The sequence below is a fragment of the Falco biarmicus genome, chromosome 8, assembly GCF_023638135.1.
Source record: "Falco biarmicus isolate bFalBia1 chromosome 8, bFalBia1.pri, whole genome shotgun sequence".
Classification (NCBI taxonomy): domain Eukaryota; kingdom Metazoa; phylum Chordata; class Aves; order Falconiformes; family Falconidae; genus Falco; species Falco biarmicus.
Window position 1 is genome coordinate 14,555,256 of NC_079295.1, and position 249,627 is coordinate 14,804,882.

The 249,627-nt window shown below is 40.6% G+C and overlaps 5 protein-coding genes and 1 long non-coding RNA gene across 36 annotated transcripts; 4 read left to right on the forward strand and 2 right to left on the reverse strand.

The window, feature by feature from the left end:
• Positions 1 to 13,297: 13,297 nt before the first annotated feature.
• LOC130153540 (basic proline-rich protein-like) lies at positions 13,298 to 15,688 on the reverse strand. The gene is made up of 2 exons (XM_056348494.1): positions 14,449 to 15,688; positions 13,298 to 14,068 (listed from the first exon to the last, which is right to left on the reverse strand). The coding sequence occupies exons 1-2, from the start codon at positions 15,686 to 15,688 to the stop codon at positions 13,833 to 13,835; spliced, it is 1,476 nt and encodes a 491-aa protein (XP_056204469.1). The 3' UTR covers positions 13,298 to 13,832.
• Positions 15,689 to 15,705: 17 nt separating this feature from the next.
• Positions 15,706 to 125,333, forward strand: BMPR2 (bone morphogenetic protein receptor type 2). 4 transcript variants are annotated; one of them, XM_056348492.1, is made up of 14 exons: positions 15,706 to 15,828; positions 68,792 to 68,965; positions 70,244 to 70,423; positions 98,003 to 98,113; positions 98,622 to 98,713; positions 100,739 to 100,969; positions 104,950 to 105,064; positions 106,692 to 106,852; positions 108,603 to 108,750; positions 109,673 to 109,809; positions 113,448 to 113,620; positions 114,701 to 115,980; positions 117,382 to 117,462; positions 117,763 to 117,890. In XM_056348492.1, the coding sequence occupies exons 1-13, from the start codon at positions 15,753 to 15,755 to the stop codon at positions 117,429 to 117,431; spliced, it is 2,928 nt and encodes a 975-aa protein (XP_056204467.1). In that variant the 5' UTR covers positions 15,706 to 15,752; the 3' UTR covers positions 117,432 to 117,462; positions 117,763 to 117,890. The 4 variants fall into 4 exon arrangements, with proteins under 4 accessions (XP_056204467.1, XP_056204465.1, XP_056204468.1 ...); XM_056348490.1 differs by lacking the exon at positions 117,382 to 117,462 and having other exon boundaries at positions 117,763 to 125,333; XM_056348493.1 differs by lacking the exon at positions 117,382 to 117,462 and having other exon boundaries at positions 117,780 to 117,915.
• Positions 125,334 to 137,185: 11,852 nt separating this feature from the next.
• Positions 137,186 to 182,752, forward strand: FAM117B (family with sequence similarity 117 member B). 7 transcript variants are annotated; one of them, XR_008823587.1, is made up of 11 exons: positions 137,186 to 137,967; positions 145,630 to 145,781; positions 150,529 to 150,621; positions 151,122 to 151,235; positions 155,203 to 155,346; positions 156,371 to 156,596; positions 157,449 to 157,569; positions 165,882 to 171,670; positions 172,286 to 172,847; positions 173,516 to 174,743; positions 176,876 to 182,752. XR_008823587.1 is itself a non-coding variant. In XM_056349652.1 (8 exons), the coding sequence occupies exons 1-8, from the start codon at positions 137,382 to 137,384 to the stop codon at positions 160,136 to 160,138; spliced, it is 1,755 nt and encodes a 584-aa protein (XP_056205627.1). In that variant the 5' UTR covers positions 137,186 to 137,381; the 3' UTR covers positions 160,139 to 165,727. The 7 variants fall into 7 exon arrangements, 2 of the variants coding, with proteins under 2 accessions (XP_056205627.1, XP_056205628.1); XR_008823585.1 differs by having other exon boundaries at positions 165,882 to 166,689; positions 166,860 to 171,670; positions 172,286 to 174,743; XR_008823584.1 differs by having other exon boundaries at positions 165,882 to 166,046; positions 166,366 to 171,670; positions 172,286 to 174,743.
• A 4,014-nt stretch (positions 182,753 to 186,766) lies between these two features.
• On the reverse strand, positions 186,767 to 198,009 carry WDR12 (WD repeat domain 12). Its single transcript, XM_056348340.1, has 13 exons — positions 197,858 to 198,009; positions 197,679 to 197,773; positions 196,433 to 196,527; positions 195,664 to 195,770; positions 194,702 to 194,817; positions 194,129 to 194,283; positions 193,336 to 193,381; positions 192,428 to 192,513; positions 192,090 to 192,230; positions 191,880 to 191,985; positions 190,962 to 191,094; positions 190,099 to 190,171; positions 186,767 to 189,388 (listed from the first exon to the last, which is right to left on the reverse strand). The coding sequence occupies exons 1-13, from the start codon at positions 197,896 to 197,898 to the stop codon at positions 189,311 to 189,313; spliced, it is 1,272 nt and encodes a 423-aa protein (XP_056204315.1). The 5' UTR covers positions 197,899 to 198,009; the 3' UTR covers positions 186,767 to 189,310.
• Positions 190,178 to 193,882, forward strand: LOC130153481 (uncharacterized). The gene is made up of 2 exons (XR_008823406.1): positions 190,178 to 190,580; positions 193,557 to 193,882. It is a non-coding gene; the product is annotated as an uncharacterized LOC130153481 (long non-coding RNA).
• A 40-nt stretch (positions 198,010 to 198,049) lies between the features above and the next one.
• Positions 198,050 to 239,550, forward strand: CARF (calcium responsive transcription factor). Of its 22 annotated transcripts, XR_008823397.1 has the most exons (21): positions 198,051 to 198,220; positions 202,968 to 203,089; positions 204,639 to 204,860; positions 205,848 to 205,968; positions 207,437 to 207,566; positions 209,135 to 209,219; positions 213,602 to 213,791; positions 216,731 to 216,851; positions 217,788 to 217,931; positions 218,355 to 218,588; positions 218,978 to 219,140; positions 220,140 to 220,215; positions 223,820 to 223,950; positions 224,991 to 225,357; positions 231,934 to 232,065; positions 232,724 to 232,754; positions 234,114 to 234,181; positions 234,738 to 234,785; positions 235,977 to 236,140; positions 236,259 to 236,459; positions 239,295 to 239,550. XR_008823397.1 is itself a non-coding variant. In XM_056348328.1 (20 exons), the coding sequence occupies exons 2-19, from the start codon at positions 202,979 to 202,981 to the stop codon at positions 234,780 to 234,782; spliced, it is 2,454 nt and encodes an 817-aa protein (XP_056204303.1). In that variant the 5' UTR covers positions 198,050 to 198,220; positions 202,968 to 202,978; the 3' UTR covers positions 234,783 to 234,810; positions 235,977 to 236,138. The 22 variants fall into 22 exon arrangements, 13 of the variants coding, with proteins under 13 accessions (XP_056204303.1, XP_056204301.1, XP_056204302.1 ...); XM_056348328.1 differs by lacking the exons at positions 236,259 to 236,459; positions 239,295 to 239,550 and adding an exon at positions 234,321 to 234,398 and having other exon boundaries at positions 198,050 to 198,220; positions 234,733 to 234,810; positions 235,977 to 236,138; XM_056348326.1 differs by lacking the exons at positions 236,259 to 236,459; positions 239,295 to 239,550 and adding an exon at positions 234,321 to 234,398 and having other exon boundaries at positions 198,050 to 198,220; positions 234,733 to 234,785; positions 235,977 to 236,138.
• Positions 239,551 to 249,627: the final 10,077 nt, after the last annotated feature.

A 249,627-nucleotide genomic window follows, 5' to 3' on the forward strand; every position in this document is an offset into this window, starting at 1 on the left:
GGAGGGAGCCTGTGGAGACCGTGGCCCTTGTGATTCATGACAAACTTCACATGAAACGAGCTGCCAGGACTGGGGACACCCCAGCCGCCCATCATTGTCATCTTATATGAAAAGCAAGTGGTGAGGAGCGGGTGTCTGGCTGTAAGCAAGCTGCAAGGGTTCCTGCAGACCTGTGGCTCAGACCCATCCCTGTCAATCCAGGTGAAATTCTTGTCCTGAGGCAGCTCGGTTTGGCCTCTTTTGGTTCAGGCACCAGAATCGCAGCTTAAAGAAAACACCATGTTTCTCACGCTGTGCAGGCTACCGAAAACAGCATGCTTACCGTGGTTGGTTTTGTTTGCATCACTTCTTGCTTTTAGTAAGTTTCTGTTAAAGCATATCAAACATGCTGGAGGGGTGGTGAAGTTCCCTTCAGCCTTCACAGCATCCTTCATCTCTCGCTGGGTGCAGTCACCCTGCTGCTCTTGCACTATGGGGACAAAAAAGTGTTCTGCCTAAATATTTGTGAAACTCCTTGTGCTGCAACAAACCCTCTTGAGCCTTGACAGAGGCTGGGCTGCTGGGCGGAGTGGGGGGCACCTGAGAAGCGAAGGTCTGTGCGAGTGCCAGGCCAGCCCAGGGGCTGCTGGAGGTGCAGCTGGGCAGAGGGGGTGGAGGGGGAGAGTCCTGCCAGGCTGAGAGATGCTTTGGAACGCTGCAGTTTCATCTGATATGATTTCATAAAGCTAACATTAAGGGTCAGATGATGCGATACGCTGCCTTCAGACGCTGCATACATAAGCCCAGCCCACTGTTGAGACAAAAGTGGCTTTAAGCCTTGTCTATCCAACTATCTGATCCATCTCTTTGCCTTTTGCCAGCTGGCACGAAAGGGTCTTTTATCTGAAACTACTTCTCCTTTCAGAAACTCTGAAGTGTTTGCATGACTTGAAAGGGCTATTTCCAGCGTTTTTGGCGGGGCAGTATTCTAGCTTCAGATCTTACGACAGGTATTTGAGCATGTTCCCTTGCTTTTGGAAGGGCTATTACCGCAGGTCATTTTCATAGGAAGGGTGTGTCTCCTGCTCAAAATACTAACAATTTTTTCCTGTTGTTTTCGATATCTCTTTAGAAGTTGCAGGTTGGCAGTGTATTACTCATGGCAAGCCAAGTCCAAAGGATGAGCAGGGAAGACTTGTATGTGTGATCGGTCTCAAACCAGTACGGAGAGAGGTGCGGGAAAGAGAGTGGCATCTTGGCGTGGCTGGATCTCTTTGGGACTCGCTGGGGGCTGGGATTTGTGGATACTCCGTTTGAAACTGTGCAGAGACCTCAAGGTGTGAAGCCTAGAGCTGCTGCTGGGCTTAATAATGCCCAGGGAATGGGATGAAGCTTCCAGTGCTGGAACAAGGACCTTTTCGCTGTTCTTGCGTGCCTGCCGCTGAGACACTGGTTGGTTTTAATCTAATCAGCTCTTTTGAAAAGACGTTTTTGTTGCTGCTCAGCCCAGACATACCAAGGAACATTGCAGCTCTGAAAAAAACCCCAAACCACCAAACTACAAAAACAAAGGGGGAAAAGAAAAGGGGCAGCAATGCCACTGCTGGAGCACTCAAGTGAGCAGTGTGTGGTGGGCGGTGATGATTCCTACGTTTCCTTATGGCAATACCCAAGCTACTGCACATTTGGTTTTTCAGGAGTAGCTTTGATGCGTCTCAATGGGAGGAACTGCAATACGGATCACATCTCACTTGTTTCAGGGAGCTTTGTGCTTCCCTTCATATTAAACAGCCCAACGTTCCCACTTCCCTGCACAGCACCCACATAAGGGAGCAAATCCCGAAAATTGGCCTCATGGTTATGCTTTGCAGATGAACAGTGGCATAAAGCAGAGAACTTCAGCTATCTGCTGGGGAGGCGTTTGATGCGATGTCAAGGCTATTGCCTGCTGTGCATTGCCAGCCTGCTTAAAAAGACAATCTTTGTTATGTTTTGTTTTCTTCTTTTTTTAAGATGTAGCAATTTGTGGCCAAATCACAGGGTCTCGGGGGAGCGTTCTGGCTGAAAAGATGACTTCAGAATTTGGCCTAACATAACTTCAAGATAAAAGCTTTTATATAATCACTAATTCACAGTCGCAGTTGCTTTGGCTTCGCTCATTATCATTCTTAAGTTATTTTTTTCATGCTGGGAGTTGGATTTTCCTGGCACTGCATCTGTTTTCAGCAATGTATACACCACAACTGCTGACAACTAGGCGTCGTATCCCGTGTTCCTCGACCCTGACTGTAGTTTGTTTTTTCTGGCACCGCTTTAAAGTCTCCCATCTGCACTTGCCTCCTGATGACCAGCGGCGGTCCTTCAGCTGTGTGAGAAGAGCCTGATGTTATCCTGTTGTTCTCGCACTCCTCCAGCCCCGTTTCTGGGGCTGTGCCGGGAGCACGCTCCTGCGCCGGCTGCGCAGCCCTCGCCTGTTCCTCGACAGAGCCTTGTCGGGGCCAGCCGTGACAGCGCGGCCGTCCCCTTCCAGCCCTCCCCTGTGGCTGCTGCGAGGCCCGGTCACTTTGTCCCTTTTAGCCTGGCAGAAATGGTGCTCTGCTGCTTCTCTGGTTTCAGTCCTCTTTGCTTTTCCACAAAATACCGCCCTCTGCCCCGACCTCTGTTCCAGCTGGAATCTGTAGCAGATCACCTCTGCACCCTCCAGCTGCTGAGAGCTGGAGGGAGAGCTTTGTGTCCGTATCTCTACCTGCCTCTCATCTCCACTGGGCCACTTTTTTCCAAGACTGGTTGGTGCTGGCTGCCCCGTACCCCAGCTCGCTCACAAGATGCTGCTGTTCCTCTTAGCAGTGTTTTGAACGAGCACAGCCGGTTTATGCTTACATTCCTCCTGACTTGGCTAACCGAGAGTATGGCTTTTTGAGGGATGTGTGCCGTTTGGTGACGGGCAGGTATCCTTGCTGAGCTGGGAGGTCGGACGTTTCGCCAGGCTTACTCTATCATTTTACGTGTGCACAGTGTACTCAACAGATTAACAGTATGTTCATTCCTTCCCCACTGCTTGTCTGGGTTTGTTTATTTTTGTTATTCCAGTTATATTCAGTTTCATTTGTTATTTTTCGTTTTGTTTTCCAGGCCTCTTTCCTTTGCTCACTTCTGCTCAGCTTAAAGGAATCCTTTTTTGAGCTTTCTCGGTATTTGCGGGGAAAACTACTATTCCTGTTGAGTGTTTCATGCCTCTTTATCGTGCCTCAGCAGCCAGGGCACGCAGGAGCTTGCACGTGCAAGTTCCTTCCCTGTCCTCACTCAGGTGTCAACTTACTTTCATCTTCCTACACCTCCCAGCACGTGTTGGAGCTTCACCTGGCGCTCAGGGTTCCCATTAGCTCCGTACCACAGCTGCCATGATGTAGCAGCCCTCAGCCATCCCACTTTCTGCTGTCATCCACTGGCCACCACCAGGAAAGCAATATTACCCCAGGGTGGGAAATTACTGGGAATAACTCCTTTCTCGTGGAGCCCTGCTCCCACTGGCAGCAGCGCTGGTGGTTGGGCACGTAGCCCTCCCTCAGGCAGGACGGGAGCAGCGTCCCAGCCCGGCTGTGTTTCGTGGAAAGCCATTTTTCAACTGTTCTCCTTTCCTGCCTGCTGGTGCCCTGCTGGTTTCCATGGTATTTGTGGTTGTGTAGGGGTGGCAATTTCAGCATCCTGGCAGCCTTCCAGGCTGCCTCTCCATAAAACCCTGTATGGTTTCAAACGTATATTTTTTTTTCTTATTTTCTTTCATCCCACAGAGCTGCTGTGTGCTTTTAGGCAGTTAATCTATTCCATCCCTCGCTTATCTCACAGGCACGGTGTGAGGTTGTGCCCGCTCTTGCTATCAAGCTGCTTTGAGATCCTCTGATGAAAGGTTTGCTGTAAAGGTAAGGAATGATCGTAGCCATGCGATTGCTCTGATTTCTAGGTAACGGTACAGAGCATCCTACTGAAACAATAATGGGAAATCCCAGCGACAACCAGCTGATTCTTGGAGCTGAACTTAAAAGGGATGGCATCCCCTTTCACTTCTCCCCCGTTCTGTAAGGCTCCTGCCGTGTTTGCATCCATCCTCTGGGCGCTGCTGTGCCCACTCTCTGTGGGCACCTGCTCCCAGCCCAGCTGCACAGCTGCAAAGGCAGTGCAGGCGAATGTCGGAAAAGCTTGTTGCAGACCAGGCCTAATTCCTGACAATCCTCTCTTCTGTTTTGTTTAAAAAACAAAAACAAAACAAACCACGGCTTTGCTCTAAGCAACAGCTGGAGTGAGCCGAGCACACATCTGGTCTTAGCTTCCTGCAGGCTTTCATAATCGTTTCTAGCCATAATAGCCTCATTTTTTGGAAGCGAATCATTGTTGCTCTTTGGGTCGAATGAACTCTGATCAGGCTTGGACCTCCACGGATTGGAGTGAGAAAACCCCTCGCGCCTGAGCTGCGGGAGGCCAGAGGAGCTGAGGAGAGGGGTGCTACGTTTGGGTATGCACAGAGCGGCCTCTGTTCGGCTTCATTTGGGAAGGTGATTAAATGGTGACCTCCTCAGCTAGAGGCGGCAGGGCTGTGATCTGTGGCTTTGGCTGGTTTGGGCTCCGTTCCATCCAAGGGTAAGACACATTTGGCAACATGGGCTAATACCAGATTGAAGGCCCGCGTTGTTGGGATGGGTGTAAGGGCCCCGAGCTGAAGAGGTGCTCCTTGGTGTGCTAAAGGGAGAGGAGCTATGAACTGCAACATGTATTAACTATTTGTATCTGTAGAAACCACAGGAGGAGATAATACAGTAGCAACAGCTGCCCCTGGAATTATTTGTGCACATGTTTGGCTCCAAAGCCTTCTGCTCAGCTGGCTGGAGGTCACTGTGAGCACTGATAAGTATTTGCCAAATGCCAAGAAGAAGACAGGACAAGGTCAGAAGCTCTTCTGGTAGCAAGGCAGAGCGTGTTTAGCAAACACCGCTATCTCCCGAATTGGGGTGAGAGATTTCATCAACAGAACACACAGGGGATGTCTGAACACTAGCAGAGAGCAGGAGGGATCTGCTTTACAGCTTTTGGCTAAGCTGAGAGAAATACGGGACTCGCTGTTTCCTTCTGAGCCAAGGATGATCTGCCGGCCTGCCCCAGGGACCTGCTCCTGTGGGTGGGCGCTGCGAATCTTCGGAGCCTTTTCCAGTTGCACCTGGCTGCAGTGACAGCAGTGTGGCCAGCCACAGGGGTCTTCTGTCCCCCACAAAATGTCACTGCCAGCCTCCTGTCCTGTCACTGCGTATCTGTTGGGACCGGGCCAAATGAGCAGGGCAGCTGTGGGATGGAGAGGAGAAATGAAGCCCAGCTCTGGCTCTGCCACAGTTGCAGGTGCCTGCACTTGATTACCGGGACCTGGGGCCATCAGAAGCAGGGCTTTGTGACGGGCGGCCCTTCGCTCTGCCTGTCCTGTAGGGCAGGCGGGGAGTTCTGGCCCAGCGCAGCACCGTTCTGGGGTGGGACGAGCGGCTGGGTGGGTTTGCAGGTGCTCGTGCCTTCTGCATGCTGAGGTGGCTGAGGGTAGCGAGTGCCCTGTGAGCCCATGCCTTGCCCAGGCACCGCGAGTGGACGTGACCCTGGGTGGGAAGCTGAGGGCCGGTCACCCTCTGCTCAAGCATCAGCCCGGGCTGCCCCTCGGCGGGGATGGAGTGAGCCCAACCCACGGCAAGGGAGCCTGGAGGCGCCCGGGGAGGGTGGGCTGGGGGTCAGGGGAAGGAGGAGAGGATGGGGTCTGCCTCGAAGGAGAAGGGGTGGGACACTGGACTGGGGATTGCTCGGTGGCCGGAGGGAGTCGGGATGGCTGATGGGGCTGTAGCAGCTCCTGTCAGCGTGCTGGCCTTGCAGGGACCTGCTTCTTTCTCCATCCTACACCCCCTGTTGCACACACTCATCTTCAGCCCTTCCAGGCAGATGGCTGCAGTGACAGCCTTATGTCCCTGGACATCTGAAAGATTTAAGATATTTACTATTGCTACTCTGACTTTATGTGCTTCCCTTCACAGGCACAGATGGGGGATCCCCTGCGGGAGGGCTCCTGGGCAAACAGACCAGCACCCTCTTGTTGTTAAGGAAAGCTGGGGTGGGTTCGACCCGTTCTCCACACCCGCAGGATTCCTTCTATTGCTCTGCTCCCATCTGCTCATACCTCTGATGGGAGCACTGTGGGGACTGTCACACAGCAACTCTTTTACTGTAAAAATAGCTGCATCCCAGTAAAATGATAACCCATAGGGAGGTTTGGTCACAGATATTAGAGGTATGAGCTTAGCATCCCTCCTTTTGTACATCAGTACATGCAAATTCCAACTTGCTTAACCCTTCCCTGTAACTTTTTCTCTCTTCCTTTCCCTCTTCTGCTCCCCTCTCTCCTGCTGGCAACTTCTCCCCTTTTTCTGTTCAACGTTTAGCTCAGAATCCGTGCCTATGTCTGCCCTCACTGCACACCCCTTCCACCCTTCTGCTGCTGCTGGGGACGTGAGAGCCTCAGCCAAATTATGGGGGAAGAGGTACAGGGCTGGTGGGGTTTCCTTTTGCTAAATGCAACCTCTCCAGAGTTGAGGGGATGGTTAAAAGTAAATGAATACAAAAGTGAAACTGAAAAAAATGCTGGAGACAAACCCTGCTCAGACACTGATTTTACTGAACACAGTGAGGGGTGGGGGAGAGGAAGGGGGGGGAAAAGCAATATGCAAAACATCACAACTATTTTGTGGCAAATGGGGGGGAAGGAAAAGTTCTTTCAAACTTATGAAATTTAAAGCACCTCATGGCATTTCTTTCTGTCAGATTGTCCTTCCTGCTTTTGATGAGCTTTCATCTGTAGAAAAACTACAAACTCTTTGCTATGGAAACAAAGGGCAATTTTTCCTTTAGAAGTCTCTGCCCACTTGTCCCTCCATCCTCATTTACATCTGTGCCTTTCCATCTGAAACTGGAAGTGGTGGCAGGGGTTTCACAGCATCTGAGGGCTGCCTGTGCCCCCTAAGCCACACACGCAAGGCTTGCACAGCCCATCCTGTGCTCTGGAAATGGCCTCTGGAGGCCTGGCTCTCGCTCGTGAATCAAAGCTTGTGAGGCCTCTGCAATTTCAAATGTCTGTAGGCAGCGTGGGGAAGAGACCCACAGTGCCTGTGACGCTTGCTACCTGCCCCAGCGACTCAGGACCGGTGCCGGTGGCTGGACTTGGCCCGTATCGCTTCAACAAGGGGGCTCCTGATGGCTGTTTTGGGGAAGCAGTTAGCCGGGTTTACATTTCCAGATCGATCCATGAAAGGCCGGCAGGCCGTGCAGATACTGATTCATGTCTTGATCTGAAGGAACATTCCTCACAGATAAAAATAAGTTTCGGAATTGTCAGGCAATAGATGTCATGTCATGCAGGCAGAAGCATAAGAGAGAGAAATCTCCTGTTCGGTACAGTAAAAGGTAATGGTTTTACTTTTGTCTTTCTCTAGGTGATGTTCCTGGAGCTAGCCACATGCAGGGGAGGAAGGCTGAGCGGTCACCCTCCTCTGGAAGCGATGGCTCCAAGAGGTCAGCCCTCTGTCACTGCGCTTGCAGCAGCAGCCTGCCCCAAGTTAAAAGACGCTTGGGTTCTGACTCCGCTTTCACTGGGTTTTGTCTTTGCAAGAGAAGACAAAACCTGAAGAAGCGCTGCTGTTCCGTTCATATTTGATGCAGCCTTTCTTATTGCAAACTGTTGTAAGAAGTCTGAGCAAAAACTGTTCCCTCGACGCTGCTGCTGACTCCTTGAAAAACAAATAGGGAGAGAGCAAGGAGCCAGGTCACAGCAAAGGCTGAGGGCTGCACTGCCCGTGCCGAAAGACCCGGAGGGAAGGGGATGTGTGCCCTGTTACACCAAATGACTGTCCAAAACAGCAGCCTCGGAGCAGAGCCACAGCTGCAAAGGAGCTGCCAAAGAAAGGGTGAAAAATCGGTAGGTGACAAATGCAGCCCTGACTGTGCCCTCATCCCCACCGGCCACCCCGGCTCGGCAGGCAGCAAGGAGCGTGTCAGAGCCGTGCAAGGGGTACAGTGCAAGGGGTACAGCGAGGCTTCACACCTCCAAGGCCTGGTGTCACCCAGGGGCAAATGGTGCTACTGCTGCCACCGCTCAGGAGGGTTACGTGCATGCCCGGTTTGCTATTAAAATTTGTCATTTAAAACAACAACTAACGACTGCATTTTGTAGACAGTGCTTTTCTCCTTTAGATGAACGTCTGATGCTTCCCAGGCTGGCGTGGAGTTCAGGGACCACCAGCAATGAGCACACACAGAAGCTGCTTCCTACAGACCTCCACCGTGGCAAACTGAGTACAGGTCCACCAAGGCTTATCAGAGGCCTTCACTTTGTTTTCAAAGGGCATTTTTATTAGCTTTCTGCTAGAAGTATTGAGCTGATTGGAGAAATATTTTTAGGTCTAATCGTCTGTGAGAAATTAAAGAACAAAAAGGAAAAAGTGGGTTTTGGAAACCAGCCTGGCTTGCACTGCCAACTAGCTCATGTAGTGAGTGATTATAAAACCCCAAATGACAACAGCAAAAAAAAAAATCAACCCCCAAAACCAGAAGGAAAAAGGAAGGTAAGGGTAGGAGGAGAATGTATTGGAGATTCCATGAGCTCTGCTCCCAGCTGCCTGTTTTGAGTGTGAGAAGGCTCAGGTAGTCTCAGGAATGAAACCCTGCAGGTCTGTGGCGATGACATACCCCTCTGCTACGAACCAGAAGATGATTCTGACACAGCTCATTACATTTCTATTTCTGACTAAGTCCATTGTTGGATTTAATGAATAAGTGATGTTTTGAACTGATAAACACCCTGCAGCAAATTTTCCATTTTATGTTGTGATGAACAAGCCAAGAGATTTGGGCAAGCTGTAAAGGGCCTTTAACATACTATTTCAGACTTAATTCAAAGTGGGAGGTGCTTCTCAGAGCTAGCTTGAAAGTTTCTCTCACCTCCACCCCCAAAACGGAGATAAGGTTTCCACAGACTAAGCAGTGTTATCTCTAAAACAAGACAGTGACTGCTATGAACATTGTTGGTAGTTCATTATCACAGGGAAATATCATGTATTATGAAATGTGAAAATGTCTATTAACTATTTCACTGCTAATCCTTCTAGATACAAAATATTCTCTCTGCATGTTTATCCCACAGTGTGCACCTTCCTCCTCCTCCTCCTCCCTGAGCACCGAAGGCTGACCTGTCCCACACCCATCTGCTTACATTTCCAGGCCTGACCCTTGCATCTCTGATCTTGCCATTATGGGCTCCCCATAGCAAACCACTCTCTATACCAAAACCGGGGAATGTGAGACCAGCATAAAAGAAAAGAAGTTTAATATAAAAATAAATCTTTCCAGAGACTGCCACAAAAGTAGTGCAATTAATTTTTGCATCAAATTAAAGTCTCCCATCAAAAGGTAAATGAAACTGCCACAAAACTGCTCTTCTGCTATGTGTCAAAGACTGTTGTGACTTTGTTGCAGAGCACGGTTCACCTTGCAGCACATTACACAGCAACATAGTAGAGTTAGAAAAACCCAAGTCTGAAAAGACTCGCTAGCTCACACTCGTAATTTTTTTTTTTCCGAAGGCTCCACAGTTGGTGCTCTTCTCTGTGCTTCAGAGACAAAGAAAAATGAAGTCATAACAACCTTCAGATGGACTTTCATGAGTCTAAATGCCAAAATTAATGTCTGGCACAGATTATTTAACTGCACTAAAGGGGAAATGAATTCCCTCTGAGACAGGGAATTCAATTTACCGTTTCCTTAAGGCTGTTGGTAGAATTGGGAGTGTGAGAGCCTGCTCTGGTATGTGATGCCACAGGAGGTTTTGCCAGTCTTGCATCTTGGCAGGGCAGACTGACCATCGTGTGTAGTGCTTTCCCTGCCTGTCAGAAAGAGCAGAAAGGAACTGAGTTTCCTCCCACCAGGACTTTTGTGGGGCTTCAGTCACAGCTTGGTGTCTCTGTCCCTCTGTTGTGGAATCTGTTTTCCCAAGATGAAGCCCAGGCCTGGAAAAGGAGCAGAAGCCGACAATGATTCAGATAAGGTGAAAGTGATGCTGCTGGGTTGTGGGCAGGCTCTGAAGGTCAGAGTGCCTTTCCCTATTCCCAGGGAAATGGATCCATGCTGCAGAAAGGTACGTCTGGGTCTAGATTGCTTTTAAAGTCCCCAGAGGATTCACCACTTTTCTTTCTGCGTATCACATGCCCTGTACCTATGCTCTTCCCACAGCCACCCTTGTTATCCTGACCCCTAACTCTGAGGGGACTTACGGGGGTGCCTTAATGCCTCTGTGCAACACCTCGGATTGGTGGCACTGATGGGAAAATCTATATAAAATCAGTAACTGAATACTTCTAAGGGTAAGGACTGCGTGTGATTACTTGTTTGGCTGCATCGGCTGAAGCTGTAGCTGCTAACTCAGCAGACTGTAAGCAGTCAGTATTGTCTTTTTGGTTCATTCTGGCTGCAATTCAGGATGTTAATAATAATCTAGAGAGCTACATGAGGCTTGGAACCTGGCTAGCAGAAACCACCTCTGTCTCCACATACTGTTACAGGAGGCGAGATTGGGGAGATGATCTGGTTGACAGGTGCCCTAATTTAGCCATGAGTGGCAGGCATTTGTGGTGGAGACCTGTACCACATCCATTATTTATTAAGCTATTACTTAGGATCCAGAGTGACTGTATTTATTTGTAGAAAAATGTGTGAACACCTTGATTGCTGATTCATGTTTATCCATCAGAGTCTATGCTATGGGGATGCTTTGTTTTTAATTCAGGAACAAAGTATCCCCTCAAAGCTAAACATCAGGCCATGTTGTTATCTTCTTGCCCTGGCGCTTACGACAGCACTGAGAGAACACTGGCCAAGTCGATGGGCAGCCAAATATAATTTATGGCTTGCCTTAAACTGATTTGTTGACTTCATGAAAGGCCCTGTCAAAAAGAACAGTCCCCTGAGTCTTAACAATGATAACAGTTATGTTGCGTCAGTGCTGAAAAACTCTTGGATAACAGTGGCCCTATCCTGAAAAATCTTTTTAAAGTGCCTGAACATTGCATTTTCTAAAAAGAAATAGGGCCAAAGCTGTTGTTTGGTAGTTAATTTTCGTTTTCTTCATCCTTTTTTCATTTTATTTTCCACTGATTGGAATACTCCCTTAGAAGCATTACAATATTTTTCCATATTCCAGGTAATTAAAAAAAAAGATGTGTGGCATTTAAAGGTGATGCTGCCAACAAGGACATGATTGGTTTCACTTGTGTACAGTATTGAATTTGCAAGTGATATCAACACATTTGCATCTGCATCAGTGTGACCGACAGCTGAAAACATCCAAGATGCGTATCAGCCTCATTTCTCATCTCCATGTCTCACTCAAGCAGAGGAAGCAGCCTCAGTGCACTGCACGCGGATATGCTGTTCAAAGCTCCCTCGTCCAAGGGCAAGACACATGTGCCCTGCCGTGGACTTGGTGCACATCAGACTTCCATCTCAGGAAGCCTGCAGCCACCATACCCGGCCGGGCTCCTCTGCTGCTGTCCTCCATGTTCTCTGCCCCGTGACTGCCCTCCTGGCGCAGCCTTGCCCCTGCCTGGCTGTGAAAACAGCACACACAATTGCAAAAGAGCATCTCCTTTGCATCTTTTCTCCTCACTCTGTTTTTTAACAATCTTGTCTCCATTAAGTTCAATATTGTTTCATTGGGTGAAGTTCTTCCTGGTGGAAATACAGTGCTTCAGTCAGAATATTTTCTTTCAAATCTTGGTAAATTTTACATGTTTGCTCTTGCCTCCTCCCATCCCTTACCTGAAGCCACGACACAGATTTAGTGTGCTGCAGCTCTGCAAGTTGTCATTATTCTGAGTATTTTTCTGCGGGTCTTACTTGGCATTGCTGAATGTCAATTGTGAAATCCTAGCTTACAGATAACACGGTATCACAGAAAGAATTATAAATATGTTCTTGTCCAAGCACATAACAATGAGTGAGTCTGAGTGTGACAGTTTAGATCTCTGGTTTCCTCCCACCACCACAGGAAAAGGAAGCTGCTTCTGTGCTTAGACAGCAGCGATTGCTTCCTACATCTGTGTGGTGAAGCAGAGGTCAGCCCCTCCTCGGCCCTGCCAGCTCCAGAGAAACAGGCACAGTGGCTCCAGCTCTGCAGCCTGTCACCGGTGCGGGGCCAGAGGCCCTTTGCAGCCTTTGCAGTCACACGAGGCTAGGAGGGACCTGGCCCTTGAGGAGAAGAGGTTTTGCAAAATTTAAAATAGGTTAGGGAAGGAGGAGAAAGTCCTGCCAACTTCTGGGATTGCAATCCTGGGAGATGAGTCCACGGACCTGATATAAGCTCAGGCGAAGCAGAACCACAATCCCATGGCCTTCACAAGGGTGTTTGCTTGATCAGGGTCTGGGTTTTTGTGAAGCTGAGGGGAAATAATTGTATTAAAAAGCACATGTCTTGTTCCGTCTTTCTAGGAAAACACAGAACAAAAATCCAATCCATTTGGGGGAGACAAAAAAAGACATGCATTTTAAAGCAGAATATCTGTTTTTTGTACAATTTCTTGTGGAGAAGAACTCCCGGTATTAATTAATGAGCCAAAACTAGATCCATTAAAACAAGTGAGACTTCTGTCATTTACTTCAGGTTGAGCAGGTTTTGATTCATGTCATATAATTACAGTAATTTTCTTTTAGCATCTAAACAGTGAAAGTACTGTGTAACCCACACAGTTAAGTTCTTGTTTTCTGTGAACAAAGTAGATCTCACTTCTTTTATTGGTAGTACAGCTGGACAGAACATATGTTGCATAGTTTGATGTCTTTGCTGAACCAGAACACTGGATTTTGGGCCCAAAGAAAATACTCAAGTGTTGGTCCTCTCCCTTGGAGGTAAAACTATTCTGTTTGTTGTTGGGGTTTCTCTTCTTTTTTTTTTTTTTTTTTTTTTTCTCCTCTTCTAAATGTTATTTCTTCTTGACAGTTCACATTCCACAAATAACAGGAAGGATACTGTGGTTAACATGTGGTTGCAGTTCTGGAAAGTGGCAATACAAATCACAATCTAGGATTCTGTATTTTATTGTCTCTCTCCAATATCCATGTCAGATCTGCATAGACTGGAAGTATATATATCGTAACAAACTTTTAAAACATTTTTATAACCATCAGCCACATAAACCCTGCTTGACCCTAGGAATCTCAAAGTGTGTCTGTGGCGAAAGCATCACAATGATAAAAATCCTATTACAATTTATTTAATAATTCTCCTGATGATGCAAGAACTAGAGTACATCTACTTCACCTGTTAGGGCTTGTGAAGAAGAATGGAGTTATGCAAAGAAGCCTTTTATTATCATTAAAATTCCAACTCTGATTTGCAACTACACTTTTTTATTTAGTAGCATTTACTATTTTGAGGGGTGGAATTGGATTTTTGAATTCGTATTCCTTGTACCCCATTCTTGAACCTGGCGTAAGAAGTCAGGCACAGGGAAGCAATTTCCCATAATTGACCCTGTGGAGAAGCCCAGATATGAAGGTGCCCTCTGTGTGCAGAATGTTTTTAAGAACCCTTTTCTACACTACGCCCAGTAAAACTTGTTTGAAAGAGCCTTGCCGGGCCACAACATCAGATACTACATTCCAGTCCAGTTCTCCCATCAACTGCTGGCCTCAATTATCTCTCTTGTCCTATGCAATATAGCAAAGGTTAAAGCATATGAACAGCTCAGCCAGTTGACTTTATCTTTTGTTTTGAAATCATAAAAATCTCTTCAATTTAAGAGGCAGATAGTGCTTTTGCTTGTGAGAGTCTGGTGGCTGAAGCCGTATGAGATGGGTGGACTTGCCAGGAGAGGTAGAGGGAGGGAGAGGTAGGTAGTATTGCCAGTGCTGCGGCAGAGCTCAACAGGGCCTGCGACAACAGGGCCTTGAAGCAGGGGACGAGGCAGAAGCTTCGGGGTTTTTGAGACAAAGTCCGTGGCGTTCAAGGCTGATGCAATCTCAGGGCCTGCAAAAGATTTTTGTTGTTGTTTTTAAACTCGCTTTTGCGATTCTTGAGCTCAGGTTCCCCTGCTGCCTAGCTCCCTGAGGGTCCCCCGGGGGCAGCCCCCCGCGGCCCTCCCGGGAAGGTCTGGCGGAGCCTTCCCCCGCGGCAGGCGGGGCGAGGCCCGGGCCTATCCCATACAGCCCCCTCGCCTCCAGCTCTCCCGCTCGCCACGGCAGCCTCTGCCCCATCGGCGCTGCCCGCGGCCCACCCGCCCCTCGCGCGGCCCACCCGCCCCGGCCCGCCGCCCCCTCCCACAACATGGCGGGGCAGCTGCCCCCGCGCGCGCCCGCCCGCCCGCCGGGCACCGCCCCGCCTCCTGCCCGAGCAGGGCCCTTCTCTACCTGCCTGGAGGCCCACCTCTATGGTCAGGGGCGCGGCGGGCAGGGGCGGGGCGGTGGCCGGCCCCGCCAGTGAGGGGCGGGGGGCGTGGCCTGGCCGGCGGGTCGGGTGCCAGGGCTGGCGGTTGGAGCGACCCCGCTTTGTGTCTGGAGCCGGCGGAGCCGTTGGTGCTGCTGGGGCGGGCCGGCGGGGGCGCGAGCCGCGGCGGGGGAGGAGGAGTAGGGGAGGAGGAGGAGGAGGAGGATCTCCGGCCCTCGGCTCCCGCCCGCAGCCGGCGGCCGGCAAGGGAAGGAGGCGGAGCGGCTCGGAGCTGCCCCTCGCCGGCGAGCCCGGCGCGGGGGGGAAGGCGCTGGCAGCGCGGAGGGGCTGAGCCGTTGCCCGGCGGCGAGCGAGGGCCCGCGGGAGGAGGCCGCGCGGGGCCGGGGGCTGCCCGGCGTTGTGGGAGCTCGGGGGGCGGGGGAGGCGGCGGAGGGGGAGCGCCTTCCCCCGCCGCGGGGAAGGGCCTTCTCGGCCGCGGCGAGCAGCCGGGTGCCGCCGGGGAGGAGCCACCCGCCGCCCCGCGCTCTGGGCCCCACCTTTGTCGGGGTGGCCGGGGGCGGCGTCGCCGCTGCGGTGGGGGGCGGGGGGCGCGCGCCGGAGCCCGCCCGGCGGGGGGACACGGATGGGCCGAGATGCGGCCCCAGTCCTCGCCGTGAGAGCGGGGGAGGGTCGCGCCTGGCCGCGGAGCGACTGAGGCGGTCGCCGCCGCCTTCCCGGGAGCGTGAGGCAGTGAGGAGGGGCGGCGGGAGCGCGGAGACCTGTAACGGGATGGGACGCGGCGGTGCCGTCAGCCCGTAGCGGTGCCGGTTCCCCCTGCCGCGGCTCTGCCGGTGCCTGGGCGCGGGTGCGCGGCTGGACATGTTCGCTGCTCGGCCGGGCCGGTCCCTCGGCGCGGTGGAGCTGCGTGGGAAATAAGCCCGGTGCCCGGTTCCCAGCCCCAGCCCGGTGGGGAGCGCGCCGCCGCCGCCCGGCGGGGGGAGATGCCTCGGGGCCGGGAGGCAGGAGCAGGCGCTTCCCCGGCGGCCACGGAGCGGTGCCGAGCCCCGAGACATGACGGCGGGCGGGTGTAATGGAGTAAGAGCGAAGACGGCTCCTCTCGTCTGCCATTTGCCCTTCCAGACGGGATCGTAAAGCCAGAGAGTTGAGGAAGGCTGCGCGCAAGGAGGAGGAAATTCCTCTCGTCGGGCCCCCCTCCCTCCCCATTTTTTTTGCTTTTTTTTTTTTTTTTTTTTTTTTCCTCCTGCCTGGAACCTTGGCTCCCCCAGGTATGCCTGCCTCACTGCAGCACCTTGTGCTGGTGCTCCTGCTCTCCAGTGCCACCCTGCTGCTCAGCACTGCGGCTGGTAAGTAGCCAGCGGGTGTAGCGAACTAGCCATTTTGGCAGAGGGAAGGGGGGTGGGGTCCGCGGGGATTTGGGCACATCGGTGTCTCCTTCAAAAGTGCTGGGCATCGATTTCGGCGGCGAAGCCCCATAAAGTTTTGAAATCCCGATACGTTAAGTGTCTCGGAGAATAAAATCGGCTTTATTGTGTAAATGACCTGCATTCAAGACGCATGCTTTGCCTAGATCTGCATCTCTTGTCTCCTAACTTTCAGTTTTGGAAAAATATATAATCTTTTTGTTTTGCATGCCTCGCCCTTTGTAAGGTAATGCAGGAATTTTTAATATATATTTTAATCGCCAGCAGAGCTGTGCCTGTCTTGCTGTGGGATCTTTGGGCACAGCCATTTTTAATTTTATCAGCATCGGTGCTTTTAGGGGCCTTAAACATGTGCTGCAGTTTTATAACACGCTTATTGTAACCTGGGGTTGTTTGGTTTTTTTTCATGGAGGAAGGATCCGAAGCAAAAATTTAGCTGTTTCTGTTGTCACTTGTGATAATAGAACGGTAAAAAGAAACGCTGTTGGGAATGTTGAAAGATCTTGGAGAGTTTTTTGTGTTTTGTTTTCTTTTTTTTTAACAAGAAGTTGGAAGCATATATGCTAAGGGCATCCTCATTCCTATTTTCTGGATGCTCTAGACCTATTTTTAATTTTGCTCGGGCGCTCAGTGTCAGGTATGTAGGATGGTTGTCCCTGATACTGGAAGAGAGATGTGTATTGGTCTGGCATCCTTTGGTTTTCTGTCATGGTGACAGAATAGCATGTTGGAGCCTTCGGAGTGTTTACCCAGGTTTGTTAGGCACTAATACCAATTCTTTTTGCAGTATGCGTTTTCCAGCGGTTTTGGAAGACTCCTAGCGCTTTGGTGTCTTTTGCTAATTGGGATCCAGTTTGCAGTGCTTGCTTTTTTTAGTGTTATTTTGTAATCTGATGTGTATAGTCCATAAATTAATCTTTGTAAGAAAATTGCTGTATCTTGCTAAGATGACCCAACAAGCTGATGGTAGTTTCCATATTACATTTCACTGAGGTCTTAAAATTGAATTATTTGTTAAAGTTGAGTATATTTGGTGTCATTATTAGGAAAATCCTGTAAATTATGCATGTTGAGGCAGTTTCTTCATCGCTCTGACTGGATAGTCCCTGATTTTCTCATTTCTGCTTTTTAAGAGATTTCTTTCAGGAAGATATTTAAATTAAAAGATTGATGTTGCCTATATCATCCTGACCTTTGACTGCCATTATTTTAGATTGACGTCTGCAGTGTCTTTCTGTGGTAGAGGAGTGTTTTTCTTTTTTCTTTTTCTTTTTTCTTTTTTTTTTTCCCCCTAGAAGAAGGGACTTATGAAGGTCAAAAATATTGGTATTAAATCATGTATGAATCAAGAATACCCAGCATCTTAGCTGCTTTTTTTTTTTTTCAAATACAATTTTTAAAAAGCGTAGGCTTTTTTTCCCTCTTTGAAAACTTCACTGAGTTGGTAATTTCTGTGCCCTCACGAGGGAGAAGGGTTACTAAAAGAGTGAGTATGGATTTGAACCAGGCCAAGGGCTGGGCAGGTGCCGTGCAATGTCGTTCGCACGGCTTTGCCAGTTCACCTCAATCCTGACCTGGCAACAGCATTCCCAGTATTTCAGTTCTGGTTTTGCCTTGCTAAAAGTTATTAAGGATGCTTGTTTGCTTGTTTTGTGAATAGGAACCTGTTTTCCCATTGTGATTTATTTCTTAATTGTGAAATTTTAACAATCCACATTTTAAAAAACCTTGGTCATAATCCTCTGTACAAGTAATTACACGGATGATTTAAGCTTTAGTTAAAGTAACTAATGGTTGATTTTAAGTTTAGGCTGCATTTCAGAAAAAAAATGTCTATACATGGGGAAGCTACTACTAATGTGTAATTCTGCCCTTTTATGTTCATGAAAGAGCTAACACTCTTTTTTGTCTTCCCCTCCCCCAAAGTATGAACTGTACGCTCCCATCAGAGTGAAAATGCTGCTTTTGTAGCTTTGCAAACCTCTGTTAATTCTTACTTCTGATTAGTGAATGGATACTATTTCTCAGCAGTGTATAGAATTGTTTATAAATGCAAAATTGCGACATCAGAGGGATCAGACAGGTTTGTTAGTTTCTGTCTGGTGGAGAGTATCTGGACCTCCTTGGGGAGAGCTCCAAAAAAAATCTTTACAGTGGGGCTGTAGATGACAGTTTCGCTCATAATCTGGAGTATGAATGAGGAAAGAAGGTGGTTCTGCCTTCACCTTTGTGGCTGAAGATACAATAGAGAGCTAGCCCTGGATTCAGAATTACTTGCTGATTATTAGGGGGAAAATATTAATGGCTTCCTCTGGTAAAATTCATATCTGAACAGGTATCTGGTAACTCTGTATTTAAATCACATACTAGTCCTTGTAAAAAGGAATGCTACAGTAAGGGCATTTTAGTAATACTAGTCTTAGTAAAAATTTGAGGGGTTTAAAAAGCTATATTGGAAAAAAATGGTTTGCGCCACTTTGTTCTTTATTTCTTATATGACTTGATATACCACACTTTAAATCTTGTGTTTAGAACTGTGAGACAGGTTTATACACTCTTATATTTTAGAGGATTTGGATGCGTTAATCGTGAGGGTTGTGCCTGCAGAGGTGGTTCATACACCTTTGAGCTGTTCCCCAATATTGCTAAAGAATTTTGTTTGGGTGTTCATATGGACCTGATATTAAAGATACAATCTTTCCTCGTTTCACTTGTTTGCCTTCTGTGATATGCAATATTAAACCACTTTTCCTTCTTTATACATATCCAGGATAGACAGCATTCCATTGTCTAATATGTAAATGATTTGCGGAAAGTATGAAGTGAAAATTTGAGCAAAGAGAATATCCTTTTATCTTTGGGAATCTTTCCATAGGTCTATGTCTGTGTGGTTCAGCACTGTTGCAAAATTTTCGGTGTGGAGTTGGATAGAGATTGAAGTATTTTTTAAAAAATTATAATCTTAATTATTCATTAAAGTGAGTGAACTGAAGCATCTTTATCCAATTCTGTCTTGCCAGTTAGAGTTACTTCAGCGTTTCAACGTAATTTGTTTGAAGTATGAATTGTGTGACACGGGGAAAAGCCTCCTTTGGCTATTCAACTCTTCTAATTCAGTGGTTTTAATTAGTTACTCTGTGTATCTTGCACATTAAACAAGTTTTTTTAAACATATCTGCAAGCCAATTTCTACTTCTTTACTAGAGCTATACCTATTGTTTATGACTCTTTCAGATGTAACCTAAAAATTAAATTTATTTTTCTGTTTGACTTGGGAGCTCTCTCAGAAATACTAGCTTAGTGGATGGAAACAGACTGAGGGACACAACTGGTATGCTTGATGGATAACCACACGTACAAGTGCAGCCTGTATGTCAGACTAGGGCTTCATTAGCTGTCTAGTTGTGTAAAGAAATAGTGTAGCTGTAAAAGCACAGGAGCTATATTGTGCTTGGACTCAGTCTGGCTGTGCCTTGAACGTGTGCTGTCATTTTCTGAGCAGAATCTAACTTTCCCAGCCAGGGCTGTGTGTAAGCAGTGTGTAAAGTTTCATTTGGAACAAAATGTTTATGCCCTGAATGAAACAGGCTTGGTGATGCTTTATGTTGGATAGGACAGGAATCTGCATAGCTTACAAGCAGTTTTAAGTATTAAGCTTGTAGACTTAGTGGAACTGCTCACTGCTTGAATTTGAATTTAAAAATAAGTGAAATAGAAGATACGTTCTCCAAAACACCAACATTTCAGTACTTAAACTGATTTTCTGTGGGGTTTTTTTTCTGTATTTTTTTCTTTTTCTTTTTTTTTTTTTTCTTTGAAACATAGGTTCACAGAAGTGTAAGGCTGGAAGTGGCTTCTCTTCTGTTTCCTTCATTGTCTGGCTGCATGAGTACAGATAACAGTGTTTGTCTAACATGTCTAAAATCTCCAGCGAAGAGGGATTTCACAGCCTGTCTAGGTAGTCTGTCCTGTTACAGTGCTTAATTATGATGTTTTTTCATAATGCAATAGTAGTAGGTTTTTTCCTCTTTCTATTCTAATGCAAGATTGTTTAAGATATGCCTTAATTAATATGTGGCAATCCATCTGAACATACAGTGTGAAGCACACAGTTGCCAGGGTGGTAAGTTCATATGTTGAAGCCTAGTGTCTCAGACTTCGCTACAGTAATTTGCAATGGGAAGCTTGAGATGACTATTAATGTTTTAAAATGAAACTTTTGCAGTTTTAAAAAACATTTTTGCAACCTTATGCTCTTCCCAAAATTTTGATTTCTGACTTTAGGGGTCTGTTAATTGCATCTGATAGGAGAGGTCAGTCTAGGTGTGTGACCAGGAGGAGGGAAGGCTAGCAGGGCAGGAGACCTTTGGAAGGGTGAAGGATTCAATCTGGATTGCATTGGGTTGAGAACCAAGGTGTATTAGACAACCAGATGGAGATGGTGTCTTAACATTTGTCAGACTTGTTTGGAGAGTGAGTGCCTGCAGTTGTGTGGTGGAATGAAGTTTTTGCGCTGAGGGAGCGAAAAAAAGTGTAGTTGTAGGAAACAGTTTTGAACATTTCTGTTTCTCTCTTGTAAGAATGAAAGGGAGACCTAGTAGTAATTTAGATGATGCCTTTAGTCCTCTCCTTTTCCCTCAGTCTTGTAGGTTTGGAAACCACAGGGGTTTTGGGTGGTGATGGTATTTTATTTCAAGTCATTGGGGTGTGTCGGTTTTGTCAATTTCCTTCTTGGGTTTGCATTTTTTGTTTTGAACTCTAAAGTTGTCTAGCTTCTGCATGTCTGGGTACTTGGTGTTTTCTCTTTTGTTTCTGATTTCTGTGAGAGAAGGAGGGGAAAATAGGCAATGTGGACACAGAAGAGTGTCATTGCCATTTGCAAACCCTTCCATCTCTACCATTAACTTCTGGATCTGCTGGCCAATTTCAGCCATGTGTGAAAGATGCTGAAAGTCTCAAGAGATTAATTTGCTGCTGTTTTCCTGAAAATTAGGAGCTGAATAGGAGACAATTCCAAGGTAGAGGTTTCCCAAGGGGAAAGAATGCAGAGCAGAACTCAGCCCAGGTAGTTATCTTTGCTTAAAACTGGCTGCCCAGTCAGTGCAGGGATGCTGGCAAGCATGTTGGTGCAAACACCGTTCTGGACTAAGCAACAGTGTATTTTGTCTTCTGTTCACTCAAGCCTGCCATAGGAGATCTGGGGGAGAACTGGGGATCCCTTTTGTGGGAGGGGTGGAAGTTGGGTAAGAAGCGTGGGAGAAAAGGCATGTTTATAGGCGATTAGTCCGCTTCGTGTGGAACAACTTATGTTTCTGAGACAATGCAGTAGGCAGTTTGTTAAACTGAGCTTCCAGAACAATGCCCAAATCACTTTACTGAATGGTTGTCATCCATCTATGACTTCACAGTGTGTATGAGTAACTTGCAGTTTATGGTATGCATTGGTTTTCGCACTTGCAAGACTGGATTTAATCGACTATCCTGTGTATGCACTTATCTTTAGTTCAGATATCCCACACATTAAATTTCCTTATGATATTTTTTCAATGGCTCAGTAACTTACGCTTTTCCTGTGGTCCCTTTGAATGTTTTTGTAACGTATTATACTTTCTTGAACCGGTAAAGTTTTATTATTTGTGTTAAGCAAGAGTAATGGAAAGGTATGTACTGTCACTTTCTGGGTTGGAGGAAGTAGCGGACAATGACACAGCTCGTGGTATAGTGAACCTCTCAGCTGCTGTACTGGTACTGGCATGTAGGCTAAGTAATGCTAGCGGTGCACAGCAGCTCTTACTGTTAACGTTTAGCCAAAAGGTGATACTACATTTATGCTCCTTGTTCTACTATATGTACTTTTTCTATTTTGAGTTGTAAGCGGGATGGGTGTGAGAAAATACGGGTAAGAGGTTGTTTGTTTGTTTTGGGTTTGGGTTTTTTTTTTTGAGTAAGATGACTGGAAGTGTGATCGTAGGTCACATATGTTAATTGGGCTCCTTAATTTATACATTAGAGAATGCAGCACTTAATTAATATCAAAGTATTGGGTGTTGGCAGGGTCATCTCAAGCTTATCATTCTTGGCGTGAAGTAATTTCCCTCTGCGTAAGTCACGAAGGTCATGTTCACCTGGTGTGAGAAGCTTTAATGTAGTTCATTGAGAAGAATGACTGACTAAACATGCTCTATGGCTCTCGCTTTTTTGCCTTATCAGACTTACTGAGTTTAGTTTAGTTTCTGTTAGAAATAAAATGTTTTATTTCTGCAACCAAAGCAGCTTGGGTACAGGTAATTGAAACAAAACTCCTAGACCATCCGTATTACAGAACCTTATTTAGGTTTTCCAAGAATTTGAGCTAATCCACAGTTCTTTGCTATTCTGAAATTCGTTAGACTTGAGAAAACATATATTGGGGGAAAAAAATGGGTTGTTAACGTTCAAGCTGTTTTCTGTAGTAATGATTTTATTAAATGATCTTACAGGGCTATGTTTAGTTGTCCACTGCTAAAAAATGTTTGCTTTTGTTGGTCTTTTGTTAATGATGGAGTGGTTCTGTTGTAGTTAGTTTGTTGCTGAACCTACTTGAAAATTAATCCTTCCTTCTGGTGCTGTCCTTCAGAGAGAGGTCAGTAAAGCTAATTCTGTTGGGGTGGTTTGTGTCCTGATACTTTGTAAGTTGCAAAAATCTTGATGCAGACATACTATACGCTGTAGATGTGTGCTGTATGCTGTGAACTTTGCCAGTCCTATTACTTGTTGAAAACCCAAACTCTAGAAATTATTTTTCTATATTTGCAGACAGGGGTCCTTCTTAGTTGAAGATTAAAGTTTTTTATGGTTACTGGTTCTTAAATATAAAATTTCATTATAATTAGCTGCCTGATATATGAATGATGTGAAAGGCCAATATAGTAAGCTGAAGAAAACTTAAGATTGTAGCACTGATGTTTTTAGTTAGACCGTGGCATCGCCATATATATGCAAAGCAGGCACTTCGCCCAAGAACAATATTTCTGTATTAAAATAATTTCAGCTGCAATCAGAGAAGGATAAAAGGAACCCTCTAATGGTGTTTGTCTGGATGCCACCACGGTGTTGGTTTCATATGTTTGCATGTTTAAAGTTCTTTTCCTTTATTTCTAGCTGTAATGGGCAGGCCAGGGAGCTGCAGCGGGAGCAGCTGCCAGGACTGAAATAGCCCTCCTGGCCTGGGCTCTGCCAGCGCTGGGTCAGGGCGCACGCTCCCTCTCGCAGGGCTTGCTGCTGGTTCCACTAGGACTCTGCTGAGGAGTGGAAGAACTTGTTCCAGCCTTCTGTGCTATTCTTACTCTGCTTTGCAGGCTGGGATGAATGACTCAGTGAATCTAAATGAGTGAAAAAAAAGATGTGGAAACAGTACAGTAAATCATTTCTCATGCCCACTGCAGCATTATTTGGATTTCTCTGTAAACTGTTTTTAGGTAGAACATACACAAATCCCTGATTGTAGTGCGCATTGCACAGGTACAGTGAAGATGATTTCTAATACATATATATATGTGTGTGTCTGTCTCTGTATGTGTCTATATCTTTATGTATTAAGTATGTTACCAAAATTCAAGCATACCAATCTGCCTCACTGCTAAAACCTAGTATTTTAATATTAGCAAATTAGCTGTTTGCTTGATGATCTTTATTTCCAAGAAGTTCTTATAAACAGCTTGTTTTGTGTGACTGGTAAACTTTCCACTTGCTAATTACATCCAGATTCTATCAGAACCTGTTAAATAATTTCTCTTTTAGTTATACTGAGATGAATCTGGCCTAATTAAATTTTAGTTAAATTTAGTCAGTAGTAGTTAATGCTGTTACAGCAGAATGCAATTATTTGATCCCAGTTGTTTTAACAGTTTCAGCTAAGAATTTAAAATCTAGTAAATATTTTTTTCCTGAATTTTTCAGTGCAAACTTAGAAATACTTTAAATGGCAAACAGAGAGACTTTCTTTGCTTTTATTGTTTCCTGTTAGAGAAGTAGTACCATTAACGAAGCTGTCAGCAAATTTAGCTTCCCTTATTTTAAGAAGTAGTGGAATAGAATATTTGTGTGCAAAACAAACCCCTAATGATTATTTTACTAATCTGTATGCAGACTATATAATGCTACTTAAAATAAAAGATATGGCCTTTGGGCACAAGAGTATGCAGTCCAAATATGACACAAAGTAGTAATTTAATTAAAAAAATGGGGAGAAGATGTGTGAACCGAGGAAGACTAGTGATACGGTAATAATATGATAACTTAATGGTTTCACCTTGAAAGTGCAAGAATACTCTCTTCTCCCTTTCCTGTGTGCAGGGCAGGGGAAAAAAAAAAAGGCAGTGGGGTCCTAAGACACTTGAATAATAAGTAGTGTCATAATATATGAGACTGGTAAGCATATTCTGAGCAGAAGCGAGTTCACAGAGGAAATGTGGAGGTGTTTAAGAGGGAATGCAGTAAGAGAGATGCTGAATTGGGTCCTGCTGAGGAATGGAAGAGTTAAATGTGAAAGCAACTATTCAGATGTCAGGTACTTTGAAGCAGTCATCAAAACAAAGACCTTCATCTTGAAGCAAGTGAAGGTCTCCAAAAGGAGGCAGATATTGTCAAAGTGATATCATGGGCAACAACTTGATTTTTTGGACTGGTTTTGGAAGGGTGGGAGAGGGGTTAGTAACAAAAGAGCTGAGCTGGGGACATAATAAGGCATGCAGAGGAATAAAGAATGGGCTTTTAACACTGTGAACAGAGTTGGTGATCCAGTAACGAGGGAAGAAGATAGGCGGAAAAGTCAAAAAGCTCCGCAGTTAATTAAGATTCTCATTAAAAATTGGGGGACCAGTTGGGAAGAATGGTGAATTGTTTGCAGCACACAGGGCAGTATGTGTTACACTCTTAGTCCTTTTGTATGTCCTGTTACAGAAAGAGGCTTGCACTAGCTGAGTGAGAAAGCATCTGGCATTGCCACTAAATCCAGAATATGTCCCGAAGAATTGTGTCTGAACTGCACTGTGTGTAGCTATTGCCCATCAAAGTAGTAGCAAAAAGTTTCTGTTTGAACTGCTGAGCATGTAAAGAAACAGATGAAAACTAAAATTTTAACTTCTAAAAAATGTTTTTATGTGGCAAGCAATGCAAAACTTTACTGAGCATATTTTTATACAAAGAACCTGAATAATCCACAGTTGTACTAACTGAAATATGAATTTTCATAGAATCTCAATCCTTTTCATGACTTTACTTTTTGCATTTGGTTAGGATTAATCGTCCATAAAATTGTTAAATATTTGTGAAAATCAGTGCAGTGTCTTAGGTAATGCTTAATTTAAGTGAATGACTGGCTACTGAGTTTTAGAGATAGTACTTACGTTTTAATGTTGCTTTACTACTAACAAGAAGAGATACAGCTTCTCTCGGGTGACAGGTTTCATGATGCATATGGTATCTTTTCTGCCAATTTCAAATCTTAAAATGTAGTTAAATTCATAGTTTTCAGACACCAGGATTTGACGTACATGTAATGATGCTGTTATATATCACTTCCAGTCTTCCTGCAATATGTTCACAGATACAATGCAAAATAAAAACCAACCAGAACACATCAATGGCTTTTTAGCCAGGCTTCTAACTGAAGTTAAGGTATTTCTGAATACTGAACTTCTTACTGTATTGGCTGACTTGTCTTCTGCATCTGATTACCAAGGGGAAAATGAAAATGTATGTGACTGTTCTGTATTAAAATGGAAATTTAAATAAGTCACTTTTCCCTTTCTGTGCTGAAGTGATGCCAGTTACAGACCTCTTCAACGCTGCTTTTTTTTGCATGCTTTTGTGTTCATGCTATTAACTTAAAACCAAAATCACTTTGGGACAATGAAGTTCAGTATAGTTACATTCTGTTGTCAAATGCTTATTATACAAGATGCTAGTGTAATCCCAGCAGCCTTTTTAGCATTGCCATATTCTGAATACTTTATTGATTTGTACAAATTTACAGTTAGTTCTTTGAACTTTACGTAGATTTTGGAGATCAGACATTTTAGTGAAACTATCAGGAAGCACTGAGGAGTAAGCCTATTGCAATATCCTTGCTTCTCCGGATAAAAGTAGACATCCTGGCTGGGTGTTTACCAGTGTTATTATAGGACAAGGTATTTGTGTCTTGATTCTTTTCCTAGATTTGCCCACCCTTCTCCACCCTTGGTTTTATTATTATTTTTAGGCTGGTTAGAATAAGCTTGTAATTAATTTACTTTTATGTTACCGACATGTGCTATCAACATAATTGCAACTAAATAGTTTGAAATAATCTAGGAATGCCACAGACAAACAGTTACTGCTTTTAGCTGAAATACATACTAACAAATGAGGATGACCTATTCAGTGGAATCTGATAGTAAATTCCTTTGTGGTAATTACCTATAGCTGTTAGTTCCAGTGCTTAATTGATAACACCGGGGCTTGCTTCACTTCTGTGAGGTGTGGGGATAGGAGATGCAGAGGTAACTGCATTCCATCAAGTTTCAGTCTAGACAGGCATGAGAGCATCATTCATCCTGTACCAAACAAGGAAGGCTAATCACCTTCTTAAAAGTGACCTTGCAGCTAAAGAATGCGGTGGGCATACAGAAGGGCAAGGCAAGAGCTCGCTGTGATCACCAGAAGCACTCATCCTAGAGGTAAAGGATGCAGTCTGGATGGCAGAATGTTGGGTTTCTTCGCTTTTCATCGGGGTGGTTGGTTTTCAAAGAAATGGTTTAATGAAACGCTGTACAGTTAATTATATTTGAAGGAAAAACTTGTTATCTAGTTGAGGTGGGAGGAATTTTGAAGTACACATTTATAGGAAACACCTCTAGAGACTTGCCTCCCTCCTTTAAGTAGCAGAGTGAGCTTTGACTTCTACAAACATTTCCAAGGATAGGGCTGTGCCTTCCCCCGCCCCCCCAAGAGTATGTGTCTACTTCTAAGGCATATCAAAATTTGAAGGTGAAGTGTGATGTAGCTACAAGCTGAGCCCAGTTTAATTATTTCTGCTGGATTTGTTAGCTTGATTTCTATGTAGACGCTACCAGAATTAGTTGGGGAGGAGTACTGAGGGGAAAAATGGCAGAGCTACTGAGGAAAGCATGGGAAGGGATTTCAAAATTTTCTTGGTGATGTGAAGACTAACAGTGAGTAGCAGATGCCCCTCAGGAGGCACAAGCAGTGAGATGCACCTTGACAGCTTGAGGGTAAATGTTAAGAACTCACGAAAAAGATATGTAAAGGAACAGGATCAGTTCAGATGGAAACTAAATAGTTTGCCACCTGCTTTGCTTTGACTGCCTGTGTGCATGCTTGTAACCTGCAGTAACTCTAAAAGCTCCTGGAAAGAATTTGTGAGTGTGCACATGCAAAGCTACTGCAGGATAAATAAATTCCTACTGACTGTAATTTCATATTTTATCTTACATGGCTTTGTGGACATCGTTCCTTCTCCCTTGTCAATTCTTCTGTTTGAGCGGGAGGTGATAATACTTCCACAGTTTAAAATCCAAGTGGAGCACTTAAGGAAGGGAAGCTGCAAATGATGTATTTAGCAGAGGATGACCATAATTCTATAGTTTTATTTTCACTAGCAAAACTGGAATTACCTAAAAGCAGAGCATTAAAAACAAACATGAAATCAGTCACATAAAATCAAAAAATGCCATTATTGTGACTATCTGTCTGACCTTAATTCAGCTGCTTTGTGCATAATTGTGACAGTTTTTATGAAGTATTTTTCTCTGGGGGGTCTCTGCTTCATTTGGTGGAGAAAGGGGCAATTTAAAGTTCTTGCAGAGAGCAGACTTTTGTGGTTGCAGACCTTCCTGCTTCTCCTTTCCACTCGGATGCTGTATCTTCCAATGTGGAGATGATTCTTCTTGCATGATTCTTTCTTGATATTCTCTCTTCTTCATTTTCACTTATTCCCCTTATTTCATTTATTGTAGAAAGATGTTTTTATTTCAACTTGAACATTGCTGTTTTATGCATTTTTTTTGCCTTAATGAAAAGAAACTAGTTGTATCATGTTACTGAAAAGAGATCTTTGATAACTGCTCAGATCAACTGGGATGCATAAAGGAAGTGCAAAAGACTGAAGTTTATTCTTCCCTAAAGGAATGCTTAGCTTCCCCGGCTCTTCTGGTATGCTTTCTGAAAGTGTGGCTCTTTTTTTTTTTTTTCTTTTTTACTTTTATTGTCTTGCAGAGCACAAACTCTGAGGGTCGTGACTGACAGATGACATCCTCTGTGAATGTATAATTCATTCTGGGGAGATGCAGTAGGGTGAGATTAGAGGCAGTATAGGACAGTCATTGCCTACTTAAACTTGGCTCGGTATAGCCCATGAGAGGTGGCTCATCTACTAAACTTCTTTGAAACATGCATGAGCTTGAGCAAGTAATTAAGGAAGCGATTTCAGATATATATATTTAAATAATGCTTTTGGAAGAATCATATGAAGCTTTGGTTGGGATTTGGGGAGGGGGGCGGTTAGGGTAAAATTGTGTGAAGGTCTGTTCCAGTCCTTGGGTGATATACAGGTTCCATGCCACAGATTTCCAAACTGTTTCTCCTATAGTGCATTTTTATTAGAGGGTTCCAGGACACTTGAAAGGCAAGCCGCTAATACATTTTTTCACTACATGTAGAAGAAAACCGAAATTATTCTTAGTGTTGTCAACTACTGTATGGAGGGAGAGGGAGGGTGTGACAGTTAAAGAAGAAAGTCATCATGCTCTCTTGGAGATCTGTATCTACTCATTAGTGTGATAGTGAATACCTTTCCTTATAGTTCTGCTAGAACCGTTTTGAATTCTCATCTTTGTGTTTAAAGTTGTATTGTGCAAGACTGATGAGATCAGGCTTTGGAAGTTTGTTTAGAACTGCTGTAGCCTTTGCTTGCTCTGCCCTTCCTATCCTTCCGGTTTTTATTCGCCAAATGTATACAAATGTGAATACAAAGATTGTCCTCATCTCAAATGTCTCCGTTTGAGGAAAAAGACAGAGTTCCTCTCTCCTGTCCTGTACCTGACGTATAGTAGCATTTATCCGGTTCTGTTAAGGACCACACAAGACTTGTTTTAGCATGGGATTAATAAACCTCTCGTAGCTTTAAAATAAACGGAATGAAACTAGAGTCAGAGTTAACTAGGTCTTTAGCAATGATCCTTCTAGAGAGAAGCTCTTAAATTCCTCTTTAATGATCCACCAAATGTTTGCTTTTGGTCATCAGGAGCTGACAAATCAAAAAGTGCTGTCTGTCCCTACAGGTTCCCGTGCTGGAGTTAAATTGTCTCAAAGTGCAAAGGATGACACCAAGTAGCAAAGCTTAAGCAGCACAATCAAAATACATTTGTGAGAGCGCTGCATACCCTTTGCACTTGGTAGTGGGAGCACCAGCAGCCTTAAACACGAGCAGCTTAAATTCTGGATCCCCGGACTGGCCTGCTGGTTCATGTTCAGGGCCTTACCCAATGCAGGCTTGCTATTTCTGTGTGGAACAGAAATAGATGCTTTCAAAGGTAAAGTTGCCTCCTGCCCTTCAGGGCAGAAGTTGGTTTGGAAGCAGTTTTCGGCTTTTGCTTTGAACCTGTGACGGTATTGAAGACAGTGCATTGTTGCAAGCCCTGATACTCCATAAAAGTAGCTGAGGGAAAAGCAGCCATAACTACTATTTCCTATGTAAGATGAAGAAAGGAAATGGGAGCCTCCCTCAAGCACAGCCACTAAGCAAAATAGTTAAAAATAGCTGGTTTTCCCCTCTAAGCAATTGTCTAAGTTGCCATAAATGTTGTTGTTTCTTGGGAGCTGGAGACAAGTCTCATTCCCTGGATTTTCTGTTCTGGGACACCAGTTGTGTTTTGAGAACTTGTGCTGTGCACCACTGATTATTGCAGTACAGATGTTTAAAAGAAGAAAAAAAAAAAAAAAAAAGGCAGTGAGGCCTAACAGTGATTGTAATGAGGAAAAGCATCAGAGTACTTACTGACTATACAGACAAAGGCTGGAAGGAGGACTATAGTGAGATGAAGTATCTCCCTGTTGCTTTGCCTGCCACCAGGAAAGAGGAACAGATCTCTGGTTTGCTGGCTCCTGGTCCATTGCCGTCCACTTCACCTCATTGGGTTTCTTTCATTACAATCCCAAACTGATGTTTTTTTTGAGACATCTCGTAAATGAAAGCTGGTTGTGAAAGCATTGTACTTATTGAAAGTACACCTGCAGAGAAAAGTTGTGAAAAATGGTGTTTTTATTGCAAAGCATAGAGATACCAATTTTTAAATGAAAAAACATTTTAATTTGAAATACATTTTGGAGTGTCATACCTTGCATTTTACCTTACTGCTGTTTGGATTCTGCTTAGTTAAACTGAATTTTTTTATAATAATTTCTAACGTCTCAATTTCTTTGACTTGCTACCCCAAGCAGGCCACAGGTTCCAAATATCTGTTGTTTTGTATCATCCACTCATCATCTTTGTCTGACTGAGCTGTTCCTGTGCAGTTTAATGAACAGCTAAGACAGCTGAACAGATGACTAAATAGCTTTTTTTGGTAGTGTATACGATTGCCCAACTACGTGAATATATTTCAATGATTCAGCAAAAATGTGGTGCTTATTTGGTAGGCACATGGTGGAAGTTCCTTATTTTAGATGAAAGTGAATGTCTAATCTTAAACTGTATCTGTATCTAAATTAGCAAATCCAAGTGTCTGTACTTCAATATGCTTTCACTGTCTTTCTAGAAGCAGCGGTAAACTGAAACATTCCCTATGTGACCTTTCTTTTCCCTTTCCTTTTGAAATTATCCTCGTTTTTTTACTGCAAGAAGAAACAAAGTATAAGGACATGGGCATATTGCTGAAATTTCATTACTCTTATTTCTTTCTATCATCTTTGTGTATTTCCTTTGTTTTTTCACTTTTTTTTTCTTTCTTCTGTCAGATGTTCCCTAAGTGTTTCTTCTGCTTGTGTAGAGAGAAAAGTGGTAACGTGAGCCTTAGCATTATCCAGTTATGTTGCTGGAATGTTTTTGTTTCTAATACTAGTATATGTAACATTACTCTGAGCCCTGCCTTCCCTATAGATTTTAAGAAACTCCTAGACATAAAGGACATTTAAATGAGCATGCAAAACCCTAAGAGTGTTTTCTGTTAACCTTTTCTGAAGCTATTCATTTTTCACATCTCAGGTAGTGTGAGAGAATCCAGTGGACTAGCATATGTAAGTTCCAAAAAGTAGGATGTAGTGTTAAATTCCTGAATTAAAATATGCTAGTTGCCAAGCCTTACACTGCTGCCATATTAAAATCATTATGAATGGACCACAGACACAAACTGTAGTTTCTCTACTGTGGGAGAAACATGCTAACTAGGTGCAGATTTCAAACTGTATTAATGAAAAAATACAGTAGAATTAAAAGTATCAGAATCTGTTCTGGTACATATAGATGAAATAGAGTAGTAGATGAAAATAGAAGAATGTATGCTATAATATTGGCTCACTGATGAAAAGATAGGACATCTGTAACAGAAATAGTTATTTCATTAATTTGCTTCTTGGAAGCACAAGAAATGCTGGTGAGGTGGTAGAATGCTGATAACGTAATTTGAGATAATTTTTTTTTTTTGCTTCCTAATTTTCCTCTGTGGCTGAATGGCTGAAGCTGTAGGCACTAGACTGGTGTGAAGAATGGATCCTCCTCACCAGAGCTATGTAATGAAGGCCTCTTTAAGTGTGTGGGGAAACAAAATCAAATTTCAGTTAGCCACAGGTCAGGGTTGGAAGGGACCGCTGGAGATGGTGTAGTCCAACTCCTGCTAAAGCAGGTTCACCTACAGCAGGTTGCACGTAGGCCACTGGATAATTGTTGTATCCCCAGTTCTGTCCAAATTATTTCATCCTATGGGCTAAGAAGTTATTTTAGTTTCAATTTGGAAATTGTTGCTTGTCTTGTTGGGCGTTTGTTTGGTTCTATAAATGCTAGAAACTTTAAAGTCCACGTATGTTTGCAAAGACTTTCTCCCTTGAAGTGTTGCACCTTGTTCTGTAATGCTGATTCTTGTTATACCACATTTCAGATCTTATCAGTATCTTTGGATGAAGTAGGGGAGCATTTAATGATGGTCTTAAAATTCTGAGATTTAACTCCAATGGTTACCACAAAAGAGACTACAAAGAGTGCTAAGAAGAGAGGAAAGACTGAAAAATCAGCCTTACAGGCTGTGTTGCATCCAGATATACCCTAGTGAGAACTGTCTGCAATAAGGATATGGAAGCAATTAATTAAAAAAAAAAACAAAACCAAACACCAAAAAAGCAGAGAAAACCCCCAACCAACCCCAAAGTCAAAACTTTGTATATTGAAAACAAGCTGTCATTAAAAAACCCTCTTGCTGTATGCTTTGAACCTAGCAATTTATTTCCTACTCTTTTTTGCTACAATAGTATTTTTTTTCCCAGAGCACAACATTGTGACCAAAATCACGGAATAAATGCCAGCTATCTAGAGGATGAGAAAAGAAAAAAAAAACCAAAGAAAAGGTGGTGGGGGAGGGGGAATAGCTGCTTCTACCAAGCAGAGTTGCTCTTTATTGGAGGCTACAAGCATTTCCCATCTCTCTTCTGTTTCAGTTTCCTCGTCTCCCTGGCTTTTGATCTTTTCACTTGGTTTTGACCTCCTTTGCTTTGTCTGCTCCTCTGAGCCAGCAGCACCACTGCTGCTTTCTCTGCTGGCCTGTGTTCTGTCTTCTCTCTGCTTTTCACATATTAGCACTTAGTATTTTGGTTTCTTCCTATTTTGTCTGCTTCCCTGGCAAGAGCAAGGAGCTCAGGAGAGAGTCATGCTTTTAGTTCCAGTTGTACCAGAGCAGGTACTTGGCTGCTGGGGGAGGAATGGAAGGTAATATCACCTCAGACTGTTCATAAAGCAGCTGAGCACATTTTTACCTGCCTATGGAAGCAGCATGTGAAACAATCCTACGTCCTGGAGAGACTGTAGAGCACGTTCAGCACTGCTGGTCTGTGAAAAATTGAGTTTCCAAACTAACAGCCTCTTCTGAAGTTTTTCAGAGGCCTATAATTTTGGTACTTTGTCAAGAAAATGAGCAATCCACCCTCTATTCCCTTTCCACTTCCCCAAAAGAAAAAAAGAGCTAGCCACAAACCAACCGAAAGCCACACCCTTGGTATGAGGCAGCCCATCTGCCACATCTTAAATTCAGCTTCTTCCAGTTTTAGAATTTGTCAACAGAATACTTTCAAAAAGTATTTTAATAGGGACTTCACAAGCTATTTTTTCTAGTCTTACTCTCAGGCTCGACAGCATCATTTTAACAGAATCTGGTTTTCACTTCTAAGTAAAATAGTAGAAAAACACTTGCCATATGAAATCTGTGACCACACCGACAGTTTGGCAAATGTCTTAAGCAACTGAAAATAGAGTTCTTCTAAGATGTGTCAGATTCTTAATTACAGGCAGAGTTCCAGGCTTGGTTATAATAAATGTAATTATTCCCTCCCCTCTCAATTTAAATTAAAAGTAAGTAAATACAAATAATGTCAACCCAACTGTCCCCCAATGCTGTCCTTAATTTGCTAACATTGAAAAGATGGTTAGCAATGCAATTTGTTTAAAGAGGTCCTAAAACTTGAATTTCAGGTTATGTATATGAACGTGCTGAGCTGAAATGCTACTAAGATAAACTAGAACAGGAATAATTGTGGTGGTGGTCAGTTTAACAAAACCAAATCATGATAAAAAGCCAATGACAAATCACACTTGGTGTGTAAATGCAAGTATTTATAACCTATTTGACCTGAATTGCCATCAGGTCTTCCGCTGTTACAAGTTTGATGAGAACTTCCCTTCTGCTTGAATATTTGTTTTGTAACATTATTTACAAAATACATTATTTACAGGTAAATACAGTACCCAGTAAAATAATTTCATGGAGTTTGCAGGGAGAAATCTGTAACTCCTTGCAAAAGTTTTTTTAAGATAAGCAAGCCCTCTGTTATCTAACGACGGGGAATTCACAGCACTGCTATTGTGCAGCTTGTCCCCACTCCTGATGCTTCTCAAAGAAGTTGTGAGCTGTGGAGGACAGTACTGTTGTGATTGCTCCGTCTTGCTTTCTGCTCTGTAAGCAGAAGGACTTATATTCAGGTGAGACGTGTCTTCATGCAAAGCATAAACTTCTTCAGAGCTGCACGTGCTCAGGGTTTGTTATTTGAAAGCATGACTGTAAAAACCCTTACATCCCTGTGGAGAGCGATCCCCCTCTCTGGACTGCCCCAGTGACACAAACTATGTGTCTGACAACTAGTATTACATTTGAAAGATTGTTCTAAAGGCCTTTACAGGTGAAGTAAAAACATTTGTTGTCATTCCTGTTGTGAAGACAATGGTACAGTTTTTAAAGGCTTATGCCGATGAAGATGAGCACCTGTCTGGTGTGGATGGGGTACCTCCTTGCCCCCTCCATGTTTTTAAGAGCTTGCATCAGGCAGTTCAGTTTTCCAAGGGAGCCAGCAAGAGGTTTGATGTTTCTTAATTGGCTTGAGACTGTTTTCTCTGGGCATGAATCTTAAAAAGATCATGAGACATTGGCTGAAAGACAGGGGAGGAATCAGTGTAGAGTACTCCCTCCCCTTACGTTATCAGCGTACTCCATTTGAAGCTTAGGTGGTTGTGTTGAAGTACTTACCCTTCTTGCAGGGAAGTTTCATCCCCATCTTGTTGAAACACATTTGGTGGTTCCCACAGCAAGTGGAGACCTGTGCCAGGTCTGCCAGATGTTGCCTCAGGGCTACTGATAGGGCTTTGGCTGTCGGCAGCGTTCTGGTAAGTGGACATTTTGGCACTCGGTGTTTTGAATTTCCTGATGCTGCAGTTCCAGTCACTGCTTATGACGAAATCATGTAACCAGTAAATTATTTACAGAGGCAGGGCTAGATTGGCAGAGGTGCCCTCATTGTGAAGTGAAAGCTCGCTAAAGGAATGAAACAATAGAGCAGAATAGGAGCAGGATTTAAAGGAAGTAAAGGTTTTGTGGCAGCCAGCCAGAAGGCCAGATAAGGTTGTCTGAAGTACTGGCTGGGTTTGTGTTCATAATCTGATACTGCAGCCCTGGAAGCTTGCAGAGCTTTCTGGTTTTGTCTGTAAGGTGACTAAAATGTGTGATAATCGTGGCATCTTCTACTTATAACAATTACTACTAATAATTGCTTATCAAGAACTTGGAAGAGATTCACAGATCCTCTTCTCAAGTATTGTTAGCAAGGCTGGGGAGGCCAGGTCACTTCAGTTCAAGTCAAGCTCGTTTAGAACTGAGTATGCTGACCCCTCAGTATGGCTGAAATACGGTATTTAAAACGACAGCAACAAAACTATAGTCCTCCCTTTCTACCTCCAGACCTTCTCCCACACTCCCCACACATCTCTGGCAAAAACCTGACTGAGAACAGACTTGTTCTAGAAAGTTCTGTTGTGAGTCTTACCCATGGATTACATAGGCCTCCCAGGTCCCTGTTCCTCATCTGAACAGAACACAGGGCATGGGTATAAGGGAGGAATTCAGCAGAAAGAAACTGTATTTTAAGGGAAATTTCAGAAGAATCTGAATTTAAGTTTCTTGTGTGTTCCTGCTGCTTTCAAATACTCAGTTGCTACAAACGTCAATTTATTATCTGGTATTATCCTTACTGGCTTTAGGTTATGTTAGTACATCTTTAAAAAACAGTCTGTAGAAGTTTTTAGGTGTGCAATTGAAGTTAACTTCAAATATTTAACAGTATTTGTTACTATAACTTACTTGCCTATTTTTACAGGGTTTACGGTGGTTAGGGGTATGATCTAATTTCAAAAGTTCTGAGAAGCTGAGAGAAATGAGTGTTGTACCCAGATTCCTGCCCCCTCCCCCCCGCCACAAATGGCTATTGAAGCATGCAAAGTCTTCTGGATGTCTCTAAATATTGTTTGTAAACAATAATAGATATCTTGCCTTTTTTCCTAATCCTTCATGTTTTACTGGGATTTCATTAAAAACAAGCCATTATCCCACAGAAGGACAGTTGGTTTCTGAGCTAATATATACCACTGAAAGAAACAATGTTAATTTTTTCTGACTTGGCATGGCTTATGTTTTAGGTGAAAATCTAGGTAGTCAGTTATTGAACAATTCTGTGTAACTTACCCTTTCATGAATGAGTTACCTATCTTTGTCATTCTTAACAGCCGCAACTGAGCAGTGTTCATTGAATATATACAAAATTAGTGCAGAGCTAGAAAATACTTTAAATCTTTTCAGCTACAGGTAGTCATCTGATGGGACAATCTCTGCATTTCAGTGGTTGAGAAATGTAATCTGTTTCTGATGCTTTTGTAGCAGGCAGGGCAAAGTGAAAACTTCAGGACTGGTATGTAAGCTAGGCAGCTATCTGGAAGCAAATGTTAATTTTCATTAATTTGATGCAGAATGGTGCTTGCCAGGATCAGCGCTAGCATTGTGATTTGCAAATGGTGTTACACTATCACTATTCGTACCGTTTTTGTTTTAGGAAGCAGTTTGTGTTGGTAGAACAGATTTGTTGTTTCCTTGAAAATAAAGTAGCTCATGACAGTCTGTGATTCTATTCTAGAAGCTTTAATACACAATTTGAGCTGTACTTTTAGGTAGATCAGTTTTATCCAGAAATATATTTCTCTCTTCCTTCTCCCCTCCTCTCTCTCCCCCCCCCCCCCCCCTTTTTTTTTTTTCATTTTAGGGCACGGAGGAGTAATTTCCCTGTGGAGATGGTAGTTAATGTGGTTTTAAAGATGCCATATAAATATGTAACTGCAAATACATAATTGAATTTTTGCACAGGGTTGCTTTTTAGGAGATACCTGCAAGTAACGATAGCTAAGGTTTGGCCAGTAGGTGCCCTTTGAGGTAGGGAGAGGCAGAAGAGTGTTTCCAGTTCTTTTCTTACTTGTCCCCAGTTACTTGTCGCATTCTGGCCAGGGTCTTCAGGAATCAGGCAGGAGACTGCAGTGCTTGGAGCTGATGATTTAGTTAGCCTTCTATGGCAGCAATCCATTAGGAGATCTCTCTTCCAGCTTCTCTTCTGTCCTGCTCCTAGCTATGTGTTCCTCCTCTCCCTTGTACTTACTTGGAACTCATCATTAAGCATCTTTAAGTCACTTGGCAGAAATTGTAGTATGTTTGTGGGGCTACTGACATAGTTTTCTACCAGACTGATGAATTAGAGCAGCTCAGGTGGGGTCCTACAGTGGGTTGGCTCCAGCACTTCTTAAATAGTGGGAGCGTGGAATGCTTTTCTACTATGCCTTGAAATTTTCAATGTTACTGCTGATCATTCTGAGAAGGAAATTTTGCTCTGCCTGCTCATTGTATTTATTCAGGAACTTCAGGGCTGTTAGATGTTGAAACAGTATCTGCGTATGTACATAGATTCTGCAAGTGCCTAGGTTCCTTAATAACACAAATTTATACCATATTTTAAATGTAAAGAACCTGCAACAATTCCCTCTGCTGCAGAATGTGCTGTATTTCTTCTTTCATGTCCTTGAACCAAAGTTTCATAGCTGGCTATGTAAACTCACCTCTTGAAATATGCATCAGACTGATGGACATAATTTATGTCCATTTGTAAAACATGAGTCTTTTGGGTGTGAGATGAATGATAGTAATAACATAGAATATTATAATGTTATAACTGAACACTTCAGATAAACTTATTGTAGAATTTTGTAGAACGGTTTAGTATTTGTAATGTGCAAAATGGCTTACAAGGTGTAAGCAGATAAAAAAATGCTTAGTAATGTAAGATCTAGGTGATTAACAAGCAGTTAAGTTCATAAGATACAAATTTGTAAGACTTGCAGAAAAAAGTGCATCAATTGCAGTGTGTTTTTCCTGTAAATCTTCAAATCTGAATTTTCTCCATCTACAGATATTTCAACTTCAAAGGCAGATGAATTTATTTGCCTGCTTATTTTTTCACATTTTAGTGTAACTTTATGTTAAGGAGATTGAAAAGATGTTTTGAGTGATCTTTTATCTTTCATTATTGTCGAAGTTAATTCTCACAAAACTAATTTAAGGTAATTTTTATTGTGATCCAGTGCAATTGTCTTGCTTTGTAATCTGTCTTTATATATCAGGTCCATTTGACACTCCCTCTTCTCAGTGCCTTTACCTTATCTTAGAGAAGACCAGAGATGTTTGCATTGGACTGTAGCACAAGTAGTCTTGAATTTTATGGATGCTTGTGTGTAAGGTAAAGGCAAGTCTGATTATTGGCAACACTTGAAATTCCAAAGTCCACTGGTATTTGTCCAGGTCATTAGGAGTGAAATTACTCAGGGTCAGCACAAAGAAGGAAGTAACAGATTTACTGCTAAGAAATGGCTCGGAAATGTCTGTGTGAAGTAATTACACGCAGGAAGCTGTATGGGAATAGGAAGTCCGAAAAGGCCCAAACTGGTGACTTAAAAGATTTGGGGAGAATCCAGGCACCTGTGACTAGCAGGTCCGTCACCGATTTTTCTCTTCAGCTTGAGTGGTGGTTGTGTAACAATCCGGATCTGGTTTTGGGTATTTTGGTGTGGGTTTGGGTTGTGGGTTTTTTGTGTCCCCACAAATTTTTGTGTTCAAACACATAATTATGGTAAATTTCTCTACTTTATCCTTGGCTTCTAGGGGTTTCTAGAGGCTTGTCAGAGAGGAGTGTGAAATGGTTTTAAGGAAGGAAATAAAATTGCTAGTAAATAATCCAATTAAATTTTAATGCAGAGTGTGTATGGGCGTCTTAATTTCTCTGGGACAGCTTCTATCATCCATAGTTACTGAAATAATGAATGTTTTCTTTATAGTTTATTTAAAGGGATCTTCAGAGAACCTCTTTGCATATTCTATCAAAATTATGCAAATAGACTATCAACAAGTCCATTCACTGAGCTATCAAAAATGTATTAAAGCACTTCAAAAGAATTGAGCCAAGTGAAGATTTCCTGTTCTGAGGTGGTATCAGTAGCAGCAGATTCTTCCTATTTCTCATTTCTTTAAGAGGAAATTTGGAATTTCTTAATCTACTAGTAGACGTACATGGTACTAGGTTGCTGTGAAATAGGTGATGTTGCCTTTTGGCTCCAGAGAGGTCAAAGAATGAAGCACTGTGGAATTTACTCTGCGAAGGTTTAGTAGTTTACTCTTCTTTGTACAATTCTATACTGTCATTACTCAATATAGGACAAGGTTACAATGTAAACTTCTGTAAAATTCCCATAAAACTCCTGTGACAATCAAGTCAATGATTTTAGAATAATTTCCCCATGAAAAAAATTCTTGGCTTTAATTCTTGGAAGCATGGATGGTGTCACACAGTGGGATACTGAAGCAACCAGCTGACAATGACAATTCACTCTAACTCCTCCAGTCAGTGTTTGGTGACGGTGTCTGTATCAGTGGTCTGACCATTGATTCCAAAGCATTGGTTTCTTTGCATTTGTAGAATTGTTAACGTGTTTGATTTGCTTTTGAAGGAAGCAGTGAAGCCTAGGGTGCAGTTCTGTGGCAGCTGAAGTTGATCTAAGCCTTGACCTGCCAAGGGTGGCCACCTTTCTTGACTTCCACCTGCCCCTCGTGTGCCCTGCTAGCCAGCTGGCCTTGCCCTCTCTCCCCAGCCCTGCCGCAGCAGTGCTTCAGTACGCAGCGAGACCCTTCCCAGAGCTGGCTTTTCAACAGAGCTGGCCTCCCCCGCTCCCCTGGTTTGTTTTTTACCCAGATTGTCTCTCCGAGTTGGTTCACTGTGCAATTTCGTGAGCGTCAGCTCTGGCTCAAGAGAAGCAGCAGTAAGTAGGGGAGGGGGAAAGGCAAAGTGGTGCTAATCCCGCTTCGCTTTAAGAGGCAGCGTAATGGCCCCAGGAGAGGGAGAGAGAAATATTCCTGGATTACTGAATAACAGGGTTGTCTGGAGTTACTGAGCAGCTGATTAGAAAAAAATCTTTGTCTAACCACAAATGGTCCATGGAGCTCAAGAGAGTTGGTAGTTCACAACTGATGTGTAAAAAGCATATTAAACAACTTAAAACTGCATTGCCTCAATTGAAAGCTTGGCTTAAGCGTTGATGTTTTGGGAACGTCTTGTCTAAAGACAGAGATATTTATTTTTTTCATCCTCTATTCCCATTGGTAGCTTCCTTGATTTATAGGAGAAGGATGTTTAGGGCTTGATTATATTGTGCTTTTTAGGGACCTTTGGGGTAAACCTTTACTGAAGGAAAAAGGAACTGAATAGGTTTGAGCGGGTTGTGTGTGATACATTGACTTGCATTATCTTTTGAATTTCTGCAGTGGTTTGGGTTTTTTTGTGTTTCTTTTTTTCCTTTAACTCTGTTTCAGTCACTGGGTAAATAGCAAGTGGTGTGAATGCGTAAGTGTTGGGGGGGGTTTCTTTTTTTTTGTTTGTTTGTTTTGTTTTGCTTTATTTTAAAGGACCCATTTCTACTTGAAGCATTGCTTTGTGGTGCTTCCCAGCCCTTCTCTTTTGTTTCATGTGGGCCTCCCTAGAATGCTTAAATATGCTAATCCCTGACAGCAGGAGGGTAAAGGCTTTTTAAACTTTTTGGTTTTGTGAGCCTTCGGTTACTTAAGATAGTAAGAAAATGTAAATAATAATGATATGTAAATGAAGTGCATAATTATTTGTGAAGAAGTATAGTGCAGACATAGATTGCTTTTGCAAGACTTCTAGAATAAAGTGGGAGAGATAGTAAAGAGATAGGAGACATTTAAACACCAAACTTGCAGAGCTCTGAGGAACTGTTTCTAGCTCTACCACTGAATCATGTTTGATGTCTTTTAAAGTGATAGGTGATATAAAAGTTGGTATTGTTACTCTTCTAAAAAAACCCTACTTGTTTAAATCAAGTGGACAGTACAATTTTGTAAAAGCTTATAGTTAACCTATTTATAGTTTCAAGATTTCCTACTGAAGAGTTAATTGTGACTCCTTTTCCCCCCCTCCTACTTCATTTGTTGCTCCTTTTTGGATTATTTTGTAAAATGATAGCTGCCTTATGGACACAAGCTGTTACTGTGATTTTTGCATCATGTTTGGATAAGCTCTGAGCATTATGTACAGAAGACTGTGCAAGTAATATCTTAAAAACTTGAGATTTTAAGACAGTAATTTGCATTTATGAAGAAAATAAGGGACTGATATAAACTACTTAATGCTAGACAGGCTTTATGATTTTTAGAGATAGTTTGAGGTAGAAAAAAGTGAAGGAAATTAAAACGACTTTATCACTGTATTTATGATTTATTGCAAATTTACTAAATATCAGATTCAAAATCTTAATTCTTTGGGGCACATACAATCGAAAGTTAATGAATCCTTGATGTTAAGCACAAAGTTAAGGATATGTTTATGCTCAGCTTGAATGCTGGTCTTGAATGTTAAGCCAAACCGAGACATTTATCTTGTGCTCATAATAAATGGCTTGGATTTGCATGAAGTCAGATTTTTCTTGGCGCTTAATTGCTTTTGTTTAAAGTAGCGCTTTTTAATGGACTTTCATACAGTTGGATAATTCTTTTTTTAATGTGACCTGGTAGACAAATGTTTTTGGTCGTGAATTACCGACATTTTTAACAGGAGCCTACACGGACTAAGGCTGTAATTGTTCCAACCCTAGAGAAAGACGTCAATCTTTTCAAGATTGAAGGAGGTCATTGCTAGCAAAATGTTTTGTTATTTTTGTTTTTAATGCAAGCTATTTCATGCCATTGTCTTCCTGAAAATAATATTGATTAATAACATTAGAGGGTATTGAACCGCATTTAAAGTTTAGAATTGCTTGACATCCGTATTTGCGCATTAGTGGAGTAAAGCCCTTTGTTGCTTTTCTGTGGAAGTTGTGATTTGATACCGTTGGTTTCTTTTAAAAGATGGTTGATACACATGTGCAGGATAGAATAGGATGATTAAAAGGAGAAATACCCACTATATATCTGCAGGAGAAACATTTCTAGAGGTGGTTTTTTTTTATGCAAAATGTTATAATCTGGGACTTGGAGTGGCCTAAGCTGCTGATGCTTAGAAGCCAGAAAATTGTACTGGAAAATATTATATGTTTATGTGTCTAACATCTGAAACTGGTCAGTATTGGAAATCGTCCAAAAAACGTATGCAATGTAAGTGTAGGGTTTCAGAAATAGCCTACTCTGTTACTGGCACCAAGTGAATAGCTGGAGGGAAACTAATGTAACAGCCTGAAACCTTTTCATACCCTGAGCAGTCAGCTTGCTGAAATGCCTTTTAACCAGAAGCATAGTCTTTGTAAATGATGTGCGTTGGCTCATTGGGAAAAACATTTTGTCTCATACTGCAAATAAAGGTCTTCTGATCATTTTGCCTATATGTTAAGAATGCCGAGAGGTCAGTGTTACGAGTTATCCCTGTCTAATTCATGTTAAAGATCACACAATAGACTTCTGCTACGGAAGAGTGGTGGTACCAATAAGTAAGAAGTGCAGTTTTCAAAAGCACACAGTTGCCCTGTGAAGAAGGAAGACGTGGAAGCTGAATGGCCTTAACCTGAAGCTTCTTCACCCGTACGGTGTGGGTTGTTGCCGTGTTGTCACGTAGGCACTGGGTGCCATCCTGCCGGTGGTGGGGGACGTCCAGTTTTCTCGCAGCTCCTTCGCTCCACTGCTGCTGATCCTGCTGCTTTTCTGCTTCATTACCCTGATGTGGGCATTGTTGATGCCTTTTCACTCTCAGTCCCTCAGTCTGATTCAAAGGCTACTTTAGTGTATCTAAAGGAAAAGGTCTTTCACCTCCTGCTCTTTCAAAATACAGCCGGCATAGCAAATATTCTGTGGTGTGATTATGGAACTATGTTCAGCTGCACCGTTACAAAGGCAGATTTAAATGAAATCCAGACAAAAATTGTAGTCCAGTTCGGTGAGAAATAATAAATGGAATAACAGGTTTTTCATGATAGCAGCTTGCAAAATTACAGATTACTGGATATTGTTAAGAAGAGCAAACATTTCAGTCTTCTCCATGCTGTTAATTATGCAGAATCAGTTTCTTTTCTCAAATATCCTTACATATAAATCCTTATTTTTGCATTTCATAGGTGTGGTGTTAATTTGTGTATATTTCATAGTCTGAAATTGAAGTGAGACAATGATGTTAGTACAAACCTTTTGTTCAGTACTGTATGGTAAATTTAAAATTAATGACATCTAATACACTGAACCATTATTTAGGTATAAATGTGGTTTTATATTTCAGCTGACAGTAGCATTATGCACAAATTGAAATATAATTTGTGATTAATGTAGGAATGGATTGTCACAGCAATGGTAACCTAGACAGTGCTTTACCACTTTTGGGCAGATGAACTTATCTGCTGCCTTCGGTGTCTTTCCTTTTGAATCCTTTGCCATCCCTTCTTGTACTCTGGTCCACACTCCTGTGTTTGCTGTTCAGATTTCCCACACCCTGCTTGTGCTGTTACTGCTGTATTTAATTAAATGTTTTGCCTTTGCAAAATTATCCAAATGCAGTGCTTCATTGAACAACAGGCTATGAAATGCCGTTCATGGGAAGCAAAGTCGTCTTGCCAAGTGTCAGCTGGAGAGACCTGCACCCCCATTCCGTCTCTCCCAGCAGTGGGGAGAAGTTAGGCTTTATCTATAGCATTTATTATGGTTCCACTTTGTGCTCAGTAAAGTTCATCCACATCTTTTACTGGGTACAGTCTCTTGCTGCATTTATGTAATAACAATGTGAAACGCATGAATCCGGTTCTCTTGTTGTCGTACATGATCAAGTGGTTACCTTCTCAGTTTTGGGAAAAGCTTGCTCCATTTGGACAAGGCTTGCCTGGGTGGAGAGAGCCAAGTGCCTGTTCTAACCTAGGATTTACTTGGTATGTTCATTAGATATTACAAACAGAATGTCTTTTAATGTAAGCTTTGAAGAGTAATGCCTTTGCTAAATACTGTATACTTACTATGTATATATAATTTATGTGTGTAAAACAAAAGAGGTGGGCTGAGAACTGCTTTCAACATGAGATGGTAAAGGGAAGTGTCCAGCAGTGAAGGGAGTAAACTTCCTACGTGTTAGCCTTGGGCCTGGATGGTGCTGGCATTGACCCTGGGGAGGTGGGCTTCTTCCTTGGTTCATTGCTGATGATCTACCGAAGTTAACGCTGTTCAGATGGAACCTGGCAGCCAGTGGGATCTGCATGTATGGTTTCATGCAGGGCGTCTCCTGTGCGCAAGTGGTCTTTTTGAAAATAAATATTTTGGGCCTTGTTAGCAAGGAATTGGGTTATACTCTGTAATATGATAGTAGGTCAAACTCAGTTAAATTATTTTAATAAAGTTTGCAAATTATTGTAGGGAGAAGTAATACTTCTTTCCAAATAAATAAACCCTTAACCCAAACAGGAAAATTCTACTCCCTAACTAGATAAGAGAGAACACTTTCTGTGCACAATTCATTAGATTCTGGCTAATTTAATTTTTTTTAAAACTTGAAACTAAATGTTAGAGCAGCTTGGAAGCAGAGAAACTGCTGTCTATTATATAGTTAGGTTGTACTTGTTTAAAATTTTTTTAAAACGAGCTTGTAGTCAGTCAGGAAAGGAAATAATCTAAAATATGGATACACAGCATGAAAATTACTGTCATTTAGAAAATATGGAAGTATGAGTGGATATTATATTCTCCAGCAGATTATATTGAGTAGTGTCACTAATGTATTACTGTGGTGTTTCTTTAGTTGAGAAATGTGATGCTTGTTGAAAGGAAGAATCTCTTTGTCTTGTAGAACTTGGTTCCAGTTGTAGTGATTTGCACTACCAGTGATGCTTAGAAAAGAGATCAGAACTTGACTACTACTGATTTCATGTGCTGCACCCCCCCCTCCATATTAAATAGGTAGCTGGATTTCTAACAATTTAAATTAGAACAGTTAAAGGTTTCTTTTGCATCAAGTGTTAGATGACTTGAATCTATGTGTTCTATGTAAACTTTGTTAATTGTTGGAATGTGTTAGTACTTACTTTTCTTGAAGAGTTGAAGTGACATTGGATTACGTCAGATAAAGCCCGGGGTATAAGATATTCTAGAATGTCTGTTTGTCTCTTTATTTTGGAAGTAAAAGCCCTGCTGTCAGGCGCAGGTTTGCCGGCGGTTCTTGTCTGTTTGATGAAGGCTGTTTGCGGTGCTGTGCCAGGGAGTTGCCAGGACCTCATTAAGTGCAGCTTGGACCAGAGCCAGGTGTTCAGGGCAGGGGAGCCTCAGCATTTTCTCTCCCAGTGAAGAGGAGCAGTCCAAAAAGGGAGGGGAAGAAGGAAAAGGCTGCTTCACCCATCAGCTGCTGTGTTTTATTGTGCTAAAGGGGGTTAGTTAAGTTCTTGAGCTGTAACTTCTACTAGCTGTTGTAGAAGTTGAATGTGTTGCCTCTCATCCCTCACCTTTCTCCTTTGCATTAGTAAGACACACTAACTGTAACGGGATGTTCAAAGGTCTTCCCCTGTGTAGTAAAACTGACTTCTCTGGTGCTATAAATGAGAAACAACATCTGTCAAAGAAGTAAACATCACCACCTTAGAAAAATGCAGGCAGTTTTTCACATTTCCCATTCTTTGCGAGCTGCAAATTAGTTCCTAAAAATAAGTATTTCAGTCTATTCCTTTTCGTAAGCTATAAATGCAATCATAATTTCTATAAGGCATAAAGCTGTTTGCTAATATTAGAAGTATATTCCCTGTATCAGTTATGAGGGACTTTCAGGTAAGTTGTAACTTTTCTGAAATATTCAGTAACCGAGGCAACTGTGTTTTAAGAGACAAAAAAACATGCTTTTTGAAATGAAGTTCTGCTAGACAGAAGGATTTTCAACTCTGATGCCACTTTTTTCCTTCTGTATTTAACCTATTATTTTGATCTGGATAAGATTTAAGGCTTTCTAAAAAATACAGTAGCTCTGAGCAGCACCAATATAAAAAGCTTTTCATTTAAGTGCTACCCTGCTGAATGTTTTGAACAGCTAAGATGCAAAACTGTGCCCTGAGATATCTGTGCATGGACAACCCAGAATCATTTAGCGTAGCTGAGCCATTATAATGTGAATTGGTTTTAGCAATGGATTGGATGAGTGTGTTACATAGAAGAGGCAGATCCAGGCACATATATCTTTCTCCTGTGTATTTACCCCAGAGTGCCCAAAAATATTGCAGGGTGGGCAGGGGGAGGCATGAAAATGAGTGACAGCCTGCTGCCAGCCAGGGCTGTCAGCTGTGAGAGGTACTATTTGCTCATGTTAGCCGACTTGTTTTGCAAATTTTTGCAAAACCAACTCTTTTCCAGACTTTTCTTTAGAAATCACGGTCTCCTCCTCATCAGTTTAATAGTTCATTCAGGTAAATGATGGCATTCTTAGCACAGCTGGGGAAACCTCTTCTGCCTTAAGAAATGGTGGCTTTTGTTGATGGCTGTACCAGGTACATGGAAAGATTTTTACAGTAGTGCTTTCTGTTTTGAGAACAGAACCTGATAATGAGTCAGAATATTCATAAAACTTAACACATGGCCCCTCAGATTCCCCAGGACTTGCGATTTCAGCAAAATCCCTTTGTGGCAATGCGGTAGACAGACTGTCATGCAATTTACTGTTTGAGACCTGTAGTTACCTTTTTGTGTAGCAGGGAGTATGTCTTGAAGGTATTTGTTACTGTTTTTCATATGCTGGGCTTATTTAATCTCATGGAAATGCTATTCAATGAGATGAATTGTGGTGAAGCAGACTTTATGCTGGTGAAACACTGCTGTTTGTACAGCTGCAGATCAGTTAATAAAGACATAAAGACACAGGCCAGAATGGGGATCTGAATAGTCCTGTATTGTCTGAAAACTGTACGCATCCTTAGCTGGGTTGACTGTGACGGAGGGAGGGAAGCAGCCTGTCCCGTACTGTGTTGGGTCCCATACTATTTTCTGGGAGCAGGACAATGCAGTTGGTAGTTAGCTTTTGAAACAACATTTGGTTTACAATGCAGATGAATTGTCTGTGTTGTCTGAAAAGAATGTGCCTCTTGTTTGTTTTTTCTAAGGGATTTAGAATTACTGTAAGGATTGCACAAACTGATGTTGTCAGTACAGTAGTAGTGTCTTTTGCTAGTAAGTCTTAGGAATACAGGGAGAAAGAAGAGTATAGAAGGATGAACGCTGAGTAGTCAGCTGGCACATCAACATACAGCTGGTACTTGAGCTAGAGGGAGTTGATTACCATTTCTTGTAAAATATCAGTTTAAATTTTAGGGGATGCTAATCTCAGAGAGGGGGTGGCTATTACACTCTGTAGATTTCTTTTACAAGAAATGGTAGTTCTGCAAGTATTAAAACCAGTGCATTAAGTAGCTAAAAATTGGAAATATTGCTGACCAAGCTGAAAACCTCAGATTTTCCCTCCAGCCTAAATAGGTAAGTTGCTTTGAATATTTAGTATGTAGGAGAAGTATCGGTGACCACTGCAGCTTATTTAGTAATGCTAGAATGGGTGAAGTACAAAATAAAATTAATCATCACAGAAGCTTTTGTTGTTGACTTTTTTTCTTCTCTCTAAGCTTGAGAAAGACATGTATCTTTCACACTTATCTCAAAATATCTGTTTGATAGTTTAGAAGGTTGTAGCTTTTGTTGGCATAATCTAAACCATGCTGCAGGTCCTTACAGCCATTTTTTGTAACATGGCAACTCTACAGCCATAGGTCCTGCATGCTGCCTTTATATGTAAAGTAGCTCATATAGTCAGAAGGAAGTAATTTCATTAAAGTTTTGCTTTTTTCACAAAATATCCACAAGTGAGAAGTGATTTTCTTGAACTTGTTTGGATCACAAAGAAAAAATAAGTTTTAAAGATCTGAATAATTATGAGCTGAATCATCCCTAGTTAAAGTTAGGCAGACAAGTATATGTGGCATTTTTCTGTGCCTTGATGGCATGCCAGAAATGTGTAATCGAGTTTGCATGTCTGGATTTGCATTTAGTGACTAAAACTCCATGTATGTAATTTAGAAAATAATTTTTGTTTAGGTATTTGATTTAAGAATTTAGACAACAATTTAAGAAAGGTTTCCAATTTGTTGCTAGTCTGTCATAATTGCTTGCAGGTTATGTATTGATACTGCTTGAACTTTTTCTCAGATCTGAACTTCGTATCACAGGACATCCACTAGAAATGGCAGACACTCCCTCATGATGTTTAAAAAGGAAAAATTATTACTCAAGAAAAAGAATTACAGTTACTTCTTACACACTGTCAAATGACAATGGCAACTTAAACCTTTTCATTGCACTTTCCCCAGTAGTGACTGTCAGATTCCTTACTGCAATAGATGGACTTTACAGGGACTCCAGAGAACTGGCAGCTGAGGTTATTTTGAATGTTAAGGCCCAGGGCTCTAGAGGGGAAATAAAGATGTGCATTCTGTCTAGTATTTCTCAAATATGACCTGGGCAATACTGCTTAGTTACTTGACCGGTATGTTTTCCTCCGTTATTTGTTTTATTTTCAGAAAGAGGAAAAGGGGGACAGTATGAATTCTATTATTGAATTTTTCTAGAGGTGTGCCAAGGAAGCCCAGGTATTTGGGGTCAGCTAGGAAATTGTTTTTCTTCCACTCATAGGAACTGAGCCATCTGTCAGCTATAGCAGAAATGTGCAATAAGAACTAGAGACAGTGTTCTTTGATGTATCGGAGCTTATTTTCATTTATGTGAGCTGGAGGACAAAGGGCTGAATCTCCAGGGCTTAATGATGTTACTAGTACATAACAGTATTGCTATTTGAAAATCAAGGCTTGCAAGAATCCTGAAAATGCTGGCATCTGTGCCTGCTATAAGCAGCGGTAAATTGTTTGTCTTTCCTTGCACCACACTCCTTCCACTTCATTCAGGCCAAGAGGGTGCAAAAAGGAAGGTGCAATAAGTACCAGAAGTTTACCATCTTACTGAGGGATGGCTTCTGCAAACTCAAAAAGGGATGAAACAAGAGCCATATAAATGTAATCTTAATTATTTTTCAAAGTAGGAGCCAAGCCAGAGTATTTATTAGGAATTTTCATTGTTTTTTCTTCCATGTGTTTTTGGCAATGGGAATACAATGGCGAATTGATGCATTTTGATGGAGTGTTAATGTTTACTTGAATATTATAATGGTTGCTATAGTTCATAGTGGCACCTGAAATGATCTTTTGGTTGTTCTTGTTTCCATAATACTGAAATTCATGCAGAACATTGCAACCAATGAAGAAAATTCACAATGATCTGTCATTCATCCCTCAATGGCTGTATAAAAAATACAAGCCAATTGTGCCTTTACTCCGGTCTTTCCACTTTTTCCTAGAGGTACAACAACCCTGGATTTGTTTACAATCTGCATAGTACTTTTTTGTTACTGCTATTATTACTATTTTCAAAGATTTTGATTCAAGGATACATAGCCATTTCCACAAATTTCATCCAGGTAGTTAGGCAGAGTTGATGGGCAGCAGGTATAGTGAAACATTACAAAATACTCTGGATACAGTGTAGTGAGTCAAAGGGCCGGGCTACTAGAGAAATCTCCTGTGAAGTGTGGAATTCTGGCTCTGCGTTTGATATATGTGGCAAAACTGCCGCTGACTTTAATGAGGTCAATCCTTGGGTTGTAAAGGGACTTGAATAAATACCTTGCGTAATTCTTTTCTTGTTTTAGTGACATTTCACACAGGCATTTGGGTGCAGATGTCATGATATTGATTGTTTTACTTCTTTTCAGAACTGCAAAAATAGGTGAATTTATATGAGTCTCTATGGTCTTTGTAAGAGCAAATTTGGCACCAGATGTCCCTGCTAGTCTTTGGAGGCTTTGCAGGAGAGAGAGGCACCTTATAAAAAGCAAGATAGAGATGGCATTTTGTTCCATCTGGAATCTGAGTGTTGAACCAAGGAAGCTTCAGGAGCTCCAGTTGCTATAGTGATGCTTGCAGTGATGTTTTTCAGTACTTATTTTCTTTGAGCACACATAAAAAGTAAAGCTTAAGAAAATAAAAGTTGACAGCCTCAGACTCACTTAGTTTTAAATGGTGGCTTGTGTGGAATCTTTTAAATCAATTTATGCTTATCAAGAAAACTGTGTAAAAAGATAAGAATGTCTGTTCTGTTCATCCTACTGCCAAGAGTAAGTTTTGTTTTTTAATAGGCAAAATTCTTGTTTCTTTTAGATACTGTATGTGCCAGCATAGGATTAGTGTTAGTGTATGCTTCAGCAGAAGGTGGTGGGGGTGTGCATGCGTAGATCCCATAGGATTCAATTGTTTGAATTGCTTTATAAACAGACACTGCTGTGAGGAGCTTATGTCTGATTTTAGATTAAAACACAGCAAGACGCTTGCATGTTGCACTTCTTCCATTTCCTCCCCTGTTCCACTGCAAATGGCCTTGGCTGGGAAGCCGGTCGGCAGAGCTGAGGAGGAGCAGAGAGACCTCCGCAGTGTTTCCCGGCTTCTGCCCTGACATCATCTCTTAACGCCGCTATTTGGCACTTGACTGGAATTTAGCGACTTCAGTACAATTTAAGTAAAGTGTGAATGATTACATGTGTGTACTAAAAAGTTATAGAAGTGAGAAATACGGGTTAGACGTGGTGATGGGAGAAGCTCTGGCAGAACTGGGAGCATTGTGCTTGCCAGAGGTCCTCCAAGAGCTGCTGTGCTGGTATTAAGTAGCGGGCACTTGTAAGCAATCTTTCTTTCAGCTGTAAAATCTCTTGTGTCTAATAAGCACCTTTTCTTTCCATTGGAGTCATTCTGGTGTCTCTCACCTCTACCCAGAGCGTTTTCATTGAACTCTTTAAGAAATTGGTATCCATGAGGTCTGTATTTTCTGTCAAATTTGGTTGAATGTAGCAAGTAGGTGGTGTATGGTGGGTGGGAGAGGAGGACAGAACCTAAATAAAGAAGTCTGCGCTCTCACCATCTGGTCTCTCTTGGGTTGTGGAGTAGACCTGGTTAAGGAGGGGAGTGCCAAATTTTTGTGCAGGTAGGGACAAACCAGTACAGGGGAGACCTCCACTGCCAGTGCAGCCCCGTGCCTGTCTGCTGGTGAATGTCTATAGGCTCGAGCACTTGTGGTCCTGTTTGGTGGTTTGGCTACGGGCTCACCAGCAGGCCTGCCACAGCGGGTACCTGTGCCAGTCACGTTACTGTAGCCCTGAGAGGTCTCTAGAATGTTCTCGCCTGCCTTCCCCCTGATTCTGCAGTTACACAAGCGTTATCCCGTGAGATGACAGAATGAATTACTTCCTCTGAATAGGGACTTTGATAAGCACTTTGTAGTAATAGGCAACGTGACAGTAACTAGGGCAGTTTTGATCTTTCTTATTTTAATATTTTGGGTTACATACTTGGATGGAAGCATGAGTTGGTTTCTGTCTCTACTTATTTATAGTCAGAATAAAGACACAGTGTAATGACTTAAGGCAGAAAATGCCCAGATGTCGAGGTCAGGTCGTAGGCTGAAGAGTGCCAAAGATGGGGGCGATGGAGCTGTGTCTTGCGTCAGCTTAATGCATCTGTTAGTACAGGGATTTTGTTGGTGCTTTTTTTAATGGTTGCTGATTTCTTCCTTGTGGACTTACGTTGTGGTAGAAATTAATTTTCACCCAACAAGCTTGGGTGAAAAGAAGAGAGTGACTTTGTGACCTGGTGCCTGCTCAGGCACCAGGATGTACGTATAGTGAGCTAGAAAAAGTGTATGGGTGCTTATGGGAGAAACTGGCATCTGCTATCAAATGCATCATGGTGGGAGGGGAAGCAGGCGGCAGGCAGGGGAGTGATAAGCAGGTTGAAGAAAATCAGTGAGAGACTGAATGCTCTAGGACTTTGAAAGGTAAGACGGGGAGTACAGTGAAGTTAAGCATTAAGGGGTGAAATAGCAAGGCAAAGAACCTTACTGCTCGAGGGGTGTGAAAGGGATATAGAGGGGAGCATAATAATGAACTCTGCCGGGGAAAACCTACCTATGGCTTTAAATGTTGTGGGATGGGCTCTACACTCACCATTTGAATATTTTTTAGTAAACTCTACTCAGTGTATGCAGAGATTGCTGAATTCTGTAGTACTTCTGTTTGTATTTTTCAGGTAGAAGTTAGTAATTTTGCAAAGCCTGCAGACTGTCATGTCTCATTAACATTCTTCTCTAATGCTGAATATACTCTCAAATATTTTCATATAGAAAAAATTCTTTTTGTTTAGGACTTTATTTACATTTTTCCTTTGCTTTTATTACTTGCTTTGTATTGAATCATAAAAGCTTCAGCTGAAGGGAGTGGTGGCTTTCTGTTGAAAGACTTATTTCTGTAGTTTATGTACTCTTTCATTGGATAGAGAAAGCTTAGTCATAACTGAATTAAATTCCTTTTTTTTCATCGATGGGATGCTCCCTTCCCTCCATCACTGGCGGTCACTGGCTTGCTGTCACTGATGGGAAGAACTGCATATTTCTTGTTAGACTTAACTTCATTTTCCTTTGCTGTTGCCCTATAAAGACAACCTGGCCTGGATTTTTGTTTTCTTGCTTTGTGTTCTCTTCTCCTCTTTACAGAGAAGAGACTTACATATCTGCCAACATTTTGAATATTTTACTTTAAATTTGGCATTAATACCCATGTTGTACATCCTTTATTGGTCCAGTGTTCTCAGAGAGCACTTAGGTCATACTCATTAGAGGTGGGAGAGAGAAGGAAAGGATTGATGAAGCCGAGCATGAACTGTTTGGTTTTTTTCCCCCCTCTGTGAAGTCCAACTGATTCTGTTGTTGGGAGCTTCTTCACTTTAATTTCTGTTAAATGTTTTCTGGTCCCTGAATAATACAGTGACTGGGTAATGTTAGAATCCACATGAATCAAACTATTTCCTGTTTTCTCATCCTCGTTGCCCTCAGTGACGTCCAACTATGATTTAAAAAAAACCAAGATGTCATGGAAAATACAGCTTTTAGAAATAAAGAAGCCAAAGACAGTGTGGATGAACTTGTGTGTAGACGCTCTTAGCAATCTTTACTTGGGTGGACGGGTAGGGTGGAAGATTTCAAGAGCATTTATATAAGGGTGAAAACAGCTTGCAAGCCTGAGAGGTTTACCTTTCAGTATTATGGGATAGAGACAGCAAGCAAGACTTGGAGAATAACCACATTGTAAACAAAGAAGCTGAGGGTAAAACTATTGGAAGCTTCTTTTGTTTAACTACTCTGCCTCATTCAGACAGAGCATTTGAGAACTGTGAATGGCTGCTTGTTTCATCTCCTAGAGGATGTTCAAAGACCTTTAAATCCCCAAAAGGAGAGCGAAAGAAGACAAAGCAGAGGAGACACAAGTAAGGGAGGAATAATCTGTCTAATCTAAAAGCTTTCTGGAAAGCCATGCTTTGAATAAGTGATGCATATTTATACTTATGTAGTTACCCCTAGGCTGTCAGTCCTATCGTGCCTGGCTGTGAAATTGTGACTTTGGCTTCCTCTTCTGAGATACAGAGGCCATATCAATAGCTAGAAACTGAGATCAAGATTGTCCTGTTTTTGTCCCTGTACAGGAATCCTAAGATTCAGTATATAATTCCAAAGGACATAGATTAACTCAGTCAAAGCAAACCATAGGCAGCAAAAAATGCCATGTCCGTACTTCTGAAAATGAGGTACAGCTCTACTCTCTCTCCTAAAATTACTTCTTTAACCAGATACCAAAGGGATGAACTCAATTGGTTTTTAGTCTTGGGTTTGCTTTAGTGTCAGCCGAAAGGAGTGGTTTTACCAGATGAAATGAATTTCCTTCCACATCTGAATTTTCTTTACAGTTAATGAATTTTGAATTTCCTTTATAGTTGTATCAAGTTGGAATGATGCAAACATTCTCCCATTACCAGTAGAGCAACTCATAAAGATGTTGGAAAAACATGATGCCGAAGTGTTAGTAGATGTTAGTAGAAAACTGAAGAAGTTTTCTGAGCTTTGGTAAGCAACGGTTAAACGCTGGGTTCTGCTACTTTTCTGTTTGGTAGTAAGTAGCTCAGTCTCCAGTCAGAACAGTAATTCGTAGCCTTAAGGAGGGAGGTGTTTGGGCATAACAGACTATTTGAACACTCATATAACAAAGACACTTCGTTTACTGAGAGCTATTGGAAGTTTGTGTTTTGCAAATTTTTCTACACATGAAACAAAAAAACTATTTGAAAACATTTTGAAGATAAACCTGTAACTTCCAAATTGTTCAATTTTTCTCTTTCCATGGATTTTGGCATCGGTTTAGTTATTAGTAAGACTCGGGTAGAAGATTGAAAAGTCAAAGCTTCATTGCACAGTGTCCCTGGATCTGAATGGCAGTATTCTGTAATTCTTCCACTACTTCATTCTGTCAGGTTTTACTGTAAACGTAGTTTATAACTGAAGATTTCCTAAACCACATGCAATTTATATTCCATAAGTTCAATTTTTAAAATGTATAATAAATAAAACAATGAGTTAATATCACATTATCCTGCTATACCCTTCTCTCTGGCAACAATTGAGTATTCCTGAAAGCACCTTCCAGGCTAGCTAGCTGTCTACAGTCTATGATAATCAGCTGTAATGGCACATAGGCAGCTGGTTTGCTAATCCTTTGATTGCAGTATTAGTTTGTCTCAGAGATTCTGAAAACTTGTCTGATCCTGTAAACGTGTTTAGTGAATATAGTAGACTAAATTATATCTTGCCTTAAGACTCTAAAACACATAATCAGGTTATGAGTTGTGTATTTTCACTGTGCTTCTGGGTTTTTCCCTTTTTTGATAGCTGTGTTTATGTTTAAAAGAAAGAAAAACATACCTGTTCTGAAACTGTTTAGCAAAAACATTGAACTTAAATTCATTTAACATTGGAAGGATTTGTATTTTAATCACTAGAAATTGTTCTTATCTGGCTTATCACCATGTCAAGTAATTCAGGCTCGGATCAGGATCTTTTACTTAGAGATTGCAAATAAGATTTCCATTATACAAATCTAGTAAGAAGAATGGGAAACATACTTTGTATATATGTATGGCTCATTTAAAATATCCAGTATCCTGTACAACGCTGTATTTTTGATAAAGAAACATAACTTTTAGTAATGCATCTGCAGACATGAGTGTTTTTTCCATGTTATACTTTAATTTTCATAAGTTTGAGCCAGTTTGCTAGAAATGAAGTACATGAATTAATAAACTTGATCTGAAATTCTTTAAAGCTGCTATTTAAATGTTTACTGCAAGCTATATTGCTTTCTAATGTTTCTAGCTCAAATTAAAGAGAAAAACTTACTTTATTCAGTTCATAATAACATTCTCAGTAGTGGCTGACACAGTGCTTGATTATAGTTCTTTTTCTAGAGACAACGAAACCAACTAGCTAATACTTGTTCAGTATCCCTATAATAAATGTATATACCACTTTGTGCTTTTATAAGACTAAAGGCTTTCAAAAAAGGTGAAAATGTGGAGGAAAAAAACTCTTCACTGGTAAATTCTGCCATTGTGAAGCCTCTAATTTTTTTTTTCTTTGTTAGATGAGATTTGTCTTTGTTCCTTCCTTGTTAGTCCCAAATGCCAGGATGCTATTTGTGCTTATTTCCTGTCCTTAAAGTATGTCTGATTCAGAAAAAGTGTGGATTCTAAAAATCACGGACTGAAGTGCTTATTTTATCTACCTATGTCTGTGGCAGAGAGCTAGAACGTTCATGGGGAAGCCCTTGTGCAGTCTGGCTCTGTGCTTACCCCTGGGACAGCAGGTTGGTGGGTCAGGCTTGCTAGTGACCCAAAGAACCTGATGTTTTCTGCTTACGCTACCTGTTGTTTCTTGTGAGACGTTTTAGCTGTGCTACCAGGAGTGTATATATAGGGTGAGGAGTTAAGATGGTCTTTCAAGCATAATTGTAGTTGTCATCCTCAGGTGTGTAATGCAAAATGTTAAGGAAGTTGATTACAGTCTTTTCTTTGAGTGTCTATATTTTGGGAGTGCCCTTTTCCATGCTTCCTGTCATTAGCATCAACAAAGATAATTAAAAACAATCTTCTGCTGTTTATAATAATTTTTTTGTTTCCTTGTCCCCAGAAGTTTGTTTCTTAGGTGTGACGTACTGTACTTCAGTACATGAAAGCCAGTCCTTGAAACAAAAGTGTGTTCAGTAATCTGGGCTTGTCTGTGTGTACCAGCCATGCACTTTTTGACTGCATAAGTTTAGAAACCAGAAGTTAATGAAGAGCTTGTCTTGACTAGACACTGGTTTTTCTGACTACACAGAGTTTGCAAAAGTTAGTTTATATTGCCTTCTTAGCTGATGAAGATGTTACTAGTACAACAAAGATTTAAATGTGAAAGAATAAATGTGTGAAGAATATGTATCAATTGGTTTTATATAGTTCAGTGCTGTGCCCATAAATTTCTAACAATTTACACACTGTAACACCAAGAAATACATGAACAGTGACCTCTATTCAGTGGGCTGGTAACTTTGAAGTCTAGCAGAAGCAAAAGTCACTATTTTCCGGTTTTGCCCAGTTCAACAAACACCCATAAATACCTTTAGCTCACAATTCTTTTCCTACCTTCTCTCAGTTAAGGAACAGGAGTTTCTTAAGAGTAGGAGTGTTTGAAGTAGGTCCCAGGTTCCTCCCAGAATCTCTTACTCCTTGATAATACTCTGTGCTCTCCATGAATTTGCTTTCACCTTGCACTGGCCAAATTAAGGTGCCTAGGAAGCAGTCATGTTGACCATGCTCTTGACTCAAGATGACGATGGTTTGTGGGATACCATTAAATGCCTTGAAGAGAAAGACTTGAGATGGTTTGGAACTTAAACATATATTCTTTGAGGAGTTCTGAAAGGGTGGTGGGCTTGATAGCCTCATAAAACCTGTCAAGGTGGGAGCTAGTTTTTGCCTTTTGCTCCTCTTGTGATTTTTTTCAGAGTTAAGATTTCAGAGCCAAATAGAAAATATTTCTGTAGTCAGTCAACAGATAATATAATGTATATTACTGAGGGCAAAATATGATTACAGTTTTGGAACTAAATTTCCTTGTAGCTTCAGATCACAGAATGTTTGCCAGTTTTCAAATGTTTCAGCATATTGTCAGTTGTATAAGTTCCCTAAAAATGTTTGTCAGAATTTTGGTAAAATACTGTAAAAGACAGGCTGTATGGGTACTATCGTTCACATTGAAGCTATTGAAAAGTTTTTGAGAAAATGTTTTAGTAATGCATGCAATGGAAATGGCATCCCTGCTTGCTAGAAAAGTGGGTATGTTGCATATGTTAGGGGAATTTCCAGTAACAGGCTTTTTTTCAAGGGAGTCTAAAGTAGACTCTGAAATAATTAATTTTGTCTGGGAAGTTTGTCACATCTGAGTTTGGGGGAGAAGTACCACATCATTACTTTGCTTTTACTGTTGCTCTTGATGCAGAGTTTCCTGTGTTATTCCATGCAGATACTTTACTTTGACAGCCCAGATAAACAAAAGCCAGACGCTCATACCCAGAAAAAAATCCCTGAACTCTAGTCTAGGGCAAAGATAAAGAATTTGGACTTCTTCAGTTCTGTGAATAGACACCGGCCACTGGAAAAGATTATGTGTGACTAAGGCTGTGATTTCTGTTCTGGCATAATCGCTAAACAGTAACATGAAGATGCTTATTTTTCTCTGAATGGAGACATAGTTGTTTAGGAAGTGAATAATATTTAAACAAATAAATTGGAAAAATGCTATGTTTGTTTAAATCCTGCAATATACATATTCATGCTTTCAAGAGATTAAATGTAGGCCGGGATTTTTCCAGGAGAGCTGGTTAAGTTGGATGTCCAAAATCACATCGAGTCAGTGAAAGCCAGCTATGTCCTTCCCAATGTTTTTCCTGAAATCTGGGTTTAAATGACCTTTAGCTTGAGTTGAAGTAATACTTAAATAAAGTAGAAGATACATATTAAAGCTGGCTTACAATACTTTTTGTTGAAAACGTATTGGTTTTTTTCTCCCAACATCGTGAGGCTGTGAGTAGATTCTTTCTGAGCTGATACAACTAGGTGTAAAGACTGGAATTCCTGTTTGCTCATGGGGTAAAAAAAAGAGATCGTTTCATCTTGAGACAAGAAGACGACACAAATCAGACAATGTGATTGAAGCCACAGAGACGTTTTCTGCCTTGCGAAGTCCCCACAGAAAATGGTTGTCTTACTAAAAACTGTGGAAGCTCTAAGATGGTTGCAAAAAACAAGCAGAGTTGAGAGTAAATGTTTTTATGCTTCTTATTCCACTAATGTGTTTAGATTAGGTTCTCTCTTGAGTGAGTGTTAAGCGTACTCCATGTTTTGACACTTCTGTGGTATTTAATGGTTTAATTGTATAAGTTTTATGCTGATTTACTTCTACTTCCCAGTATTTGAGTACTGACAGCTTTTTCAGAGGGGTATTTGAGTATGCCTGGGCCCTTGCATTTCCACGTAGGACAAGCTGACTGTATTTTGCTATGGTGTGGAATGTGAAGGTTTTGGAAATGTCCATAAGCTCTAGAAGTTGAAGTCTGATGACAAAGATGAGTATTTTAAAGCTAACAAAGTGAATGCTAAAATGCCATGGTGTTTTACTGTTTTCACAACATTAAAAAAAAACAACAAACCCACCCCAAAACCACCAAACCTGCTGGAATCTCCTGCTGCAAAGCCTTTAGCTGTTACTTAAATGAAAAGTTGTGCGATAAAATGTCATTAGTCTTGTGTAATCGTTGAACCAAGATAATGTTATCATTTTTTTCACATACCAGAGTGTGCTTTTCACTGCTAGCAGGTGATATATTTAGAAATTTCCTATTGGACAGATTGATAACCTTCCTCTGCTACCTGTTTGTTACAAACATTTTGTTTTAATTCTGTCTTGTTAAAAATCAATGGCAATTTAGCATAAGGGAAAAAGAAGGAAGAAACCTGCTGAACTAGACAGACTTATACAATAAAAACAAATGTCCTAACTGCATACCAGCTGAACACAGCTATAAAACCACGTTAAGGAAAACACTGAATCATTGATGGAGGTATATTGTTTTTCTGGTTTAGATATATACATTCTGGAGGAAATCTTGTAAGGTGGAGGAAGCTCTGATTAGTGGCCAAAGGTCAGCTTGTTAGGGCTCCAGCTGAGACTTCAGGACGCTTGGTTTTAGTTCTGTAGTTTGTCCTTCTCTGACCCTGGCTGAGTCAATGAAATATATCCTCATTACAGATTCAGCTTGAATCTCTTGCCCTATCAGCCTCTTGATGCAAACCATGAACCAGTATTGACTCTGTTGATTCAAATTTGCTTGAAATTTGTGAATTTTGTCCCAGCAGATTTTATGCCAGGACACAGGTGTTGCTAGCTTTCTTGCCACTTACCTTGTATTCTTGCCACATGGATAAAATTTTGGTTCTGTGGTAGTGCCTGATTTGGATGAGGCTGGCACAACGAGGTGGTCTGGTTGTCCTCAGAAATGTTTAGAAAGGCTGTGGAAGTAAGGCAGTGACACATTTTATGGGCAGTAAGCTCACGTATTTTTGCATAACATCTGGCAGCATTTGGGGACTACATCATTTGTCAGCTGCTAGCAATAAATCTCTGCCATCCTGTTGCTCTCCTGCACAGCTCCTCTTGCTTAAGCTGGGTTCTTCTAAGGCAACGCTTCCTTTTGAGAGTAAATCTGGGGTAAAGCAGAACAAGGCCTTCATTAAAAAATTTGAGTTGACTAATTTTTGGCCACACCATACCTCTCTATTTACATTAATAGCAACTCATTAAATTCCTGGTATGGTGCATGCATCTAACACCAGTGAGCTGAATATGGGGCATGTGGCAGTGGCCCTGTAGCCCTGGGGCTGTGAGGAGAGGGGGTCTGCACATCCCAGACGGGGCTGACAGAAGGCCATGGCTCGTGTGCCACGTGTGGTGCAAGACACAGTTCCTGGGTGGGCAGCCAAGTGTGAGCCTCGTGCAGGACATGCGAGATACAACACAGCTGCCACATGATCTTGTTTTATTTATTTAATGCTAAAGGACCACTGTTACTTCAGAATGAAGCTGAAACACCGTGCCCAAGTACTGGTGAAGAATACACAACAGGAAAAGTTGGTATCTCTGTCGCTGCTGGTAACGTTGCTCAGCAGACAGCACTGTGGTGTCGCCCTTTCTAGGGAGTGAAGAGAGAAAAGCGATTGCAAATTTGCTTGCTTACAGGTTAGATTGAGGAGAAGGAAAGACTAAAGGACGTCCATGTACAGAAAACAAGTTGAATTTTCTAGTCTCATGATCTTTTGACGGAAGTGTCTTGTAATGAACAGAAATGATCTAGTCCTCTGCATATGCAGTCACATAACGGCTTTGAAATGGGTATCAGTACTAGCAATCGTTTTAGTTTTGGCACTAGTTTTCAATCAAAGCCTGGCTCTGTGTAACTGCCAGCATTTGAAACTGATGTTACATAGCAAAAGCAGGCAAACCCAAAATAATTTTCATCAGTGGAGGCTAAGGACATGCAGTACTGGGGATAGATTATTCCAGACTTTAACAGTGAGTATAAACTGTAAGGGGTTATTGTCAAAATATATTTTGCAGTGCATCTTGAGGTACGTAATATGTCCTATAAAATATAGGTGGAGCATTAATGGTTGTGATGGGTATTTCCTCTCTTTTTGTTAGAAGAAAAAAAGCCTGCAGCCATAGATGTAAATTTCTGAAGCATTTTTCTTTATTTTCCTGCCTACCTCCTGGGAGTTCCTACTGTATTCTCTAATGCAAATTTCCATTCTTTCTTATTCATGTCTTGATGATATTAAACTAGTGGTTGCATTTGTGGAGCCCACCTGGAAGACCTCTAACACAGGAGTTCACTGTACAGCAATAAGCTGTGCTGTCTCCCCGGCCACACGCTCCCTGGCTGTGTGTTGCACCATGGTGCTCCTGACCTCTTGCTCAGAAAGTCCCCGGGGCCATTTCTGGCTGGTTGAAGACCTTCATGCTCTCATGCCCGATCCTTAAGCAGGCAATTTATTTACCTTCCTGACCAGTTAGTGCAGTTCTCTGCTGTGCAGTTGGTCAAACACGCTACAAAGCAGAGTGCTGGAAGTGTAAACACGTGGAAGATTACCAGCAGTTTAGCTTTTTTTCCTCCCACTCTAAGTTAGTATTAAGGACCATCTGTCTGTAAAGAATGGCTTCTTTCAAAAGGCGTCTGCTTGTGATATATTTTTATATAAGTGTATACACATTTAGAAAAATTTCTGATTAAAACCTCTGAGGAGAAAAAGATGAAAAAAAGCAGCAGTAATGCTTGTTAAGTGATGATTTCTTCAGGTTTCTGTTTCTCTGTGCATCACACCAGTATTCAGCTATCGGTAGTTGAAAGGATGTACTCAAAGGAGCCTCCTGATGTACATTACTTTAATCGCCCTCCTTTTAATAGTTTGCATTATGAAGACACGTGCTATCTCGTAACTGTGCCTCGAGGGTGATGATGTTTCCCCATATTGTGTAAATAAGAGAACTCCATAGAGAGCTGACAGGGCCAGAAGAAAACAGGTTTTGTGTCTATGGCTGTTCTGATGAAAATCTCAGTAATTCAAAGTTACAGAAAAAAACCCTTAATCTTTTACAAAAAAACTGTTGAAGCCTAATGAGGTTCCCAGTTGAACATATTTAAAGGAATCCCATTACAGGCAAACAAACGCTCAGAAACCTTTTTAACTTTTTGTCTTTTCTCAAGTCTTCACCTATGTGGTCATGAAGGCAGCTGGACATAATTACCGCCACGGTACCCACGTATGTGGTCCTTGATGCTAGCAAGTCTGTTCTTGTAGGTTACGTGCAAGTTTGTCTTGACTGTTATCATGGATTCTTGTATTCGTGACTTGCATCACAAAATGTATTGCCTGGCATTAATTGTAAAGTGGCAAATGTTTGTTTGTTTATTTTTAATCCCCACAGTTAGAACATGGAGTAGAATAATTCTTTGTAGCATCTGAGTAACATTTGAGTCCTTTTTCCTTCCTTTCCCCCTGCCTTTGCACTTGATGCAGATTCCATGTACTGCACTGAATAGATGAAACGTCAGGAAGTGTCGATTAAGTACTAATGGAACTGACTTCCTATGCTATTAATGAAAACATGACTCATGTTCTCAGGATTTGCAGTTGGATTCCTGTAACTTTTTGGTATTTCTGTTTTAATTATTTTCAGTAATTATGTTTTCGTAGAACACAAAATGATTGCAAAAGAACTAGTATATTAAAAGCAATAACAGCATATTCATTTGTTTAAAATGAGCCTAATACGGACGAATCATAGATTCATAGCATACAAGATTTCTGACAGTCAGTAGATGCACTTGTAATTTTCTTTTGATCTTTGCTGTTCAGAAGTATCTTTTGTGGGGAACAGAGGAAAATATTAAAATAGTAAATGTATCTCAGTGTTTTTCTAGCAAACCACTACAGACATCCAGACTTCATTTATTTTTGTGAATCACTTCTCTGTTCTTGAGCAATTGGAAATAGCAGTACAGTTACAGGGAGAAAATATTGAAATCAACAGTATAGTATTTATCCTATAACAACTTGCTTTTTCTGTCATCTTTTGTTGACAGTAGAACTGATAATTGCTAAGACTAATCATGTCAAAACCCGAGCCATATGCCAGAGCCCTGGTGCTTTTTCTTGAGGCTGTGTAGTGGCATAGGGATGAACCTCATGCTCCCCTGAGCACTGCGGCAGTAAGAGTGAGCCACAGGATGGACTTGGGAAACTACAGCCAATTCCCAGTTCCTTTATGACTTCAGGAAAGTAATTTAATGTAGTCTGTTTCCCTAGTCTCCTTTCGAAATAAGACAATAAGGTTTCAATATCTCTTTCAGGTTAAGTCTGTTAATGTGCACGTGGTGATCAGATGGCAACCAAGCAGGAAAGCTAAGAACAGTTTGTTTCTTAGACTGTTTCTTGAAGCATCCGTACTTGGTTGTTATGCCGCTCATGTTTTAAGCAGAGTTTTGAAACTGGACAGTAAAGTGTATTTTTTTTTAAATACAGGTGTAAAGTAGGCTGGAGAGCAGCAGAACTAATTTTGGGGTTTTTTCTGAGTTACGATAAGGAAGTGAAGAGCTTGCCCTGTTCTCAGTGGCTTTTTTCCCTTGGTAGAACTTCTGGAAATGGTGCCTTCTCTTCTTGTCTTTGTTGGAGATCTCTGATGAATGAGAGAGTGGAAGTTTGAGTTAATTTTTTTGTTTTTATTCAGTTGTTTTGACATAGTTTGTCTGGTACAGAAGTTCAAGAGGAATCAAAAATAGGCATTTAATTATAAATAATTCACAATTTGTTCTGGTTTTACTTTTGTCCTTTTCAATGTCAGCCCAACTCTTGCTACTGCAGATCTCTGTAGTAGCAAACTTTTCAGTGGTGTATGATGTTGTAAGCATTCAATTGCCATTTGTTTGTTTCAAAATTTCTCTTATAGTCTTTCATTACAGGTGAATTAGAAACGAGCTGAGTGTATAATGGATTCCATCCATGTGATGAGCAAATATAGTTTACTATGAAGTTTACTTTATAAAGATAATGGAAGTACCAAAAGTCCTTCTCTTCTTACATATTGTGAGAGAAATAATAAATAGATGTTTCTTAGTTTTGAAGGTAGCCTTTAAATGTGACTTTCTCCTCTTTGTAGTCATAACTTCCATATTTCTGAAATTACACTTGCCACGTGCTGGTTTGATCAGATAATTGTGTTTAAGTACAGTGCACTCTCCAGAGGTGTCTACCCCCACCCACAAAAAACCCAAGTTGCTCATTTCATTTCAGTAGCTTTTTAATCTTTGGGGGAATACATGCATCTTTGGCATTTTTTTCTGTTTGTTGTGCTTTAGACCTAATGATGAGAGAGTTATTATAGAATTACACATTTATAGAGAAACTGTAATCCAAGTTAATTTTAATGATTTTCTGTGGTTATTTTTTGTGATGCCTAACTTGCGCAGGAGTAATAAGATGGATAGCTTAAAAGCACCTGTAAAAGAGTTGAAACAACATGATTTTTTTTTTTTTTTTTAGTAAGAGCAGGGCTCTGGAAGATGACTGCAGCCATGCAGCAGATGTCCTGTGAGACCTGTGCTGCCACTTGCCTTGGTGCTTGGGCTTAGTTTTCTTTGTACGCTGGGACATTTCATATCTGGGCAAATGTACTGTATAATCTGATCTGTAAATGGTTTCTGCGCTTTGTCGATTTAAGGATACACTGCTGGCGCATCTTGAATCTGTGAAATCTAAGGAAAGGAGTGCTGCACAGTGAACTGCTTATGGGCTCTTAATATCTGGTGGGCACACCTGTCTGCAGGGGCTTTGCCCTTCATTTTCCTGACATAGGCAGCAAATGAATTGGATTTATCAAGTGGATCAGATCAAGAGCCTCCAACTTCATAGGATAAGTTGTTTATTTTAATTGCTCTTGTTGTTTAGTAAAGATACTGACATTAAGATATTTCCTTGGGTTTGGATCTATTTGAACTGAAGACAAACAAGATAATCTGGTAGTTCTAGTCTTACCCTACCATTTTGCCTGCCTTGGAGACAAAAAATAGCAAGTAGCCCAGCTGAGTAATTCTGGTTTTCTGCCTGGTTGCTGCACACTGAGTACCTCGGGACCTGTGTCCTGCAAGAATCACATGATAGTTGAGGTTGGAAGGGACCTCTGGAGGTCATCTTGTCCAACACCCTGCGAAGGCAGGGTCACCTAGAGCTGGTTGCCCAGCACCATTTCCAGATGGGATCTGAATATCTTCAAGGATGGAGTTTTGGAAAAAGCGGGTTTGGAATTGTTTCCAGCTAAGCTGCTATAGAGAGCAGCGTTAGTGGTTGCCCTTTCACATTGCAGCTGCAGAGCTTCCAAGGGACAGGTAGATGTGTTTCAGCTCTGAATGTACCGTGCATAGCTGTTGGCTCCCACGATGTCAGACATAAAAGCTTGTCCATGAGGAACACATATCAATCTAAATAAGCAACAGTATTTTACCTTGAAGAGGTAGGATTTCTGTTGAAATAAGTAAAGATTATAACAGGCACCCCAGTACTTCTGTGTGTTCTTATAGTAGTATCTCCATTTTTGGGAGGGAACGTTTAAAGCATACTGATCTAGCCTGGAGGCTGCTTTCAAGGCCTGACTTAAAAGTATTCCAATATTAAAAGTTTTTAGAGCTAACTAGTTTCCGTTACCAGGAGGAAGGAAACCTTACTGCCAGATTCCCAGAGCAGGAATGTGCCAAAATCATGCAAAGAAATTGCAGCAGCTCATCTATTCTGTTGTTCTTCAGGATGGTTTCTGGATATCTGAATGGCCTATCCAATTTTCTTCGGCTTTACAGCTTCAAAAATGAAGCTACAGAGGCCATAGAGAAAAATAAAGTAGCTTTTGTTATGTGTCCCCTGTTCTCCAGATGTTCCATGCCATCAGGGAAGGGGCAGGGGTCAGCAGAGTATTGCAATGGGTACTGCTCCCACAGGGGTTGTACTACTCTAACTTATAATCGAAGCAGGAATGTGCAATGATCAGCATGAAAACTCTAGTTGTTGGGTGAGTAACCTTTATTTTTTGTTGGAGAAGTTTCTCACTGAGATCATCTGACACTAAATTGTGGCACATTAACTTGCGTTTTTATTAGTTTGCTAGAAAACTGATAAAGATACGCACTCAGGTTGGTGTAGCAGTGGGTGTTCTACCCTCCCGTCTGCAGGTATTCTTACAGGGCAATACATTTTGTTTAAATCAGAAAAGCTTTTGGTAGCAACTGTTATTTTCTGTAGTGTGTGGCTGGACAGCATCTAGCGTGATGGTTAACAACTTTCCAAGTATCTTCTGCATGTTCTTGCCTCTCAACGTTGATCCTAAGAGATTTTTAGATAGGTTAAAGAGACCAGAAAAGTAGGCAGTTAAAGCTGTCTGTGTCTCTGGAGCACAGACATGATGCATATAAATATATTTTTGAGTAGAAAGCAAAACCAAAAGGTTTTTTCTTTTATTTCATTAGTTCAGAGGTGAAAAGATTGATATTTTTTTTTATTATTATTATTTTTTAGAACCTATTGAGGTATTATGAAAGTGTACTTCCCTGGAATTACTTTTTGGTTTTTCTAAACCAGAGGTTTTTGATAAGGAAACCAAATCTGTGTGGCTGTTTTATAAATTCTGTTCTTTTAAATTTTTTATTCACAATAAAGGCAAATTACGAAAGGGCTTATATTGCAGCAATTTGAGCATTCTGTAAACAACCAACATCTCAGGTGACCTTAGTCCCACTCAGCTATCACATGCAATTGATTCAAAAACCTTTGTAGTGTCCCTAGGAGCAGATATTTCTTAATAAAAATGTATTAATATAAAATTTCGTATTTCAGAAAGCCATATAATTCTGTCACATTCTCTCCTGAAAATTACAGTTCCATGATAATTTTTTCGCCTTTCTATTTTCACTAAGTTAGTCGGCTCCAGTTCCTTTATGGCATTGGACTACTGTCCTTTCACACATTGTTCCTTGGCCAGTCCCATGTCATGTAGCAGAGAATGCAGGACAGATGCTTCACGCCTGGCATACTCAGCTGTTCCTGAGAATAAAACTACTACGTGCGACTGGCAAGTACTGCTTGAGGCAGCATATGCTAGCTGTTAATGTGTGACCTTTTTGTCCTCAGTAACTTGAATAACTCTACTCATTTAGAAAGGAAAAAAAATTAGATATGAAATTTAGGCAACAAGAGTTTCTGATTATCAAGCCCATTGCTTTATAATAAATGTATTTATTACTTCAAAACTCTAGTTCCAGATGTAAAGTGTTAATGGTACCCTGACCAGTGTATGGTGAGGTGGGTGAGTAGTGTGGACTGTCAGCCAGGTTACTGGAGTACGTGGAGCTGCAAATGATTGAATTACAGTGACTTAAGAGGTTCCTGTCTCCTTAGCTGAGAGTTTTACCACCACTGGGCTGACATGTAGCTCAACTTACCACACGTGCCCTATCAGACCACTAAAAAATAAGCTAAGTTGCACTATTTTAATTACTGCTGCCACAGAATAAACTGGGAGTCACTGACAGACTGCTTTTCTGGATGTTGTAGCTATTTATGGTTGTCTCTGCATGAGAGAATTATGAATTTCAATTCCTTAATGAATAATAACAGCCTTAGAAGTGAGACATGTATCTGAGTCTCTTGGCTTGTCTTTCTATTACCCAGTCATCTGTGCTGGTGACACAGTGAAACAGCGTTTTTGCAGTCAGTGTGCCTTGCTGAAACATGGCTTCTTTGGGGCCAGTGCTGCAGAATGATCAAATAAATAAATACTTAGTGAGGAGATATTTTATACGTAGACAGTGCCTTTAATAACTTACAATTAAGTATGCTGTAATTTACTAAATTCAAAATCTGTTTTACTAAAATACCAGTCTATTCCACCTTGCATCTTTTTGCTACCAGTGCTTTCATGGGAGTTAAAGAACTGGTTAAAATCTAGTTATTGAGATACATAGGACAAGTTCTTACTGCAGTTGGATGTGTGCTGAGCTGTACTACTGAATAAACTGAAGTGCCTTGTAAGTACACACCTAGATTTTCATGCATTCTACAAAGTAATTCCAAGGAAGAGTGAAAATATTCTAAATATCATATTCCTTACAAATGATGGATTTTTTGATCTTGGACTTGATGCCTTTCTGAAGAATTTTATTGTTTGAATGTGTTTGCTTTTCCTAAAGGAAAGATGACAGAGGGATATCAGCATGGTTGAGTCCTTTCGTTGAGGTGATATGAACAAAAATAGCAGTAATCATAGGGGTAAAACATATGCATTCTTAAGATACTAAATTTCTGAAGTTTGTATTATTCTTGTAAAAAATATTTTTTTTTGTGGGTGGCTTTGGTTTTGTTGCAATAAACCCCCGCAGAGATTTTTCAGGTGATGATGGGTATTTATTTTGCGCTCTCTGTATGTTTTATAAAATATTGCTGCTGGATATTCCCCAAGGAGGCTTTACAAACAGCATTGCTCCTGTTTACAGGCAGTGTTTCATGGAACTGCTGGTCAATCGTATGGGTTTTACTCTGCCATTAGTATTTCTGTGGGTGGTCATTAATGAAGTTGTGTAAAAGAACCCAAACTGATAGGTTGCTGAGCATAAAGAAGTAAATGTCAGTGTAATGGCTGGATAACATGTAGAAAAGAAGAGTTAGGTCAATAGAAAGAGTGGAAAAACACCTCTGAATTAGGTAGGCACTGGGCTGGGTGGCAGTCTGAAAAAGATCATCTTGCTTTAGGATCTGGAAACAATTAAGGAATGCATGCGGTTGCTGAAGAAACCAGCTAACAGTTGTGTAACTTGTGCTTGAGGACAAATGATGCAGAGATGATAGAGACTATGCAATGAAATTTTTGTTCTGCACCTGTGAATTTTAAACATTTGCATGTTCATTTTGAAACATCTGCTGAGGGCCTTTTTTTGTCCTCTTAATGAAAGTGACTTTCAAGATAGACCTCATTTTAATTTCTGACTGTTGGAGTACAGTTTAAAGAATGGATATGTGTAATTCAGGGTGGTTTCAAATGTACGTTTCCAGAAGACCTTAATTGTCCTTTTATTAAAGTTAATATTTTATGCATAAAATCGCTGACAGATGTTGTCCTTTCTTTGTCTAAAGCTGCGCAGAGTGAGGAGCGGCTGTGTGCTTTTAAGGACCCATATCAGCAGGACCACGGAATCAGTGAGAGCCGAATCTCCCAGGAGAATGGCACAATTTTGTGCATGAAAGGTAGTACCTGCTATGGACTTTGGGAAAAAACACGAGAAGGAGACATACATCTTGTAAAACAAGGTATGTAACATTTTAGTGTTAAGTGCAGTAGTTTTGCTACTCTCTTCACTTTTTTGTGATCTAGCCAGCCAATGTGAAAGATGTGCAGCTGCAAAGCTAGATGTTTTGTTTGTATATTGTACAAATGCATTATTTTAAACTTCCCACTTAGCAGTTTTAAATATGAACAGAAAGTTTGTTTGAAATACATGACTTATAAAAGAGACCAAAGAGCAATGCACAGTTGAAGGAGAAAGCACTCTAATTGCTTGTTACTTAGGATATCCACCGTAAGATGGCTTTCTTGAAGGTATCTCGGGTGTATGTGTTGATGTAATGATACATTTAAAAATGTCTCCTTAAGTGAAAATGTATATTCATGTTGATTGGATGTTTGTTTACAGAGGAAATTGCAGCTATAGCACAAGACTGTCACATATCACTAACGGTCAATTCACTGTTACTCTGTGGGGAAAGTGATGGTAGGGAGAGGCGAAGGGTCTTGCTGTTGCTGGAGAGGTATTTCGATTACCATTCACAGGGACTCTGCTCTTGATTACTTGGGATACAATTTAATGGAGTGTAAGGCTGAAATGAAAACTGAATGTATTTACAAGCATCCCGTGCAGTTATACATTTGATCTGGTGATCTGCCGAAAGAAGCAGTCTGCTCACCTCTGCCCCCATGTTGCCTCTTCCCTTCCAGGCATTTGTGCATAAACGTCATTAACTGCCGTTGACTGTACTTGGGAAGGAACAGTTGCTGCAGGGAGAAAGGGCCTGCATTAACCAAGAGATAAGTTGTGGTCCTGTAGAAGAGTCCAGTGATGCTAACAGTGAGGAAGGACGGAATTTTTAGAAATGATGTAAGAAGCATCAAACTATAGATGCAGTCTTGCCTAGCTCCGAGGAGGGGACTAGGTCACAGTTTCATCTAGACTGTGGGCCAAAGGGTGGTAATACTGTCTGTGGTATCAGAGAAATGGGGAATGGCGTACTTCTGCTTAGAAGGCTCAAGAGTTCAGGTTTTATCATATTGAGGTTGACAGCTGGACACCTGATGTTAGCTTTCATTGCTGCCCATGTTTTTTCTCCTTGGCTGTGGTAAATTCTGAAGAAATTCTTCAGTTTTTGGTTTAAAAGGTGGTAGTGAAGTCAGACAAGCAAATTATGATGTGTTTTCACCCCACACACTTAATTTAGGTAATGTGTGGGTTTCTATAGGTGTATTTAATTGTCTATGCAATAGAATTAATTTTATGCCTCCTTTAAAAAGAATTAATTTGCCTCTTTCCACAGGTTGCTGGTCCCATATAGGAGACCCACAAGAGTGTCACTTTGAGGCGTGTATAGTTACAACCACCCCTTCCTTGATCCAGAATGGAACATACCGCTTCTGCTGCTGTAGTACGGACTTGTGTAATGTCAACTTCACGGAAAATTTTCCACCTCCTGACCCTACTGATACAACACCTTACAGTAAGTCAGATGTTTCCATTTCTTGTCATTTCATGGTTTAAATAATTTAGAGAAGGATCCTTCTTCATGGTACTGTAAAATGCGAAACCTGTGACCTTACTATGTATATGCACCAGAAACGGCGAACAGAACAGAGCTTTTCCATATGAAGATTGCGTAGTGCTCTGCAATGAACAAATAAAACGCTCACAGGAGAATTGTTTGTATAGGCATCTGCTGAATGCAGACAACGTTTTCCAAAACGGTCTCTAATCTTGGGTACTTCAGTATTTGGATGCCCAGCATGAAGATCTTTAATTGGGTAGTATTTACAGCTATAGAATGCAAAAAGAATAGTTTGTGTTTAGGAGTGATACTATTTGAATTAACTTCAAGAGAGTAAAGGTACTGATGCTTTCAAAAATAGCGGTAGGATGCAGTCTTTGTAAGTAATTTTGGTCAAAATGGGAGCTTGGCATGCTAAAATAAAACAGTAGCCTTTTACTGGGAAAGTGCATGTGGTATAAATGGGTAGAGAGAGTTGACAAAGCATGATGCCTTTTGGCTGATAATACTGTTTGTACAACCAGTAAGCAATCACCGTTCGGTGTCTGAACCTAGCACTGTGCAATGCAGAACAGACTACTTGTCTCTGGTAATAACCATCTGACTGGGCTCCCTGAATGTGACTGGAGTTAATGCTGTGGAGGGGATTTGGGCAGGACGGGTGAGATAAATCCTTGTCCTTTTCTATCCCCCCAAATTAGGAAGACAACGTTCCTACAAAATAATCATTGCTCGTGCTTCTCCAAGGGAGAAATTACAAGCTGAATTAATCCAGTTATTGGGTGATAAGATCTTCAAATACTTCTAAAGTGGAATTTTTAATACTGAAAGATCTAGCTTGACTTGCAAAGCGTGTGTATGTGTGTGGAGGGGGATATATTAAATTTGTTACACAGCCCTTAATTCACCCAGCTGTAATTGAGTGCTGCAGCATACATTTCTACTGACTCAACTGTTTTGTGTTACTGTGTCACCTTCCATTTTCATAATACGCAAATTTGGCTTTAGGCGTAAGCAAAGTAGGTTGCTGCCTAGCGCAGTTGTCTGCCTGCCTTGACGAGGTTAAGAGATGGAGGTTGGCCATTCCAGCAGTAAGGATGGCCTCATTCACCACTATGGTGGTTTTATTTGTAAAGCTCTTCTACGGCTGCATCCGACAGAGGTAGGGCTGCTCCTGGCACTGTAAACCCCGTACACCCACAGCACTGTGGAAGTAGAGGATGTTCTAAGAAGCTGGAAGGGTGAAAAAAGAGAGATGCTGCAGCATACTGACCCCTGCAACGCTACTGACCCCTGTTCCAGGCACTGGAGTCTCCATGGTCCCTTCTTGACTCTTTTAGAACCCATTTTGGTGCTGCAAGATTTAGTTTTGCCACCTGAATGTCAAGGACAGAATTACTGCTTCGGCAGAGTTCCATTTTTATGGAACTGTTGGGAAGCTTTGAGTTCCCTGCTAGATACCTTACTTGGGCATCATATCAGCCCTGCCTTTAAAGTTGACACAATGCTTTAAAGACATTAGTAAGCTTAGCTGCACAGGCTGTGGCAATCTGTTACCATACCTTTTAGATAATTAAATTGAACATGTCACAGTCATACAGGAAATCTTTTGCAGAAGGTTATTTCAGTATAGCCCATGAATTGAAAGAGCACCATTTCATCTATATTTTTGATAAGGTATTAAAAATGTTGTGCACTGAATAGTTCTTGGATGATGGAAAGTAAGGTGTGTGGCCTCCTAGAACTATATTTATGATCCTGTAAATTTTAAAGCAGATGTGACTGGTTTATGGTTAGTTATGTGAAGCCTGATGAATTCAGCCAACAGTTTACTAAGTCTTTGTAAATGTTTCTGCTGATTTCCAGTAAAATTACGCAGAATAAAAAGTTCCTAGAATAGCAAGTGGAAATTCAGCTATAGTTTAAAAGCTAGTGGAACCTGAAAACACTACTGATGAACCTAGTCAATTTAAAACTTCATTATTAAGGAAAATTATAGATGTTCTTTTAAAAATGTTTCCTTGCAACTATATGAAGGATCTGTGGAAACAGCAGAATAGTGTTAGGCCTTTGAGCTAAATCCATCCAGAAAAATAATGGAGGAATAAAAAACCTACTTTATACAATCTTTTAGTTGCAATTTTTTGTAGGATGATTAACAGTGGTGTATTGAAAGATGTAGCTAGACTGTAAACAGTTTAAGAAGACTAAGAGTAACTTATTAAGATCTTAATACATGTTAGTTAAAACAAATCACAGCAAATCTCTTAAATATTGCACTTTTATGTCATTGTTGTCTTTTAGGATATCAAAACATGTTTATCTTGCAACCATATCTGTGTAGTATGGAATACTATTTTTTTTTTTTTTTTTTTTTTTTAGTTCATATTTGGTCAGGGCATAAATATGAGAAACCCATCCTGTCTTGTAAGAAAGCTTTTATAAAAATGCAAAATGCAAATAAGGACAAACAGGTTCTTGAAGCTTTAAATTTAATCTTTACTGTTGCTTAATGTGCAGCTGATAATTTAAACCAATCATACATCTGAGTAGTCATAATATTCATCTCTCCTATCTTAAAAAAAATCCAAGTAGATTTGAGTAGTGTCGGTTGCTAGTCCCTCCAGCTAGAATTTTGCAAATGCTGTAGGATGGGGTATAGTCTGGAGGTATTGAAAATGCAAAGGCTGAGGTAGCTGTTTCCTGGTGCCAGGAGAAGTAGAGATTGGGGAATGGTCTTTATTTCAGATGTGAAGATTTTCTTGTGGAGTTTGGAACTACTGAAATGCGGTTCAAAACCAACCTCTCATCCTGAACTGGAGCTTGTACTTTGGGGGGAAAGATATACTTTCTTATGCTTTGCTAAATCACTCATTTTTCTTCTGTCTTCAACTTTCACGAGAAATTGACCCAAAAAAATCCATCTTAACTTCAGTTAGTATGTGTACATACCCCTTAACCTGACCTAAAAAGGGCCAACTATGGCTTCCCAGGTAAATGTTTTGAGATGTGTGTTTACTCTATTGGCTTTGTCAAATATTTATTTAGAGACTTGTTAAATATCTGCCTCTTATGTCTGTAAAATGCTTCCTAAATTCTGAGACTGTTTTGAAGACAAGTTCATAATGGCCATTTAAATAGAATTTAAGTAGCTAAAGAGGTAAATGGTCTCCCTCATTGGTCATAGATACATTGTTGTAGTGAAACATTCATGTTGAAATAACATCAAGATGAAAGCAACAAAGACATTTTTAATTTTTTTTTTTTTCCTCAAGGCTGCATTTCTGGCACTGCGAATAAATCAATCTTACAGCAACTGAGTGTTAAGAATATACTTTTATATGACACGTGAGGTATTTGCATGATATATGGAAAAAATCCTTGGCATCAACAGTTGAGCATGAGTGGTACATATTGTTGCTGAAATTATGTAGGGTTTATTCCTCATAGCAACAAAAGGTGTCTGCAGGTTTTAGAGGATTTAGGAAACTTACGTAAAATAAAAGCACTGAGTTTTGGATATGAAGAAACTGCCTCACACAGCGACGAAGATGGAATTTTTTAATTCTGAAACACTGATAGATGGATTTATCTTTCCAGTGTATTATCCTGGCTTTCCTTTGCCAGCCTTCTTGCTATATATATATTATAAAAATTAGTAACAAAATAAATATATATATATATAAAAAATACATGTCTTTTAAGTGCTCACAGAATTCTGTGGAAACTTGTTGAGGAAAGCTACTATTAGAAAAGTAATTATTAATGTATGCAGCTGAATCAGGTTATTTAAGGTAGTAATAGACAGTTTTCACTTAACTATTGCTTTTGAGTGGCAGCAGTTAGACTCGTGTTGCTGTGAGCCCATGGTCCAATCTGACTCCCACCGAAGTTGTGTTAGATCATGTCAGACTAATTTTGCACAGTTGTAGCCCTGCTCCCTCTCAGTTGTTACCTTGAACTGCTTTTCTACCAGAGAGCAGCACACGATATTAATTTATAATTAAAATGCATTTATTTCAGCTAGGTTCTGCTTGCAGTACCTGATCAGCTAGGTTTGTAGCCAGTGTTTGAGCTGGTTTTTCATTTCTGATCTGCCTAATCTAAGAAAATGCTCTGTAAATAAGCATTTTCCCTTCTTTGCGCTGCATTTTTTCCCCCAGGAGATTTGGATGTACAGCAAAGGGAAAATTACAAACCTGTGCAAGGTGGCAGATCTTCTGTTTTGAAAGATGGAGGCAGGACTGATTCACATGAGCATTAAAATTTGTACTCTTGAAATGATAGGGAGTCAGTAAGGCACATTTTGCCTTCAGTGAAGAGAATAAGGTGAAGTGAATATGTTGTGAAGTGAAGTGAATAAGAAGTGAAGAGAATATGTTGTTGATATACCTTCACTATGCTATAAGGTAGGTGAGGAAATGTTAAGACAAAAATGAAGGGCCTGATACCTCTTAAAAAAAAAAAGTAAGGTACTTTGAGACAGCAAAGTATTTGATGCAAGAAGATAGTACTGTGCCTCCCAGGAAGTTATTTTAGGGTGCTGTAGAAAATGAAGACTCTGAACTACTGAAAGAGATACAGATGAATGCACATGGAGATTTCTAAATACATGTCTCTGTTGAAAGAGATTATATGTGGAGCAGCTAATAGAGGGGAAAAAACATAAAGTGGGATTTTCTTGGGCATGATTATCTAAGATACTGCCATAATGATGAAATATTTTGGACTTTTGGCCAGCTGTTAGCAAATGTGTATTTTCTTGAAATTTACATTGCCTTTCTGCCTGAAATCTAATGAATGTTTAAAAGAAATTCTGGTATTATTTATTTTTTGCTGTTTATTTGGTTACAGGAAACGAGTTAACTGCAGAGGGGGTTGTGACACAGGGTGTACATTGCTACAAATAACGATAACATTTTGGAAACGTGTGCTAATTAAGGCTATTTCGTGTGTTGTTGCAACTGGGGAAAAGGTGATAGTATTGTGGATTAATGTTGAGGAGAAGAAATAGAAATGAAACTTGTTGCAAGGAGCAAACAAAGTATTAAAGCAATGAGTGTAGAAGGCTATAGAGGAATGCAAGTCAAAGCCTTAGTTTCTGTAGAATCTGTGGAAGATTTTGCGAGTCACCCAAGATAACTGGTAATGCTTGTTGAGTAACTTCTGTTCAGTGATTCTCATTAGAAATGGATCCATCAGAAGCAGACTCTTTTAAAGATTGCTGGTAGCAGCACTTTAACATCTAAGACATCATAGCCTCCTGAGATTAAACTTGCATCTTTACTGAATTTAAAAGTAAAGCTTTGATGTGCAATTGGAGTCTGAATATGAAATGTTAGCTGTGAAGGCAAAGCCTGCTTAGACAGAAAACTGTACATAGAATTTTTTTCTCTTACGGAAACATTTAATCAGGAAGATGAAGTCAGAGTGTTTTACTTGCACTGAAATTGAAATGTTTTGAAAATGTTTGGAAATGGTTTAAAATTTCTGTTATGTACCAAACCCACAAAATGCTAAAAACTGTGTTAAATAAAACAACAACAGAGATGTTTATTTGAAAAAGAAGAAACATTTAAAATATTATTTTTACAAAAAAAACCTCACCCTTGTTTTCTTATGAGTGCATTCCTTATTGTTTTGTCAAACTGCTGTTTGGAGTGCGTTTGATAGGAGAGCTGTACCAGGTAGCTGCAGAGCTGTGCCAACAGGAATTAGCACTGTGTTATGACCTGGAGGTCTGAGAGCAAGGACCTTTGCAAAGTTACATTAAAAATCTGTTGGAATCTGAAAAAAGAGCTTTTTGGATGCAAGGTAGGATCTTATCTTTATCCTGACTTTGCAATAGTGTATTTGGGAAGTGTGAGGGCTATAACTGTGCTTTGTTTCCAGAGGCCTAAAAGTATTTTACTTGAGAGTCTTAGAGATGTCAGTTCTTCAAGTAGATATGAACATAACTTTTAGCTTATTCGTTTGATATAATTGTCTGATCTGCAGCTTTGTCATCTTTGAAGCATCCTGCATATTTCTAGTACGACACAGCAAAAATTTTATTTGAGTTTAAGGTCTAGAATGGAGATGGGAAACATCCGTTTTCTGAAATAGAGAGTCATTTTTTCCACCTCCAATAATGGTGAAAACATACGTTTTAAGCCAACTAGTATCTGTAAATACAGGTGGCTCACAGTTCTTGTATCATGTGCAGTTCTTGAGGCTCTAATTTGCATCTCTGCTGGAAATTAGTTGCTTATAGTTAGTATGTTTTATGCACTTCTATGAGTTTAAAGATCTGCAAATATCTTTGGGTAATGCAAATATAGTAAATATATTTTTTCCATTTACTGGGAATGCTGAGGATTGTCTGACTTTCATATTGTTGCATAATAAATTCAATGTCATAATTAGCAGAGATCTGTTGTGACAATGTACATTGGGGCTTTATTGTGACTACCTTATAGACATAAGGCAAAAGTAGGTAAGGCTGCTAAGAATGGGACTCTTTCAGAATGCATTAGTGGAACATTGGACTGTAAATAAAAAAGGTAGTAGATAAAGAATTGTTTTGCCCATCTCAATGCAAAAAGAGGAACTGACGAGAATGCCATACTTTTTATGTCTTTTTTTTTAGATGCTGCAATGTGTAATGTAATACATATATACAATGTATACAATATCAACATTATTCTAAACAAATCCTATGATGCTATTTAACAACCCAAATAATTTGAGAAATAGGTAGGAGCTCTCCGGAAGGCAGAATGACATATCAGTACACTTTCTGGGAATATTCTAGATCGACAGGCTTTCTGATGTAGTAGTAGTAATAGGCTTCTAATAACTATTCCACCCACTCCAAAAATTTAAAACTGGGTGCTGTTTATCTTAACACTTCAGAGCAAGTTTAGCGGAGATACTGTACGTTGTAGTCATTACCAAGCAAAAGTAAAACACTATTTATGTTTTGTGAATGTTCCACTTGTCTTCCCTGTGCTTTTTCAGACAACATTTATTTTCACATCGGATTTGTTGCTATCCCCTTCTTCCTGCCTTGTCATGCTAGAGGCTTCTTGCAGTGAGCAGGGGTGGCCACAGTGGCTGTGCACAGGCTCCTCTGCTGCTTGCAGCTCCTGGCAGAGGGCATTAGCTTCAGAATGCTACAGCTGTATCTCCCTGGGCATTCCTTGTATTTTATTTTTACCATGGTTCTACTCTGGTTTTCTTTAACAATGTTGAAATGCATGGAGTTAAGATCAAAAGGAACAAGTATGCTGCAAAGTTCAGTTATAAAGCACTGCTAGGTGCTGCCAGCTGCTACTAATAAATTCTCGCCCCCACCCTGTCACCGGTTTTGTCTGTACCCAGGATGGCAGTGGTGACAAGGGTCTTTGTCTGTGGACTGCTGACCTGGTAAGGGGCAGACGTGGGACTGGAACTGTTAAGCACAAAACGGATAAACTTACAGATACTGGGTATTGACTGTTCAGTACTATTAAGCTCATCTGTGCAGAATAGTGTTTAGAACATGGGAAATCTTTCATGTCTTTTTCTTGCTCCTTAATTAGACGTTTCAATAAGCCTCATTTGTTTCTATCCTATGTGCTAAGCTTGCTGAGAAAAACCTGGTCCCTGTATCGTGGTTTTGCCGAATACATTTTACCCTCTTGATTTTGAAACTGATATGACTTAGAAGTAAAGCTTTAGGTTCTTGGCATTTGACAGACACTCAGAATAGCCCCCTGTTAGCCCAGCTGCTTTGCAGTCTTACCCGAGTTGCTTCCATAGCTCAGCACGATGGAACTCGGGCTCCTCAGAGGAGACGGGGAGCCCAGACAGGTGATTAAAAGATGTTGGCACTTCAGAGTTGGTCATTTAATCACTGTTCCTTTTTGAGCCTTTTTCAGTAGATTTTTTTCTTTGTCTGGAAAACATTGTGATTGTGAAAACCCAACACGTTACTTAACTTTGATTTCTGGCTCCTTTCTTTATAATATGGCATACAGCGCTTCTTCAGAGAGGATGCTGTCTGGAGGTAAACCACTAATGGTATTTCAGTTTGGCACAATCTTAGAAGCTGTAGGTAAATGAAGCGTTTGTTTTTTAATAACGTGATAAGTTGTTTCTAAGAACTCTTGAATTACTTTTAGACAAAAGGTTTTGTCCATTAGATGTGGGATGGCTCCCAGGGAGGCTGGGGGCAAAGAGCCGCACGCCTCCAGGCCAGGGAGCAGAAGCTGCGGGGCAGCCCCACACTGGGTCGGCTCTGGCTTGCAGGCACTGCAGTCAAAGCCTGGACTCGGGACTGTCTCTGCTTATCTTTGTACATATACACTAAGTGGTTATTCTTTATGTGATTTGGTTTCTTCTTACTGCTTTCACAGCTGTGCTGTTGGAGCATCTTGTATTGGGAGTACAAAAACGGTTAGGAGATGTACTTGATATAAGCTATCGTTTGTCTCTTTCCTTCCAGCATGAGACAAAATCACTGCATGTGGATGGATACTGGGGATCAGGGTTTTAAATTTGTTTTCCTTACAAAGAAAGCTTATGTCCTTTTTATTAATAAAGTCATTGGCAAATTAAGTAATTGCCTCAGGTGTTTGAATTGTGAACCTCTGACTAACTCCAGAATTTTGATTGTGAAGTTTCATAACTGGGTATCTAGCTCCTGACATGTCATCCTGGCTATGGATACCTCCATTATTTCTGAAGACCTGAGCTGTTGGGGCTGTTCTGAAGTCACAGAGATCTGAGGTGATCTTTGCGTTTTCTGGCTAATGGAAACCATGTGCTTGAAAACAAAGAGTTCATGGAGCATTCAGGGCAACCACCGCAGACAGGGAAGCATCACGTCAGTGTGCTCCTGCTCATGTTACTCTTGATTATACACCAGTTGCAGGTGTTTTCAAAACTGTTGCTTTCGAGACCAAGTAACTCCTACTGTTGCTGTCCAAATAGGAGATGATGACAGCATATTCACTAAAAGCTTGATGAAGATTTGCATGAATGTAATTGTACTATTGAAAGGCCTTCAAGCAGAGATTTGAGTTGATACCAAAAGTTGATTTATAACCCAGAAAGCTTATTGTTGTTAATAGGGGAGACTAAAGTGAGGGGGATTCTTGCAGATGTTATAAAGAAACTTACATGAAATATAAGAGTAGAGTTCCTCAATCCATAACTACTTCTGTGTACCTGTACCAAGTCTTTCTTCATGTCTTTTCATCTTAGCTTGATGTTTTTGTGGTGTTCCCACTCTTCCCAGTCACGTTGCAGTTTTGTTCCCTTTCCATTATAGGTTTGGCAATGTTCCCTCCTTATGCATTGAACAGCTGTCGTTGATGTATACCATTCATCAGTATTATTATTATTATTCTCACTGGTTTGTATTTAATAAATAAAATGACCAGTGCTGTGCTGCTGTGGATGTTAATACCTAAACATTGGAGCTGGGAGACTTGAGTTTTGTGTGAGACTTTCCCTTCTTGCAGTTCTGATATTAGAATTGAATTTGTGATAGGAAATCAGAGTTTTAATGCCAGCTGTTAGAAATCTGCAGTGGGTTTTTTGGGGGGTTATTTTAGCTTCTGTGCTTTCAATATCAGGAAAAGTATGGATCTTACTAAATATTGAACATAATCAGATTTATGTAGACAGTACATACATTTCTTTCTCAGAAGTCTGATTATCAGTGTTTTATTTTGGCATATGAAGATATTTATTCTATAACACAATTGATAATTTGAAAGAAATAAGTATGTTCATTAGTCTTAAAATCTGACTTACATGAGTTTTACTTTATTTCAGTTAATTTGCATAGTATACTTCCATACAAAATTGGTTCATGGAAGAACATTTGGTATACAGATACGTCTAAAGGGATTCAGCCTCTAAGGGCAACAAAACATGTTGAAAGAGGGAAGTGTGAAGACTTTCTATTATCTTAGCTTTTTTTTCTCTTGTTTCAGAGTAGAAAGAGAGATTTGATGTTTTGAGAGGTCTGAGGAAGGACTTCTTTTTCTAAGACGTCTGATACCCACTTGCATTGAGACTGAGTAGGAGTTTGTGATGCAATTTTAAATTCCTTTGAAGGTTCCGGTGAGGTGGATTCAGAGTTTCAGCACAACAGTTCTGTGCATTTATTTTGAAATTTGAGCATATAAAATATTGTGTATGTGTTTCTTGGCATCAGGCCAATTATTTCCTAACAATTTCTGAAGCATCTGTGGTATCACTCTCTACAGTTACCTGAAAGGAGGTTGTATTGAGGTGAGTCTGCTCTCAAGTAGCAAGTGATAGGACAAGAGGAGATGGCCTACAAGTTGCACCAGGGAAGGTTTAGATTGGATATTTGGAAAGATTTCTTCACCATAAGGGTTGTCAAGCACTGGAACAGGTTGCCCAGGAAAGTGACTGAGTCACCATCCCTGGAGGTATTTAAAAGATGTGTAGATGTGGCGCTTAGGGACATGGTTTAGTGGTGGGCTGCATTTTAGTGGCAGCTTTGATAATCTTAAAGGTCTTTTCCAGCCTAAATGATTCTATGACATCAGACAGCTTTTGGCTTTGGCCTGGATTTTTACGTTCCTTTAGACTGACAACATGAGGCTCATTTAGAAATGCTTACAGGCCTGTAAATACTTCCTTAGACTAGCAAAAAATCCCTTGTTACAGACATTCAAATTGACTGCAGGGGTAAGGTGTCCTTACATTCTGTATAAAAGCACTTCCCACTTTTCTAACACTTGGACAGGAAATATGAGTGGTGGAGCTATAGCAGTGAAAGTGATTTTTTTTTTTCCTATACCAAATCAAAATATTATGATTTATCTTTGATTGATGGTTCAGAGCCCTGTCTATCGATCTCTTCACAAACTGGATGTGTGTATCTGAAGGAATACATGGCTTATTGGATGCTCTACGCAGTTGGATCATCTATATGGAGCCATTAAGACCATTGTTGCTTGGTTGTAGTTCTGTTTCACTAATTAAAGCATTAACTCGCTCTAAAAGTAGCGATGTGGGACACGGAAATAGAACTTAAAATAGAAATAGAATTTAAACCCCAATGAATTAGTACAGATGTTATAAAGCACAAGTACAGTTTTTGTATACATGTCCCTTTGACATGGGAAGTTCTACTGTTTAGAAAAAAACAAAACAACTAACACACGCACAAAACCCCAAAAGAATTAACACCCCAACCCTCCCCACCCCACCCCACCCACCCCAACAAAAACCCAAACACAGTAACCCCAAAGCGTGGAGAAAATTCCCACATTCTCACCAACATGAACTCCTGAAAGGTAGACATCGAAAATGCAGTGCATACAAATGCATTATATTCTAACTGCTGTTCTGTTCTCCTCCATTTCTGTTCTCTGAGGATATAATTGCAGCGAGTAAGGCAAAACAGGTGATGCTAGCTGAGCCACAGTGAATTACACTTGGCAATGTTTGTCCTTTGAATGCAGGTCCAGACACTGATGGGAAAGCAGAGAAAACTTGGTGAAAACTTATTGTGAAATAAAGCGCAGGAAACTACTAGAAGTCAGTGACAGATGAACATACAGAAAATATTTAAACTGGTCTTTGAAAAAGTTTTTTAATGACCCTGAAGACTAACTTGAGCCTCTTTGCTTTCATCACCACTGTCAGCAGATCATTCATGCACTTGTTAGCCGTGCAGATGAAGCTGGGAAGTGTTCCCCACCACACGTAGGGTTGGGAGAGCGGAGCGCTGCACACACCTACGTTAGGCACTCCCAGCTGCGGAGCCATTCATAGCATCTTCAGAGCAAACTAAAAAAGTGTGTGGGTGAAATAAATATGGCCTGTAAACCAAAAGCATTACACATCTCCTGAGTGCTGTGCCAGGAGCTCGGGAAGAGATGCTGTCCATGGGGCTCGCAGCTCTTGCAAACAGTGCTTGTACAGGCACACTGGCAATGAGGGAGTGCTGAGAAAGATGTGAGCTAACCCTGCTCCGCTTTGGAGGGTTCAACAGGAGACAAATTCTGTCCAGCACTAAGAGAATAGTTAGTGTGTAATGGCAGTGGGAGAGAGAGCATCAAGGGAAAGATTTTAAACTAATTTGAGATTTCAACTGCATAGCTCAGGTATGCTAACATTGTTGTTCCTGGTTTTATACAGATCAGTTAATGGGTTTATTTTTTTGAAATTATCGTTTTAGTTTGAACAGGAAACATCAAGCTGTACTGTGGGGGCAAACTTTATTCATAATAGTCTTAGGGTATTAAGATACCTGTTATGAAGACAGTAATAATGAAGTTTTGCTGATGGGGAAAACTCATTAATTGTGAATCCTCAATTTCACTGAATATTCCAGAATAGAACAAGTGAAATAAGGTGCCCAAGATACCAGTCTGAATAGCTTCTCCCAACTCTGCTGAACTTCATTCTACACTGAGCTAGTGTATATAGCATTATAACCAGTAGTAGACTGCACAGAGCAGGGAGTGGAGGTGAGCAGTGTCCTGCATTTAGAAGGACTCTGGCTGCATGGTCACCACGTTATATTTGCTGTGGAACAGAAGTTTGCTATATGTGGGGGAGTACGGCGCTAAATATTTAATTAGCTGAGGTCATATGTCACCTAAGTGTTCATCAAAGACACGTTCATTTTATGCCTGCACACTCTTACATACTAACTTATGAGTTGGTAAGTGGGCATAAACTGGTAAATTCTGAGATTTTTCTAGAATTGAAATGATCACTTTTAGTCGTTTACAGTTTCTGCTTAAGCAGGACCTGACAAATAGCCTAGCACAGTCAGTGCCACAGTGATGCCCGAAGCATGTCATGAATTTCTTCACAGTGTTAATGTATCTGTAATCATTGTAATGGGTTATGTCAGTAGCAGTGTCTTATTCCCAAAAGTGCAATTGGCGTGGTGCAGGCCTGTGTTATGATAGAGCCCTTGAGATGAGATCGGAAGGCAGGCTTTTTCATTCATTCTAGATTGCTGTAAACTGAAATAGCTACCAGGTAGGTGCTGTCAGCAGCAATTTTTTTCTTCTGGAGAAGAAAATCCGTATTTGCAAATGCCTTTTAAAGTTTGAATATTGGCTTACAGCTGTAATGTGGCTATATTTTAATTGTGCGGTAGAAATGTGCTCAAGTATTTGACAACTTGCTACATTATTGTGGTCAACTGGGCTCTTGACAGACCTTTCCTGCATTTGAAATCTTACAGCAAAGGGAAGTTTAGGAAGAAAAATAACAAGTGTATTTTGTAAGTATAATAGAAATCATAGGACACTTGGATTTCCTTTTTGAAAGGATAGATTGGGAAACAGAACTCGTCTCAATAATAGGACGGTACCTGCTCGGAGGCATAACTGGTGTGATTACCTGCAAATTGTTAGAAAAGATAAGCAAAGAAAACAAACAAAACACCCCAACCACCAAACTGTAGTACAGGCTGAAAGTGTAAACTTGATTGGTGTTTTCCCTTTCAGTTGGCAATTGTAAATCCTCATTTTTGTCCTGATTATGCATTTTCAGTTTAATAAAACTTATAGAATTGCATCTTCTTAAGCGTGATTTCTTGTAAGAGTAGCATGAGAACAATGGGCAAAAATATGCAGAAGACTAATGGTTGGGGGTGTCTTAAATGTTGGGTGACCAAACAAGTATGTATTAAAAGTGGGCAAGTTTCACAGTGTCTTCACTGAATCTAGGAATGCTTTAATGGTGTCCATTTGGGAACAAGAAGTCATTTGAAAACCTTGGCTATGACTGCTTGTATTTTGTGATGTGTTAAAGCAGGAACACCTGTCAGGAAGGAGTCAGTCTCAAGTTTAATTTTATTTTGTTGTTTCACAAAAAGAGTTTCTATTTGTTTAGTGGGACTTGGGGGTTTTGCCATTCATTTAACAGGATTTAATGGTACGCTCAGAATTTAAGTAAATCAGATTGACAGAAGCCTACTTGGTATTCATTTTTTAAAAGGTTGCTTTTCCCATTCTAATTTCTACAGTATTTGTGTAAATAAGTGTCTTGTGAAGATAAAAATCTCAGTCTGTAGTTTAATTGTACAGCGTTATTAAAACAGCTGAAACCACTACTCGGACTGTGACAACTTCAGGGACTGATCTAAGAAAATTTTTAATTACATTGAAAATATGTTTCAAGTAGAACAATTACAGAAGCTGTATCATTTAATATGTAAAAGTTTTATTCAGTCTGTGAAATCTAGCAGTCATGCAGATTCCAACATTGTTAGCAAATCAGTTCCATAGGATTATGAAATATCTCCCTGTGACCTATTCAGATTTGTGTTGAAATATTTATTCATGGTTTGAAACAAGTTTGTTACTGTAGGGCAGACAGAACATGTTATACAAGTGAAGTCAGCTGTATTTTTCATATACCCACGGCGTAACACAAATTGATAGCTTTGATACCAGCCTTTGTACTTGATTGATGTATATTTGTTTTGGCAGGGGTGTTGCCTTAGATATTGTCCTTCTTCCCCTCCCACGGTCTCTCCCATTGGCTTTTGTACCCAGTTCCCTGCTCAGCGTAACCACAGTGGTACAGTGCAGCTGTCGGGGCACCGCTGGGCTGGAGCAGGCACCTGGGAGTAGGAGGCAAGGGATGCCTCAGCTGGCACTTGTGCTGCGAGAAATGAACATCAAACGATGTCTGTATTTCATCTGAAATCAAGTACTTAGATCTGTAGAAGGATTTTGCATAAGTGCAAACTAAGGATTGCTATTTATCATTATTGCCTTTTTCATCTTCATGTTATTTTAACATAATCAGAATAATCTTTGAAGTTAGCGAAGGTACTGGTTTTTTCCCATTATATAACTGGCCAAGGTAAAGCACAAAGCAACAAAGTAACCTACCTAAGATCAGGCTATTCTGTATCAGAGCCAGAAACAGAACCCAAATTTCTCTTTGCTTTGTATTTCAAATTCTGGAAATTTTTTCTTTCCCTTAGGGGGAAAAAAAAAAGGCATTTACACATATCTAATGTATGCAGTCGTGTGCCCTCATACAAGATACAGTTATCTATCTGAAGAAGGTCACTCCAGCTGATGCCTTGGAAACAGAAGCTGCATGTCGGTGGAGATTATTGATCTTGCTAGGGTCCTCCTGAGGTTAAAGCCTTTATCTCCTCACTGGGTCATTCTCACTGTTTCAGCTTCTTACCCTGCTGAGTGCTGGCCATGCCTCTGTCTCCTCCTGACTGCTCTGTTGGGCTTGTCAGGTTTCTGCAGCCTTTTCTGTCCTTAATTTCCTTCTGCTCAAGGATGTCCCCAAACAGCTGCATCTCATATCTGTGAAGTATCTTTGAGAAGCAGATTCTTTTGCCCAGAAGCCAGCTGAATCTCCATTTAAGCAGGGATAGGGTTAGAGGGAAATAGCCCCTGCTAAAGCCTCTCAGCTGGGGAGGAAAGACAGCTCTCAGCAGGAACAAGGAGAGGTTCAGCTGCTCTGCTGGCCACCTCTGCTCACCGACATGGACACGGGATTGCAGCAGAGAGAGCGGCGTCTTCAGTGATGACCCGGTGCTGGATGGGAGCTGAGCGAGGAGTGGGAGTGAGAGGGACTGAGAGCTGCTGATGCTGACTGAATGAGAGTGCCTAAGGGAGAAGAAGGGAAGATACTGCTCACTGTGTTCCTCAGGGACCCTGGTGCGAGATAGGAGGGGGATTTTTGGCTGACCTCAGCTTCCTGCTTTTTGCTTCATCACTCAGTTCCTTCCAACAGTAATTTCATCTGGGAAATACCTGGTAAGGCAAAGTACAGTGTTAGAGGGTGGAGAAATGTAACGATTACCGTTACCTTAAAGTTACAAAAGTCTTAAAATATTTAAGTCCTAAAAAGAGAATCTGGTAAAAGTTAGAAATTATGTGGCCATGTAGAGAAGATGATTGGGGAAAATGGGAATGAGGGAGGATTAATGGGAAAACGGGACATGTGCTTTCATGTTAGACTTTGTCCTTCTAAATCATAGAATCATTTAGGTTTGGAAAAGTCCAGCTGTTAACCCAGGACTGCCAATTCCATCACTAAATCATGTCCCCAGGCACTGCATATATGTGTTTTTTAAACACTTCCAAGGGTGATGATTCTACCACTTCCCTGGGCAGCTGTTCCAATGCTTGACCACCCTTTCAGTGAAGGATTTTTTTCCTGATATCCAATCTAAACCTCCCCTGGTGCAACTTGAGGCTGTTTCCCCTTGCCCTGTTGCTTGTTATCTGGGAGAAGAGACCAACCCCCACCTGCCTACAGCCTCCTGTCAGGTAGTTGGAGAGAGCAGTAAGGTCCCCCCGAGTCTTCTCCTCTCCAGACTAAACAAGCCCAGTTCCCTCAGATGTTCCTCATAAGACTTGTGGTCTAGACCTTCCCCAGCTTCATTGCCTGTCTCTGGACACACTCCAGCACCTCTGTGTCTTGTGGTGAGGGGCCCAAAACTGAACACGGCATTTGAGGTGCGGCCTCACCAGTGCCACGTGCAGGGGGACAATCACTGCCCTGGCCCTGCTGGCCACACTGTTTCAGATACAAGCCAGGATGCCGCTGGGCTTCTTGGCCACCTGGGCACACGGCTGGCTCATGTTCAGCAGACCGTCACCCAGCACCCCCAGGCCCTTTCCCACCAGGCAGCTTCCCAGCCGCTCTGCCCCAGGCCTGCAGCGCTGCGTGGGGCTGGTGTGAGCCCAGCGCAAAACCTGGCAGCTCTCCCTGTTGAGCCTCATGCAACTGGCCTTGGCCCATCGGTCCGGCCTGTCCAGATCCCCCTGCAGAGCCTTCCTGCCCTCCAGCAGATCAACACTCCCACCCAGCTTGGTGTCATCTGCCAGCTTCCTGAGGGTGCGCTCGATCCCCTCATCCAGATCGTTGGTAAAGACATTAAACAGGACTGGCCGCAGCACAGAGCCCTGGGGAACACCGCTTGTGACCGGCCACCAGTCAGATGTAGCTCCATTCGCCACCACTTTTTGGGCTCAGCCATCCAGCCGGTTTTTTATCCAGTGCAGCGTACACCCATCCAAGCCATGAGCAGCCTGTTTCTCCAGGAGATGCTGCGGGAGATGGTGTCAAAGGCTTTACTAAAGTCCAGGTAGACACCATCCACAGCCTTCCCCTCATCCACTAGGTGGATTGTCTTGTTGCAGAACACCACGATAGGAGGAGCTGGAGCAGATGCATACCTTTTGGAATACCACGAGTGTTATTTGAATTGGCATTGGCCAGACAAACACAACCTTTAGTAACCATCAATGTTTCTAAAATGTCAGACAGGTTTAACTCACAGCTCTGTAGCACATGCCTTTTACAATTACAAAACCTTCTATGTGCAAGAAGGTACACTATACTGAGTTGTGCTGAAAGTATAGAAAAATACTCTTGAATTAAGGTAAGTAGGAAGAGCTGAGTTTTGGTACTAAAATATTTGCTACACTTGAGGATTACAGTTGAGGATTACAGTATTAAGCTGATTTAGGACTTTAGATCTGAAGTACTAGGACATAAACCAGAAGTGTAATGAAAGTTTTTTTTCAGAACTCTTTCTCACCCTGTTTTTATTGATTTTGAATTTTTACTTGAACAGGTAACTTGTCTAAAGTTGTGTTATAATTCAGATTCCATTGCATGTTTAGGGAAATGATTTTGAAATAAACACCCCATACAGTCGTGTCCATTAAATCAGTGCATTTTTCATTGCCTGCTGAGAAGGTTGACAGAAAAAAATATATTCCTGAACCTCAGTCAGTGGTGTGCAGTTTTAGTGACAGGACATCAGCCCTCTGTGTACATGGCGGCGCAGGGCTGGTGGCCGGCAGACGCAGCATCATGCCTCCGTGCTGGGGCTGGCTCCGTTGGGTAGAGACCGCTCCTCCGGGGTGCCCCCAGCACCCTGCTTTGGCTTGGCACAGCCTTCCCACCAAGGAAGTGGCTGGCGAGGGGGGGACATGGGTTTGTGGGAGCGAGGGGAGAGCGACCGGTTGGTAGACAGAATTCCTGGGCTTCAGATCTCTGGAAGATGTGAAAAATGCAGGCAGAGCTGCCATTTCTAAAAGGTTTGGGGGGGTTTGTTTGTTTGCTCACCCATATAAAAATAGGAGTTTCAGTCTTTTGATGTCATTTTTTGGGCTCTATTTTTAGTGCTTGGGAACGTTACAAATGTGAAATATTTAGCTGTTGAGCCTATTGAATTTAAAATAACTTAAAATAGCTTTGAAGAGGCTTTCTGAAGCACTTCTTTTTTTTTTTTTCCAGTTGCAGTACATGCATTATTTGATCCAGTGTTTTTACAGAGGCTGAAAGAGTGCCATTATGTTAAAGCCAGTGGTACCATTTGGTTTGATAAGGAGGAAGTCCTGTTGGTCCAAGATCAGTATAAGGAGATAATGTAAATTTTTTTTCAGCTTTTATATTAAAAAGCATTTTTCTGACTATTTTATTTTGATATTGAAGCCCAATACGTTATTAAGCGCCTAAATTAACTTTCCATTAAGCTTGAAGGCAAGGTTGAGGTGTACTCAAATGCAGTTTTGCCTCTAAAAGAAAAATATTTCTTTTATCTCTGTAGTATCCCAGGTATTTATTGATATATAAGGAACTTCAGAAAGATAATCTAAATTTGGGGTTGGTTTTGAGTTGTTATTCATTATACATACATCATGATTATAAGGATCTGTTCAGTAGTATAAGAAATTACACTGAAGGTGCCCAAACTCGCAGAATAAAAAGGTAGAAAGGGAAGTTGTATGGGTGTTTTACCAGCTCAGAAATTACTTCTTTACAAATGTGACAAGCTGCTAATTCACCTCTCCATCTAGTCATTAAAGACAGAACCCTTAGGGATGGCATAACCCACTTTACTGCCAAAGAAATTACCACACATGCTTAATTTTTAAGTTTCATGTATCCATGCAGCCTTCAGTTGCGAAACAAGCAAAAAAGGCAGATGTAATACCCACAGCCTGGCTCTGGATCAGGTGTTTGGTGGCAGCTGGTACCCCAGAGGAGGATGGATTCCACCTGTCAGGCTGCCTGGCCACAAGGGCAGTGGGAGAGCCCTTGTCTTCAAGACACAGCCCAAAAGGTGAAATCTAAACAGCATTTTCTTCAGCAGATTTTTAAAGAGAGATCTGCCCACTGAAACTGCCATCACGAATGACTGCCTTCTGTGTGTAACAGGATTCCTCTGGAGCATACTATGGAAAATAAATTTTACAGCCCAAGCTGTATGATGTTTTGAGGCATTCTCTGAGGAGGCAGACAGAACCTGTGATGCATCGCTGCCAGGTCATGATGTTACTGTAAGTCTCATGAGAATCTGGTGCTTTCTTACAGCTCAGGTTCCATACAGCGATGCAATTGTGTGAAAAATGAATTAAAATTTTAGCTCTCCTGATGTGGAGAGAAACATGAAAAGATGTGTCGTAAAGGACACTTCATGACAAGAAGTGTATAGCATTTTATATAAAAAGTTAAAATTGGTCAAATACGATGATGCTAAGTGCAAAGTGGAAACATTTTGGTGACTGTTTAAATCTTCTCTTCAAATAACGGAACAATGAGAACTAAGTGCAAATTTTCTGCTTCATCTAAGCCAATAGACTAGAAACCAGGGATTTGCTCTTAAGTCCAGGGAAAACATCCGTTTTCAGTTATGAAAGAAAATTGCCTTTGGGTTACTGGTTGGCAGGATTATTTTGTTAAAAGAATGTTGCACCATCTCCCACAAAAAATACAGTTCCTGTTGTGCTTTTCACCTGCGTTAGCACTGAGTCCTCCGCCCTCTTCCACAGAAGTTTTCTTGCTAACTGCATTGTGCATTCCGGTGCCTCCAAAAATTGTATGTGAAATAACGTTTCTCACCTTAATGGTTTAAATATTGGAGGTGGTCGCTTGATAGGTGTCAGATATTTACATTTTAGACTATCTTATTACAAAATTTGGACATGGATTTTAATTTTATTAATAGTTTGTCACGCGCTTACAGAAGAATGCATCCTCATTTCAAATGTGCAGGCTCATACATCAGAACTGGGATAATAGTTGTTTTAAAACTATAAATATTTTTTTTTATGTATATGTTCTTGTGCCTATAAAAGCTTAGGTGAATGGCTAAAGTTGTTAAATGAAATGCTGGGGTTTTTTCCTTTCATCATTCTCACCTGTGCATAGGTTTAATGGAAAACTAGCAATAGCTCCTGCTGGACCTTCATTGTAAAGGTCTGTAGAATATAACTTCAAGGTATTCTGACCTTGTAGTTCCAGCTTAACTGAAAATGTGCGCTTGAATGCATTGAGTTATATTGGTGTGTGATTGAGATTCTTGTTTACATATGTGAAATCTGACACATGTCCATGGTATCTAAAAGGCTACTAACATATTTCTTAATTTTGAGTTCTCTGCTTTTTTTTTTTTTTTCCACATTTTGTTTCCTGCACTGAATGAATTTAAGATTTACGTAAAATAATTCAAGTTGTTTTGGTATAGTGTTTATATTGGAGGCTTTCTTGTCATTTACTCTAGCATGATGAAGACTGAACTCTCTTGCTGTGGGACAGTGGGTCAGGAATGAGGTAGTGGTCAGCTGGTTGGAAAGAAATGTTGATTACTATCCAGAAAAGAGGAGAAAAAAGACCCGATGAGGTGGTTTGGTTTGGTTAGAATGCGCTGCTAGAGCACAGTAAGGGACGAGGGCTTCTTTTACACTTTGTAGATTTCTAGGACACGTTTGGTACAAGCTATGTGTAGACACAACAGATAAACAGATTTTGATTGAGATCTGTGGGCGCTTGGAAAATATTGCTAATTGTATGCTTTTTCAAAGGACTGTGATCTTATCGCTGTCATGACAGTTGTGCAGGGCTTCTATGAAAAGAAATGCGACTTTAAAAGCAAGTAGAATTAATTATACTTGAAAAGTCTCTTTTCCAATCTGCAGAGCACATTTGCAGTCATCTGCAGCTTGAAGGCCACGTTGCCCCCACACTTCAGCCTTCATCGCGCTGTGCTGATGACTGAACCGTAAGGTTTCCCCTCATGCTTCTGATCTCATCCTCAGTATCATTAAGATTCCTTAATGGAAAAGCAACTTCTGCAACAGATTGGTAATGAACATATTGAATCTATCACATCAAAGAAATAGTTGTAGGATGGCGTGAAGACTGCTTCTTTTTAAAGTGATCTGTAGATCTTTGAGTCCCTGTGTAATTTTACTGGCTTTGATCAGAGTCCATACAGCTGTAGTTGTTTTGAAGAATCAGATGTTATTGTTGTGCTGTGGAGGTTAAAGGGTTCTGTTTTCCTTACTTGCTGGAGACTAACATTGCTACTTACTTGGTGATATGGCAAGTTAAAAAAATACTAATATTTTGGTACCTATCAGCTGTAAGACCACTTGGCTTCTGATACATTGATACCAGAAATTCTGTGGGAACGAAGGTAATTATTTTTAAAACTGATCTTCATTATATAGAATAATTGTATGTTTCTCTAAAATGTTTTTATACAATGTGTATCTAAACTTAAACACACGCATATTTTCTAGAATTATTTACTACTTTGTGACAGATACACAGCTGTGAGTCATTTACATGAAGAGTAGCAGATTTCTAAAAATGGAATGAAAAGCTATAATAGCAATATAGAGATCTTGTGGGAATTTGTGTGCAAATGTCCTTTATTATATGATCACCCCCATATAAATACATAGCATTGAAACAACATTTCAAAGCCTAAGGTTTCATACCAGAGTGTTTAAAGATTAGAAACAATGTCGTTGCTTGCACAGTTTTAAGGCCAACTCCTCGTGTGTGTTTGTGTTGTGATACTGCCTTTAATTATACAATCAAATTTTTCCCCATGGGATGCCTAGTTTTTCAGTAGGGCTAACACTCAGCGCCTTGTCTTGTGGCTGCCTTAAGATGTCTCATCATAATGATGATTGCTATGGTGTCGCGGGGAGCTCTGTGGCCATCATGGTGTAGCATCGTTGGTCTAGCAGTAGAGAGTAGTTTTCAGGACAGCTTTCAGGCGCTGTAAGGAGGAGAGTATCCTTCCTTCTCTTCATTTCCCGTTCTATTCACTCCGTACCTTGTAATTTTAGTAGTAGTATCAGGAGCAACAATCTGCTGAATGGTGGAGTAGGAAATGTGAAAGCTCTGCATGAGTTCCTCACGGTTTGTCAGTTAGGCTGGAGTAATTTACCTTCACAGCACAGAATCTGGTGCTTGAACTGACACAGTAATGTCAGTAGTAGGGGATTAGTTGATGCTTTATCAGGGATGGCCACAGAGGGAAGATATATTGGGGTGGAGAGAGCTAAGAGGGGGTGGCTGTCTGTGGGTTTTACAGTATTTGCTAATGGGAAAGGAAGATAGAGGAATTAGCATCCTCTTTCTGGCTCCCAGGGAAGAGTTCTGTATGTTTACAGAGTCTTTTGCCATTGGCTGTTGTTACCTGGTTTGGTCTCAAGTTTTCTCTGACTTCTCAAAACTTTCTTTGCTAATAGGATAAATTCTAATTTTAAAGCAGAGAAACAGAAAACATATAAAAAAGGCTTTAAATTTTAACAGTTGAACTACAGAGTAATAAACAAAGCTTTTTCAAGCATAAGCACGAGTTGGAATACTTTTGCATTAATATTACAAGCTTATATCTATAGCAGAAAAGTTAATTTGAAGGAAGAATATTATTCCTCCTGATGCTGTTAGCACTGCCAGCTTTCTTCATTCTGTGTCAATCCTGTGGAAGGTTCGGAAGGCAGCAGTAGACAACCTCCATGTGTGGCAACATGGAAGCTTAATTTAAAAAAAAATAAAAATGAGCAAAGATATTGTATAAGTGCTTGGAAACTATTGTGGCAGTGATGCCTGAGAGAGAGAAATCTTGAATGTGGTAGAAGTGCCTGCAGGGAGTATCTGAAGTGCAGGGCTGGGTTCAGCCAGATGACTCACTTCTGAGTACTAGAAGCATTACCCTTCATAGTGTGCTCTGAAATACTTTCTCAATTATTTGTGTGTACCTTCAACAAAATTCTCTCTGTACACAGGAGCTGTTATGTTTGGGTTTTTGGAACCAGAAAACAAGCTCTTTATTGATGGTGAGGTCAGGACGCTTCTGGGAATGGTGGCTTGTTGTTTACCAGCTGCTCCCCAGCCAGAAGGAGGTCGTCTCATTTTTAATACGAGTCGAGCTTTGTTTCTTTTTCTTATTTAGGGGGAAAAATCAAGGGAAAAAAAAAAAGACTTATGCTTTTTGCTCTGATATTTCTTTGTGATGGGATTGGTGGACTTCAGAAAAATATTGACTAGTATCAGAATTACTGGCAGAAATGTTTCAGGGTAGAAGTGTGTATGTGCTGAGTGCCTTCTGAATGGCATCCTCACAGTACTGCTTGAAGAGTGGGTAGTCCTGTGAGTGGTACTCTCCCTTTCCCATCCAAGTGGGATAAGAAGTTGGCTCTTACGGTGTTCCAGGCCTTACAACAGTTTCTGTTGGTTTTAATTTTTTTGTTTTGTCAGGTTTTGTTTTAGATCAGGGAGCCTAAGTGGAAGTTGGAAATAAAAACCTCACACATAAATAGCAGTGAAACAAGCAACTGCACTAACCTCTGCTTTCAGCAACAGTAACATAAACTTGAGGAAGCTTTTCTGATACTTAATGCATACAAGCGTAGGTGGAATTTGGCTCAGCCGTCAACTCCTCAGTCACTGGATTTTCTAGAGTCTGCAGCTAATTCTGCTCAGCATATGCTATTGATTTTTTTATGCTATACATTGGTTTGGGAATTAATATTCAGACACCAGTCTTCCCAGTCTGAAATTTGACACTGGTGTTTGACAGCTTGTTCATCGTTCAGTTTGCATTTGTCACTGAAGAAATGCCCAAATATTGGTAATGATCCCAGAAACTCAAATGCGGTGGTTGAATAGTAGTTACGTATGTTTAAAGTCAATTTGTACTATGACATGATGAAAAAATACTGAAGGTGTGGGGCAGCTGTCTTGGCATTTTGTACATAAACTTCAAAACCAGAGTCCACTGGTTTGGGAATGGGGTTGTTAACTGTTTCAGACCAACAAAGTCTTCAGAAAAATCTTTGTTTGTGCTCTGTGATGCATCTAGAACTACTGATAAGAAGTGAGATATCAAATAAATTTTCATGTTCAATTTCCTGATCATAAGCATTCATGGGTTTTTTGGACAGGACTATGTTCATGGAAGAAAACATGCAATTTGCATAGGTGTGTGTTTTACATGCCTATTTAAAAAGTGCCTTGCTTGAAGGTCAGTAATTACTTTTATTGACCCACACTGATGTGCCCTCTGGTGAGTTAATTAAAATGCATCTCCAGTTAATACCAAGAGAAATACGGCTTGTGTGCTTATGTATATGTATAATAAAATATGCAGTATTTTACGTAAAAATAGATAAAAGAGGAAATGTGAACCTCGAAGAGTGCCTGGAGAGGTCCTTTCAGGTTTTGGCTTTGCTAGCATTTCTCGTACAGGCATTTAAAAGGCAAGGCTGGTGAAATATATCCGAAGAAAGAGATGGATTGAAAACCTGAATTATTTAATAAGACTCTAGTTAAGCTTTGGAAGGTTTTAAAACTGGGTCAATAAGTGACATATCTTTTTTGTTCTATTTAAGAAAGTTTGATAATCTGACAACATCAGAAGTTATTAGTCATACAAAGCAGATAGATAGCAGATAGATGGCAGATAGAAACAATACTTTGTGGGGGTTTTGGGGCCATCTGGGCTTTTTGTTACAGTGTTTCGTGCATTTCTTCTTATGTAGATTTACAAGTAAAAGACAGTAAGGTTGTCCTTGCTGGGAAATGACTGGCCATCATATGCAGCGTTTTACCCACTTGTATTGTTTTGAGCTGCATGTTACCACTCCATTGAGATGTTCAGTTGCCCTTATTAAGAAATTTGTATTTATTCTTAAAATAAATGTTGCTCAACAACCTGATAACAGTAACTCACCCTGTAGGACAGACTTTGCTTTTGGAATATTGACAACATTATTTTTAAATGTTTATAAGAATCAAAAATTGGTTCGAGATAAGCCAATCTAAGATTTAAGAAACAACTTTGCTTTAAAAAAACCTAAAACATTCTTTCCTGTTGAAAGCCAAGGGAGCGCTCTGAGGTTACCTGGCGGCTGCACGGCTACCCCCTAAATAGAAAGAGCCCCCAGAGGGGATGGTCTGTCAAGGAAGGAGAAAGCAATGGTCCTTTTTCTCTGCATGTTTTTCTACAGCTGATCGGCACAAAACGTTGTTATTTGGAGATTTTCTAGTGGCTCTGCAGCCTGCATAATGCCACCATTCACAAGCTTCTAAGGGGAGAAAGAGCAAGTGTGCCAGTGCAGCCAGACCTGCTAAATAACCAGTGTTGCTGATGCCCTTGCCCTGGGCCGTGCTAGCAGTGGAAGAACAGCAAGATCCTGTTCCAGGGTAGAAGAGGCATGTTGTTAACCCTTTGTACAAAGAGCTAAAGTAGAGCAATCAGACTTGGGTTTCAGATAGCATTTGATAAACAGTGGTGATGGGAAGGTTGCCGATGGCTGCACTCTAGGTCTGTTATCAAAGAAAATAGAGCTGAGATTACAGCAAAAAGCTCAGCCCCTCAAAACCTGCATTTTCTTAGTATATGCTATGCACTATCTTGAACTGATGCAAAAGTCCGCCACATTTAATATCTATTTTAAAAGATAAGCCAATAAAATGTAAACTCCATTCACAAAAATTAGTAATTTCCTTGCCAACAGTTATTCAGCTTCTTACACTTGTGTATTATTTCATATAACTTTGTATGATGTAAGTTTCCTTTATGATGTTTTTTAATATATATGTGTGTGTGTGTGTATGTTTTGAATTCAGCATTTGGAGGAGAATTGTAACGTGTTTCTTTTAATCTCCTTGCAAAGAAAGTCACAACACTTCTTCCTCAGTACAGTGCTCTGTGGCAATAGCTGCTTTTCTTGGTGAAACTTATTTTATCAGAATCAGTAGCGCTGGTATTTCTTTTGACTGAACAAATTTAAATGTGATGGTGTTGGGATTATCACAAGCTGCTTCTTATTTAAAGGATTTATCAGATATAAGCTGCATGTTATTTTTGGTGGGTGATTTTTCACATACTTCTATCACAGCTGAAACTCTCTGGTTATTTTCTTTTACCAGCTTTTTATTATTTCCTCTTAACATTATGCTTATGTAAAAGTGGAAGCTGTTGTCTTACAAATTTGCTTTCTCTTCTTATCTGGTTCTCTTGTGTCTGTCCACACTGGGAATTGGAATAAATTAATCATGTTTAATTTATCTTAAATGCAGTTCAAGTGAAGTAAATTTGTCAGTTTATTCAGCTAGTGTAGACTGGGATAAATTGTATTGCAGTCTCACCTAAAAGTTTACCCAATGTTTAAGCCTCGTGTGCATTTTATATTTTGTGGTTTTAGCATAGTTAGGGCTCATTACAGTCTTTTAAGGATACTTTTAGCAATATATAAGACAAGTTTAGACATGGTTCCCAAACTTGGTTTTGAAGCCAAAGTAAATGAGGCCTTGTAGTGCCACATTCCAGTGATTCTGACATCAGAGGAATATCTGCAGTAATAAATTTTTATAGTAAAGTCGCTGAATTTTTATATGGCTGCAAGAAGCAAGACTGGAGTCTGACATGGAGAAGGATTAAGCTAACCATTCAAGACACTAACAGATCTTTTTCATGAAAACTTTTTCCCCCTGTGGGAAAAAAAGCAACAACCAAGATATATTTTGACAAAAATCAAATGTTAATTTAAAAAAAGGCTCAATAAAACTGGTTATTTAATCTTGTTTAGGTTTTTATTACTGTTTCAGGTTTCCTGATACTCTGCTGCAGGTTTCCTGATATTCTGCTGCAGTCTGTGGAGGTATCTCTGTCCTTTTTTAAATTAAGGAGTGAGAATTATGCTAAAAATTATCTTGAGCACTGAACAAATTAAAACCACAAAATATTTTTGAAATATTTGCACAAATCGACTTGTATCTAATGTATGTTGTAGATATTTGAATACAATAATCAGTTTTCATCATACTTGCAGCACTATTAGCAACCATTTTTGAGATTTTCATTCGGGGAAAAGTAATAAAAAAACCCAACTTGTAAATGTTACAAACCTGACTCATACCGGGGAACTGGATTGTGGCACAGATAGCAGAGCAGGAGTGCATCGACTTGGCCTTGTGTGGCTGGGCTGAACTTTGCCAGCTAGATAGAACATTCACTTTCTGCTGTTGGTGCCTCTCTATGGTGGCAAAGAAAGGCTGGGAAGAGCTGCTGACACACGGGTGCTCAGCTGTGTTTGGGCCGATCCGCTCTTTTGACATCCCTAGGTTTTAATAAGAAAGTGTGCAATGTTTTACAACCCAGAGTACAATTTTTTTTTCTCATTTTTGTAATAACAATTACATGTTTTATATTGCTGATTCTTTCATATTTATAATTAAAGTCTTCATCTTGTTTTCTTTCAGATTCTTCTCATTCTTTTCATCGAGATGAGACTATAGTTATTGCCCTTGCATCTGTGTCTGTACTGGCTGTTTTGATTGCTGCTCTGTTCTTTGGATACAGGATGCTTGCAGGTAGGGTTTAACAATCCTATTTTATTTTTTTAAAGATTGTTCTTTTGACTGTTTCTCAAATTTATACTTATGTCTTCTGTTCTCCCCAGTCCCTATTATACGCTTGTACATAACACTCCCTTCTCTCCCCTCTGACACTTTATGGTGATAGCCCATTCATAACAGACCAGAGAGATTTATCATTTCTCCAAGCTGGCATTTTGGGACCCATTTTTCTTCCACAAATTCTCTGCTCAGCACAGCTTAATTGAGATTGTGGGCATGCTTTACAGTTATTGCCAGTGACATTCAATTATCAAAATAGTTGTGTAGCAGATAGCCTTAAGTTTGTAGCTATCAGCACCTTCACTGCTGATTTACTGACTCCAAAAAGATTTTACAGGGTTCCTTTTTACTTGCTATGTCCTTGCCTACCGTACGTATTTTTGCCGAGTCCCAGGTAAGTTGTATTGTGTTCACTGTAGCATGGCAAAAAAAGTAAACTGTCTGATTCCCTCCCCTTCCACAGGAGACCGTAAACAGGGTCTGCACAGTATGAACATGATGGAGGCAGCAGCATCAGAGCCCTCATTGGATCTGGATAATCTAAAGTTATTGGAGGTAAATGTTCAGCTCAGTCTCTTAATCTCCGTTTTTATTCAGTGTAACGCTTGTGGTCCTCTCACCTCCCAGGTATAGTTACAGAAATGAATGCGTCAGTGCTCCTGTAACGTTTCCTTCTAAATCATAGTTTAAAGAAGAAATTAAAAGAAAAAAAGGTTACCGCAGTTACATTTTGCCTGGTTTTGTTAGTAATATTGTTGGTATTATCTAGAACGTGTTCTACCTTGAGAAGAAAATACTGAACACTGGGAGGTAATGGGGGGAAATTGGGATGTGCTCTATTTCAGCATCGCATCAAAAGATCCATCTTTTTGCTTGACACTGATTGCTTTTAAGTACAATGTCACACCATAGTCATTTGAAATGCTTTAGTAACACTATTGGAATATAGAATTTACTGCAGATAGGGTAGTATGTTTCAGTAGTGGTGCATTTATGTAGGGTCATTCTTCACAGTGGGCTACTGTCTATCTCCATGGCAACTAGAGGCCAACCAGAACTTTCTACTCAGCTTGGTATTAGATACATCATCAGAAAACAGCAAAATGTTATGCTTTCAGTTGGTATGCTTGATAGAACTTACGGAAATTTTAAAAGCTTTTAGCCAGAAATAAATCAATAGAATGACTGAGAGAGATTCAGAGAGTGGTACTTTTTTTTGCCCGTTAGAAATCACACCTAGAGATGCAGACTGCAGACATGCAGCATGGTGTGGGTTAGTGGTCACAGCAGGCTAATCAGCAAAGAAGCTTGGGTGCCTTCTGCCAACAAAAAAGTACTTGAAGCAGAGTTTACAAGGGTGTTAATGATGCGTATTGTAGAAGTGTGCAAAGCCCCAGATGAAATTACTCATACTGATATGTGGTCTTGGAAAAAGCAGTGACTTTGTTGGTGGAGAGATCTGCTATGGGGTCTTCTGCCCTCTTCCATAAATCCCAAGGAGCTGACTCCTCACCCCCAGTCATGGGGTGCCGTGGAACAAATTGCCTTAACCCGTGTTTGCCTTTTGACATCTTGAGGTGGCGGGGAATACATTTTGAGTTAGTACCTTGAAGTGACTCGCTGCTGCTTTGCAATTCGCTGAATAGGAGGACTGAGAAACGGAAAGTCTATCTGTTAAAGGATACTTTATTGTTGCAAACTTTCCTTTTAGACAATTTTATCATCTTTAGAAACATTACTTTTGTAACCCTTCTGCTTCCCATTTCTCGTCCATTTGTAAGTATTTTAAAAGTGAAAAGGTACTGCTCTGTGAAATCCTTACACTTTCATGTCTAGGTCTTCCTGAAAATTATTTGATTTAAATAGATGTTTAAATTCTTATGTAGTTAGAAATTTTTGAGCTTTAGAAACTAGGACTCTTTCTGAAGGTGGTCCTACTTTTTGGTTTAGAGGAGAGATCACATCTTTCTTCAGTTGCCATGGAGATGGGAAAGGCTGTTCTGTGGACTTTGTAACATAGTGGGGGCTCAAATAAAGTTTCACAGGTAGTAAGGAATTAAGTATTCTTTTCTGTTAAAACCTGCGTACCTCTTTTGATACCTGTTTTGCACTACAAATGGATATATTGTTATTACTAACCTAAAAGGTACAGCTTATAAAGCTATCTTAGACCTAAGAACTTCAGCTTCGTGTCCGTGATCTCTGAAGTTAATTAAAATTTATCTCATAAGTTACAAATGTTTAGTAGGCAGAACTTTAATAAGAGAATTAGCAGCACAAAACACATAGATTTTATTGATTCTATATATGAAACTGCCGAATAGATTATCATTTATTTACTGGGTATTCAGACTATAGATCAATTAATTAAGATCTAAACTGGCCTGTCCTGAGGTTTCCAGCTGCAAAATAGCTTTTATGATAGTATTCTAATTCTAGTTTTCAATACAAAATATTGACTATTCACTAATTTTGATAGTATAAGTCAGCACAAAAGTTGGCGTACAATGTGTAGAGTGAAACCTCGGATTTTGTCTTCATTTGTTATTTAGTGAACTAATTATTTACATTTTTTTGCAGTTGATTGGCCGGGGACGATATGGGGCGGTGTATAAAGGCTCCCTAGATGAGCGTCCAGTTGCTGTGAAAGTATTTTCTTTTGCTAATCGTCAGAACTTTGTCAATGAGAGGAACATTTACAGGATTCCACTGATGGAACATGACAACATTGCCCGCTTCATTGTGGGGGATGAGAGATTCACTGCAGATGGCCGTATGGAGTATTTATTGGTGATGGAATATTATCCCAATGTAAGTGCTTCAAAGAAATCAATTGGGTTGGTTTAGATTCCTAAGAATAGCCATATTAAAAAGGATGTACTTTAGCATTTGCCAGTGTTTTTCATTGCTTCTGCTTGCACAGCAATGTAAAAATAGTCCATATAAATTATGATTTTAATGAACCTTAGTGTGGTTTACTGTAATAGGCTTTAAGATTTCCCAGTGAGTGCTACCAAATGTAGTCTTACAAATTTCTAGCTGTAGTGTTTGATCTTGGTTGTGGTGCAGGTTTTTTAGTCAACTGTGCAACATTCAAGGACAGAATTTGAAGAGTTGTTGTACTTACAAAGGATTTAATAAATTTCAGACTTCTTGGTATGAAGGCATTATCTCTGTTACGGTAGTTATGACCTCACTAAGTAGCTGTAAATGTTGGGGTTTTTGTAATGGAACATAATAGATCCGATACTGTTGGCAACCTTTTTTGTGGTACTGTAAATCATGTTGGCTTTTTAGCCTATTATCTTCTTTAAAGCTTTCTGTGGCATACCGTATTTATTTTGCTGTACCATATATTGATGATGTAGGACAAGTCTTAAGAAGGCAGCTTTACTTTCCAGAACTGTATCTTCACACCTCCTTAACTAACTGGATTCTTGCATCCCTCAGATTCATTGAGTTCCTAATGTTCTCTGTGTGTGTGTACACATGCATAGAAACAAAAAAATGTTTTAAAAATACACAGCATAAATGTGACTTTCATGAAAAATCATATAGTTTAATATATATCAGGGTTATATATATGAAAAGGCAAAAAATTATATTTCATAATTTGGGTTTTCACTTGTATATGGGAAAGAACTTTAATTGTTCAGTTAAGTAATGTTTTTTAATGAGCTTTTTGGTCTCAAGTATGAACTCATACTATTATTTGCTTCAGTGTGTAAAGGTGATTGTTGAAGCCTGATTGGTGATGGGGACAGTAGGACTAAAGCTGCTTATTCAAGTAGCAAAAAGAAGCAGAACAGCAATAAACAGCAGTAATGATGGCCTGTCTTAGCGTGTTTTAGGCTCTATGTATATGCTTGTGTTGAAAATCAAATGTGTATGTCTATATAAACATCTAAATTATGCGTAAAATTTAAGGCAACATAAACACTTCACAAATACATGAAGAGTATCTTTACTGAAACTTTTAAGTGAGGACACACTTGGTCATGTTGGCTTTTAAGAGATGGTCATTTAAGAAGAGATTGCAGGAACTAGGAACAACCATAGAAAAAGCTCAGTCATGCCATACCAGATGGACAGTGGCGAGGCACGTCAGCTCTGGCCTGTTCTGGCAGAGTAGGCTGATTTGCAGCTAATTGAGTTAAGTGAAATCAAGCAAGTCTTCTGCTCCTGTGAGGGCATAGCGTAACTGCCTTAAAAGGTGATCTGGTTTTGCTGTTTTCTTGAATGAATGAATTTTCAGCTGAAATGTAATTTGATTGAAAATTGTCTTGTTGCTTATATAAACAGGATCTCTTAACTATCTGATTAAATGCACAGATGAGGTTTATGACATCGTATTATCAGAGTCTTTCTCAGTATGGTATTAAGAACAGCAAGATTAGACTAAAATCAATCCACTGGTGGTTTGGAAGTCATTGGAAAAAGTGCACAGCAGGTGTAATTAATGCACAGTGTGATCCTTAATTCAGAGAGCAGATGTTCTGCTGTATGTGGAGCTAACAGCAGAGAAGGAAGCCTGCTGTGGCAGTCCTCCTAAAAGGGAATTGCACTGTTCAAACTGAAGTCATAAATCTTATTTCAATAAGGAGTGGCCCACCGAAGTCGTGCAGGTGAAATGCTCCCCATCCAAAACATCATTCTCCCTCAAAATACTTTCCTCCTCAGAAATATGAACATGCAAACCGGAACATTTTCACACAGAAAATTGTTCTTGGTGTTGTCTTGGTGAAAGCGAGACAGATAGGTTTGACCCAAATTGTGTTGTTATCCAAACATGCCTTCTGACCAAAGGAAGTACGTAAGTAATAAAACGAAGGATATGTCTATTTATCAATCAGCATGCTGTTCTGATGGTATTCTGAGGTGTGGCAGGTGAATAAGCAGTGAGTAATTTGCAAGGATGACATAACAGGAAATAGGTAGCAGCCACAGATGTGCCCCCCCCCCCAGTAGTCAGACATTCAGGTCTTTTTAGAACAACAGAAAAATTGTTGTAAAACACATACAGAATCTTGCGATTGTTAAAACAAAGCCATCATTTTTATCAAAAGTTATAATCAGAACAAATGTCCCCAGTTTAACATAACTCATGACTAACAAGAATAATCTTAATTACAAATATATATGTCTCTAAGTCTTGTCGAAAGCTTTTCCTGGCTGTCATTTATATTGAACTTCACTGAAAACATAAAATCACAGCCCTCAGCTAGCTTAAAAAATAATTGATGGCTGGCAAGCTCTACAGCAGAAAGATCTTGAAGTGGGTTTGAGATCTTCACACACCGAATGTCAGTCACACCATGACAACAGTCCTGTGGCCTCCGTTAGAATGGGTTGGAATCTCAACCCACTAAACCAAGAAAATCCCTTACCACACCCAAAGCTGCTGGCATTTGAAGGCTAATAAGAGCCATATGTATTTCTTTAAAAGCTTTAAATGCTGAGAAAAAAATGTAAATTTCTGTAACTAATTTCTGGGTTGATTTCAAGTTCATATAACAGCATTTTAAACAATGAAAAAAATGCTTGTGTAAACCTGTATGACACTTGGTCTGTGTTTTCACCGAGGAGGTTATTTACTTAGGGGTTCCTTGTTCTGCAAGGCTAAGTCTGAAAAGCTGTAAGACTTTTGTAATTCTATTAAGGAGTGTCAAGAACTTGAGTTTAGTTTTAGCATTGGATTCATAAAATGTCTAATGCTTCGGTCACTTTAAATTCTGGTATCTGTGTGCCTCCATCTGAGCTGTGCATGTGTTACATACCTGAATGTCAACTCGAAATGGATTTGAATGGCGCATACCAGCTTTTTTTTTTTTTTTTTTTTTAAACCAAATATTACATAACTAATTCTGCAATGAAGTGGTTTTGGTTGCACCTATGAGAAGATATTACACATTGGTACCTCTTTAAGATTACAGATTTAAATAGGCAAAACCAGGGTAGTTTGTAGACATAAATGTATTGTAATATGTATGCACAGAGAACTGGATGACTTTGTTCTATATGCATGGGGATATAGTTTGTTTAAACAGAGTACATTGTCATTGGGACTATGTGCATAAAAACTGCCCAAACGTGTCATAGTTTTCAGGTTCTGGCTCTTGTTTCAGATAATGGCCTCAATTTCTACAGTATCTTAGTATCATCAATGACACCCTTCCTTCTGGTTTTCTTGGAGATTCCACCACAAATTACTAAAAATACCCCATTTTTCACATCTAACTTCTCTTTCAAAAAAAGGGGAACATGACATTCTTTTTTTCTGTTTCTTCGGTGCATGTGGCATTCTGAATTCTTTATTGCCTCTGCATTGGTTTTTTTTTGCTTTGATACCTAAATAGATTATAGCAGGGGAGATGCCAGCGAGAGATGTTGAATATTCTTCTGTAAGTGCTAATGGTTTAAAGGCCACTGTTTAGTAACCCAAGCTGTTAAATGTCTGCAGTTACCTTTCTTCTTCTGTTGTTCAACAAGACTTTTTCAGAAGCATAAATCAAATGTGTGCTTTGCTTTTGTTTTGTAATTAATATAATTATTCCTAAAGGCAATCCCTGTTATTTTGTGATAAATTTTCTGTTCTGCTACTTTAGATGAAACAAATGGCAGCACTTGAAATTAATGAAACTTTGGTCCAGTCTGGTGTTTTAAAACATCTGGGTAAACACAGTTGCAGGATTACACCTTTCAGGAGCAATGGGTAAAACTGACTGTCCTAAAGATTTTGAGTTGTTCAAGTGGGCAATGATTTTAATCCAGATTTATTTTATTTTTTTTAGGGTTCTTTGTGCAAATATTTGAGTCTCCACACCAGTGACTGGGTGAGCTCTTGTCGTCTGGCACACTCTATAACTAGGGGCTTGGCCTACCTGCACACGGAGCTACCTCGAGGAGGTAAGGCCAGGAGGGGATGCCAAGACGTTCAAGATACTCTTATTTCTATCAGGTAGTAGATTCCGGCTTTTCTTTTTTCTCCGTGACGGTACGGTGAGTAGGGAATGATGAATAGAAATAGAGATTACTCAGAACTTCTGCTGTGTTCTTCCCTTCTGAACAATCCCACGTCATGGGCTCCATCTATGACACTTGTATGAAAACATGGAGTGAGAGCCAGCACAGCCCCAGAAAAAGGGAGGAGGAGGAGGAGGAGGAAGCAGAGCAGCGCGGTGCTGCTGTATCATGGCAACAGATGACTGAAGACCTGAAGTGCTGGATGTCTGTCTAGCAGAGAGCAAACAGATGGGGTGTTCTGTTTGTTCTTGCAGTTCAGACACAAATCACCAAAGCAATTTCTAGTTTGTGTGAACTGTATACACAAAGAGAAATAATTAAATCCTCTAGCTCCGTTGTAGTTTGATTTATCATATCCCTTGATTTTTGTCTCAGGGTGTGGGCCCATCTTCGCTGCATGCAGACAGTACTGCTGGGCTTCCAGTGTTCTGTTAGAGCACCAGATGTGACAACCTACTGATTTATATCTTCTATCTCTGCTCATGTGCTTCAGCCAGCGTTGCAGCAGCTGAAATATCATGATTATAAAGCAGATATTCTGAGATCTGTGATGTATCAGGCTGCAGAATATGGCCTGGCGCTGAAGCATTAGCTTTTTGGCAGTAAATGAAAGGATGGTGTCATTAATTCTGATCTTAAGGTGCTAATGTTAAGATTAAAATTCCATACTGTGTATCCCAAATGTTAAGCATCAGCTCTAGCAAAGAATGACGACTGAAGATGCGGCTAGATGTGCCAGGCTGAAAATACCTAAATCAGTATTCCTGTGGGCCATTGAAACTGCAGCTATGATCTTAAGTTCATCATTTTGAAATGTGCAGACAGGTGTGTCCATTAGCAGCCAGAAAATGTGTAAACCTTCCATCATAAAGAAGAGAGAGCCATAGGCTGATCTATGAATGCTAGGAAGGAACTCATGGAATAGAATCAATTCCACAGTAAAGCCGGTTCTATACTGCTGGCTGCTTTACCAACAAAATAAATTTGCATATAAACTAGGAAAACTGAAGTTATTCTTTGGAAAAGATCAGAGCACTTGCAAGATGAACATGTTCAGACTCTCTGGAATAATATTGTCTATGTATCTTCTGAATAGGTGCCAGTTCCAATCGTAACATAAATAGTTGATGCTGTATTTGACACGGGACTGTGGATATGAGAGAGAGCATTTGGAATGGCTGTCAGGGCTGTGGCTGCAGGTCTGTGCTTAAGTACACAATGCCTCCCCTGCCAAAATAATGCCAAAATACCCTGGCAGGAAGCTTATTGGCAAACATTTAAACTGTATATAGCCTAGTATGTTGTATAGATACAGTGAAACTGAATGCCCGTCAGTTTTCTATAGATAGCATACTGTGGAGCTTATTATAAAGAAGCAAAAATGTTAGCTTTCTAAAAGAAAAGTTGATTTTCTGTTTGTAATAGCTGAGCAGACATGATGAGGTCCTCTCATTTTGCCAAACAGTAGAACTGCTCAAATAGTAACAAGCACTTCCATATGTCCAAATAGACCATTACAAACCTGCAATATCCCATCGTGACTTGAACAGTCGCAATGTACTGGTAAAGAATGACGGAACATGCGTAATTAGCGATTTTGGACTCTCCATGAAGTTAACTGGAAACAGACTGGTACGCCCAGGTGAGGAGGATAATGCCGCCATTAGCGAGGTAAGTACAAATGAAGATACACCAGTGTGTAAAGGAAGACTAATTAGTGTGCAAGTAACACAGAAATATTTGTGCCTGTTGTTATATGGTTAATGTGAAGGTGGTACAATTCCTGTGAGGGGGAATTGCGGCAATATGAGTGAGAAATAGCTGAAACCTTGGTAGGAAGAAACTGGTTTTATTCTCCAAAGACTAACCTAGCATTTTGAAAGGTGATAGATTGGCAGCCCTGGAGACTGAAGGTTTCTGTGTGATGTATGAGAATGTGCAGGGTAGGTTTGGTTGACGCGTTGTTGGCCGATGATGTGGTACAGATCCCTTCAGTCTTGTACTGCAAGTATTAACTGAAGTCCAAACATTCTCTGATGGGTTTGCTGTTAATTTTTCCGATACGGTGACGTAGCGCATTCTGCATCCTACAACCATTTCTGTGTGTGTCATCTGCAATTTTCTGGACTTTAAATGGATACAGCTGGGAGAATGAGTGCATGTAGAGAGACATGAACCAACTGAGAATATGAACAAAATAACAGGGGATGCCTGAAAGAGTAACTTATGGGAAAACATCAAAGAATAAAGATTGTTTAGGGAAGTGAAGACAGACAGAGGTCTTCAAATATGTAAACAGCTGCTGCAAAGAAAAGGAATAAACTGTTTGCGTTCATTGTGGATAGGACAGCAGGTAACAGGATTATGTTGTAGGAGGGAAAATATAAGTTAGTTATGAAGAAACCTTCCTAATCTGTAGAAGGCATCCAAGGTCTGGAACAGACTGCTGAGGAGGGCTATATAGAATTTGCATCATTTTATGAATTTAAGGAACAGATTGGGAAAAACATCTGCTAGGAGTGGGTTAGAATGGATTCTGGGCAGAAAGAAGAAACAAATTTCTTAAGCTTTCTTTTTTATGATGCTGTGATTCAGAGAGTGGGGGTTTTAGCTGTTGTTTCCTTTTTTGTATAAGCATAGATATACTGTCACCTGAATGTAGGCTACTAAAATACAGAAATACACTCTTAAAACAAAGCATGAAAGTCCCTAATACTTCTGTGTATTTGTTGTCTTTGTGCTTTTACAGAAAACCTTTACATTTCATTCAAAGAATGTGTTTCACAGTGCTTGTCACCTTCTCTTAGAAAGCATGTGCTACATTAACAATGCCTAGTGTCGAGGTCCTTTTATTAGATCTCCTCTTACTGAACAAAGAAACGGGGAAACCACTGTTTAAAATGCAGGGATACGGAATAGTCCTGGGACAAAATACTTACTGGGACATCACTACTTACAAGTAGTGATGGGTGATTGCTCTAATCAAACATATGTCCTAATGAAAATTAATAGATATCTTCCAAGACTGTTAATAACCTTTGAGGATGCAGGGGACAGCCTTGCTGACAGTCCAGGAATAAAGAGAACAGGTTCCTCGTCAGCAGCGTCCTCTTCCATTATGATACATGCCTTGGTGTTTAACAGAGTAATTCCAGAAAAAAAAAACATTTCTGCTATATCATATTGTATATGAGAACATTGAATAAGGGACAAAATTATTTTGTTTTGGTACATACAAAAAAGTGACAGAGCAGGGGAAGGGTTTTGTTATGACTAGGCTCCTGAATCTAGAAGCTGGGACTTGCATTTTCCTTAACTGTAGAAAATATCAAAGTAGGTTATTAAAAAAAATTAATCTCCATAATAAATTGAATTTGGAAATTGCTTTCTGACATGAAGGTTTCATTTTATGTTTCTCCAGGTTGGTACGATCCGCTATATGGCCCCAGAAGTGCTTGAAGGAGCAGTGAACTTGAGGGACTGTGAATCTGCGTTGAAACAAGTAGATATGTATGCGCTAGGTCTTATCTACTGGGAGATATTTATGAGATGTACAGACCTCTTCCCAGGTAAGTAAAAGAACTGAAAAAAATGTAGTAGTAGAAAGTGGTACCAGCAACCAAAGCTGCTCCCTAGCCATAGCTTTTTAAAGTGAAGAAGGGAAATAATTTTCTCCATTGTTTTTGCCATTAAGTCAGTGCCATCTAGCGTTCAAGACGATTGTTATCAATACAGTGTATCTGAGTGTGAAGCATGGTTCATGCTGAAAGACTTCAAATTACCTGTTTAAGCAGTTTGCAGGCCTTATGCAAAGTTTAATTTGAGCATTATTATTATCGCCCAGAGTTTACAAACACTGAGAGCTGGGCTGATGGCAAAGGCAGTACTTTCAGTTCTTAGAACTGATAGAAGTGCCTGAAGTGTCTTTCAGACTTTCCTCGTGAGAGAATGAATGAGAAAGTGCTGTGGTTTAATTTAGCCTTTAGTCAAGTCATGCTTTTATTTATGCTAGTGATGTTGAAAAATCAGGGGAATCCTCCATACCTGTAATATAAACCAAGAGGAAGTAGACTTCTAATTTTGTGTCACAACACCATCTTCTTCCCAAGATACAGCTTACAGAGTTATTCTGACATGCACCGTTCTCTCTGTAGTGAATGTACTGCACTTCATGTGCAGAGACTTGTAATCTTGCTGGGCTTCCTCCCAGATGAATATATCCAGTCAGCAGTGTTTCACAGAAATTAGGTGTCATCCTCAGGCTCTCAGACATTCGAATGTGCCACTCAACCAGCAAAAACTAAAGATGCTATCCTTTGAGAGGTTGCTGAAAAACAATTTATTTGCAGTTCAGCTTTTTTGGTGAAGTTAGATTTTTGAGGAAAGTAGAGAACATCTCAACAGACCAACTTCGATACTACCTTTCATCACCTGAAAGCCCTTGCTCTGCCTTTTAGTCTGTGATATTTTCTTTCTTCCCTTTGCTAACAGGGGAATCTGTGCCAGAGTACCAGATGGCTTTCCAGACAGAAGTCGGAAACCATCCCACTTTTGAAGATATGCAAGTCTTGGTGTCTAGAGAGAAGCAAAGACCAAAATTCCCAGAAGCGTGGAAGGAGAACAGCCTGGTGAGAGACAATTTTCAAAGAAACAATCTTTTCACCAGATACAGAGTGACCTCACTTCTTAAAAGCAATTTTTTAATACATTCTTTTTTTAAAAAAATTGTTAGTATTTAAGGTTTGGGAGCTGCTTCTGTCTGGACTTGTTAAATACTGAATTCATTTTTTGAAAAGCCATTTACATAAAAGTTAGATTTCTTTTAAGGAAAAGTACTGTGATTATTATTGGGTGTTGAAGTATGATATACAGAGGGTAACTTGTTATATTACTTGTTAGACAGTATCTGTACTATTGTGCATGAAAGTGCCCATATGTTCTCTGTGTGCATGAGAAACATAAAGGCATTTTCTGCCTTTTGACATCTATAAACTAATAACACCCTAAAACAGCTAGCAAAAATATAGATATACTCTTCCAAAACTTAAATCTATAAAATTGTAATAAGGTTTTTCTGCAGTTGTTGTATAGCTCTCAGAATTTGCAGAGGCTACAGCTTCTAGCAATCATTTCATTATAACTGCATTAGGAACTTTATATGGCTTCATTTGATCTGCAATTTTTATTTTCAAGACTATAAACATAGTAATGTTGTTTGTTGTTTTGAATTAGTATAGATATGGCTTAGAGCCTTTCTTGCTGCTGCAGGCCAACAAGTTACGGCAAGTCAGCTGAACTCTGGTAAGAGTCTGTGTGCTTGCTTTCATCTGCAGCAAGGGTGAGGTAATGCAAATCCCCTTAGTTTAGGGGGGGTTGTTTGTCTTTTTTTACAAGCAAAGTGAAATGCAGACAGTTACTGGGTTCCACCTGATACATGGTAACTTCTTTAAGCTAAAATAGCTCAATTGCAAGTATGATAATGATGTATTTGGCTGTTATTTTAAAAATACTTCTGGTTATTCCCTTACTGAAATTACACCCTTCAATCTTCAGAGACTTTGCTAGTTGATAAGTGTGTAGCTACTGTGCAGATAGCGGGGAGCCTAAGGCCTCATCTATGCTGGTACTTGTAAATATGTATGAAACCATTTTCAGAGAGGAACATAGCCTCCAGTATTAACACTGTTGTAAAACATGTTGTAACCGAGTTGAGAACTTTGTAGAGAGGTTTTTCACAGCCAGTCTGGGGTGGGGGGCAAGAAAAACCCTCAGCCAAACTGTATAGGAAATGAAGCAGCAACTGTTTTAACTGTAGCCATGTTGGCAAATGCAGTGTTGGAAGAACCAAGCTTGAGAGCTGTTTCTGAAGACAGTTATAACTAATACAGTTCAAGAAGGTTTGTTTTGTTTTGCAGACTACCATTTTAAATGTTAATTATGTTCTAACAAACTGATAGACTCGAGCAATATTAATGATCCCCATTTTAAACTGCCTAATGCATTCTTCCTGTTGTCACTACTTTTTTTGCAAAAAGTCAGAATAATAATAATGATGGTAAGTCCAGCTCTGAGGATGAATCTACACCATTGCTTTAAGAGAAAAGAAGAATAAGTAAACAATCTGTAGTTCTCTCATGGATATCAAACAACCTACTCCACCCTGTGCCAGTCTAGGATAACATCTGAATGAGCGAGCACTCTAGGGGAGATACTGTAGAAAACTACGCTCCAGTTAACCTCAGCCCGGACCCAGGTCCTAATCTTCTGTGTCTAATGTATGGGATAAAAGACTTTTGTCCGTTATTTACAGCTATGCTGACATGTTGGGTTATAACACTTTGCTGCAAATGCATCCGTTAGAGAAATTTTCCATTTTCATTGGAGAAATATAAATAAAAAGCAATGCTTTATTTTTTAGGTCACATAATTAAGGCACTCAAAAGATGTGGAGTCCTGTATTTATGATGACCTATGCAGTTTCAGCCTGCTTCTTGAACATATGTGTTATGATACAGAACTTAATTGGCAGTATTGTTTTTCACAGTATAAGTCAATAATCTGTGGAGATCATGTGCATAAAATAATTCAAGGGCTGTGAACTGAGTTGAGATGTTAGCAGCATTCTTGTTGCATTTGCCAAAGCCAAAGCAGGGCCCAAGCTTGACTTCAAAGGTCAGGACTGTATGATATTAGTACCTATCCCTTCTATCTTTTTTTATGAGTGATAGAACTTCTAAATAGTGCATTGTAGTATAGATCTCTTTGAACCTGAAATTAATAGACAACACATTACTGCAGTAAATGTGAAGCTCTAGAACTTCAGTTTTGTTAACTATATACAGTCATCACTATGCTTCTTTCATGATCCTTAAAACATCAAAAGGAAAGGATCTGCTAGAAGAGAGGCAATGTTAAATTAAACACTGGTTAAATATACTGCTGGTGAAACCTGTAAGGGAGAGTCTTACAAAGGGGTAGGACAGGAGATGAGGAGTGTCCAATGACTTGGATATGTCTAAATTGTGACTAAATCAAGTCCTAGAAGCCGAATGAAGGCTTTTATTCTGGGAGAGAAAAGGGATCCAATACACTATGCTGTCATTGTCCCTGAGTGTGCTTCTAGACTCGTGTCCCTCAGCTAAGAGGGGTGTAATTGCTTATCCCCCCTTCGATCTGCTGTGGGAAGGGAGCTGCAGGGTTTGCTAGTGTGGGAGCTCATCCCCACCTGTGCAGCCGTAGCTGCATCACTGAGCAGCAGTGACTTGCCAGATGCAAGCAATGCCAGGAGCCCGCTCTGTGGGTGAGGAGCTCTTGGCTAGCATGCAGAGCTAGTCCTGTCTTTCCCTGCCAGGAGTGAGCAAGGCAGTTCTGGCACAGAGGCAGTCGGCAGGACCCGCTGAGTGCCTCAGTGCCCAGCTGGGACTGCGCACAGTCATTGGTGCTGGAGAAGTTAAAGCTGGGCTGTAGATGTGAGATGTTCTGGCAAACCGTATCCTTTCCATGGGCCACAGGCTGGCAACAGGGGCCACTAAATGTCTGCCTGGGTTTTGTACTCGGCCTGTAATGGAAGCAGAAGTGTTCGGTGCTTGTAATTTCAGTTGTCTCCTCTCCAGGTCTCTGACCATATGGCTGCACGTTTTAGAGGTCTTGAGCTCTAATCCTGACTGCACCATTCACCCCACAGTGTGGTCCTGGGAAAGTGTGTCTGTTTCTGCTTCTCCATCTGTAAAGCAAGAGCAGCGATAGTGCAGACAAATTCACTGATATTTAGGGGGCATGTGGATGTTACAGTAGCGAACAGAGGAAGAAAAGCATGATGAAATGAGCAAGGCTGTGTTATTTGCATACAGTGCAGGGAAGCAAGGCAGAGATCATTAGCTGAATTGTGAGGATAACAATGACAGCATTTCCAGAGTATCATCAATCCTTAGTGCACAGCTTTCATAAGGTAGGGAGAGCGAGCTGAGTATGCAGTCATCAGAAAGGGCTGGCTGAAGGTTGTATGGGCATTGGTGAATGTAGCTTTTCCTAAGTCGTCGTCTTCCCAGTTGGGGTGGGTGTGTGGGATATGATAATTCTAGACCTGCACATTGCTGCTGTTAGGGTAAACTAGCTTTGAATGGAATTGTCTGTCTTCTGTTTCTCTTTCTCACCAGTTTGTGACTGTTTTCATGCATACAGAATGCCGTCATAAAATAGTAAATTAGAAGCACAATATAAAAGGAAAATAATTTAAGATAAAGGGGTGTTCTTTGTCTCCTGGCAGGCTGTGAGGTCACTTAAAGAAACGATTGAAGACTGTTGGGATCAAGATGCTGAAGCTCGACTAACAGCGCAGTGTGCTGAGGAGAGGATGGCAGAACTCATGATGATTTGGGAGAGAAATAAATCAGTTAGTCCAACGGTCAACCCGATGTCAACTGCCATGCAGAATGAGCGGTAAGAAGAGAAAACATTTGGGTTTACTCAGCAGCCAATGCCCCATGCAGTGCTCAGCTCACTCCAGGAAGGAGGCTAGAGCACTCTGCTAGCTTCACGTTTCTGCACACGTGAAGTGGGTGTGTTACGTGAGCTAGTCTATATAGGTGTATTGCATGACATGATCCCTATTACCTGTGTTCTTAAGATCTCCTCTGTCCCCAGAATTCAGGCACTTTTTATGTAAACAGCGGTACTGCTCACAGAGGAGCCTTTTAAACTGAACATAGGCAAAGTGTCTAAACAGGCTTGCAAAGATACGAAGGGACTATGAATTGTCTTTAAGGACTCTTGCTAAATGATTCGTAAAACTTCTGCTAAAAACTGTGAATTTGCAGGCAACATGAGTTCAAGAAATCATTTAAGTCTCAAACCTGTAGCTTTTCAGTTGAAGAACCGCAGGGCCATCGGTTAAGTCATTGCTATTCTGACCCAAGGGAGAGAAGTGCTGCACATTCTCTGCTTATACATGATCCAGAGGGAGTGAGAATTTGCAGAACTGACATTAGTGCTTACTAATATACACTAGAGATCTGGATTTGAGAGAAGAGTAATGTTGCTGTATATGGCAGTGTTTATTGTCATGGAAAAAATTACGTTCAAATTGCAGAATACCTAAATCGTTAAAGTAATAGATTTTTCATGGTTTAGGACCTTGTGACTTTTTCTCAGCATCACTTTCTCCATCTTGTGTGTTGAATTCTTGTTGCCCTCCTTCAGTGTTGTTTTTCTGCAACCATACCAGTACCTTAGCAGTGAACTGGACAAACAGCATATTGGACAAATGGAAGAAAATTACTGTTATCCAACTTAGTTGTGTAAATAACAGCCATGACAAAATTGCTGTCCTAGTAAAACCAATTTTCTGGTACCCAGGATTTTTCAAGGAAGCTACTGAAAGATCTGAGTTTGTACTGTGTCTGTCCTTAGTTTATGCATGAAAAGAAATTGAAAGACATTCAGCTCTCTTAAATGAGAGGCTTTGTAATATGAGGTGATTTTTACATATATGATCTTAATATCACTTATTTTTTCTTAAAGGAATCTGTCACATCATAGGCGTGTATCAAAGATAAGGCCATATCCAGATTACTCTTCCTCTTCCTACATTGAAGATTCAATCCACCACACTGACAGCATCGTGAAGAACATTTCTTCCGAACACTCAATGTCCACTACACCATTGACTTCAGGGGAAAAGAACAGAAACTCCATTAACTACGAGCGGCAACAAGCACAAGCTCGCATCCCTAGTCCTGAGACAAGCATCACCAGTTTGTCCACCAATACTACCACCACCAATACTACTGGCCTCACGCCTAGCACGGGCATGACCACCATATCCGAAATGCCTTATTCGGATGAAACAAACTTACATACTACAAATGTCGTGCAGCCGGGTGGGCCTACCCCTGTTTGTCTGCAGCTAACAGAGGAGGACTTGGAGACAAATAAATTGGATCCGAAAGAAGTGGATAAGAACCTGAAAGAAAGCTCTGATGAGAATCTGATGGAACATTCGCTTAAGCAATTCAGCGGGCCAGATCCACTCAGCAGCACTAGTTCCAGCTTGCTTTATCCACTGATAAAACTTGCAGTAGAGGTGACAGGACAACAGGACTTCACACAAGCTGGCAATGGTCAAGCATGTTTGATTCCAGATGTCCCATCTGCTCAGGTCTATCCTTTACCCAAGCAACAGAACCTTCCGAAGAGGCCTACAAGCCTCCCTCTAAACACCAAAAATTCAACAAAGGAGCCAAGGTTAAAATTTGGTGGCAAGCACAAGTCAAACTTGAAGCAAGTGGAAACGGGCATTGCCAAGATGAACACTATCAATGCTGCAGAACCTCATGTCGTGACAGTTACCATGAACGGAGTGGCTGGGAGAAGCCACAGCATAAACTCTCATGCTGGCACAACCCAGTACGCCAATGGCACGGTGCCATCTGGCCAGACAGCCAGTTCGGTAGCGCAGAGGGCCCAGGAGATGCTTCAGAACCAGTTCAGCGGAGAGGATAGTCGGCTGAATATTAATTCAAGCCCTGATGAGCATGAACCCTTGTTGAGGCGGGAGCAGCAGGTTGGCCATGATGAAGGTGTTCTGGACCGCCTGGTAGACAGGAGAGAGCGACCACTGGATAACGGCCGAACAAATGCCAATAACAACAACAGTAACCCCTGCCCAGCGCAAGACACAGCTGCAGTCAGTATCCAGAATGTAGTGAGAAATCCTGGGCAGACCCAGACTAGAAGAGCGCAGAGGCCTAATTCACTGGATCTGTCGGCTACAAATAGTTTGGATAGCAGTAGTATGCAGTGTAAGTGCCTGCAGGACTTGAACAGTTTCCCTGACACTTTTTTACTTAATAACTACGTGTGTCTGCTTGAATAGAAAATGCTTCTGTCTCTCCTGTCCTTCCTCGAAGCGTACTTACTAAATCCCATATAAATTTAATTTCTGTCAGCACAGTTTAAATCATCTTGATAAAGTTCTGTCTCCATCAACCCCAGCACGTTAGGTCACTATCTTCCTTCCACATACATGGAGTAAATCTGTCCCTTTATAACCTGTCTACTCTGACTCCAGGAAGGGAGTGATTTCTAATTTTCATTATTCCTTGCAACGCACCTACCTTGGCAGCTGCAAAGCACATTGAAAAAGCTTCCTATGTCTTCCTTCAGGGGCACATTACACCTTCTTTTCCTTATTTCTGCTCATTCTCTTAAGAGTAGCTGGCTCTAAGCTGCATTAATTAAAATAATTTATTATAATAACTACTTATATGCTTCATTACTTGTAAAGCAACTGATTTTACTGTGTAGCTCAGCCTAGACAGAGGGTCAGGCATTTTCTACTTTGCTATCTGAGCTCCAACAATTTTAGCAATCCTTTGTCACCTTACCATGTACATATTAAAAATTAATCAAAGTAGTTAGAGAAGAAATTGATTTTAATAGACTCCTTCAGAATAACTGCCTTAAGAGTTTTACTGCCAAAGGGGTTGCAATGGGGCACTTTCCTTTTTACAGTAAGAAGGTAATTGTGTAGTTACAGTTAAATCAGGTACTTCCTCTGAGATTCACCTCGGGCCTGTTGGAGCTGTTGGAAGGTGTGCGTTTTTAAGAGTGCATTTTTAAGGAGAATATATTTCCAAAATGCACCGTAGTCTTTGAAAAGTGCTTGCAAACCTCTGACTGTGTTTAGACAGATGCTGGGATACTAGTGAAATAATCTGTGGTGCCAGGCATATTTGGAAAGAAAAGGTTTAGAAACAAAACAGAACAAATCTTTCAAGAAATGTAGTTGAATATTCAGCAGTAGAATGTTAAAGCCTTCCTTTTAAGTAGGAAACCCTAATTTTGTCTTAACATGTTGACTTGAGTTGAAATCTTGAGGTAAAGAAAAAAGATTATTGCAGTAACTTTCTTTAATTGAAGGTTAAATTAAAAGAAAGGGTTTGAAGGTTATATAAAGTTTTGTAACAGTCAGATTTCTGCTGCTGAAATTTTGTCATGATTAAAGTTGCTTTCGCCAGTTGTACAACCAAACATCCCAAATCCTGACTTAGGATCTTAACGGAGAACGGACCATTTTGTCTTCAGGTGAAATGCTTTGCCAGGTTAAGCAGGATTAGGGGACCTATGATTTAATTATGCTATTAAAAGTTTAGCCTTTGCCGTCCTGTAGTAGCGACATTTTTTTGTACCTCCCATTACAGGTAATATAAGATACTATGATTGCAAAAGCCCCTCAAAAGTCAAATGCTGATTCTGCTGTTTGATGCCAATGTGCATTCAAGGTAACACAAATTACTTCACTGAAGTAATTTCTGACAGAGAACAGAATCTGACCCCTTGTTTTAGTGGCAGCTACTGTGGTTGATAGACCTGCCATGCCTCTGCCACACAGTTGATTCGTGTGATAAGATTTTGTTCTTTTGTTCTGTTTTGCATGAGTAACAACCCTGGACTCTCCAGTCTAATCTTATCTTCCTCGTAATACTATTTTCTGCTCTGTTTTTATTTTTTGTTTGGGTTTGGTTTTTTTCTTTTTTTGGTTTTGTTTTTTTGGTTTTGTTTTGTTTTTTCCCTCTCTTTAGTAGGTGACTCTTCACAGGATGGCAAATCGGGCTCAGGAGAAAAGATCAAGAAGCGTGTGAAAACTCCGTACTCACTTAAGCGGTGGCGTCCTTCAACATGGGTCATCTCCACCGAGCCGCTGCACTGCGAGGTCAACAATAACGGCAGTGACCAGGCAGTCCACTCCAAATCCAGCACTGCTGTGTACCTTGCGGAAGGAGGCACTGCCACCACAATGGTATCTAAGGACGCAGGAGTGAACTGCCTGTGAAATACTTTAAAAGCCAACAAATGACCTTTTTTTTGCATTATTTGAAACAAACGTGCAGAAGACATTTTAAAAAAAACTGCTTTCTCCTCCTGTCAGCAACCCGTACCAAGGACTCGCTTTAAATAGATTTCAGCTATGCAGAAAATTTTTAGCTTATGCTTCCATATTTTTTTATTTTGTTTTATTTTTTGAATGTTTTTGCACTTTTATTTAGTATCGCTAAAGTTAAGTCTGTCTGTTTTGACCACGGAATATATATATGTGTATCAAGAATGTGGTCTCAAAATATTTTTTTAAAAAAGAATAACAAAAAAAAGTATTGCTGATAATCAGTTTGGACCAGTTTCTTAAGGTCACTAAGATCATAAGCAGACTATAAGACAGGTTTGACTGCAGTGGTGTCTTGTAACCATGTTTTGATTTCTGTGCACAAGGTAGTCTGTATATTTCTATGTTACAAAGTGTATTCTCTTTTGAACCCCTCGTTTTTCTTGTGTCATGTTGAAATGTGCAATAGTCTATAGTTCACAGTATGCTTTATTGAAAAGTGTGTTTCTAAAACTGCCACGTTCCCCGTTTTGTATTTGTTAATTTTTCCCTGACAGTTGAGCAGTCAGCTAGTCATGACAGTGAACTTTGCACACCATAGCCAGCTTGAAGCTGCCTATATCACATTGTGCTCTGAGGTGACAACGCATGAATTTTCCCCAACTTGAAAGGGCTTTTAAAAAGGAACAAAAAAAAAAAAAAAATCCGAGCTCAATACACTTCCTTTGATCCTTCCAAATCAAAATGTGTTTCCTTTATAGTAGTAGATGCTAGCCTGTGAAGTTCTGAATAACAAAACGTTGAACAAATGTAAGAAAACCATGTCAGATGGTTTTTTCCTTTTTATTTTCTGTGCAGTTTTACCCCCTGTATTTATGTAAAGGCTTATTTAGATCACTAATGATGTACTTTGAAAAATACGTTTTATTCAGAAATCTTAATAACTGTCATACTTAAAAGCTCTAGTTAAGACAGGTTGCGAACGTGTTCTCTTTACACAGAGGAAGAATCATGAATCTTACTTGGTACAAAACAGTTTTGTGATGAGTTGCAAATTTGTCCTGATTTACCTCCTTACAGAGAGTCTAGGGTAAAATCAGCCTGATTACTTAAGCAGGTAGGTGCATCCTAATTGTCTGTTGTTGCTGGGTTGAGGTGAAACTTGTTCTCCCTTCAGAGTTTTTAGAGCCTCTCATTCATCTTTTTAAAATTTACTGCATGCTTTTAAAATTCATGGTTATAAGTGTTTGCAGGGGAGGGTTGGGGTTTTTTCCCTCTGCTTAGACCCTTCTTTCAGTTTGTATGTACATTGATTTTAGGTGTCAGTGGACATGAATGTAATACCTATTGAGTGAGATAAATCGGTTTTTCACCATCTCAAGTAAACCCTACCTTTTTTTAGAATTATTGTTTTTACTGTTTACTCAAAGGAAATTAATTTTCTTATTGGTCAGGACCTGCTTCCACGTAATAAATACCCTTCCCCCTGAGAAGTATTCTTTCTGATTGAAAACACTTCAGTAAAAACTATTGAGATAAACAAGATATAACACATGTCTGTCTTTGGTACTGAGTAAAGTTTTATCACTTTATCTGAAAACTGATGATGTTCAAAGAAAGAAAATCTATTCAGCCAGCCTGCCAAACTCCTGTGGCAGGATACTGGCAGCAAACAATTGTCTCCCCCAGCCTGTCTCCTTTCAGCTGACTGAAACAGATGCTCTGTGCTTTCAAGCTCATTTGTTTCCTTGCTGTTACATTATTTCCTCCCCGCACCTCAAGGTAAACTTTGCCAGCCCTGTTTGTCTATATCTGGTGATACAACTCGCGTAATACATGCCTTGCTACATCTGATTCGTGCTGTTTCCCAAACTCCCTTGTTTATGCTTGATTGCTATGGTTTTCTCTTGTAATGCTTCTTAATGTTTCTTAGATTCTCCTAGATATCTCCAAGAGATAACTTTAAAAATCCAGACTTCGATTAAGTGTAGTTGTAGAAATACAAGCCAGGAGACACAGTCTGGGCTTCCTGTGTTCTTCAAGCACCAGTTCAAGTAGCACCTTCCGCCTCTGAGGCATAATTGTGTTATCTGCCCATATAAATACACAGTTATATCTCCCCTCTTCAAAAATACTGCCTTTCTCTGGTTTTACTTCTAATTCACTCTCTGGCTTCCCATCTGCTCCAATCTCGCATCCCAGATGTTGAAAACCTGCCAGTTGCTCAGCTGGGTTTCAAGACCTGAATCAGAATTTTTGGCATTCTGTTCATAATGCTGGCTGGGGTTTCCTTCTCTTTTGGCCTTCTTTGAGTCTCCATTTGAAATACGGTATGCTGTTTTGTGATCGTCGCTTTATCATGCATATTGAAGATTCTTCACTCCTTTCCCAATGACTTTTTCCTTTGCCTTGCATGTATCATCATCAGCATTTCAGAATATGGGCTGAAAAGCGTATTTAGGACACTCTTATCTAACTTGAAACACTCTGGGGAGAGAAAAGTTATTTGCTCTGGCTGCTGCTTCTTTCTGCTAAGACAGATTTGTACCAGTCTTCTAGCCTTTCTTTCAGGCCGATCCTTTGTAAGAAATCCAAGGTTTTTATGCTCGATGCAATCAAAATCATTATAATACCAGATGAAAATGTTCTTCTACAGTTTTCCTTAAACATCCTTAAAGTAAACCTAATGGTTTCTTTTCCTTTATCTGTTTCTGTCTCTTGCTGGAGGGCTTTTGGGATGAATTATTAGTGGTAGAAAGTACTGGCTTTGTAATCTACCGTGGATAAATAGAATTTGTAACATGATAAAAATATGTACTTTATTGGAAAATACCGTATAGATTGAATAGAGAAAAAATATTTATTTGTAAAGTTCAGTCAAAACAAACTCTTGAGCAGGTACCACAATATTGTAATTGTAAACCTACTGTAAAACAGCTAGATGAGATCAGATTAGCAGTTTGGTTTTAATGCTTAAATTAGTAATGCCCCTTTTTTGCTCACAGCACATAATCCAATCTCCACAGAATACTTTCTCTGTAAATTAAATGATACTTTATTTTATCTTATACCATGGGGAGTCATCCTTAACCAAACAAAATACATGTAAGAGAGAGAATTCTACAGATCGGTCTCATGCATAGTTGATAAATGTACTATAATCAGGGGAGACAAACGTGTTTTATTTCTTTGTGGGTTTGTTTTCTTTTGGTTTGGTTTTGGAGGGGTTTTTTTAAGAAGAAAGGATAATGATAAAAGTTGATAATTTTCTATCAATTTCTCATGTATATTGCAGGCAAGATAAATATAGCAAAATGAAAATAGAATGATAGTGTAAATACCTATGAATTGTGCCGCTGTCAAATAGGCAACAGTAGAATATTTGCTATGGTAATTTATAATGTATAATTCAAGTAAAATTTTAGAGCAAACATTTGTGATGTTTGTATATATAAGCCAAAATCCAAAATCTTACTGGTTTTAGAAATCATGTGCTAATAGAAGCAGAAGAGTTGCTTAGGTTAATGCATTGTCTTTTTCTGTTTCCTATAGTAGAGATGCTCACCAACATAACGTGATTTTCAGAATGTGAATTCTAACCATTTGAACATGCCTCATAGTCAGATGTATTTTCTTCTGAAATTGGTATTTACAAATCGGATTATCTGCAACACTTACCCTGAATTTACTTATAATGCTTTATAGCTTCATGTGCTAAACAATTAGTTTTAAAAATTCCTTTCTTGAAACTCTAGGATGCTCTTAAATTGCACAGCTAAAGATAAAGGAATTCCTCATTTAAAAGAAAACCTATCGACATTGTCATCATTAGAATATTCTCAGAAACAAAGCGTGTTTCTGTTTGTATTTTGCTTTCTTACTGCTGTTCATTTGTGTCTTGTTTCCATGTAGAAAATTACCTAATTTTAAAAAGCAAGACAGTTTCTTTTTTTTTTTCAGTGGACTGGGGACAAAAAAAATGCAAGATGGTTGCTGGCCGGTTTCAGGAACCAACCAACCATCCTACCAAAAAAACCCTCCTTATAAATATGTTCAGAAAGTACTTATCTTCCCATCTGTCAGCTTTCTCTAAAAGAAATCTTTAATCCTACCTGCCTCAGAAAGGAGAATAAGGAAGTTCTGTATTTGTATGGAATAGATTACTGGGCCAAGTTTAATAATAATGAAATTGCTACTTAAAAAATACATATGTACACATTGTATATGCCATAGTTTGTGTTCAGTGATTTTGCTCCAACGATACTCCTTTTTTAAATGTTAAAAAAATAATAGTCCGCTAATGTAACATTACTAAGCCTATGTTCAGATTATAATTTTCTTTCATTAAAAGTATTCAAAAGATCATAGCCATTCTGCTATTGAAACATTATTATGGAAAGTTCCAGCCTAATTAGGGAGAATTTAAAAACTCACATATTTAGTTCATACAGGAGAAATTCATTATGCTGTAATTTTTACTTGTGTAAAAATGATGGCAGTTCCCATTGCTGAAAGTGGCTGTTTTTAAGTCATAAAAATAATAATTGCCAAGCACAGTAGCATATACGTGACCTGGTGTCTGATTGGAAAATTTGGAGCAGCTTATCAAAGAAAATTGAAATAGAATTGATTAGTCTGTGAAAGTTAATAGACTGGACGACTTAGTATTTTGCATAAATTTGGATTATTCACATTTTTCTGTCTGGTCTCCCACTATCCGTTTTAACAGATAAATATATTAACCTCCATTTTTAATATGCTTATTATTTTTTTGTTCAACTTCTTCAGTGAAAAAGCTATACATATTGCAGTGATGCCAAATGTATATTTTTTTAATGTAAATTCTGTATGTATTTAGATGCATATGTGTGTTGTGCATAAATTCCAGGATAAAATTCTGTGAGTTACAGCATCAGACGGTAGCACTGGTAGCAAGTATAAGGTTCTTTTTCATATGCCATTTTAAGTTGTCTTCAGTGCATCACAGTAAGATTGGGATCAGTTTGTGACAGTCCGGTAGCACACGATCTCTCATGACAGATTTGTTCCTGATTGCTCAGATGGAATGGATTTACGAAAAAGAGAGAGAAAGCTGGGGGGATGCACGTGACAAACTTTACTGAAGCTGAGCAATTTACGGTACCTCTTTTAAACATCAAAAAAATAACCCAAAGTACTTAATAAACGGTGATTTTTACAAGGCTTTTTTGCGTAGTAGCTGTAGTTAACGTGTGTGGTTGCCATTTAAACGTAGTATTTTAGTCCATTAAATCCAATTACATTTTAGGCTTCTATCTTGTCATATAAAACTGTAGCTGTAGAAATACATCCCTTTTTGGATCCCACCTCCCACCCCACCCAAGTAGGCTCAGTTTTGATGTGAAATAGTAACAAGTCAGATTGCTCATTTTGAGGTTTCTTCTGTACTGACTAAAATGGGTAGCAGAACTTCCACTTCTGATATAACAGATTTAAGCGCTTCCGCAGATCGAAGTGGGAGTTGTGAAATCAGCATCCCATCGGCTGGCGCTTGGGCGAGCTGCCGCTGCAGTCAGAGGAGTCTGCCACTGGTTATGGGCACAGGAGGGCTGGGTTCCGCCAGCAGTGGTTTGAAAAACTTCTTGGGAGGATTAGCCCTTGGGAATGCTAAGGTGGGATGCGGGACCACCAGTGAACCCTGGCTGCTAACGCGCCAAGGTGTTAGCTGATGTCCGGGCTGTCCGGCGGGTCAGTGCCAGTGCGTGTTGAGAGGGTGGAACTGCACCAGTGGGAGCAGAAAGTTTCAAGATACAGACTCATTTACACCAAAGCCCTTTAGTGTTGATCTGGACTTTGTGCAGGTCCAATTTAGTGGCCGCTGTGGTGTGTTACTAATACCAATTATTTTTTATGGCAGTTTCTATATTATTTCGCTGTGGTTTAATATACATAACGTGCGTAACGAGCAGGAACTAGGCAGAGTTACGTTAGGTTATAACGTATTGTCAGATACTTCTAAAAGCCTACTGATCAACAGTCGTGTACATTTGCAAGTCATTCAGTTGGTTAACTTTAGTGCATACATCCTGCTTCAACAAGCGCAGTAACTAGCATAGTAAGGAAGGATTTCTTCAAAGTTCTTGCAGGCTTCTGCAGGTATGTCACATGTGCATACATCCATCGGGGCATAGCATCTTGCCTGGTAACTATTCTAAAGCAGAAATAATTAGCCTCTATAACTCCCTAGTTTTAAGGTCTCCCAAAAGTCAATTTTTGTAGCCCATTCTCTTGTTTTTAAGACAGAGCAAAAATGTGTGTGGTTTATTTCTAGAGCACTTGATTCACTTTTTTTTGTGCTTCAGAACTGTATCATGAAGTATCACACTTCAATCTTGTTTATTCAAAAGTAAAGAAAGTAGTTAATGTTTCTGTAGTTTGTAAAACAAGTCACAAGAACAAAGAAACAGGCAAGCCCAAGTTATAGCTGACTTTTGTTTGTAACTTTTGAATTTCCTAATTGGTGACTCTTCTCTTTCTTTCACACTGTTGAAATGTATTTAAAACAGTTTGTATGTAATGTTTCTTGTCTGCTTTTTGTCTCTAGAGGAAAAGTGTGCTCTATTCACATTTATATAAGCTGGAATCATATTTTACAATCACTGTTGATTATTTTCCCCCCAAGTGCAGTATAAGAGGAAAATGAACGTGGCAAAGACTGATTTCTAGGGTTTGGTCTTCTGTAGAAGCTGAAATAAGGAGATGTGAAACTGCCATTTTCCTTACGAAAGACTGTAAAGACAGCATTACATTACTTTCTGAGCGAGCTTTTCTGGGGAAGAGGGGGAGAAACCCTAGAATATGGAGTCTCATCAGAACCCTTTTGTTAACGGGTATTTTTGATTTTTCTGTCAAATGACTGAGGAAATATCATGTATGAATTTATAAATAATTGCTTTCAGTTATTTCTTTTGTATAAGCTGCCCAATACCCTTGCTATGCTGTATAAGTTGTGTTTCATGGAACAGTGTGAGTATGAAATAAAAAGCTAATTTTTGTTTTTTAATCATCTGTGGATGCCACTATGAAAGCTGACATTGTTAAAGCCACTACAGAGTTTTCTATGAATACTTGTAAGAATTGCTTTGTTATATATAAACCTAAATAAAGAGATTGTATTGATACAGAGACATTGGATAAGAACATTTAAAAGGCTATTCTTTAGCTCTAAAAGAAAAGGCTTGCTGTAAAATGGTGCATTATTCCATTTATTAAAGATCATATTAATGACAAAAAGCATGGTCTTTTGTGGGTTTTTCATGGGGTTATTGTCTACGAGTAATAAGACATGCTCGCAGGAGTGAGAGGAAAACAAGCTCCTGCTGCAGCTGTGTTTTGTTAAGGGATAAGGAACTGCTTCGTAACAGAGGGCTGCGTGGGACTTGCAGGCACCTGAGGCATGTGGCAGATGGCACACGGCAGCGTCACCAGGTAGAAGTGTGAGATAACTGGGGCTCGTCCCTGCGCATCAATGCGGTGCCTCTGCTTGCGTTTTGCCCATTCTCACCGGGCAGCGGGTGGGGTGCTGGTGTTGGCAGCTAAACACAGTTTTGTAGGCATTTCAGAGCAGCAGGCCTTACAGGTGGCTTCTTGTCACACCTTGTCTGCCTGCTAAGTGCTTAAATGCAGAAAAACGAAGAGGGAAAAGGAAAAAACAACAAAACAAAAAAGAAGACAAGATAAAAAGGTGTTAAAATTCCTCCTATTTTGGTTGGGCTGCACTTGGCTAGAAGTCAAGGCTGGGGGCAACCAGGCATGTGGGGAGGGGAACACAGCAAGCAACAACCTCTGTAGGTGGGAAAAGAATTAAAATAACGGCTCCCTGTCCTTCCCACACGAACTATTGCACTCCTTCCCCTCCCCGTGAGGAGGCAATGTCAGGGCATGCTCGCAGGCAGGAGCTTTCCCAGCCCAGAGCGGCTGTCCTCTCCGACAGAACCAGAAGAGATGGTTGAAGTCAGTAGCAGAACCGTGCAGGTGTCCCCCGCTGACGGGCCTGAGCCAGGAGCTGGCTGCTGTGCCTCCTGCAGGGAACGTGCTGGGAAGAGGCGGCTCTTAGCTTCACCACAGCCTCCTTTGTTTTGCTTCCTGGTGTTTTTCAGCTCCTGATGCAAGACCTTCGTTTTGAAGGAGTTGTCTGGGATTTGTTACTTTGCAATGAAGAGCTCTTCCACTGCTTTCCCTTCTTCCAATCATGCTTGTGAGGCACTTCAAGCTGAGCCATTACCTGGAATCGCTGCCACACAAACGGTAGCTACACTCTGCCTGTACGCAGGTGATGCCGTTCACTTGACCTCATCTTTTTATCTCCAGTGTGACCGTTCCTAAGCGTGAGGGAGTTGGTGCCCCACAGCCAGATTGCCGCTAAGGCAGGCAGCAGGGTGCCGGGCTGTCGGATGTGGATGCTTGTCCGTGTGGAGAACAAAGGGAAACGCATGCAAAATGGTCCCGAGAACTGAGTATCACCCCCACTAAGTCACCTTCCTGACCAGAAGGAAACTATTAAGTCTTCCCTTTAAACAGGAAACAAGCCCCACCTCTCCCTCCCTTTCCAGCCATGCAAAGCTAGCTGGGCTCTGGGGCAGCCCCTCTGCCATGTGGAGGGGACTCGGGTCTCCTCGGTTCTCCTTCTGGAGCTCAGAAGAAGGGCACTGCCACCACCCTGCAAGCTCACTTGAGCAACAGCCGCCACAGCTGCCACAGCTTTGAGGCAGCCTTACACAAAGCGCTACGAAACTCAGCTTAGTGCCACGTCACCGGAGCAGTGAGCCCCTTTTCCTTTGGTTCCACTCCCAGCGTCCCTGGGTTTGCCTTGGCCTCGGGAAGGGGTTCCACATCAGCACCAGCTCCACAGCATGAGCATCCCAGACCCCACAGTGCTTGTGTGTCAACACGCACCTTGCACCTTAGAGCACTGTACTGTGGGACTCCGCTGGCTCCAGCGCTTCCCATCACACACAGATGGGTGGGACCCATCCTCCACCCTGGTTGCTTCATTGTTTGTATCTCTTCTCCATACTTAATTCTTGTTATTTTTCTCTACCCACAGTGAGGATTTTTGCAAGCAAATGAAGTGGTGCCAGTCTTACACCTCTGTAGCCAAAGAACTACCTCCAAAATGCAAAGGAAGGAGGCAGACTGAGGAGCTGCATCTCTTGTTCTCATAGATCAGGAGGCAGCAACACAGCGAGGCCAGCAGCGTGCGGCTGAGCGTGTGGCTGAGCACCTGCCTGCGCGGCAAATCACCCCGGTCCCACAAACGAACCTAGAAAGCCCTGGCTGCAGGGGGGGACGGTGGCGAGCCCTGCTTCCCCTGTGAGCAGGAGGCAGACTCCGTGTTCCAGGCTGGATTTGCAGCTGCCTTGCGGGTTTCTGCCTTTAGAAAAGGATTAGGAGTTGAGGGCCGTTGCTACAAGGAGAAGGTCCCTCCCCGAAGGAGAGCGCTCTGCTTACTGGCAGTGGCTTGCTGTCAGCTCAAGACGGCTGAGCAATACGGCCCACAGGAGACAGAGGCTGGCCGGCCAGGTCTTATTACCTGCGTGTGGGGCTCTAAGGACAATCCTACAAAGCTCTTTGTATCCAGAGGCCTCAATGACATTGGGGGGAGCCTGAGACCTCTCAAGCCTTCCCAGAAATGGCTCCAAGAAAGCTGGGTTTCTCCTGAGGTTGTAGCCTAGTCAGGGAGGGTCAGGAGGCTCCAGGGACGCCAGGAGCTCTGAGAACCTCATGAAGCTCTGGCTTCCCTGGGACACAACAGTCCAGTTCCCCACTGCCCTGCTGGCCATCCTGCCTCTGGAGTGGGGCAGAGAGGGTGGTGGCAGCACTGCAGCAAGATGGGGAGGGATGCTGACCTGATCCATGCGGAAATAACAAGAGTTCCTGCATGCCCTTTCCTCCATCGCTAGTGCCCTGGATGGAGGGGCTGCTGCCACCAAGAAAGGCTGGCGGGCAGCTGTGACAGAAGGAGATGTTCCCTCTCCGGCAATCACCACTCCTTGCCGACAGCAAAAGCAGCCAAGTCCTGCCCTACCCCGGCAGGTGTGGCTGAGTCTTATTCCCAGGGCATCCGAGAAGCCTTGACTGAGCTCTGCAATAACAAAATGTAACTGGTGAATTTTACTGATATATTTTTTACTGGGTGCGTGAGCTATGCAGGCTTAAGCAATAGTCTCCTCATAGATTTCCTTGTGTGACCTCATATACTCACCTCAGCCAGCTCTTTCCTGCAGAAATAACAGCCACTTTTATTCAGCTTTTGCTTTGCTAAATGGGAAATGAACGTAAAACAACAATAATTATACTCCCCTTTGTTCCAGAGCAGTGATGCAGCTGCAGAATGTACTTTGTGGAACGCAGCCACGTCAGTCTTCCATTTGTTTCCATTCAGGGTTTTTTTCCCCATTTACTTCTTGCTAATTCTGATGTTATGGAAATTCTCCACGTGCAGGAGATTATAGACATCTGCTCGCTGCCATGACCCAAGGCACGTTCTATTGGATAAGAAGGTTAATTTTCCACAGGCAGGAAAACTTGACTATACCAAAATGTTTGTATCTGTATAAATTCAGCTTTTCACGTTAGCCTGAAAGGTTGTCATTCTCCATCCAACAAGAAGTTGAAACATTTTGATTCCTAGAATTTAAATGCACTTGGGTCTTCTGCTTTTATGTCAGGGGATCTTCTTCTTTCGTCTCTCAGTACCATAGGGAAAGTCTGTGAGAAATCCACAAATGGTGATCTGAGCCAAAGTCATGCTTTGGGGATCACTCATCCCTCTTTTACAAAAACAACTAATAACGCTGCCTGAGGACAGCTGGTCTGTGGAAGATGATTAAGGAAAGCAAGTCAGAGCGTCTGAGCAAACAGCATTTCTAGATGGGGCTCGCATGGGCACTGGAAAAATGTTAAGGATGCAAATGTTGAGAAAGGTTGGAAACACCTGACCCAGGCACATTTCAAGTCCTGATGGGAAGGACAGGAGCCTCCCAAGACCCTCTATCATGGTCCAAGTGCCTTTTGAGAATGAGGACGTATGCCCAGTACAGAGTAGGCATGGTTTGGGCAGAAGATGGGCAAAAGCCAGCAGGCAGTGTCTCAAGTGCACGAGGTGGATTTGAGGAAGGGGAAAGAACATGGAGGAAGGATAGAGATATTTGTTTCAGGAGTCAGCAACACAGCAGGAAAGCATTTGTCTTTGGCCCTATTTCTTTGTTCTTGCCAAGTGCTAATAGGAAAGGATAGCACAGGGCATTGTGATAAAGAGGGTACAGGGGTTGTGCAGCTCATTCTATTAGCATCACTGCTTGCAACAGGCCTGCAAGCAGCTCCTAGGAATGGTACAGGCTTTTCCGCTTTCCCCTATTGCTTAGTGTAGCCTTTGTTTGTGAGAAGTTCGCACCACAGGCCATCAGAATTCCTAATCAGAATGACCAGAAATACGGTTTTCATACAGTACTTTCATGTGCATGCAACTGTGTGCAGAAGTGAGGTTAGTTTGTGCTCTGTTCCTGGTTTTGTTACTGACAGTTTCAGTAACTGGTATTTTACCAGTCTGCCATAATGAAATTATACATGTTTTCTCCATCTCTTTTCTCCCTTTCTCCCTCTTTCTCCCCCTCCCCCTTTCCTCTTACTGGAAAGGTAATAATTGAGCCCTGCAGATACATTGTGAAGAGTAACTTCCGGCACCTTCAGGTCTCTGGATTAGTTAAAAAATCAGATCTGACACAACTCATTGCAGCAAGCTGTAGGTCTGACCCTAGCCCAAGCAGTAGCCACTGCTGCACACTCAGTTCTACTGCCGCAGCCAGGGCACGTATGTGTGGCTGGAGAATCTCCTGCAGGAGAGAGGCCTTGCTGGATCTGTCCTGAGGTGGAAAGAATTCACTGGGAGCCTGCATTTCTGTTGCCATGCCAAGGATTTTCTTGGACCATTACATTTCTGAATCAGGCCTCAGAAACAGCTGGTTTAAAATCACTGTTAAGCAGGCTAATTTTATTTACTGTTTGCTTCTGGAAAACCAGAACGCAGGTCAGTCATGTGTTTGAGCTTTACTCTGTGATCGTGAGGGGTAGAAATGTGCTTGTAAAGCACAGGCAAGCAGCAGTTCCCACCCGCTTACATAGGCCATGAACTGAGATCGCAAGCGAGACGTGAGGTATTTGCAGGCAGAAGCAAGCAGCAGCATGAGAAGGGCTCGATTTGGGCACCGTTAGCCACAGCAGCCAGCCACGGGAGATACCACAGGTCCTCCTGCTGCAAACCAGCAGTGGAAGCAGGAGGAAGGGCAGGTGGGTTCCTGGGCTACCCCTGGTGGGATGCCAGCTGGGGGGCCTCTGGCTCCGTGCTGGTGTGTGGCAGAGCTCAGCTCTTGCACGTTGGGTTTTTCCTCGGCACGCAGGCAGCAGGCCGGTGTGCTCTGCCGGGGAGGCAGGAGGGTGGCCGTCCTGCTGTGCTTCCCCGGCAGCAGAAGGGTCTCTGCGAGCTGCAGGCACGGTGGGGGAAGCCAGGCGACACACGGGTCAGGTGGGCGCATCAGCTGCTTTGGGCAGGCTGCTGGGGCGTCTGTAGATGGACACCAAGCAGACCTAGTCCGAGGATTTACTGGTCCCTGCCCCAAGGACCAGAGACAAGCTGCAGGCTGGCCGCTGTGAAGGGTCACCCAGCCGTGCCAGCCGTGCTCCTGCCGCAGCCAGCCCGACCCCTGCCTGAGCGCGGGAGCAGGCTCCGGCTGCTGACAGCAGCAGGGATTGGGACCCAGCTGCGCTTTCTTCATCTCCTCACAGATGATGTCCTCTCTGTGACGCTCTCCAGGCGGCGAGGCCAGGCCAAATGCCACGTGCAATGCATGAGGGCAGGACGGGACAGTGGAGGCAAAACCGATGTCTGGCTGAGGTGTAACCAGACGAGCTAAAAGCCCCGCTGCCTCCCGTGGCTGCATGCAGGGAGGATTCACAACACTGCTTGATCCATTCTTTCTAAGTAGGTGTTTTCCCAAATGAGAGAATCCCATGCTTCCACCTCATCACACACCCGGCTGAAGTCAATCAGCTACAGGGCTAGTATATGTATGTGGAGAGAGAGGCAAAACCATTTTCTTGCTGCCTCTCAGTGCATGGATAAGCCATGCCAACACACTCTTCACAATCCCTTTAGCTTTTCTAATTGTTATAAAAACAAACAGAAGCAAAATAAGATTGTAGGCCTCAATCGGGAGTGAACTTTCTGCTCTCTGAAGTGAAGAGTGTCTGTAGTTCTATGCCTATTCATCACGAACACGGGATGTTTATCATCCTACAATACGGCCGTAAAATCTGTTATTGAAATATTGTCATTTGTCAAATTAATTACATCAACAATTCAAATAAATATTTTACAGTATATAGTTCCATTATACTCACAGTACAGAAACTGTGCCGGTGGTCTGTAGGAGCAATCAGTGTCTAATGCTTGTAAACCAAGTGTTTCCTTCTATACTTTGTACGCATTCTTCTGCCCTGAGACTAGAAATACAGTGACATGTTAATCTCTATATACAGCACAAATACAGACAAATCTCTGTGTTGTATTTGCAAGTTCTGTAAATACATACTAAAAATATTAAGTTTTTTTAAGATAATTTAAAAGGAAAACTACTTGCTTTCTAAAAGGAAGGAAATTTTCATTGTGGAAGGGGAGGAATGACGTGCAAATAATCATTTAGCACCTTTCTTGCAGGATACCTGGAGGAGATTAAACTGTCTTGCTTACATGAAGCAGGCCACTTCTCTCGGTGTTACGGAAACCAAAGAGTCAGAAATGTGCTGGACAATATGCCTTTTCTGCTGCTCACTGCGCTCCCTCAGCAGAGCCCAGGAACAGTTGCGGTCACCCTCAGCTGGTGGGAACTCCTGGCGAGCCGAGCTTGGCTCCAGTCACCATCCTCCTGCAGCAGCCGGGCACTCACGACCAGGGTATTGCTTAGTGTTGCTGCTGTCATTTAACATGTTGTCAGAAAGTTGATCTGTGTGCCTGTAAAACACAGGTTGCATGTAGGTGCACTTCGCACTGGCTTCTAAAGAAATTAACTTCACACTTCTCCCGGGTAATGATGTGCGCCATGACCACGCAGTGGAAACATCTCTCAAGCCTGCAGTTAAGTGTAGCACTGAGGAACTGGGTCTGTTTGTCAAAAATGTGTTATCTTAACACCAGTGAGGCACTGAAGCCTCAGGATGTTATTTATATGACAACTTTTCGTAAAGATTGTACTTCATAAAATGTGGCAGGAACGCATTTTGCTTGAAGTTGTCTTTTGCTTATTGCATGTAGTTTGATTTATGTCCAAGGTCCCATCTGTTGTTTTTTATTGTTTTAATCTTAATACCTTATTTCAATCTGCTTGCCTCCTCAAATCCCCCCAGATATTCTGGAATATTAATTAGGATCTTACAGGGTTTGTGTGAAGCAAATTCTATTATATTTGTCCTGTTTTTAATTTTTTTTCCTCCTGTTGATGTTGAACACCCACATGAACAAGCAAAACAAACTCACTCTGCAGGGAAGAGATGAGAAATGCAATGAAATATCCTGGGGCATAATCTAATGTTTAGATTAAACACTCAGAATCTTTAGTCTTTCAACCTTCAATATGGCTTGCATCAACTGTAGGTAGAAAAACAATTTCAGGCAGTAGATTGCTCCTTTAAATGTGCTGTTTTGCATTAATTTAATTTTGGAGTAAGAACATAGCTGAAGCTACTTGGAGCACAATCATTTTCTGTAATGTTCGCTATGATTAGTATTATTTTTAACAGTACGTTTTTCATATATATTACCATGAGCAGTGGGTGATTCTACTCATAAACTTTCAGTCCTTCGTACAACAAAACTCCCTGAGTATTAGCTGTTTTCATAGCCACACAGAGGGATTTGGGCCTATGAACTTAAACCTCTGACCCTTGTTTCTCTGCTTTTCATTTATGGTTACTATTTTGACCACCTCCCTGACTTGTTTACGTCCCTATTTTTAGTAGGTTGCAAATTTGTTAGTGCAGCTCTGTGTGTTTTATCAGTCTGCCTTTGAGGGCACTCTTGATATGCTTCCAGCACTTGGACTGATGTGTTTGTACCTGCAGCTTTTACTACACACCGTATTTTAAGAACGCACCAGCACCTTGCACATGAGGGGACGCCTGCAATACCTAGATTTACTCTCCCCACAGTGAGTACAAAGCAGCACAAAGTGTGCATCACCCCCGGGGTGTCACTTCAGCACGGGATGTGAGCACACTGGGACCTGCTCAGCTCCTGCAGGCCAACGGGCCGGTTAACCTACCAGGCAGAGAGGAGCTGGAGACGAGCGATCAATGGATCCTTGCACCGTGTGTATGTGGGATCACACGCGACTCCAGTGAGTTTGGAGTCACTAAAGTGACTGAGGTCACTAAAATGCTGGTTCAGGCGATACTGATAGAAGGCTCACAGCCTTTGTGGCGAGTTTCATTCCTACTTTTTGGATCACTGTTGGCACCAGCACATTAGGTATTATGATCAGAGTAAGGGCGTAATGTATGTGAAGAAACCCCAGCCTAAAGGTTGCATGTGAAATGTGGAAATGAGTTCAGAGTTGGCCTGGGCAGCGTTTGACAACGTCTGAAGGCAATAAGGAGTTCAACAGCTGAAACAAAACCCAGAGCTTGCAGGGTGGGTGTGCATGTGTGAATTACAAGGAGAGTCTGGGGGTGATCAGGATCCAAGTTATTTGGGGCTGGGGTTTTGGTTTGGGTTTGTTTGAGTAATTAAAAAAAAAGTTTCAAAACTATTTTCAAGTAACTCATAATCCTGCTGTAGTTGCTTCCATTATTTCCATAAGGTGTAGGAGTAAGATCCTGTTGTAACACATTTGTTACAGTTTAAACAAATTAATGTATGAAGTACATGGTGTTTGATTAGGTCTCAGTACATGACTTTACATGTTGAACTTTCATGTCTAATGCTGGTAAAGCAATAAAACTGCTTTAGAGTTGTACAGTATACATATGAGCAGTGTACATAAACACGTTGCTTTATATTCTCCTAACAACTGCGTGGAGCAGTGGCATTTCTACAGTGCCCAACAATGTGGGAAGTACTCTAATTGTCACAGATATCTTCTGCATTCAAAAATCGTGACTTGGCTCTGTAATATGCATCATGCAAATAAACATGAATCAATACCTTTAATTTTTGGCCTCTTCAAAACAGCAGCAGGAATTAGAATGACTTAAAAATTTCTTTGTGGCATGTTGCTTCCAAACAACCCCAGTATTTCTGGGGAGGATAAACTGTCCAAGGGATGAAAGCCTGCTGAGCAACCATACTGGCACTGGCAGTGGGTGCTGTCACAGCAGGAATGACTGCAAAGGGGATTGCATCTTCTGCTTTTGACTGAAAACTGCAGCAAAGAAGTGAAATAAATGCTGCATAGGTTAACCTGTTTTAGGATAACTGTGCACTGTCCGGGGCTGCTGTCATGGTGTAACCCAGCAGGCAGCTAAATACCATGGAGCTGCTCGCTCACTCCCCTCCCCCTCACAGCAGGATGGGGGAGAAAATCGGAAGGAAAAAAAAGTTAAATTAGTGGTTGAGATAAAGACTGTTTAATAGGACTGAAAAGGAAGGGAACATAATAACAACAACAACAACAGAATTAGGATACACAAAACAAGTGATGTACAAGGCAGTTTCTCATCACCTGCCAACCAATGCCCAGCCAGTTTTCCCTTCATTTATATACCAAGCATGATGTCATATGGTATAGAATATCCCTTTGGCCAGTTTGGGTCAGCTGCCCTGGCTGTGTTCCGTCCCAGCTTCTTGTGCCCCCCCAGCCTGCTCGCTGGTGGGGTGGTGTGAGAAGCTGAAAAGCCCCTGACTTGGTGTAAACACTGCTTAGCAACAACTGAAACATCAGCGTGTTATCAACATTACTCTGATTCTAAATCCCAAATACAGCACTGTGCCAGCTGCTAGGAAGAAAATTTAACTCTATCCCTGCCAAAACCAGGACAATATCTACCCCTTATTCTATACCATTTATGTCGTGCCCAGGTTCCACACTTTCCAATACATCCCAGTTAATCACCACCACCTTTCCTGTCTTTTGTTGATCACATCCATTGGGATCTAATAACATCCATCTTGCTGTTTTATTCCTAAAAAACTGGATGTCTGGTGCAGGTCCCTTTACTTTGTTTTATGGCAAAACTGACTTTCAGGATTCAGACTATTTTCTCCCCCTTCACAAAAACGTCTTCTGCTGTGCTGCCCCACAAGATGAGTCACAGAAACTGTGGAAGGACAAAGCAGCAGACTGGTTCCATTTATTTCTCCAGGCGTGCTGGGTTGCTGTGGAGCACTATGAAGCTCATGTTCTCTTTTTCAATACATACATGGAGTCACCGAGGGAATGAGAAGACCCCTTCACCTCCAATGCCAGCAGCACACAGCCCATACTGTTCTCCACTGCTCAGCCATTCCTGGCTCAGAGAGGACCATCTCCCAGGTATTTCACAAAGCGGGTTATCTGAGATTTTGATGCGCTGCCACATCATATCAGCAGTGCTTGTGATGGAAAGGACTGGGAAAGTGGCATTACGCATGTAATCTATAAGGTGACTTCAGTAAATTGCACACTTAAAAAAGCGATACCATGGGACTGATGGTGTCTGCCAGGCTTCTGGTGCCTCCCCTTGATGCAGCCGCTTTCAGGGGGGTAGCCCTGGATAATCCTCAAGACGGGGCACAGCTCTTGCAGCCAGTTTTGGTTGACCCATCCATCTACCCTGTGGTCCATATTACTAGTATTTACAGTACCTGTTAAGCAAGCCTAACGTCCTTCAAAAGACATTTAATTAATCCAGAATGCAAAAACTAACTTCATTACAACCTCATCACTGGAGACGCGTCCACCCCGCTCTCTTTTGCCAGTCCGATTTCTCATAAAAAGCTCTTGACTCTGACAAGGGCTTTACCTTCCAAGCCTTTAGGTGGGCCAGTGCCTAGGCACCTTGCGGAAGGGCCTGTGCACGTCGTCTGACTTTTGGGGTTTGTGAAACTGGCCAGCCACAAGGATGGAGCTCGGGGCTTTTGAAGGGAAGCTGGCTTCAATCAGAAACAGCAAAGGAGACTGGGGGAAGAGGAAGAAAAGCCCCAAAGCCAAGCACAGCCAAGCTGAAGGAAAGAATGCTATGTGATTTCTTGCCACACCATTTGTAGCACAGCAGTGGTATGCAATTGCAACATGCAAGTTGCAGTGCAGCACAGAGAAGACTTTGGGCAAGTTGTGCTGGCCCACAACAGGCACCTGCAATAAAGACAGAGACGATTCCTTCACGTCTTGAAGGTGCTGAAGCACGTTTACCTTGCACCTACGTAACCCATATGTGAACTAAGGCCTGTTTTGTGCCGTGCTCACTGCTCTGGTGTGTGAACCAGGCTAAGCGGGTGTCGGCGCTCCAGCGGGCTATTTGAAGGATCGCGGCGGGGACGCTGCTAACCCAGGGGAGCGCAATGACAATCCTGGCGGTTACGGGGACACGGTGAGATCTGCCTGGATATTGCCCACGTCGCCGGCGCCACAGCGGCAGCGCCCAGCTGGTGGCCAGGCGATTGGGTGTCGCGCTGCTGAGCCCCCGGCCCCTCGCACCGTGCAGCCAGAGCTACGGGCGACCGGGGCGGGGGACCCGCTGCTCGCGCCCGGCCGTTCCGCGGGGCCAGGCCCCGGGAGCGGGGCGCCGCCATCCCGGCCGCGCTCCCCACGTGACGGGGGCAGCTCGCCAAGGCCCGGCGCTGCCGCAGGATGCCGAGGGGCGCTCTCCCGGCCCCCCGGCCACCGTCCCCCGCCCGCCTGACCGCCCGGGGCCCTGCGGGACCGGGGCCCCACGGCACGTGCGGCACCGCAGCGGCGGGGGCCGCGTGTTGCTTTAAGCGCCGCTCCCCCCCTCCCCGCGCAGGCTCGGCCAGTCCGGAGCGCGCTGCGCAGCCAATGGGCGCGCCGTATCTGCGCGAGCCGAGCGGCGGCGCGCCCAATGGGAGGGCGCGGGGGGCGGGGCGGGCGGCCGGGGCACTATTGTTGATGAGGCGCACGGAGGCTGCGGAGGCAGCGCGGGCAGCCCCGGGCCGGGGACGGCGGCCAGGGGGGGACGGGGCCGCCACCGGTGCTGCCGCCGCCGCCTGAGGCGTTGGATCCCCGCGAGGACCCGCCCGCGCCGCGCCTCCCCCGCCACCGACGGCCCTCCGCCAGCCCCGGCTCCCAACGGACAATGTCCCACCAGCGCGTGAGGCGCAGCGGCTCCCCGACCCCCGCCACCTCCCTCGGGGGAGGGGGCGCGGCGGCGGCGGCGGGCGGCGGCGCGGGAGCGAGCAGCCGCCTGCAGCCCATGCGGGCCACGGTGCCCTTCCAGCTCAAGCAGCAGCAGCAGCAGCAGCAACATGGCAGCCCCACGAGGAGCGGCGGCGGCGCGGGCGCCCTGGGCGGGGGGCTCCCACGCGCGGCGCCCGCCTCGCGCAGCGTCAGCCCCACGCGCGCGGCGCCCACCGGCAACGGCGCGCGCGGCGGCCCCGCCACGGCCACGCAGACGCCGGGGGGAGGGGGCAGCGCCGCCGCCGCCTCCTCCTCGCGGGGCAGCCCCACGCGTGCCGGCGGGGCGCGCGGCAGCCCCCCGCGCTCCCACCACCTGCCGCCGCCGCCGCCCCCGCCGCCGCCGGGCTGCGGACCCTCGCCCTGCTCCTCTCCGCTGCCGGAGGGCAGCGCCGCGGCGGCGGGCAGGGTCCGGCACCGGCGGCACTCGCCGGAGCAAGGCCGGAGCTCCCCGGAGAGGAAGAGCCCCAGCTCCCCCGTCTGCAAAGGTGAGCGCTCCCGGCGGCCCGCCCCGCCGCGCACCTGCCGCCAGCCCGGCCCTCACGGGGGCGCGGGGCAGCGGCGAAGGGCGCCCGCCGCCCGGGGGGCTGCGTGAGGCGGCGCGCCCAGCGCTCTGCGGGGCGGGGGGCGGCGGGGTGCCCGGCGCCGTGCCTCCGAGCGCGCCGTGCTGCGGCGGGGCCCGGGGCCGTGCCCGGGCTTGTGCCCCTCCGGTCCCGCCCCGGCTGGCAGCGGCGCGGCGGGCTCGCCGCCGTTGTTGCCGCCGGGCGGCTGCCTGGCCTTGGGAGGGGACGGGGCAGCCCGGCGGGCCGCCTGGGTGCTGCGGCGCCCGGTGTGCCGGGGAGACAGCCCGCGGTGGAGCTGCGCTCCGGGCGCACCGTACGGGCGAGCGCTGAGCTTGCTGTCGGAGGGCTGCTGCAAAGCCTGCGCGTCTTCTCGCCTTTCCGTGCATCTCCTGCCGGGCGCTGCGGGGTGTTCATCCGGTGGCCGCAAGCTTGCGATTGGAAAACTAGCTGGTGCTGTTGGCATTGCGCGTAGACGTAGGAAAAAAGTACTCACTCTCTCCCTTAGTAGTTACGTTCAGCACGAGCCCTGCAGAAGGATGTGTGAACTTGAGAGTGATGACGAGCTCACTCTGCAGTACAGTGCAGATAGAAAATAGTGCGGGAACGGCGTGCATTTTGTAGCAAACTGCTTTTTAATGTTCCTGAAGAATTGAAACGTACTTACTGAGAACGGTGAAATGTAAGCAATATGTAACATCTGGTTGAGGATAATAGATGCTTACATATGTAAGTCCTTTTTCTTCTTAGGGTAAAAGTTTACTCAGAAATGCATGAGTGAGGCTTTGTGTTAATATCCTCAAATCTGGAAAAATCTGTGACTTGAGATCCTGAAGCTTACGGTTACGTTTTTATGGAGTTGCACGTGGTAATCTAAAGAGTAAAGCTGACTAATATGCAGAAATCTAGGATCAACATGATTCCCTGTAACACTGCTCCTTCTCCTGATGTTGCTCCCTCATTCTAAAACAATGATTATAACCAGACTGCTGTGTCGGTTTTTGTTTTGTTGTTTGGTTGTCTTTGGGGTTTTTTTATTATCCTGGCTTTGAGGAACGGTGCCGCCAAATGAGACAGCCATAACCAATTGGTGCAGTACTGAAGGTAATGTCTGTGTGACTTAATTTTTATTTTCTTTGTGGGGTAGTGTTTTTTGGGTGTGGGTTTTTTGTTGGGTTTTTTTTTGTTTTTTTTTTTTTTTTTAATTCAGACATGCCCCTTCAAGATTACCATATGGTTGCTTGTCTGTAGTGTAAGAAAGCAGTGCCACAAAGGCGGTTAGGTTCTGAATTAGATTTTTCTGCTTTCTAGGTCAATGTGGTGGTTTTTTTAAGTTTTATTTTCCAAGGCTTTGGATTGAGGAATGTGCATATTCTTCATTTGAGAGTCCTGTTAGTCGGTCATCTGAAAGACTTTATACACATCACAAAATACTGTCTTTTTCCTGTGAACTTTATAGAAACTCTTGCCCAAGATGCAGACTCCTGGCCTGGAGAACGAGGAACAGGATGACTTAGCCTTGAGATCCAGGTTCAAAAGCTGTTTGTGTAGGCATGCATCAGACCACTTTAGATGGAGAAGTTGCACCGTCTTCTGATCATTGCACAGAAACTTGTTGAAACCATGCTAACTTCTTTACTGGATCTAAGAACTAGCATATAGAAAGAAACAAGTCATTTGATTACTGTTCTGTGTTAACTTCACTAGCGTTTTACAAGATGTGTGAAAACAGAAGAGTAGCGTCCATTTAATTGCTTCCGTGTGTTCACATTTCTGAACAGTACTTGTATTGGCCCAAAATTAAAAATTAAACCTGTTCTATATTGCTTAACTTTGTGTGGTGTAGTCCAGTGCTTGATAGAGACTGAGTTAACTTCAATTTTTTTCTTCAACTAAATGAGAAAACTTAGTGGTAGCTGAGAACATGGAAGTGGAGCTTCATTTTTGCTAATGAGGCTCTGGTTGTGAAGCCATGCAGGCCACTTCAGAGTATCAGTCAGAATCTATGACAGAATAACTTGGATTTTCCTATTTTTGGCTGATGATAGCTTTTGTTCATTACTACAGCTGCAGCCTTGGTTTTTTTTGTAGATTCAAGTGAACCTCAAGGTTAGACAAATGATAGCTTCTGATCTTTGATACTGGTTCAGTAAGTTGTATGCTTTAGACACAGCTTCATGTTTTTCAGATTTTCTTTTCTGGGAAGCAGTTGAATAGCTTTGAACATAATCTTCATGATCCTGCTATCCTGCTTAACATTTGAGAACCTCAAGTTGTGAATTTACAAATGTGACTTAATAGATTCTTTGGGTTTGTTTTTTTTGTTTGGGGTTTGGTGGTTTTTTTTGTGTACGTGTGTGGTTTTTTTGTTGTGTGGTATTTGTTTTTTTCATCCCAGTTTTCTGAAACGAATTGCAGCTAAGTCTTGGAAATGCTAACTGAATTTTCTGTGATGATGAGATAATTATGAACTGAAGAGTCTATGGCATAATTAATTTCTAAATTTCTGTGCTTTTCTTGCTGCTGCTCTCCTAAATATATGACTCAAGACCCTAGATCTTCCAGCTACCTAGTTTTCATCTTTTACTTTCCCCCTCTGCAGTCTCTAGCACTTGCTTCACAGACTTCAGCTTCTACTTGCCTGTTAATGGGCTCTCTCCTTCCCATCACTGTTGGTGGCCTCACTTCTACACTACGAGGTCTGTCCTGCAATCTCCAATTTTGGTTCAGTTTTCACATATGTCTCTTTACCTGTCTGCAAACCACCCCTGCTAGAGGACATTATTTTCACCTAGCAGTAGACTCAGATAGAGAAATGTGTATGCTTTGCCTTTATTGTTATTTTTATTATGGTTTATCTACTGAGCAAAGATCGAATGGGATCTTGTTGTTCGTGTTTTTATATAAAACATCTTCTCAGAAGGGTTCCATCTGTTCAGCTCCAAAAATACTATAATGCACCAGGCTGTGTAAACAAGAAGGTTGGGACTAGAGCCATAGCAGTTGTTTTCTGACCCTTTCAGGTGCCTTCAGATTGTCAAGAGATTTCTCTACTGGATGCTGAACTTTCGGGTATATTCCAGTCAACTTTATTGGACATTTAAACTCACTGTGAAAACTGAGGAAAAATTGATTTGTTTTATCTGGAACTACATTGCCCTTTAATTGGTTAGAATACTATATGGAAGAGTAATCTTAAAGCCTGCTTGTGTGAAAGGAAATGATGAATACTGTTGTAACAGTATATTGGAAAGTCTTGAAGAGTTCAGATGTGAACACCTCCTTGGGTTAGGGAGAAGGGATGGAACTCCATTACACTCTTAAATTTCACTGTAGAATTTATTTTAAGAATTTGGTGAGTGACACAATAATAGCTATGGACCTGTCAACATTAATTACCAAGGTTTTGCAGCAGTTATAAAAGGTACCGCTGCATGGTAAGAGAGTGCAGAAGGCTTTGTGTACCATTACGTGCCTGCATGGCTTACATAAGCTGTTTAACAAATGCTAGATGTAAAGAAAGTGAATTCATTATTGCAGCATCATAATTTAGGTTTCTTGTGGCCCACACTTCAGGGGAGTTTATTTGGATTAAAAATGTTTTCATTCACTAGGATGAAGTAAGTTGAGCGTCTTGGGCTTTCTGAGGTTGGTTTTGTAAAACAACATTAGTTCAGTCATTCTCCTACCAAGGGATTGCTTTGAATTACTAGAGGGAAAAAAAAATACAAGTAGTTCTTTTACATTTATGTAAAGACAATAGCCAAGATTGCCTTCCAAAAGGAATATACGCACTTCTGTAGTGTGTCTGTTCTTACTGCTGTCTGAATGTGTGGAATACTTTCAACGAAACACGAAAAGTAGGTGAAGCCCCTGCGATCAGTTGTGTGTGTTTGAGTTTTTGGGAAGAGACAAGTATGCATGGGGGAGATCCCATGAATGTCCTTTCTGAGGAAGAGGCTGACTAAAATGGAACAAAAAGGTCAGCTGTTATGCCTAGGTGCCAGAGAAGCTAGTTAGGTCTCGCTCTTTCTCACTGTTTTGGATGTTCTACCTGTATAAAAAGCTTCGGTTAGAACTCTTACCAGGGAATTTTGTGAGGTCAGTGGTGTTCTGTACTCTTCCAGCGGCGCTTTCTGTTGCTTCTTAGTTTTGTTTTGTTTTCTCTTCTCATGGTGTCTATTAGAAGATGTTTGTTGGGAGTTTTTATTTGCTTTTCTGAAAACTTTAATTTCGGATACATAGAAAGATATCACAGGACTGTAAAATCAATCTGCAAGTTACACTTCAGCAGCAATCCTTATTTTACAGTTCTAGCAGCAGTTCGGAACTTTTCCTGAAAAAGGAAAAGATGACTTTTCAAAGTGTTTTTTCTCTTCGGACTTTCTTATGTGTAAGACCTTCCGTGGTTTTTTCTTTCCTCCTTCCTTTTATATATAGGAATTTTTTCCTGTGAGGTATCAGATTCCAAGTTACGTGTTCTCTCTCACACTGTAATTTCCTTTTTCAGTTATAATTGTAGTTGTAGGACTTCTATGTTAAGACTCCCCACCACAAGCCACTGCTCTCTTTCCTACCTTTCGTTTAGCTGTTGGTAAGCATCTACGTTTGTACAATTTTGCTCTTCAGTCACGTTGTTAGACTGCCTTAGCTTAAATTGCCTTTGGAGGTGCCTGGCCTCACAGTTGCAATAATGTGTGTGATACTACTTTACCCGTAGCAATTTCAGTTGGTTGGTTGGACTGCAATGGCTTGTGAAGACGTGGTAACTTACTTGTTTTCCCACATTATGGACTTCTGGACTTGGTTGGTTTATATTATGTGTGTACTGTTTATGTTTCGTTCTATTATTTTACTTTGTTTGGTGCCAGATTGCAGAAAGACTTTGTTTCTAAATAGATTTAGACTAGTGGTGGATGGATAGGAGGGTTGATACTTATCACAAATATTGGTTTAAAGAGATAATCAGGCCAATTAAGACTAGATCTAATATTTAAGAAGCGTCTATTTGATGAAACAGCTCCATTGTTTTACATCAGCCACAGCTGTTGTAACTGTTATCTCTATGGAGGCAAATCTCTTGTTATGTAGGTCACATCAAGGAAAAATAGCAGCTGAACACTTGCTTCAAGTATTGTAGAGGAAAGTGCAATGAAAACATTGTGTATGTTCCCATTGAAATGTTTGGAAACTGTAACAGGAATTGTGTGGTAGACTTTGGTAATTTGTATTAAGACATGTTGTGAAGGTGGAAAAGTAAGTAAAACCATATCCAAACATCCTTGCGTCATCTAAATAAAAGTAATTTGAAAACAGAATTCTTTGAAGGAATTGTTAAATTGGAGGAAAATAGGAGTACTTATAGGCTTTGTGCCTTGAAATGAGCAGCTTCCCTTGAACTTAAATAGTAAACAAGCTCTTCAGTTTTCATTCTCTCTGTTTGCCCAGAAAATATTCTTTCCACTTTTTTTGTGGGGGATGGGAGAGGGCAAGAGTTTCTGCTGCTTCAGTTTTGAAGCCGTCTGCTACAGTGGCTTTGCAGATGATGTGACTGACTACATACACTTCCTGATTTTTTGTGTTTTTTTCCCCTGCATCCTTTCTGTTTCCCCTTGGTAAAAAGAGACACTTCTTCAAGAGGAAGACTAATAATTCAGAAGAAAAATAAGGAGAGTATGGCAGCTGTTTCTGAGACAAATGATGTGTTTGATACAACTTTGGAAGCAAGTGTAATTTTTAAGGAATGACACATTGCATTAGCATGCCGCATTCTCCCATGGTACAAACAAAAGGAATCGTTTTGAAATCTTCTGACATAAACAGACCCTTCAGTGTGCTGTATGGTGGTAGCAGTAATAGTCAGAGAATTTCTTTGTATGGGGGTCAGTCTTAGGTGCATGGTACTCCAAAATTGAACTTTGCTGCTACTCCCTGAGAGCAGATCAGCTGTGAGCTCAGTACTAAGATTTTTATCATTGTTGGTACTAGTAGAAATAATAAATCAGAAGAGGTTTCTGGACTGCTTTATGTGAATGTGGCTGATTATAATGCTGGTAATTATTTCCTTACAGTCTAAATATCTTCCACATTTTTAATGTGTACATTTCTAATGCAAAATTTACATGAGGCTCTTTAGTACAGAATGTCACTAGACTTACATTGAAAGACTGCTGTTCTGTCAGACTAAGATGTTGCCCACACCACTGACAACTCTACGTAATGGGTTTTATTAGTATTTATGTATTTTCAGTAGATTGGAATGGCTTAGAAATTGAATTCTGGACTACTGATGGCAGTGTTTTCTATTTTCTGACTAGCAGTCAGACACTAATCAGGCAGTACTTCTTTTGCTAATAAACTTAGGTACAATACAAATTGCTATGCTATTTATGCTTTTAGTGCAGAATTCATCCTAAGGCACAGTCAGGGAGGACACATGACTGAGTTTTTCCAGTGTCCTTGTTGTAAAACTTCCATCTGATCTCTCTGTCTCGTTTGCTGTCTTCTAGCGGTTTGTTTTTGGCCTTTGTATTCATTACAGGTAAGATTAATACAATTCTTTTAGGTATGATTCTGTGGGGAATAGATGAATTGATGGTGAGCTTAGATCATTGTGATCTCTGGATTTGCATTTTACATCTAGAAGAGCTAGTAACAAATAATGCGTGAGCGTATATGTATATCTAAACACTGGGTCTTTTCTGCTTGTCAGTCTCTTTAACAAACCTCAGCTACTATTTTGAGGAACCTTTCTTCACAGTGTTTACATTTATTAGCTTGCAGCATTGTCTTTTGCTGCCACTTAAAAGTATCGGTGACAGATGGCATCGGTGCAAATTTTTGGTTTTAACAATATTAATCTTCCTCTACTTGTTATATTTAACCTATTACAGTAAGGGTTCCTGTTAGTATCTAAATTCTTCTGAAAAGTGATACTAGTATAAAACACAGTGAGAATGAGGTGTTGCAGGAGGTGTAGCGTCAGGCAATTATGAATGTAGTTACCAAGTGGCATGTAAAGGGAGGAGATGTTTTGATTATGTTGTAAAATGTAAATCATTACCCTTTAGTGGACTTCTGGATCTGAGGGTTAAACATAACGCTTTATGAATCTGCTGTATATTGTATGCTGGGTGGTTAATAAAAGATGTCAGTTCATAGTGTCCCTTGAATTAAAGTAGGTGAAGGGTAAAGGGCTGGTGGGGTGAACTCTAAACTCAGCATTAAATTGAAGAAGTTCAGCACAGATTTTCTTTGTTAGCCTTTATGTATGAGGAAATATAGCTATTTTGATTTCTTCCAAGCCATCATCATATAAGAATCCAATGACTGTTGTACCTTTGAGGGAATAAACGGTAGTATGGGAGTACCAATGTGACATAAGAATGTGTTTAAGGAAACCATAAAAACACATTTCATTGCTTATCAAGACTGAGTAGAGCCTGCAAAAGGAAACCTAATTCCTGTATTAAAAGTATTTTGTTATTTACTTAATAACATAGTAGTTCTGATTTGATATGATTTCTTGTAGACAGTTAAAATAATTAAGTTCTGTCTTGCTTTCTTTCTAATCACATGTTCTTATTCTAGCTGACAAATCAAGACCACCTTCATCAAGCCCTTCCAGTATTATTCGCCGGACTTCCTCATTGGATACGCTTGCTGCTCCGTACCTTGCTGGACAGTGGCCTCGTGATAATCATGGACAAGCTGCTCCGTGTATGAGAGACAAAGCCACACAGGTAGGATAGATTTTTGTCTTCAGAGTATTTAAATGTGAAGACAGGATTTAGATGTAAGAAGCTTTTCCCTTGAAAATGTTCACTTTGGCTTTCTTGCTTGCAAGTTCCTATTCACTTTCAAATTGCAGGAATCTGATCTTTGCTATTACCTTGGCTATGCATGAATTATTTGCATTCTTTAAGAAAAGGCTGTGAACTGTCATATCTGTTAAGAATTCTACTCTCTTCTTGCCTCAGAAAGGCACTAGCGTATTGCACATCTGTTTTCTCATTGTTCTTAGTGTGCAGTACACTAGATTGCACTGGTGTTAAGTACTATTTAGTTTAAATTTATACAAGGGAACTTGGTGATTCCTTATGTGTCTGTCTTAAAACTGAATAAAAAGGCTTCTGCAGTGCCTGTATAAAAGTTATTGTAGCCTTTTCTATGATAGGCTGTTCATCTTCTGATTGTAAAAGACCTTTAATGTTTATCTGGGATCTATGCACCAAGTATAGAATTACATACATTGAAGAGCTGCCTCATTGAACCATGAATGATGTTGAAATTTAGCTCAACTGGAAAGTATTAAAGTACATGATTTGCCAATAAACTGCAACAACTTGACAATATTTCACAGGCTTTTAATGGCTCAGTCCTATGAGACCTGTAAGGATAGAACCAACAAATATTGAATGAAACTGGCATTACAAGAGTTACACACCTACCGTGACAGTTGTTTTATTGTTTCCCTTAAAGGTTGCTGTTGTTGTTACATGGTATCCTACTATATGCAGACGGGATTCAAGATGGATTTTTCCATAAAATATTGCAGTGTTTCATTTCTCCTTCTGTGGATGCAGTCTGGCAGTGGATTTCTCTAACTTGTGGGGTGAAAGAAACTGACAAACATACCAGATTTTAAATGGCTATTCCCAGAGCATGGTTTCAACAACAGGTCTCCACCAATTCCAAAGAACATAAGCAAAATGCAGTTGGAAGAGCAAGTGACAGCGTGTGGGATGTAGTTGATGAGTTTGAGCCTGCCTTAGGTTTGGTAACAATAACAAAAATGGGGCCAGGTTGGTTTCAGTGTGCTGTCTGCTCAAATGTGTAAGGTGTTGAACAGATGCTGTCTGCAGCATTGGTTGTTACTGTATGGCCTTCTCAAGATCTGCAATGTTTTGTAGAAAGGGCCGTAATTCGAAGAGCAGATAAGTAGAAAAAGGGAGGTGTTTTCTAGGGGAATATGCTGGTGTGGATAAGGTGGAAATGGAGGAAAGGAGAGCTGATGAACAAGCAAAATGGTTAGAAGATGGGGTGAGAGAGGTAAATCATAGTAAGAGGAGGAGGATGAAGGCAGGTGTATGATATACAATGAATTGCAGTTTATGCTTAGCTATTAAAAAGCATTAAACAGCAGAACTAAACCAGTGTGGGTGCCTTAGCTATTTTCATATTTGATTTATTAAGGTAATAATTTTTCAAAATAATTATATTTTTATACTGCTGCCAAAGTATTTGCTATATTCAGTTCATCTCTTTCAGTTTAGTTTCGGCTTAATCTGAGTCATGATTGGGCTTTTGTAATTTCTGTATTCTTCAGATAGATTAGATATCATCCTTTTTGGCTTACATTTTTCTTTTCTTTTTCTTCCAATTCTGACACATCTAGCTGCTGTGGTAGTGGGGCTTTCATATATAAGTGGGAACATATTTGCAAAGGTTAATGTGAAGACTGCAAAGGGCACTGGATATTTCTGCAGAGTAAGTATATTTAGTGGTGATTGATGGTAGTGTACTTACTGCTAGGGAAACAGAATGATCCGTTGTACTTCTTAATTTAAAATCTATCAAACCAGTAGAAAATTATGGCATGCAGCCATACATCTGTATGTCCAAAGCTGTGTTGATATGACACTGATGAGACACTGTAGATTTTAATCTTTCTGATGTGCTTGAGGGCAACCATTTGAGGTAGGGACAAGTTTAAAATGTGATTCGTGGAAGTTAAGTTTCTCAGGATAGTATAGACTCTCCATTTGTATTGTTTAGTGTTGAAAATGGGGTGTTTGGATGAAGTGTGACTCACAAGTTCTGGCTCCAGTGTGTAATGTCAGACTTATCACAAAGTCTGACATGAAATGGATGTATTCAGATTTCAGAAGTTTAGTGACGAGGAATTGAATCAAGATCTTAAGATGTAGAAGACTTTTCAAGTTGAGTAAGCAGGGTATCTTGATTCTGCAGGTTTATGACAGAGAGAGTAGCGTCATTCAGGAAGCAGACTGGGAGGAGACAGCAATCAGTGACACATTTTGGCTTGCAGGCCTTTACAGAGATGCCTGTAGGTCATAGCTGAGAACTGTGTAAGAGATCCCAGGTCATGCAGAGACTATGTATCACACTCCTACTTTGACTTATTATTTTGATGAAACCTGTCTGTAAAACCAGACTGAATTATGTACATGCAGAATGTTTGTTGCCTGATGAATAAGTGTATTATTGAGTGTCCTAGGGTCTGGCTGGAATTCGTATGTACAGATAATTTTATGAAGTGCTTCTAAAACAAGTGTTTGTAACCTTGTGTCTTTTTCCTTTTGAATTAAACCTTTTTGGCTTTGCCTGTCATAGTTTGAAATACAGCTGTGTCAAAATACAACTTAAAATGAGACAACTGCTTTGTAGTTTTTAATTCTTGAAGAATAATTGATGGCAACTGCAAAGTTTTTGCCTCTAAGACTTTTTTTTTTCTCTTAAGTGTTCTGCTATCTGTGATAAACTTAGCCTTAAACTCATTTCTCTTTGTAATTCTAGAACAGGCAGAAGGATGTTGTGAAGAGTAGCTGCTAATAAGGAAGTACTAGTACTTTAAGAACCGAGAGAAGTAAAGTCCCTTTTTGTCTATTGGTGGTTGGGCCTGTGTTTCTTGAAGATAAGTATTATAAACAAAATACAGAGAATGAGTAGGAGGAGACCTGCTAAAATAGTATTACATTTCTGCCTTGATGTAAAGGTTTCCTGTAATTTAATATCTTATACCTACTGTTGCTCTAAAAAGATTTCTAACTCTTTGTGTTGAGGATGAGCATAAAAATCAGTGTTTAATCCTTTTAAATTAATCTGATATTAATTTATGAAATAAGTCTTGAATATAAATCAAATGTGAAGACTAATTAGAGTGTTAATTAGGTGTTCTGGTAGGCAAGCACAATGGCTGTGCTGAGGTGAGAAGTTAGAATTAGTGGCTAAAACATTGTTCCAGGAGCTAGAGGATAGGATGAGATTCCAGATTGACATTTGAGAATTGGCTAGACAAACATTGGTACTTGGGAATGGGGGTTATCATTTAATCTATTTTACAATGAAGGTAAGCGAGTGCTTTTCTGGAAACATAGATTCTAATGGGTTCTAATTTTGCTATGAAAAAGGAATTTCAAAGCAATCCGACTAACTTCATTATTCAGATTTGTCCTTGTTAGTTTTTGATTTGGAATGATGATAGTGGAGGTTGCATTTATATGAAAGTTATATCTGTAACTGAAGCAGATGGGAGTTACAACCTGTATGTTCAGAGTTACACCTCCATTTTCCCTGCAAAATGAGATTAAATAACAGCACATTATTGAAGGCTCTGTGAGTTTCTGTCTTCTGAGTACAGATGGCCTGAGTAAGGTCAGCTTGTGGCTTGCAAGCTGTGGGTCTCAAACGTAAGAACTGTTGCACGCTGTAGATATGAAGGCTTTGAGGCAGTCACAGCTCCTGTCTGCAGGAGAGAGACATCAATGACTCCTAAGGATGAGTTAGCTACATCGCTGCTGCGTGCTGAGCACTGCATTGTGGCAACAACAAATTTAATGGAATTCACTGCCTCTGCGTGTAAGCTGCTTCCAGAAATCCTTTCCCTTGCTTCATTAGGTATGTTTCTTGTGACTGCTGAATGATGATGAATGTTTTTACTCTTCTTCTTAGATCCTTTACAGTTCGTTGCTTTTGAAGGCTGTTCTGGACCTGGTTAGGTGGGAATAAACTGTCCTTAAAGCATGCAGTATCATCACAGGCTTGCCTGTGCATTTTGTTACCTTGCATTAATACACTTTATTTCAATGATACTTTGGAATTCTCAAAACTTTTTCACCGCAGTATGCTTGCAGGTTTCTTTAATAAATGTTAATAACACTGTTGGTTTAGCGAAACTGGCTTAGTATTATCTGTGTTGCTTTCTGCTTGGCCTGAGACAACTGTGAAACTGAAGCCCGTTGAGGTGTTAATAAATAAATTACCTGATTTGCAATAGCTCTAGTGGTGCTTATATGCCTTACCTTCGTTTCTCTCATTCTTCTGAGCAAGAACATGGTTTTGAAGCTGTACCGGGGCAGGCTTTCACAATGTTTACACCAAGCTACCCTTGCTAATGTGTCAGAAATAACAAGGGCAGCATCTATCCAGGAAATAAAATACGCCATCAAATTCAGCACCATCATACTGGCTCTTCAGAGCCCTGTAGCAGCTTGTGGTACATCTGACTGTTAATACTGCCTTATGCTCAGTAATTTGGAAGGGAAACTAGCACATTCCTGTACTAGGGTAGGCCTGGAAGTTAGGGCTTGTGCTTTTTTTTTCTTAAATTACATAGTTTCACTCCACTTTTTCAGTTTTGAGTGAAAAAATCGTAATACTGTTCTCTGTTCTAATTTGTGTCAAAATATTCTGCCAGAAAGTAGGAATTACCTTTTTTTAATAATTCCTATAATCTTCTTGCTGCAGACAGAAAGTGCCTGGGCTGAAGAATATTTAGAAAAGAAGAGAAGCTCGCACAAACGTTCAGCATCATGGGGGAGCAATGATCAACTAAAAGAGGTCAGAAATGCTGTTATTTAGAGATACCTTTGGATTAAATTTTCTACTGGTATGCACTGTTACTGTGAGTTTTCAGGAAGGCATGAATGTTGTACTGCTTTTTTTTTTGCCGCTATACAGATTGTGAGTTTGGTAAAAAACCACCAAAACGTTAATTTGGTATTCTTTTTCGTTTAGTAATGCAAGACTATTAAAATTTTTAATCTGAGTATGTGGGAAAGTGTCAAATGCAGGTGACATTCTTTATTAAAAGAGGAAATACAGCAGTGACCAAACTACTTTCTAACTTTACGTACGTCAGGTTCTTTCATTAAACCTTCAGAGCTTCAGCTGAACTGGTAGCTAATATATTAGGTTTGCAAGAACTTGAGTCTGATTTAGTGCTGGCAATAATTATGAGCATTGTGGTAGTAAAGAATTTTAACTAAGTGATGGAATAATGAAACTATGTGTATCTGAATACATCTGGTGAAATCTAATGTGAATTTTTCCTTCATTAGATTGCAAAATTGCGTCAACAATTACAGAGAAGCAAACACAGCAGTAGGCATCATCGCGATAAAGAAAGACAGTCTCCATTTCATGGTAACCATGCAGCCATTAACCACAGTCAGGTAAGGGCATATTGGGTAGCTAATACTATTTTTAACTCCTTTCAAGGTTGTGATTTCTCTTAAAGGGAACTTGGAAGTATGACATACAGCTAAATATGTTGTAGCTAGGGGTGATTTCTATGAAATAGATTAATTTCATTTGACTTCCTTGAGTGTATGGGGTTCCAGAGCTTTTTATTACTTGACTGGGTTGGCTTTGAACTCCCACTTTCAAAGAATTTTAGATAATTAATCTTTCCTTAAAACAAGACTCATAAAGTGCATTCTGCAGACTGTACAAAAGGATGACAGACAAGTTTAATCTAAATTCATACATTATCTTTTTCATTACACGTTTGCATGTAGAATATGGCGTAGAGCAAACTGGTGGTATAAAGATACACTCAAAATTGTACTTTTTGCTGATCATGTTTTATGTCTTTACAATAGCAGTTGTCTAATTCTGTGATGGACTGATTTAGAGAGCTTACCTGACAAAAAACTATTCAGTGGGATTTTTACCTACTCTATTAAAAGTATACTCTTGATGGCTTCGATCAGCCTTTGTAAGATCATTTTTTTCCCCATCATTTATCATGTGTTGAGACTTAAGTAGTAATCACTTCACAAATTGTAATGTTTAGGCTACCGCATGTTCTGTGTGCAGTTTGTCTCAAGACTGGTAATGAGGTCAGGTTCACAGATAATAATTTTAACTTGATAGCAGGTTGAAAAAAATTACAGGCTTTTAGAGACGCATCCTTTTTCAAGTCTGTTTTGTCTTAGTAACTTTGACTAAACTTCCCTATTGGTTTTCTTAGTTTTTCAGAAGGGTTTTTTTTGCCCCTACTGATACCTTGTGAACCCATATTTGATACTCACACAAGTTTTTAACAGTTGCAAAAAGAACAAATCCCTCACAATTGTCATGCAGATCAGTGTAGTTGAAAGAAACTGTGGAACTGTCAGTGTTGTGAATTAGGGAAGTACTTCAGCTGTGAAGCTTCTCTGCAAATCTAATCATATTCCCAATTACTCCTGAAATGCAGTTAGCATTGTTCTATTAAATACCGTACACTTCTACCAGTTAATGAAAACTGTTTCCTTTCTGTTGTTCCATCCTTCTGGAAATAATTTAGGCCAGGGAGGGAAGCTGTTGTGACATCAGCATGTGTCCTGCTCTACAGGTACTTACTCATTCTGATAAAGGATGAAATAAAAAGTGGAAGGGAGAACCATACGTACAGTCCTGAGCAGTGGAGTGCATTTGTAGATGGAAGTCAGGTGTCTGAGTGAGTCTTTTATACTTCAAGACAGGAAATAAGAAAGTAGAACAGCACTGTGAATTTCTCCTGTACTGTTGCTCTTAACTCCTACTGTATACAAATCGGTAGCATCTTTTTGTCTCAGACCCTAACTTATCCCTGCTGTAGTTCATTTAATTAGAAGTCATGAATTTTCAGGACATAAGTGCTTCCTGAATTCAGTTTGAATTCTGTGCTACTGAAGTACTGTATTCAATCTCGAAAGAGAAGCTGTTTCATCCATCTCCTCTTCTGTATAGCAGAAGAACAGTTTGAATTTGAAACAGGCTGCCTAGTACAAATTCCTGCATTTTGATCTGCTTTACTGAAGTATGGGTGCACTGTAGTGTGCTGCTGATAGTGACTGCTGTAGCTCAGGACAAAACAGTCCAAAATGATGAAAGAAGAAAGGTAAATAAGAGGTTTTTGAGAAAGCCTATGAAAATTGGTGAGACATGTTTAAAAAAAAACAAACCAACAAAACAGGTCAAAATACTTGGTGCAGGTTATCCAAATTTGTAGAACTTGTTTGAAGATTTGTTCTGTACTTGTGGGCACTTGAGGCATTCCAAACAAACAAAAAAATGCAATGTACTGAGGAACTTTAGGTGTAGGCCTTTCAGTATGCTGGAGAATTACATGCAGTCTAACAGGTTTGGCTTGGTATTCTACAACCTGTAGGTTTCTGAATGCTAAGGTATTGTCGCTTTTATATTAGATAATCTTTGTGGGTTTGAATTGTGACAATGAACAGTGATGCTCCTACTCTGAAAAGTATCCCCCCAAAACTATGTGTATAATTTAAAAATCATAATTGCTTCATGCTCATGAAACTTTGTTGCTTGTATGGAGGCCTTTTGCGTTCTGCCAAATTTTAGATTACATGAATAAAATATTGCGCAACAGATAATTAGGTTTTGGGCTTGTGAAATGGACTATAAAATATAAACTGAGGCAAAGCAGCTTTTCCAGCATTGTGTTACAAAACAAACCATTGTTTTTCTTGGTAAATTTTGTGCCATCTGTGTCGAGCTACTTGCAAAGGGGGAAAGTTACAGAAGGCTTCAAAAAGAGTAAGTGAAGGTTTAGATTAATGGCATTTAGAGGCTGCTTTCTAAGTTGGAGTGAAAATCTGTAACTGTAGGCATCAAGGACAAAGTTCCTAGGCTTTTTCATTCCTTTAGGGAACTGCTAAACTAGAATTTCTGGCAGCAGCTCAGTTCCTTCAAGATTTGTGGGAAGGACTGTGTAGAAACACTTGCAGTTAGTGACGGGAGTATTTAGAAATTTTTTTTACATTCCCAACTTGAAGGAAAATTGCAGTTGTTGACTCTAGAGGGTCACACATGGATTTCTGAGCTCAAGTTGTTGGATTCCTGACAAGACAGAGAAAATGTGTTAGGAAATTGCCTTGGTAGTCCCTTCACAAGAGACCAGGTAAACTCTGTTTAACATTTTGGAAGTGGCTTACTTTTGTTGTTAAAACTAAAAGAAGCGATTCCACTGGATTTATTTCCTCTTTTCTTCCCTACTAATTAACACATAAGCTTTGCCACAATTCTTGGGCTTTACCCAATTTTTTACAGTGGTTATTACCACCTAAGCCTCCAACTGATTATTTAGTTGTGCTTCTTCTATGATTTTTGTTTGAAGAAAGAAATCCGCACTATCTCTGTGGAATAAGTTTGTTAGCTATTCTTTCTCTCTACTTGGAATCAGGAAATAGTTGGCGAGTAACTTGATCAAACCCTTGCTGCTAGCTACTTCCCCCCCCCACCCCCCAGAGCAACTGAGTGGTGTTTGTTTGCTTGTTTTTTCATTAGGCCGGGAATGTTCCATTCTACCTCTCTTTACAGGAAGAGGGGTTTGGAGAAAGGGCATGGTCTCCTCAGGTGATCTCAGGATGCTTCTGAGAAGGTTGCATTTTGAATTAATTGCATGGTACTGAATCTGTAAACAGGAGCCAAACCAGTGGAATCTTCCTTTGTTCTCGTTGTTAATGTAATGGAGAAACTAGAATGGAGACCAGAGCTGTAGTCAGATGGAAGAATAAATGGATAAGGTCTTTCAAAATACACCGGATTTTTAAAAAGTTAATCTTAGTTCTGAAGCAACTATGTATTAAAATTTGGGATTTTATTCTTTCTGTGGAAGTAGTCCTAAATTTTTTGTCAACCTTGTATTCTGGCTTAATATAGTTACTATGCTGGTCTTCATTTCAAACAGTGCAATCTTAAGTTTATGGAATAGGTAACAGCAGACGTTCATTATTATTGTATTATAATGAAATTAGAAGTGGTAAATCCAAAGGGAGTGAAATTGGGCTACAGCTGACTTCAGAAGGAACGCGAGTATGTTCTAAAGGCTTCAAAATTACTTTTAAATGTTTACTGTTAAATTTTCACTTTTAAAGTGATGTCAAGCTGGAGGCGGACCATATCAAGGGAGGCTTTGAGACTAGATTGTTGAAAGCTTTCTCTGCTAGAAATTGTTTTGCAACAAAATTCAGGATGTCCATGTCTTTGCTTAAGGCATCCATTGTAACAAATCCCTATAGTTTCATTTAAATCCTTGATATTGAGGTGTAGGTGTGTTCTGTTTCAAGGTTCACTTTTGGGTAGAAATCAGTAACTGTGTTTTTTAAGTAAATCTACATTGGTTTCTCACTGTTTCTGGTTCTTCAGGCTCCCATCCCAAAGAGTGCTCTTGTTCCTGTGATACCTATTACCAAATCAACAGGATCACGATTCCGAAACAGTGTAGAAGGACTGAATCAGGAGATTGAGATAATAATTAAGGAGACGGGAGACAAAGAGGAGCAGCTTGTTGTATGTATCTGCCACCATGACTGCATTCTATAATAATTTTTTTTGCCTTTGCCTTGAGGTTTCTTAAGTCATAAGCTTTATTTTCCACAGTTCTTGAATTAAATTTGTCTGGAGTTAACTCTGCTTTCTTTAACAAAGGTAGTTGAAAAGTCTTTTGGAAAGCAAAAAGAAGGAAAGAGTTAAAGCTTGAATCTGAACCTTTTCCTCTGTGATTACTGTGATACAAAATAAGAACTCTCAGTAAAACAGGGGAAAAGACAAAAGGTCTGTTCTCAGAGTTTTTGTAGTAGCTTTTTCTTTTGGCCCATGCTGAACTGTTCCTATCTCAGCTGAAGCATAACGTGCCCGTTTTTAACTTTCATTTTATTTGTAGTTATTTTTAGAGATAAATTTAATAATAAAGTATCAGGCCACGAAGATGATTAAGGGACTGGAACATCTTTCATATGAGATGAGGCTGAGAGCTGGGACTGTTCAGCCTTGAGAAGAGAAAGCCCAGGGGGGATGTTACCAATGTGTATAAATATCTGATGTGCAGGAATGAAGAGGAGGGAGCTGGGCTCTTCGCAGTAGTGCCCAGTGACAGGGCAAGAGGCAGTGGGCATAAATTAAAAAACATTAAATTCAATGTGAACACAAGAAAAAATTAAAAAAAAAAAAAAAGTGTGAGGGTGCTCAAAACGAGAGCAAGTTGCCCAGAGACGTTCCGGGGTCATAGTTTGTGGAGATACTAAAACCTGGCTGGACAGAGTCCTGGACAGACTGCTCTAGCTGACTCTTGTTTAGCAGGGGTGTTGGACTAGATGATCTCCAGGGGTCCCTTCCGCGCTCAGCCATTCTGTGAAGTCTTGAAAAATGTTCTTAGTTTCTGAACCTGACTTATTTTCTGTTGGAATCTTGTGTAACAAATAATTTTCGACTTCAGGCAGTTTTATGGAACCTGAAAAAACCCTCAGCATTTCTGGACTTAAAGAAATTCCTAGCTAGACAAGAGCGCCTATCTGATAGCTTTTATTTTTAACAGCCTCAAGATGTTCCAGATGGGCACCGTGCACCACCTCCGTTAGTTCAGCGTAGTAGTAGTACTCGCAGCATTGATACCCAAACACCTGGTGGAGCAGACAGGGGTAGTAACAACAGCAGCCGCTCCCAGTCAGTATCTCCAATCTCATTTCTTACCATCTCTAACGAAGGCAGTGAAGAAAGTCCGTGTTCTGCAGATGATCTTCTTGCCGATTCCAGAGATAAAGGTACCATGTAACTTTAAAACTTCAACAATGCTAAAATGTAAGCCACTGCTATGTGCATAAACACATAGTAAAAGAGGGGGTTTGTTTCCCACATCCATGAAGAGATATTAGAATGAAGTTTTTTCTTTTGTAAGTGATCTGTTTTTTTCCAAATTGCACCAGATACTGTGTGCACACATCTGCTGCTCTGTAACTGAAGCTGGATAGATGTGACTGAGGAATGTCCTTCCCAAACAACTTTGTCTTTAAATAATGGATTCATCAAGTACATTAAGCAAGCTGAAGAGCGAGAGTGTGCAGTGACAGGTGGAACAGCAAAGTAGGCTAGTTCTGTTGTTTGTGTCAGGTATTTTTTGTAATCTCAGGCAAAATGGGCAACCTTCCAGCATTATAAATGTGCCCATAAAAGTAAAACTGTTTGGGGCTTTTTAATCACTTTTTTTTTTTTTTTTTTTAACCAGAGGTCTTCTGAGATACACTAGGAGAGTTTTATAATTTAACATAAGCCTGTTGTGGTTTTTAAGGAATGTGGCTTTTGCCCATTTTGTTTGGCTAGATGGGACAGCACAGGACTGTATGTTCAGGTCTACAGTTGAAAACTGAAAGTTTCTAGGAAAGAACAGAGATTGCAGAGAAGTCTGAAAAAGTGATATGAGGAGAAATAGAAAGGAGGAAAGGGACTGAGATAAGAAAGCTTATTTGCAGATGAAGACTTGGAGGCAAATTAAAATGTTTCTTAGTTTTATAATGTTGGTAACAAAGTGGGTTTCAATTTGGGGGCATTTAAAGATAGTTATTGGGGTTTTTTTATAGTGTGACACATTTAAGTAATGAAATAATCTTTTCCTACAGAGAATGGGAATAATTCCCCTTTGCCAAAATATGCTACCTCACCAAAACCCAACAACAGCTATATGTTCAAGCGTGAACCTCCAGAGGGCTGTGAAAAGGTGAAAGTCTTTGAGGAGAGCTTGTAAGTTTGTTTGTTTTTTTTTTCCTACATAAGAAATAATATTCAATATTCAGACTTACCCACTGGTTTATTGATTTTTTTCATTATTATTATTTTTTTGTCAGATCAAAACTATTAATCCAGTTACTAAAACCATGCTAACAGCCTGATCTCTCTTATTTTGTGTGACATATACTGGATATATGCATGTACTTTATTGCTGGAATTTTGTGTTAAGATAAAAATTTTGAGACTTGGATTTTTTTCAAACCAGCATAACTTGAGAGGACTCTCTCTGACCTGGCAGGTAGTGTGGGAGGAACTCCATCAGGTACAGAGAGATGTAATAATTAGCTGATGCTCCTGCATTACAGCTTCTATGTCACAGCTTGATGGGTGCATCCAGTAATTTGGACTCTGAATACCATATTCTTTCCAGCTACATCTACGTAATTGTGCAGCTTGTAGTGACAGAGGAGTGAATTTGACCCTGGGTATTTGATGCTTTGGTTATTTTGAAAAAGCAGACTTTTGTAATTGGAAATAGTCTGTGGGTTTTGTTATCATTTTCAGTGGAGTTTTTGTACCCTTATGTCACTTGTATGCAATAATCTTAACCTGTAGTTAAAAATTCCATTTCATCGCACAAGGAGTATAATTTGGTTATAATCCTCTTATGCCTGTATTATCTCAACAATGCTATCTAGTATAAGTAGTAATTAAAAAAATTATAGGTACCTTTGTGTATTTTCCATCTCTGATCTCTGCAAATGGGTTTTTAAGAGATCTGTATGGCCCCTCCATAGCAATGTGGAAAGGGTTACGCTAACTTAAGTTACCTGTTTCTATTTTTGGAGTGTATAAGGTATGTTGCCAACAGACAGATAGTCTTCACTTGTTTCAAGAACATGTTCTGCTGTGATTTGACTTGCATTTCCATTTTTTTGGATGTCCTTGCTCCATAGCTGTAGGACTGTTCTGTTGTGGAGTGAAACAGGCTTCTACAGTTGTTTTTACCTACCTATGGCAGTTCTTAAGACACTGCAGTCTCATGCAAAAATCTTTCACGTCTGGTACTTGCTTTTCACATGTATGTGGAATACATGAGCATAACTTTAAAGCTCAACCTTTGTTTAATGTTACTTCTATTTGAAGTTCACAGTATTTTCATTTTGGAAAAAAATTCATAAATGGGGCTGAATTTTCTGGATAATTGGAGAATCGGCTAACGTGACAATGTACCCTATGTACCCAATGAACAGAATTGCTTTTGAGAGTAGAGTACCTCCTACAAGAGTATGCTGAGAGATTGGCTTCTTTGGCCTAGTAGAATGAAGGTAGAAGTGCATACGGCTGTCATGGAAGAGAGGGGGAGGTTATAGGCTAAAGGACAGTGCTGGCAACAAGTAAAAATGAGTGTAAACTTGTGATGGTTATTTTCCAGCAGAGAGGAACAGATTCCCATAGTTTTGTCCTAAAGTAGAGTTAGACTAACTTAGCAGATTTACATTGCAGGGTTAGAGATAAACGCAGAAGGCATTCCAGTGCTGTCCACAATTTCCACCTGTGTCTTTCATAAATCATGTCTCAGAGTTGGCTGAATTATATGCTGAAATGGCAAAACTTCAAGGCAAGATTTAAATGTGTTCCATGCTTCCTTCCCAGGTTACAGGTACTTGATCATTAATGCCACTTTGGAAATAATACATTTTACTCTTTGCATAGAGTTTTTAAGTAAGATGGGCTCATCTTTTGCAGAGATTCAGGCCACAGTCAGGCAAACATGCAAAGGAGGCAAAAGTTTGGAAAAGGGCATCCCCCTGCGATCATGAACAGCTCCAAGATAAGCAGTATTAGGAATGCTGCCCTGGCAGCTTGCTTTCACGAGGCTTGCTGTATGGGCGGTGGCGGGGGCAGAACTTTTTGGGTTGTGAAAGTTTCTGGAGAACACGATTGAGAATACTTGGTATATCCAACATATGAGAAAGAAATGGACAGAGTTTGTTATCTACAGCATGAAGGTAGTGGCTTCCTTCTGTGTGGAGACAGCCTGCCCTAAGGACGTGTATCTTGTAGAATACATAAACAAGCAGTTTAAACTATCTTGCTGTTTGCTGCATGGTGCGAGTCACTAAGGCATTACTGAGTAGCTGAAATACTTCAAGCTTAAACCTCAACCTGTCTCTAGTGGTGTGTTCAGCCATACATACCTGCCATTGCCAAAATTTTATTGCTCAATGTCATTTTGAAACTATTGTATTTTATTTCTAGGCCAAAACCATTGCACGAGATTCCAGCCTTCTACTGCCCTGACAAGAACAAAGTGAATTTCATTCCTAAAAGTGGCTCTGCTTTCTGTCTTGTCAGCATCCTCAAGCCGCTTCTCCCCACACAGGATCTCACACTTAAGGGCACTGCACACAGCCTGTCTGTCTCTTCTGGCGTGACGCCCAGTTTGTTACAGCCCATTACTATGGCATCATTGTCTGCAAACACAGATCAGGACAGGATCTCTCGTGGAACAAGTACAATAATACCACAGACCTCTATACTCCAGCAATCAGGACATATTGAGGAAGCTGAAGGATAGATTTAGCTTGTCTTGACGTTTTTCTGGGCAACTACTGGGAAGAAATTGGAACCAGTTGACTGGACCTTTCTGATCATGCTATTTGCATTGTTTTAACAATTTATGGCACTGTCATAATTGAACTGTTTGTATATTTGACAGTTTGGTAGCACATTGAGAAGTTCAGGAGGATGCAGCAGCTGATACTATGTTGCACTTTCTGCTTATGAAGACTCCGGGTGTGTTTCTCTCCGACTTTTTTTTTTTTTTTTAAACACTGGTGAAAACAAAAGCTGTCGTAATCCTTTGCCATTTAAAGGACCAGTTGTTGTGATGCTGTGTGTCCTTTGACTTTTTCCCATTAAAACAATAATCTCAAGACCAACCAGCTGATCCCATTACCATTGTAATCTACAAAGGGAGAGGCAATAAGATGGTTTTGCAAGATGTCTTTTGTATGAAAATGTGTATTTTGTAACAAAAACTTGCCTTTTCTGGTGCATAGCAGATGGTGTTTAGAAGACACTTTCTCCCGCCCCCCCCCCCCCCCCCTTTTTTTTTTTTTTGTAGGGAAGGTTCTTTTTTTACTTGGCTGTTTTACAGCTACTGGGACCAAAGGATTGCTGAAGTATTTCAGCAGTCTCAAATTATGTGACCTTGCTGAACAGCCTCAGCCCTAAACAAAATAAGACAAGTTAATATGTTTGAAACTTTCAAAACAGAAGAGTATTCAAAAAACAGTGTTAGTATATGGTGTACTTTTTTTTTTTTATATTGGAAGCTTGTGCTTCGGGTAAGTCACATTTTTAAAACTACTTCCTTCACAGAATCCCAGCAATGTTGGTTTATTGAGTGGAAAGTTGCATTTTAAAGCAGTTGCCCCAGTATTATTCTATTTGTCCATCGGATTTTTGTGCAGGGGTGGGGAAAAAACACGTTACCCGTTTACTCTGTATTCTTTGTTTCAGAAAATATGCCACTTGCCTCTTATAGGGTTGCTTGGCTGCTTAATGGAGTTAGTCAGCCTGAATCATTAATCACTCTTGGCACAAATTTGCTCTGATGTGACTCATCACTGTATTATAGACTTTGGCCACGTAATACTGAAATACCTGTGCATGGTTTCCTCCCTTTTGTCATAGTGGTGTTTTGTGTGTCCGTTGAAGGTGATTGTTTGTCAGGCATGGTATCTGTTACACAGAAGTTTACAGCAGCAGATACATTCTCCCTTTTTGACTAGCAATGTAGGCTGATGTGTAAAACAGAGGATCTTTTTTGATACCTGCTCTGTCCTGATATGCAACAGTTCATGGTTCCTTTGAAATTACAATAAAAGATGAAAATGAGGGGGAAGGGCAATTGCAAGCAGAAACTGTTCAGGAACCTCAGTGAGGTTTCTTGTGTGTTCCTGGAGTGCACTAATTGGGTTTGAGTAAATACAATATAGATATGCAAAAAACTGTAGTGACCTGCAATACCAGTGTTGTATCAACTTATACAACAAGCTGACCTTGTACCTCTTACTGAGTTAAATTCAGTAATGTCAAAGTAACTGAAAACCATGGACAGTCTCTGGGTCTGAATATTGGGTTGTTAACACATGAGCAGTTCTTGCTGGCTTGCATATACGTCGTTTCCATGGAGCAGTTGCATACTCAGGTCCCCTCATAACTGCACCTATTCAAAGATGATACTGCAAATATAACAACTTTGTTCAGTGCTTAATATGCTAAATTTGGTTGCAGACATTTCACTTGGGAGAAAAAAACCAACCCTGCATACCTGTGCAAATAATAGTCATGGTTTTGGTGCACATTTACTGTTCCTTTAAATCCTACATAAATAACTATGATAGCAATGTACTTTGCTCAACAAGTAAGTGTAAATCACACTAGCATGTGCCATTCCTGTGTTCATAGGATAACAAACCCTTTTTAAAACATTATGCAAAAAATTCAGCAAATGAAAAATGTACCAGGAAGTATTAAAATATTAGACCTGTTAAATTAGCAAACAAGCAGAACTTGGTTTGCTATCTTTCTTTCCATCAAAATAGACAGGATTGTGCAGATGGGACTGAAGAACTCTGTTCTGAAGTAACAGCTCTGATTTATGCTGAAGAAGTTGTTGAGGGACAGGGTTTTGAAATAATGTGGCTTTGTGCATCAAATTTATAGAATTTGGCCAGTTGATAATTCTTTTCTAGGTTTGTGTATGTTAATTAGTTTCTTCTGAAACAGTTACAGTGCAATTTGAAGTCTAAAAATTACTGCTTTAGATAGGTTTTCAGGTGAGGGAAGTGCTTGTAAGTCTGTTTTCTATTTCTGTAACAGTAGCATGTAAAGATCTTCTCCATCAATGCCAAACTGCCTAGTGCTTTATCAGGAGATCTTAACTGAATGGTTAAGAACCAAAGGGCTAAAGTTAACAAATAGCCTTTATTACAGCCTTGAGACTTAACTGACTTCACCAAAACTGCATTCTGATGTTTTTCATCACAGTGACTCTCCCGAATAGCAGTGGGCTTTCTTACCCTGGGACTTTTTGCACCTGTTGTTGTAGTACTTGAGCATCTCTTTGGTAGTTTACATTGTATGTTATTGGACAGTGTACTGTACAAATTAGTGAGCTGCTCTGATAAAAACCAAATGTATATTTGTGAGGTTTTTGCTTTTTATAAAAACAAACTGCATTCAGGACAATATTCAGTCTTTTTTATATGCAGGACAACTCTACTATTGCTGTGGCAGCTTTCCTTTATTACAAATCCATGCTAAAGACTCAGAATTAAGAAAATATGACAGCTCTTGTTCAGAGACAAGCTTTTACACGTGTGCATACAAAAATTAGCCTTAAAATTTTAATGTGCTGTCTTGTGCCATAGCAGAGCTGTTATATATTTAAATCAGTTTCAAAATAGCTTTGAGAGTACATGAACCTTTTTAAAAATTCTTTTATGTATGGAGTGGGGTATTCTGTTTTTCTGGGAGTTGACCCATGCATTACTCAAGCACAGTTTTACTGAAAGACTTCATGTTCTTTTGGCATACTTTAAATCCTAACTATGCATAGACCTAGTCAGTTCCTTGATTGCCTACTTTGTAGCTGAAGAAAATGAAAGGTCTGTTTTTATGCACAACTTGACACACTTGATATTCTAGTTTTCTTGGTATTTTACACTTTTAGCCACACTTAAAAGTCTGGTAGCAGTGTTCAGTAATACTGACAGTTGATTATGAGATATAGTAAATGGTGTTCCTCCAGTTAAAAATTCTACATAAGTCACAAGGATGGAGGTGGTTGTTCTTGTGATGAAGGTCTGTGGTGGCAGCTATGACTGTTGGAATTCTTGTTTTTTAAAAACTGAAGGCGCAAGGGAAGAGGACTTCTTTGTTAATGTTTGACCTGCTTCAACTGTTCTTTCCTTGTTTGGTGCTGTAATCCTGTAGCAACAAATTTAAGTACTTGGAAAAGTAGCAGATAATGCTTGAGTACATATGTCTTGGAAAGAAATTCTTGATTGCACACATATAACCCAAATGAGGAAAAAAGGGAGTGAAAATTAAATATTGTATACTGTGGAAGTAAATGATTACTGTGTTTGATTCACGTAAAGCAATAGCAGCTTTTAAAAAGTATGTTTGGTCTCAGGGCTATTTTTTTTGGTTGGTTGTAAAATAAAATTTACTGGAATTCAGAATCTGAGATTGCTTTGGAAAACACTGAAGCTGAGCCTTTTGGGAAGAAAAAAAAAAAGTCATATCCATTAACCCTTCTTCTGCCTCAGGCCTAACTCCCTGTTGCATAGAATTCAGTGATACAGCAATAATCCATTGCTGAAGTATTATCTGTTCTCTCCTGGCCTACTCTGAAATGCTAGCTGTCTTCATAGTAACTCACTGTCCATGTTTCCTTGCTGAATGTTTTCTTGCTGAGTACCTGACAGCTTCCCTTTGAAACTGAAAGGGCAAAGGAAAATCCACAGAAAGTCACCAGAGACTTGTAGTTACAAAGATCAGTGCTGCAGGGTGACTGCTTGGATATCTTGATTTCCATTTGACTCATCATGCACAGGCATGCGTATAGTCTGCATAGGTCTGCTGCTTTTATCTTTATGGTCTGAGGCAGGACTGGTATTTGTAAGAATCTTTTTTTTGTTTGTTTGTTTTCTTTATGGACAGATTTGCAGATCTGTTCTCATCTGGAACTGATGCACACTTACACGTATCTCAAGAGCAAAGCTCGTGTGTCACTCTTGTTCTCATGAAACGAATATAAGCTGCAAAAAAGACCCTTGACATAAAAACATCCAAACACTTGAAAATGTCAGGACTATGTTTTCTCCGTGTAATTCCATTGTTTAAGTGTGTGCCCTTCATCAAATGTCATAGCCTAGAGATGTCGTTATGGCTTAGACCCAAACCAGGTTGGCATGTATTAAAAGAAAAATGTTTGCTCTTAGAAAAGGTAACAGAAGGTACGCCCTTGCTAACCTAGGGAGGTGAAAAGCACTGTGGAAAAATTGGTTACATGGTGATCAAAGAGTTCTTCTGAAATTGTTTTTCTAAAGCTTGTGAGATGTACCTGTGTGTTTTCTTGACAAGAGTTTGCGTTCAGCTCTGAAAATGGTTTCTGCTTTTATTTGGTTTATATAAAGAATGACCTAGATGCATTGTTTCGAAACTGTTACTTTGCGTGTCAAGTGGGGAGAGAATGTTAATTATTCACAAGTGTTTTGTGAAATTCCAGTCCTGTACCCCAACTGAACTGCAACGGTCCCTTTCTGAATACTCCAAATGTAAATGAAGTCCTGTTACTGCTTGCTTGATTTCATTGCATGGTATCAGTAAATACTTAAGGTATGGTCTTTGTTTAGTAGTTCTTCATTGGGATTTGTATTTGACTGCAGAGACTTCTGTAGTATTGACGACAGGTCTTATCTGAATTGCAGAAGAGGACTTGGCCTGGTAACACTGCAAGTTAACATTTCTTACACAAATTCCTTTTGAAACAATTATCTTCGGAAAATACAGCTAAAAAAAATAAATCAAAAACCTTTCTGGACACCTCATCCACCCTAATTGTCAATGTACTGATAGATAAAGAAGAATATTGCTTGGATTTATTCTAAATTATTTCATTTATTGAAATATGCAGCTTTTGAAGGTAGCAGCAAAGGGGTGTCCAAAACGGCCATGAGATTTGCCTTTGTATGAAGTCAGCTGATACGTTTTTCTGTGTTACGCTACGATAACTTGTGGAGGTGTTCTTGCATATGTGGTACTGATAGGTTACTCGTTGCACGTAAGGTGATTTTTATTAGCAAGAAGAAGGGATATTCTGCAAAAAGGGCCTATTCTGAGGTGATGTACACTGGTGTACAACTGGAGCAGCTCAACTAATTTCAGTGGAATTCTTGATTTACACTAGTCTCTTTGCTATGTGTAGTTATGCCAGTACTATTTTGCACAATATTATTTTGGATTTTGAGTTCTGATTTGTGAACTGTTTCTACTGAAAACAGTGAAGACTTTACAAACTGCAATAGTGGAATGTTTTTGGGATATTTTTTTTTTTCCCCCTGAAATAAAAAGTCATCACTTTGAGCTACGGGCTAGTCTTGGATTTATTTTTAGTAACGAGGTGTTTTGTGTGCTCTGACAGCTTAAAGATTTGCCTGAGGATTTACCCTGAGGGTAGTCGGCATTTTTACTTCAAATATAATATGCACTTTTAACCTTTATCCCTATCCTTATTCCTCCAGTGCGTCCTCTGAGAGTAGTCCTGAGAATCTGCCTTTCCCCATCTTCATCTGCAGTAGGTTTGATCAGTTCCTGAGCACTTTACAATTCTGCTGTTAGAGGAAGATGCCACAAGCCCTGGATTTTGGGAACAGAGAGATTCAGCATGTGTTCTCCTGGGAATGAAGGTATGGGAACAGGACTGAGAAAAATGACCTGGATTCCTGCTGGTAGGTTCATAACACTGTTCAGTAGAACGCAGCTGCCGAAGCCTACCTGGGAAGGTACTTAAACTGTTCATTGAAATAGTCTCATATTCTGCATGTTTCTGTTCGCTCAAAACAAGCCTCTTCATGAGCAGAATTCGGGTCCCGGGCTCCTTTATGTTAGAAATAATGAGCTAGTTATGTATTTTGGGGTTTCTTGTATTAAATTTGTCTAATTTATCTGAAAGGCTTGGAGCAGTTCCTCTTCTGGAAAATGATTGTCGGCTATATTTCTTTCCAGAATGAAGAGAGAGGTAGAAGATTTCCCTGAATTTTGAGGAATTGCAGGATTTCCTGTGTATACTCCTCAAAGCAAGGCTGGCTTGTGCTTTTCCATCGGTGGAAAGGGTTGGGCCAATAAATGCAACAGCAGCAGGAAGTTTCACAGCCAGAGTCCATGGGTAAATTCGTGCCCAACTCAGACTACTTGGCTGAAATGTAAAAGAGGAATTCACAGCTGCTGAAGCCTGGAACCAACACAAGAGTCTTTTCTGTATTTGATATTTTCTCACATTTTGTTCTTTTTCAGCTGTTCAGTTGTCTGTGGATATTTGTCTGTGTCCAGGTGAGCAAGACTGATTCTTTACTAAACAGGCTGTTGACCACATTCTCTGCTAAACCATTTTTTCACCACTAATTACAAACCTGGTATTTAGGGTTTCAGGTATGTAAGGATGACTTTACTGTAAATACATCTGGTGTTTAAATTCTTTTTGCATCTTGTACTACATACAGGGAAATGGCAAGACACGTTAAGAAGCTTACAAAGATAATCTACGAAGACAAGGAGAACTGTAAGAGTAACTGTGTGGTGAGCGGTGACAGTCTTCCAGTTCTTGATTCACTGTTCTCGTTGTGAGCAGTTATGTTCCTCAGTTAGATAGCTGCTCATTTTGTTTCCTTGGATTGTTGGAGAGTGATCCAGGCAGGAGACTGGTTAGGAGAATTTCTCAGGTATCTCTCTTTTTTTTTTTTTGAGAGGTCTAACTGCATACAAAATTGGTATAGAAATTGTATGCCAAGGCTGCATGTGTTTTATCCTACCCCCTTGTCCTCTTGGTGCTCTGGTCAGCATTTGGAAGTTGTGTAAGATGATTGTTCCACCCAGACTTTGAAACTTTTCAGATACTACTATCCTAAAATATTCCTCCTGTATACAGCATTTACAGAAGCGCTGTTCAGCTGCCAGACATGTACTGCAAGCAAAGTAGAACACTTGGTTAAATCCTGCGCTTAGGAGCAGGGGTACCGAACTGCTGTGGTGAGGCTGTTGATGAAGACGCTGTTTGTTACATGGTAGATTGTGGCTGCCTTTCCTAACTGTAGATGTGTAGCTGACCAGTGTAAGCAGTGTTTCACTGTAAACACTTAATTTCCTTGTTGATGAAGATGGCTGCTGGGGAGGTTTCCCTGTTCCCTAGCAGTGGGTGCTCCACTACACGTTTGTGAACAGTGAGCACTGCTAGAATTTATCAGGCTGTGTGGGTCAGATAGGCAGGAGTTGAGAATTGTTTTGTTTGCACTCCATCTTTCAGAACCTCTGAAGTTAATTACGAGTTAGAGCAGAACTTGACCTATGATGTTGGTACTGGGCAAATAACAAAAAGGCTACGTCCTGGCCTAGCCTAGATCTTTTGCATGGCTTTTGCAAATCCAAGATTTTAATCGTGACTTAAAAATATTATTCTGTATACAGAATTCATATAAGCACTGCTCAGCTGCAAGACATATTCAGGTGCTGTGTAGGGTAGATGAAGAGCTGCAGCACAATTTGGTGTACAATTTGCAGGTACAATTACCTGTAATTGCTGCAGTGAATGCAGTTAACGTCAGCTGGGAAACTACAAACAAAGCTGAACAGGCAGATAATTATGAGTGAGTTCTCTCTTGAGATGAGGTTTTTGTTTCCATTTTCTTTTTAAATAGAGCAGTTTGTTCTTTTTTAAAAAAAAAAAACAACCACAAAACACACACACACACACAACCCCCCCCCCCCAAAACAAACAACAAACTCTAGAGCATTCTCAACCTTCTGTGAGTTGTAGATACTTAATCCCTTGTTAAGAGGTTGCTTAACAGCATGTTCCTGTGCTGTGTGTGGAACAATTCCTTTTCCTCACACAAAGAATGAACTTTTCCTAATGACTTTTGAAGGAATTTGTAAGCCATGTCTTCAGCCCATAAAGTTGACCTTCAGGTTTCTGGGAGATGTTTGCTAAGTCTGAACAAATTTCTTCAAATAAAACTGCAAGGGGATGTCCTTGCCCCAGGAGTAGGATGGATGGCAGCATCTCCTGCAGGTGTGTAGCAGCTGCCGTCCCAAATCACTAATATCCATCCACACCAGGAGCTAAATACAGGGAAAGCGGCAGGTCACTTAGTTCAGGAGTCACAATACAGGGTGATTCTGATCTTAAACTGCAACCTCTGGACAGCATCAAACAGCTATTCAAAAACCATAGTTTCACAAACATGTCTTCAGCTGCATTGCTTGTTTGAAGCAGTATCACCTGCCTGCCTGTTCTTCTCTTCCACAGCATCTTCAGTTATGCCATACCTCTCTTTTTAGAGCCACAGCCCCAGTTAAAGTCCCCTTTACAACCCAGTGCTGTTCAGTCAGAGCTGATGGGATCTGAAATGGAAGAGCAACTAGCATAAACTAAAAGAAAAGTTCAGACTGCGTCCTGCAGTGTAATTCTCTATGGCCGAAGGCTTACTGGAACCCACAGAGGGTTGATGCTATTTTTTATGCTGCAAGAAGTTAATTAGAAGTTAAGGCAGAGCTTGACCAATGTCATCTTGTACTAGGCAAATTCATAAAAGAGCTACATCCTGACCTAATCTGAATATTTTTTGTGTGTATTTCTTTGGCAATATCAAGATTTTAATGGTGGGATTCCCAAGTGCCCTCATCTTGGCACACTGGACCTATATTTCTAACTGTGGTAGAAACTGTGTAGAACCTATACTCAGTCTCACTACTGTTGCCGATAGAGGTCCTGTGAAATTGCAGATAGTCAGCAGAACAGTTCTAAAGCTTTCAAAGTGCAGGTAAAAACGAAGTCATGGCTTCTTCAGAGTTGGGAAGTGATAGCATCATCCTATCTACCTTTGTCCTAAATACGGTTTTGCTGTCTCAGAGGTGTGAGTCCGAAGCATGTGATTTCCTTGAAGATAGAACAATTTTTAAAAGTCCATTGTATGCCCTGGAGTGTTTTCCTGGAACTAGTATTTGCCTGCTAACCCCAGGGATTTTATTTTTAGAAGGCCATGGGATAAAAGTAATTAGCTAGATCTAGTCCCATCCCGTCGTCCTTTTTTTTTTTTTTTTTTTTTTTTCTCTTCTCCTCTCTGTGATGCATCAGAAAACAAATCTTTTCTGCATTGAACTTCACCAACTTAATAGGCTTTCAAACAGCTACCAAATGTCCCAAACCCAGGGTGTTAGAAACTGATTTTTCTTTTAAAGCTCATTGTAGGATCCTTCAGTGTTGTTCTCCTTGGAACTTAAATGTCCACCACCATGCCAGATGATGGGTGTATGTTTGGAGCAGGATTTTAAGCATTCCTTGTAATGGTAAAATGAAATCAGTCTGTTTTGAAGACAACTGCAACGAAATACCATTAATACTTGCTCGTTGGGTAACTCTGTAAACGTTAAGCAGTTCATCTGCTGAATATCTGGTGGCATCTGGATTCAAAAGGAGATCCAGGTCTGCGAAAAGACTGAACCACATTGATGCAGCTTCAGTCACAGCCGCAGTCATACTCTGAACAGCTAGAAAAAAAAAAGATCCAAGTAATGTTTTTTTTAAAACTAGTAAGATTTTTTCTTAAAAAAAAAAATTTAAATTTACCTCAGGATGTTTCCATAGGCAAACAAATAACAACTGAAGCTTTTTCTTGTCTCTCAGCGAACCAGAAACGCTGGCCTGACTTGCATTGATTGGTACGTGCAATGAAGTGGGAGACTGTTGCGTTCAACCAGTGAAACAGTTCAAAGTATGTTACAGATCAGCTGGAATTGAGGACTTAGTGAAGTAGAAACTGTTGGTGTTTCTTACCGAAAAATATTTTGTAATCCAAGATAGAACACAGTCTGCTTAAACCTTTTCTCCGTCCCTCAGCATGAGTTCCATAACGTGAGACTGAGTACAGCCAGTGTCAAATACTGTGTTTATGTTCCTTTTTTCTTTTCGTACTGGCACGTTTTCTGGCGCTAGTGGAACTTAGAGTATGCAAAGTATAGAACAAATTCTCTCCCTGTGCCAAGAGCGTAGTGCTGCTGTCTTAACATTGTGTCATCTAGCGCTTTCACTTGGAAGTGTAAAACGTGGTTGACCTCTGAAAGAGAGAAAAAATGGATTTGTGGTAACTTCTCAAGTATAGTGGGAGCCTAAAAGGACTGTAGGACTAGAGGTCACATGCTGGGTGGTTTGTTTTTTCTCCGTTGGAAATTCAGATGATATCACTTCTGCTGATTAACTTTTTGAGAAATAATGATTTGGAGATCAACTACTGTGAAATAGTTACTAGATCCAGTACAAGACACAGGCTATGTGGTGGTGACTCATTTGCTATAAATTGGTACTTATTCCAGTTGTTTGGATTTTGTTTTTCCTTTGAGCAGCTTAAGGAAATAATGCCCAAGTAGACAGTATTAACTGCATCAGGTATTACCCTTTTCTGATTTTTGTGTAGTGCTGGACGCTACATATTTCATGCTTAAAAACATGCTTTATGATATGTACAGTTATTGTAGGAATTGGAGATTCTTGCTTTTGGCTGAAGTACCGATACAGATTTAAGGAACGCTAGATCTATATTTGTCACGTGCAAGACAGTCTCACCTAAATCTTAAAATCTGGGGTTTTTTTAGTAGATTTACTGGAAAATGTGCAAGAACTCAGTTTATTCTATGCAATCCAAGCCTATTTCTGACTCTATTTTCTTTTATAGTAGCCTAAAAAAAGCAAACCGGTTGAGTATTTTAAAACGTATGTTTGAAGAATGTGAATTCAAATTACAAAATTCTGAACCCAACAGATTTTTGAGAAGTGTTTCAGAAGATGCAGCCCTCTTCCTGGAGAAGAGGGTGGTCCACACACAGTTGCTTCCTGCCTGCGTTAGTCAGTAGTGGAATCAAAAGATGCCGAGGGTGCAGAGAGGTCCGTGCTTCTGTTCCTTGCGATGCCTGTGTCTCAGGTTATATGGTGGCTGAGTAGCTTCCCCATCTAGCAGCTGTATTTATCTCTGAATATTTTGACGTTGTTCTCAACATGCGCTTATGGTCTGAATGGTGCAAGCATTTCTGTGCCATATTGTGATTGCTTGGTAATCTAGACTTGCCCCTAATAACATTACAGTCATTTTAAACTGAATTATTTTGCTAGGAGAGCATTGCTGCTGTTTACAATGGAAGTAAGACCTAGTCTTTCCTACTGAAAATATTATGGACCTATGATTTTTTGCAGATTGCTTAATTTTGACATTTTCAGCGCTGTGAAGATAAGAAGCTGGAGGAACTGGCTGTGCTTTCTGATCAGGTAATTGACTCCTGAGATGGCTGCCTACCTTGAAGACTTAAAAATGTATTTTCACTTTGCTGGATGATCTCTCCAATACTGAAAGCAAAGGATCAAGATTCCTGGAGTATTATTAGGATATATTGAGTAATTGGCTCCTTGTCCTGTTCTTTCCATTTTCTAGTTGCTAATACATTACAGAATTTTACTTCTCTTCTGTTAGTTCTCTAGTTGTCTGCTCTCCTGCAAAACTTAAATGTGTAAAGTAGGACAGTGGGATGTAATGTCTTCATGTGTAAACTTACTCAGATAACCGTAGTATAACCTACTTTCAGGAAGAAAAATTAATTTCTATAAGTAACAAAGTCTTCATTTGGTTGGTACTGGATTTCAGGTGGCATTTCTTAAATGAGTGCATGTTCTCATTTGGAAGTCCAGGACCTTTAGAAACTTTTTCATGCTTTGGAGTAACAAATTCTCCAAGTGGTGTAGAACTGGTTGTTGGCCACTGTACAGAGGACAGAGCAAAGTTTTTGCTCTCTGTAGCTGTATTGGAACATTTTAAGCCATAATTGGCTTGATTCATCCTAATGTGGGGTGTGTAAGGCATTGGCCAGCTGTTCTCCTCTTTTGCAGAAGACTGTCACACGTGTGCCTCCGACTGGGAAGCATTTGAAAATGTATCCTAGCATCTCAGGTTGTGCAACTGATGGTCTGGCGGGCTGAAACACTCCCTCTTCCCCTTGCAGCACATTGTGTGGAAATACTAATGATGTTAACATGTTTCAGTACACAGCATTTGGGTTTTTTGAACCATCTGAGCTACAGCTGAGGAATAATGATTTATATGATACTTATTGTTGCTGTCTAAGCTTATGGTATTAAGGCTGATGGCATGGAAAAGCTGCTCCATCTGCTTTCTCTTCTGAAGAATATTACTAAGAAATGTCAAAGAGTAATTTCAAGCACAGGTGTTAAAGGCATTTTTGTTGAATTTTCTTTTTTCTGGGCTTAAAAGCTGAGAATCATCAGGGTTGCTTATCTGCGCATTGTTTCTTCATTGAACTTCTGTCTTCTGAACTTCTGGAGTAACTCCAGAAATAAAAATAGGCCTGAGCTGAAAAAACACTGCCAGAAGAGCTGAAAATTAAAGCCAGCAGGCCAGAAGAAATTCCCAAACAAATGTGTATGCATGGGGGTGATCAGTCCCATCATTATTTGTTAAAGAATTAATTATATAAAAGTTAGATGACAAAGTATTTGCAGTAGTATTGTTTAAAGGTTACATTATCCTTGCAATAATTGGGTGTTACATTTTGGAAAGTTCCTTTAAAAAGGATAAGGAGAGATTTGACTTTGAGTCTCCATTGTTTGTAATATCCTCTTTCAGCATGAAAACATTTTCCGTTCCCATCAGTTTTGTCTTTTTATTTGGCAAACATGAATATTTTTCCTGAACTTCAAGTAGAATGAAAAATTGTTATTTTTGTTGGCTTGCAGACATTGTAGCTTCCCCTCCAGTAAAACTGGCAGATTTATTTTTAGAGATGTTGTACCAGTACCTTTATTTAGTTGTTTAGTGAAAACTAATTAAACAAGCCTACAGAAAAGGTTTAGTTTAGGGCTTGCTTGCAAGATTTGAGCTGTACGTGACAGAGAATGTAGTTCTCTGTATCTGCGAATATGCAGTAAGTTTTACTCAATGGTTACGCAGCTATCTGCTTAGTGCTCTTGGCTGTCTCCACCTCCCTCTACTCTAGCTCCAAAGGGACTACTTCTGACATTCCAAACTGCTGAGCAGCTTTCCGACAGCTGCCATTGAAATCAGAATGAAAACAAAACTCTTTTCTTTGCCTTCTTCCCAAGTGTGGGTCAGGTGAAGCCAGAACTGGTTTCCTGCATGTGCCAGCTGTGCACTGCTGCTCCGTCGCTGGTGTTGGTGGTCACCTCTGGTGTGCAGCAGTCCCCTTACGGAGATAGCCAACGACTGAGAGCTGGAGTTGCACTTTGAGAATGAACAATACCATAGGCTTTGCAGTTCTAAGACTTGGGGATGTGAGCCTCTCTGCATGGAGGGAACTGCTTGGCATGTCTGGTGAGATGATCTGGGATACTTAGTGATTTACCACATCACTGTGGTGTTGGACCTTAACCTGTAGTATTCGCACATCTAGAAAAACTATCTTAGGTGTCTTTCAGATGTTTAATAAGTTTTAACTTACCCGTTGCTGGTAATTAAGTTAACCAGGTGAAAGATTAAGCACCCTTTGTGTTTTCTGAAAATTTTTTTAAAGAAAATACATTATAATAAAGCTGCTGGTCCTTTACCTTTTTTGATATTTCCATCCACTTGGTCTGCATTACAATAGATACAACAGTCTGGGCACACGTACAAAGATCTCGCTTGATAGCTTCTCTGTGCTCTGCCTGCTTCAGCAGCTTGGCCCGCAGTAGCCTGCAGGACTTCAGCACTATAGAGGACCTGCTGCTGCCCTTCCTGCTCTGCCTTGCTGGTGTGAAACTGGCTGGCTCCATGGAGCAGCTCTTTGCTCTGCACCAAAAAGTTGTAACTGACCCATGTGGACGTGTAGCTGATCACACGTGATAGCATTTCTTCCTCTGCTAATCTGCTGTGCTGCGTGAGGATGAAATTCGCTCTGAGAGCAAGTTCCTTCCTGTGTGGCTGCGTGGGTCCTGGCACGAGGGGACAAAGAGGGTTTAGGTCACTGGGGATGTGCACGATTGGGATGGATCGATACTGTCCAGTGTGCGTTGTCTGTTAAGGTGACTGTTAATTGCTGTGCTAGCGTGTCAAGTTTCTTGAAAGAAAATTGCTATGCATTCATGTGTCCTACCTGTCCCACTTTCTGTTGTGACAGAAGTTTCTTTGAGGAGGTTAAGCTGAATGAAATAAGAATTAATTGATCAGAGAGTGGTCGTGATGCAGGTTGCACTGAAATTTTAGTTGCTCTACAGAGAAGGAGAGCCTGCCTCTCCCTTGCGCTGCTTTTGTATTTGGCCAACACCAGCTACTTCAGTGGAAATACCTCTGACTTTGTATTGACGTCAGGGAAAGGAGGTTATTGCTATAGAGGTATGTAACTTTTTTAAAATTTGGTAGATACAAATTAATGAACAGTCATCATTTACACATGGACATAATACTAACAGGAATGTGGAAATTGAAAACTGATGTAATGTGAAAGAAGACGACAGCTATACTATTATAACTAAGGTGAAAAAGAAGAAAAATTAAAGACTGCAAGTTGAAGGAAAATACTAGAAATCAGCAAATAGTCCTTTTTTTTTTTTTAAAAAAAAAAAAAGAATTCTGGGAAGCAGCTATTTCTTTCCTAATAAAACATGCACAGAATGTTTGATTCTTCTGGACACCAGCTTATTTTTTGTGTTTACTTATTGATATTTCTGGAAATGTCATTTTTCTTCTTTCCACATTCTTCAGTGGGGCTGTTTTAAGGAAGACTTCTGTAACTGCTAGGAGAAATATCTTTCTTAAGAAAGAACACATTGACCTATTGTTTCATCTCTCCAATTTACTGATTTTTGAAGTGCAAGATGTGTAATGATGATGTTCTCTCAATCCGCTTGTAACAATGGTTCAGTAATGTGTTTAGAAACTGTTACTGAAATTCTGGTTATACTTCATAACACCAGAACTGTTTATATTTCCTCAGGAAGGTGATGATATGTCAAAATTTTGGTCACGCTTAAGAAGATTCCATTTCTAAGTTTCAGTGCTGTATAGACATTTATTAATTTCATAATTTTTTTTAATTCTATAAAAATAATCTTTTATAGACGGGATTTTAATATGCAATAAGGCCAAAGATTTAAAAGGGGGAAAAAGTGGTGGTGATGGGAGGATAAATATTTCATGCTTCAGTATAGATTGGCAAATGAGCACGAGGAATGACCTTGAACATGCTGAACACATTTTAACTGCTTAATTCTGGATTAAATGCTCTTTCTCCTGTTCTGAAACTTTGCATCTATAAGAAAGCCATTGTCTTAGTATGAAAGACATTTATGTCCTATGCAACAGAATGATGTGGATGGAAGTTCACAGGCTGTTCAAGGACTTTGGACGTGAGCTGAGCCATTTTGCAGAAACAAAGGTTAACAAGGGAGGCAAAGAAGTCACTGAGCAAATTTAAAGCTGGCTGCTAATTGCTGTGTTGTTGAACAGTCTGATTCTACAGTATGTGGATCTCTAACAATCGGCTTCCTGTTTGATTCACTTTAAAAAAAAAAACCAAAACAACACACACACAAAAAAAAAAACCAAACCAAAACTTGAAATACCTCAAGCTTGAAAAGCACAATCCAATCTTACAGCCATTGCTTTGTAAAACTTTGTATATTCTAAAATTGGAAGACTCACTACTGAACATGCAGTTCTCATGTCCAGGTAATAGCGCCTGTGATTTTTTTATAGAAGGATAATTGGAAGACTCAAGGATGAATGAGCATGGAATATTTTACTTTCTTGGCAAAAGAGAAGGAATTAGGGCTCAGCCTTTCCTTAGTGTACTTTACAGAAGGCTCTGCAGAATTCTTCACACCTTCTTTTTTTAAGTTGAAATGAAATTCTTAAATACTTGGTTTTGCTCTACAGACCATAGAGTGGTCATTCCAGAAGACAAGACAAAGGCGGCAGGTCCCTAACTACCATGGTAGACTGGGGACGGCAGGTGAGCCAGAGTGATCTGGTGCTACAGCGGCTGCCTGATAGGCTGCCAGGGAATGGGACAACAGGTTACAGTGATTGTTTTAAAGCAGGCTCACCTTCTGGTAGATGCCCCTTCAGCTTCTCAAACTCAGACTTGGTAGCCCTTACTTCCATCTGTATCTAAACCCACGAACATAGGAAGATGCAACCGTAAAAGTTCTGCCTTTGACTATTACATGGTATACTACCTGCAACAGCTTCTGACTAGAGAATCTATAAATTCAAACCCTCTTAGGAATCTGTGGAACTGGCACATACTCTGTTACAAGGGGTTTTTCTTACATGCTTATATAGTAAAATGATTGTGTCTATCCTAAAGAAACTGACCATCTATTGGAGAAAAGTGTAGAAACAACGAATAGTAATTATAACCTCGTCATTTCCTGAAAGTGAAAACGTACTGAAGATATGCAGGTAATGTACAGTTACCTAGTAGTAGATGTGTTATGTTGACTTTCAGTCATTTTATTTTACAGAACTTTTGTGCACTTTGCATGTAACTACAACGTCATCCTGGAGGCGAGTGTTTGGGGCAGAAAAGAGAGTTGAATTTTCCTTCACCTTCTTGTTTGCTCAGAAAAAGCACTGAAAAGTAGCTACTGGAGAGACAGAGACGGAGAGACTTCTAGAAGGCGAGTATCTACATGAGTAGGAAAGTTGTTGCACGGCTCCTTATGGTGACTTGTTTGTGGTGATAAGCACATTCTTCTGACAGTAGATATTTGTTCTCCAGGTGTGGAGGGGGTGTGTTTGGTTTGGTTTTGTTTGCTGAACCCACTCATGAGATACAATTGATATCAGTGGCTAAAAAATGTACGGAGATGACATGGCTTTGCCTCCACTTAAATCATGGTGAACTTGTTGGCAACCAGCACTTTCTGTAATGTAGACAGTACTTGTATGGATGAGTGAACGTTCACTTTTTGGAGTTCCCTGTTTTGCTTGCAGTTGTGAGGATACAGCTCCTGGATTCACCTTTCATCTGCAGTGATGCTCCTCTGTATTCCATGGAGGCTGGTCGTTCCTGAATGTTGGTAGTTCCTGCCCAAGGTGAGACAAGGGCCAATCTGAAGGTAAAGGAAGAAAGAATGGTAAAATAAAAGAGCCCAAGTGAGCAGAATGTTTTGGGGAAACATGGAAGAAGTGGGCTGAGTTTAACTACAGCAGAGTTAAAATAAAGACTTCAGCCTTCATGTTTTATCAGCATTCACACACAGGCTGGTCCTCATTGCCTTCTTAGCACATGGCAAGAACGATAATAAATGCTGAGCTAAAAGATGGTACGTGAAGTTGATTTTCTTCATTCTGTGCCCCAAAGTGTAAAAGTACTAGACATGCACGTTCCATAAATGCAACCCTGTATTTACAGCAGTAACAGGAACCTCTTTGCACGCTTGTGGCCAAAAATGCATCCAAACGCTGCGAATGCCCAACTTAGGTGATGCTTTTTTTAACTTTTATTTTCTAATTGGAATTCCTGGCACTCTGCATATAAATAGAATTCAAGTGTCATACGGTAATGGCGAGTCTTACACTTTCACCAACTCCCAGTAGACAAGTGGGTGAAGGATCTGGCTTTGATAGCAAGGTGTGTGTGTGTATCTACCCAGCAGCAGTATTGAACTCACCTTCAATCTGTTGACTGAAAATGTCCAGCAATAGCTTGACTGTGTGACAGCAGCTATTGCTTATTGGTGCCTGGGCACTTCAGCAGTAAGATCCCTCCTGCAGAACTGCATAGGGCTCTGCCAAGTGTTAGCGTATCAGGCTGAAATTTTGGATTTGGTGTATCTCTGTGGGTGAGCTTATGTTACATTTGGTCTGAGGTGGCTGTGCAGCCCCATCTGAACAGCAGAAGGATGTATGGGGAAGAAATAGAACGGGCACGCAGTTTGAACTGTCTCAAATGATGGGGAAGAGAGGGGTGTGTGGAGCTCCCTTTTATCACCAGATCACCAACATGCACTAGCTTGTACTTTATATACCTCAGAGTTGAGGAAAGTGGTTTTCTCTTCAGGTACAAAATGGCTTTTACTTTTGACATGTCCCTCCAAATACCTTTGTACTGTATATATGCATATACTTGTCATATATGTACATATATGTTATCTGAATTGTACCTTCAACTGACAATAGCAGTGCATTGAACTGAGTGAACACGGTCTATTAAAAAAAAGTTGAAAACCTTCACTGGGCAGAAGAAGGGAAAATCCTGGACAACTATCCTTTTTCCAGTGTCACTTGCATTCTGCTCTGCCTGAAACATTAATAAGAGCCCTAGCTTCTTTTCTTCCTCAGATATGGCTATGAAAAGTAGTAATTGAAAAAATAAAACATGTGGCAATTCCAATGTATTGACTATTTTTATCATGAGTACTCTGGGGGTGAAGGAACAAACGCATTGTTCAGACTGGTAAAATGCATAAAAAGACCTTCAGGTTGTGACAACATTTGCAGCTAGATGTGGCGTACGTGGGGCTGGGGGAGGAATTAATTAAAAAATGACTCACTAATGTCCATGTCAGCCATCATGTGGAACAATGGCAAAATGGTGGGTGTTGGGAAGAAAAAAATGGCTAAGGGATATATAGGCATGCTGCAAAGGAAGATTAATATTTTACCGTACTATTAAATCTGGTATTTTTTGCTGGTTTTCTACTTAAATTGAGCTCTGGGGCTTAAGGCGGCACTCCTAGCAATGTGACATTTCAGGTAATTTTAAAAAGGGAAATTTTTCTGTTCTTTTTTTTGAGACTCACGAAAGTCTAGAAAAAATTATCTGTGATATTTACGTATTTTTACATATATATATATATAAAAAATTCCCTAAATAACAAGGCAAAAAGTTTAAATGAGGGAGCATGTGCATATGTTTTTATGTATATATTCATGAACTTTTTGAAAGAATTCTCAGTGTGTAATACTTTTGAAATGCTCATTACAAACAGCAGACAGCACTTCGAAAGGCTACCTAGTTGTAATGTAGTTCTAAGTATTAATTTCCAAACAATTTCCTATAAATATTCCTAACATCTGTAAAATACAGCTTTTTACTCTGTCCAAGGTGTTTGTGGGTTTTGTTTGGTGTGTGTGTTTTTTTGTTTATTTAAGGATTAAGCAGTAAAGGTGTAAGGGAGGGGGAACATTTCCATAAACTTCTTCCACCTTAGTAATCCTGATGTGTGTAGTATGCTGTGATTTATAATGAGTAGCATGCTTGCAATTACATACTATTATGCCAGCATTTAAATTTTTAATTGGAAAGATATAAAATCCTTTTTAATCCATAAAATTTTTTAGTATAAGGTACCATTGAAGTTTTCAAGGATTATAAAGTTTTTCATTAAATCTTCACTAATAGGCCCTGTAAAGTTAAGTAGGTTGAATATTTAACAAAGGAATTTGTTTTCTTCTCTTTGTGAAAATGCAGCATTAATGTATTTTTTTCATAAAATCTTAGACCCAGTTTCTCAGAGGTCAATGTGCAGCAGTGATTGTCTCCAGAGACTGTAGATGTTTTAATGTATTGTGATGGTATAGACTATATAAATAGAGAAATTATTTATCTCTAATGTTACATATTCATTATTTATTTAAATAGTAAGAGCAACAAAAGGAAGAGCAGCCTCAAACCAGAATAAACTTCTCACTACATATGGTACTAAAAGTCCCTGTCAGTATTCCTCAGTATTCCACTGCTCAGTGGCAGAGATCTGTGCAGGCCATGTGAATGAAACAAAAAAACATTCAGAAGGAAATGTTGATTCATTTTTTTGTGAACAGAGTAAGTTATACTATAACATTAAATTATGTAAGCATATAAAAAAATTGTGAGTTTTAAATGATAAAATTTAATTTGTAACAGCATTCTTTTTTCTCAGAGCAGTCAAGCTTTCCAGCAAGAAAAAGAAAACAAGCTGCAAGTCAAGTTGAACAGAATTCTTTTTCAGGGGTCATGGAGGTATTTCTGGTGAGAGGGTCTTGTGTCAGTATGGTGTTTCCCCGTGTCAGTATGGTGTTTCATGGGGTGGCAGTGCAGCAGAATCACGTCCAAGGACTAAGCCAGATTTCTACTTGATACAAACAGATGACGTCTCTGTTTGAAACAAGAGTCGAACTTGATTGCTGACAAGTGCTGAGTGTAAACATTTTGTAAACAATTCATGAAATACGATCAAGACAAAAGTTACACCCATAAAACAGCAATGGTTCATGCTGTTTGGGCCTTTCATTGAAGGTAATGAGGACCGCAGGCACGGAGGGAGGATTAGCTTCTGGAGAATGGGTACTGGCTTAATTTACAGGGGTGCAGATACCAGACTGTGCCCGTAGACCATGGGTGATGCCTCTTCACGGAGCCCTGCTGTTTAGCGCAGGCGAGCTGTTAGCAACCAGCGCTGGTGCTTATCAGTTGAGCATCACCTGTGCTTCCTTCCACTGACTCCCTGTCCTTCAGGTGCTTGGTAGTTCTTCTGAAGGTGGGAAAAAAACTAATAGCAGAGACACTGGCAGAATAAATGTCAGTGATCAAAGGTGTGACAAAGGCTGATACTGCCTGCTGTAATGGCCCTAATGTTGTAATATAGTTGGTAATGTATGTGGGAGGAGAAATGCAGTGGCGATGCATTAGGCACCTGGAGTGCCTGCTCTCTCAGGACATGCTGGCCTAAAGGTCAAACCCAATATATTTAAATGGAGGGAGACTTTTGCCTCACTGATCTTGAAACACCTGTGAGGAATAAGAAACTAGTAAGATACTTCAGTTCTAAAACATGGAGTGGGTGGCAAAATAAGGAGAATAAACAACAAGAAAAGACTACTGCAGAGGGAAATTAAAAAGCTTATGTTTCCCTGTAAATTTCTACAGTAGCAGCCCCGCAAACTGCTGTGTCAAAATTATAAAAAATAATTGTAGAAGGCCAGTAGGAAATGGTGAAAGCAATACTTGAGCCAGCTAAACAAAATTACTAGCTTCAAATGTGTCTGTCAAGGTATGAGAGATACAGTTCAGACATCCCAAAACTGAAAATATTTTTCAGTTGCTGCATTATACTGCAGCAAGCTGAGAAAAGATTAGAAATAGTGATTTCATTAATAAAAACAGAATTTTCTGGTACATAGTCTAATATTATCATCATCATTACAGTAGAATTATCATTATTCTATGATCTGGTCAGATAAAATTTTGTATCTCGTAATCCTCTGTTTACATCTAGCAGGCAATACTATAGATACTGCAGAGATTCAGAATGGTGTGTGGTGGGATGGTGCCTGGGTTGCAAACTGCTCTTCTGGCAAAAATGATGGCTTTTTAACAGGACGCTCTGGACTCGCGCATTCAAATTGCAGCAGCCTAGAGAATGGTAAAACTGAAATAGGAAAACAGTACTCTCTTCATCTTCTCATCTTTGGTGAGTTCATGCTGGATTCTGTGGTGCCAGTATCTCAGGCAGCATTTTTCATACTAAACATCTGTTGTTTTGATTCCTTTGTTTAAATAGATTGGATTAGAAGTGGAGAAAAACCATCATCTCCTCCCCCACGCCATTCTGCTCCAAGGCTTAGTTACTATGAAGACAAATCTTATTTATTTCCTTCCAGAAAGAGCTTCACTGACATGCAGTATTAGATTTTTTGGAAACTGGTTCTGACTCAATTTTCAGCTATGTCAATATACAAGATCTAATTATTGTAAATTACATTCAGATAAGACTGCGTGTAAGCTCCTCTGTAAATCTATATAAAGTCCATTGATTCTGATAGGCTTCACTGTCTTAACTGACATGCTCTGGAATTACAGCAGGGTGACTGAAACCAAAATCTGCTTAGAACTGTGCTGTTGAGATCTAGGAAGCATTTTGTTTAGTGTTTTAACTGCAGGTGATAACTATTGGCCGTAGTGCAGTTTTCTGAGAAGCAACAGAGACTGTCCATTGAGGGTCTTTATATGGCCTTAAACCTAAAGGCAAAACCTTATTATGAATTAATTTATTATTCTTTTAAATGCTGTGGATATATCAAAAGGACCACTTGCATGTTGATGCAAGACAGAAGAAAGTTCTTTTGTGTAACACAGAGAATATACTTGATCCCTGTTCCAAGTAATAAAAACCTACTGCCAGCAAATTCCAACATTTCATCCTGTGCATGAAGTCCACCAAAATAATGATCTCCTAATCCAAGAGTTGTGCTGAAAGTTAAGGTCTCATTTGAAATTGAGAGTGGAAGAGTCAAACATCACTGTGATCTTAGCAGCACGCAGATGGATTCTGGGCCCTGATGGAACAGAGTGTAATTCTGTCAGATTTGGACTTTATAATTATTTTTTTTTTTTAGGGACAAAAAGAGTTCCCAAACTTGCATGAACCTTCCAAGATTCAGGCTAAAGTTGATGCAGAACGTGAGAGATTGAAATTTGTGCATTTTCAATTAGAAAGCAAATTACTGTATTTACTTTAACAGGGGACATTAGAGATGTTTGCTGTGAGTCCAAACCACGTTGTAGTATGATCAGCTCTTCCCACGAATGCACACACACGCCACACCTTCCAGACTCTGGTTCAAAGTACATGTTTTCAGCAGATGCCTCTGGGTGTCCACATTCGGTCAGCCACATACCTTCAGGCTTAGAATCACACAAGTGAGGGGTTTATGTCCCCCCAGTAGCCTTCAGTGCTGCAAGTACTTTAAAAAAGGAAAGTGTAGTTTGCCTGTTCTTGTCACCCTCCCGATCTCCAGACAAGCCCTGTGTGACAGAGTGTTCCCGATCTGGCCGGCAGACTCCATGGTAGCGCTTGGGTTAGTGCAGGAAACTCAGAAGTGCTGAGCGGTTCCACCAGACTTCCAGTGCACGCAGGGGTGTGTGCACAGACGTGGCAGTGACACCATTTAGAGAAAAATTTAAGAAAGTTCTCTTTGCTCAATAGGTTCAGAAAACTAATGCAATTCTAACACTAGATACCTTTTTCTTGGGCTTCTCAAATGATACAGGTGGCTGAGACTGCCCTTTTGAAAGTAACCGGTGCTTGTTAGTGGCAGGAAAAATGATGCCATTTTCATGTGTTCTTATTCTGCGTATCAATTCATACTGACACTGTTCACAATCCTCAGGTTTAACTCTGATTTGGCACCCAGCTCTGCATCAGATGTCGCCAGGTATTCATCTTCATTCTTTGGTGGGCTTGTTTCAGTTTCCAGTATTTCTTCTGCATTTTTTCAACCACTGGCCAATCCTTTGACCTGTCTTGGGTGCAGAAATCCATGAGATAGCTCTGTGTGTGTGCATGTGTGACAGGCTCAAATGTTTTTCAGCTGGGACAGACGTAGAGTTAAAGGAGAGCAACTAAGTCAGTGAGCATTTCCTGAGTGTTCTTCCAAGTGATCTCAGCTACGGTTCACATGCAGTTTACAGCAGCTGTGGTCTGACCGAAGATCCCTCCTCTAAATTTATAGACCATAGACAATAGAAAGCATGATGAGAGGGACCCTTTTGGAGGAGCGATCTAGATTATTGGGATGGTTTGCTATAACTGGTATATCATATTTCCCCATGCAGCTTTTTGTGAATTCTGGTTTGCGTTCAGAGGTTGCAAACATTTAAAGAAAGGTCTTTGCTGGAATTATAAGCTGAAAGTCTCAGTAGCAATCACAGGGCATTTATGTTGATGTTTAGTTTTACAGACATCTAAACTCGTACTAAGATCCCCTGATGGTCACAGGCTACTAGTTGCCCAATGGAATAAATCGCAAAGATATGCAAAGTTGACATTTTGAAGTTTTGGATATGAATATTGCAACTGATACAGAAATTTACATTTTTGTGGTTTGAGTTAAGTTTTCAGCATTCCATACGGTGCATGCCTTGATTTGGACGGCTTGGTAGACTCATCCAGATGGAGCAGCTGTCTTTCCTCGACCAGGCTCAGCCAGCGTTTTGCTGGCAGCTGAAAAGCCACTCATTTCATGCTATTTACAGGACAATTTAAATTGGTTTTCATGACAATGAATTTTAACCCAAGTTTTGCCCCTAATTTGGGATCTCTGCCAATGTGCTTACATCAAACAAAACTGGTGACTTAACTCAGTTGGCCTTTTTTGGGGGTATGAATTGGGACATAAGCCAGTGTAACTGGTTGCTGTCAGACAGTGGTGTGTGCAGCGACTTGTGGCTGTGTCTCCCACCTGGGCTGCCCGGGCAGGTGCCAGCTGCCAGGAAGGCTGGGGCTCAGGCTGGCCTTGGTGCTAAACCAGTGAAATAGCCGTTCTGTTTGCTGGGATGTTGGGCTGGAAATCAAGGGTAGGTTGTAGTTCTGCCCATCAGAACAGGATCATCAGCTTTGCTGTCTGCAATGCTGTCATCTTAGCCACAACTCTCCCCCAGAGGTGCAGCAGGGATGGTGTGATGGGGCATCCTGCCACGGTTGTGCGTTCTCAAAGCATGTTAGGTAAAACCTACAGGCAAACAAAAACTAATCCTACCAAATGTGAGTACCTTTTTTTATTTTAAAATACTTAAAAAAAACCAAAACAAAAAACCCCCAAGGAAACAAAAAGATGCAATAAAACAAATAAAAGCATTAAATGAAGCAGGATGATAATCCATAGTATCTTCTGCTGGGCTGGGGTACGTGGGGGCCAGCTTGGCAGCCCCGTTCTGACAAAAAGTAGAAATCAAAAGTCAGGTGTGTTGACCTAGTTCACATTAAGTATTTAATCTGATAATTTTCACCTTTCCTACAGCAGGGGAAAAGAGTACATGCTGAAATTTCAGTGAGGTCATGGAACAGATCTGCCCAAATCTGATGTTTCTTTTAAAAAAAATAATAAATGTTTAGAATCACACAATCCTGGAAATAACTTTGTAGCCTCCTTTAATTCAGTGATGAGAAAAACCATTAATTTCTGAAATTCATTAACTTTATATCCACGTTCAAGTAGGAAGTTGATAATTAACAAGATACAGATCAACTTAAGAGTGTGTGTATTTTTCCACTGGGGAATCTGCACATGCCTATCTAGCGCTTTCTGTTGTAGAAATGTCACAGAACATGCAGGAGAAAACCTCGTGTCAGGATTTTTCATTGAAGTGTGTTCCTTTTTCTGTGTAAGTCTTTCCTTCCAAACTCTGTGAAATATTTTTGTTTAAATTATAGAAGTCACTTTAAACACATGTAGATCTATATCCTAATGTATGTGTGCTGAAGTCTGGGGGAGTGTTGAGCTTACACTGGACATTAATCAGCTTGCGCCAAAACGCAGTTAAACTTCATGTAAGTTTATTTTCATTTAGGAAAAACCTCACCACCAGGCTATGGGCTGTAGGTTGACAGGAACGGGAGGCACCACAGCACTGGCTGGAGATCTGCATCCTGGCCCCGAACTCATAAAAACTGCAGCCTGAGAAGCCCCTGTCAGCCTGTCCCCTCCTGTCACCTGTGCCTGCAGGGTGTGCGCTGGCTCCGGAGCAGCTCACACCCAGAGAGGGTCTGGGTCTGGCACCAAACCGTTTGACTGGGGAGCTGGTATTTTGCATCTGGGGGTCTCAAAGAGCGACTGGCTTGTGGGCTGAGGCTGCCCGCAGTGCTGCTGGTGAGCTGACGTGCTGTCCCTGGTGGTTATCTGTATGGCTTATGCAGAAGGCGCTTACCCTGCGGGTGGCGCCACGGTGAGTGGCATTATCCACACATGCGGGTTTAGGTTGTATGTCACTTCCACTGGAATGCTTAAGTGTCCTTCCCTCCCCCCTTGATTTTAGTTCAGTCTCCTCATTGAGAGAAGGCTGAGAAATTAAAGATTAGAAAACTAAACAAAATGCCAACAAGAGAGAAAACACAGTGCTCTGCCAGGGCTGGCTGTGGGGGAGCGAGGGCGCTCATCCAGAAGCAAAGATTAAAGTCTCAAAGCAAGAAGCTGAAAGAACCAGCTGGGAAAAAGCAAACATTAACGGAAAATGCAAGTGTGACACTAAACAGAGGACTGGGCAGGTGAGCCCTTAAAGTCTTAAACTAACACTTTCAATGTGTGTCTTCAGTGCATGACGTTGTTTGAACTGTCTTTAGAGGCAGGGCATGTGTGCTACTAAAGCTAACAGTTTCTGCCAGCTGTCAATGCAGAATTAAAAGTTGAAATATAACAATGTACTGCACAACTCTCAAAACCGAACCTACCTCCACCCCATTGATACAAAAAATAAGTTTACAGTACTCGACTACTGTCTTTATTCCTCTCACTTGTAGTATCACTGATGTTTAAGGAAAGCTAGGAGTTAGTACATAAAATTTCATTCTGGTTCCATATTATGCTACCTGGGCACTGCAAATATGCAGAAAGGTGGGGGGGTTGTGTGGTTTTTTGTTTTGCTTTTGGGGTTTCTTTTGGGGGGTGTGTGTGTGGAAGTATTGTGAGTAATGTCGCCATCAGCACCTTGCTTCTGGACTGTGTTTCTGGCTCAGTTCTTCTGAGAAATTTTAAAATCAACTCGTGCTGGCTATTCTAATTTCACATTATTTTAAATGAAGGAGTGTGTTTGGAGAAATAAAGATATTCTTACTAAAATGTTTTAAGATGACAGATTATATAAAGAACTGTCACTCAGCCAAATCTAAAAAGTATTTTTGTAGGTTCTAGAATAACTTGTAGATGGTGATACAGATGCATTTCAAAAACGTTGTACTTACGCTGTATCACTTCATGTTAATATGTGCTACTTAGTTGGTTCTTTGTGTGTCTGACATTCTTCCCAGTAAGAGAACCCAAACTTAAGAGGGTGTGAAAACCCTCCCACTTCTGAACTGTGGTCTACCAAAACCTGCCTTTCTAGTTACTCTCTATATTTACTACAGGTGACAAGTGTAGTAGATCTCATGGATTCAGTGTTTGAAACTTAAGAAATCCCAGTTGGCATGAATTATTTAAGTCTAAATAATAATAATCATAATCTCTCTCCATTAAGCTGACAGTCCAAGTGATGTGACCTTTTTAATAAGTATTTTTTAAAGCTGGGAAAGCAAGAAAACTGTATTAAGGTTAACTATCCTGCATTCACAGGTCTTTAGACATATGCATGTAAGAGCACCCACTTACTTTTATCAACTACTTAATTGGCTGGAGGTGCTCCACAGCTATCTGACTGCAAAATACAGCTACGCTCAAGCATAATTTACCTGAAAGAAAAACTGAAGAGACAGTAATAAAATTGGCATTTCTTATAATACAGAAAATAGCTCAAGACTGTAAATTAAATGGTCACTGTGAGTCTTGAAATGAAAAACTTCACTTGGTTAAGACCTCCAAAAGTAAGGTGTACTGGATTAAGGATTAGCTAAAGAGGATATTACTCTTTTCTGTTTTCATACTAAAAAATTATTAGAAAGTTTTTCAAACTTTCATGAATATTAAGCTAATGATTGCTAAATTAAGACTGGCTAGCCACAAATGTGTATGTGAAATTAATCTGCGATAGTAGGGAGGAAGGAATGCTGCATGTTCCAGCACATACTAAATTCCTGCTCAAAAAATGCTTTGTATTTTTGGTAGGTTTACAAAACAAAACATTTATTCACACCATATTTACATGTTCCAGCTTGTGGAGTAAGTAGAAGGCAATGTTTTAAAGGAAAAAAAATAGAATTAGTCGCTATAATCAGGTATATTGCTTTATAAAGGATAAAGCACATACTAAGAACGTGCACATGGATTAAGATGATGGCAAGACAACATATTCCTTGTAAGTAGCATTTGTAAATAAAGGTTGGTCTGTTAGTTGCAGTACATTACTTGCAGAGCCAAGGGATCAGAGCTCTTTCCCCTGTACTCTTGCTGTTTTCTCCATAGTTTTGCTCTTCTAGTTATTTCCTAAACAGCTTACTCAGAACTTGTCCATATTGTAAACCTGGAGGTCAGAGTTTTCACTCTAAACAAAAATTAACCTTGCAATTTAATCATTTGACTTGATTGTGCTGAACAGGTCTTACATTTATTGAAAGCTAAGACAGCAGTGAGGATATTCAATTTTGGTTTCCACATTGTGAAACTTATGTGCTGGTTTGGCGTCTTAATAAACTGCAGTGATAGCTTTTTCTTTTAAATATTGAATTAAAAGCAAGACCACCTGCAGAGAAAAGGAGCTTGTTTGGATAGTCCTTGCCCTATCTCAAACCAAAAGTTATTGCAACTTTTTATATCCATTCTTTCTACGGACAAACTAATTTTTCTTCTGCCTTCTCTGTGTGATCCTCCACTTGTTTCTGTACAGTATCACAGTTATCGTACTGCAACATAACACATACCGTAATACAAGGCAGGCACCTTCTTTGAAAGTAATTTACAGCCCTAATTTATGAGCAAAACCAAAACGGAGTATTTAATCTGCTAGTAAATCTGTCAAGTTCCTTTCCATCATACCACTTGTGCTGTAAACATACTAAGTCTTTATTCTAGAAAGCAGCCTGGGTTCCTCAAGTAAAGGCTTAATCAAAAAACTGCCAACAGCCATACTGAAAGGAGGGCTGAAGTCTGATTTTTAGCTGCAGTGAGGCACTAAACCAATGGCTGTAGACAACAGCTTTATTTTTTTTTTTTTAAGAGAAAGCAGGTAAGCTCAAAAAATAATTTAGTCCAGTGAGTAACTTTTCTGTATCAGGAACAGTTTACTCCTTATTAAAAGGGCTATACAAAGTCACTTAAAAGATGTTAATTCGAAACTGTCAAAAAGGGAGGAAACTCCCTTTGCTTTGTTTCACACTGATCACATTCCTAACTGCTTGTTGCTATTTTTCTGTGACAAATACCAATACAGGTTACCAATACAAAAACCAGGAACAACAGCTCTCTACACTAACAGAATGACTGCTGCAAAAAAAAAAAACCTTTTTTTTTTAATTTATTAAGAAAAGTCTTCTGGCTGTTAACCTTCATGCTCCAACATCAGAGGCTGTAGCTGGGTATCTGTAGCAATACAGTTTGTTGTCTGCACCTCCACTCAACAGCAACTGATAGAGGAAAATAAAATTGTGATTAATACCAGAACTAAGCAAAATACCAAAACAAAAGTTGAAGACTGATTTTTTTTTAAGACATAAAAAGAAGTAATGAATAATGAACTGCTACTGCATGACTAAAATCCAGAATCAAAGTGCAGAAGCAACCTTGTGTCTTACCCTCTTCCTCCTCAAAGCAGAAACAAAGTTTTTGCAGGATTACTTCTAAATTTACTGAGAACAGGAGCCACAGAGAATCCTGAACCTCTAACAAAATGGTTTTTTTCCATTTTATACATGTGTGTACCACTACAGTAGCAGAGCAGTTTGCTATAGATGATTATATAGTTTTCCCCTTCTACATGTACTGCCATGCCCCAGCTGTCAGTTCATGCTACTGCTTTAGTCTCCATGGCAGCAAATGGTGCTTTGGAATATGTATTTTCCCAGTGAGGTGTGCTGTTCTCATGCCTCCTTGTTTGGAGTATCGGTGTAACACCCACTTAATACTACAGAGCTTATACTCCCATCCTACTCCTTTGTACAGTAGCGTGGGCAAATGCTGCAGCACATATGACAGTAACACCTAGTTATCGATGACAGCACAACTAAAACTTCTTCTATCTTTAAGCATAACAGAAAAAATAGTCCATGACTGCTTTTAGCCCTCTTCCTAAACCACTATGTATATAAATTGAGTAACTTGCTCTTCAGATTCTTACCCCTGCTTCTGTCCAGTCCACGCACAAAACCTTGTCTTCATGTGCAGCCAAGTCATACAGAGGAGCTTTGCAACTGGGGAAACACACTTATTTATAGTAACACATTTGAAGTTAAGTGAGCAATCACAGAAAACAAAGTTGGTCCCAGGAAAAAATACTATCATGATGCTATCAAACAGATGAGGTCTAGCAGTTATGAACACTTGTAGAGAGTACAGGTATCTACCATCTGTGACATTTTCACTACTTTCTCCAGAGCTGATTGCATCAGTGTTAACCTCTCCTGCATCCCCAAAGAGAAACACAGCAACATTTTTCACCTGCTGGCAAACTACCTTGAGACTGAAATTTAATCAATCTGCTGATTAGGAACAGTTTATTATATAGTTTCTTCCATGTGTAGATGCTGTGTGTTTTCCAGAAAAGACATTTATGTCTTCTGAATGCAAACCCTTTCATCGCTTGGAAATTTGTAATGAAAGGTATGAAAGAGTATGAAGTGAAACTTCCCGCTGTTAGGGTCATTCCGTAGAGGAACGGTAAGCAGACCACCTGCGGTCACTAATCCTAGTAGCAATGTTATGGGTGCTGCCTTCTGCATGTCAGCCAATAGTGCTGTTAATGCCAGGTAAGTGCCGTGTTGGAAAGCCATATAGCTCTTGCAGATATTAAGTCACAGGTCCTCTGATAGACTACAAGTATTTTTCTCCCTTTTGTTATACACTTTACTCCTAAGACCTGGAGAATTTTCACAAACGCCACAGAAGTTTCCAGTGCCTGAAACTGCTTTTGCTGTTTCATTAGGTTAACTTGACTCTACAAGCTTACATGCTTTTGAACAGCAAAGAACACATTTATTTTACCTCCTTGTGTCCCAGAGTTTCACTATGTTGTCCAGAGAACCAGAGATCAGCTGATGCTCGTGGGTAGGTGACCACTTCACAGATGTCACCCAGCCTGTGTGAGATGTGAGAGACAGGAGAACCAAGGAACCATCTGAACAGAAGAGAGAGAGAGGAGGCCGGGGGGGGGGGGGGGGGGGGGGGGGGAGATATCAGTAATGCATACAAAATCCAGTGAGAAAAGCAGTCAGCAACGTATTTGTGTTCAAGGCAAGTGTTTCTGCCACCACTAATTCTAACTTCAAAAAAATCAAAGTGAACTTTAAAGAAAGCAAACAAAAATATAAGCCACAGAAGCTGGGGACACACACACACAAAAAAAACCCCAAAAGCCCAGAACTAAAAATCAATTTTCTTGCCACTAAACTCCGTTTTCAAAGATTTTTGAAACAAAGGATACAATACATGCTTTTATTATTAACATAAGAAGATAATGCTGTTAAACTCTGGATTAGATTTACAGAAGCTAAACAAGTAAACATGTCTATGAAAAATCTGATGGCTCAGTCATGTTATCCGCAATCCTGTCAGGTGGGGCACCACTCTGTCATAACAAAGTGACTACTGTTTCACTCTAATGATGGTCTGACCAACTTAAGTGTGAAGGTTAAAAAAAAAGTACAGGCCCGCAACTGCAAAGTTGAACATTCATTAGTAAGTTAAAAAAAAACCACCAACCCTAAGCTGCGTTACTTTAAATTATTAGAAATTAAAAGAAGCCTTGCACCAGATTATGGAAAATCTTGGTATTTGATAAAAGCCCCCAAACGGCTTCTTTCAAGCAGAGGGACTAGGAAACAGTTTGTGAGGTGTCTCTCAACAGGGAAAAGTTTTGATTTTGGAAAAAATAACCTGGAGAACATTCAAGTTTTAGCTCACCTTTGCTGCGAGGATCCCATAGCCTAATGTGTCTGTCAGTGCTCCCAGATGCGAGGCGTCGACACAGTGGTGAGTAGGAGATGGAATTAAACACTTTGTTTCCTGTCTGTCAGAAAAGAAAATAATAACTCAGACTGGAGCTACTATTTTGCAGAATTTTTTTGAGCTGGACTTTAACTGAACCTACTGATAAAAGTATAATGATCTCACCAAAGTTGATTTGAGATCTCCAGTCTCAGCATCCCAGAGTTTAATAGTGTGGTCCCATGATGCACTGCAAATTTCTTCAGCATCTGACCACAGCACAGAGGAGATGGCTTCTGTGTGGCCAGAGAGGGTTGCAAGGGGAGTCTAGAATTTAGAGTGGAGAGGGGATTAGATTGAAAGAATACATTTTTTTAATGATATTCAACAAATAAGAATACCTGTCTGATCAGCCTGATGCATACCACCAGAAGTTTTCCTATAGTCATTTTTAACAAAGGGAAATTATTTTGCGTGGCCACACTTCCAATATAAAATCCTGGACAAGCTGGAGTTCATCTTACCCTTGTTAGTCCCAGCTGTTCAGTTTTCTGCTTCTTCCGTGGTCTGTTAGCTGCTTCTTCCATTTCATCCTCTTCATCTGTAGGTACTGTGACAAAAGACAGTCAGACTTGACCCGGAGGTTTCTGAATTGCATTTCCGTAAAAGTAATTAAGCGAAACGCCATATTTACAGTACCTAACCCATCTATGATGCATGAATATTTTAACCCTATGCCTCTGACCAGACTAGTATTATATCCATTCTGAGAAAAGGAAAATGAATACAAATTAAGTGATGTTCTCTAGGTCACACAGTTTTAAAGTGAAGTCCCAAATAATTTTTAAGACCATCCTCGTTCACAGAAAATTCGAACAGTAATTCAGGTGTGTGACAAACACAATCTTTTATTTTTTTAGATACAGTACCTATATATACACTCCTAAACTGACTCATCAGGACTTGGAACAGTGAAAGAAAGCATTCAGCTCAAATGGGATTAGTCTACATTCCTAGAAGAGACCTGATCAACTTGCTGTCCTCCCTATTATGGTGTCAATAACAGAACAGGAAAATAACCCACAAACTTAATTTGTAAGAAGTCTACACTCCAATCTGCACACTTACATAAATCGATTAAAAATAAATGAAAGAAATAAAGTACTGTGTTCTGAATAAAATAAGCCATCAGCACACAGTTGACAACCATATCTGAAATTGTGTTACCAACCAAAACAGTAACTTCATATAAAGATGTATATGGCCTTACAAAGCTTAGGGGAAAAACAAGTTCTTGATAGCTTTTACTATTACAGACTCAAATTTTCTTAATGAAAAAAACTATTCAGTATCCATCTTTTAGGTTGTTTTAAGTAGAGTTTTTGATTATTTTTTTGGAGAGCCAAGAATCCCAGCTTAACACTTATCTTACCTGCAGACCAGATCTTTAACATCTTATCCCAAGATCCACTGCAGAACTGTATGAACAGAAACATTGTTAATATTGATCCAGACAGACCTTGTAAGCCATACTAAATACACTTCTTGCTTGAAAAGTTAATCAATGGGTTATAACGCATGAAAACCAGTGCTGGGCTCCTCCAAAAAACCAATTTTGGCATAGATAAACTATTATTTTTCCTCCCTTTGCAGAAATATCTACAAAACAGAAATATTTCCCTCAACACCGAAAAGTTTTATTTTAACCTGTCTGATATTGAGTCAAGCTGGGAGCCATGACTCCACCTTTGGTGTGAGTGCTCTTTAAACTGTTGAATTCCTGGATGAAGAAGGACCTTTTCTACCACCTGGTTTTTCTGAGTACCACTCCGGAAAGTTTTTTTCCCCACCAAAACTGCTCTGAAAATTTAGGTCATGTTTTCAAATAGTTCCATTATAATACAAAATTCATGCGTGTTAGAAGTAAAATTTACTTTAAAATAAACGTTGAACTTCACTCACAGAAGTCAAGAGCAGCATTATAATCTCTTGTGCTATCTAAAGTCACCTTCACTTTCTGTGATACTAGAGGTTAAGTGCATCACTTCAACTAGTGTTGATACAGCACTCCTAATCCTCAGTAACCACCATTTATAACAGGACTGGAAACTTATCAGCATGTCCATCATAGTAACTAGTACCTATGCAGGGACAAAAAGATTATTTTTGAGATATGGGCTGCTAACATCTCAGAAGGCAACAGTTTCTTTCCCGGAGGCACTCACTTTAGTTCTTGTGCTATCAACAGCTACAGAGTCTACACTCCCAGCGTGTCCCCTGCAGCAGTGAAGGGCTTTCACTTTGTTTTTCTCCACATTCCATTCCCATAGCAGGACAGTTTGGTCCATAGAAGCACTGAGTAACAGGCATGATAAACTATCTGAGGAAGGGGAAAAAAAAAAAAAAAAAAAAAAAAAAAAAAAAAAATCATGCTTGCACCCAACTCTGCTTTCCAAAGTCTTTATAGTCTATATATAGTAATTTTAGTCAAGAAGTATCATAGACGAACTCATACACATCTCCATTTACATCATGTCACCCTGCAAGTATAATTAATGTAACTATACATACCAGTATTTGCTACAAAGACTACAAGGTGGTTAGACAATGTACATGTCAAACCTGACTCATTACTGTTGAAGGCCTGCCTTACACCATGACTTCATTTCTAACACCAATGACAGAGATCAAAAACATTGTAGCATTTAAATAATTAAATATTCACGGTTGAGGAATGCTGACATTTCTCCAATAAATCTATTACTACTTGCCTAATATATACGTATATACACACTAACCTTGCTTCACCCATGCCACGTCCTTCACTACTTCTGTATGCCCAGCTATTGTCATGATGCATTTTCCTTCCAAAGACCAAATTCGAGCAGTCTGATCATAGCAGCCAGTTAATATCCTACAGGGTACAGAATTTGAAACATTGTTTTTAAAACCAGCAATGTTTTTATGAAAAAAAGCCTCAACCAGAAACTCGAAAAATATTAGCATAGTAACTGGTTAGCTGAAACAAATTCAAAATACAGCTAATTTGTGTGTTCAAAAAAACCCCTTTTTGTTACAGAGCAAAGCTTCATTAAAACCTACAATTGCAAGGCTAGGAGTACAGACCAAAAAGAAAAGCAATAAGAGTACTGCATATTCTGGTAGGTGAGACTTAAGATTGCTTATGTTATTTAAAATAAAAAGATAATTTGTTGTTCATGGTACGTTACTAGAGGATCTCAAAGCATTTTCCAACTCTTACCTAATATAGGAACACTTCCTAGTTGATTGGAAAATGAATGTGAAAATACAGCAGAAAAACACAATTATGTTTGTTTTTTTTAAAAAAGAAAAGCTCTGCAGAAAGGTACGCTATCATATTTGTTAATACCAAATGTCACATTTGAAGTCAAGGGTTTAAGCTAAAGAGACATAAGGAAATCTTGCTGTCCTTTAAGATAAATAATAAATAGTGTATTAGCCATTTGTATTAACAGCATCTCTTGTTCAGAGACTCTAGCTGTTTTCTATTTGTGTTAAAAGTCGCTATCAGCATAGAATACAGGTGTAAAACTGAATTACTTATAAAAGCAAGTAGCTGACTGACTTGACAGGTTAAAAACAAACAAAAAAGAGCAAAGAGGGGAACCCCCCTCCCCAGATTATTAAAGACACAGAATACCACTCCATTTGACACCTCTGTGTCCTCTGCACACAACAGGAATAAGCAAGACAAACCAGAATTGGCTTAATGCAGTACCATTCTTCAGTGGCTTGAACAGAACTGATCCAGTCATCGTGGAAGATGCACTCCTCTGGCTGAGGGGCCATGTATTTCTCCACATACTCTATTTCCACCACTTCTTCCTGAGCTCACAGACAAAATACTTACTTAGTATGGTTTTATTTTTTTAAAATCAGTAACATTTAACTGTAGTGTGGTGCAAATATACAAGTTCATTGGGCAAAGATCTTGTTATCCAAGTCCTCTGCCACAGTAGTGGAATTCAAGTCTTCAGATAGAAAAAAAAAAAGTTAATTCTATTGTTTTCCATACTTTTTATCATATTGCTCTTAGTAGCAAGCTGGAAGAAAAATCGAATAAAGTCACTCTTCCCAGGTTTCTCTTCTGTATTTACCCGTAAAAATCTGGTGTCTAAAATACTTCACAACATTTTCTAGAGGCAATACCAACCTCCCCTATTATTCCCCAATGTAACTAATGCAGTAGGAGACAAAAATGTATTAATGATGGACTGAATAAGACAAGAATTTCCCCTCTGACCTGCATAGACAACAGACTGGATACCAATGCTCCTTGCATTGCTCAGTCCCATACTCTCTAATCACTCTGCAGTTTAGAATGGATTTAAAAATACAGGGCATTCTCTTGGGAAAGTCAGAAAAGAAATAAAAGCCAGCAAGGAAATCTACCTAGTCAGGATGACAGTGTAATACCTAAATCAGGTTGAACTAAACTGGCTGGCTGTTCTACTGTCCAAGATGCGGTGAAATCAAGTATGACTTACCGTGGAGATATTTTCCATTTCAATGTGCGTGCCCAGCGGCATACGCAAGAACTGGCCATTGATAAGGAAGTCAAATTCCACATACTTGTGATCCGCTGAAACAAATTAGGAAAAATGCATGCTCAGGTGTCACTGTTCATTTCATACCATCAAGAACAGCATCACTCTATGGCTGGTTCAGGAGAACAGAGCCAGCAAGAGGTTAGAAAAGACAAGAAAAACCCCACCCCACCCCCAACAAAACAGTATGTTTCATCTCCCAGTTTTAAGTGGGCAGCCCATGAATTCCATAGGATTATGTAAGAGTAAGGGTGATTTGCTGTTGGGGTTCAAAAGGTTGCCTCTTATTGTTAATATATTATTTTCTAAATCCTTTTCTCTGTAGCTACATTGAACCAAACCGCCATGATGCTTCATCACTGTTCTGTATGGAATTTGCCACTAGTAGCCCACATCTTTGCCATCACTACCTAAAGCCCTGTATTTGAAGCAACAGTAGGGAACTGAGATTTTTTGGTGTGTATTTCTCTCTCTGTACTGGCACAGTTGACAAAGGCCCCACATTTGACATGAGCACTGTGCCACGCACCGGTTTTCTATTCAAGGTCGCTTGCCATTTCACGGGTTCAAAGCGACTTGCAGGAGTCTCAGCAGGTTAAGATGCAATTAAGTCTCATTTCTTACAGAAAAAGGGATTTCTCGAAGACATTGCACAGGTGTCTTCCCCCGATAATCTTTCAGGGCAGGCCCATTTCAGCCTGAGAGCTGAGGGTTGAGCTCTTCTCAAAGGCTTTCAGGAAAAACAAACCTTCGGTGTCATGAGTTCTTTTGCCAGGTTTGGGGAACGCTGCCCTTCCCGCCCGCCGGGGCGGTGCAGTCAGGTGCTGGGCCCCTCGCCCAGCCTCGGGAGCGCGGCTGCTGGGCCTGCCCGCACCGGCACGGCGGCTGCCGGGGCGGAGGGGGCCCCGCTCAGCCCAGCCAGGCCGAGCCAGGGGCGGTGCGCGCCGGGGCCCGCCCCCCCGGGGGACCCCAGCCCCAGGGCACCTTCAAGCTCAACCGAGGCGCTGAGCTGCCGCGCCCGGGGCCCGTGGTCAGCGACCACCGGGGTGGGACCCGGCTCCGCAGCGGGGCGGCGCTGCAGGAAGGGCGAGGCGCGGGGCCAGCGCCCGCTCGGGGGGTCCCGTAGCTCCCGCCCGCTCCCCTCCTCCTCCTCCTCCTCTTCTCCCTCCTCCTCCCCGGCACCTACCGTCGCCGGCCGCCAGCAGCTTGTTGATGAGGTGGCTGAGGTCAGCGGTCTCAGAGGCCGCGGGCACCGAGAAGGGCACATCCTCCACGGCGTACCTGCGGGCACACAGCGCCGTTACCAACCCCGGCGGCGCCCCCGCCCCAGGCGCGCCCCCGCAGCCCGCCCGGGCGCCCCCTCACCTGCGGTTCTCGGTGCGGAACCGCGCCGTGAGCTGCGCCATGCTGCCGCCGGCCACGTGCCGCGATGAGCCGCGCCCGCCCGCCGGGCACCGCCCCCCCGCCGCCGGTCGCGCCCCCGCCCCGGCCCGGCCCGGCCCGCCGCCGCGCCACGCGGCCCGCCGCCGCTGGGACCGCCCCGCCCAGCATGCCGCGCGCGCCCCGGCCCGCCAGCCGCGGCTCGCGCGAGGCCCCGCGCCGCCGCCTTCCCGGCGCCCCCCGCGCGCCCTCCCCCTGCCCGGCTCGGAGGGCGGGCGCGGCGGCGCGCGTGCGCCGGGGGGCGGCCTGCATGGCGGCGCCTGCGGGAGCCGAGGCGAGGTTGAGTAGGCACGTTCCGCATTCCCCTCCGCTCTCCGCGGGGCCGCCGGCGACTGCGCCGGGCTCTTCCCTCCGGGCGGCGGGCGGGACCCGCGCTTGTCCGTCCCGTCCTCCCCTTCCTCCACCGCGGGACTGTGGTTCGGAGGGGCGCGACCGGCGAGGGCGGGGCGGGGGGGTGAGGTGCGCGCGTGCCCCCTCAGGGCTGAGGCGCGGGAGGCGCTTTCCGCGGGGTGTTCGCGGGCACCTGCGGCCCGGCGGTGCCGTGCCGTGCCGTGCCGTGCCGCCGGTGCGGGGCTCCGCGGGGCACCGGCTTTGTCCCCGGGGCGGTGAGTAGTTCCCGTGCGGGGCTGCGGCGCTGCTGGAGCCGGCGAGCTGCAGTGCGTGCCCGTTCGCCGCGGATGGCGGCGTCTTGGCGTTACCTGGGTTGTGTTTTCTTGCATGTATAAGTGGCACATCAACAATAAACTTCATACTAAAAGTAACAAACCCAAGACGCAGTAAGCTTTAAAAGAAGCTGTAAGTCAATTTGAATTTTTTGGCAAAAGGCTGCTTGTGTGAGTACCTGCTGAGTGCTTGGTTTATATATACATATAGATATAGATATTTTCTTCTCCCCTCCCGCCTTTTTGACAGTTATTTGTGGCCGGCCTCTCCGGGAAGAGTCGTGCTATCCCTGTGTGGCGACTCGGGTTGGGGCAACTTGGAGTGGGCAGGTGTCAAGTTATGATGTTTTGTGAGACTCAGAAATCTCATCTGTTTTTTAAGTACACTTAAGAAATGCTTAAGATCTAACGTTGTCAATGTAACTGACACAGGTGCATTTTCCAGATACTTGTAACTACAGAAAAGTGAGTTGAGAAACCTTTTAAGTAGGAGTCCACAGATGGTCTGTGAATTCTTAACAGTATCTGCCTGCTCTTCTGTGAAAGAGAGAAAATAAATCTCAAACCTGTTGCACGTTAATGTAAAGCTAATTGTAGCTCATTTATTTGGGGGTATCGCTACACCCTAATTTCCTCGCTGTTACGTTTTACTGTAATTCGTGCCCTTCATAATGTTTTACTGTAATTTGCACCCTTCATAGTGGTGGTAGAGAAATGTCTTCAGAGAGAGCATTTAATTGTTGTAAGCTATGCAATTATCTTAAATCTTTTTATAAAATCTCTGAAAAGTTCCATGGAAAACACAAAAAAGATTGTTGGTGAGGCTTTCAACTGTATATTTCCTGTCAAGAAGTATAAATTAAAACCAGAATTGGGAATATTGCTGTCAGAAGTGCTGAAAACATGAACTTGCACTGTCAAACTTTGATTTACTTTTTTTCTTTTATGTTGTTGTTTTGTTTTTTGAAACTGGTATGCTTTGAAGACTTGAAGCTTGAAAAAATCTAAGACAACTCCCTCCTTCCTGCCCTAGCAGAGTATTCCTAGGCAGAATGTGCTTATTATCACAATGGACTTACCCGCTTTTTACAGTTTAGGTTTCTTATAACTAAAATCTTACAACATTGACTCAGTGTTAAAATAATGAGTTTGAAAGGCAGCATTTCCCTTTGGGATCTGGCTGCATGTTGCCTTCACAAGGAGGCCTTGTAATTGAAGGAAGGCAGAAGTAAGCATTTGTATGAGGCCTTAAAATTATGTCAGTCTAGAACTGGTGTGTTTTTAGGGACTGCTGTTTGTAGTTAATAGGTATAGCTATTACCATAGAATAAAGAATCAGAGGCAAGAAAATACAGAAATCTAATACCCTGTCTTAAGGCAAGGCAGAGGTGTGACTGGTCAATAATAGGATTTTAAAGTAATGCTCATTTGACTTTTCTGTTGGTGTCTTTAGAAGTTTACATATAAAGAATCAGTATGTGGGCTTCTGGATTAGAAAGGAGGTTGCAACCATTATGACAAAGGTTCACCTCGGTGAGCACTGAAATCCTGGTCCGGTTGGGAGTTCCTGATGTTACACAAGTTGTGTCTGTGAATGGCGATCAGAGAACCTAGTGTATGCAAAAGGTGCCCCTGGCTTTGACAGCTGCATTATCGTGGGAGTTCTTGATGGCTAAATAAATCAAGATCTGACAGGTTTTTGTGTTTTACTAAACAATCTTGAACTGTCAGTGTGTTTGTCTTTGGAATTGAACCACTGGTGGTAATGTAGGCTAGATTGTGGTGCATAATGTTTGCTCTCTTCAAGATACGGTCTGTAAGAACTTGCATGAAATGCTCATGATGGTTATCATGTTTACCTGTTCTAGCAGTTTCTGTGGCTGCTTCTTCTCTGTAGAGTTGAACCAAGGGTAGCAATGGCCATAGATTTCCCTTTATTTTGAACAAAGTGCTTTCCAAAGGGAGACAGAGCAAAGGAAGCAGTCCTATAGCGTTAAAATGTGCTAACCCTTGATTTGGAAACGGTCTTGGGAGTGGTGGGCTACGTGGAGGGCAGCCTGTGGAGTGGGTTGGGTAGAGCTGCATTAAGGCTAAAGCTGAGGCATGGAGAGCTGCCTGTTGTGTGGACAGGGGATGCAGCTGTTGATCCCGTTTTACGCCAACATTAAACTCCCACTTTTCTCCTTCAACCCATTGTTAAATGTGGGATACAGTGGTGTTACATTGGAAGTTTTTGTGGCACTGATGTAAAATGTTTATGAAAAGAAGGGATAATTGTATATTATTTACTCATTCATGATAAAATATCCATGCATGCATATGTATACAGGATTTAACTGTCTTGTTCGGGGAATTTGTTAGCAATATTTATACAACTATAAAGTTTATTAACTGTGTATGTACTTGTAAGTACCTGTAAAAACGTGTTTCTTTAAAATGAAAAATTTTTTGTTGTTGTTTGGGGTTGCACAGCACCTAGGTTAATGAAACCTGGGTAATTAAACCATGAGTTTTGTTGTCCAGAGTGATGTGTGCGCCAGTGCCTGGGTTAGAGCAGTGATCAGACAAAGTCACAGGGCAAAAACATACCACGGGGATTTTTTAAACACAAAGATAAAACTTTGGATATTTCTGGACTGTTTATAAGAGGAAGCTGGATAAATATCACTGTATATTTACCCTACTGCTGTAATTTTCCCCCTGAACTTTATTATTAACCAATGTTAGATACAGGGTATTGGGCTGCTCAGGCCATTGGTCTGTCCTGATAACAGTGATCCTTGTGTTATGTAGTCAGGTTCCAACACGCTCTGGGTACGTGCCATCAGTATCTCTGGAGCAAACTTCTTCAGTTTATCTCAAAGAGCTGAATGTGCTGCTTTGGCAAAACTGACGTATCTTTTTTACATCTTTTAACTGAGGGGAAATGGTTGACTGATGATGAAATCTGGTTTTCTCTCTGTTTTTTTCATTTACTGCCAACATGCTTCAGACATTTTAACTGAAACATCTCATAATTGTTCTCAGATCCAAAGCTACAAAATATTTGGTACACGTGAGGTAACTTCATTTGGAACTTGGTTTGGAGTGTCATCACTTGAAAGTTGTATGGAAAAATAAATCTGCTTTAGCTTAAAGTATTTAGTATATTGAGCATATGAGCAGCTTAACTTCACAATGTTGTTTGTATCAGCAGGATGCTTTAGTCAGCTTCAAAAGCCAAGGAGATGTGGATTTACTTTGCCCATTGTCCTTTATATCTTTGCAAAGCAAAATAAATTTGTGATCTCAGGGTTGCACGGTTCTTTTCAAGTCACTCTCAAGCCTTTTACATTCTCTTTACCAAAGCTGTGAACAGTTGAAATATCACAGCCAAGAAGGCCCATCTCAAGGAATTTACTGTGTAGTGTGAAGAAGATAAAGCTGGTAGGAGTCATGTGCTAATATAACGCTGCCTGCCTTTAAAATAATTACTGAAGGGAAAATCCTGAACACCTTTCCCCTTCCCTCACCCCAAACTGCAGGAATTAAGTTTTCTTCTATTCAGTTTGGCTATTATGTGCATAGTCTAGTATATATGTACTCTAGTAACACAGGGGCCAGGTTAGTAATTTTGGCTACTTGCTTATTTATGAATGTTTGGGATTGGTCACTGCTTTAAAAGGTGTACTGTGTGGGTGAGAGCATTATCTTGTGAATGTGGCAATTCACTGTCCAATATTCTCTGTTTGCTTGAAGGTTTATAGTGGGCAGCTGAGCTCCTTTAAGTCCTTTTCTTTAGGATAGGAGGTAGATCTCCAAAGTGCTGGGAGCTCTGTCTTTGTCTTTCATCACATGATTAATGCCAAATTCTGTTTGATATACCTGCTGGTTTTCCTGCCCTAAGCTTGCAGCTATAGACTAACAATAGTGATTTTATTTCATTTTTATGGTGCTAGAAAACAAATGTGATTTACTTTAAGATGGCTGCATGACAGAGTTGAGTAACGCAAATCCTATCGATTATGGAAGTAGATGACTAGTATTTTTGTAAAGCAGAGCTGGCATATCTGTAAATATCAAGTGTTCTTTAGATGTGTATGGTTGTTAGTTGAGTGCTTGTGGACATATTTAGATGAAAATCGTGTGAGTGTATATGTGTGCTTTGTATCTGTGTGTGCAATGACAAGTCAAGCAAGTTGTCTTATACAAGAGGCTAAACTATACTCCTGGAGCAACACACTGACATTTTTTTGCGGGGAGTAATAAAGTGATAAAGAGGCAAAGACTTCTTGAGGGCTTTGCTGTTAGCTTGCAACAGTGTTAGATCTTGCAAGACTAAATGTGTAAGAGCAAAAAAACCCTGCAGGCTGAAATTTTTATAACTTTTTCAGGTCATCTTGTAATGGAAGAAGGTGGAGCTGACCATGATGTTGCTATGGAAGGATCTAATGATTTGTTCATAGACAACTGTAATGGCACAGAAGAGTCAGAAACGAATGATCGGGTTTTTCAGGTGAGATAAATGTCCTTTCTTTCTTGATGCTTTCTTCACATTGTTTTCTGATGAATTTACATGTGTTTTTCTTGCCTTTATAGTAATACATTGTGTTTTATAAAAAAGTACAAAAGTTCCTGCCCTTGGGTTCTTGTGCCATTCAGTTTTGAACTGATGAATATCCAGATGTTATTTTTAATGACAGCCTTTAGTAACTGTATTAATAGATCCTGTTACAGTGCTGAAGAAATACGTGATTTGTTATGTTAACAATATTAGACAGTACTTGATGACACGCTTTGGAGTAGGAGGGGTTCAGAACACTTGAAAATCAGGTCAAATTGCTTAGTGACCAAACGTGACAAATAAGAACCCAGGGACACAGGACATCTTTGTAGGTATTGGGGAAGGGGAGTCTTTAATGTCTTTGTTATCAAATATTGCCAGATATTCCTAGTCAGAGAGATTTCTGTGCATAAATGTTCTTCTGCAGATTACTTCAGCTAATGTAAAATATTCAGGTAGTGATTTAGTAGTGTGCTTATTGTCTCTGTGTAATGTCTTTAACACAACTAATGCCATTTATTTGTTGCTGGTTTTCTGATGTAGTTTACAGTAGACTGTTTCAGCACAGAAGATTTATACCTGCAGAATTTTTTAGAAGGTTATTTGACTTTAATATTAAATTTAAAAACATTTCCCCCACCCTTTGGATTTGTAGCTCACAAAGTTTTGTAGCAGAAACATCAGAATTGTTTGCGTGACTGCTACAAAAGATAAAACGAATTGCACTCCTGCTTGCATTGGCCAAATGACAGCCTGACATGATATTTTACACAAGGGCTGCCTATTTTCCATTATTTTCATGTTTAATATTTGTGTTCTCAGAGTTTCAACACGACAGATACTTGTGCTTAAATACTTTAATGAAAATGGGATGTGCTGTAAGACCTTGATTCTGCAAGCTTGATGAAAATAAGCTCTGATTACCTATTTTTTGAGACTTGCAAAATCTGAATCTTGATCTTATGCTGTATAATTCTTGGACTTGAATTGGAGGGTTTGTTGCTTATTTTTCTTCTGTGGTAAGGAATTAAGAAAATATATAGACACTTTTGCCTTCATAACTAAATACATGTATCTAAAGACCTAGTGGAATAATTTCTAGAATTTCTTTTGAAGTCAAATCAAGTTGGTGGGTGTTTTACAGTTCTGGTTTTGGTATAAGTTCTCTCAGTTTCTGAGTAGATTTGAGATGTTTTAAAATGATGAGTGGGTCTGGGGAACAGATTTTGGGCACAAGGGGGTTTCTTTCCCCATAGTAGAGAGGGTTGCTTCTAGGAAAGCAGAAATATGAATACACTTTCAGCATGGAAATGGAAAACAAAAATGGAGCTGCTAGTGTCAGCTAATAGCCTCTTTGTCATAAGGACAAGAGCTCCCTCCAAATATACAATACAGCACACTGGTTTTAAAAGTTCTTTTCTTTCTCCCTTTTTTTTTTTTCCCTAAATAGAAATTGCTACTCAAGATTAAAGTACATTTTACTGTTTTTCCTCTGTGAAAGCAATTAACCTGCATGGATTCCAGGGATCCATTGTTCGGACAAAGTAACTCTCCTGCAGCCTTGCCCATCACAGTACGCCTCTCAGGAAGTTCTCCATCATCAGCTGTGCCTGTGCGGCCACCCCAGCTGCAGCCTCACTCTGCAGAGGAGTTTCACTTGGTAGACCAAACTGGGCAGCCTCTCTATGAACTGCAGCCCCTAGGAGGGCCCAGTGCACCGATGGTGAGTGTGTCTGAGAACAGGGCAGGTGGTGTATTCACAGATGAGGGAGCTCTTTGAAGAACTCTTTTACATGGTGCTTGCTTGTTGTAACAACAGCTGATTCAGACTTTATTTCTAGCAACAAGATGAAACTTTTCAGTGGTTCAGTTCATGCTCTAGTTGCCCTTCCTCAGGTAGGCCAGTCCTGTCTCCAGCCATTACTAAGTTTGTTAAACACCACCTTATGTCTTTTGTCTTTATCAAGCCCGGATGTTATTGTGTGATGAGATCTCATATTTCTATCACTGCTGCTTTCTCTACATTCCCTGGATGTAGAGAAATATTTTGGGGGAGGTTGGAACATGAGCAATAAGCTAACCCATTGTGTGTCTCCCAACCAATAATTTGCTTAAACTGTTGCTTTGTAATTCTTAACATTTATTTTGTAAAAAGGTAACTCACCCAGGGGGTTTGGTTGGCATGTGTTGTCACTAAAGAAACTTCACCCCCTTAAAGTGTAATAAATCAGAAATAAGATTCTATTTTGTATTATTCTAGGTTTTATAACATTGTTGGGAACAAGTCCTTAGTAATTATGGGAAAATATGCCATAAAGAGTTGTTTAAGTTTTCCAGAATTCTAGGAGATTTAATTTTTTTGTTGTTTTTAAAGTTCTGGAGCTTTTTCTGTCCGCTTTTGCATAAAATGCTGCCTATAGAGGTCAGTTTCTTAATTGTAAAGGTTAAAATTTTTACATGTTTGTAATTAATTCTGCTAGTCCATGAAGAGTTTTGCAATGATTCCAACTATGAGTGTTTTTCAGGTTTTTGATAGCCTTAGTAAGTGTTGTAAGTTTCAAATAAATGTGTCATTCATTGTAGAATCTTGTTAGTTTGGTGTGGTTTTTTCCTTTAATCAATTAAAGGGCTATTTTAAGAGGGGGAAAGTAATTTTGACGATCACCATACAAACTAGTTTCATTCATGCTTTTGTGTGATTGCCTTACAGATGATTGTTGCCAGCCAGTCAGAAAATGGACAGGTGCTGCATGTCATTCCTTCTGCCCAGCCAGGAATGGCCCAAGTGATTATTCCTCAAGGTCAGCTTCTGGATGTGACCAGCACGCAGGGTGAGTTTAACCTGTGGAACTTGAGGGTGTGTGTTCCTGTGGCTAACTATAGCCTTCATGATCTCATTCTAAGCACCTTGATTGTATGTGTTTCCTTCCTTTAGTCAGTTATAAGACAAAAATGCATATTTACTGAATCTCCTTTCTGATTATGAGTCTGGCACCCCACACACCATGTTTTCTGCTGGGCAAAAGCCTTATGAAATAAAAACTACTATGCTTACTTTAGATATGTGATGGATAGATTGAGACATCAAGCACAAAGCTGTTTCTTGTCTTCCTTACCTTTAATAAAGATATTTGTGCCAAGTCAGACAGCTGTATTATCAGCTTCAAATTTTCACTGTCTGTTTACTTCATTTTGAGTGAAGTAGTTTATTCATGTAACGCAATCAGAGGAATTAATGTTGTTCTGGTCTGCCAGAGATCACTGGTGATTATGCATTTTCATGAAGCCAGGAATGAAGGACCTAGGTAGAAATTCAGTTCCCAGTGAGGTTTTTTTCTGGAGACTTGCTGTGTAAAAGACTTTGTAGTTACTTGATCTTCAAAAGACAGTTAGGAAGACTTATCAGTAGTTTACTATGGACTGTCGGTCCCCAAGTTTCACTTGCTTGCACATGGTGGTAATGCATGGAGTGGCACAGGCTTCAGAGAGATCATAGTGTTTTAAGGGCGTGTGTATGCTCCAAGCTTTGAGCCAGAGTGATGTTACTCTGATGTGCACACCTGTAAATCTTCAGGCACAAGCTTTCTAGCGGAGTGATTTCTGTACTGTGTATCACTTTCTCTCAGAATGGGGGAAAAGCTTTCATAACTGAAGGGCAAAAATCCTGCATCTAAAGAGAGCTCCCTTTTTATGTTGAAACCAAAGTATCAAATGTCTGTTTTGACAGTTTTCCCTCATGTTTTCGTTTAACTTATACACACAGGCTTCAATCTAACAGTACTTTTTGGCTTATGAATGCTCCCTGTTACCAAGAAAGGCTAAAACATTTGTTCTAACTGCGTGTCAGATTCAATTACAGGAGGCTTTTTTTTCTTGTTTAGGTGTTCTTCTCTTAAGTACAAAGCAGTGTCTTAATCTCCTTTTCTCTTATTTTAAAAGCAAGCAGTGTGTGATTTGCAGCTGAACAAAATAATTGTGCAATCCTATATCAATTTGTGGAAATGTAAAGCAGAGTAATTTACAAGTTCTTTTGATTATTTGCTTTGCTGTGGAAGGATTCATTAGCAGTCGTGTGATTATCAAAGTCCTTGAGTACAAACAACCTTGTCAAGTGTATCTTCATGTGTGTGCCAAGAGTTTGAATGTTGATTCACAACTATTAAACTACTTTATAATCTACAAATCTTATTACATATGTCAAAATGCTTGCTTTTCCAACACACAAAATTTAATCATAGCTTGTCTTTTCCCCATTCTGACTTCAGTTATTAACCAGAAGACTGTTCTATTTTTGTAAAGATGTTGCGGAAGAGAAGTGTGGTGATGGGAACTTGCAGACTGTGGTGGTGGCTGCTATAGCAGACAGTGCAAGCAGTTACATTCTACATCCACAGGCATCTCTCACTGTATCGAAAAAACCAACCACCAGGTAGGTCAGGAGTTAAAAGGGTGAACAATCACTTTGATGTACTGTTAGTGCTGTCTTTTTTTCTTGCAGTTTGTTTTTGCATTCGTTCACACAAAATTACCATAGAGTGGAGGTTATGAACCCTTAGTATTAGTGAATGATGTGTAGTTAACTGTTTAAAGTTAGCTTTTGTATGTGCCAAAGCAGTGGAGAAAGCAATTAAAGCACCTGTATTTCAGAGAGAGTTGGATGTATTCTGACCAGAGCAATAGGTGGGCATTTAAAATAACACAGTGCAAATCACTGAAATTACTCCACATAAACACTGATACTGCCAACCAAGAATTCAAAGTGATCCAGTGAAGGAACTGCAGGGAAAGTTGAAATTTGAGGGAGCAGTTTCTTGTAAGAGTATATTAAAACCTATATAAACCATCCTCCCACAAGAAGAGTTGATTGAAGAGATTAATTTTTTAGATAGGAATTTTGGTAGTTAGCATTAACAGGGAGAGCCTAATCTGTGTTCTCTGGGTAACTTCTTCAGTTTCCTTTGATAAAATACGAGAAAGTAGCTGCTAACTATGTGCTTCAGTGGAACACAGAGGCAGATTGGTTAGCAAAGTTTCTAAGGTTAAAATAGTTTTTAGGTTTCTCTTCTCTCGATGTCCACCTAATTCTGTCCCCATGCTAAGCTTACTATTTTAATTCCTGAATACCCTGGAATTCTTCTCTGCTTAAAAAAAAACACCCAAAAATGCGAAACCAAACATAAAACAAGAACAAAAAAACCCAACCAAAAAAACAAAACCAAAACCCAAAGATGACATTTGCTCAGTGGACTGCAGGCTGGCTTTGCATTGGTTTATGCTCTTTTGAAATCAAGATGTGGAAGAGATTAATCTCACTACAGCACAAAATTATGTATATTCAAGAAACATTTAAAATTAAGAGAAACAGTTTGTGAATGGATTTTGTGAACACAGTCTGTACGTGTTAGAAAAATAAACCCAGAAAGGAGTGGACAAGAGTATGGACAGGAGATGATGCACTTGAGTTCTGGAATAATAAAGATTAAGTAAGCGTTGTTTCTGCCCCAGGATTTAGGGAATGGAGAAACTAGATAATTACTTAAAATAGTTATTGGAGCTGGTTTTCAGTAATTTAAAATATACTAAAATGTTTAGCATTTAACAAGTGTTTGATATTGGATTTAATCTTTAGCATTCTATGATCAGTCTTCACAGTAAAATTATTAAGACAATCAGCTGATCTATTTTACTGTGTTTTGTGTATTATCAAGCAGCGATATTGAGAATACTGAATGCTCAGAGGTCTTCCTGAATGTAGGAAACGGTGCTTTTTTAAAATACTTGTATTTGCTGTGAGTTATTTTAACAATGAAATAGAATATGAGGAAAATGAGCCCTAAGTTTTTAAGGCAAATTGATACAATATCTGTAGTTTGATCACATGCTGTAGGATTATACATAATGTGCTGATTTGATGTTACTTGTAGGTTAGACTAAATTATTGCTTTTCTGGATGTCTATATAGACTTCTGCTATTTATTTTTATTTTTATTTTTTCAGGGTAGTGGAAGATCCCTTTCCCATCCCTCTCCAGCCATTGCCACCAAATACACCTGCATGGGCACGCCGTCTCAGGAACTGTGAGGTGGGCTGCAAAGAATTCTGACTTGATGTTTAATCATTTTAGATCTAAGATGTTGATGCTATGCCATGGAAGGAATAATTCATAGTTGTAGAAGTTGTGTTCAAGCTTCGTGATATTAGGAAATACTACTGGTACTAGCTGGTACTCCTAGCACATTTAAACACATAAAATGCTATGGAATCCCTTCCTTTTTTGGAAATGCTAGAATAACTGACCATCAATAACTCCTGAAGCAAAAAATGTGGTTCTTAAATCTTGATGCCATACAGCAATGGGAGAAGCTGTTGTGTGCCATGTTAAGAGTTCACTCTGGAACTATAGTGCAAGCTCTGCTGTCTTCTGCTGAGCAGACTGTTTTTTGTTGTCCTTAGTGATTCATTGATTAAATAATAAAATTGCTCTTGTATGGCCTAAGTCTGCAACTGTTCATATTAGTTTGTGTTGCAGAAATCAAGATCCATGTGACTTGCCAGGGTCAAGTCTGGGACTTTGAGCACCTTAATGTAAATGTTTTACTAAGGATTTCTATTTGAGGTATTCTCACAGGGATGGGATTTTGTTGTTGGGTTGGGGGGGGGGGGGGTATTTTTGGATTTTTTTTCTTTCTTTCTCTCTCTTTTTTTTTTTTTTTTTTTTAATCATACCAACATGGTTACCTGTGCTTGTCTATTCCCTGGAATGGCTTTTGACCTAAACAGGTCTTTATTTGCATATTGTTTGATGCCTGCAGAACTGTCCTGATGACTGGGATGATCTCAACAGCTAGAATGTATCATAAATCACTCAAAAGGAAGGGAGGGGAGATGGGAAGATTCTTGAGAGATCACCTACCCCTTCTTCCTGTTGCCCCTTCCTCATTTTACCAGACTTTTCCTGATAGATGTTTATTTTACTGTCTCTTGATACTGTTTTAAAGGAAAACTCATACTCTGTCTAGCTGGATCACCTCTTCAGATATCCGTACCATTTGAGGTTTTTCCTATTGACTTGGCCAGTGCTAACTGGAAATTGCAGTTGCAGTGACTTGGAAATTGAATTTCTTTATGTATCCCCTCAGAAATAATTTTTAAATTAAGTAAATATATGAATCTGTTCCTCTTTTTTATACGACTTATTTCGTACAAATAGTACTGTTCATTATTATATCCACTTAAACATTAAGAGGTCAGAAAACTAATAATGCTAATTCTTCTATGACGGAGATAGCATTTTCACATTCATTTAATTCAGTTGGCCAGTTAGTTGTTAAAGTCCAGTAAGATGTATAACCCTTATTACTGTGTTTTTAGCACTGTGTGGCACACACTTTCCTGTCTTGCTATCCATGTAGCTGATGTGAATAATCTATTTTTGGTTTCATTTTGTAGGAGGACTTGTATTATCTGCTTTATTTGTCTGAGTCTATTATGGGAAATTTCACCTGCTGTGTTTAAAATTCACAGCAGCAGCATTTATAGAAAAGGAAATCAAAATATTGTCTGTTTGAATGTGTTCTGAGGACATAAACATCTGCCTGTGCTGTTCAGCAATACTATTGCCTGTATGCATGAATCTTCCCTGCTCCTTTTTAAAAAAAAAAGATATACTTTTGCTGTTCTCCCCACAGAGTCAACCCATCCAAGGAGGAATAACCCAAATTCTCTTCCTCCTTGTGTGTTATCAGCTGAGTTGCTTTGCTGAGTTTGTCAGTTACACAATGTAAATCCACCGGAGACTGCTAAGATGCATGTGCCTTTTTGTGGGCACAGACTAGAGACAACAGGATTTTGAGGTGACACTTACCTTTCAGGTGTGACTGTCTTGCAAAATGTTTTGTTACTCATAACAGGATTGAAGGGTCCAACTGGAATTTGGAGATCTAGTAGAGGTGCGGATAAATATTGCAACTCACAATTCCACTCTTTCAGTTGCTAGCTAGAATAGAAAAACTTAAAACATTGTTGAGGTCTGTGTGAATTTCACAGAAGATGCCAGCAGGTGAAGCCATGGCAAAGCCTGGATACATACTGCCAATTGTATATCCCAGGAGGCTGGCCAGGAATGAGCTCTGAAGGGCAGTGACTCCTTTGGCAGTTAGTACTTGCAGGCAAACACAGAGCAGTAAAAGCTGCAGCTGTCCATAATTAGCATTAAGCTGTGTTTGGTGTCAATTCCCTGACTGCCTTGAAATGTTCAGCTTATGCTTGCTGTGCCTAGACAGTGTAATGCCTCTGGTATCCTGCTGCTGTTGGTTTACTCAAGGAAAACCGCAGTCTTGGTGTGTGTACCTCAGTGTAAGGTCTTACGTACCCTTGCTGAGATGAAGCTGCTGGGAGAAAAGGAATTGTGCCTTTTTTTGGCTTGAACCTTGGCTGGAATTAAAGGGTTGGAGGGTATCTGATTACTTCAAGGTTATTACATTGTTAATAAAAAGTGGATTTTAAAAAAATAGTTATTTTCTATAACCTACTTACTTTTCACTGGTCTGATCAGAATGCATTTCCAGCATGTATCAGAATACTGAAATAGTGTAATTTAAAACTGAATCAATCAACTGTACAAAGCTCAGCTTATCTATTTGTGTGGAGCAGATGGTCTCATTTGCCCATTTGTTCCTACTTGGTAACCTAGAGAGCAGAGAACCTATGTGCTGTATGATTTTCTTCTAATCCTCCTCTCCTTCCACCAGTTTTGGGAAAATTATTATCTTGTGAAGAAGTAAAGACAGAATAGGATCAGTGCCTTCACCGTTACTGATACTTTTCTGGCACAAAAGTTGTATCAGTCTTCTCATCTCCCTAAAATAAGGTCAATGACCTGTTTATAGTGAGAGGTATAAGTGGAAAGGAAAATGTTGGTTATGCAGGAGTGGTACTCTGTAATCCTTTTTGCGAAAGGTGGCACCCTGGGTTTCTGTGAAGAAGGTATTTGCTTTGCTTCTCTGGATTTTTCGGATCAAGTTTTGGACAGAAATGTTGTTTATAATTTCTGGCTAAACAATTGCCAACTTCTCTTCCTCACTACAGCTGTGTGAGTGCAGCCTATATAGACTTAGCTGCTGGAGCACGTGCTTGCAGTGCAGAGAGCTGCTGAAGTGTATGCAATTGGTAACTTAGAATAACTCATGCAGCTGGTGCGTATGTAACCCTTTGCTTTTGGGCTTGCGCTGGCAGCAGCACTGTGCTGGTCCAGTTCATTCACCAGGTGTTCATTTGTTCTTTGTTGATTCTAGGTCTTGCTAACAACAGACATTCTGTTTTCCTTAGGTAGAGGCAGGTTTTATGCAGCTGTCACTAAAGTACATAATAATCTTGGAGAGACACTGTTGCTGGTTTTGTTGTCAGTATTATTTAAACATCTGGCTGCTCTGTCATTGAAGACAGCAAAATAGATCTGTCAGGCTTAAGTACTGATTCACCATGCGTTTGCCCCACAGATACACTCTGAGTTGGCAAACTACTCTGCATGTTACTTCCAGCTGCTTGGTCAGCCTGATCCTGAGCTGCATATGAACAGAAGTGAGCATGGCATGCTGAATTTGGCTGAAAAGCTCTTCTCTGTCCCAGGGCTTTTGCTGCTTGCTGGCTGGCCCTGGCAGACCAGCACTGAACCAACTGTGATGGCTCAGAGTAGCTGAACAGCTGTCACAGGGGATGTTGCAAAGTCAGCAAGTTGTTTGTGTTTAGGGTTTTTTTTCCTTTTTTTTTTTTTTTTTTTTTTTTTTTTCAGGTTAGATGCAGTTTTTCTGGAGATGCCCAGAGCTTAGCAGAGTTCATTGAAACTATCATCAACTTGCACATGGCAAATCTGGTATATTATGTTTCTGTCTAACGTTGAGAATCAAGAGCATCTTGAAGACTGGGAGGGATGAAACATTCAATTCAAAGTCAGCGCACTAAGTGGGTGAGGCAGTTACTGGTGGTACAAGCAGGTGTATTCCACTCTGGCTCAGTGCAGCGTGTGTGTGTTGAAGTAGACACATAGACAGTTTTTTAGTGCTTCAGAGATTCTCTGTGGCAGTCAAGTGAAAATGTTTGCCTAAGACAAATTTATCTAGGAGGTGACTACAACTGAAGTCTGTAATGGGGGAAACAACAGGAGTAAAGTTGTCCTGTGGAAATCAGAGTTGGCAGTAACTGTAGTCTTTTCAGGGGTTCTTGGTGTACTTAGGGCCCTGGAGGGCTGACAAACTCCTGACCTCAGTGGGGACTGCTCTGGTGTTAGATCCTATGCTAAACCTATTTGTGAGGATACTAGTGTGGTGGAAAAAAACCCCACGAAACACCAAAAGTTTGGGCCTGTGTCCTCACCTGCCAGAGTGCCTGACTGCTTTTGTTTTCTTGTGTAATGTTCAGCAGTCAGCTAGGTGAATAATCCTATTATTTCACCTCCTTTCCATGCAGAAAATTGGGGACTCGTACCGCGGCTATTGTGTGAGCGAGACAGAATTAGAGAGTGTTCTAACGCTACACAAGCAGCAAACACAAAGCGTGTGGGGGACGCGCCAGTCTCCAAGCCCAGCCAAACCTGCCACACGGTTGATGTGGAAATCTCAATATGTCCCATATGATGGGATCCCCTTTGTCAATGCAGGTAACTAACTTTTATTTTAATAACTACTTTCAAAATTTCAACATCAATTGCCAAGTAGGCATAAAGAAGGATCTTTATGATGTTCCTTAGTGTTGATAAAGTCAAGGCACAAATGTAAAAAAAAGAGCAGCTTGGGCACCTCCGTGTCACAGTCCGAAGGAGCTTATTTCCCTGAAACCACAAGCTTATGTTCTGTTGTAATCATTTTCTTTTGCTCTTTAGAAATAAGTTAGTTAAGTACTATTTGATAGGAGTTCTTGCAGCAAGATCTTTAGGTGGAAGTCCCATCTGCTCTATCAGGACGTGCAAGTTCTTACAAGGGTAAGAGCTTGTTCAAGTATCATTGCCTAACATGGAGATCCTTTGAAGAGTTTGTTCAACAGAGGCCAATAAACTATTCAAATGGCATCCTTTAAAAAAAATAAATAAATTAAAAAACCAAACTAAACATCAACATACCTCAGGAGATAGATTATTGTTTTTTAAAATTAATGTGCAGACTTCACAGGTTCGTAATAACATATTTAGCTCATGCAATGCCTGTGTGAAATTACTAAGAGTTCATTTGGGTAAGAAATTAACAGGTTTTAATTGTTGCATAGAGATCATGGTTGACTGGAATGTAGGTTATGTGCTTGTATTCTTGGTTTTGTTTTGTTTTTTGAAAGTAACTGAAAAAGTGAAATGTTAGCACCAGTTTTAATGCTTCAGCCATAAACTGTAAGATACAATAAAGCTAAGAACAAAACCAAAACAACTTACACTTTATTTTTTCCCCAAAACACATCTGAGACCTCTTTAGTTTCCTGTTAAGATCTGTCTGATAAATGAGTTGCCGCACAGTAAGATAGATAGAGCAAAATCACACACGGATTTTTTTTTTCTTTAAATTGTTGTAGACTAATAGAGATTCAGATTATTAAATTGTAAATTTTTTTTTCCTTTTCTCAGACTCCCAAACGGGTATTATCTATATTTCTAATGTGTTGCCTTTCCAATACATTTAGGTTTAGTTTATAACTCCTCTATGAAAAGCATTCATTAAAATCCTTTACACCTGTAGAGTAGAGGCTGTAAATATGATTTACTGAGCTGGAATTTAAATCCAGGGTAACTGAATTCTAAACCATGCAGGACAAAAGTGGTGTTCTCAAGGAATTTATCATTTCTGTGTAAGTGGAACGAATCTGTAATACCTTCCGTGCTGTGCTTCACCTGTGGGGAAATACAGAAAAGCTGGTTAGCTCCCTGTAGCGTAAAACATCCACTAATCATCAAAATCTTGATCATGATTTTTAATAAGAGTTTTGGATAGTTGATACTCTTGTAAAAAAGCCCTATCAAATTGCTTTTGCGATTCATATTAGCAAGGACTAGTTCAAAACTCCTGAAGTCTTTTCAAGCCTAGAACTTTGGTTTTAAGTTTGTTTTTTAAAAATATACAAGATATCTGTTTGTTATACATAATTATCTTTTAAATTTCCTTTTCTTTATTTGCATTGATTTTATATTTTTTTCTTAATGTCACACTCTAAGGCAATAAATAGATCATTTGGTATCTTATGGAAACGCATTATGTTGCTGTTGTGATACTTAAAAAGGTTTTAGTTATATCACTTGTGGTATAGGCAGCTCCTTGCCTGCATATTGGAGTATATGAATTATAAATAAAAGGTAACACAACACAGAAGAAATTTGGAAGATCCTTTCTTGACCACTTCAATGCTATGCTTGTTACCCCTTTTGTTAGAGGTCTGACTGGAAAAAGTCACTTACTTCAAGTTTAGAGCTAAGCAATGTTTGTTTAAGCCTGTCTGGTTTTGTGTGGGTATGCCACAATGATACAATCTTATTTAACAGAGAAGATAGGTCAGACTTGCAATTAAGAATTTATGGGATGGCATGGTCTGAAGTATTGATTTAAGACAGGAGGCTGGACATAGCTGCTGACCTTTTGTCATGGTTTAACTCCAACTAGCAGCTAAGCACCACACAGACACTCGCTCGCTCCTCTGCAGTGGGATGGGGAAGAAAAACAAAGGGTAAAAATGAGAAAACTCATGGGTTGAGATAAAGACAGTTTAATAGGTAAAGCAAAAGCCGCGTGTGCAAGCAAAGTAAGGAATTCATTCACTTCTTCCCATCAGCAGGCAGGTGTTCAGCCACCTCCAGGAAAGCAGGGCTTCATCACGCCTAACAGTTACTTTAGAAGACAAACCCTGCCTTCCCCCCTTCTTCTTCTTCCCGCTGCTTTATATGCTGAGCATGACATCATAGGGTATGGAATATCCCTTTGGTCAGTTTGGGTCAGCTGTCCTGGCTGTGCGCCCTCCCAACTTCCTGCGCACCCTCAGCTTCCTTGCTGGTGGGACAGTGTGAGAAGCAGAAAAGGAACAGGGCTCTGTGTGAGCACTGCTCAGCAGCAAACTAAAACATCCCTGTGTTATGGACACTGTTTTCAATACAAATCCAAAACATAGCACCATACCAGCTACTGTGAAGAAAATTAACTCTACCTTAGCCAAAACCAGCAGACCTTTGATTTCAGCTGTGGATTTTCTCAGTTATTTTGGGATTCTGCTTCCCTTATGTTTATTATTAGCATTGTGCTCCTTTGGTAACTTACAAGGCTGCTCCTCTTGTAAAGTGTTGGTGTTCACCAGGGCAGAATCCAATATCTTGCCTTCATATATGTTGCAGGAGTGTTGTGAGGTGTAGTAAGTTTGCGAAATGCTTTGAAAATGCTCTGTGTTCCTGTGGGAGAAGCATTTGCACTGTATTTGAATGCTTGCTACGCTGAAGTGTTTTGTCTTCTGAAGAGCCTGGTGGTACACAGGAATAACTGTTTTGGATCTTTCATCTTTTCTATAGTTACTGCTTTACTGTAATTATTTCAGTGGTTGCTTGAATAAATAGAGTACATTACTTTCTGTTCCCAGGAAGCAGAGCCATTGTAATGGAGTGCCAATACGGGCCAAGGAGGAAAGGGTTCCAGCCCAAAAAAGCGGGTGAGCAGGAAAGCGCCTCTGGCCATCTGTACAAAGCCACTTGTCCAGCAAGGTAAGAATTGTCTATAAAGCTGGAAGAGCAACTCAGCATACTAAGAAAGCATTCTTTCTGTGAGCCTTGACGGCACTGTTTGGGGTGGTAGCTGATAGGCACTGTAGCTCTTAGCTTAGTGTCCTTGATAACTCGATGTTGATACTCATTTAGATGGGAGGAAGAAGTGCTGTCCTGTTAAACTGATTAAGGCTGAGATTTGATAGGTTGCCTGGATGCAAAGTAGCAGTACATCGGGATGTGAAATGCAGGTGGGAGTCATTCTCTACCTGAGCATTAGTTAGTTATCGTGGTGTCCTTTAGCAACCATTTTTAGCCCTGAAACTTTGTCATCTTATTTGTTGTTTTTCCTTCAGGCTTTTAATTACACTCATATCAGTCAATCATCCTAATTTAGCAGGTGTCCTATTTGCTGAAGGAGTTCCAGTTCTTCCTGTTCACTGGGGACTTTCTCCTTATCCAACACTAATGGTTTTTTTTTTCCTTGTCCTTGAGACATCCTCCTGGAGGGGTGCTTGTTCAGTTTTTACTGAGCTAAGAGTGTGTTTACCTGGACAGCTGCAGCAAGATACATATGTGCTCAATTCTGGCTTCAAGCTGGGTAAACTGCAGCCTGTTCAGAAATGGTGGCGTGCTTTTACTATACTGAGGGACAGAGGTGTTTTGATGAGGTGCAAAATCACTCTGGCTGAGTGGTTTCTAGACCGGAACAGAAGTGTGTCTGTCTGTCTGTATCCATCTTCATTCTCTGTTGATGTGTCCTTAACAATTCTACATTTCGCTTAGAGGCTCCTTACCCCCTGCAACACTCTGCTTGAACTTCTTGTATACTACTGTCTACATTGATATGAAGTAGGTGGGGGTTTTGCCTTCCCCTCCCTGAGGGCAAAGTGTACTGAAGGAGAATTTTGGTTTTTTTTATCCCACCCTTGGAAGGATCTATATTAAAAAGGTTCAGAAGTTTCCGGAATACAGGGTTCCTACTGACCCTAAAATTGACAAGAAAATCATAAGAATGGAACAGGAGAAAGCATTCAACATGCTGAAGAAGAACTTGATAGATGCTGGCGGTGTCCTCAGGTGAAGCTTCCACTTCTTTCTTTATCTTGACAAATGAAGCAAAAAAGAGGAATAATTTGCTTGGTTTGCTTTATTTTTTACCTAATCAATTTATTAAGGCTCTTGCTTAATAGCAATAGTAAAAAATCCCAGTGTCAGCAAGACTTCTGTGGCTCTGGTGTATTAATTTGGTAAATGTGTTCAGCACCAAGCTGTGGAACTTCAGCAGATGTTTTCATGCAGGGAATAGACAGAGATAGTTGTATTATTTGGGGGGTTGAGCTGGTGTATTTTGCAATGAAAAGTGTGAGATGGCCCTGAGCTTTGAAAGGCAGTATCTTCCAGTTCAGGGGCTGTAAAAACTTAAGTTCTCTAACTAGGTTGTTTGTGATTGTCAGACTGTTCCCCCAAGAGACTCATTTTCTTGCCTTTCCTTCTTGCCAGGTGGTATGTACAGTTACCCACTCAGCAAGCCCACCAATATCATGAAATGGAAACTTCCTGCCTCCCTTCTTCACCCTCCCATTTTTCTGTGTCTTCTCCTGAGGAAGAGGAGGAAATTGTTAGAGATGAGAACTGTACTTTGCCCTCCCGACTTCATCCTCAAGTGGCAGACAAGATACGAGAACTGGTGTCTCAGGGAATAGAGCAAGTCTATGCAGTGAGGAAGCAACTAAGGTACATAACTGTCCGGCATGCTCTCAGTCTATATTTAGTGCTGTATTGACTTTTGCATTTGATTAATCTGGTTTACAACTAAATGTCGGTGCTGATGCATTACTGGATATATTTCCCATATGTCATGAGAATCTGTTTTTCCCAGCTTTTGTCTTTTCTTTCCATTTTGTTGTAGGTAGCCACTAAAAGCTGCTGTCCTCTTTAAAGTTAGTTTAATAAATGGGGATTTTTAATTCCAAACTCTGTAGCAGCACAGAGAACTGCGTCAGAAGATCACCTAACTTGCTCTTGTCATGCAACAAGGGGAGGGAGAAGGTAGCAATGTCTATAACAGGGGCAAATAGCAGGATATGTTTTAACTACGCATAATGTTCTTTAACATGTGACAGAAAGTTTGTGGAAAGAGAATTATTCAAGCCTGATGAAGTGCCAGAAAGACATAACCTGTCCTTCTTCCCCACTGTGAATGACATCAAGAACCACATTCATGAAGTGCAGAAGTCCCTGAGGAATGGCGAGATGGTGTATAATTCAGAAAGTATCCCAGCAACAGTACGTTGGCATTTGTGTTCCTTTTTGATTTTTGGAGTTAAATACTGGAAATCTTACTTTTAATTTTTACCTCTTAGCTGTATTTCATCCAAAATTCTCCATGACTTTCTATTTCCAGCAGCAATATTTTCAGTGGAATCCCTGGCTGAGCAGGATTGGATTAAATGTGAATAAAACTTTCTGACCTTCTTCAGTATTTATTCTCATCATCATTAGATCGGTATTAGTTGATTGACAAATTATACTATACTAGCACTTCATGATGACTGAATGAACTGGAAGACGTGGTCTAGAAAAACTGGCACGCATCAGGGAATTTTATTCATGACTTTGTCATTGTCTGTGTTTTGGAGAAGTTACTACTACTTTTCTATATCTGAAAAATGGGGGTGAAGTATGTCTCAGATGCACTCTAAATTAGGGCTTGCACAACATTTTGAATGTGTAAATATTAATAAGTGCACTTTATAGCAAGTTAAGTAAGCATGAAATAGATACTTCAGAATGCTCAGTAACTCTTAGGTGTTGTTCCTTGATTTTCTTCCACATATTGAATAATAAGTGATACACAGTGATCCTAATTTTTCCAGTTACGAGGCTCACTGCTAAGGAACTGCTGATTTAAAATCAGCTTTGACAAACTGTACTGTTAAATCATGCTGTGTCATCAGTCTTTTCCCTCTCCGTGCATTGCTCTTGGCCCAGGTGAGTGAGTGATACTTGTTAGTTAGCCAACTGGTTTCACTATTTTCTGTTTTAAAGTCTCTGAACTGTCATGAGCAGACTTTAGCTTTCCTAGGATAGTGCATATTAAAATCCTTTTACAGTTGTTTGTTTGGGGTTTTTTTGTAAACCAAGCACTCCCAAAATGCGTGATTATAAGAAAATAAGAAAATGTAGTTTTAGACACTGTTTTCCTACAGATCCTATATTGAGACTATGTTCCTGTAGTAGACAAATTTGCACCCTTTCCAAGAACTGAGATATTTTTCCTTTCAGCTGCAGTGGACCACAGACAGTGGGAATGTTCTCACAGAAACAGTGACTGTTACATTTGCATCACCACCTTCAGATGGTAGGACTGTATTAATAACTTAGCTGTCTCCTGATGTGATTTGTTTTACTAGCTATGTCACAGAAGTTTGGTTTCCTTCCAGAGAGGTGGCTGTCATGTTCTGTCACTCAGCTGAACTTAAGGATTATTTTGGTGTGTCTGGCATACTTTTTTTTTTAACTATTTGACTGCATGTGTGGAAAAATAATTGTGATGGGATTGGCAGAAGTACAAGAATTATAAGTTTGATTTTTATTTAGCATCCTCAAGCAACTGAAGATTTTAACAGGATGGTTATGGGGAAAGAACATTTTACCTTGGATGAAGGTGCTAATAACACCTGTGTAGAGAAAATTAAATACCTACTGAACAGATAAATCTGTCAGGGCACAGAATACCCAGGAGCCAACTAGGTACTTGTTCCTTGGTGGTTTGTGCTTCACACATGCTTAAACATCTTGCTAAAAAGGACTTGAATGCATATTGGGATTCCTGCTTCTCACAAAGTCATTGGCTTGATGAATTCCACTGCTAGGATCAGGCCCTGAACAACAAACACTGTATTTCTGTTGTCAGAACTGAGAGCACTCTTTTCCTTTTTCTCTAATGCTTAGAATAGAAATAGAAACACAGGTGTTTAGTGGCAGCAAGGCTGTGAGATACGTTTCTGCAGCTCTTCATGTGGTGTAACTTCTTTACTGATGCGTGAAACCATAGTATCTCTTCCCAGTGATTGCTGAGCCACCTAACAAAGCATTAAACTTCCTCCCACTCTGCTGCAAAACCAGTGTAGACAGTGTAGATTTCTGTAGAAACTTGATTTTATGCATTCATGGTCAAGGCTCTGGGTTTTTTTAAAGACACTAGTTACTTTTTGTTGTTGTTGAAAGTGGTTCCTGCTACTATTACTTGGACTTCAAAACATGTACTAAAACGAAATACAGGTGTGTTTAACTAGATCTACTTGCTACCCACATAGTTAAGATTACACATAGACTGAGATGCTCCACTCAATCATGGTTGCTGGTAAATTTAAAATTAGATTATTCTGTCCTTTTCCCCAGGTTTCAAGAATATTTTGTCTAGTGTGACACCAAAAGATCCTTTCTGCATGTTTGTGGATGCTTTCCCCCTCCCTTATTTAATAGGTTTGATATGAAACTCAACAGAAAAGTGTTGGTTTTTAGCAGGGATATGATTGCAGCAAGGTAGAAGAGTTTCTATACTTTAAGATAATGCTGCAAACTTGTTAGATGTTTTTAATCTTAGTGACGCTGCCAGCTTCTTTTTTCCATTTAACTAGAACATAGTAGCAGGAAATACAAATCCCCAGAGATTTGGCTGACTGTGTGATTTCTCCTAAATGACTTGGTGAACCTGATTTACATGGAGCAGTTCCATGTACACCAGTGCATTTACAGCTAATAAGAAGGCCAATGTTGGACTTAAATGTTTTGTTTGGGGTTTTTTAAACTCTTATTTTAGCTGTTGCTGCTATGGATCACTTTGAACTGAAAAGCATCATGTATGCTTGGTGCTCTTAGGGTAAGAATTTCAGTGTTGACAACTGTCAGAGGACAAGAGGTAAATTTTTAGCCTCAGTTGGAATAGTGTCCCTCTCTTTTAAGGAAGTCTTGTTTTTTAGGAAAAAAAGGAATTTGCAATATGAGCGTCTAGACTTACTGCACTTAAGCTTGCATATCTGTACTTCCATTTCTGTGTTTTTAGGGAGAGACAGAGAATAGTTGTGCCAGCTGTGATAGAGCTCAGCAGGGATGACTTTTTGTATGAACTGTCTGAATGCTAGAGAAGGTTCAGGAGGACCAATTCTTCCTTTCTTTGTCATTCACAGATAATTTTCTAAGGCAAAGTAGCCTATCAAATGTAGAAACATCCATCCAGTGACATACTGAATTTTAAAGGAAGCTAGAGAACTGGATTTGTTTAGTTTTCCATCCATGTGCACCAATTCAGTAAATATAAGCAGATACTCTTAATTCCAACATGTCTTGTCTCCCCGTGTATGTGTGGGTATGTGTTTGTACACATTGCAAATTGTATTACGAGTCTAAGCTAAAAAAGAAGCCTGAGTTTGAAAAAAATCAGCTCTCAATGTATGTGAAGTGGTGGCAAGGAAAAATAACACTGACTTTTCAAACTACTGTTTGTATAATTTTTTTTATTTCAGCTTATGCCAAATGAGGACAAATTTACATTTAAGAAATCAAACAATAACAGAACTAAAGCCAGCTGTTTGTTTTCTTATTGTGCAGAACTCCATATCTCCATGTGATGCAGCTGTCATTGTTCTCTCCTAGGTTTAAGAATCAGTGTAACTATCAAACCTGTGCTCACTTTTATGTCTTTTATGAAGTATAATGACAAGTGAGATAAAGTACCTGTGTGTATATATATATATATGTTTGGGGTTTTTTAACTTCCGGCATTCATACCGAACGCCCATGCAGTGTAAGGAGTGGGTAGATTGGGAGTTGAACTATTAGCTTTATTCTAGGCGTGTTGGTGTAGAATACAACCTGAGGAAAGAACTGCTATGAATATTCACATACGCACACAGGATCTCTGTATGGTATTAAAAAGACCCTAAATATTTGAAGTACTTGTGTTCAAGGAGATGTACAATGTGTATTTTATGCTCAGTTACAATAAAGAGTTAGAGTTTGCAAACCAGTAGATGTGTTGAAAGTGTTACCACTCACTTAGATTGCTGGGAACTTTCATGTGATTTTCTGTTAGAAAGCTTTTTGCGATTGACCGTTCTCAATTTTTTTCCATTCACCAGGCTAATCTACACACACAAGACAAACTCTTTTATAGTTGTAGCAGTGAAACTGAAATAAGAGGCTAAGCATTGTCTGCTTGTGTCTGGATAAATCTTAACTAAAATGTTCTGGGTAGCTCAGACAGGAAATGGAATGATCCCGTGACAGGTTTTCTTGCAGAAATTGCTACAAGTGAATCTCGGGTTTTACAGGTCTTGAGGAAATTAAGTCCGTCATTCTTGCATTAAGTAAGAATGTTGAAGATATGGTGTAATCTGTAGGCTGGAAAGGTTGCCAGATATAAATGGACTTTTGGTGTGATAGTGCATAGAAATTATCTTAGTTCCACAAAGATGTTTGGAAGGGAGTGGTGAGACTTGAAGGATTTCCTGTGTAGATTTTTATTTTGGAAGACAACCCTTTCTTTTGATGCCTGTCTGTTATTGAGCCCTTACTGAGGTGTATGTATTGTCAAGTTATTTGACTGCTTTTTTGATAGAAATGTTCCATCTTTTGTGTTATAACTAGAAATTCAAATGATAGTGTAGGGTGCAGTTACTTTGCTGTTCAAAACTGATTTATTGGTGGTGTTTTTTGTTTGTTTGTTTTTTTACTCTGAACTGGCACATACAGTCATTCTTTACAGTATTGTCTTTCTCTCATACCCAGCCTTTTTTGTTTTGCATCCAAGTTCTTCTGCAAAGAGAACAGCAAAGATGTATATACATGTCTTTATATGCCTGTATTGAGATTGAAGGGGGTTGTTCAGTTCACAGGGGAGGCTCTTAAATGGGAAGAAGAAATTTGTCATAACTATCTGCTTCCTCTCTGTGGCACTGTAGGGAGCTCAGCAGCAGAGTCAGTCATCAACAAAGCAGAATCCAACCAGAGCGGGGAGTCCTTGCTACCAGAAACAGCTCAGCTGTTGTCTTCACTCTCTTCACTTCAGCCCAAGATATTTGCACAACTTCAGGTACAGTCAAGTCGTTTACAGAACATCAGATGTTCTGCGATGGGAATGCTGAAGGTGAGCTGAGAACAGCAAGTTCCCTCTCAGCTAATTATCCCAAACACTGGCTTGGTAACATGGACTTTGAAATAGCTGTCAGCTCTTACTTTGACCTGTCTTGCATGTCACATTTAGCATATAGCTGTAGTGCAGGGGATCCCACTACCATCTTTTGACACTTTGAAGTTAGGGTCTTTTGTGAAGGCAGAACCAGGAAGATGAATGTAGTGGGCTTCTGCCTCAAACCAAGTACCTATTCATTTTTGACATGGTCCAGTCATTTCATAATGAAAATGTTGCAAAACTGAGGGGAGATTGTCAGTCTTATTTATTTCCTTTAAATCCTCCTCCAGCCTCTTAAGAAAGTATGCCAGAATCCTAAAACTGCTCCCAGTTCAGATCTGTAAACTTCCAGGTTGAAAGGCTGAAGAGGGGGATAAGGGTATCATGCTAAAAGAACTTCTTCTAAAGTTCATCTCTGTTCAAAGCTGGCTCCGTTAGCCTTCTTCCCTAACTATGTCTTTGAAAAGCTACCTTCACGCTTCCTGAATCCCAATGAAATGAATGATCTCTTCCTTAGAAACACAGTCTGCAGTAAAATGCTGTTTTGCTTGCTGTTCCCCTTTCTTTCTGAAGACAACTTGGCTGCACCTCACACTCTCACTCTCTCTCTCTCTCTATTTTTTAAGCAGTACGCTTGGCTCTTAGTGCTCACCTCTTGTGTGAATGGGCAGGATTGAGGAATGATTGGAAACTGAATATCAATCCAAAACTAGAGCTTTACAGTCATAAGTAGTCTTCTAGATACTGCTGGATACCCATTGTTCTAATTGTTTTCTAATACAACTTTAGCCTCAGGTTGCTGGGATTGACTGTTCAAAAGAGATGATGTATAGGAAGTCAGAAGCTATCCAGTTCCAGCATTGCAAAATACGTGCCATTAAATGCAAATTACTCTTGCTGTAAATACTGGTATGTTAGTTCTTCTGCCTTCTCTTTCGCAGGGATTACAGCTGCAGTCAACTTGTACCTCCACAAATGGATCAACAGCCCTGATAGCTGTAAATAACCATTCCCCTCCCAGCCCTACAAGTCTCCTGGAATCCATAGGGAGTGCAATAACCAACCATTCTCTAGTACTTAGTCAGGGACACAGTCTGCAAGCAGGTGCTGGCCTAGCACAGCATAGCACCACTGCCTCTGCTTTTGAGACTTCACCTGGCTCTGATCAGAGTCTGGTCACCACAGGCCAGCTGGTAGCAGTTGGAGGGGTAGATGACTCCAGAAGCCTAGAAGGAGCAGTCCACCAGATTCTCTTAGGAGATGTACAGACTGTTCCAGTACGGATTGTGGACAGCCATCCAGCACTTAGTAAGTTGCAGTCTTCCCAATAATACGTAAATGGAAAATATGGTGGATTTTATTCTCTGTGTCTTGAAGAAAGGAGAGAAATGTGTTGATAAGGGGGAACTCCAGCACAGACTTCTTTCAGCTGATTCTAATTAGCTTTTACTGTGAAAACATGATGACTGTAAACCAAACCAAACCAAAAAAACCCACAACAAACCAAAACTTAGTTTTTAGTGTAAGAAGATGACTTCTTAGTTAAACTGCTTATCACTTTCTTTGACCAAATACCAATTTATTTGATGAACGCAATATTTTTGCCAAAAATCCTAATATCTAGCTAATATTATGATCGTCAAAATATTTTTTAAAGGAAAAATAAGAATAGAAAATAACCAATATTGAATCTAGTTAGAACTCTTTGGACAGAAATGTGGGGGTTTTGATGGCTTCTTTCTTTGCACCATCCCAGCAGATTTCTGAGTATTTTTTATAATTTTTACTAGAATCCTGTAGTCATCAATATGCTTTAGAAGTGTTCAGATCAAGTTGTATGTAATTGCTTGGAATTTCAAACTTCTGTTTGAAAATATTTTTTAAAAAAATGCATAATAAATGCCATAAATAACTTTCTCTCTATTGAAATAGAAGTCTCCTTAAAACTATTGTTATCAAATATAGATACAGTCTTTGAATTCTCAGCCATGGAACTGGATTGAGAATGAAAGCTTGCATTCTAAAAGAATGCTTTCTGATTCTTGGTGGAGAAAGTCAATTAGATATGGAGCATATATAGATCAGTGCAACATATCCGTTTGACTGTCCAGAGAGTCTGAAATGTTAGCTGTGCAATGCTTTATTATTTCTATATTATATTTTCTTGTCATCAGTGACTTCTAAAAAGATGACTTTTGAGTAGTTTTGCCAGAACATCTATGCAAGTATGTGCTGGATCATAGCCTACACCTTCATAATGCCATAGCAATAATTATCTCCATATGTCCTGATGACTTTTGCAGGTCAGCAAAACTTAATTTGTACTAAATTCTGTAATATTCTGAAAATGGAAATATAAAACTACATGAAGAAATAAAAAGGAAATTAAGGGTTCGTGAGGAAATATAACAAAATTTGTACATGTTAAAGTAATACTGGGATATTTTACTGTGGCAGTATTGTCAAAGTTAAATTGTGAAGGGATTTTCTGCCTACTGTACTGACATATTTTTGTAACTGGTTGTTTTCCCTTTTATAATTGAATTTGACTACTTTCCTGAGAAATTCTGATTTCATTCAGGGTAAAAGGATTTCAGAGAGGTTATCCAATGCACCTCTTCCATTCAGTCGTTTACTCCATTTGTTAAATCTAGATGTGAATGCCTCTCAAATATTTTTGTAAGTGATGAGTGTTGTAAGTCAATTTTTAAAGAACTACTGTTTTACAGAAAAAGAAATGTGGTCAAATATAAAAATATATAAATGCAAGGACTAAGTTTTTTGGGTTGCCTTTTTTTTTTTTTTTGCTGCTCAAGGTCTCAGTCTATCATCTCCAGACTGAATTTGGAAATTGTGAGAATATTGGTGCCAATCCTAAGTTATATGGAGGAGTTGCCTGTAAAATTAATAGATTTTTTTTTTTTGCTTTTTTTTTTTCTTCTTTTTTTGTTTCAGAGACAGGTTCTTTGTCTAGAGAGCAGGGGGACAAAAAACAGTCTAGACCAAAAAGGAAATAATGTCACAGATTTTATGTAGAGGAAACACCATATACTTGAACTTAGCAGTTCAGTCAGTGTGTATTTCAAGATACTCTTTTCTTCTCTGTGTGCATACACTTACACAGTGCACTTGGTTAAAATTATCCTGTATGTTCTGGATTTTCTCTTTTCCAAGTGCTAACTTAAGAATAAGCTAATTCCTGCTGAAAATGTATGTGCAGTCATAGAGAAGTGGCCAGTTATGCCTGAAGTGTAAGTCATTCTCTAAATCAACATGCTTTAGAGTTAATTTTTTGATCGATAAGCACCTTTATTCCTCCTTTCCCCTAGAAAAGAAGAGAAAAAAATCCAGTAAAATGGGAGCTTTATTTTTCCATGGGGAAGACGAATGACATTTTGTGTGAGACTAATTTTCTATCTCCAAACATACTAATTTTTTTATAAAATATTTTAAATATTCCTACTCAAGGGAGCCCTTACTGCAGTAAATTCATGTCAACTTGCAATGTCTTATACCACAGTAGATGACATAACTGTCTGTCAAACTAAACAGTAGTGACCTCCTGAGTTCCTGAAATATTTTTCTTTTAAATGCATACAGTTATTTGGGCTGAAGCATTGTCAGTGGAGTTTGAACTTCAATGTATGAATTTTGTTTTGTTTTTAAGCTGAAGAAAATACAGAGGGTGTTGTCTGTGTGAGCCAAGTTAAACAAGAGCCAAGAGAAAAGGCATTGTCTATGAAGCCAGATAAAATCAGAGACTGCCATAGTTCCTCACCTATTTAAATCTGTGAAGCCTGGAAGGATTTTTCAAATCGGAGAACTCTTAAGTGTCTTGGAAGCAAAGGCGGGTGCTCTCAAAGTAATGCCATTCTTTTAAAATTGTATTGTGACATTCAGACTAGGCATATTTTACACTAGTTCTGACAGACAGCTCTTTTGATTTATGATGGATGTGGTTTAGTGCCAATTCCAGGTCATTCAGTTGCCCGGTGGAACATCACCTCTCTTATATTTGAAGTTTTGAGTAACTTGGATGCTATCCAAATGGCCCATTTTGGTCAACATTTCTGAAGGTCTTCCACAATTTAATTCCTTAGCTTTAGAATGTGGATCACACTGGGTTTGCTTTTTTCCTTGAGACTCTCGACTGTTACAGCACTACAGACACCATAGAATCTGCCAGCTCCAAGACCACAGAATCTGACAGCAAAGTGTATCAATACAGCAATGGTTTTGTGACAAAATGAAGGTCCAAGATGCTAAATTTCAAAGTGATGAAGGACATAGATGCTTAAGAAAATGCAGCTTTGACATGATCATAATGTTAACGGCATGAAGATCAAGGAGAGGAGAAAGGTGAGGTTGCCAGGTGAACGTAAGGTTGTATAATGAAGAAAAGTATGTGAATTGTAATTCTGAATGTTTTCAACTTTGACATCTTCTAACTTATGTTCTGGCTTTATAATGAGGTTCATTGCTGCATGCACCCTTTGCAGTGGTACTGTATTAGCAGTTGGTCGTAACAACTAAATGCAGGAGTCTTGTCTCACGGAAAATGATTGATGCTGCCATTTCAGCTTATCTACCTTTTGCTTTATGCACTTAAGCTATTAGCTCAGACAAATATGACTTACGCTGCTGCTGTTTGTGATGTAGGGCTTATGGATACATGACTAACGAAGAGAGGCTCAAGAAAACAAAGCAAGTGATACAAATCTAAGCAATATGTGCAGGTGTGCTATGACTATAACATTCAGAAAACAAATTGATCTTTTTCAATGGTGGCAGCTTCCAAGACTGAAGCGGTCTATATTACTTAGAATAATTACCAGGAATCTTAAAAACTGAATATGATAAAGAAATATCTTTTAGTAATATTTAAGCCAAATCCGTAAGTGACAAGCACTGAGTTACATAATCCGTGACAGACGTGTTTCTTTAAGAAAAGAAATATACTTACAAATAACCTGGAATCCATTTAAAGCAGTAAATGAAATTAAACTGATGCCAACGTAGACACCAAGTGAAATGATGATATCATTTGTTAGCTTCAGATGCTGAATTCTTAGAGCAGCATTCAGAGTATTTTGAATACAGGATTATCAGCAGTTCTGTTATTAGTTCCTACTAACTGGTTGAGAACTTGATCATAAAATTTGATTAATTTTTTTTCTGCATGAAGTACAAGAAAACAATCTGAGGACTTTCTCTTTTTCAGATTTAAAAGCAAACAAAAAAACCCAACCAAAGGCAGGAAAGAGATTGGTTCATTCATGTAGAGGAGAAAATGTTAGTAATATTATATGAACATAAAGATTAACATTTTAAAATTGTTAGATTTATTAACATACACTCAAGGCATTCACGAACATAGTCTAAATAGTGGCCATTTAAAATTAGTTTTTAATTTTATTTTGAGTATTTAAAGCTAAAACTTTCGAAAGTCTCACATTGAACTTGGGTTCCTAATGCCTTTATATGCAGCATCTGTTAGGTAGGTGCTTCTAATCTTACCTTAACATAGATTAAGTTCTGTGAGGTTACTAACATTGCTAATGCTGTTCTTTTAAAGCTAATGTTTATGGGTTAGCTTAAATCAGAATTTTCCAACAGGATCATGCTATTATTAAGTAAGAGTCAGTATTTTATCATGCAAGTGCATAGAGAATCTCCAGTTCTTTGGAGTCTCTTGTATTTGGTTTCTGCACTGACTTGTTTTGTGGTATGCCTTACTCATTTCTGGTAGGTAAAATCCCACAAGGTTCACCCTTTTGGGCTTTTTTCTTGTTAATTGTGAGAATATGTTCAAAATAGATGTTCTCTGCTTCAGTCATAGTTCTGGAGCACACAGGCAGCAGTCACCTTTACTTTTCCAGCTTGGTAACTATATAACAGAATGGGTACCTCCTTTCATGCTGCTGTATTGAGTGATCACCTTTGTTTTTTCTTAGAGGTGAAACAAATGCATTCCCAAGTATATCACCTTTCTCAATATTACTCATTTTTTTTGAGAATAGTTCCTCATTTTTGAGAATGCTTGTTCTCAAAAGAATGAACTGCAGCTAAAGATTACCAGCAAGAGGTTATTTCAGTTTTAGTTCTCTTCAAAGCAGACCATACATTTGTGGTTGGAGTAAAAGTATGAGGAAAGAGATGTTACATTTCCATCACGTCTTGCTTAGTTCCCTCATTAACAGATCTTTCTTTAACAGCCACTGTTCTTCGCATCATGAGCTACAGTCTCATCCTGTGCTGAACAGTATTTCTGATGGTATTTCTATTTTGGGTTTAGTACTCACAGATGGAGGAAATACTCTTTTAGTCCATCTTGAATTGCAGACTGTGAAATGGATTTTATAATCAACCCTGATCTGCACAGTACCCTGAAAACAATAGAACAAAAAGTTGGGAGAAATTTAAAGAAGCAGTAAAGAATTAGTTGCTTTTAAAAGCTGGGGATGAGAGTTGGAACAGTACGGCTCATCGAAAAATTTTGAAATGCTTATCTAGCCAATACTCACGCTTTTGTTTTCAGTTCCTTCATTTTCACAGAATTTCAGTTCTTTGTCTCCCAAATACATATTCCAGTTTATTAAATAGTGTTGGTTTTTTAATTTAGTGTAACCTTTCCTCTTTAAAGAGTATGTTTACATTTGTTCTGTACATGTTGCTAATGGAGGAACACGAACTCCTCACGCATATCCAGTCTATGTTCAGTTTAACATCTTTGTTCACTAATGTCCACCTAAATTTTACAGAAAAGGCTCTATTACAGATATGGAAAAAATCACAAGTAAACCACTTTCAATGCAGTCAAATTTGCTTGAATAGAATACTCAAAGCTTATTTTTCAGAGAAAGCTATATAGTTTGGTGCAAAGTAGTTGGTTATTACTTTGGAATAGTAGTAGTTTTTCTGATGTTTAGTTTGTTTTCTTGTGTTTATTAAGTTCAGGTGTTTATTTTGCAAACCTAGAAATCTTGAGCTTCAACGGTACTGTAAATGAACAACTTATTCTCCAATTTATGCTCGTTGTTGGTTACCGGTAACAGTGCTCAGTGGGCTTTACAAGAAGGGCTGTGCTTATGTATGTGCATGCAAAAATAACTTTTTGCTAAAATGTAGAGAAGACTTAAAAAGGCATGCATCCATAGCTGTCGTTCAAGGGTGGCAGCCTCTTGGATGGAAACGGTAGTGTTAATGAGTCCTTTTTGTGGTATAAAATTGTTGTAGTTTGTACAAAATTTAGAGACAAATGTCTGTATATGTATGTGTGTGTGTATATATATATAGTAACTTAATGTATAATATTCCTATTCAAATGCACACTACTTTTAAAGTAATGGTCTGTGTTGTGGTTACGGGGGCTCATGGGGAGAAATGCAAGAGCTATTTCAGGGCAGTGCTTTCTGGGGATGAAGAACAAGTAGTACAGCTCCAGGGAGACCAGGTGGAAGAAGTTCCTGAAGGTGTGTGAAAAGCAAGGGTGCTGTGGGGAGGGCTGGAGCGGGGGCTGTGCTGGGGGGGCTCCAGGGCCCTGGAAGCAGGTAGCAAGCTCATCACAAAGGCAAGTGCAGCTCCTGAATGTGTGCCAGTAGTGGATGGGGTGAGCTCATGGCAGGAATTTAAAGGTTTGAAAGAAAAGGGAAGCCTATCCTGCCCTCAAAACCAACAAAGCTGCTTGAGTTTTGGTGAGTACCAGAGGCAGGTAGATGACTTCCCATAGTCTGAGATGCCCATTCTTCTAATATGAAGAAGCAGCTCCTCTTGGAGCTTTAATTTAGGAGCATAAAGTCTTTTCCTTTACATGTTACCAAGGTAAATATACCTTTTCTTCCCAACTGAATTAACTTGCTGTTCTCTTCGTCCCTCTGACTGCAGCTCTGTCTACCTCAAGCGTGCTCAGTATCCACACAGATGTGTCTTCCTTCACACTTAGGGCTTCCACCCACGTCCCATGCCCTCAGGCCCTCTGGTTCTCAGTGTTTCACTGTCATACTGTTGGAGCAGCTGGTGAGTTCACTGCATAAGTAAATAATGGTGAGATTTGCTTCCTGTCAGTTTTTCTTCCCATCTCCCCAGGATCCTAGGTCCCTATGCTCCTTATAATTGCATTAAGGTTTTTCCTGGCTTGCTTTTGGGCTTGTCATCCTTAGCTGGATCAGTATCAGGCAGCCACATTTCACAAGACGCTTGTTACATTCACAGCAACTGAGAAGATTTGAGAAAAGCATAGTTTCTGCCAGCTGTTAGGGCTATATATTGAGAAACTGACCTCTCATTTTATACTACTTGAGTTCCTGATTCTGGCTGTGGATAGTAGCTGGCTTTGACTTGTCTGGCTGTTGGCGAACTTACAGTTTGCTCCGTTAAGCCTATTCAAACAGATTTGTTCTCAGAAGATTAAGCAGGAAGAATCTGTTCCATTAGGGATAGCAAGCGTGATATAGCTGAGGATGGTGCTGTGAAAAGTTACTGCTTTTCATGGATCTCTGATGAGAAAATTCTTGATCTGCCCTTCCCTTCTGAACAAGGCTTCCATAAGAATAAACTTCAGAGCCTATCCCATCAGTAATGATTATTTTCTCCCAGCAACAGCGCACCTCATTAATGAATGAAACAAGCATTGTGTAAAACAGGCTGTGTTGATTTTTTTTATTTTTTTTTTTAGGTCAGAAACTATCCAGGAAGCAACAACTAAGGTATGATGTGGGGGGAGAAAGAGGGGAAGGCAAAAATCTTGTCACATGACAGTAGTGTATGTGCGTGCATTTGGAGGTTTTTTCCAGTGTAAGCTGTTACACCCTAGTATCTCATTCCATTTCTGACGCATATGACAAATGAAATGTTTATTTTCTGAAAGGATTTGATGTGTTTTCTGGAGAGTCTTCAAAGGAGTGATAATAAACAGTACCGCTGTTCTGTAGAAAATATTAGTGGGCATTTTTCGTCTAGGACCCCGTCCTATTCCAGTACAGAAGGGGTTTTGAAAACTTGGAAAGCTTTCTGAGGACAAGTACTGATTGTCCTTGTCCTAAGGAGTCTTCCCTGGACAGAAAAATAGGAGCACTGGATGCTGTGGGAATAGTTCTCATCAGTAGTCCGTTAGCCTCTGCTAGATAGAGGAAACCTTGCAAAAGGCATGGGTAAGTTAACCTCTTTATGGAAAAAGTTAACTTTGAATAGTTAACTTTGAATGCTTAATAGTTCTAAGTGATATATGCATAGAGGATTGTATGTATCAGGTGAGAGGGGAAGGAAAAAAGAAAATGGAGACATGAATATAGTGTTTGCATGTTAATTCTTTAATAGAGTTTTAATTATACCTTACTGTGGTTAAATGGTGCAGATATTTTAGGGCACATGTAATCAGATCTTTTAATGTGGATAATTGGAATTCCTGTTTTTACTACAACCATCCTTAGCTCTGCAGGGCAGCTCAGTTGGTCATTTGGCTTGTACTGGCCTTCTGTTAATGACAGTCTGCCTGTTTAAACAAGAGCATGCTGTTCTAAGCAAATTAGATTTCTTGTTCTTCTTGATCTTTTTTTCTAATAGAGATTGATAAGGCTCACAGGAGGATGAAAATCTGTTTGTAGTACAGTGAGTTCATAAGAGTTGATTTCTGGGTCCTCAATATGCAGGAGCTAGAGAGCAAAAACTTACATACTATTGCCATTTGGTCATTTTTCTAATGTACTTGGATTTCTACAGTGGGGGACAGTGTCAATACAGCATAAATTACCACTAAAACACTGTTAAAATTTTAGCTCTAACCTTTGGTTAAATGTTGATAGTTCAGTGGCTCCAGGAGAGACCAGACACTTACTTCTGTTCTTTGTAGAATAGTCTTTGCCTCTAGGTACTATTTAAAATGTAATTGGGTATGGCAATTAAATGGCAGTAGGAATGCCATTTGAGAGAAAGATGTGTTTTGGCAGATCAATGGGAAAGGGAGAAGTTTAGTCCCAGCATCCTCATTCCAGACTGACATTCTCTGTGCTGGTCCTGAATGCACCCCTTGAGAAACAGTGATGATTTGTCTTTGTGTTCTGACATAGCTGTTCTTTCTGCTTCCCCACTCAAGAAGTTGCACAAGACTGGAAGGGACATGGAGATCATGAAGAAGGTAAGATCTTATGGGAGGACCTGCAGGAATGGAACAGAGGGGATTAAAGGCTGATGACATGACTTCTATAAAGCCCGCATTATTTGGTGGGAGGAAGAGGATTTTTCAATAGAGAATAAAAGTAATTCTTCCTTTTCAGAAGTGTTAGAATCACTGTGTCTCTCTGTTCTGCTTGATGAGATGCCTACTGTTTGGACAGATCTCAATGTTTTTATGAGTATGTACCAAAATGTTAATGGATGCTTATCCATGCATTGCCGTCTTCACATGTCATACTGAAACTGTAGGCCAATAGTGCCTCTTGATCTTTATATTGTCTGTATACATTTTCTTAAAGTAAATGAAGCTTGTTTTATAAAGAAACAGTGGAGAGCTTTTGTCTGAAGTCCTTTCAGATGTATGTTTTTTACAGAGTAAGCTTTAACTTAAAGTGAATAATGTTGTATTTCTTAAGAAATTCCTTATGAGGAAATATTAGTGTATACTTCTAACCCTGTAATAACCTAAAACAACCAAACCCTTTTCCAATTTTTTTTCTTCTTTTTATCCAGAACAGAAAGCATTCAAACTGTCCTTCAAAAACACCATGTTCAGAGCCTGAAAGGTTTGGCACTTTTCTTCCTCTGAAGGTGATCTTCCACCTATGCTGCAAATCACTGTGTTCATCGTCTTCCACAAAAAAGAGCAGCAATTATAGAACCAAAATCATGCAGGGGAAGGAATGGGGTGGGAAACGGGGATGACATCAGAATTCTTTCTTACCACCTCTCCCATCATGAGGGCACTTCCTTTTCACGTGCATAATCTGACCTGGTCACTTGACAGCATGTCAGTAACAGTATCTGCAAACCACAGTTTGTTTATAAACATTTGTCACATCAAGACTAGGTGTGGCAAATTTTCTTTGTGCTTGGAATTTGCATTGGTTTAGTGAAACCACTGGTGGTATAAATAGTCAAGTCTCTAGAACTGACAGAGCTGTGAATTTGGTCTTAATCTGAGCTCTAACTGAGCTAGGACAAATTCTGAGGCTATGCCCATGTGTTCTGCAATACTTGTTGAGCAGAAGAAAAACCTGTTTCTTCCAGCTCCCAAGAAGAGCTGCATTTGTGTTTCTACCTGACACACAGCTGCTCATATTTATCTCTTCATGGCTTTTGGAATTCTGCTTTCCAGTTTAAGAGAAAATAGAGGTCTCCTGTATGAAAAATTGATGGACAGCGTAGATAGTCTGAGTTGGGAGTACCTAGAACTGTCACCCTCAAGTATGGTGTAATTTAGGAATGAGAGCTGGTAGAAGGAATAAGCAACTGCAGAATATCATGGTAAAAATGGTCATTCTTGCTCTTAACGTAGTACCCTCCTCACACAGTACCTTTTCTTAAACATCTTGAGAAACACTCTCAAACAGAGAGGTCAGCAGTGGAACTAAAATGAATCTCAGTTTCTTCCCTGCTCCCCCCAGCTTACAGTTCAACAGTGATTTTGCAAATTAGCCACAAGTTTGGCCTAAAACATATCTTCTATCCTAGATCTAAGCGTGGAGTGTTTAATTCCTAAAGGACCATGCTAAAAATTTAGTCATGCTTTTTCAGGTTGCAGTTCTTGTAGACATAAATGTACCTTTTTCTCACAGATATTTCTCTTAAAAGTTAAAATTAAATGGGAGAGAGAATTGGAAATTGATTATTTATGTTTCTTATAGATGACACTTCAGTTTTCTGAAGTGTCCAGGTTTACCCCCTTGGCTTCTACTTTTAGCTCTTAGTTCACTATGTGTTGGATGTTTTCTCAGGACCACTTACCTCTGAGAGTACTCCACACAACCAGCAAGAGACCAGAACAGAGAACAGAAGAGGAAGTTAATTTTGTGAAAAGCTGCTTGCAGGAGTTAGAAAGCCCTTGAAGTTACAGCTCAAGATTGCAGTTTCTTCTGGTTGAAGTGGTTCACTTTAAATGGTAAATATTTTTTTTAATATACAACTTTTTTATTGTTGATTTTGGTGCTATTTATACTCTGAGCTCACATCTAATAAAAGCTGGAATGGTAATCATGTATATTTGCTTTTATCTTCAGTGCACTAGTCATCTTCTGAATGCGAACTGATGTAACAACTCCATGTTCTTGGCTGTTGACAAAGCTCTTATCGCATCTGAGGTGTTTCGTACATGGAATGGGATGGAGAAAGTGGGAACCTTCTTGACCTTCTACTGAGAACAGATGACCTGTGGAAAGAAAGCTTTACCAGTTTTAGATTGCTGTCTTCACAGTAATTTGGTGGGTGCACAGGTTTTTCATGTCAGGTTCTAGTGCATGTCTAACTTTGAACATAATACAAGCCATAAAATTACTTTCCCCTGGCCTCACCATTTGTTTTTGGGTTTTGTTTTGTTTTATTGTTGTTGGTTTTTTGTTTCCTACCACTGTACATACTCAGCACTTTTTGAGAATGGGGGAATTGTTTTAACATGTTCTCATCTACCACTTTTCTGCCATTCTCCCATTGCCTCTTTCTCCTAGCACAGAAACAAAACAGAGCAGCGCAGAAACAAAAAATTACTTCTTTAAATAACCTGCTCTGTCAACCTTAGTTTCCCATGTTTGGGGATTAATTTCCTCTCTGCTTTATTGTGCTGGAGGTTGATTCCTTGCATGAATGAAATGTAAGATGCTGTTATCTTTTGCTTGACGAGGAGGAGATACTGGGGTGAGCTCCACTACCACCTTAACTCCAAAAGTTCTTGCAGGAAGCACTTGCTACAGGTTCTGCTCCTGCACCTGCATTTCCATGCAGGCCAGCACAACTGCAGGGCTGTGCTGATGCGAGCAGCATACTGCACTATGTGTAGCAGCAAATTATCAGTACAAATAACTGTCCTTTGCCCCCTTATATTGTTTTGAATCCAGATTAGTCTGTAGGCCTGGCCCATTGTGCACCCCACAAATGACAATTTGGGCAAAACTTGAAGGGGAGCACAGGAGAGGGTCAGGAAGTTCTTTAATGTCCAACTTTTAGGTTATGCTTCTGTATTGGGTGCAGGTGCCCAGATGTGGGTGGCCCTGTGCAAGACACAGCTGGTTCCAGCCAGCTCTGCATTGGACCCCACTGCAGGACACAGCTGAGCTCACCAGCAAAGCTGGTGGCACTTCTGTGGAAGCATGTTTAAGAAAGGGCAAAATGCTGCATGGCAGGGAGCAGTGAGGAAGAAAGTGAGAGAAACAGTTCTCTGAAAACCACGGTCCGAGAAGGAGGAGAGGGAGGAATTCCTTCAGGTGCTGGAGCAGATTTCCCTGCAGCCCACAAAGGATCCCATTCTGGAGCAGGTGGAAATTTTCTGAAGGAACTGCAGTCCGCAGAGAGGAGCAGGCTTATGCTGAAGGACTGCAGCCTGTGGACATGACCTATGGTGGAGCAGGCGAAAAGTGCGAGGAGGATGGAGCAATGCAAAGGAGCTGTTACAGACTGACTGCAACCCCTCATTCCCCTTTGCCCTGTGCTGTTTCAGGTGTGGGGGAAAGCAGAGGAGTTGGGGGGTTTAAGGTTTGAAGTTGAGCCTGGGGAAAGAGGGGAGCATGAGGGGAAGGTGATTTTTAATTTCTTTTTACTTTTCACTATTTTAATCTATTTGACTGGCAATAAATTAATTTTCTTCACATTGAATCAAGTACTTGACATTTATATCTGGACTCAAACCACAATGGGAAATACTGAAATCATTTTTCTTTGATCAGTGCAATCCAATATTGCCTTTAATTTTTTAAGTAGGACACAAAATGGATCAGATTTTAGTTTTTAAGAAGTCCATCTGTGTGTAGAAAGGAGCGCACCTTGTTTGAATCAGGGAGTGCATTTTTGGATGTATTCTGGTTAGGCCTTTCAAGTTCTGCTCATTCACCTTTTCACTAGAGTAAATCTCAGCTGCACAGTCAACTCAGGAACAGGTCTAATCCATTGCATTTCTGCTGAAGAAGAATATCAGTCATATTTTTACAGGTTTGAGCATGAGAATCATTCAGAGGAGAGGATGCTGCAGCAGTAGAATCTACTTGATCTACTTTGGTAGTGGTGTTCTTGGAGATGTTAAGGATGCAGCATCTTCATGGCATTGTATCTAGCTGTGTTTCAGAGAGTAGCAAAGTTTGGGGTGAGTGACATCTTCGGTGAAAGTACTGTTAATCTTGGGAAAAGAAATAAAGAGTTTGGGAATGCGATTTATATTCCTGTGGTAATTTCAGAGATTATTTTCCTGAATGAGAAGAGAACTTCCTTTAGAAGATAAGTTTTGTATGTGAGTTCTTACACCACCTACTAAAAATATCTGGCACTGGTCGCTGAGTGTACCTAGACAGAGTACTATGTGACATGACACACATGGTTTCTAATATAGGCACTGTTTGGAATACAGAACTGATGGATGGCTTCCTAGCATTAGCTAAATTAATTTCTTACCTTCTGTCCATGTCTTGCTATGAAAGGAAGACTGTAAAAAGGAACATGGTAAATTGTTAGTTGTCTGTATGGAGGACACAAAGCTATTTGTGGTGGATAAAGAAGTCTTTGGTAATGAATTAGGTGAGCTTCAGAAGGGATTGCACTGTCATTATGACTTCATCAAGTATTTGCTTCCAATGATATCACTCACTTTTATTTTCTTACTGCTGACTTATTGTATAATCTATTCCATAAGCTTTCCTGGCTATCTTAAGGCTGTAGAAGAAACGCATATAACAATTCTCTTTTCTCTTGAAGTTCTGTGAAAGGGAAAGGAATTCCCCTTTTTGCAGCTCTCGGGGACAGCCATGCCTGCTTGGCCACTAGCTGCTCTGGAGGAACACATGATAATCCATATTCCCTAGTTATCAGAACCTCTTTTGCACTGAAGTACTCCGTAAATCTATGAACTTGGATCAGGCAGAGTGAACTTGTCAATTATTTAAAAAAAAAAAAAAAAAGCAGGCAAACTACCCTGGAACCAAATTTAGTACCTTCAGGAGTGTGGCCTAAGGTTTATCAGTAGCAATTGTAAAAAGATCATTGTTTTCATAGTGAAACGTGGTTTTATTTTGCCAGTTCAATCTATGAAAAAAGTGTCTCCATTCCTTTTATTTCAGACTTGTGAACTTCTGAGAGACCACTAGCAAGATTAGCTAATAACTGCAAAATGGAAAAGTTTCAGTGTGGACAGGTGGTAACAAAAGATAGCATAAAGTCAGCCAGCATAATTATCATTAGTAAGGTAAGATCTTTCAGACACTAACCACAGGCTAATACTTCTGGTGGTATGCTGATACTTATTCTGATCTTACAAACAAAAACAGTGATTGTGAGCCATTGCAGAAAGAACCGGGAAATAAAGCACTTTCTAAAATACGGCTCTGTGGTGATTTTGGTTTCTGTTGGCTTTGTCATGCTTTCACTTAGCGTTCAGCTTCTTCACATACCCTGTGTAGGATCTGTTTTATCCCATCTCATGTAGAAAAAGTTAAAATAAGTTAATAGTTAATACATAGAGCATTATACACAAATTCTTCATGCAAGATATATGATATTTCCTATATTTTCTAACAGAAATAGTCAAAATCTTTTAATATTATTGGTAATTATGAGAAGAATTTGAGAGTAACTTCATGTTCTAGATTCACTCTTTTATCTGTGTTTCTCTTTTGGAATTGATGAATTCCCATTTCTTTAGGAGCAGTTTTTCGCAATGAAGTGACTGTTTTCAAATGAGCTATAGTTTCCTGACTGCAGCAGAAATGGCTTCAGGTAGGGAAACTGGAACTGTATTGAGTTTTGAGTGGACAGAATTTCTGAAGAGGCACTGGAGCCACCTCCACACTCACAAAAACATTAGCTTTTGTGTATAATGTTATAAAGGTTAACAAGGTTTCAAGAGAGGTTTGACAAAAACTAGCATTAACTGATACATCCTTCTTGAAAGTTTCACTTCTAAAGACAACTTCCTGAATTGCTTTAAAGCACACTAATAGGAAACATGAGGAAGTTTTTCTTGCTGTGTTCATTCTCAGAATGATAAAAGTACACACAACAGTGTGTGTACTACAAAGAAGATAAACTGACATTTCCTCCATTCCTTTTGAAAAAGAGACTTCGAATAAAAAAGTTAAAACAATGATTTAAAGTGGAGAAAAAGAAGTAATTCCTTCCAAATACATTGTTAATCTGCAAAGGATATGTCCACAAAGTAGTATTGAAGTGAAACATTATTTAGAATGACAATTTAGACTATCCATAGTTATGTTACTGGTTTATAAGCTGAAGCAATCGAAACCTTTAGCGTAGCGAGTACAAGCTAACCATGAACTGATGGGGATAAAAAATAATGGCATATTCTTTGAGGATCTGTGGAGGGTAACATCCTTTGCACTTCATCCTGAAATAATCCAGTACTAGCAACTTTCCGTGACAGTTTGACTAAATGGGCTAGCAGTCTGATTCATTTGTGCCGGAAAGGAGTGTTAACATTGCCTTAAACCACTAGGATAAAAAGCATCATTCTTTTGGGGATTTTCATTTTTAATTTTCTCTCTTTATCTATATTTACTTTATTTGGTGTTTTAGTATATTGTATGAGGAAAGAAAGCAAATTTGGGGGTTTTGGATGGTGCGTTCTCATTGCTAATTCACATCTTGAACTTCTAGTCTGCATTTATGACATTATCACTAATACGGGGACAAACAGTGTCAGGCAGGATTAGAGAATTAGCACAGAGTGAGGTATCAAAAACATTTCTGCTGGCTTTTATTTTTTATTTGGTTTGAGTGGCAGTAGATAACTGACAATAATAATTACAGGATCTATGCCGTATTGAAAATTTTTTGGCATCTACAGGGTCAAGCAAAAGAGACAGGCTGAAAGTGCTGCTGTTTGGAAAAACAGTTCAAGAGCTATTGAGCATTGGCAAGGGACACAACCCTTATCCCTATATCCGGCAGATGAGAGAACAAGGAAGGAAACAGAAGATGGATGCGAGCCCTGTTTTTGTTCTGGTTGTTCCTATATTAGATCAAAAGATTTCTAGGAGAAATTAGTGAGCAGCACTGCAACCGAAAACAGAGGTGAGAGCTTGGTGATGGCAGCTAGTTGAACTCCTCTAGGTCATTCAGCTATTCCTGTAGCACTTGGAGTGAGAACGTACTTTCCCAGTCCTCCTTCAGGCTGTTTGAGAAGGTATGTTTTATCCCAGACTGTCCATTCTCTGGTTCTTGGCTTGCGGGGGCAATGACCGCTTAGTCCAACAGGTTATGAAAGGAGGTGGGTGTTGGATCAGTGCTCTCTGCTCAGACAACATCAGTAACAGTTCTAAATGTTGCTGGTTCTTCGTGCAGCAGGTTGCTCTGTCCGCATCAAGAGACAGCAAATTTAGGAAGTAGCTATACTTCTGGAGGCTGCAAAAAAAGGACATTTGTGTGTGTATGTGTAGCCTCACACAATGCATACACATATAATCATGTATATATTTTTATATCAGGCTCAGTCATTTGTTGATAATAACTTCCTATAAACAACTGTTGGCACAAAGCCATTTTCAGTCATCCTGTAAAAAGCAAATAGCTTGCGTTCATGTGACAGCTTGATGAGACAAGAACCTTAGAAACTGTTGATAGTATGTACAGCTGTTTTACAAAGGCAGTCATTTAAAAATACATATTTCCTGAAATGTTAGCTAACTTGTTTGTCTGTTGAAAGAATTTTAAACAGCATGGCTGTTAACTTGTATTCCTGCTTCTGTGCCAAGCAGTTGGTCATTCAAATCTACATTATAAATTAGTCACGTACTCGGCAATTTGGGGTTTTTTTTAATCTTTGAGTAGAGAATATAGAATTCAGTCTGTTTCAAGTCTGACATGCATTATAGAAGAATTAGATGTTTTGTTCTGATTAAATATTTGATTTTAAGAAATGTTGATAAAATTAGTAACAGCTGTGGTCAATGATAGTCTTACTACAGTGAATGTGAAGTCAGACCATAGGAAAGAGTCTGAATGGTTTGTGAATCATTGACTGCTGTTTTTTCCAGCCAACATCAAAAAGACGTTTTCAGCTTGTATCAGCTAGTATTTAGGCATTGCTTTGTTCTGCAAACAGGTCGAGAGGGATTGCAATGGGGTGGCCCATGCAGTCATAGACAAGAGATGAGGTGGTGCATCTAAGACATCACAAAAAGTAGCAATCAATGAAGGAGAGACAGCACCAAAGTTCTAAATGTAGATGAGCATTAAGAAATACCAACATTACTGGGCACCACTTCTTCTGGAGCATCTGCACTGCTGGACTTGTGCCTGGCCTGACCTGACCTGCGTCTCCGCATCAGCTGGTTTCCCTGCACTTCACCCTTTCTGTCTTTTTCCCTGCCTTGGCAAAAGGGAGGGGGAAGCAGGAGGACACTTGCTCCACTTCCAATCTCTCTGCTCAGCACCATTCTGTTCTTTTCCTAAGAATAGGCACAAGAGATTTTCCTTGTATGTGGGTCATTGGGACTCTGATCACAACACGAGTCCATGAAGATAAAGCATCTCAGACTACATGAAAGGAGAATCAGAGATTCCGGTACTTGCAGTGCTACTTATTCTGCAACTTGCAGCATGGAATGAAGTCTGTGACCCTCCCAGCAAGACTGCGCCAGTTTGGGTTTAGTAGAGACATGTTTTTCTTGCACTAACAGCCTCTTCAAAACTGAAACTTTGTAGTGAGTTTAAGAGGTGCTTGATCTTTGTGGAACAATGGTAGTATGAAGGAATCCTCTTTCACTGATGGACATGTGATGTATGTCAAGGACAAGGCTTTGATATCAAAGACAGGACACCAGACATGAGTGTAGAGGAGTCCTTGGGAAGTGTCACAGACAGCTGAAACCTGCAATGCCTGCCTGGACTACAGATTATGGCTTTTTCCTGAACAGGGGAGCAGGAACTGTCTCCCTTGACTAGTGAGCACTATTGTAAAGATTGGTGTTGCTTCTACATATTATTTTGGCTTGCAGTTTTGGTCAGCACCTATGTATAGCTGCAGATCCATTTGACCTTGCCCCTCTCTTGTCAGGAGTTTTGCCTCATTCTGTTTGACACTCTTTGCTCCCTCTGTGTTTTGAGAGAATTACTCAGCTACAGAGTGAGGCTGCCTGGGACCTTGGCACAGCACAAATACTGTAGTCAGTAGAGCATACAGGCTTTAACACATTTGTGCTTGTCACCTCCCACTTCTAAAACCATTCCCAAATGCCATGAAAAAGGTGTCGGCTGCACCTCTTCTTCTTTCCCTCAGTCTGGGAAAGGAGACTTGCCAACACACTCTAGATGTAAGATCTAAACACTAGCAGGGGGACCCCTTTCCCACTCACATAATTCACTCGAGGGACACCGTTTAGGTAGTCTTGAGGAAGGGGAGCTCTTGCACAGCCAAAAGAATCCTCTGTTTTGCTCCCAAATACTACAAAATGTAAGTAATGAGTAAAGAAAAAGTGTTTTAAAAATCCAGCCTTAATACTGTGGCCTGAGATACTCTAAAGGATTATTTCACCGCACTATTATCTAAGTTCATTGTTTTCTGTTCTCCTCTTTTTATCTCCTTGGTGACAGAGCTCTTTTTTTGCAATGAGTGCTGTGGTCTCCCTCCATAGAAATCTTTACAGCCAGAATTACCATCTTGACAGCTTACACTGTTCTCCTGTGAAAGCTGATGATGAGGGTGGACTTCTGCAATTTGTACCTGCGTTTCATGGGTAAGGATGTAAAATAAGATCCTGCCTTTTCCCTTCGTAATTCTTAGGGTGCCAGTGCTTAACTGTGTGCACACAACTAACTTCAAGGACCTTTTTTTTTCTTTTTTTTTTGTCAAAAATTAAGAAAAGGTGTAGAATTCCCTCATCTTACTGATACATTTGCTTTCTGTTCCTTCAGGATGGCAAAGGTACCAACTGCATTAATCCTTTTTGATGCTAGAGGGAGCTCACGGCTTGAGCAGTCAGTGAAACACGGTATCTTGGGCAATTCTTGAGGAAACAGATGGGAAGTAAAGTGGCGCTGATGACAATAATGCACCTTTTTCCATCACTGGCAAAAGTAGAAGGACTGAGTTTATCTGCTTAGGAAATTACACATGGCTTTCAGAGACACTCAGATAATGAAATGCTGTAGCTGCAATTTCTTCTGTATCCGAGCACCTCTCTGTCATGGCTGGATTTATCTTCACAGCTTCCTCTGAGGAAATAAGCCCCCTCATACCCCTGTTAGTACCTGGCAGACTAACACAGAGAGCACTCATGGCAGTGCAGCTTTTAGACTGTACCTGCCATAGTGGCTTCAGTCCAGCATCAGTCTTGTGCCTAGGCAGGGAAGCGCTGCAGTGTCTTCTTGAGAAGTCCCGATGTGCTGCATTTCTGTGCTCAGCCAGTTCTTTGAGGCACAAATGCAGACCTGTCACAATACCTTCTCGCCCACCCTAGCAAGGCTTCAGTTGGGAGAGGCTGCTGGGTGGGCAAGGCTAAGAGATGTGTATCTTGGGCTGCTCTGTGTTGTGCCCTCTCCCCAGCTGTGGCTCAGCCAGCAGCAGTCATGGAGCTGGAGAGAGGCCACGGGGCTGAGCTGTGAGTGCCCGCTGTCTCAGAGTAGGGGGAGCTGACAGCAGGCGTTTCAAGCACATTCCCATGAGATACCATTCAGCAAACAACTGTTCAGTGGGTTTGAGAGGATGAAAGGCAAATACACCTTGGACTTAAGGTCTTCTCTGAGACAGTGAAGGCTGTGGCAACCTGGTGGGCCTAAGGCATCCCAGAAGCACCTCAATAAGATGAACAGCCAGCAGCAGGCTGTAAAGAAGGTTGTTGTCTTGCTGGCCAGAGGTGAGGAACAGCTCACCAGGTGTCTGCAGAAAGCATTAGCCAGAACAGAAGATTGGGAAAGGAAGCTGACAGGATTTGTACCATGGAAGAGTCCTACTTCGAGAAGGAAGTGTAGAGAGTAAGCAGCATGATGGTATTGCTGTGTGCAGGGATTGGATGATCAGAGAAGAGAGTGCCTGCACATGCAAACAGATGTAAGCAAACACACTGCAGATGTAGATATAGAGATACATAGATATGCACAAAGGAGTATTTCAAGGGGAATTTTTGAAAGCACCCAGGAGGAAACTTGAAAGCACAAGGTGACATCCTGAAACATGTTGGTTGACTCTTTTGCCACCTCCTTGGTTTTCTGCACTCATGATCTGTCACTGTAACAAGGTGGTTGAAATTAGCCAGCAGAAGCTGCAATCTTTGGAGGCTGAAATGCAGCCACACTTGAAATAGGCTAGCTTAAATATCTTAGTTAAGGTAACTTTGCATAATCAGAGCAAATTTAATTTACATTACATCCATTTGATTACTCAGAGTTCTTGACATGTGGACTTCTAATCCTAATGAGCTACCTGTATCCTGTTTAATGATATTTCAAAAAATTCTTACTCCTTTAGAAGTAGCTCAGGTGTCGCTGTGTTGCTCAGTGAGGTTACTGAAAGCATGAGGGCAACAGTAAGTGGACGATTATATTACTTCAATGTCTGAGGCAAAGCAAAATTAACTGTTCTGCTGAGTTTTGGCAACCAGGGCTCCGTGTTTGTTTAGGGGCAGATCTGCCCGGGAGAGGGTAGTGATGCACAGGCACACACTCCAGCAAGGGGTGCTGGTGGCTTGTGCAAACACAGGCTCTTGATAGCCACCTCCTGCACGTACAGCTGAACTGGTTTTCTTCTCACTTAGTGTATTCTAAATATGAAGTGTTTAATGCAAGATAAACAAGTGTGATACCACTGCATGAAAAGTGTGAGGTTTCTTTGACCCTTTCCAGTTTCGGGGTGAGAAGTGTTCAGTGTCATGATTTCTTTCTTTACTTGCACATCAGCGAGGAGGGAACAGTATTCTTCTGGGGGGGCTTTCAGGTGCTGTCAGGCCAGCATTAATGTAACTGGGAGCTTTTAGCCTGCTCTTCGCCATAATAGCCATGGTGGGGAAAGTACAATATACCAGATAGGAAGGGCCATAGGGACAGGTGGATATTAGATATGACACAGAACAATCACTCAAATGCAAGTCACAGTAGGGAGATTTCAGTGGAATATTACAGCCAGAAACATGCTCTCCTGCTGGAATAGACGCTGTTCAGGAAGCCATACAAGGGGGCTCTTGCAAAGGGCTGAAGATGGGAAGGTATTACAGCATGTTGACTTCATAGATATCTGGACTACAGTTTCCCTGACGTTAAGTGCTGATGATTACTAGGATTAATAGCTCAGTCTAGTTTGTGGAATAGAAGATACTGGGACATACATGTGTGCAGAGGGCTGAAGTTTTTCTCCTTGGTATCTTGTAACACAGTTGCATAAAGCTAGATTCCTTAGGCTTTGCTCATAAGGGATGTGTTAAGTACCAAAAGATGCCATTGCTTGCTCTTATAGGTGACACTGTAGAGAATCCTCTGGACAAGGCAGTCATGTTCCTTGATCACTTAAGCGGTTCATCTCCATGAACATCAAAGGCATCATTTTTATTTTGCTAGATCCCTTGTAAATTCTGTCAGCCTTCTTTTCCCCTTCTTTTTATTTATGCTCTTAACAATAGAAGTTGAAATGAAAAAGGCTGAGACTATTATAGCACATGCTATTCAGGATTTACAAAATGGTTGATTATGTTCTTGGATGTACTGTGAACACGAGTACAACGATGGCTTTATGGAGTAAAGAGGATTTTAGCTTTTAGGACAGGATTTGTATAGGAATTGTGAGCTATGGGGAAAGTATACCTGTGGGTTACATTTATGCCCTTATTCCTCATACCACAGAGAAAAAGAGCGTTAAAGCTGCTCTAACATATCTGACTGCAGCTGCACCTGAATGGCTACAGCATCAGCCAGAGACCTCAGGAATGCAGCAGCAACAAAATCTTGCTTCTTTTCCCCCTTTGCTAATTAAATTAGCATTAAGATGAAGAGTTGCTGTAGAGGAGCACAGAGGCAGACACTGAAGGTCTGGCTGTAACTTCTGAGGGGAAAACATGACCAAGTTTCTAGCAACAACAACTAGCAATAGCCAGTTGTTAGAGACATTTTTTTAAAGTAAAATCAGCAGATCACATTTGTGAAAGCTCTGGCATCTCAGACTTCTAGAAGAGATCAGTTTCGGGTGTCTCTGTCCAAACCTTTCCAGGGGAGTTGGGGCTGGAAGTCATTGCTGTATAACATCTGTTCACTGATCTCTCCAGCTTCAGTATTGTGTTCCTACAGTATTAGTTGCCCAGCAAGAGGCTCACATAGGCTATATCTATATTGTATGCAAGCAGTGCCTGTTGAGAAATCCCTGAATTGGCTCTGCACAGTTGTGCTGCTCTGCAGAAGGACTGACCTAGGCTGTGGGTGCAGGATGGCTGTTAGCATGGTGCCAGAAGTAGGTAAGTGCTGCACAGCACTGAGGCGTCCGTATTACAGTCCAAAGCTGGCAGGATTTGCTCTGGCTAGAGGATCTCTGTGCTGAGCTGCCTCTCATAGTACAGATATTCCTCTTGTCTGCTGTATTAAAGGCTTCACAGGGAGAGTGAGCAATCTCCTGAGGCCAGAATCAGGTCAATGCCTCTGACTGGGAAGCTGGAGAAACCGTGGACTGCACCAAAGCAGGCCACAAAAGGCCAAGAAACCGGAGGGGGACAGGACATGGAGAAAGATGGGCCTGGAGCAAAGGCAAAACGGGGAGTTCATAGGCAAGTAGAGCAGAGCAAAGACATGTCAGGAAATGACAGTACTGAACACTCAGCTGCATCCCTTAAGGCTGCTTATACCCCCATACCCTTGGGAGGCTGAACACTGTGCCCTGGTGATCCCAGTCTTTGGATTGTTTGGATACAGAAGCCACATCAGACTGGTCAGGATATGAGTTCATGTCTCAGTCCCCATCAGTGTAGAGTTTAAGTGTTCTCAAATGCATCCTCATAGCAACATCTCCCATTGCAAACAGGGAGATGGAGATGTGGGGACAGAAACAGCTTGCCTAAACTCACAAACGAATCCCAGGGCATGTCTGAGGAGTAAAGGCAGAAAGTCACCACCCTTTGCCTTTAAACATTTAAATGCCTTTAAACATTTCCAAATGGGGCTGCATGGACAGGCAAAAATGTCACACAATTGCTGCTGTCCCTCCTGTTTTCATGGGGCTTTAGCCTACTTGTCTGTTAAGCAGGTGAGTACTTCTCCCCTGTACGGCTCTTGTTGGCCAGGAGGAATGAAGAGCAGAGGGCAGGTGCAGCAAGTGCCAGCTGAGGGCATTAGAGGGAAAGGTTTTTGCTAAGCTGGCAAAGCGAGACCTGTTTTGTAGAGAAAGAAGAGCTGAAAGGATATGAAGACAAAGCAGGGAAGTGACATTGAAGTAAACCGGGATGTGTTTGCAGAGATTAATAGCTGCTTCCTGTTCCATATTTCAGTGTGTCTTCTGCTTGCAGTAGTTTACAAACATACACAAATGATTTTCTGGAAAGGCATCTTTTATTTGTCCTTACTTCTATTTGTTTTCCCCTGGGTTTCAAGGCACAGATGCAATTGAAAAAACAGCTCAAATCTACATTAATGAGCTCAAACACAATTCAGGGCACAATCCAAAACTGCACAGCTAATGCACACCTATTCATTGTTTTAGTAGGATTCATATCAGATTTTGGTTAGATAGTTTAATTAAAGTGTGACAGGATAACAGCAGCAGAGTGAACAACCTGTGAGGAATCCACTTAGTCATTGTCTGTTAACCTCAAATGCTAGTAGAATTAATACAGAAAAAAGAAGGGAAAACTAGGGAGAAAATATCCTGGTGCTAAACTATAGGTATTAAAGAGCAAATCTAAATAAAACTGACTTGACGAGGTCCAATGTAGTCATTTGCTGCTCCCTGCAGGAGCTATACCTGAAGGAGAATACACTGGACAAACACTTGCTGACAAGGCCATGGCTGTCAGACTGAAGCTTTTGCTCCAAGACCTTGCTTGCTGTGTTCCCATCTCTTTCGTACTAGATGCCTCACCTTCAACTGTACTATTCTGGGTGAAGTTCCAAGAAATAGACCCAGCAGCCTCTCATTGCCCATCCTATCTCTGTCACTGCTACGAGCTCTCCTCCCTTCTACCACAGGACCAAGTCATTTCAGCCTGCCATGCACAAGCTGATCACTGAGTTTGCCTTCATGAGGGGGTTTCTCAAAACTCCCCTTCCTTGTGATAAATCTCTTTGTCTGCCTTGACCATTCTTCCTTTCCCATGCTACAATTGCTTTTTCTGTGGTACCTTTATCTTCTAAGCCATAACCCAACTTTTTTTTATTTTTTCTTTTTACCTCTCCATTTCCCCTTGCTTTGGATATCAACAAGATCTCAATTCTCCCTTCTGAGTCGCTATTATTTTTTGTTCAACTATC

Coding starts and splice junctions, on each gene's coding strand:
- LOC130153540 (XM_056348494.1), bottom strand. CDS start 15,688: ATGGGGAGGGAGGGGGGCCCGACGAGAGGAATTTCCTCCTCCTTGCGC. Junction 14,069..14,448: donor AGAGGTGGGCCTCCAGGCAG/GTAGAGAAGGGC, acceptor AATCTTTTGCAG/GCCCTGAGATTGCATCAGCC.
- BMPR2 (XM_056348490.1), top strand. CDS start 15,753: ATGCCTGCCTCACTGCAGCACCTTGTGCTGGTGCTCCTGCTCTCCAGT. Junction 105,065..106,691: donor CACGGAGCTACCTCGAGGAG/GTAAGGCCAGGA, acceptor ATGTCCAAATAG/ACCATTACAAACCTGCAATA. Junction 109,810..113,447: donor CGTGGAAGGAGAACAGCCTG/GTGAGAGACAAT, acceptor GTCTCCTGGCAG/GCTGTGAGGTCACTTAAAGA.
- FAM117B (XM_056349652.1), top strand. CDS start 137,382: ATGTCCCACCAGCGCGTGAGGCGCAGCGGCTCCCCGACCCCCGCCACC. Junction 137,968..145,629: donor CAGCTCCCCCGTCTGCAAAG/GTGAGCGCTCCC, acceptor TTCTTATTCTAG/CTGACAAATCAAGACCACCT. Junction 156,597..157,448: donor TGCCGATTCCAGAGATAAAG/GTACCATGTAAC, acceptor CTTTTCCTACAG/AGAATGGGAATAATTCCCCT.
- WDR12 (XM_056348340.1), bottom strand. CDS start 197,898: ATGGCGCAGCTCACGGCGCGGTTCCGCACCGAGAACCGCAG. Junction 196,528..197,678: donor GCTGCTGGCGGCCGGCGACG/GTAGGTGCCGGG, acceptor AATTTGTTTCAG/CGGATCACAAGTATGTGGAA. Junction 192,231..192,427: donor AACAGCTGGGACTAACAAGG/GTAAGATGAACT, acceptor TCTAAATTCTAG/ACTCCCCTTGCAACCCTCTC.
- CARF (XM_056348327.1), top strand. CDS start 202,979: ATGGAAGAAGGTGGAGCTGACCATGATGTTGCTATGGAAGGATCTAAT. Junction 219,141..220,139: donor CAGAAAGTATCCCAGCAACA/GTACGTTGGCAT, acceptor TTTTCCTTTCAG/CTGCAGTGGACCACAGACAG. Junction 232,755..234,113: donor TCCAGGAAGCAACAACTAAG/GTATGATGTGGG, acceptor GTTCTGACATAG/CTGTTCTTTCTGCTTCCCCA.